At 32.7% G+C, this 256494-nt stretch overlaps 4 protein-coding genes across 7 annotated transcripts; 1 reads left to right on the top strand and 3 right to left on the bottom strand.

The window, feature by feature from the left end:
- Positions 1–25516: 25516 nt before the first annotated feature.
- On the bottom strand, positions 25517–36650 carry LOC143057766 (cytidine deaminase-like). 2 transcript variants are annotated; one of them, XM_076231157.1, is made up of 5 exons: positions 36496–36650; positions 30163–30279; positions 27569–27680; positions 26977–27034; positions 25517–26407 (listed from the first exon to the last, which is right to left on the bottom strand). In XM_076231157.1, exons 1-5 carry the CDS (start codon positions 36518–36520, stop codon positions 26270–26272), a joined length of 450 nt encoding a protein of 149 aa, XP_076087272.1. In that variant the 5' UTR covers positions 36521–36650; the 3' UTR covers positions 25517–26269. The 2 variants fall into 2 exon arrangements, with proteins under 2 accessions (XP_076087272.1, XP_076087273.1); XM_076231158.1 differs by lacking the exon at positions 36496–36650 and adding an exon at positions 31076–31144.
- Positions 36589–226040, top strand: LOC143057764 (nucleolar complex protein 2 homolog). Of its 3 annotated transcripts, none has more exons than XM_076231153.1 (19): positions 36589–36703; positions 37843–38064; positions 39297–39421; positions 40473–40612; positions 41205–41363; positions 44910–45021; positions 45719–45891; positions 46209–46319; positions 48499–48612; positions 51524–51712; positions 52835–52974; positions 55165–55276; positions 213601–213714; positions 215088–215189; positions 216726–216869; positions 222142–222255; positions 222740–222885; positions 224377–224439; positions 225781–226040. In XM_076231153.1, the coding sequence occupies exons 1-19, from the start codon at positions 36663–36665 to the stop codon at positions 226022–226024; spliced, it is 2565 nt and encodes an 854-aa protein (XP_076087268.1). In that variant the 5' UTR covers positions 36589–36662; the 3' UTR covers positions 226025–226040. The 3 variants fall into 3 exon arrangements, with proteins under 3 accessions (XP_076087268.1, XP_076087269.1, XP_076087270.1); XM_076231154.1 differs by lacking the exons at positions 213601–213714; positions 215088–215189; positions 216726–216869; ... (1 more) ...; positions 222740–222885; positions 224377–224439 and adding exons at positions 190412–190525; positions 191894–191995; positions 193295–193438; ... (1 more) ...; positions 201436–201581; positions 202066–202128; XM_076231155.1 differs by lacking the exons at positions 213601–213714; positions 215088–215189; positions 216726–216869; ... (2 more) ...; positions 224377–224439; positions 225781–226040 and adding exons at positions 190412–190525; positions 191894–191995; positions 193295–193438; ... (2 more) ...; positions 202066–202128; positions 203367–203605.
- On the bottom strand, positions 216126–218587 carry LOC143057765 (uncharacterized). The gene has a single exon (XM_076231156.1). It carries the CDS (start codon positions 218557–218559, stop codon positions 217315–217317), a length of 1245 nt encoding a protein of 414 aa, XP_076087271.1. The 5' UTR covers positions 218560–218587; the 3' UTR covers positions 216126–217314.
- A 20368-nt stretch (positions 226041–246408) lies between the features above and the next one.
- On the bottom strand, positions 246409–247032 carry LOC143056169 (uncharacterized). Its single transcript, XM_076229251.1, has one exon. The coding sequence runs from the start codon at positions 247030–247032 to the stop codon at positions 246409–246411; it is 624 nt and encodes a 207-aa protein (XP_076085366.1).
- Positions 247033–256494: the final 9462 nt, after the last annotated feature.

The following is a 256494-nucleotide window of genomic DNA, read 5'->3' as shown; positions in this document are numbered from 1 at the left end:
AGTTCTTCCCAATTCAATGTATTTAGTAGCGTGTACATTCACTTTATTGTTCAAAAAGACAAAAAAATTAAGATGAAATGCATAAAACAATTCATAATAATTCCTGTGGTATTCATCTGCTCCAATACTGGTACGTCTTGCGGTAGATAGAGTGTCAGCTTATATGGATGGTTGGAACAACGCACTGTGTCATCAAACTATGTGGCTAAAACATAATCAGCAGCAAAAGCTTCCATGTTCTTCTCTTTTGGCATATATTGTATTAAATATTCAGCAAAGCAATCAGTTTTCTTCTCTCTATGTACATGGATTGTCTCATGCATTTCAAGTCATTTCTCTCCAGATACTCATCTTAATAGTGACATATCTCTGAACATATGATACTTTTTAAGCCAAAAATAAGAATAAATATTAATCATTAATATTTATGATAGATAGGGTTTCAGGTAAATTGGCGTAAATGAGTTCCGAATATTGGCGCAATTGATACATTTGGAAAACCAAATTTGACGCAAATGATACCCCTGAAAAACAGTTATTGGTGCAATAGGACTGCTGCCTTATTCAAGACCAGGTCACTTTTTTGATAAAAAAAAAAATGTCACGCATTTAGGATTTTAACTGGATCCTACATGGTGGGAGAAATAATCAGCTGATAGCTGAAGAAACTGTCGTCGCTATTCCGAATGATAAATTGGTAATTTGTCATTGCCTTCAAAGTTTGGGTAGCCAATAGAAGAAAACTCGGGCTATCAAAATGAATAATAAGGTCTACTTTTGAATTACTATTTCACATATTATCTAGGGACAAAAAAGGTAATTTTCAAACTGAGGACAGGATATATTGGACTATGCATCTTGTTAAAATTACATCACATACTTCTATCCTTGCAATCAGATTCAAAAAGGTAGCACGCTAAATACATTTTAAAAATGTAAATTGTTTAATTAAAAAATGAGATTTTTTCGAAAGACTAAAAGAGCTTAACGTTACCGATTTTATACTCAATAGGTTTGATAAAAGGATATAATTCTTTTTCCTTAAAATATACTAAGTACTAAGAAAAGCAGGCTTGCCTATATTATGAAGAATTTATGTTTTATCCTTCGGAAAAAAATCTTATATTTTTTTAAAGAATACTGCTACTTGTTAAAGACTTTTTATCATTTGATTATCCTGGTGCATCAGTTTTACATAACTGCATTTACTTGACAATAATAGGCTTATGTTACTCCAAACAAATAGCACTAGAATTGTTTGTCTAAGATATGGATGAAAACTCTCCACTATCCCTTTTACATAAACATCATTTAAATTCAACGTACTTTAACGTAATTATATTATTCTCAGATATTCCATTAGCCTAAGGTTAAGCAATTTCGTTTTACACACATTTAGGAAACCATTTGTAGTTCCACACATTTTAAAAATTAGTTGCCATTTTTTACCTATGAAATCATTATGTCGATTCAAAATAAGTCGTTCACATTAGAAACAGACATTTACATTGAAGGTGCCGTCCAGTGGTCGTCCCTCGCTCCGGGCATGGTAGTCATGATATACAGGGTATGAAATTATGTAAAAGTTTATCCAGTTTGTCTTGCACCAACCTTGTTAAACAGTAACGTCAGCGTAAAGTACATCGACTGTATTGGGTAGACAAGGTAGTATAATTCAAACTGGAATCCTGGTTAATTCAATTAGAACTAGAATATCCCGTATTTTATAACATTAATTTGTAATAATAGCTTTATTTATTTATTATCTATTGATTTATAGTCTTGTACAAATTTGCATTTGTTTGGGGTGTAGGGGTATATCATGAAACAGTTGTTGTATGTCGGGAGTTAGGCAGGGGCGTGTTTTCTGCCTGACTAATCACCAGTCAGAAAACATATCCATGTTTGGGTCCTGAGTGCAATTAACCCACACTACCATGGTCTTTATCTTCCGTGGGATAGTTCATTTTCACGATTCCCACGGTACCACTGGCTGGAGTAACTGATCAAACTTACATTGTCCCATTTTGGTTATTTCTTTTTGTCTGTCATTTTTGGTTGATAAGCTCTCCGTTTTTTTTTTTCAATAAGCTTTGTATTTTTTCACATTTTAGAATCTTCATTCTCATGATATATGATATTTCTGTCTTCTTCAGTTTTATTTTGTAACCTTGCTCTTTCATATTTTTTTTTAATATCACTCAGAGGAAAATTATATCCTTACTCCATTGCATAATAATAATAATAATAATAATAATAATAATAATAATAATAATAATAATAATATAGGGTTATTGCATGAATATTGGGGAATATTGTCCCGAGTAGAATTTTATATTGCACGAGCTTGCGAGTGCAATATATGTTCTACGAGGGACAATATTCCCAAATATTCATGCAATAACCCTTTTATTGTATAGCAATATAATATTTAAAAGTAAAAATTGGTTTAAACTAAGATTTTGTCGTTGATGACGTCATGAATTTTGAAGATTTATCGCACTAGTGCAATATTAGAATTTATTGCACGCTAACTTTTGGTTACGTTCTGTGGGAAATATTATATTGCTATACAATAATAATAATAATAATAATAATAATAATAATAATAATAATAATAATAATAATAATAATAATAATAATTTTCCCCAAAATGTTTTTGTCAAACAGACAAATCAAAAAGATATTCTTGCATAGCGTGCTTCCCTAAAATAATTTTTCTGGTATCAATTCTTCTCTGCATTGAACGCTGTCCGAACCTAAAATAATAATAAGAAATATATTCCTGGTGGTCAATAGGTTATTACAGATATTTTTCATAATATTCTAAGAGAGTTTGGTTTGTCCCATTTTAAATAAAATAATGGTAAATGGTTTATCAACATACTAATAGGAATATGCAATTCTTCCAATTGTAGATGTATATGCGATATGGAAATCCAATTAGTTTTGCGTGTGTAGAAAAATACGACTAGACCTATATCATATATGTTACTGGCGTTTTTAGGGGTCTATCAATTCTTCAAGTAAAACTGTAGCTTTCATATTTACTCACAGGAGAAATGAAAAAAATATATATTTGAAAACTGACACTAATGTATATGAAACAAATAAAGAAATTCATTTTTTAAGATTAATTTAAAAGCTATGTGTATCCCCAAATTAATATTTTATTCACCAACACACATGCGTTATTGTTGGTATATTTGCATTCAGTTTATGTTTTACAATTTTCTCTAATTCTGATGAATGTTCATCAGATGCCTCTGCAAAAAAACAGTGTCACTGCATTATCGAAAGTCTGTAGATAGGCTATATTTTTCCATTTTGGTGCAACTGAATAGCAGATTTCTTAAGCATATGAAATAAAAGAAATTATCATAATACTAATTTTATTCATCAACTTGCTAGACACCCTATAACACGTAACTGACTATGAAGGAAAATAATTAGCTGATTAAATGTATTGACATATACATTTTAGGAAAAACATAAAAAAAAACACTTTAAACAAGTCAATTCTCATATTCTTTTTCATATGGACCTATTTTTAAATATCACATTCTAGCATAGTTAAAGCTTTTTTATATTTATCTTTTTATGTATCTGTCGTTGGTTTGGCAAACACTTCACAAGAAGTTATATAAAGCCAAAAATAATATTTCTCTAATTTTTACTCAATTTATAGTTTTCAGAATAGTTATATGGAAATCCGATTAATTATACGAGTACAGAAACAATACGAGACTTCTTTAATATACTAGTATGTTAATATAGTTTTTATGGGGTCTTAGCATTTCTTCCGATGAAACTGTTGCTATCATATTTACTTGAAGCAGAAAAGTAAATATTAAAAATTTTAAATTTGACATTAATACATATGAATAAAAAAAAAAAAATCTAAGATTTATTTTTGAGCCAAACTAAACTCAATATTAGCATTTTCAAAGATTTATAGCTATGTAGGTCGCCAAATTTTATTCATCAACGTGAATACATTATTGTCAATACTCTATTCAGTTTATGTTTTACACTTTTCTCTAATTCTGATGAATATTCATCAATTTCCTCTGGGAATAAACCTGCCATTGCATTTTCTAAATTCAATGTATATGCTATATTTTCCTACTTGGTCCCACTGAATGGCAAATTGCATTGGCATCTGTTGTTTCTTTTTATCATTATGCTGTATGCTATGTGTATCCCTAAATTAATATGTTATCCAAGAACAAACATACATTAGCGTCATATACTTTCATTGAGTATATGTTTTATACTTATATCTAATTCTGATAACTGTTCATCAGATTGCTCTGGGAATAGCCATGTCACTGCATTATCAAAATTCAGTAGATATGCTATATTTCCCTATTGAGTCCAACTAAATAGTAGAATTCCTGAATATCTGAAATAAAAACAAATTTCATTGTATTATTTGTATTCACCAAACTTGCTAGTCACCCTATTTCACTCAACTGACAATGAAGGAAAAATAATTAGCTGATAAAAAATTATTAATGTACTGACATATACATTTTAGGAAAAACATAATAACAGTTATTAAAATAAGTCAATGATCATATTCTTTTTAATTGTTAGTAACATAATGTCCATAACTGTCGTTGCTTACTCGATTCTAAAATTAAATTACAAATATTCTGTAAACATCCATTTTCTTTCTTTTCTACTGAGATAAATAATATGGCTTATATATAGAAAAAAAAATATTGTTGTTAATAAAATTCTTTTTCGTTTCTTTTTAAGTTGTCTGATTTCCAAACCTAATATTTATGTACGTTTCGGCAACAAAGTTTATCGACAGGTTGTAGGTATCCTCATGGGCACTAATTGTGCTCCTTTAAAAGCAGACTTGTTTTTTGTACTGTTACAAGTTTATGACTAAACTCAGTAAAGACCCGTCGAAATTGCATTCAATTTATAAATTCAACAACACTTACCGTTATAATGACATTTTTTCGTTAAATAATCAAGAATTGTCTCAATATACTGCTGAAATTTACCCAAAGGAACTTACTTTAAATAAATCAAATTTATACGATAATAACTGTCCTTTCCTAGATTTAGATATTTCGGTTTTAAACGGGAAACTCCAAATTAACATTTACGACAAAAGTGACGGTTTTGCGTTCCCTATTGTTAATTTTGTATTTTTAGATGGTGATGTTCCTTTAGCACCATCTTACGGGGTTTATATTTCACAGCTCGTTCGCTGCGCCCGTGTCTGTTGTGACGTTTTTGATTTTAACGAACGCAATCTATGTATTACTGGTAAATCATTAAACCACGGTTACCATAAATTACTTAAAACCTTTACTAAATTTTTCCATAAATATAAAGATTTGGTTTTGAAGTCCGCTGTACCTGTAGAAAACTTATTTCAAACGGGATATCACATCCTCATTTTTATGGAAATATTGTTAACCGTGTCCGGAAATTTACAAATGATCCTTGTAAACATATCGCTCCTCTAAATAAACTTATTCTAAAAGGTTACTATCTCAACACTGTAATAAGTTCATTGAATATTGTTTTTATTGGTTTAAATATTGATTTTGTTATCAGTAAATTAAAAGCAAACTAAACATTACTAGTATAGTTATATGCATTTACACATTCAAGTTATCTACAATCTGACGATACCTGTAACTGGCATTGCACAGGTCATGTTTTTCTCTGACTGTTTATGACGTCTTTATACTAAATCCATTGGATCTTGGATGTGAACTAATTGATAGTTTAGTCTTAGCTGCATGACTTTTTTATTAGTTGTTAGTGGCTTTGAACTAGCTGTCAGATAACTGCGAGTACTCTCAGATCTGTTCCTAGTGTCTTTTTGTTGTCCTGATGTACAAGTACCCGGCCACGTCCATTTGTGTTTTTGTCCATCTAGTGAGTTAAGCCTTTTTCAACTGATTTTTATAGTTCGTTCTTATGTTGTACTGTTATACCACTGTCCCAGGTTAGGGGAAGGGTTGGGATCCCGCTAACATGTTTAACCCCGCCACATTATTTATGTATGTGCCTGTCCCAAGTCAGGAGCCTGTAATTCAGTGGTTGTTGTTTGTTTTTGTTTTACATATATGTTTTTCGTTCATTTTTTAATTTAAAATAACGCCGTTTGTTTTCTCGTTTGAATTGTTTTACATTGTTTTATCGGGGCCTTTTATAGCTGACTATGCGGTATTGGATGTGCTCATTGTTGACGCCGTACGGTGACCTATAGTTGTTAATGTCTGTGACATTTTGGTCTCTTGTGGACAGTTGTCTCATTGGCAATCATACCACATCTTCTTTTTTATATATAGTTAAAGCGTCTTCTTTTTAGCACTCTAGGTATCTATCGATATTTGGTAAACACTTCACAAGAAAATGAATGAAGTCAAGATTAATGTTTCTCTAATTTTTACTCAATTCATGTTTTTCAGAATAATAATATGAAAATCCTATGAAGTATACGTGTACAGAAACATTACGATAAGACCTACACTATATTTTTTAATAGTGGTTTTGTGGGGATTTTGCCATTCTTCCAGTAAAACTGTAGCTATCATATTCACTTGACGGATAAATGTAAATAATATAAATTTGAAACTTGACACTAATACATATGAAACAAATAAAGAAATGTAAATTGTAAAACCAATTTTTAAGATAAAAATTTAAGCAAAACTTTACTCGGAATCAGAATTACGAAAGATTAAAAGCTATGTGTATCACAAAATTGATATTGTATTCACAAACAAACATAAATAATTGTCTTTTAATCTATTCAGTTGATGTTTTACACGTTACTCTAATTCTGATAAATGTTCATCAATTTCCTCTGGGAATAAACCTTCCATTGCATTTTCTAAATTCAATATATAGGCTATATTTTCCTACTTGGTCCCACTGAATGGTAAATTGCGTTGGCAACTGTGGTTTCTTTTTATCATTATGCTGTAAGCTATGTGTATCTCTAAATACATATGTTATTCTAGAACAAACATACATGAGGGTAATTTAATTTTATTCAGTATATGTTTTACACTTTTCTCTAATTCTGATAAATGTTCATCAGATTCCTCTATGAACAACCAGGACATAATCAAATTCAGTAGATGGGCTGTATTCTCCCTATTTGTCCAACTGAATAGTAGATTTTTTTTTCATTTGAAATTATTATCTTATAATATTATACTACTTTTACTCATTAAATCTTACTTGACCTCCTGTGACACTCAACTGACTACCAAGGAAAATAATTAGCTAATTAAATGAATTGACCTATATAAATATTAACAATGTTTGTTAGTCCAGTTAACCAACCAAATATTATTTCTTGCATAGGGTGTTAATTCAAAATAATTTATGCAGAAGTTACCAGGTTACTGATTTGAAGTTTTTATCTAAGGTTTATTAACATGTTGACAATATTGTGTCATAATACCAATTGCAAATGCATGTGGTATATTGATTCCGATTTATTATGCGTGTAAAAAACGACAAGAGCTTTATTATAAATGAAAACGGTATTTTTGTGGGGTCTTATCATTTCTTCAAATACAACATTGGCTTTCATATTTGCTTGAATGAGAAATGTAAATAATATAAATTTGAAACTTGACACCCATACAAATGAAACAAATAAAACAAATCATTTTTTTTAGCGAAAATTAACTCGGTTTTAGCATATAGAAAAGATTAAAAGCTATGTGTATCGCAAATCTTATAATTTAATTTACCAACAAACATGAACTATTGTCTGTTCTATTCATTCAATTTATGTTTATCACTTTACTCTAATTTTGATAAATATTTATCAGAAAATTCCTGATAATAACTGTGTCACTGCATTATCGAAATTTAGTAGATAAAATGTATTTCCCACATTTGGTCCAACTGAATAGTAGATTTCATTGTCATCTGAAAAAAAAAAGATTCCTTTACCCAGTTAATTGTGCTTGTTACCCTTTAAATCTCGACTGACTACCAAGGAAAATAATCAGCTGATTAAATGTATTGATATGTAAATTTAAAAAGATTAATGCTACAAAAATTAATCAATGGCCATATAATTTTTAATTGGTAGAAACATTATATCCATAACCATTTGTGCCTTCTCTCTTATTGAATTAAATTAAAAACATTCTGAAGACACCTATATTTGTTTTGTTTATTATTCATGTTATTTAGGTGCATCATATGATTGATGTATATAAAAAACTAAATAATGTTATTAAGAAAAACATTTTGAGATATTCTGTTAGCTTTGTCTGGTTGCCCATCCTAATATAGTTCAATCGTCTTCTGTTGAGATTCATAATAGTTTCTTGACCAAAAATATATCCAATTATCTTTCTTACTCTAACTTATTGATTGTAAACAAGTTTTTTTTCTAACCCACATTAAAGAAGATGTGTCTCTCACTAAACTACGTTCGCCTTTTCTTCATATTAAAAATAATATAACAGACTTAGATAGTATATTCAAATGATGCTCTACATGCGATTTAACAGTCTCCTAGTTAAACTGTAGCTATGATATTGACTAGATGGAGAATTATAATATGAAAACTTGGCATTCATTGAAAATAGAAATTCGATTAAATTTTTACAGCAACTTAACTCATAAGCATAAATAAAGGCAACAGTAGTATACCGCTGTTCAAAACTCATAAATCCACGGACAAAAAACAAAATCGGGGTAACGAACTAAAACCGAGGGAAACGCATTAAATATAAGAGGAGAACAACGACATAACACTAAAATGTAACACACATAGACAAAATCCCACGAGAATAACAAATATAACATATATATATAACATCAAAACCAAATACATGAATTTGGGATAGACAAGTACCGTGACACGTCTTATCGCAATGTGAATTTACACTCAAAAATAAGAGAAAACAAACGACACAACGTTATAATGTAATACACACAGAAACGAACTATAATTTAACAATGGCCATATTCCTGACTTGGTACAGGGCATTTTCAAATGGAAAAAAATGGTGGGTTGAACCTGGTTTTGTGGCATGCCAAACCTCGCACTTTTATGGCCATGTGAAATATAACATCAAAATGACAACACAGGACTACAATATAAATAAATTGGAGAACAAAAGAATCACACAAACAACAGCCAACAAAAGGCAACAAGTTCAAAATTTTAATACGCCAGAAGTGTATTTTGTCCACACAAGACCTACGTGTGACGCCCAGATACAAAAGTTTGAAAGCCGAAACGAGTACAAAGCTATTCAAAATTTACAAACTAAGTATATGGCCTAGCAATAACTAAGTTCGTTCTTATGGTGTACTGCTACACCACTGTCCCAAGTTAAGGGGGTTGTAATCCCGTTAACTTGTTTAACTCCGCCACACTCTATATGTTGATTCCTTTCCCAAGTTAAAAGCATGAAATTTGTTGTTGTCGTATGTTGCTGTGTTTCTTATTTGTCTTTCGTTTATATTATTGTAAATAAATTAAGCCGTTAGTTTTCTCCTTTGTTTTCTCTCAATCGATTTATGACTTTGGAACAGCGGTATACTACTATTGCCTCTATTAAATTGTTTTACATTTGTCATTTCGGGGACTTTAAAACTGACTATCCGACCGGGCTTTGCTCATTTATGGAGACCATATACGGTTACCTATTGTTGTTAATTTCTGTGTCATTTGGTGTAATGTGAAGAGTTGTCTCGTTGACAATCATACCACTTCTTTTTTTATAGATACAAAATGTTTTATACTTTCATTTAGTATATGTTTTACACTTTCCTCTAAATCTAATAAATGTTCATTTGGGAATCACTGTCTCAATTCATTTGCTTCATTTACCACACAGTCTATATTTCCCCACTTAGTTCAACTGAGTAGAAAATTTGTTTGGCATCTACAAATAATTGCCTGTATCCTGGTTTTTGTCTTCGAATCGTTTTTCGTATTTGTTTGTCAAACATTGTCATTTTCTGTTTCGATTAATGAGAATGGTTGTCCCTTTGGAATATTTCGCCTATCGTTTTACGATAACCAGTTATACCATTAGAAATATCTATTGATTTTTAATTCGATATACAGAAAAGTATGGCGGTTTGAAAGATAGTATTCTGCTTCATTTATTACTAACAAATGTTAATATTAAATTCCAATACAGACATCACTTACAGCCTTTGGAAAACACTAAGATAAAACACAACAGCATGAATTAATATGTAAAACAAATTTGACCCTTTAAATCAAAATGAAACTAACATTATAATTGATACATGATATATATATGACATATATTGTAAATATTTACAGATGTATCTAAAGACCTACAGAATATGTTATACGCAAACTTTCCCTTTTGAATTTTCCTCAGAGTTCAGTTTTTTGTCATTTTAATCATTCGTAAATTCCTTTAAGTTTTCGCATAAGTTTCTAAAGATAGACTACTTTCTGTACATATCTGATCATTGACACATTTCTTGTAGAATACGTCTTTCACATTTGATACATATTTGTATATTAGCGGTACCAACCAGTGGCCACACTCTGACCTGGTAGTCATGATATATGGGGCATAAAATTGTGTGAAACGTTTTAACTATTTACTCTGATATGTAGCCTGTTAAACAATTTTCAATTGAACAAGTGGCTCCAACCCAAACTTGAATCCTGGTAAAAAGTTATTAAGAACTAGATTGTCTAGAAAATTAGAGTATACTTAAGTTAAAAGTAATCTATAAATCTCTTTATTTTCCATTGTGTTTCAATGAACTCTTTTGATGGTGTATATCATAAAACAGTTTTCCATTTCATGAACTTATGCAGGGGCATGTTTACTGCCTGAATGATCCCAAGACAGATAGCACGTCTATGGCTGGGTCCACAGTGCAAATCACATACACTTCGATTGTATTTATCTACCATGAGAAAATGCATGCTTACACACGATTTCCGCGGGACCACTGGCTTGGACAACTGACCTATAAACTCACATGATAACTCATAATATATGATTAGTAACTATTGTATTATTTTTTAACATAATAAAAACGGGTTTGCTCATTACTATTTCTTTTTTTGCCCCATAATAAACAAGAAATATGTTATTGATAATGAATACTTTGCTTGTTTCGAGTTTTTATCTTTTAAAATATATATTCCTATATCATCGTGTTGTCTGCTTTATGGTCAGGGTTGTTGTCGCTTTTACACATTCCTAATTTCCATTCCCAATTTTATCAATTTTTCATGATTTGAGCATTTACAACACCAGTAAATGAACTTGTCATCAAAATACAACTTTATTTTAATAGATACAATCACTGAACTATAGATAACTATTTCCATACGTTTTGGCATTATTTGATAAAGTTAAAGCACTTTCTTCACATATCTAATCGTTTGATCATTTGTAATTTTATTTGTTTATTGTATATATGTATTTTACATTAGATACGGAAATGTATTTAAGCGTTGGCAACCAGTTGTCGTCCCCTGACCTGGTAGTCATGATCTACAGGGTATGAAATTATTGAAAAGTTTTGTCAGGGGAAAACAACATTCTTACGTTAATCGGCATCATTTATTTATGCATGCATGACTTTATAAAAGTAGTTCTCTGTAAGGTGAATAAATTTAGAATAACGTATCATTGGTGAGATTTTATTGACAACACATACTCAATAATTTTTCATAACTATATTGTTTGAAAGGAAACGGACCGATACAAATAGAAAGTGATGAAGGATCATGAAGTACTAAAGTAATGTCGTCCCCTGACCTGGTAGTCATGATCTACAGGGTATGAAATTATTGAACAGTTTTGTCCGGGGAAAACAACATCCTTACGTTAATCGGCATCATTTAATTATGCAGGCATGACTTTATAAGCGTAGTTCTGTGTAAGGTGAATAAATTTAGAATAACGTATCGTTGGTGAGATTTTATTGACAACACATACTCAATAATTTTTCAACTATATTGTTTGAAAAGAAACGGACCGATACAAATAGCAAGTTATGAAGGATCATGAAGTACAAAGTTATGTAAGTTATACCATTAAAGGTTGTAGTCTTGTAATTGACTGCTCCATAGGCTTACATGCAAAACAGCTGATCTTTGAAAATAAAAAAATAAAAATGATACATAGAAAAAAAATGTCATGTTCATATCATGTATCTACTAATGTGAAGTTGGGATTTAATAAAAAAAAAAAAAAAAGTGGGTAATGCCACGAAGAATAAAAAGTCACGTAACCCTGCGTGTCAAAACATTGTTTTTTCTACTTTCTGTTTGCTGTTTTTACTAGACCGTACCACTTCTAGTAAACATGATATCCTTCTACTTCCCTGGATTGATATCCTCAAAAAGATGCAAGATTTGTTTTAAATTTATAAATATGTTTCAATGCAGCATAAACCTATAATCAAACAAAAAAATGAGTCCAGAAAAAAAATCAGAAAAACATGGACTATTTTTTTCCCTCCATACCGGAAACTGAAGTTGTAAAACAAGACTGGTACGTAAAGAAGGTCAATATCATATTTCCATGGTTATACCTTCAATATATATTTCTGATTAAAAAAACAAAAATTTGGAAAACGGGATATAAATGAAACAACCTTTATCACTCATGTTCTCATAATTTTTTAACAACAGGGATTTTATGTTTACTTTTGTAAATGATGAAAACATGTTATCTGTCTGAGAAAGTCTATCGTAAAAATGACATTTATTTAGCCTAAAAAATAATTCAAATTCAAGAGGACGGCACGGAAAGTAAATTATCAAATAAGGCCTTCGAAAATAGTGGAATAAATTATTTTTGGAGTGTCAAGAACTCGTTGGAAGTACTTGATAAATTGCATGCTTATATTGGTGATTTTGAATCTGTTCAAAGTTTTGATTTTTCTACCCTGTATACCACATTGCCTCACATTCTCATTAAGAAAAAATTCACACACTTAATTAAATGGGCATTCAAAAAATCAGAATGTGAATATATATGTTCAAACTCTTTTAGGTCATTTTTAGTAGCAAATTTTATGGACATGCTTTGATACTATATATGCACTTGAATTTTTACTAGATAACATTTTTGTTCGCTTTGGGGATTCCGTATATCGTCAGATTATCGGAATTCCAATGGGGACTAACTGTGCACCACTTATTGCGGACCTGTTTTTGTATTGTTATGAGTTACAATTTATGACAAAAATAAGCAAAGACCCATCGAAACAACATCTGATAAACAAATTTAATAATACTTTTAGATACTTGGATGATATTTTGGCTCTCAATAATGACGACTTCAGTATGTATATTAATGAAAATTATCCTGTTGAACTTACTTTAAATAAAGCTAATACTAACAATGACCACTGCCCTTTTCTCGATCTTGATATCTATATCACTAATGGAAAGCTGAATACTAAAATTTATGATAAAAGGGATGATTTTTCATTTCCTATCGTTAATTATCCGTTTTTAGATGGTGACGTTCCCTTGTCACCATCTTACGGTGTTTATATATCTCAACTTGTACGATTCGCTCGTGTATGTAACAATGTTTTTAGATTTTAACGAGAGAAATTTATGTATTACTGAAAAATTATTACACCAGGGTTTTCGATATCACAAACTAGTCAAAACATTTACTAAATTTTATCATCGGTATAAAGACATCATTCGTAAATATAGCTCAACATGCAGACTTCTAATACGTTCAGGTATTTCACATCCAATTTTTTATGGAAATATTCTTTATAAAGCACAAAGGTGTCAGTATTCACCTCAGAAACTTACAAAACCTTTGAATAGACTTATTAAGAAGGGATATAATTACGATACTGTTGTCAAGTCATTAAAGATTGCATATTTTGGCGTTAATATTGAGTCACTGATAAGGTCTTTGCATCGGAACTAAACACATTTATTCTAAAAACAGTTGTTGGCATGACACGGGTTATGTTCTTCTCATATATGTTATGATGGTATGATACTAAACCCCAAACGGGAAGGATTGTGCCTGATGTTCATATGATGAAATCATAATCTTTCAATCAGTTTAATTGAAGTCTGGAGCTGGCATGTCAGTTAACTGCTAGTAGTCTGTTGTTATTTATGTATTATTGTCATTTTGTTTATTTTCTTTGGTTACATATTCTGACATCAGACTCGGACTTCTCTTGAACTGAATTTCAATGTCCGTATTGTTATGCGTTTACTTTTCTACATTGGTTAGAGGTATAGGGGGAGGGTTGAGATCTCACAAACATGTTTAACCCCGCCGCATTTTTGCGCCTGTCCCAAGTCAGGAGCCTCTGGCCTTTGTTAGTCTTGTATTATTTTAATTTTAGTTTCTTGTGTACAATTTGGAAATCAGTATGGCGTTCATTATCACTGGACTAGTATATCTTTGTTTAGGGGCCAGCTGAAGGACGCCTCCGGGTGCGGGAATTTCTCGTTAATTGAAGACCTGTTGGTGACCCTCTGCTTTTGTTTTTTATTTGGTCGGGTTGTTGTCTCTTTGACACATTCCCCATTTCCATTCTCAATTTTATCATCCTTTCCGGTACACAGTACGACTGGTAATCTATTAAGAATACCATATATTTGCCACAATACATTATGCGATATGTTACAACCCTAGTTAAAGCCGACGAGGTAAGGAATTATTCCACTGACGAACGCTATAGTTTAGCGCTAAGTAATAAGGTGTTTGACTCAGAACAAGCGGACATGACATGACATGATGTCTCAGACGACACATGGTTTCTAACGTCATGGTTTCTAAGCACAGGTCTAAAAAGTCGAAAATAAACTAACAACGCTATGGCCAAATGATGGCATAATAAGGGGGAAAAACCCAACAGAAAAAACAATACTACACAAAACACAATATAGAGAATAAAATACTGAGCTCTCGATTGTTTCCTCATTTTCCGATTTTTCTATATTAGATGAAATAAAAACATGCTATTTTTAGAGAAAAAATGGCTTTTTGTCAAAGGTGTGGACCCATATCCTAGAATGGACAATGTTTCCTCAGCCGTAAAAGTTTGCACTGATTGTGATCCGTATGCACAGATTGCGTCACCCCCTACAAAGCTACAAAGGCTTTTGCTTCGCGGCATTTGATCAATATAAAATTTCAGGTTGATAAGGCCTTCAGCATCAACAGAAAATGCAGTGATCATTCCGATATGGTTTTAGAGTTTAACTGTTTTATTCATGAAACTTTATGCTGTCGTACATGCTCCGTGGGTACGCATTGCACATGTGGCATAACTCTACCGATTGATGTTGCTGTACGTGGAATAAAGTAATCCGTAAAGCTGAGGAATATATTGATAGTGTTGAATACACTTACAGTGAATGTTTCGAACCAAGAGGATGACTTTCAAAATTCAATCTCGTCTCACAAGTGTAGTTTTATTAATTTTAAGGTATCAGGAATAATGTCCGCTCTGAATTCGCTTGTATCAGTAGAATTTTAAAAATCTAGACCATCTTCTATTGCATACAAAATCTATAAACAAACACAAACCCAGCCACCACCAGGATTACATAAAATTCAAAACAATTCAGAATTAAAACAAAATTTAAAGTATCGTGTCCTGACTGGAGAATATCTAGCACTGTTGTAACGAAGGAAAATAGGCTACTGTTAAAGTTATGTGATTCTGAATGCATGAGTCGATCATTGTCGATGTGGTCAGACACTGGAGATCACATTCAGGATTGAATAGTGCGTGGAGAATAGCCATGATACCAGAAACAAGCGAAGCAGTTGTTGCATTGCCTGATATACGCTCTGTTCAATTGTTAACATAACCAGTATGGAACCAAGTAGTGTAATTGAAGTTCCTTTGAAGTGCCATGGAGTCCCAATTGTAAAAGACATGATAGTATTGGGTGGCAAAGTGAAAGTTTATTTCCTCAGTATGACTGACAGTCTCAAACAAAAAGGTGGACACCTGTATTCACTTAAGGTAAATAAGGCGAATATGATTTTTTGCTGCGATCCTGACGGTATCAGGCTGTCAGAACACTACCAGCAAAGTTTGTTAAATGGAAATGTTGTAAATGAAGGCTAAAAATTTGAATGGAAACTATGATCAGAGAGGTAGATTTGTTTATAAAGAAAACCTAACATCCAATTCATTTTTGTTATATAAACTGGTAAGTCGTGTAAAGACATTCCTTTTGGTAACTAACATGCAAAGAAAGATTGCAATAAGGTGACTATAGATATTGATTTAGATTTGTTGTTGTGTGACTGTATCGTTAAATACAAATAAATGAAAATGTAGGATCTACATAAATAAGACAAAAATTCAGTGAAATCTCACTTAGGAATGAAATGTGATTTTTATATGCACTATTTTTTATTTAGATGCTTAATTACTAAGAAGATAAATATCTTCATATATTTTTTCTAAAAGAATTTATTTCGTCTTATTTTCATATATCAGTTTTTGTCAAAACTATATACTTTGCTAGCAAGATAAACAATCAGGAATCGTTTGTAATTTTTAAATGTCATTTCCAACAGCAAACTAGAAGCTCTAAAGAGCCTGTGTCGCTCACCTTGGTCTTGTGCATATTAAACAATGGACACGGATAAATTCATGACATAATTGTGTTTTGGTGATAGTGATGGGTTTGTAGATCTTACTTTACTGAACATTCTTGTTGCTACAATTATCTCTATCTATAATGAACTTGGCCCAGTAATTACAGTGGAAAATATTTTCTAAAAATTTACAAAAATTTATGAAAAATGTTAAAAATTAACTATAAAGGGCAATAACTCCTTAAGGGGTCAATTGACTATTTTGGTCCTGTAAACTTATTTGTAGATCTTATTTTGCTGAACGTTATTGCTGTATACAGTTTATCTCTATCTATAATAATATTCAAGGTAATAACAAAAAACGGCAAAATTTCCTTAAAATTACCAATTCAGGACAGTAACCTAAAACGGATTGTCCGATCCATGTGAAAACATCAGGGCAGATAGATCTTGACCTGATAAACAATTAAACCCTGTCAGATTTTCTCTTAATGCTTCGGTTTTTGAGTTATAAGCCAAAAACTGCATTTTACCCCTATGTTCTATTTTTAGCCATGGCGGCCATCTTGGTTGGTTTTGCCGGGTCACGCCACACATTTTTTAAACTAGATATCCCAAAGATGATTGTGGCCAAGTTTGGATTAATTTGGCCCAGTAGTTTCAGAGGAGAAGATTTTTGTAAAAGATTACTAAGATTTACGAAAAATGGTTAAAAATTGACTATAAAGGTCAATAACTCCTAAAGGGGTCAACTGACCATTTTGGTCATGTTGACTTATTTGTAAATCTTACTTTGTTGAACATTATTCCTGTTTACAGTTTATCTTTATCTATAATAATATTCAAGACAATAGCCAAAAACAGCAAAAATTCCCTAAAATTACCAGTTCAGGGGCAGCAACCCAATAACGGGTTGTCGGATTCATCTGAAAATTTGAGGGCAGATAGATCTTGACCTGATAAACAATTTTACTCCTGTCAGATTTGCTCTAAATGCTTTGGTTTTTGAGTTATAAGCCAAAAACTGCATTTTACCCCTATGTTCTATTTTTAGCCATGGCGGCCATCTTGGTTGGTTGGCCGGGTCACGCCACACATTTTTTAAACTAGATACTCCAATGATGATTGTGGCCAAGTTTGGTTTAATTTGGCCCAGTAGTTTCAGAGGAGAAAATTTTTGTAAAAGTTAACGACGACGGACGACGACGGACGACGGACGACGACGGACGACGGACGACGACGGACGACGGACAACGACGGACGACGGACGGACGACGGACGACGACGGACGACGGACAACGACGGACGACGGACGACGACGGACGACGGACGACGGACGACGACGGACGACGGACGACGACGGACGACGGACGACGACGGACGACGGACGACGGACGACGGACGCCAAGTGATGGGAAAAGCTCACTTGGCCCTTCGGGCCAGGTGAGCTAAAAAGGAGCAACTTTTTAACATTGTTATTATTTCAAACATGAATTATAAATATATAACAATGGAATATATAACGATTTGATATATTCAAACAAAATCATGAGCTATGTTATTATATATATCATGACAATCTAGATAGTGGACTTCCAATCCAAATTAATCTGTGTTTTTTTTAATTGCAGTTACAAATTAAAGTTTTGTTCACAAAGCAATTTTACGAACTTTAGTGTGTTATTATAAGTTACATCAGACGTCAGTTGAAATAAAATGCTCCTTCAACATGAGACTGTGAAACATCGGAGTCAAGATGAATCTTTCTCCTATTTTTTAGATGTGATCCCTACAGTCATGTTTGAAAGGGGACCAATATATCGTCCTCCGTCGAAAACATATTTGGAAGAGACGCTTGCGTTATGTATTATAAAAGCTTGAGGTTTTCAATATTTACTTAAGCAAGTATTATATCACTCGTCAGTTACTTGTGTTAATCGCAAATTATTGACGTCATTAGCATGTGAATGATTGTCCATCTAGCAATTAATTGGAAATCAAAATTCTTCTTCTTCTTCTTCTTCTTCTTCTTCTTCTTCTTCTTCTTCTTCTTCTTCTTCTTCTTCTTCTTCTTCTTCTTCTTCTTCTTCTTCTTCTTCTTCTTCTTCTCCTTCAGTGTGGCAGGGTAGATAACTCTAGATAAGAATTATTGACATCTATAAGGCAATGTTTTGCACTACATTATATGGGTAAGTACATTGATAACATTGTTATTGACTTATAAAAGGTACAGTGAACTCATCATTTAAAGATAATCGTGTTTTGAAAACACTGTACGATCTTCTTTAGAAGTCAGGGTTTATTTCAACATTTGGTTAAATTGTCCTCTATGACGATTTGTGTTGGTGTGTGTATTTTGTATTATCAAGCATCTCTATGTAATTTTGATTTTATGTCATTTTTTTTCAATGACGATACATATATATCATTATTCACTGATGAATATGTACTTTCAAATTGTCAAAGTCTGCAAAGACACTTCATTGACAAAATGTTTTTAAACTAGTATTGTTAATCTAAATATTGTACAGAATGTATTACATTGCTCTTGTATATTCTATGATTATGTTTTATTAACATTTTGTATGTTTCATTATAAAATGAAGAGGTGATACTTGAATATAGCGTTGTCTTGTCTTGTGCTGTCCTGTGGTCTACCCAGAAAAACTGGTTACGTTTTGTATAACGATACAACATATCAGATGCATTTTATTTGAAGGTAACTCAGTGGCTGTTAATAACCTGTTTAAAACATCTGACACTGAATTGCCTGTAAAGTGATAGCATTGGAAATGTCATGTGCATGTAACATGATTTGAGTAACAATAACAATTCCAAATTAGATGCCGTAAATTAAGTTATCATTTCAGTAAAAATGCAATAAATGGGAAATCTTTAGGAAAAATGTTCTCGTTTTTGATAACCATAAAAGTTCGTCCTCGTTGCTAAGAGAAAGAAAGAGAGAGGCACAAGATGCCACAGGTATATTCAGACTCAAAAGTATAAAAATACTGGCACTTGTCATGGCACAGAATGAAAAGAGACGGTCTTGAAGTGTTTTGGCGGTCTTATTCTTTATACCGTGGGCCTTAGAATGAAATCGATTTGATATACTAGTAAAGACAGCAACATTTTCAATTTTTAAATCGTAAAGCTAGTCGAAGTATTCAATCTTTAATGTTAAACTAACGTTTTTATACATCGTATTGTAAAAAATCGTTAGTGTAATCTGTTTCAGTAATGAAATTTCAACTACATGTTTGTAAACTTTATGTTTCTCTTAATACATAAGGAAATGATCTGCAGAAATAAAGGAAACAGTAGTATACCGCTGTTTAAAAGTCATAAATCGATTGAAACAGAAAAAAATCCGGGTTACAAACTAAAACCGAGGGAAACACATCAACTATAAGAAGAAAACAACGAAAATACAGAATCACTGTGAACAACAAAAACAAAAACAACAATGCAACACACACAGAAACGAACTACAAGATAACAACTGTCATTTTTCTTCACAGGACATGTTAAGAACAAATAGTGGGTTGAACCTAGCTATGTGGCTATCCAAATATGGCAATGTTAAATATAACACTAAAATGAGGCCATTACATGACAGGAATTACAGTACAAATAAATGCAAAAACATACCTGACAGATGAATACAAAAATAGATTACAATAGTACATTTCGATATGCTTATAGTTATCAAAGGTACCGGCTTATACTTAAATACGCCAGACGCGCGTTTCGTCTACACAAGACTCAGCAGTGACGCTCAGATCAAAATAGTTATAAAGCTAAACAAGTGCAGATTTGAGGAGAATTGAGGACCCAAAATTCCAAAAAAGTTGTGCCAAATACGGCTACGGTAATTTATGCTTAGGATAAGACAATCCTTAGTGTTTCGGAAAATTCATACTTTTGTAAACAGGAAATTTAGAAAAATTCCCATATAATCAGCTAACCCCAGAATAAAAACGAACACGTAAAACAACATACCCGGTAGGACAGCACACTAAACAGCAATTAAACGCCACAAAAGTGACGTCACAGGTAAATTTCTAAAACAAAGTTGATACTGTTCAAGATCAGGTTTGTAACTATGTCATTTGGTTAATTTTATAACAATTACACGAAAAAAAATATATCAGATTTTGTAATTTATTAGATAATTAATTTTATTATCCAGCTATGTTGGTATTTTTTATATTGCAATGCGAATTCACACTTAGCAAAACAGTCATAGGTTAAAACAGCAAAACAAAAATATGTTTTATTTCTATTTGGCGTTATAAGCTATGAACTCCATGTTTCGTGACACTACACCAACAAAAGACTAAAGATAGAACACTTTATCCAATGTAGAACTGATATCAAAAGTTCCAGAGAAACGTTCTAAATACCCCCCCCCCAAAAAAAAAAAAACCCCAATAAGAAACGAATTTGATTAAAAAAAAGAGCTATTAAAAAAACAAAATGCAATGTTTTGTTCGCAGGGAATTTTGTGTCCTTAATGCTCTTCAACTTCGTATTCTATTATGCCTATTTTAACTTTTTTTTTATTAGAGCGTCAGCGCTGAGTCTTTTGTAGACAGGGTAGGTGTACATAATTTGTAATCCTGGTATCTATGATGAGTATATTTTAAACGTTTGTTAACTTTCATTTTGATTTCTTAAATAATACAAGGGAATAAACTTATTTACATATGAGTTGTTTTCTAGATCTAGCACTGATGACGAATTCTGTTCTCTACATACATATTTCACCTGCGATCTGACTCAATTGAAAACTTTAGGTTTGAACATCTTAATTTTAGGTCTTTGTAAGCTTTTATTTTAGTTAAGCGGATTAAGGTGGAACCAATTTTTAACACGATAGTAATTTTTTAGGACCAGATCACGAATCGTTGCCTGGCCATTGGCTCAACATGGATTTGTCAACTGTTTTATGATATTGAATGAATGAATGAATGAATACTTTATTTGCAAGAAGCATATACATGCTATGGCAAACGAAAATATATACAATATATGACGAACAAAAGACAGCAGAGAACAGTAGTTACAGAGTATACAATAATATATGTGATCTAATTTTCCAAGCTGCATTTAAATAGTTACATAGTTTTACTGTCATAGATTTAGAATGAGCTTGTAATAAATTATCTAACTTGTGCCGATTTGACCAAGAACAGTAGAATAAAGGTAAAAATTCAATACCCACATATATATATATTTTGATATTGTCAAAACAATGACAAAACGTAACGTTGTATGAATGAAATCCATCTGAATTTGAACAGGAAACCAGACAGGCAAACGGTGGATTTTTACACCTAATAGCATTGTCCAATCAGTTATTTAAATGTCAAAATAAATTAGACATAAAGGTACATTATGCACGACGGATAATTTATTTCCATGTCATCATCTATTTATGTATGTAATTGTGTGTCCAAAATATAGGCTAGTACATGGACGAATTAATGCATAAACATAATCAAAACAACTTTGTGAATATAGGTTGTCACAAACTATAAAGTACTGAAGAATTTTCTAAAACTTGCTCTTTCTTATATTGCAATGTAAGGGGTAATTAAATGTGCGATTTATAGTTTTACTGTGAAAACTAAGTTATTTATTTTCTTATTTGTGCCCTCAAACGCAAATAAAGTATTTATAAACAAGAACTCAAACACATATCTATGGGAAACAGCTCGCCTGGACGAGTGCAGCAAAGTTTTATTATCAAATAATTCAACTGTCCTCAGATCACTTTGCCAGCACACTAAGACCTCTGCAGCATACATGTCTTACAAACATAATTATCTACAATGAGAAATAATGAAATAGAATCTTTCCTATCACAAAACCATAATTTCATAATGTTCTTTTTAACACCTGCAGAAAAAGCATAATGCGTTTACAATATTATAAGCTTATACAAAACATGTACACAGGGGGAGGGGTGGGGAAAAACTTCACTGCACTAAGACTGAGCTTCGAATGGTCAAGCTATGAAAATGTATTTTCAATGTTAACTTTTACCGCTAATGGCCAGTCCGTGCTATCATAAAAAGAACTTTAGGTGACTTATTGTTATGCTAAAACAATTTAAATATTATTGTAAACATAAACACATGTTCCCAAAATAACAACACACCCATGTGCTATCGATAGTTAATAAATACATTTAGTGAGACATTCCAAATAATGGTTTCTGTTCTAAAAATCAATATATTGTTTGAAGCTTTATCTACTAAAATAACATATTTGTTGTGAAGAGGTGATATCCATAACCTCAGGCTTTTTGGAAGGGTCTAAACCCAGTGAACTCATTGTACATCATATTATGTTGTTTCGTTGTTTTCCTCTTATACTAGTAGTTGATATGCTTCCCTCGTTTTTAGTTTGAAACCCGGATTTGTTTGTTTTCTCTCAATTGATGTATGACTTTTATACAGTGGTATTCTACTGTTGCCTTTATAGCAATATAAAACGAACTTTTTTATTTGAACGTTACATCAGTGTTTAGATCAAGTAGTCGATAGAATTAAACGAGTATCTAAGTTCACTTACAATACAAAGTTCGTTAATTAGAGACAACATCAAACGGTTTCCTGATGTAAAACGCATTAATCCATGCAAACCAAGTCAATGCAACCAGCAAAGAACTGAGAACCCACGCTACTCAAAGAACAGTAATTCACTCAAGATGTCACACACAAAGGTGATAAGTGCATTTGAAAACATAAAAAGAAGTATGATGCTGACAGATAATCAAAGGACGTCGTCAAGGTTTATATAAAAAAAACACTGGCCGAAAAGTAATGTCGGTTTCAGTTAAACGAGCACGGAGGAGAGGTGAGTCAACAAAAATAAAAACAAGCAAAAAATCGATTGGTAATAGCTTGTTGTTGTCAGACTGAGAAAAATAAACATTTAATTTAGATCAAATAAACAGGTACTATAAATATGTTTTTGGACGTCCAGTTATACAGTACTGGAACTTTGGACTCCTTCTAGAAATATAAGGAATACATTGGGACCTGGCAACAGGCCATCAGCAGATCATTAACATGGGTGTTGCAATGATAGATTCTGTATCTTTCAAAAGGTTCTCTCTATATACATGATATACACAGGATATAGGATCCAATTGCCAACCGGGCTTTATAATTACTGCTAATCTACGTCATATGTAATTCGGTACATCCCTTAAATTGTTTATATAATTTTGAGTAGGGACTCCATATAGCTGCAGAGTACTAAGCGCATCTAATGGCACTACGTAGTTATAAACGCCTTTTCTGCACTGTGGAAATTGCCATATTCAAATTTATTTGTTTTGTCTACCAAATTCTGCTCAGGGTTACTGTGACAAAAATGACATACTATACATTTTTGTACAGCACTAATTGCATTATCATAGTGATAAATGAGCATGAAGTCATAAACACTATATATATATATACGTAAATAGTACACGGAAGTTCAGAATGAATTAAGTTTCAAATTCTTCTACATTCAAGTCCGTGCGCCTCCACAGAGAGTTGTATATGTACAGTAGACAGTCATAGCATGAACTTATCACAGCTTAATGCCTCTTCTAAGAAACTATGTATTTATATGTGTATTATTGGTGTGGATGTAATTTTAAATATTTGCCTATATTTTATACAGAGTTTGGTAATAAAGATATAATTCTTAATGGCATATTTAATACATATCAAGGAAAAAACGACAATTTACAAAACAAAAATAAATTGTGATGTTAAGATTTTTGTTTTGATTGGATTGTGCTGTTGGATTGCTGTTTCAGTGACATTTTTCTCACTTCACCTATCGCTAAATAAATTCAAACAAAATTTGCAATATAAACTATTATACAAGTATCGTTTCAGTAAATCCTTATTTTTGGTTCATGTACAATGTCTGCTGATCAAGTCATTTAGATGCTTAAAATTTTTAAATTTCTAATAAAATTGTTTTGCTACTTTATTTTAAATTGGTCTTATTACGCCTCTGTAACTGTATGGTCTATTGAAGGAAGATTTAAAGTTCAACATATCCACATTAAATATAACAATTTAATATTTTAAATAAATTCAAACTGTGACTTTAAATAATCTGAATTGCGACTCCAGATGTTAGCATTCTGATTTAAAAAAAAAAAAAATATATATATATTTCTATGGATTAAAATATCTTTTAAAACTATAAAGCTGGAAATGTGAAATAAGTTTTAAAAAAATCTATACAGTTAGATTTTCAAGATTTCAAGGTCATTATCAAAATCATATTACTTTGTACTTTTAGAACTTTTAATAGAAAAAAAATCAAAAAGTTTAAATTCGAGTTACGTCAATGTATTTAATTCATGCTATTTACAATTCTTAAAGTCAAGTAAAAGTTGCACAAAATTGATCAGAAAAAAAAATTGCCAGTGTTCGAGATCAAGTAGGAGTTAAATGGTTTTTAAAAAGTCAGATTCAACTTTGTTACATAAAATGTTAAATGCACAATTTCCACACTTCCAGAGTCATCACTACTTTCAAATAATAGAATTATAACACGGAAATGTCTGAGTGGTGTTTTCCCCATTTACAGACATGTAATTTTAAATAATTGACCAATCACGAGTCAGAAGTCAATCGTTTACTTGATTATTATTTTTCCCAGACTCTCAATCATAACCGTCCTATTTGATCTATTTCCATAGGAACAGCTTTTTCCTATTTGGATTGTTTTACAGTAGGCATTTGTGGGAATTTAATTTTTATAAAGCTTGGTGTTCATTGTGAGCACACACTCCGTGTTGAAATCCATACTTTGACCTATGATTGTTTTAACTGTTTATAAATTGTGACTTGGATGTTCGGTGTTGTCTCATTGGCAATCATGTCACATCTGTTTAGTTATAAGTCTTTGCAAAATGATAATACTTTTATTTCAACAAAACAAAAACACTATTGCATGTTCAGAATGAATAACATTACTTTGAATTCCTCTTCATACAAGTATAAATAATTAACTAAATCTAAAGAGAATACAATTCTAATAATTATTGTACTCAATACACTAATGTAACACGCATCTTTGGTCCTTTCTTCTTTATTTCAAAACAGGTACTTTCAATTTTGACTCTGAGGTATTAAAACATTTTCTAACTGAGGCTTTACATGACTGAGGCTTTACATGACATAAACCAAATTAACTGATCATATGCATATTTCTAAGATAAGGTGTTTTTTTTTCATTTGCAGTACATTCTTCTTGATAAATTGTCTTTTTTTTACCTTTGCAATGTATTCAATAAAGAAACGAAACTCGTCTTCAACCTGCATATTTCTACTTTTTGTCTTCATTGTTTCTTTTATATCAATCTCTCTAAATTGCTATCTGATTAGTATAAACTGAGGCTTTACATAGTGTACTATGTAGAGTAAAACATATATAAGTATGAACTACTAAATATATAAAAACAATGTCACGGTCCAAATAATATGAGTATTGTCTTGTTTTTGGACAAGTGCATTACACGGTCATACATAAAGTTAACCCAAGTTTCAATTGATATATGTGAAGATGTTCCGTTCTAGTTTCATGTAAAGAATCTTGTATGTAAAACTATATACACTATGCACATGAATTAAACTGCTGCTTTGTTAGAACCCCTGACAATGTTAACCTTTAATTGAATTACTTAGTCGCTCCTCTTCTAAAGATTCTGGAACAAAACTCAGGGGAAGTAACTCTCCAGTTTTCATCATTTTATAAGATAAATCTGGTTTTGTCATATAAACATCCCAGTCGGTTCCAAACTGAAAGATAAAGTAAAACTATGATAAGGGTATTTGGTCATTTATATTTAATATACAGGGTGCATTTTAAAATATGTTCAACCTAGCGACAAATAAAAAGACATCTAGAGTGTCAACTGTGATTTGGATATTCTATAACGGTCCACCAAGTTGGAAGATGCATAAATAAACCCGCAGGTAGAAAACAGCTTTGCAACTGATTAGAGCTACTTTCTAGAACTATCTCAGTGGTCGTACTCGTCCTGAATATCTCTGAAATATTTCAAACTTGATTTTAAGCATCAATTAATCATCTTGAATTTCTCTAACTAATATATACCCTTCCGTACTAATTTAATTCATCCCATGTTTTTTGAAGATTAAATTTTTGCACAATCTTTTGTTTTTGTGTAGTGTTTTTAACTGACGTTTTTTTTCATCTTTATTATCTATACCAGCACGTGGAATGTTTTTTTCTGCAACTTAAAGTTTATGATATCTTGATATGAGCAGTATAGTTTCTTCCTTTAATCAATGTTATTATATGTACTATCTTTGAGTTTTAACTTTTAATTATATCATTATCTTACCTCTACTAAGAACTGTCTACAAGCTCCACACGGCACTATATGAGAATTTTTCAAGTCACTGAAAATAAATAAAACATGGTATACTCTGTTGAAAGTAGCATACAGTGTTTTGCCTTGAAAAAAGAAGGCGATAGATCGAAATTGAAAGAAAATATCAAAGATCTATATTATAATCAACGCCAAAATTGCACAAACTTCCTATCCCTTCCCAAAACAAAGCACTTTGAAAAAGGGCCAACTGACAGGCAGTTGAACATGAAGTGGGGTAGGTAGAACTAAATCCACCCCCTTCAATCCAGACCAGTTAACTAATCAAAGTCACAAACAAGAACATACAATGTAAAAATCAGAATAGCAAAATCACCTTTTCTCTAAATAAAGAGAAAAATACATAACAAAAATACAAGTACAAGTAAACAAAAACAGGCATAACAAACAGTTGCACCGTAAACAAAATAATTGCAGTTACTTAAAACAAGCTCAAAACACCTGCTGATACGAAACATACCAATTAATTTATTGATTGAAAACAAATGATGTTGACTGAATAGTGTGATGGACAGAATGGCTAGTCAATCATTTTATTGTTTACCTTGAAATAGCTATGGCTTTAAATTTTCTATACCCCTCCGACACAGCTTTAACAATTGCAGTTCTCTCGGCACATATAGACAGTCCGTATGAGGCATTCTCTACGTTACAACCTGTGAAAATCAAACATATGATCTGTTTGAATTCTTGCATTTATATAGTATATCAAAGTAGACAAAACATATATTAAATACAATGGAACAAGTCATTAGTCTTTTTTTATTTTTTATATTTCAAACTCTTCAAGATCACCTCTATCCTGTCTTTTGGTCAATGTTCACTTGTTCACAATTAATCAATGTTCTATGCAATGGCTTAAAATAAAAAGACAAAAAGACATATAATAGTACATAAGACACAACATAGAAAACTAAAGACTTAGCAACACGAACCCCAACAAAAACTTGGGGTAATCTCAGGTGTTCCGGAAGGGTAAGCAGATCCTGCTCCACATGTGGCACCCGTCGTGTTTCTCATGTTATTACAAATCCGTTAAATAGTCTAATTCGGTAGATCAAATTCGTGAAAAGGGAAAGGGTTTTGTAGTTACGACATAATGAACATATCCGATATCATCTGTGAAAAGGTTTTTTCCAAAACGGTCAACAAACTCGTGATGCATGGCGTCCGTAAAATTTACGAAGGGATGATTTCAACTTCATCATTTGGAATATGATTATGACAGTGCCGTTGGTGACTGTTTAGAAGTTAATATTTCCAAACATTCTACTACAATCGGAATGATTTGAAAAAATAATTACAAAACTGCTCATATTGCAAACTTAACTTTTATGTTTCGCCCACTCGGGTAGGTCATGTAGGTACTATGCCAGAATGTCAATGCTAATGCTAATGAACATTAATAATAACGATATGAATTAACGATCATGGCATGGTTCCAAGAAATTAATCTGCAATTGTTTAACCCCCATTGATCAGCAGCTTCTATATTTTAAATTTTCTTGTTATAACTACAATCGGCACTGTCAACTTTTTCTACTTTAAGCCGGTACCTTAAAGGGAGATAACTCTGTAAAAGCAGCTAAACGTTTTAATTACGTTGTGTTGTTAAGGGAATATTAAGCTTCTCAATGATCAAAATAAGTGTTTGTCAAACTGCTATATAACAAGTGTAATTTTTCTGATAAAACGGTTAGTTCAAATTTTTAAAAAATTTTATATTTATGTCAAAGGGTCAAAGTAAATACTTTGTCAAAATTTTATGAAAATTAGACGAGCCAAATTAATTTTAGTTAAAATGTTGGGTACCACCTTAAATTAATCTGCAATAACTACATTCACTTTTATGTAGTGTTTATAACGACATTGACTACCTACGAGGTTCTTGCACGGTCGGCTTTCTTCATACAGTCAGCTTAATTTAAGGCTAAAGCTATTTTTACTTTAAATTTGACCGTAGCAACTGTAAAATCGGAAAACTGCAATGCTATTTTTACATTAATTACCCGTATAAAAACTGAACAAACAGCACAAAACCAAACTATATCTATTTCTATTTGTTAATCAAAGAGCTGAATAGCTCTGAGGGGAAAGACGGCCCTTGTTTTCGTATTATTTTATTTGGGGGGGGGGGTTAGAATGAAAAAAAGAACAGGTTGACAATATTGAAATCAATTGTTGTTTAATGTAATTTCCTTTCCTTAGTTTAGGATTCAATTTTGACCAATGGAAGAGATCTGCATCTTCTAAATCTAAACATTCGATTAAAGTTGATAGTTAATTATCTAAAATTCAACTGAATTCTGTCATTTAACAACAACTACAATTTTTTTAAATCTTTTCATCTTAATTGTGTACCACTGAACTACAGGCTAAGGCGAATTTTCCATTTTGTGTGACAGTACTCAAGATTTTTATTTTTTTTTTCTCAAGAAAGTAAGGACTGAAAAATCTATTCAGTTTTAAATGTCCAATGATTTGAGTTCCCAGTTACAACTCTCATCACAGGGATACAGGTACTAATAAAAAACAATATGATTGATGTAAACTGTGAGAAGTTTAAATTTAACAAATACCAATTTAATTAGTGCACGATTCCTGAGAATGATCGATTTGAATAACCAGTGAAGAATATTCTTGCTTCTGCATAGTGTGGCATCCCTTTCATCAATCTCAGTAAGATTTGTTGGGGGGTTTTCCACACTATAAAAACAAAATGAATGATGTGAGGGGATGTCACTCTGGTCAACCCCATAGGGGATTGACGGCTTGAAGCCGTCTTTCCCCAAAAATACTTGTCAGGGAACAACAGTACAATCTACAGATATATATAGCTGTTTGTATTTAGTGTTTTTTTTTTTTAAAGTTACCATGATTGCATGTTATAACTGTACAATCAGAACAATACAATACAATTGAAATGAAAGCGGGGAATGTGTTAAAGAGACAAAAACCCGACAAAAGAGCAGAAGATAGTCAAGGGCCATCATAGAGTTTATAACGCAACGAGAAAATCAAACTAAAAGCTGAATACTAGTTCAGCTATTTTCATAATGTGATGTTTCTACATTAAATTGAGGTGTAACAACTGTATCATCAGCACATAGACCGGTTATACTCCTACTGGAAATTTACCTTTTATAACTGTACCATCAGCACACAGTAAGGCTGCTCCTACTGGGAATTTACTGTATGGCATATATGCAGCCTTCTTCGCATCTCGACTTGACTTTAACAACTTGTAAATAACGTCTGAAAATAAACTTTCTGTTATACTATTTTTTCATATATAATAAAGGAGCACACGTCAATAAAACAACAACCCAAAAGACAGAAAAGATAAAGCAGAAAAAACATTGCGGCTAATTATTTCGTGTTATTAAAAATAATATAGTCTGACAGAGAATATTTTATTTTTCACATAATTTCGATATTAATTAAAACTGAAATGTCATCTAACAGTTGTACACGGTCTTACTCTTTCATGCATTATCAACTCTAGGTCTCCAAACCTCTAATAGAAATTATCGAAGCAATATCTTGAATGGGGTCTTCTGTATAGGAAAGAGCAACTCAGTGAAAAAGTCTTTAGACTTGACGGAGTTTTAAAATATGGGACACGATGGCATGGATGAGAGAAGCCGTCATACTATTTTCTTTTGATAAATCGTTATAGGAGCAATAGAATGTGGGCCATCTAATTTGTTATTTCTATATTGATTAATGGTATGCCATGTGTTACCAGACAAACATGCATGAATAAATATACATTCTTGTCATTCAAATATGGATAATATTTGACGTAAAATATAAACACATTTCAGAAAATGTAAACAACTTTTAGAATATTAAAATTTAAGTACATATCTGCATGCAGCACTATAAAATAGGCACGATTCGAGCAGACGTCATGACAATTCCCGTTACCTTAAAAACGTAGAATAAAAGTACATACTAATAAATTTTACAACTTATAAATCGCAAGTTGTCAATAAAACATGTCCAATACAGCAATTAAAAATATAATAAAAACATTGCATATATTTACGTCATTGCAGATAACCACGTTTACATGTACTTGTGTATATTGATTTTCTGTTGACTTTTACAGTTTCTTTTCTCGAATCAAGTCAGAATTTAACTATATAATTTGATGTTTATTAATTAATTCATTCATCATTTTAGTATGTTAAGAAGGTAATTCCTTTTTAACAGCAAGGGATTAACAATATAAGTAAAAAACAATATTAATATCCTGTCTGCACAATCCCAATGATCATCCCTAATCATACAATCCTGAATGAACCGGATTATAGCGAAATAAACTACGTAATTATTGATATGTAGCAATACACATAATAATTAATAATAAATAAGCTTTACTTAGACATGTTAGAGTCGGCAAGGTTTTCAAACAGAGACAACATAGGCTCTAATGAGCTTTTAACCTACATTAATACAATACACATTTTTAGAATTCATCGATATTACATAAATACATAATTATGTTACATATATGCATACTTCTACATAAATATAATGTCAATACAAACACAAACTATTGCCGCTTTTACAACAGAAATAAGTGCTAATAAAGACCTCGTTGAACTATGGTGGCTTTATTTAAGTGCTTTCTGCAATGTCCGTGCTTAGAATCCAGATGCGGATTTAAGAGGGCAGGCCGTCCCTAGTCCCCTTAGGAGCTTCACATATTGGGCCATTCCAGTTAATGTCTGCTAAAGGGGGATGGATGGTCCTTTCTGAGGGGTGTAAAATTTATACATCTTAGGGGGTGTAATTTAGGTTTTTTTCCTCTGACACCTACAATTATACACACAAAACCTCTGAGGGTTTTGCTGCAGTAAATAGATAGGTCAATTTTTCCCATAAAAGCCCATCCACCCAATATGAACAGAAACTCTACATCTGATAGGTCTTACATTTTTGTAATATTAAGATCTGATAGGTAATTTTTCATGAAGCTTTTTTCTGATACGTTTAAAAGAAATCACCCCATCTGTCCCCACCTGTCAGAAATTAACTGGAATGGTCCATTACAAATGCAAAGACTCAAACTGACGATGTCTACATTGTAACTATTCGCACCCCTTTAAAAAAAATCCCGATTGGATCCGTACCTTGTGCCGCTTTACCCCCTTTTCACATCTACATGTCAGCTTACGTTCATACATTCATTTTTCAATCGCCTAACCTTTTTTCAATGTATCTTGGTCGTGTTATTCTCGGTTATACGGTTTCATGTATTTATGGTTAAAGGGGGTCTGAATGAGGGTCCTTCATTGCTGTATCCTTAAATATTTATGCTATTTATCTGTATTCTTTATTTTTTGTCCATTGTTTTCTATCCATTATACCATAGCACCCCATTATCTTATATAGTTTTTTTTTCTTGTTTTCTCCTCCTCCCCCCTCTTTTCTGTATTTTTTGACAATTATTTTCTATACTGTGAACCTTATATTAAGGTGGTATCCAACACTTTCACCAAAATAAATTTGGCTCGTTTAATTTTCATAAAATTTTGTCAAATTATTTACTTTGACCCTTTAACAAAAATATCAAAATTTCAAAAATTTTGACCAACAGTTTTGTCAGAAAAATTACACTGGTTATATAACAGTTTGACAAACACCAATTTTGATCATTGAGAAGCTTAATATTCCTTTTACAACAGAAACTTATTAAAACGTTTAGCTGACTTTACAGAGTTATCTCCCTCTAGCGTTAGGTACCACCTTAATCATACCCACGTATATATCTGATAATTCTCTGATATTTTTTTATGCTATAATTACATAATTAACTGTCTAGATTGATTCTATCTGCGTGTTTATTAACGAAAACAAGCACTTTGTGTTAAGATATTATTACATGTGAATAGAAACATGTTCGTGCATATATATTCGGAGTAACCTATAACAAAGTATTAGTATGCACAACATGTAAATATCTACAGCTATATATACATTTGTTTTAGTATTTATTCGTTTTCCTTAGAACTTTTAAAATCTAGAAAATGTTCTTCCAATAAATGTATAAATTTGGAATTCCTAAATTGAACTTTTTCAGCTTTGACGCAAAAATAACGTGTCTCAGAAAATTCAGTCAACCGTTCACGTACTACATGTACATTACAAAACTTGTTCCACTTTTTTTTAACCATGTTAAGAAATTGTGCCATATAAGAAGCCGTGTTAAACTGTCCTTAATTTTTTTTTTTTGGTACCAAAACAATAGTGTCAATGTTTGAAATTGCTATTTTTATTTCGATCAATTTATGTGATGTGCATGTATAGTGACTATACACCAGAAAACATTACATTAAAATATACTGAAGACAAACCAGTCGATTAATGAAAATATGACACGTTATTTAGAGACAGACTGAAAATTATTCAGCTGAGCATATTATGGAGGTCAAGAATGTTGATATATATACATGCATATATAAAAAAGAAGATGTGGTATGATTGCCAATGAGACAACTGTCCACAAGAGATTATATACTCATTTATTTACTGTTCACTAATGGAAATTATTTATAATGTTCCTCACGTTGAAACTCCACACCATGAATAGATATATTTGATGTTTACAAAGCGTATTTATTGATATATATATTGATTTCGCCTTCGATTCTGACAGACAATGTCGATTTTACACCGAAGGTCGATGTCATACGCAGTCGTTCGTCTGAAACTAATTATATGTACTACGTATTTACTTGTTAACTTCCTTCTAAGTAAGGGGGCTTATTATATACACCTGGAACTTAATATACGTTATGCAGTATATTCAAGTATCATATTTACTATCTAATACATTTGCTTTGATTTGAAAACGACTTTCCTCGATAATAAATTATGTTTTCTTGTATTTGTTTACACACTGTCAGAACCCCTACTGGAATGAAAATTAATATTAATTATCAAGTCTTTACAATATTCTTTATCGTGATATTTTTCTTCATTTATAATACTCAGAATTTATCAAAATTGTAGTTCTATGCGTTTTTATGTGTTTTAAATTAGTTGATTACAATTACTGAAAAAGTACAAACATTTTGTACATAAATCTATGATCGTGACTGATAACGTATTTTAGAGGCGAATCGCGGCAGGTGTCGTATGTGGAGCAGGATCTGTTTACCCTTCTATTTTCGTCGTTTTTCATGTTTTTTCCAATATTGTATTGTCTGTTTGTGTTCGACCTTAAAATGAGTTTGAATGCAATTTGGTAACTTTTGCCTCTCTTTTGGTACACAATACAAGTAAAATGAAGTCGAAAGAATTTGAGTGAATGACCCTGCATTTCGACTCTCTCTCCACCTAAGGCTCCTCATCATTAGTTTTAATACCCAAAACTATTCTTCAATGTGATATTTCTATTCCGTTAAATATAATAGTTTGCTACAAAAAAAAAAAAAAAAAAAAAAAAAAAAAAATGAGATAAACTACAGCCCCACCCACACCTTTTCACAAAAAAATATATATAAAAAGGAAATTTTAAAACCTTACAATGCACTTTATCATACTTCATGTAATTCAAGGAATCATGATGTCTCACATTGTAATGCATGGTTATGAATATATATTTTTCACTCTTTTACTACTTATTAAAAATTATTTGTTTTTTTTTTCAAATGACTGTATGTATACATGTACATGTATATTAATTTGTTTAACTATTTGATCATTAATTTATTTATCATCAGCATCATTATTAAAATAAAATCGTCGCCGTCGTTGTTGTCATCAACATCATCATCATAATCATCATTTTACTAATCAGCGTTTTTTTTATATAATATACTAGAACACACCCGCGAAATCGCGGGCATTAAGAGCGTAGTTTAAAGTATGTAAATTGTTGTTGGAAGAATTTTGTAAAATATTGAATGACTGGAGAATTTCAGCAAAAGTATCATAAGTCATAGGTTATTAAGGACAGGAAAATGCTTCTTTTTTTTTTATCCCTCCTCCTTTATTTCCAATATTCCCATTTTTTTGTTTTCTATCAATTTCAATATAAACATACATTTAGTATGTTATGAACATTCAAGTAAGAAGCCTGTAATTCAGTGGTTGTTGTTTGTTTATGTGTTACATATTTGTTTTTCTTTCATTTTTTTGTACATAAATAAGGCCGCTAGTTTTCTGGTTTGAATTGTTTTACATTGTCAGTTCGGACCCTTTTAAAGCTGAGTATGCGGTATGGGCTTTGCTCGTTGTTGAAGGTCGTATGGTAACCTATAGTGGTTAATATCTGTGTCATATTGGTTTCTTGTGGAGAGTTGTCTCAACATGGCAATCATACCACACCTCCTTTTTTTTGTAATCAATGAATTTTGTAAAAGATTTAATGACTGGAGAATTTCAGAAAAGGTATCAAAAGTTAAGTATCATAAGTCATAGGTTATTAAGGACCGGAAAATGCTTTTTTTTTTTTAACCCTCCTCCTTTATTTCCAATATTCCCATTTTTTTGTTTTCTATCAATTTCAATATAAACATACATTTAATATGTTATGAACATTCAAGTAAGGAGCCTGTAATTCATATTTGTTTTTCGTTCATTTTTTTGTACATGAATAAGGCCGCTAGTTTTCTGGTTTGAATTGTTTTACATTGTCAGTTCGGACCCTTTTAAAGCTGAGTATGCGGTATGGGCTTTGCTCGTTGTTGAAGGTCGTATGGTAACCTATAGTTGTTAATATCTGTGTCATATTGGTCTCTTGTGGAGAGTTGTCTCAACATGGCAATCATACCACACCTCCTTTTTTTTTGTAATCAATGAATTTTGTAAAAGATTTAATGACTGGAGAATTTCAGAAAAGGTATCAAAAGTTCATATGAATATTTTTAGCGCTTATCTGTATATTATGAACATTCATTACCATATAAATATAGTGTATTTACTTTCAATTCAAAGTTTACTAATCGATCCATAGTGGTCATTGATATAGTATACAGACCCTCTCTATTTAATAAACTCTGTGACTGCCTTGGATAGTAAACTTGAAAAAGATAGCAGATAGAATTCTGAAAATACACTTTATTCTTTGTATATGTATGTTCAAAGTATACAGAAAAACGCAAACCGGAAGTCTAACCTGACTTAAAATATCGTCCAATGACGGGACAATATCCGGATGCCTTTTTTCTCGTTTTTCTCCAAAAATAACTCAATCTGAATAATCATATGAATGGATGACAAATGGCACTATGCACTGTACCTATAGGACACAAAGGCGTGTTGATTATTTTATTGTGGAAAGAAGAGAAGCGACACCCAAAATGAGGTCTTCTCGTTTAATAGTATAGATATCCTATATGTATATATCAATACATGAAATAACCAGAAAAAAGATAAATAATTCTGTTTCATATGCAAGTTTTCCTAATTTTACGTAAAACTCTAAATAGGAAAACTTATAGTTATTTTCCTTACCTGCATCTGAACTCTTGTTCTCCATGTTATTCAAATACGTAAAACTGAATGAATAAAGACTTGTTTACTATTTCTATTTACCACCAGGGTCAGCAGGTGAAAGTTGAAAGGTTTATGCATCTTCAACCGGAAGTGTAAAAATCATAACAAATACTTCAACATCCGCTATGGCCGCCTCCATGAAGAAAAGCATGTCCAGCAAGAAAAGGTTGTTTTACTTACAATCATGTCATTTTTAACATTCTAAATGAATGAAAACTATATTCTATCAATTCCTTTTCATACAAAACAGTTACACGTTAACAAAATTAAGTAAACGCCTTCGCTCAAAAACACGTTTTTTTAACATGTATACAAAATGTACATGATTTACACTAATAACTTAAGTTATTATCTATTGCTTTCATCACTTCATGTCGATCCGGCCCAAAATCGATACGCTCAAGTCGTTCCGGTCCAATTCTATCTGGTCCACAATTATAGTCGACGAGGCCCAATTTGAAATATTAAAAATGATTACCATACATAATTTAAATTTTCAATATTTTATTTAGGATACATGTATGTATGTAACATTGTATGTATATATATATGTACTTGCACTTACTTATAATGTAGATCCAAATGTTAAAGGAACACCTGAGCTGCAAGGGTATAGTTGAATCTGTGTACACTCCTTAGGCCAAATCAAAAAGTATGTGTGATTCCAGTTACATCTGAAAAAAGTTAGGGTAGGTAGATAGGGAAGGTAGGGTTACTGGAACCACACATATATTTTTACTTGGCCTTATCAGGATTTACAGCTGGTTGGGAACAACTCTAGCTAGCCCTAAAATGAGAGGACTATCCCTTTTATGAGGGGTACTTTTAGTCCAAATAAGCATGACATCTTGGAAGGCCATTTTAAAATTTTGCTTTGACACCTTCCTGTGATGTAAAGCCTCAAAGATAGAAATACTATAGCCTTTCAAGATGTTATTATTATTTGGACTAGGCCAAGGGTACTTTTCAAGTGATAAAATTTGTATATTTGTTAAAACCTCTTTTTAGTACAAATGACTGCATATTTATATTACTATTTAAAGAAACTTTTCCCAAAGATCTATACATCTATCTGGTATTACATGGTAAAAGCATGTCCAAGATTTTTTTTAAATTCCTGGACATATACAGGGATCTCCATGGCCTGTTTAATCGTTCAAATGTCTAGCGCCATCGTCAAATGACCCGCACCATCGTTAAATTGTGTTTCGCCATCGTTCAAAACTGTTATCATTTTTTATAGCCAGACGCCATTTTTTAGCAATTATAATCAAATACATGTAATTGCAAATATATTTGATTCAGGAAAATGGAAGAGTTGAGTGTTGATGAGTTTATGTTAGGAGACTTTGACAGTGACAGTGATAAAGAAGATACTGCAGTTCACCAAAAACAGAATCAGAAGAAAAGAAAAAATGAAGGACTTAAAAAGAAAGAGAAACAAATTGCTTCAAAACAACAGAAGAAATTACAAGAAGCCTCTGTAAATCAGAAGCAAACTAAAATAACTGATCTGAAAAATACAAGGTAAACAACTGTCTTTTTGGTTTCGACTAGTTAAATAATCATGTCTTGGAATTGTTATATAAGTCTGAAGTTATAAATTCATAAATTACTGCATGCATGTGTAATTGTGAATCTGAACCACTGGTAAAAATGTGATTGCACATATTTTTCAGTGGCGTCCCAGAACTCATAGAGAGGGGGGCTCTCATCATGCTTCAGTGATTCATTGTAAAATCAACAAAATTTTCATTTCTGCCTATGTTTTTAGTAAAAATTTTAGTAAGATTACTACTGAAATTATGAATGCTAGTTTTTTAATATCATTGTTAACTCGTTAAGTCCCATTTATAAAAACTTCACAATAATTTCTGAGCTTACTATGCATGTACTTAAAAAAGTAAATGAATTTCAGAGCCATATTGTTTAAGTAACATTTTCTGGAGTAGAAATGAAAAGAGAACATAAATCATCATAATTATGTAAATCTTTTCTCATACATGTTATAGGAATAACAAAGTATGGAAATAATTCAAAATTATTTGCTACAAGAATTTTCAAGAGATCACAGTTTTAAGTGACAAAACTTTATTTCTTTTATTGCTTTTTATGTACATTTCATATATATTTATAGATTTATTTCATGAGTATATATATATTTTTATGTCCCATCTATGATAGTAGGCATTATGTTTTCTGGTCTGTGGATCCATTAGTGCGTCAATTCTTCTGTGCGTCCGTTCAGGAAGTTTTTGGTCAAGGTAGTTTTTGATGAAGTTGAAGTCCAACCAACTTGAAACTTAGTACACTTGTTGCTTATGATATGATCTTTCTAATTTTAAAGCCAAATTAGACTTTTGACCCCAATTATACAGTCCACTGATCATAGAAAATGAAAGGGGGAGTTTCAGGTTAACGTTTTTGGTCAAGGTAGTGTTTGATGAAGCTGAATTCCAATCAACTTGAAACTTAGTACACTTGTTCCCTATAGTATAATCTTTCTTATTTACTACCATATTAGATTATTACCCAATTTCACGGTCCATGGAACATTGAAAATGATAGTGCAAGTGGGGCATCTATGTACTTTGGACACATTCTTGTTATCAATATACCGATGCAGTTTTACAAGTTTAATTGTAAACAAAATTTGATTAAGTTCCTATGAATACTTATACTTTGCCTTATAAAACTTTAAATACAATGTTTAATAATGGGGTTGCTGATGTATGCATCTTTTTAATTTCCTCTATCAGCAAAACAAAGAAAACATCAAAGACACACACACAGTCTTTAGAAGCATTGAAAGATAAAGATCCAGAATTCTATGAGTTTCTGAAAGAAGAAGGCAAAGATCTGCTGGCTTTTAATGAGTCTGATGGTTAGTATAGCATTGACCCCATCATATTTCTGTTACAGAATATACAGCTGTTAAGTTCATATGCCTTGTAATCAGATAAAAAGATTATTGATTGTTTTTCAAACAAAAGTTTTTTCTCAGCTACAATCTTGTCAAAGGACGATATCTCTGAGATGAGATATGGCCAAGAAACATCCTCCAGTTTGAAAGGCCATTGATAATGTTAATTTGGTTTATCACAATTTTGACTACTACATTGTTGATGTTAACATTGACAATGTCATATGAACCCTTGATTTCTGATGAAAATTTTCTATATTGAGTGAGTGCTATGATATGAAAAATTAGAAAAAAAAAGATGAAAGAAAAAAATACAATAAAAAGCATTAAAAGTTAAAACATGTGAAATATTTATATTATTATTATTATGTTGATAAAGAAATAGAGTTCTTTAGCAATTGAAAATTTTGATTTAGTTTTTTCAATATTTAAAACCAATCTAGTTGTGTACTGTCATCTTATTGATATATATTTAAAGGGAGATAATAAATACAAATATCAATGAGTTTTCAAGTTCTATTATGTCATCTTTGTGTCTTTATTCATTTTGTTAAAATAAGAAATGCATAAAAATGTCATCAGTTATATCTTATCCATATTAGACTTGAGCCTTGTTAGGATAGTTATGTACAGAATATAAAGAATTTTTTCACCTCATATAAAAAAGAAGATGTGTTGTGATTGCCAGTGAGACAACTCTCCACAAGAGACCAAATGACACAGCACAGCCCATACCGCATAGTCAGCTATAAAAGTCCCCAAAATGATAAATGAAAAACAACTCAAATGAGAAAACTAATGGCTTAATTTATGAACAAAAAATGAATGAAAAACGATGTGTAATGGTTATTTATGTTCTGTACATTAATGTTGCCAAATTCATGAAATGCCTTTAAGCCACCAGTTACTCTAGATTGATTTTTTTTTTTATTAATATTGAATTTATGCAGTTATGTTAAACAACAAATAACTCTTGATTGAAACAATGTTTACCCTTTTTTTTGTATTATAGATGAAGAATTGAGTTCTGATGATGAAGATCTAGATGATGAAGTTCAGGATGATGACAGTGACAAAGAAGAAGATTATGATGATATACCAACAAGTAGTGACGAGGAGGGAGACTTACATCAACCTCCTCAGGAACTAGAGGTTGGTATAATATTTATTAGGGGATTTAGATTTAATAAAACCTCCAAAGAAACTGAAGGTTGTTAACATAACATTAAAGCTCAAACACAGCTCCTTAGTGCTATTTTTTTTAGAACCATAAATTACTTTTTTATACATTTCACCTTTTTCAGATAAAATATATTTTGATCATTTCAGTTTAAGTTAACAGCATGGTAGTCATTTCTATTTTTTTTTTTATCAGAATTTATTTATTTTTGGATGTTCAACCTCACTTTCTGCCCTGTTGGCTATGCATGGCTGCCATATTTTAATGATTAAGGAAGCATTGGTGCGTTGAAAGAACCACAACCTTTGCCTGGAAAAATAGAAACATAAACTCTGAACCTCAATTTGGCAGGCTAGTGATACAACAGTCAGATAAACTTTTTTAGACTGCTCTGGCCAGGAGACCCCCATTACCTTCATAAAACTTTTATGATAACACAAAATTCTGTTTCAGTGAGTTTATACTTACTTTATTTTATGAAATATCTGAGAGTATGATAAAAATACTGAATGAGGTAAGAATATTAATTGAGTCTTGTTACAATAATGTATGGTAATTTTACAGGTTGCCAGTGATGTCAGCATGAGTGATGAAGATGAGGAGGAAGAAGAAGGAGGGGACAATGATAAGGAAGAAGAAGATAAACCAAAAAAGAAAGAAAAGAAAAATAAAGGCCTGCTAGTTACCAGTAAAATGATCAAGGATTGGTCCGATACTGTACAGGTAAGGGCTTATAATACTGTGAATCAAAAATATTTGTATATTTATAAATTATTGCGATTGTTGAAAAGTAGACAGAAATACTGAACACAAACAATGATATCCTAATTTACATTTGAAGTTTTAACTTATCCTCATCAATTCATGGACTTTAAAAATGATTTTGTTATATACCTATTTTTAAACTAGTAAATTAGGAAGCCAAAAGATTCATGTCTTGTTCTATAATTTAGAATTTTATCTTTTTCTACAAGTAGCGAAATTTAGAATCCTAGAAAACATTTATAGATTATCTTTGGTCATCTCAAAGAGAGTACTGTTAATTCAGAAATTATTGGGTGTATTTATTACTGTGATTTTATCATTTTATACTTGAGCGTGATTTAAATTTTGACGATTTTGAGAAAAATCCTGTTTGAAGGATGTACATCTCTGAGGAGTCAAAAGTTTCTAGAATTAAACTTTTTTTCTTAACCGGATTTTTCATTGATTTTTACCTATTTTTATACGCCCGTCGTCTTTTAGACGGGACGTATTATGGTATACTGTTGTCCGTCCGTCCGTCCGTCCATCAGTCTGTCCGTCTGTCCGTCCCTCCGTCGTCCACACTTCGGACAATAACTCAAAAACACTTTCACCAATTTCCATGAAACTTAAGTGAATTTTTTATATCTATTGACGTAAGCTCCCTTTCGTTTTTTTTTAATTTCAGATTTTAAGTTTTGGATTTATTGGGCTTTATTCATAAATAAGGGGGGATTTTCAACACTTCGGACAATAACTCAAAAAGGCTTTCACCAATGTCCATGAAACTTTAATGAATTGTTTATATCTATTGATGTAAGCTCCCTTTCAATTTTTATAAATTTCAGATTTTAAGTTTTGGATTTATTGGGCTTTATTCATAAAAAAAACGGCGATTTTCAACACTTCGGACAATAACTCAAAAAGGCTTTCACCAATGTCCATGAAACTTTGATGAATTGTTTATATCTATTGATGTAAGCTCCCTTTCAATTTTTATCAATTTCAGATTTTAAATTTTTGGATTTATGGGGCTTTATTCATAAAAAAAAAGGCGATTTTCAACACTTCGGACAATAACTCAAAAAGGCTTTCACCAATGTCCATGAAACTTTGGTGAATTGTTTATATCTATTGATGTAAGCTCCCTTTCAATTTTTATAAATTTCAAATTTTAAGTTTTGGATTTATGGGGCTTTATTCATAAAAAAAGGGGGATTTTCAACACTTCGGACAATAACTCAAAAAGGCTTTCACCAATGTCCATGAAACTTTGATGAATTGTTTATATCTATTGATGTAAGCTCCCTTTCAATTTTTATCAATTTCAGATTTTAAATTTTTGGATTTATGGGGCTTTATTCATAAAAAAAAAGGCGATTTTCAACACTTCGGACAATAACTCAAAAAGGCTTTCACCAATGTCCATGAAACTTTGGTGAATTGTTTATATCTATTGATGTAAGCTCCCTTTCAATTTTTATAAATTTCAAATTTTAAGTTTTGGATTTATGGGGCTTTATTCATAAAAAAAGGGGGATTTTCAACACTTCGGACAATAACTCAAAAAGGCTTTCACCAATGTCCATGAAACTTTGGTGAATTGTTTATATCTATTGATGTAAGCTCCCTTTCAATTTTTATAAATTTCAGATTTTATATTTCCGTGTTATGAATTTTTATGCTTAAAAAAGGGGGATTTTCCAATTTTGGGACAATAACTAACACTTTCACAAAATTTTATGCAACTTTGATAAATTGTTTATATCTATTGACATAAGCTCCCTTTCCATTTTTATAAATTTTAGATTTTACGTTTTCTTAAGTAATGAATTTTTATACTTAAAAAAGGGGGATTTTATGAAACTTTGGTGAATATATTAATGTAACATCCCTTTTGATTTGTATATATATTTCTAGTTGATCATATAAATTCATTTAAAGCATAAAAGACAAGTTAAAAGAGCAACAGGCGTATCATGCGCTAAAGCGCAGCCCTTTATTGGGCTATTATCGTGAAAAAAATCACAGTTCCACAATTAAACTTTTTTTCATACTTTCTACAAAGATGAAGTAGACCAATCTGAATAAATTTTACTTAAAAAAACTATAGGTAGGTGTTAAGATTAGAAAGTTTTATCATATTTTGACGCTTTTTTTGTTTAAAAGTTACCATTCTGTCAATTTTATATTTTTGTCATTTTTCTCAGTTTTAAGAACAAAATGCATATTATTTCAACTTTTTTTGTTATAAGAATTAAAGAAATTTGAAAAGACCAAAATGATATGGCTTGTAAAATCATTTTTTGCATCCCTAACCACTTTTCTCAAAATTTTGGCTAAAAATACTGACTTGATTGGTCGTAAAATTTGAAAACTGGATCACTTTGCATCGGAACTAAACACATTTATTTCTAAAAAAAACAGTTGTTGGCATGACACGGGTTATGTTCTTCTCATATATTTTATGATAGTATGATACTAAACCCCTAACAGGAGGGATTGTACCTGATATTCATATGATGAAGACATAATCTTTCAATCAGTTTAATTGAGGTCTGGAGCTGGCATGTCAGTTAACTGCTAGTAGTCTGTTGTTATTTATGTATTATTGTCATTTTATTTATTTTCTTTTGTTACATCTTTTGACATCAGACTCGGACTTCTCTTGAACTGAATTTTAATGTGCGTATTGTTATTGTTTTACTTTTCTACATTGGCTAGAGGTATAGGGGGAGGGTTGAGATCTCATAAACATGTTTAACCCCGCCGCAATGTTGCGCCTGTCCCAAGTCAGGAGCCTCTGGCCTTTGTTAGTCTTGTATGATTTTAAATTTTAGTTTCTTGTGTATAATTCGGAGTTTAGTATGACGTCCATTATCACTGTACTATTATGCATATTTTAGGGGCCAGCTGAAGGACACCTACGGGTGCGGGAATTCTCGCTACATTGAAGACCCATTGGTTGCCTTCGGCTGTTGTTTGCTCTATGGTCGGGTGGTTGTCGCTTTGACATATTCACCATTTCCTTTCTCAATTTTACTCAAAAACCGTTCATTATTAAGACACAATTTTTTCACAGAGTTATGTTTGATTATAATATTTTTAAAATCATTGATATTTTCCACTTGTATCACATGTTTTGGAAATAATTTAAGAACAAGATTTAAACGAGACTGAACGAGACTGAAAAGTCAGAAGAATACATCCTTAATTCATATAAAATATCTCAAAATATGAGTTTAAATTATTCCGTTTACAACTTTGTTGGATTTTTGCAATAATAAAAACCTCACAATAATTTCTGAATTTAAAGTAATTTCTAGCTTGTACGGTGAAAGTGAGAAAAACAATTGAGTTGAGATGACCAATGATAATCTGTTAATCTCTATTTATCCTACATTATCCTATGAAGAAGTTGAACTTTACATTGACAATGACACGTGTGTCCTTAGTTTCTAGCAATAATTTTTCATATCACTCTACAGTCCTTAACTAAACAGCTTAGAATTATTATTTCCTTAGAAAACTCCATCAGCGAATGTATTGAAGGAAATGATCAGTGCCTTCAGAGCAGCTGTACATCAAGCAGGAAGTGAAGTGGAATCTTCCAAGTATAGAGTGGAGGGGAGTGCAGGTACTGTGTTTATGAAAAGAAGAGTCTTCAAAACCCATATCGTATTGTCAGCATAATTGTTCATTAAGGAAGTTCACTTGTAATGTTCAGATTTTCTGACTCCTGGTTTTATCCATTTGAATGCCTTAAAATATGTTGCCCATTGACCCCCATTTTCTGTTCATAATCCTTTTACATGTATCATTATAAGCCAGCTGTAAAATTCTTATAAAATAGTTAATTATTTCTTAATAGTTTTTGAGAACTTAAACTTGTCAATGATTAAGCTATGAAAAATCAGAAGAAAACATTTTCCGACCAAAATTTCAATGGCTTATATCTCAAAAACAAGCACATTGACCTATATTTTATTTTTGCTCTTTTGGTTCCTTTATTGACCCCTTATTACAATATACTAGTAGTGTTTTAAAAAGCTTATTATTTTCAAACTGAATAGTGAACTTCCTTAAGGAATATTATGTTTAGTTTTAAAGCAAAATGATATTTGTCAGTAATGACTGATTTGAATACAAATTTTTGAAGTAAACTTCAAATTTAAGTCCAAACGAATGTTGCAAATTTACCAGGATCTGACATTTTCAAAATATATTTTGGTTTTAAGTTACGGTATTTTGATGTAATAACTTTTCTGATAATAAAATTGCAACTGTGTAATGGCAACATTTTATCATGTGAAACATTTTGATTATCTTTTCAGTTTACAATGCAGTAATCAGAATGTGCTTAACTTTAATACCAGCAGCACTTCTGAAACATCTAGGGTTGCCTCCCCTTACAGATTTACAGAAGCCAGTACTTCCTTCAAAAAGCAATACCAAATGGAAGAAAATTCGTCTGGAAATTAAATCTTATCTAACTGCTGTATTACAAGTAAGATTTTATAATGGAGTCAAAACAGAAATGGGTTAAATGAGTCATTTTACAAATACGTATGTTCTTTGCAGTTTATATATATAAGAAAATGTTGTTTTATGCCATTATCAAAAAAGCTTTTGAAAATGGAATTTAATGATGTTCTAAAATAACAAAAAATGATCCACAAGGTTTATGAATGGTTTTAAAATACTGGTGTAAGCTGTCTTCATATCTCTTAATAGAACTTAATTGACTTAGTCAATACTGTTGTTGAAAATTGTACTGAAATTTGTTTAAAAATTGAAATGTAAATTCCAATTCTTTTATTTTAGCTTCTGTCAGAAATAACAGAGACTTCCATGGTAAATGTTATGGTCAAGCATGTCTTCAAACTAGTGGCCTACTATGTAACCTTCCCCAAACTGGCCAAAGCATTGTTAAAGGTAAGTTGACCATTTGCCTCTACATTTGTTACATCTATAATGTAATGCTAGTGATATCAAATCAGAAAGAGGTATTGTGAAATATTTGTGATATTGAAATCAGGAAATATGTGTGACAGTTTGCTTTCAACATTTTTTTCCTAATATTTGTTAGAGATTATTAACTGTAAAAGAAAAGACAAAAAAATTTAAGACTATTTAGGCCAATTAAAATTAATTGATAGATTTTCATCCCCGCCCGCCCCAATTTTTTTTATTTAAAAAATTTACTATTTCCAGATTTTGTTCATGTCCGTTACCGGTAACCATAAATAATTTCGTTACATTCAAAACTTCCTGTTTCAAATTTCGGTTTTGTATTTCTTCGAGTAATCTAACCAAAATGATTAAGTCGACATATTCTGCTTATCATTGATGACAACATCATCTACCGAGAATAGAGATTGGTTACGAGAGAGGAATGAATTATTCGGGTTACCAGTAAAACGCTGTGTCCAAGAACGCAAATCGCGGTACGTTACAACTTTCGGTGATTAGAAAGCCGTGGGTTTTATTTATTTGTACAATGGTTTTGTGTCAAGAAATTTGGACTTTGAATGATATTCAAAGCGCAAGAATCGTGGAACACATTGGTACAAAAAACAAAAAACATGACTGGATTAAAGAAATTGACACAAGCACGAACTTGTTAGATTTATGACTGTATATTGAGCTTAAAAAAAAGTCGACTCACATACGATGTTATTAAAGATTTTGAAAAATTATGTACGATTCCATATACATGATATAAGATTATTTAACACTTGCATGCTTATACCCATGCGGTATGAAGAACTCGTCACAAAAGGGTTTCAAATGAAATAAAATTTAAAAAAATAAAATCCTCCCACCCGCCCCATATTTTTCAAAAATCTGGATGAAAATCTACTTATTAATTTAAGTTGGCCTTACTTAAAAAGTGGAAACATGTAATACAAAGTGAAACTGAAGTTTAATTTTATTGTGAGAATCCATTGTACAATACTGTAAACATCACATATTACAAAGTGTACATGATGGCAATATATGTGACTGACCTTAGATTGCAATAATTAAACTGTGCATCATTGTTTTTATTTGCATCTTATTCAGGTTGTATAGATTTATCTCCCTTTAACTTTGATAACTAAGATATAGATAAGACACAACATAAGAAAAATATATCTAAATCAAATCAAACAAAATATTATAGTTTAGCATTTAATTAATTTGAGAACAAGATGAAAGCTGTTCCATAAAAAAGCACATTGGAGTCACTTTTAAGCTCACCTGGCACTTTGCGTCTGTCGTTGCGTCCGTCGTCTGTTGTCGTCGTCGTCCGTTAACTTTTACAAAAATCTTCTCCTCTGAAACTACTGGGCCACATTAAACCAAACTTGGCCACAATCATCATTGGGGTATCTAGTTTAAAAAATATGTCTGGTGACACTGGCTATGGCTAAAAATAGAACATAGCTGGGGTAAAATGCAGTTTTTTGCTTATTACTCAAAAACCAAAGCATTTAGAGCAACTCTGACATATCTAAATGAAATCAAACAAAATATTATAGTTTAGCATTTAATTAATTTGAGAACAAGATAAAGGCTGTTCACATTGGAGGCACCTTTTTAAATGATAAAATTGGACAAAATTGGAAATAAAATGTAATACTTCACTAAATACCAACTTTAGTTACTCTTATAGGAGCAAATGTTGAAATCAGAATATAAGATATCCTAGAAATAAAAAAAGGCTTGCTTGAGCTATGAAAATTGAAACAATAATCAACCAATCGGCAATATATATAATTTATGTGAATAAAAGGAAACCAATTAATGTGTACTGTGACATCAAAATGATGCACTTTGTTATGAAAATCTAATTATTGAATATTTTATCCATTAATTTAGTCAGTTATTTCTCTAGATTAAATTTCTATCATGCATCAATTTTCAGAGGACTTATTTTTAGTATTTTCCTTAACATACATGAAAGACACAAATGCATATAGTAAAACAACAAAACATAAAACAAAACCAGAAATATTTGCTTATATACAAATTAGTAACTTTTTTGGTCTAATAAGAAAGTGAATGTTTTTATAGGGGTTCTAATTATTTATTGTTTGTTAAATTCCAAGTGTTTATTTTGTGATTTCAGAAAATGACGAACCTATGGAGTTCTGCTGAAGAGACAACAAGAGTCGTTGCTTTTCTTTGTATCAACAGACAAGTCATGATATCCCAGGAAACTATGTTAGAACCTTGTATAAAAGTAGGTCACTGTATACCAATATTCACACAGTAATCTATGTTAGAACTGTGTATAACGGTATGTCAAGAAACATAAAAGTAGGTCACTGCAAACCAATATTCACACAAAAACTATGTTAGAAGTGTGTATTAACTAAAGATAGTTCAATACAAATTAAAGTAGGTCACTGTATACCATTTTTCACAAAGGAATCTATTTTAGAACCATGTTAAAAGGTAGGTCAGTAGACATTGAAGTAGGTCACTATATACCAAAACACCTTAATTGTTAATTGTTTTGGAAATCTGTGCCAGGTGGTAGTGAATCTGTGACGTTTGAACTTACATCATGAAAACAATAATCACTTTTTATACGACCGCAAAATTTGAAAAATTTTTCGTCGTATATTGCTATCACGTTGGCGTCGTCGTCGTCGTCATCGTCGTCGTCGTCGTCGTCGTCGTCCGGCGTCCGAATACTTTTAGTTTTCGCACTCTAACTTTAGTAAAAGTGAATGGAAATCTATGAAATTTTAACACAAGGTTTATGACCACAAAAGGAAGGTTGGTATTGATTTTGGGAGTTTTGGTCCCAACATTTTAGGAATTAGGGGCCAAAAAGGGCCCAAATAAGCATTTTCTTGGTTTTCGCACTATAACTTTAGTTTAAGTTAATAGAAATCTATGAAATTTTGACACAAGGTTTATGACCACAAAAGAACGGTTGGGATTGATTTTGGGAGTTTAGGTTTCAACAGTTTAGGAATTAGGGGCCAAAAAAGGGCCCAAATAAGCATTATTCTTGGTTTTCGCACAATAACTTTAGTTTAAGTAAATAGAAATCAATGAAATTTAAACACAATGTTAATGACTACAAAAGGAAGGTTGGTATTGATTTTGGGAGTTTAGGTCCCAACAGTTTAGGAATTAGGGGCCAAAAAGGGACCCAAATAAGCATTTTTCTTGGTTTTCGCACCATAACGTTAGTATAAGTAAATAGAAATCTATGAAATTTAAACACAAGGTTTATGACCATAAAAGGAAGGTTGGTATTGATTTTGGGAGTTTTGGTCCCAACAGAATAAGGGGCCCAAAGGGTCCAAAATTAAACTTTGTTTGATTTCATCAAAATTGAATAATTGGGGTTCTTTGATATGCCGAATCTAACTGTCATGACTGTGTATGTAGATTCTTAACTTTTGGTCCCGTTTTCAAATTGGTCTACATTAAGGTCCAAAGGGTCCAAAATTAAACTTAGTTTGATTTTGACAAAAAATGAATCAGTTAGGTTCTTTGATATGCTGAATCTAAAAATGTACTTAGATTCTTGATTATTGGCCCAGTTTTCAAGTTGGTCCAAATCGGGGTCCAAAATTAAACTTTGTTTGATTTCATCAAAAATTGAATAAATGGGGTTCTTTGATATACCAAATCTAACTGTGTATGTAGATTCTTCATTTTTGGTCCTGTTTTCAAATTGGTCTACACTAAAGTCCAAAGGGTCCAAAATTAAACTTAGTCTGATTTCAACAAAAATTGAAATCTTGGGGTTCTTTGATATGCTGAATCCAAAAATGTACTTAGATTTTTTATTATGGGCCCAGTTTTCAAGTTGGTCCAAATAAGGATCTAAAATTATTATATTAAGTGTTGTGCAAAAGCAAGTCTTTTCAATTGCACAGTATTGCGCAATGGCAAGAAATATCTAATTGCACAATATTGTGAAATAGCAAATTTTTTTTTAATTAGAGTTATCTTTCTTTGTCCAGAATAGTAAGCAAGAAATATCTAATTGCAAAATATTGTGCAATAGCAAGATTTTTTTTTAATTGGAGTTATCTTTCTTTGTCCAGAATCAACTTAAATCTTTGTTATATACAATATACAATGTATATTCACTTTTTACTACCAACTGATAAATTATAATAAATAACATTCAGTGATAACAAGCAGTTTTTTTTACATCTTAATATTTTATGATGTATTTAAATGAGTAGTTATTGTTGCAAACTCCATTAGAAATTTTAATTGAGATTAGTTTTGGAATAAGGGAAAGGGGGATGTGATTAAAAAAATTGGGTTCAATTTTTCTCATTTGAAATTTCATAAATAAAAAAGAAAATTTCTTCCAACATTTTTATGCCCCACCTACGATAGTAGAGGGGCATTATGTTTTCTGGTCTGTGCGTCCGTCCGTCTGTCCGTTCGTTCGTCCGTCCGTCCGTCCGTCTGTCCCGCTTCAGGTTAAAGTTTTTGGTCAAGGTAGTTTTTGATGAAGTTTAAGTCCAATCGACTTCAAACTTAGTACACATGTCCCCTATGATATGATCTTTCTAATTTTAATGCCAAATTAGAGTTTTTACCCCAATTTCACGGTCCACTGAACATGGAAAATGATAGTGCGAGTGGGGCATTCGTGTACTGAGGACACATTCTTGTTTTGAGAGGATTAATATTCAACAGCATAGTGAATTGCTCTAAGAGAAAACAAAAATTTTAAGTTCATTAGAACACATTCATTCTGTGTCAGAAACCTATGCTGTGTCAACTATTTAATCACAATCCAAATTTAGAGCTGAATCAAGCTTGAATGTTGTGTCCATACTTGCCCCAACCGTTCAGGGTTCAACCTCTGCGGTCGTATAAAGCTACGCCCTGCGGAGCATCTGGTTCATTGTGGCATCAGATGTCTTCTATTGTGATGACCAGTAATCAATCCAATTAAAACAAAATTGATATAGATTCTTCAACAACTTAATATGAAAGTGTATTGCCTAGTTTTTCATTTAAAAGATTGTTTAATTTTCTTTTGCAAAACAGGAACTTGTCAATTTCTTTACAATTAAGAAGCTGAAAATAAGACTAAAACAAAGAAAATAGAATCTTTTATAAAACAATTATTGCATTTTTTATAAAACTAATTTATTTTTCAGCAAATGTACATAGCATATGTAAAGAACTGTAAATTTACATCTCCCACAACACTTCCATTGATCAACTTTATGCAGCGCTCCCTGGTGGAGATCTTGACTATAGATACAGTATTAGGATACCAGTATGCCTTCATATACATCAGACAATTAGCTATACACTTACGTAATGCTATAACTGTCAAGAAGAAGGTTTGTTACATCAGCTTCATTAATAAAAATTACTTATAAATTGTTAAGAGACAAAATATTTGATGAAAGCACTTGTAGCCTGCCTTATCTGAAAGACAGGTGTCAACATATATTTGTTCTGCCTACAGAAGTTCCCATGGGAACTATTTTATAAACAAATTTACAATGCCATTTAATCTGTTCATGTTGGAACACATATTATTTACCCTTTATTCTGTTAGGAACTAATACCATAATATTTGTTCCAGTGGAAATAATATTACTATTTCTTCCATTTGTAACTTATATTATGAAGGAACTTATATATATTGTGGCATATAACTGGTTCACCAGTGCAAAAGGTGGTCTAATAACTGCTTGAGAATCGGTTTGTCATTCTTTCCTTCTGTTAAAAAAAATCAGGCAGAAAACGTTTGAGGCTTTAACAAAAGGGAATAATTTTATATTTAGTTCAAGGCTTCATATGTTGAATGTATGTGTGAAACATCCTGTATGCCAAAGGTTTTATAAATTTCAATCAAATACTGTTCATGTTATATGTTACAGCTACAAGGCTGTTAATTTTGAATAGAATATTTCCCTTACATAAATGTAATTAATGTAGAAGAATTCATCATTTCAAACTGATCTTTCTCATTCCTAAATATTGTTTAAGTTGGATGTTTTTTTCTCTTGGTACTCAGGCCACCATAATTAAAACTGATAGCATTGAGATGATATCATGCAATGTCTTCAAAACATACTTACAAGAACATACAATAAAGAATTTAACCCCACCCATTCTGTATGTGCCTGTCTGAAGTCAGGTACCTGTTATTCAGTGGTTGTCGTTTGTTTTTGTGTAATATTTATGTTTTCATTCATTATTTTGTACATTAATTAGGCAATTTGTTTCTCACTTGGAACTATTTCCCATTTTTGATTTCGGGCCTTTTATAGCTGACTATGCGGTATGACTTTGCTCATTGGTAAGGCTGTATTGTGATTTATAGTTACTTATTTCTGTGTCATTTGGACTCTTGTGTCCAGTTGTTTCATTGGCAATCATACTTCATCTTCTTGTTATTATTTTTATAGCATGACAATAAATGTAAATTTATATATGCTTAAATTCTATTACAGGAAAATGTGCAGGCAGTTTATAACTGGCAGTATATTCATTGTCTTGCATTGTGGGTAAGATTGATGAGCGCCGCCTATCCTAGTGAAGTTCTACAACCCTTGATCTACCCATTAACACAAACAATTATTGGAACCATTAAGTAAGTATAAAGTGTAAATACAGCAGGTTTAAAAATTATAAGGTATACCTCGAAATATGTTTAGCATGAAACTATATTTTTAGTTTAAAGTATGTAGATGATTAGTTTTTATATGATAAAATTATATTCTTAAAGATATCTGATTATTGAGACTTTGTATTATTTGTAACTGTCTTAAAGGTGACCACAATCTCACACCTCATTTGGAAAAGATTAATCTCTGAGCACCAATAAAAACTAGGAACCACAATATATCCTAGATAGCCAGGGCTTTCCACTGAAGCCGGTAGCCGGCGGAAATCCGCCGCTTACGGTGGCTTCAAGTGCCGGCTACTTCACTGACAAAAATATAAATTCAAAAAGAAAAAAATATCTTTTTCAAATGTTTACAGGCAGCCGAGAGACGTATTGTCGCAAAGTCGCGGTCACGATAAACAAGGATGAAAAGTCAGTGTTTACCTTGGGCTAAATATAGTTCACATGAATTCAGGTCACTGATTGGTTGTCTATTTAAAGTCAGAATGCATCGTTTCTTTTCAAAGATAACAAGAGAGACGTTCCGGTGGTCATTGAACGATAACAATAGAGACGTTCCGATAGTCATTAACTCGTTGGTTTTTTTTTGGCTTTTGAAACGTGAAGACAATCAGATAGAATGACAATCTTATGGTATGGAATATTATTAGTCAAATTAAAGAAAGTGTAGTAGATCATATTGTTCAGAATCTGGAAAACAGTATCTTTTGAAGTTCATTTTTCAAAGCCCACGTGGTGTTCAGAGAATCAAGGTCAAAAACGAAAGTAGAATATTGTCGACTCGACCTCAAATGAATAACATTTCCTAATGATTTATGTATCCTACTTATTGAAGTTTACAAAAAAAAAAAAGAGAAAATCAGAGGATATATCAATTTTCTGTCAATGCTTGAGAAATAATTATGATTTAAATACGCGTAACTGTCTTAAGAGAGAAAAGGGGGGTCATTTGTTTACAAATGCACGTCGTAGTTATGCAAAATAAATCGATCAAGATTTCTAACAAACCGGATGATTATTTAAATAAAACTCCTTTAAAAGTAAATGAATTTTAAGCATAAGGTAATGAAAATAAAAAACTAACATAAAAAAAAATGAAATTTCTTTAAGTTTTTTTTTTTTCTTTCTTTAATTTCATACATAAATAATGGTCATTTGAAAGATGAAATTAGGTGCCAGGAGATTGCGAGAATGCAGGATTTTGCTCTATTTATGCCAGAGCTTCTGGGGGCCTTGAGCGGCCCCCAAACCCCCTGCCGTAAGGCACCAAGCTTACAGCTTGGTGGGCGTCCGGCTTCGCCGAACGCATGTTACAGCCGCCTATAATTTTAATTGAGCCTTCTACTTCAATTTCAATGGAAAGCCCTGGATAGCTGAAAGTGGAATTAAGGTGGTACCCAACACTTTAACTAAAATTAATTTGGCTTGTTTAATGTTCTTGAAATTTTGACAAAGAACTTACTTTGACCCTTTGACAAAAATTTAAAAAATTTGAACCAACTGTTTTATCAGAAAAATTACACTGGTTATATAGCAGTTTGACAAACACTTACTTTGATAATTGAGAAGCTTAATATTCCCTTAACAACACAATGTAATTAAAACGTTCAGCTGATTTTACAGAGTTATCTCCCTGTAGTGTTAGGTATCACCTCAACACCAACAATCAATCAAGTTATTCACAATCTATACACAACTCTAGATGACTTTGAGCTTGGCATGTTGTATGTCTGACTATCATGTCTTATTATGTTTTTGTAGTTAGTTTGATGTATCATTTCCTTAAATTTCATTCATTGAGCATTGAACTAACTTAATTTCTAACTCAGTCCCACCTCAGAACTTTTGTTGGTCATACATATGATACATGGTAAGAAAGGATGATCTAAAGATGAGATATTTATATTAACATCATAAGAATCATTGATTCATATCTGTTATAATTCTTTTATCGTACATTTTATAGTTATAATTAGGCCATTTGTTTTCTCAATTGAATAAATGACTATACAGTATGTATTTTATCATTGTAAGGCAATACTGTGACCTACAATCGTTTGTATCCATGTTACATGAGCTCTGGTTGAAAGTTGTCTTATTGGCAATCATACTACACACATCTGCTTATATGTATCTTATCAAGTTTATCTTTAGACTGACACCTACAGCAAGATATTTTCCTCTACGTTTCCACTGTATAAAGATGATGAACACGTTATCAGAATCTACGAACACCTTCATACCGGTCCTGCCATTCCTGTTAGAGGTAGGAACTATTTTTAGCATGTAATTATATTGGTCCTTTGAAAAAAGCAAATATCTGAAAATGAAAAATTGATGAAATGATGTGAAAGGATTGATTAAGGTTATTTGCTTATAATTAACCAAAGAAGAGCAAATATTTACAGGTAGAAGAATTGTACAGAATTGTACAGCATCAACATTATACAATTAAATTACTGTAAGCCTTTTGCACAAGTAATGTCAATATTATTATACTCTCCTTATTTCTATAAAGTAATTTAATAAGAAATATAATAAGTTTGTTCTTATCATCTGTAGCTACATTTAAGGAATGACTGTAATATTTTTTCTGTCTATGAAGTAGCAGGTTATTTAACAGGGTGCACCACATTTTTTATGTTATTTCGAATTTTAATTCTAAATTCCATTTTAAACCGTAGAAAACCATGAAAAAACGTTTATGACGTCACGGTCACATGACTAAATTATGTCTATGGGATGATAACAAAATAACGTCAACCAACCAGAAGATGCGTTACATTCTAAATTAAATTATTAAAATATGATAATGATTTAAAGATGTTCGCTTCTCTTGTTTTTGAGGTTTTGTCAGATACTTGGAATCCTCTAGTTTTATTCATGTTAGTACCAATCAAAATTTTGAACACTAAACCTTATTTTTCTTTTCATATTTTAATTTCATATTGTTTAAAAAAAACATTTTTAGAAAATCTTACATAACCAGTGTTATTTTTTCATAGTTTTTGAATGACAAAAAGGTGCCAATGTTAGATATATAAAAAATCTAGAGAGAAACAGTTCCCACAAAATTTTAAATGGCTTATGTTTCCAAAACAAGCACACTGACCCTTCCTTTTTAAAAAAACAAGCTTGTTATTTTGAAGCAGAGAAGCAAATGTCCTTAATCTTAATATTTTTTTATTTAGATTATTATATGTGCATTGTTATTTACAGGTATTTACTTGTTATTTCAAGTTTAAAGCAGAATTATCAAGAAAAAGAAAATTCATGATTACAGTAACATGATTTTTAGTTTTCTTGAGAAATAATGAGTTATCTCCCATCACAAAGTACTGAAGATATAAGCTGAAGATAAATTTGAGTTATCTCCCTTAGCACAGTAGAGAATCTATTTGAATTGTCTGAAGTTAAATGCAAGGTACATTTGTCAGAAGTATCAAGAAAAAGAAAATTCATGATGACATGATTTTTAGTTTTCTTGAGAAAGAATGAGTTATCTCCCATTGAATTGAAAAATAATCTGAAGATAAATTTGAGTTATTTTCCATAGCAAGTAAAATAAAAGCTATGATAAACAGAAGTATCAACAATATTAAATTCATGATTATTTCTTGAGAAAAAATGATTGATCTCCCATTGTATAGTGGTGAAAAATAAACTGAAGATAAATTTGAGTTATCGCCCTTTGAATAGTATCCATTTGAGTTGTCAGATGTAAAAAGCAAGCTTTTAAAATGTGTCTTCTTCTGTGAATTAAAATCATATCTAAATAATGTTTAATGCAAAAAAATATGCAATGTAATTTTTAATGAAGGTTGATATAAAATCAATGACCTCATCTCTTTTAGGTGTGTTAAATATAAAACTTTTTATTTGGTTATGAAAGCTTGTGGTAGTTTTACTTTTAAAGACACCTATTATAATATTATAAAACAAAGACGGATGAGCCTTATTATAATGAAATATTATATTTAATGTCCCTGGAACTAGTTTGCACTGTCACCAAATTTCTTTTTGATAAGGTTGATATATCATCTTAATGATAATTTTGTGATTTTTTAAAGATTCATAATGAAAGAATGTCATTGAAGTATACAAAAAATGTCAAATATATAAACCAAAATTTGTGGTCATTCTGACTGGTATTAGGTCAATAAAACAGGAATTTATTGAACTTGTTGAACTGATCTGTAAACATAGAGGATGTTTTTCTTTGCTTTAAAGTAATAATCATACCAATAATCTCAATTTGAACTATTTTATTAGTAATAGTTGTCAATGGGTAATGGAGAACAGACAAATGCTATAATAAATCTTTCCTATAACAAATGGAACACATTAAGAAATGTGGAAATACCATGCTCAAATTTTCACAAAATCTCTCCTGGACAAATTAATTTATTCTATGACAAGAAAGTTATGAAATAGCACAATCAGGCAAGACAAGTATAAGTATTTTCTGGACAAGTAGACTTTTGTATAGTATTTCATCTCGGACAAGTAGACTTTTGTATAGTATTTCATCTTAGGCAAGTGAAGACTTTTGTATAGTATTTTATCTCAGACAAGTAGACTTTTGTATAGTATTTCATCTCAGATAAGTAGACTTTTGTAAAGTATTTTATCTCAGACAAGTAGACTTTTGTATAGTATTTCATCTCAGACAAGTAGACTTTTGTATAGTATTTCATCTCAGACAAGTGAAGACTTTTGTATAGTATTTCATCTCAGACAAGTGAAAACAGGAAGCAGGATCCGGGATCAGAACCCCCCAATGAGACCCCCTACAAAAGTAATGTATTTAGATGAACATGTGGGTGATTCATTCAAAACTCATTTTTGTTGTTGTTGCTTAATTGAATAATAATAACCTGATAATTAAAAACTGAATCCATAAATGTTATGGTGAGCTATTCTTATAAAAGATGTAAAGAAGATGACATGATTGCATTAATTCAGTATGTTTCACAGTGGCGGATCCGGGGGGTTCCGGGGTTTGGAACCCCCCTTTTTTTTGGACAATTAATGCATTTGAATTGGGACATGTAGTTTGAACCCCCCTTTGTCCTGGGTTAGGAACCCCCTCTTTTTAAAATGGCTGGATCCGCCCCTGTTTCATATAAAAAATAGCTGTGTATGGTCAGTTTATAACAGTGGATGAATTGACCTAACGTCCCTCTGTGTTATGATGGCTGAATAATGTGTAAAAAATCTTTTGATTATATTTCTGACTTCAATTATTATGGGAATACTACTTTGACAAAAGAAACATAAAAATGATAGCCATATTATGTCTATAGGTTAAATATAGTTGCCACATTTATTAATAAACCTCGAGAAGAGGTCAAGATCAGGTGACTTTTATATTTGTGTCACATATGACCACTGATTAAACTCACTTATTGTGAACAAAATCCTGTCCTCTTTGCATCAATTGCAACATTATTCTGCTAAATTTGTTGCTGTATATGGTTTTTGTTAATTTGTTTATTGCACTGTATATTTATCAGGCAGTTTTTGTTGTTTTACATTTGTCAAGCCATGGTTTTATTGTTTGAGTAGTGATGTTTGGCATTTTATGGCCTCTAATAGTTAACTATATGGTGTTGGATTTGCTTATTGTTGAAGGTCGTATGGTGACCTGACGTTTTTCAAGTCTTGATAAAACGGTTAACCTTACATAAACTTGATGTGAATCCTCTTATTTACAAGTTTTCATCAATCCAATTAACACCCTAAAAAAAAATCTTAATCCGAGTTGTATCGACAAAGTTGTTAATATTGTTTAGACGTCTCAGTTGAAGGGTTCGGTGATGTGTACTTAATTAAGTACTTTTCCTGTATTGGACTTATATTGTATGTTTATTACATAATTTGAGTTTGTTGATGGATACATTAAAAATGTGTAAGGGTTCTGCAGAACCTTAGTGTCTTGCCTACTTTTACTGTTAATGGCAGGCTCAACAAAAATGAGAGAAGAAAATGAATAAAAATATTCCTCTCAATACTATCTTATGATTGTAAAAAGCTTCTGTGAAAGTTTGGTAAACATTCAGGATAGTTTATGAATCTAATAAACGTTTTGAAAACTTTAACTGCAGACTGTATCTAATTTTAACAGGAAGTCAATTTTTAAGAAAAATACGGAAAGCAGTTACAAAATTTTTAACAAAATTTCCTTCTAGATACCAGCTATTTATCAAAAACAAGCTTCTGTTAAAGTTTGGTTCAAATCCAGGATAGTTTAAGAAAGTTAATAAAATTTTAAAAACTTTAACTACAGAGTGAATTTTATGTTTCCTGGCCGAAAAAACTAAGTCCATTTATAAGTAAAATGTGGAAAAAATGATATTTTTTAAAACTAATTTTAATTTACTTCTGGATACTTTCTAATGATCATAAACAAGCTTCTGTCCAGGTTTGGTACAAATCCAGAAAAGTTTAAGAAAGTTATTAATATTTTAAAAATTTTAACCACAGAGTGAATGTAATGTTTCCAGGCAGAAAAACTAAGTCCATTTATAAGTAAAATACGGAAAACAGGATATTTTTTTTACAAAATTTACCTCTTCATATTATCTTATGATCATTAACAAGCTTCTGTCCAAGTTTGGTAAAAATCCAATATAGTTTAAAAAGTTATTAAAATTTAAAAACTTAACCTCCGATGATGACACCGACAACAGAATGTAGGATCGATATTTTACAACAAATGCCAAAGGCTCGACATAAAAGGGAATGGTTGAGATTTTTAAAACCCTAGTTTAACCTATCACATTGTCTGTTTGCCTGTCCTAACTATTTGACTTATTTCATGGTTTTTTTTTGTTATTTGGAGAATAGAGTTTTTTGTCTTCTTTTTTGTCTATTCACATCCTTTTAGCTCACCTTTCGGGCCAAGTGAGCTTATCTCATCAATTGACGTCTGTTGTCGTCCTTCTATGTCTTTAAATTTTTACATTTTGAACTTCTTCTAGAGAACCACTGAATGAAACCAAATGATGCATGAATGTTCCTTATGAGGTGCTGACCAAGTGTCGTTACTTTTTAGCTGATCCATCATCCAAGATGGCCACCAGCCAGGGACTTAGTTTAACATAGGACCCTATGGGAAATGCATACAAATGTCCTTTAAAAGAACCACTGAATGGAATGAAACCAAACATAGCATGAATGTTCCTTATGAGGTGCTGACCATGTGTTGTTACTTTGTAGACGATCCGTCATCCAAGATGGCCACCAGCCAGGGACTTAAGTTTAACATAGGACTGTACGGGAAATGCATACAAATGTCTTTTTTTATAGAACCACTGAATGGAATGAAACCTAAAATTACAAGAATGTTCCTTATGAGGTGCTGACCAAGTGTTGTTACTTTGTAGCTGATCCATTATCCAAGATGGCTACCAGCTCTGGACTTAGTTTAACATCGGATCCTATGGGAAATATATACAAATGTCTTCTTTTGGAGAACCACTGAATGAAATGAAGCACATATAACAATATTAAATCAAATTTGGCCTCAAACATCATTATAAGTGTCTGTTACGATTTTTACGTTATTTAATATTATTTTAAAACCCCAAGTAAAGTTAGGGGAGCAACACAGGCTCTTGAGAGCCTCTAGTTTGAACTCGCCAATTAATATAGACTCTAGAGTGTAAGACATAATTAAACTTTATTTGTCTTTCTCAAGCTCAGTTTAAGTGTAGTGTAACTAAGTTTTGGTAAATTATGCTAACTGTAACAGTCAAATACTCCTAGTCCATACATATGTAAAAAATGTATTGATGTGTTCTGTTATTATTTTTTTTCAATAGATCCCAGGGGAATTTTATCACTTTTGGGGATACACTTTATATACACACATCTGTTGTTAAAGAAAGCCTTTTAAAATTTGTCTTATCATAAATTGTTGTTGGGCTACAGTCTGATTGATGTATACCCCACATCTTCATTGGTTTGTTAATATTTGACACATTATAGTATGACTTATAGCTGATTGCTGAATATAATTGCCTTCAGACGTCTGTGACAGATAATTATCTCATAAAATCTGAATTTACTGATTTTTATACAAGGTGAATATCTGGATATTTTGCACAAGGTTATTATCTAGACATTTTATATTCAAGACTTAATATGGAGACATTTTTACCTTTTTTACAGAAAATTAAATTGATCAACATGTTTAAAAGTTTATAACTGTCCTATTTTTAGGACATGGTATTTTCTGTGGTGTACAGCTAACATTTCTTCATAAAATGGTAATATGAAACCTGTTTTACTATGAGTTTGTTGGCATTAAGAAAAAAGTGTTAATTTACAGAAATAAGCATGTTTCATTACCTTAGCCGTATTTGGCACAACTTTTTGGAATTTTGGGTCCTCAATGCTCTTCAACTTTGTATTTGTTTGGCTTTTTAACTATTTTGATCTGAGCGTCACTGATGAGTCTTATGTAGACGAAACGCGCGTCTGGCGTATAAAATTATAATCCTGGTACTTTTGATAACTATTTACACCACTGGGTCGATGCCACTGCTGGTGGACGTTTCGTCCCCGAGGGTATCACCAGCCCAGTAGTCAACACTTCGGTGTTGACATGAATATCAATTATATGGTCATTTTTATAAATTTTCTGTTTACAAAACTTTGAATTATTCGAAAAACTAAGGATTTTCTTACCCCAGGAGTAGATTACCTTAGCCGTATTTGGCACAACTTTTTGGAATTTTGGGTCCTCAATGCTCTTCAACTTTGTATTTGTTTGGCTTTTTAACTATTTTGATCTGAGCGTCACTGATGAGTCTTATGTAGACGAAACGCGCGTCTGGCGTATAAAATTATAATCCTGGTACTTTTGATAACTATTTACACCACTGGGTCGATGCCACTGCTGGTGGACGTTTCGTCCCCGAGGGTATCACCAGCCCAGTAGTCAACACTTCGGTGTTGACATGAATATCAATTATATGGTCATTTTTATAAATTTTCTGTTTACAAAACTTTGAATTATTCGAAAAACTAAGGATTTTCTTACCCCAGGAGTAGATTACCTTAGCCGTATTTGGCACAAATTTTTGGAATTTTGGGTCCTCAATGCTCTTCAACTTTGTATTTGTTTGGCTTTTTAACTATTTTGATCTGAGCGTCACTGATGAGTCTTATGTAGACGAAACGCGCGTCTGGCGTATAAAATTATAATCCTGGTACTTTTGATAACTATTTACACCACTGGGTCGATGCCACTGCTGGTGGACGTTTCGTCCCCGAGGGTATCACCAGCCCAGTAGTCAACACTTCGGTGTTGACATGAATATCAATTATATGGTCATTTTTATAAATTTTCTGTTTACAAAACTTTGAATTATTCGAAAAACTAAGGATTTTCTTACCCCAGGAGTAGATTACCTTAGCCGTATTTGGCACAACTTTTTGGAATTTTGGGTCCTCAATGCTCTTCAACTTTGTATTTGTTTGGCTTTTTAACTATTTTGATCTGAGCGTCACTGATGAGTCTTATGTAGACGAAACGCGCGTCTGGCGTATAAAATTATAATCCTGGTACTTTTGATAACTATTTACACCACTGGGTCGATGCCACTGCTGGTGGACGTTTCGTCCCCGAGGGTATCACCAGCCCAGTAGTCAACACTTCGGTGTTGACATGAATATCAATTATATGGTCATTTTTATAAATTTTCTGTTTACAAAACTTTGAATTATTCGAAAAACTAAGGATTTTCTTACCCCAGGAGTAGATTACCTTAGCCGTATTTGGCACAACTTTTTGGAATTTTGGGTCCTCAATGCTCTTCAACTTTGTATTTGTTTGGCTTTTTAACTATTTTGATCTGAGCGTCACTGATGAGTCTTATGTAGACGAAACGCGCGTCTGGCGTATAAAATTATAATCCTGGTACTTTTGATAACTATTTACACCACTGGGTCGATGCCACTGCTGGTGGACGTTTCGTCCCCGAGGGTATCACCAGCCCAGTAGTCAACACTTCGGTGTTGACATGAATATCAATTATATGGTCATTTTTATAAATTTTCTGTTTACAAAACTTTGAATTATTCGAAAAACTAAGGATTTTCTTACCCCAGGAGTAGATTACCTTAGCCGTATTTGGCACAACTTTTTGGAATTTTGGGTCCTCAATGCTCTTCAACTTTGTATTTGTTTGGCTTTTTAACTATTTTGATCTGAGCGTCACTGATGAGTCTTATGTAGACGAAACGCGCGTCTGGCGTATAAAATTATAATCCTGGTACTTTTGATAACTATTTACACCACTGGGTCGATGCCACTGCTGGTGGACGTTTCGTCCCTGAGGGTATCACCAGCCCAGTAGTCAACACTTCGGTGTTGACATGAATATCAATTATATGGTCATTTTTATAAATTTTCTGTTTACAAAACTTTGAATTATTCGAAAAACTAAGGATTTTCTTACCCCAGGAGTAGATTACCTTAGCCGTATTTGGCACAACTTTTTGGAATTTTGGGTCCTCAATGCTCTTCAACTTTGTATTTGTTTGGCTTTTTAACTATTTTGATCTGAGCGTCACTGATGAGTCTTATGTAGACGAAACGCGCGTCTGGCGTATAAAATTATAATCCTGGTACTTTTGATAACTATTTACACCACTGGGTCGATGCCACTGCTGGTGGACGTTTCGTCCCCGAGGGTATCACCAGCCCAGTAGTCAACACTTCGGTGTTGACATGAATATCAATTATATGGTCATTTTTATAAATTTTCTGTTTACAAAACTTTGAATTATTCGAAAAACTAAGGATTTTCTTACCCCAGGAGTAGATTACCTTAGCCGTATTTGGCACAACTTTTTGGAATTTTGGGTCCTCAATGCTCTTCAACTTTGTATTTGTTTGGCTTTTTAACTATTTTGATCTGAGCGTCACTGATGAGTCTTATGTAGACGAAACGCGCGTCTGGCGTATAAAATTATAATCCTGGTACTTTTGATAACTATTTACACCACTGGGTCGATGCCACTGCTGGTGGACGTTTCGTCCCCGAGGGTATCACCAGCCCAGTAGTCAACACTTCGGTGTTGACATGAATATCAATTATATGGTCATTTTTATAAATTTTCTGTTTACAAAACTTTGAATTATTCGAAAAACTAAGGATTTTCTTACCCCAGGAGTAGATTACCTTAGCCGTATTTGGCACAACTTTTTGGAATTTTGGGTCCTCAATGCTCTTCAACTTTGTATTTGTTTGGCTTTTTAACTATTTTGATCTGAGCGTCACTGATGAGTCTTATGTAGACGAAACGCGCGTCTGGCGTATAAAATTATAATCCTGGTACTTTTGATAACTATTTACACCACTGGGTCGATGCCACTGCTGGTGGACGTTTCGTCCCCGAGGGTATCACCAGCCCAGTAGTCAACACTTCGGTGTTGACATGAATATCAATTATATGGTCATTTTTATAAATTTTCTGTTTACAAAACTTTGAATTATTCGAAAAACTAAGGATTTTCTTACCCCAGGAGTAGATTACCTTAGCCGTATTTGGCACAACTTTTTGGAATTTTGGGTCCTCAATGCTCTTCAACTTTGTATTTGTTTGGCTTTTTAACTATTTTGATCTGAGCGTCACTGATGAGTCTTATGTAGACGAAACGCGCGTCTGGCGTATAAAATTATAATCCTGGTACTTTTGATAACTATAATCATACCCTTAAGTGTTACAAAAGATTTTTGTGTTGAATTACGTAAAACAACATTAGATTTCATAATGAGGACAGACTAAAATGGACATTTCTTTACAATTTGGCATGATAGATGAAAAAAAATTTCAACACAAAAATATTACAATGTTAGAAACTAAACCAGTTTTATGCAAATTGGTCATATTAATTTATATGTCTCTCTCTTAACATGGATCAGTCATTTATCAACCCCTTCCAACAGATTATCATATTTTCTAAAGACCATACTTGCAAATGGTGTCTGGAACATTTCAAATAATCCCCCCTTTTTTCCCTTTAATTTACCCACACACAATCATAAGAATGGCTGAGGCATTATTACCTGGAAATAAAATATCTTGTACAAATCAGTATTAGTTAATCCTGAATTAAAATTAAACCAACACTGTAAAATGTAAAGACCATTTTCTGGTGTTAATTAATATATTAATTATATGTCAATATTAATTTTAATAATAATAACAAAAATAATAATAACAATAACAATAGCATACATACACGTAGTATGGTGACCTATGATGCTAAACTTCTACGTCATTTAGCCTCTGGTGGCGAGCTTTCGCATTGCCAATCATACCTCATCTTCTTTTTTTTTAGATAGTGCTGTTTTAAACTTTAATTTGTTTTTACAGTTTGGGAGAGAAAAACAATTACAGCTTGTACTAACAGTTATTAACCTTTCTCATATTGTGAAATATTGACATGTTTTCTAATGCTGATTGTTTTTCAACATGTTCAATATCATTTGACATTTCACAATTGTTTTTGCTTTGATAAAATAAAGATATCATATGACGAAGACACTATCATACAATCGGTTTAATTGAGGTTTGGAGCTGGCATGTCAGTAACTGCTTGTCTGCTTTGTTACTTGATGTTGATCATTGTCATTCTGCTAAGTTTCTTGTGTTACCTATTTTTACATTGGTCTCATACTTTTCTTTTAAACTGACTTTTATTGTGCATTTTGCTGAGTGTTTATTTATGACACATTGGCCAAAAGGGTAGGGGGGATGTGATCTCACTAAACATAATTGTCCAGCAAAATGTTTGCACCTGTACTAAGTCAGGAACCTCCATCTCACCTTTATAAGCTTTTGTTTTATTTTTTAATGTTGGTTCATTTATATACTATAGGGTTAAGTGTGGGGTCCATTTTACTGAACTAGTGTACATTATTGTTTAGGGGCCAGCTGAAGCGTGCCTCAGAATGCGAGGTGAACTTGCAGCATTGAAGACCCATTTGTGGCCTTGGGCTGCTCTCTTAAACTAAAATAAAAAAATATTACATGTTAAAGTATGCTTTCTTGTAATGTTGATCAATATGACCATGATTACACCACAACATTTACTCCTTTTGCACCTGGTAAAGTTTAAAGGCATGACAGGAAGAAGGTAAATAAAAAGAAAGATTTATATAAACTATTGTGTTAAGATATTTATGTAATTCTAATTGATTGCATAGATAAACTTTGAGTTACTTCCCTTTGAATATCACTTTACACAACACATGTACACAAGTGAGTTCCCAGTCAAAAAAAGTCCTATCGTTTCAACTAAAATCAATATTTTTCCAAAAATTATTATGAAGTACATGTAACTGTATGAGCGATTTTCTAGATATATATACCAAAAGATGTAGAAATGTCTGAAGTTTTATTGTTAATCTGGTTATAACATTATTCATGCTCATTTTAATTTTCTGACAAGATGAACACTAAGAAAAATATTTCTTGAAAAGTTTGCTATTATTCTAACCAAATAAAATAGTAAAAATTTGCTTTTGTGTTTAACTCATCAGATGATGAAAACAAAACTCAAGAAAATTATGACCAAATTAACAATAAAACTTCAGACATTTTTACATTTTTGGTATCTATTTTATAAAAATCGCTCATACAGTTTCTTGGTAATATTTTTTTGAGTGAGAACTCACTTTTGTCCCATGACTGTACTTCTGTTAGAGCTTTCTCTGTGCATCAGTGCTGGTATAGTGGAAGATATTAGCAAGCAAAATCGAGGGAATTGTGCAAATGATGATACAAGCATGAAAATTAGCACGAAGCATCATTTTTATATACTTTTTAAGATGAAATTGCTGGCCATGAAAAATAATCATTTTTTCAAGATGGCCACGGCCCTATTAAAAATGGCGTTTTTTTCGAGTTCAAAAATACTTATTTTTCTACAAAACTTGTTCCTTGACCTTCTTTTAGTGAAAAATATGATATGGTTTGGTGGCGACATTCCTTGCATTTGATGTATTTAATAGAAATATAAATTTGACTCTTAACGGTTTGCGCATGGGCGAAAATGTAACAAAACTCACACATAAACATTCGAACTATTTACTATTTATTTGGTGCTTTTGAATTTTTAATGATATTATGAATTGGTTTGATAAAATTATTTAAGGTTATGAAACAAATGCGTTTATCAATTTTGCGCATGCGCAAACTATTTATAGACATACAGAGTGATTTGCACCCACTGCCACGGCACACTGATGTAAATTATAGTTCATGTCTGTAGCAGAGGAGGATTTGAATTTCGTAAAAATACCTTGGTCGTCATTTCATTCCTCTAAAAAAAGTATACTCTTCTATTCAAGTAGCTGTAATTTCTATGATGCCACTGTTTGAAAACATGCCCATACAGTTGAATTGATCAATCATACGATGGATGGGTGAAAAAAGTGGTTAATTTTTTTCAAAATCCCGACCAAACATCAATTATAGTTGCAGATCAACCACTTTTGGTATTGGGTAAGTAAATCCAATATGAATGGCCAGATTTGTACGGAGAAGATAAGTTTATTGTTATGTTTGGTGGACAGTACATTAAAATAGCTTGTTTTAAAATTCATGGGGATATATTGCGTGAAAGTTGATGAACTTGTGCCCCCACTGAAGCCGATATTGAAACCCCTAGAACGTCATATTATTTGCATATATATTCAATTGAACCTAGGTCTAGACAGGCGAATCATTTTGCTTGAACCATTAATGTCTAAACGCAGAAAATACATCTCATGACTCTGTGTGGTTCAATTATTTGATAGACTGGTGCAAGGAAAGAGAGTCATCTCGACCACAGGTTAATATCTGTTGTTAAATTACGAATTAAGAACTTTTGTACTTCCGGCGGTACGCCCATTTTATGAGTCAGATATTGTGCCTCACAAACAGTCCATATCAAGCATGATACCGTATTTTTTCTTGGTCCAGATCATGAAAGTTTTGTTCGACGGTAACGGATCCATCTCCGAGATATAGCTTCCCTTCACGAGCATCAACATTGAGGTGCCAATGGTAATTTAACTGTACGTAAGAACAGCAAGTTTTTTTTTTCTTATATCACAATTGATCAAGGACAACCACAGAATAATGCAATTGTGAAGGGCAATGTTGGTGCCACCGAAGATCCCCTTGAGTCGATGGATGGATGGATGTCAGTAGATTGGTAGATGAATTTGAACGAAATAGTGGTTTTAGTCATTCTAAAACAGATGGACGACATCATGAAGACTCTAACGAAAACACAAAAGGATTTTTTTTTTAAAGAGTCAAAGGCTTTCTGAAGTTATGACCGAGTTTTGAAATCCATCTTCTGATTTAATTTTTTTCTAGAACAATCGTAAGATTTGTACAAAATTGATTGTTTTAAGGAAATTATTGACTCGGAGGCAGGTAAGATATGTATATAAACTCCAAGATATGGGGTTCGAACAATTCGAAGATCTTTTAAAGTAAATGCACAACGAAGGAAAATCTGCTTTTCATAACCAGATAAAAAAAGAACGATTTCCTATTGTAGCCGTTAAATGTAACTGGAAATGGCTATGTCAAAAAACAAAGCTAAGGAACATGAAAAGTGATTGCGATCTTTTTTTCCTAGAATTTTCATTTCCTGTCAAATTAGACAGTTTGACTTGGAAGATTTCTTTATCCATGAAAACAAAATTACTTCTCTGTTTTTGTCTAAGGATGTGACTTTAAACATTGTTATTAAATCGCAGCAAATGGGTATACTTGAAACATTGTGCAATTTGCCTTCAACTGATCCAAAGTCTGATGCATTTCCGTTTGGGGGCCATCAACGGTCAATTTCAAGCCACCACGTGCAAAACTTTTTGATGATTATGCAATCAATGTCATACTGCCTCACATAAAATCTTGCATTGATAAGTATTGACGAGTAGCAGTGTATTTGATGTTTACTAAATGTATAATTTAAAGGCTGGACTGAGAAAAGGGCCAGGAGCTGGTGCTAGACGAAAAGTTGTTGGTTCTGATAGAACGTCAAGTATTTGGATTCGTTTTTTGTATAGATGACAAAACGTAATGATTAAATTTTGTTGCCGACAGAATTGCTTCTTAAGAGACTTATAAAAATGTTCATGTTACTCAAGGTGAAATATTCTTTGCAATTTCAATACGGATACTTTCCAGCTATCTCTTTATAACCAAGAACAAGCAGATACACGTATGTTTGTCCATGATAAGCGTGCTACTGAAACGGTTGATAAAAGTAATTTTAAGTAATACTGATACAGATGTAATAGTATAAGGACTGCAGATCTCGCAGTATTAGGTATGGACAAAGTGTGGGTAGGTTTTTGAGGGAATAAAGACTTTCAATGGCTTCATGTTTATGACATATCAAATGTGCTTGGTCCTCATGCAGCTGCTATTATTTCCTTCCATACATTCTGTGAATGTGACACTGTGTCAGCATTTGGTGGGAAAGTGAATAGGTCAGCTTGGCAGACATTGAAATTATTTCCAGATGTAATGGATGTTGATGTTCTCTCGAGTTTTGTATGAATACAGAGACATGGACATCATAGAAGCATTTGCTTGCATCATGTACGGCAACATCAACATTTGCTGTAAACAAGGCACAATTTAATTTGAATCATTTGTCAGGAAGCAGCGTCCTTGTGATGCTATTCCCACTACAAGAGGTTCTCTTTCGGAGCACATCGAAAGAGAAGCATATCAAGGTGGATTCAACCGGATGAGTGCATTCGACAGGTACACATACCAAGTCATGAACACTGGGTTTGGATGAAAGAAAAACAAACACTGACAGTTGGAAACCAAAATGGACTTCTTTTGCTGCATTTCCATCCTCGTATCAGAAACTTTTGAAAAGCGGATTAAAAAAATCCAGCAATGTTGATAACTGTAAACAATTCCGTTCTGACTTACCTTATACATGTTTGTGTGTTGGCAACTCTCAGATAGCTATACGGAATCCAAATAGCCTTTTCTAACCAAACTAGGTATTTGAACTTAACAAATTAAGTGATATCTCTTATAAATTAGAAGAAAATGAAAAGAATAATAAAATTTTAAACGTTTTTGTCGCCATTTTGGAACAGGATTTACTTTTTCGTCGTGTATGGATTGTGTCATCATACTTTAGTAACAGTAACAAAACTTGCATTAGATTATACCTACAACACAGTTTTCAAGGGACTTACAAAATGTAGCCATTTTCAACATTTGGCCACCATTTTGAAACCGGAAGTAACTTTTTCGTGTTTTATGTATTGTTTCATCGTACTTTAAGAGCTGTTATTTTCGTTTTATCAAACCATACTTTGGATTATACCTAAAACTCAGCTTTTAAAGGATTTACGAAATGTAGCCATTTTCAACGAAATTGCTGCCATTTTTGAACTGGAAGTCACTTTTTCGTCAGTTATGTATTGTTTTATCGTACTTAAGGAACTGTTATTTATGTTTTATCAAAATTAAATTTGGATTAAACCTATAGCACAGCTTTCAAAGGATTTACGAAATGTAGCGAATTGGATATGACACTATTTTTAAAATAAGCGGTGGCCATCTTGAAAAAATAAAAAAAATTTATGGCCAGCACCTGATTTTTTTTAATTATCGTGCAACTCTAAACAACTTGAACAACTCTAAATTTTTAAGTATTATTTGTTGAAACATAAAAATTCTCTGGAACTAATTTTATTTCAATTGATACTGAAGTAACTGAACAGGATGTTTTTAAACTCATGCAAGTTGAAGGCCGTATAGGTGAATGGTTTAATTTTTCATAATTCTTAGTAAAGATATAATGAATTACTTAATTCTCTGAGGAAATTTTGTTAAAGAGAAATTAAAATATATAATTACAACAAAATGAATGAATTAAATGAAAAAAATTTAAGAAGGTTAACCAAAAACTGTTTACAAAATTGTTTTATCAGAAAAAAGTCGTACTTTGTTTTATGAACAGGGTTTAAAAGATACGGTTAGAATGTGGTACAATAGGCTAGAGGTATAGGGGAGGGTTGAGGTCTCAAAAAACATATTTAACCCTGCCTCATTTTTGTGCCTGTCCCAAGTCAGGAGCCTCTTGCCTAATTGGTAGTTTTGTATAATACTAATTTTAGTTTCTTTTATATAGTTAGTTTAGTATGACGTTCATTTTTCCTAAACTAGTACCAAAAAATGTATATTTCTTTGTTTAGGGGCCAGCTGAAGCGGGCCCCAGGTGCTGGATTTTCTCATGGCCTTCACCTATTATCTGATCTGTGGTTGGGTTGTTGTCTCTTTGACTCATTCCCCATTTCCCTTCTCAATTTTATGTTTCATTCAAATATTATGCACAGTAATGTTTAACCCTGTTTTTTGTATTTTTGTATTTTTTGTATTCAGAAAGGATGTATTGGGTACAATGAGTACCTATATCAGTGGGGAATCCAGGAGGCGGGGTCTTCTTTTTTTATTTTAGGATTAATGCATTTGAATGGGGACATATGGTTGGGACCCCCACTTTATTCTTGGTTGGTAATCCCCCATTATAAAAATGGCTGGATCTGCCCTGTATTTACTTATTTGCACCCAGCACATGCTTTTTATATCAGAGGATGATGTTAGTTGTAGGTGGTAATGTTACTGTAAATATAGGTATGGCAACAATTACACAGATAATAGAAATTAGTAATGGACAATGTATATTGGCAAGAAAGAAATTCAGGGTTTTGATATAACATTCCAGATATAATTAATTCAAGGCCATTACAAGGTCTGATGTACTTTAGTGATATACAGAAGATAGCCACTATCTTGTTGCATGATATGTGAATTATAAGACCCAGGTATGACAAAATGTGAATCAATTTTAAGTCAAAAAGAAAAAAACTGGCTTTCAGTCTGAATTTGGCTGCAACAATGTTAGAAAATATGGACATTGGCATACAATAGAATATAAATAAGAATAAGAATATTTATAATACCAAACAAGGGCCTTTGATAGGCAGCATGACATTTCACATAAAACATCATGATTTGTAACAGAAAAATATGATTTTCAGTAGCGGATTCAGCCATTTGAAAAAAAGGGGGGGTTCCCAACCCAAGACAAAAAGGGGGGGTTTCCAACTACATTTCATCATTCAAATGCATTGATCGTCCAAAAAAAAGGGGGGTTACAACCCTGGACGGAATTATCAACAGATGAAGTGTTTACTGAAAAAGAAAAATGTACCGAAATGTCGCCATGCGATGTCATCAAAACGTCATCTTTTTAAAATTAGCAAATACAATATGTTTCAAGTATCCATTTCTTAAAAAATGAAGAGTAAGCATGGACAAATATCCAATTGTTCAAAATATTTGAAAAAACTAAACAAAAGCTCTGTTATTTGACTTTTGACGATGCAAATTTAAGCATGGATACAATTTGGGTACTCCTCATAACAGAATCATTGATGGTTTTGAGGTTAGTTTAGACCAATTTTTCTATGATTCCATATGGATTGAAAATTAAATTGGTGTACCAAATGTAGTAAAGAAGGATACGGCTACAAAATAAACACAAAATGAAATTTTTTCTCTTGATCATAAAAAAATGTAGGTGGAAAAACTGTCAAAATAGGTGCAATATAGGTACCGTCACGTTAAACTTATTCCTTTATATGAAGTTTTACTGTATTTCCTTGATACCTATTTTTCACATATTTAGAATGGATATACAAATTATGATCATCATGTTTTACCCAGAGTTCCCTCTGACTTATATGCACTCAGCAAGTTGGCCATTTTGTACTAGTTGAGTCCATGTTGTCATAAATGTATTTTTATGTAAATATAGGTATAATTATTAAGTATGGCATCAATTAGTCAACATAACAGAGATCAGGAATGGACAGTATTAAAGAAATAAGTTATTTATAGTTTTAATATAGCAATCTAATGAATACAAGGTCATGACAAGGTCTGATGTACTCTAAATATCTACATGAAACAGACACAATGTTTACTACATGACCAAATATCTTGTTTTAATCTCACAAAGAATAGTTAGTTATTATGGGTCATTGGCAATTAGAATATAAATGGCTAAAATTGAAAATCATCTTAGTGTTTCTGATTTAATTGAAGAAAAATAAATTTTTAAAACTACTTTTTGAAAATTTATTAAAAAAATGAGAGCAGGTGACCTTCACATCTTGCATGTAGTGCTTGCTTGATTTCATTGTATAAAGTTAATCAGAAAACAACCTTCAGTTCTATTATCTAAAGGACTTTGAAATAAAACAAATTATTAACATAATGAATCTAGATGAAAATTTGCTGAATTTATTATACACAGTAATAATGGTATGTTGACCCTCTCATTGTCTTTTTGTTGTATGTGTTGAATCTCATCTTCTATTCAGATGAGGGACACAAATTATGGACACACAAAAGTTGAAAACAAAAACGATATTATATGTCCATGTGAACACAGAAGCCAAGATTATGATTTCAATACTCAAATTAAAGAGAATTCCCTTATGTAGTACGATTGGAAATAAAATCTTCTTTGATCATGTGAGTATTGAAATCATAATCTTGGCTTGTGTAAGTGTTTAGTGTGACAGAAAAATGAAAGCAGAGTATTTATTGTGAGTTCATTCACAGTACCTATCAACAATTCTATGATATTAAGATATTTAGTTATACACATAAAATAGATAACGAAAATATAGAAATATGTGAACAAGTGATAGAAATGTCTGATGATGATCCGAAGACCTAAACATCTTAAAATCTATGACTAATACTTACAAGGAAATAGTACTTTTAAAGTATACTGTTATAATGCCATGAGCCTATGATTAACCTAGTTTAAGTGTGATATTGTCTATATTAGATAATGGAGTGATGTCTGAGACATATGTTACGACCTCGTAAAACATGCACTACCAACCATGCACTCACTTTTATCCAGACAAATTACAATGTTTGATGTATTTTATGATTATCTAACCTTAAAAGACACACATTTTTGGTAGTTTTTTTGCATGAATAATAGCCTAAATTGGGGAATTTTTCCAAAGTTAGAAATTGTTAAAACAGTTAATTTATTATCATTGTTTTGTGTACTTATTGTGTTGTGTTTGTTTGTCTTTTGGATTAGGTCATGGTTTTGTCTGAATACTGTAAACCACAAAATTTTCAAGACTTTCCCAGGTTCAAAAATAACATGAAAAATAAATTGTCAAGAATAATATAGCACTTGGGTCTTCTCTCATATAATTACATCAATATTTTATGTAGATGAATGTATAAAGCTTGGACCATGTATTACACATCAACTTAAACCACCTGGAAAGAGCTGTTGGACGAGTTCTCAAACACTCGGAAAAGCTGGTAATTTTCCTCAACATAAATATCATGTAATACCATATAATGGTCACAAAAGGTCAACATACAGTATTTAACAATACACAGTGTAGAATATGTCAAGGTCTTAATTGTCTAAAAAAGTGTGAAATAAATACAACAAAAGTATCTACCGTCAGTAACACATCCTCCAAACAACAACATAAACATACGATAATTACTGGGCAGACTGACGTAAGTTTCTGACTTCCTGACATAAAGGACACAATGACTAGGCAACTATGGACTGACGTAAGTTCCTGACTTAAAGGACACAATGACTAGGCAACTACAGACTGACCTAAGTTCCTGACTTAAAGGACACAATGACTAGGCAACTACAGACTGACCTAAGTTCCTGACTTAAAGGACACAATGACTAGGCAACTACAGACTGACGTAAGTTCCTGACTTAAAGGACACAATGACTGGGCAACTACAGACTGACGTAAGCTCCTGACTTAAAGGACACAATGACTAGGCAACTACAGACTGACGTAAGTTCCTGACTTAAAGGACTCAATGACTGGGCAACTACAGACTGACGTAAGTTCCTGACTTAAAGGACACAATGACTGGGCAACTACAGACTGACGTAAGTTCCTGACTTAAAGGACACAATGACTAGGCAACTAAAGACTGACGTAAGTTCCTGACTTAAAGGACACAATGACTAGGCAACTAAAGACTGACGTAAGTTCCTGACTTAAAGGACACAATGACTAGGCAACTACAGACTGATATAAGTTCCTGACTTAAAGGACACAATGACTTATTAGGCAACTACGGACTGACTTAAATTCCTGACTTAAAGGACGAGCATATGAATATATATTGGGGTACTTTATTAACCTGGATTCAAAACTAGATTTTTAAGAACTGAACTCACTTATTTCAGGTATTCTGATATAACGGTGAATTTAGTTCATTGTCTCACTAAAGCATTGTGACGAGGAAATGAGGACTTGTATACGTTTGAACCATTGCAGGTTACTTAGTGCAGGTGAAAATGTTTTCTTTTTTCACTTTCACAGTCGTAGAAAATCATAAACTTAAGATAAATTCTTGTCCCCCTGTCTCCCCCTTCTTGCATGTAAAAGAAAAGAAAAACATAAGCCCAACTGATTGATTTATTGACATGTGGTTTACTATCACATGATTCAAGGTCATTTTTAAAAGAAAGGTTTCTGTGTCACATAGTAAGAAAGGTGTTAATTTAAACATATTGGTATTTGATTACCTTTAAAATAAGGATATAGAATTGGTTAAATAGATCACTGTGCCAGTAGTACACCAAATGTTTTCCTAGAGCATATGTCAATTAAATATATCATTTATAATGAGAACCAGGAAGTAAGATATAAAATACAAGATATATCATGGTACTGCAACTCTTTCCTTAAAATATAATACCAGAGGCAATGTCCCCGTTCATGATTGCTACAATTATTTAATTTTCTTACTTAAAGTTTATTATTCCATCCCTGTTGAGACAGTGGTGCATTATTGAATCCATTGAGTCTCAAACAAAATGAAAAGTCAACATCTGCAATCGTAATTACTGTTGATCTACTTTAAGATCAAATTAAGTCCATCTTCTATCAAAACTAAGTCCATCTTCTATCAAAACTATTTCATTTAAAGTTTGTTGATATCAGTTTTAAATAGAAAGAATTGTTTACAACTTGAATATTTGTTTACAGAGGTAAAGTAACAGTAAAGGAACATTGACACTGTAGGTCTAACTGTTTACAGAGGTAAAGTAACAGTAAAAGTAACATTGACACTGTAGGTCTAACTGTTTACAGAGGTAAAGTAACAGTAAAAGTAACATTGACACTGTAGGTCTAACTGTTTACAGAGGTAAAGTAACAGTAAAATTAACATTGACACTGTAGGTCTAACAATGATGTTTTTCAATTAATTAACTGTTAATTCTTTCTAGACATCATTCACTAAGTTCAGTGGTATTTAATACAGCTGTTTTAAGAGGAAAGTGAATATGATGTCAAGCTATACAAAAACTGTCATATGACTCTATTAAGAGATGTATAATGCCCTTAAATGATGTTTTTTGCTTCTTTTCATGTTTTGTGTCTATCATCATGAAAACTATAATAGATATAGGATATGAAACAGTGCAAAAGGCAAAATTATAAGAGAACAAGATCTACAACAATGCACTTTTACATTATTTTTTTTTGAGAATTTGCCTTTTATCTCTTAAAACCTATAACATGAAGAAAAAAGTGTAAACAACATTTTATGAAGGTTTTACATTCACAAATAAAATGGGTCACTCACTTAGTAAGGGTACAATATACATCTTACAATAATAGTGTTGTAAAGCCTTTGTAAAGCTGAAAATGACGGTGAATTATGGTGGTAAATAGATGGGACCAGTCACTCACTGAATGCCAAAAATAATTAAAGCACCAATGTTACAAGCAATATACAAATATGGTAGATTTTTATATGATAGTCAGAATTTTGCATATAATAATGAATTAATAATTCCAAAATTATGAACTGCACTTAAAATCTAAGACATCAAAAAGGTATTTAACATACATCAGAGATTGTAAGATATGTTGAATGAATACGTCATTTATGTTTCCTGATGAAAAAGTTTGATATTCCTTCCCTACTTAGAATGGTACTTAGATCGGTTGATTAGATTTTTTCGTCACATCTGTACCCTTTAATATTATAAAGACATCACATTGTGTATGCAGTTAACATTTTAGCACTTTGTTATATGTAGCACAGTTTACATGAATAATTCTGAGTTCGGTCCAATATAGGCCATATACACACTTAATTTAATTATAGAATTACAACTATGTCTTTGGGGAGTCAGTGTTATACAAATCCATTAACAGATTTGTTCAGGCTCACACTTTTTCATATTGTCAAATTTTGAAATTAGAAAAAAAAAGATTTTATGTTTTATTTGTGGTAGAAAATTATTAATTTCCCGTTTTGATTATTTTTTTAAAAAATTTGTATGGATATTGAGCACGTGTTTAACATGTACAATCAGATAATAGTTTATTTTAAGGACATCCATGGGTATTGCGATCACCCGATTTTTACGAGATGGGTCACTTCGAGGTCACTTTGCATACAGAAAATATGTTGAGGAATTGCTTCGTGGAAGGAAACAATTAAAGCAAAATAACCTTCTTCTAAATATAAACATGTTAAAGAATTTTCTCCAGAAAAAAGTACATGTACATAAGTTTTATAATGAAAACTATCCATTGAGTTATAAAAAAACATATGCATTTTTTTTTTTAATTTGAGGTTTATTATGACTTTAAGTTCTTTTGTCCCAGTTTATAATAGTATTATTTTTCTATATTAATTTGTATTATTCATTATTTTTATGCCCCACCTACGATAGTAGAGGGGCATTATGTTTTCTGGTCTGTGCCTCCGTCCGTCCGTTTGTCCGTCTGTGCGTCCGTTCGCTTCAGGTTAAAGTTTTTGGTCAAGGAAGTTTTTGATGAAGTTGAAGTCCATTATCAACTTGAAACGTAGTACACATGTTCCCCATGATATGGTCTTTCTAATTGTAATGCCAAATTACAGTTTTGACCCCAATTTCATGTTCCACTGAACATAGAAAATAATAGTGAAAAGTTCAGGTTAAAGTTTTTGGTCAAGGTAGTTTTTGATGAAGTTAAAGTTACATCAACCTGAAACTTAGTACACATGTTCCCTATGATATGATCTTTCTAATTTTAATTCCAAATACAAGTTTTGACCCCAATTTCACGGTCCACTGAACATAGAAAATGATAGTACGAGTGGGGCATTTGTGTACTATGGACACATTCTTGTTGTTTTGATTCTTAGGCATCAGCGCCTGTAAAGCCTCTGTCATATAACCTTTACTATAAATACATAGGCTGATTAAAACATAAATAGCATCAAAATTATAAATATAAAACTAATTAGCTTTCTATAAATATTTCTGTAGTACCCTACAGATGTTTGTGATATGAGTTAAGGTATTGGTATGTTATCCATGTGATTACACCTGTTATGTAAGATATACTCATCAACAACACATACCTGAAGTTCTGTTTGCACTTTTCTAGATTTACCTTTGCAAGGTATGATGCTCATGGTCAAATTTTTTCTCAGAAGACGATTCATAGATATGTGTTAGAAGCTTAAGGGATGAAACCATACTTCACCTAATGATTAGCAACAGTCATATGTACTGTACAGTGGCGGATCCAGAAATTTTCATAAGTGGGGGCCCACTGACTAACCTAAGAGTGGGCCCGCTCCAGTCACGCTTCAGTGATTCCCTATATAAGCAACCAAATTTTTTCACAAAAAGGGGGGCCCGGGCCCCCTGCCCCCCCCCTAAATTCGCCTCTGCTGTAGAATGATATTTAAGGTTTAACCTGACTGTTTACCATAGTAAATGCCTTGTATTCAACTTATAATATTGTCATAAAGTTGATTAAGGGAAAGAAAATTGTCCTTGCCAAATTGACTTCTGTGTGTCTATAGTTAACAGGGATAATAATAAATACTTTTCATCAGTAGTTGAAGATATTAAGGACCAGAAATAACCTGGTTCTCTCCAATTCCATTGAGATTGAGACTGACTCTGTTGCAAAATTACAAGGGGTGATGAAGTTGTTGAGAAACCTTGTGTCGGTGAAAGTCATGGAAATCACTTATGGAAAGATTAGAAGAGTAGTTTGAATAATTTTATATTAAGGTATGGTGGTGGTGAATTTGGTGGTGGTGGGGGGAATGGGGGAAATGAACATTAATAAAGCACTATTGAGGAAAATTGCCTTAACAGCAGGTCTTTAGAAGAAAAAGTGTTTTTCCAGTATGAGGATAAAATGAGCTCAAATGAAATAATATGGCTCTCTTAATTTGCACAATTTTAGTTTATAACAACTGCAGTTTATATCTTTTCCAAATAATGTTGCCTGTTCTGAACATTTCAAAAAAATTGCAAATCAAAAATTCTTCTACTAAGTAAATATTACCTGAGACTACTATAACACATATATAGTATAGTCACTATAGTGTTATAGTAGTCTCAGATATTACCATTGAACTATCCTTGTCAGACATAAAATCTAGACCAACATGCAGCTAAGAACGTTAAAGGATCAACAAAAATAATCCAAAAATGTTGTTTTGTGGCATTTTGTAAGTTGAAACATAGGTTATATGACATTGAAGATTTAAAGTTGTCCAGTGCCTCAATTTTTTATCTAATCATTTAGTAGACACTTTCACCATGTGATTTTTGAACGAGAAAAATGAATTCTGTTTTAGGTGGAATTAGCTGCTTAGCGTTGCAAATTGATTTAGTTTTCTTAATTGACTATCTTAAATCATGAATAATTAATAAAGTTTTATTTTATTACATTCTTTTGCAAATAAATGTATTTTTAAGGATTCGTTTGAACCATTTTTGGAGACATCTTGATCAAATTTTTCCACAAGTTCTACAGAAAAACGATGACGAAATTGGAACATATTTTTTAACATTTTTTACGACAGCGAACAATTTTCTTCAGTGAACAATTGAAGGAGAATAACTATTTCTGGTATATTTCATTTTTTCATAGATGAGCAGTAAATACTCAAATTATGCAATGAAATCGATTAAACAGTAGAAAGCAGGCCTGCGCAATAGTCGATTAAACTGAGAAATTGGATTAGCATGTTAGTACGTTAGGTTAAAAGACAGCATGCCTGTACATTAGGATACAAGATACCAACATGGTTTTATTTGTCAATCGATATCCTGATTATCTTACATCAATTTGTTCTATTTTTAGAATGTGTGTCAGGCACTTACACGATTTAAGTGTTTGATGACTTTTTTATTTGTCAATGTAGGTTTTATGTGCATATTATATGTTTGCATGTTTCTCTTTCAAATAGCTATGGAATTATGTAATTAGTTCACATTTTATTCGTCACCCATGCGTCTAACTTTTGAAAACGAAACGCACGTCTGGTGTAAATATTTACTCACAGATTATTTGCGAATCTTTTATGTCCCCCCCCCCGCATAGAACAATTGCTTTGGCTTTTGTGTACAACAGATGTTTGTCTATTGTTCCCAACTATGGGTTTTGCAATCATGTAAGTGTTCTATTGCATCTGCGGTAACGAGTGTGAAGATTAGTCCGAAATTACTCTAACGTCCAACGGATGATTTGATATACCACGGCCCCATCTTGTCTGGCAAAACAACCGTTGGGCTTTAGAGCTTGAGGGGTATCGTTATCAGATACTAGACGTTAAAACTGCAAACAAAACAGATTGGTCGTTATTTCGAAACCTTTAGTCGGAACATTTCATGCATACATTTTAATTTCACATTTGGATTACCACAAAAAAGAGTGTGCTGTAAAGAGGAAGAACGTATGCTTTGATAGGATCATAAAAACAGTTTATATTGTTCTGTTACATGCAGAAATGGTGGTACTCTCGAGAACGTGGTATCCTTATTTCAATCGGACTTGAAATGATGTGTTTTTTGTGTTGTTCGAATTCTGTCTTATTTGTATGTTGCAATATGAATTGTTTATTTGTGTCAGTATAATTCTTATTCCCCTGTTTATGATAAAGAACTAATTAGAAGCCACCAAAGTTAATTTTTACGAGTATTTTATATAGAGACGAATCTTTATCCATTTATCTGATTTTGTATAATGTTGCAAAAGGGTTCCAGTTATTTACACAAAAGACTAGTAAAACCAAAGTCTGGTATCATCTGTCTCTGATTAAAAATACAGTTTGGCTTTAAGTAGCTATCTGTCTAAATTTACCAAATATGGCATCCCTTGCCGGTGATAGAAATTTTCCAAATTAAAACGGAACTTAATAATAAACATGGTCTTGATGTATTTAGTGATCCAGAAATTACGACAAAACATAGTGCAATAATTGGATAGGCTTAGTTTATTGTCAATATAGAGAACTGTGTGGGTTATATAATCAAGTCCTGAATACTTCGATAGCCTTGCAGCTTTCATCTTATGTCAGTTGTCGTTATTGATTTTTCTAGTTATTACAGACAACTATAGCATTATTGTGTAATATTAATGTGATGGAGGAATTCTGTAAAGAGAAGTCTAGACTGTCGCTCGAGTTATGTTAGTAGGAGGTTGTTAAATCAGATATTTATATTGTAAAAGAACTTAATACGGGTTTACATTCTACTAAGAAGCTGTATTGTCACAGTTGGCTATTAACCTTAGTTTGACGCTCTTCTGACCTTAGTGTGTCACTCTTCTGACCTTAGTTTTCCCGCTCTTCTGACCTTAGTTTTAACCGCTCTTCTGACCTTAGTTTTAACCGTTCTTCTGACCTAAGTTTTAACCGCTCTTCTGGCCTTTAAATAGTTTGTTGCTCTTCTAATCTTAGTTTGTCGCTCTTTTGACCTAAGTTTGTCGCTCTTTTTACCTAATTTTCACGCTCCTCGTGCCTTAGTTTGACTCTCTTCTGACCTTAGTGTATCGCTCTTCTGACCTTAGTTTGTATCTCTTCTTAAAACTGGTTTCACATATTCACCATTTCCTTTCTCAATTTTATTTTTTACAGAGTTTGTCTTTAGTGCCGTGTGGAGACAGTAGAGTGCCTCCCCGTGCTTAAGGTTTATGCTCTTATATTATACTAGATTATGGAGTGTGTGTCCGAGCGAGAACTTCTCTATGTTCATTACTTTAGGAATATCTATCAAAAAGTAGTATTTTAATATTCAGCCCCATTCATCTATTTAGTCAGACGTCAGTCGCTACCTTGATATACCCTATCTTTTGTTAAATTTGTCGGGTAACTTATGACAATAAGCATTTGACGTCTTGAGCCGAACAGTTTTATCATTTTTACACAATTTAATCTACTGTGTGATGGTTCATATTCTGGACGCCAGTCTTTGCTCCTTTGTAATTAATTCGGAGTTTAGTATGACGTCCATTATCACTGTACTATTATGCATATTTTAGGGGCCAGCTGAAGGACACCTACGGGTGCGGGAATTCTCGCTACATTGAAGACCCATTGGTTGCCTTCGGCTGTTGTTTGCTCTATGGTCGGGTGGTTGTCGCTTTGACATATTCACCATTTCCTTTCTCAATTTTATTCCAATAGATATGGTCAGATGCAAGACCTCAATGTTGTTCTGGCTCATGCCTCAGAATTTATGGGTAAAACTTGCACAAAGCAATCAAATCCACAATGCTACTGGCCTCTTCTCTACCTTTGTTAGTTAACAGCATAATGCAGATAACTCAATTAAAAATATTATTTAATAGAGTTTCTTAATTTAATATACAATTCAATGATCATTTAATTAACAGCAAGTCAAGTGGAATGACACTTAAGGTATGCCTCCCGTCCGTCGTCAGTCCGATAAATCAGTTGTCCATACTTGTTTCCCTTATGTTAGGAGTTTGTCATATAGTTAAACCATGACAAGTTACAGATAAGTTTGTCATATAGTTAAACCATGACAAGTTACAGATAAGTTTGTCATATAGTTAAACCATGACAAGTTACAGATCAGTTTGTCATATAGTTAAACCATGACAAGTTACAGATAAGTTTGTCATGTAGTTAAACCATGACAAGTTACAGATCAGTTTGTCATATAGTTAAACCATGACAAGTTACAGATCAGTTTGTCATATAGTTAAACCATGACAAGTTACAGATCAGTTTGTCATATAGTTAAACCATGACAAGTTACAGATCAGTTTGTCACATAGTTAAACCATGACAAGTAACAGATCAGTTTTGAGTCGTGTTCCAGTTAGGCCATATTTGCTGAGTTATGTATGGCCCTCGAGCATACACGCTGATAATGAGTTATTTCACACTTTTTTTGTCATTTTGTTCTAATATAACGATGTTTTAACCGGAAGGGGACCATATGTTTGCATGCAATACTCTCAGAATGCTTGCGATTGTTGAACTCCATTAGGTGTACAGATCGACAGAATAGCTTATATGTTGTTTATAGGTTTCCTTTTCTTTGCAATGAAAACAACAAAATAAAAAGTTCCACTTACGCTGTCAGCTGTTCTTCAACAGAAAGTTTGGTAGAATGTTCGGAGACAAGTTCGAAATATACAGAAAGTTTGGTAGAATGTTCGGAGACAAGTTCGAAATATACAGAAAGTTTGGTAGAATGTTCGGAGACAAGTTCGAAATATTGTTTGTATTTGCATGTTGTTTTTTTTTTAGGCCGTTTAGATTTTAAAAAGCGACGATGAACATATCCGGTTTATTTACGAATACATCGCATCTGTCATTTTAAATAGTTGTAATAAGTTCCGAAGGCCAATTATGTCTAAATAATTGAAATTGAGACCTTGAAACTGATTTCTAAAAGTAATTGATTATAAGTCGAGTTAAGCAAAGGAAATCTTGACTGATCGCGTGTCTTTCGACATGTCGTGATGATAGGGACTTGACTTAAGGTCAGAAATGGAAATTTAGTAAAAACGTGATCATTACTGTTTTTGTGACCATTGGTATACGTGTCTTTTAATGCATCAAGCTATATATCTGACCTGTAGTAAAGTCCCAATACTCTTGACACTGTTCGTCTATTCATAGTGTAAAAACATTATACAAAAAACGAAATTTTCAAGAATAAAAAGTGAAAGGTTTAGCTGGCTATAAAACCAGGTTTAAACTACTATTTTCAACTTGAAAAATTCCTGTACCAAGTCAGAAATATGACATCTATTCGTTTGATATGGTTGAGCTTTTGATTTTGCAATTTGCTTAGGGACTTCCTGTTCAGAATTATTTTCCTCTGAGTTCGGTAATTTTGTTATTTAGCTTTTTTGTACACGTTTGTTATTGAGTGTTCTGCTGTTTCTATGTCAACAAAAACGATAAAGATACAAGACAAAAATTTAAGAACTAATATTCTGATTTATTTTTCATGACCGAACACCCGCAATTATATTAATATTGAAACATTTAATTAACTTCTCAGAACACAATGTAAATGATTTTAGTAATTTTCTTTGAAATTTGATTATAAATAGATGATAGCGGAGATGCGCGGGGTCCGTTTACTTTGAACTGAACTGTTTTAGTAGGAAAGAAGAGAAGTATCGGATTTTTATTCCTTGAAGGTTGAACTTTAACGTCTAACATGGTATTCATAGCAATGACCGGTACAGTTTTTGGACATATGGTGTTTCCCCAGGCCATACAAGACTATATGTAAACAGATTTTATGGTCCTCGCCATATGGAATTTATGTGTAATTCTTTCTTTTGATTACTTCTATAAAAAGTGTTGTTAGTAATAATAGTCCTAAAATTACTGATCTGTAAAAGTTTGAATTTCCTTTATGGAAACTATATTTTTTTTAGCAAGATGTGCTGTTATTTATTGGTTTGTTTTGTACTTCCTCGTAACGTTTCGTTTTGCAATTAATTTTCACAAAACATGCATGATTTTAAATTGTCATCCACTTATATTGCATGGGTAGAGACTTATTGTGCGTATTGCTGTTTTTTTCTACATTGGCTAGGGTTAATGGGAAGGGTTGATATCTCAAATCACGTTTAACCCCACTGTATTTTTGCTCATGTTCCAAGTCGTGAGCCACTTGCCTTTGTTAGTCTTGTATGATTTGAATTTTAATTTAACTCTTGTTTCTGTCTAATTGAATTATAAAACCGATCTCTGTTTTAAAATTATGAAATAAGTCGAGTACTTAGTTTTGAGGAAACATTACAAAAACCAAAGGATCCAACATCATGTCTGTAAAGATAACAATAATATTGTCAGAATGGTTCCCAGTTCACATATGTCACACTAATTATATAGAATGTCTGCATATTCGGGTTACCAGTACGTCGTAAATTGATTTGTCCCAGTAATAACTGTCAAACGAACTCCTACGGGAACATTCTTCAGTTAGTACACATTGGCATTATAGACAGATCTGATTTCAGAAACAATTGAAACGTCAAATGGTTAATGTGAAGTTAGATGTAGGAAGTAAAATATCTAAATTTGGTTTCTGTTACGAGTGGTCTTCATTTTTAGTGCGATCTTTAGCCAACCTACAGCTAGAGGCAGGTGCGGTCGACTCCGATATGATTGTCAGTTTTCCCGCCGAACGGTTGTTAGTTCACATCGGGCAATCCGGCTCCCTCTACCAATACTAACAAGATGCCACGATATAACTGAGGACTGAAAGTAGGGTTACACTCCATCAATCAAATAACACTGGTTGTGTTTTGTCGTTTTTTCCCCCTTTTTTAGAACGATTGATGGGAAATGATGTATATGACGTATACAAATGACCTATATAATTTCCCCCGTTATATTTGCACGTGCAATTCGAGTTCAGATAATTAATAGTGCAATCAAAATTGGTTAACTATTCAGTGCATACATTAATGACAGCTTGGCCAAATTATCAAATTATAAGATGGCTTCTATGCCATCAAATGTAGAGCAAATCTTACAAACGGGGAAAAGAATACTGACTTTGAAATTCATGTGCCTTTATTAGAATCAGGGAGTTTTAATACTTCAAAAATTCGTTTCCAGAATTATTCATGTCTTTTAAACAACAATAAGTTTAAAAAGTGAACAAAAATACAAAAGATAAATAAATTAAGGAATATTATATGCATGTACGTTCCCTTTGCTTAATGGAGGTTATATAGTTTATTTCTCTGAGTTGATGCGATATTCAAAAGCTTGCATTTCCTATCATGGTTTCCTTGATAGAAATTTGCTGATAAATATGAAGCTTTAAAACGAAGAGTTGTAAGTGGTGACGCTAAAAATCATCCTTTCGACATCATCACGATTTTTTGGTTGACCTTTATTGTAAATGTAAAAAGGAAATGTCTGTTCCAATTGTCGTCAACGCAAAAGCCGTCCTCTTTTCCTAAAATGTTGTCTACCAAATGAAACTTATCAGATTTGGAGCACGATTTGCTTATCCTTTTTGTGCACCTGAGATCACCACAATTGTGAATATCCTTGTGTAGTTTTACTGTACCTAGATGTCACCTCAGAACATCCACAGAACATCTGGTTATTGTTTTAATTTGTAGATCACACTAGGTATTACATTGAAAATGGAATTTAATATAAATTAATTATTAATGTTACCTGAAAAAAAATAAACAGGTGTGAATGTTTTGTTATGACACAAATTGCCCCTGTAACATTGATTGATTGACATCTGTTATAAATTGTGTGACGTTCATTGGATATACGTTTACCTTAAAAGTGAATGCTCGATTTTAAAAATATTTCTATGAAAGCTTGAAAAAAACTTAATAAAATCGAAAATACGAAATAGGAGCAGGAGGTACTGAACAGCCAAAACATTTGAACAGAGGGTAAATCTAACTCCTTTTACAATCGGAAATGGTATATCAAGTGCCTGGAATGGTAATCATATCTTGATGAAATATTTTGGATGTTGTGTTCATGTTCATTTTATACAAAGCTCAGAATATGCCAAATATACGTGACTTGCTTTGCAATTTGTATAGATTATCGTTGATCATCGGTTTATCGCTATTTTACCTATGACGACGTTGTCAATTTCATGTCAATTTCGTTAGAAACGCCACGTGCCTTCTTTTAAAATTTCTATCGATAATTTTCCATCTCAAGCGAGAAGCATATGAAAAATTATCACAAAAAAAGATCAAAGGAAAAATGCACAAAATAGCGATAATTAGGTGTTTCAACTTTTCTGTGGAAAGACCTATTGTTTTTCTTCTGACTATTGTTTTTCTTCCGCCTAATTTTGTTCTTGCGATAAATATTGGGCAATAGCAAGAAATTTTCAATTGCACAGTTTTGCGCAATAGCAAGAAATATTCAATTGCACAGTATTTCCCGTTTTCAAATTGGTCTACATTAAGGTCCAAAGGGTCTAAAATTAAACTTTGTTTGATTTCAACAAAAATTGATTATATGGGGTTCTTCAATATGCTGAACTAACCATGTATTTAGATTTTTGATATTTGGACCCAGTTATAAAATTGGGCCACATTGAGGTCTTACAGGTCTAAAGTTGAACATTATTTGATTTCATCAAAAATTGAATCTTGGAGTTCTATGATAATATGCTGAATCTAACCATTATTTAGATTTTGGATATTGGACCATAATAGGTAAATGTCCAATTTAAAATTTTTAAGTTTTTAAGTTAAAAGTTCTTAGACCACATTCATTCTGTGTCAGAAACCTATGTTGTGTCAACTATTTAATCACAATCCAAATTCAAAGCTGTATCAAGCTTAAATGTTGTGTCCATACTTGCCCCAACTGTTCAAGGTTCGACCTCTGTGGTCGTATAAAGCTGCGCCCTGCTGAGCATCTGGTTTAATGTGGAAAAGTTATTTACATAAAAAAGGTCAATTTTTTTTCATTTTTTCTCCCTGAATAACCAAAAGAAATTATATCTACGGTAATCACTCACAGTTAAATCATTTTAATATAATCCCGGATGAAGAAGATTATGTATCGATCACGTGGTATCGATATTTTGGCGGTTTTATTGTTATGTACAGTAAAAACACAAAAGTATCAAACTATAATTTTTTTATTTAAGTGTGATCAGAGGCGGATTTGGGGGGGGGGGGAGGGGGGGCAGGGGGCCCGGGCCCCCCTTTTTTGGAAAAAAATTGGTTGCTTATATAGGGAATCACTGAAGCGTGACTGGAGCGGGCCCCCTCTTAGGTCAGTCACTGGGCCCCCACTTATGAAAATTTCTGGATCCGCCACTGGTGATCATTCATAGACATATTCGTAGATAATACAGTTAAAAATATTTAACCACCAAAGCATAACTTTAACTATACCAAAACTTTACATACTGGTATGACCGTCCGAGGTTAAAACAATATCAATGTTAATATTATTCAGTACGTACGAACTATATTATTTGATGTCATTACAATAACACTTTAGTTGTATTGCATACATTACTGTCATTCCTGCCACAAATTTTCGTGTTATTTGTCTTCAAATTTACAGCAAGGTCATACAACAAAGGTTATATGGCTACATTGTTTCAGTGATGCGTCATTCAATACGTTCATACGAATGAAGTCAGTGGTCATATTCAGGTCACGTAAAAGGAAGTGTCATCTTGATGTCCGAATTATGAAATATTTAATATCATTTTTGCCATTTATTGTCCATTAAGAATAAGATTTTTGAGTACAGTTGACAAGGTCATTCTGTAGCATAGTTTACGGACATTTTTTTTTAACCTTTATGTACTGAAGTAAGATCTAGCGTGTTACTATATCTCCAAAGGAGTAGTACTTTACGTTGCGTTTTCTCAGAGGAACTTAACTTAAAACAAAACTGCCTGAAATTGGTCTTCAACCCTGCATTTTTGTGGTAGTTTAACAATCAACGATCTTCAACAACCTGGTTGTCGAATATAGGATATCTTCAGAGAAATTGAATTGAAGCTGTTAAAGACACATCCGTATTTCTAAAATGATAATTGTAAAAAGCAAAAGATGAAGCCCAGATGCGATAATTCACTCATATATAATCAAACAAATAATACCGACCTATTTTTCTATGTTGTTGATAAAATTTATAATGTGGCCATTGAATAAAAAATGCAAAGTATATGTATTTTGACAACATCCATACTGTTAATTATTGTACAAGTTATAAGTGAATTTTAGTTCAATTTTGTACAAATTGTAATTTGTACAGGCACTTTTGGTACAAATTACAATTTGTACAAAGTCAAAATACAAATTATAATTTGTACAAAATGATAACTTGTACACAACATATATACTTGCATATTATAATGGCAATATGAAATGCTCGTCGCAACTGTTGCAATAACTTACTGGATACTGAATACCTCAAGCAGGTGTATCATAGAACCCCAAATACCATGTGTATAGTACTATAGTTTTAGTACTTCAGTATGTCATGCTTATACAGTTTTTACATTTTTATGATAAAATGATAAAAAGTTTTCGTATTTAGATAGAATGTCTTGATAGTTACATGTATGTGACTTATGTTTGAACTGACATTGAACATTTCACTGTCCACCTTAATTAAAAATAGTTCTTGTATATAAACAAAGAAGATGTGGTATGTTTGCCCATGAGACAACTGTCCACAAGAGACCAAAATGACACAGACATTAACAACTATAGGTCACCGTACGGCCTTCAACAATGAGCAAAGACCATACCGCATAGTCAGCTATAAAAGGTCCCGATAAGACAATGTCAAACAATTTAAACGAGAAAACTAACGACCTTATTTATATTAAAAAAATGAACGAAAAACAAATATATAACGCATAAACAAACGACAACCACTGAATTACAGGCTCTGTCACTTATCTATAATTATATGACACTTATACTGCTTAATTGAAAAATAAAAGTACGAATGTATATGAACATACACATCTCTGATCATCTCTCTGTGCTCGTTAATGTACATGTAGTTGTAGTCTGTTATATATTAGCCATTATGTAAAACAAATAAGGATATAATTGTTACTGAGACAACTATACATTTTATTGCAGTATCTGTGTCATGGATTTCCACTGCAGATCAATAGTATAGATGTAGAACTATGTATCTACCAAATTTCAAATGAATTGCACGGATGTATGCAGTTATAGGCAATTATACAGTCTTCAACAATGAGAAAAATGAACACCTAATGGCGTATATAGATAAAAGAAGATGTGGAATGAGTGCCAATTAGTCAACTCTCCACCAAAGTCACAATTATAGTCGGCTATACAAATCGCCGATTTGAAAAATATGAAACAATTGTTAAAATTGAGAAAACCAACAGCCTAGTTTATATAACAAAACAATTTACGAAAACAATGAGAAACCCAAACTAAAGACAACTACTGAACTATAGACTACTGACTTGGTGTAGGCACATACAAAATGTGAGGGGGTTAAACACCAACCCTCCCCTACCTGTGACAGAAGTTTAACAGTGCAACCATAAAGGCAACAGTAGTATACCGCTGTTCAAAACTCATAAATCCATGGACAAAAAACAAAATCTGGATAACAAACTAAAACTAAAACTGAGGGAAACGCATTAAATATAAGAGGAGAACAACCGACACAACATTAAAATGTAACACACACAGAAACGGACTAATCATTAGACAAAATCCTATGAGAATAACAAATATAACATCAAAACCAAATACAGGAATTTGGGATAGATTAGTACCGTGACACGTCTTATAGTAATGTGAATTCACACTCAAAAATAAGAGAAAACAAACGATACAACGGAAACGCAACGTTAAAATGCAACACACACGTGTAACATAATGGCATCATACACACATCAAATGAAACGAGATCAACTCTGACATCAGATTGATACACGTGCACACTGGATTAAATTTCTATACGATATATTTAGAGTATACACAACTCATTTCGTAATACCCGATGATATTTTATTTGAATCGATCATGTATGTGAAAAGGTTAAAATTGTCAAGATCGTAAGGTGACGTACAATTACTAACATCTCCGTCATTTCAACTCTTGTGGATAGCTGCCTCATTGGTAACCTTATTTTTATATTTCATCTAAATCTAAAAAGGGAACCTGACTGAATAGATTATATTTATCTTAATATGATTTTATTGTCATTTAAGAACCAAAGAGAAGACGGAAATAGATTCACTGTCTTATTTTGAATGTGAACATCCGTCTATCTGTCCATATTCATGACCTCTGTCAGGCTATGTTTGAGGACATATATATGACAACCTTAATGGGATTCCGCAAATAGACAACAATATTAAATTACAGTAACTAGAGCGAGAACATTCACATTGTATATTACTTCTCCTGTAGATATCATCCTATATAAACTAGTAAATAGCCCTTCACGTGTTTCGGTTCTTCTGCATTCTTGGCCTTCGAATTTTTGTCTTTGAGCGTTCCCGATGACGATAAATCTAGAAAAAACTTCGGACACGTTTTTGATACGTTGCAAGTTGACTCCTTTATCAAGTTCACTGTTTAATAGAAAATTATGTCTTTAAATAAGAAGAGTATAAACCTGTTTTAAATAAATAAATAGGTTCCGAAAAATGTCTACTTGAGCAGAAACAGAATTATTTTAACTGTTACATGTATACTTATGTTTTAAACTGACGGTCTTCGTAAGACTATAAGGCTTACTGAAAATATCAATGAACAGAATATATGTATATTATATGATGTCAATTGAGGTTGGCAATGCACTTTAATAAATTATTTATTTATTCATTCATTCATTCATATTTTATTCCAGACTTTTCTTGTATTTGGCAAGTAATTTTTTATCTGTCAAAATATTAGTGTTCTTGTGTATTATATCTAATATACTGGTTGATGTATAATAAACTTCATAATCAAAATACAATGATATATTTTTGAATTCATTACACGAACAAGCACGTTTATTTATAGTAATTTATGTACATGCTATATAAAATAGATAAAATCATTCAGTATTTACGGCAATATTTATTGTATAATTTGTACTTTAAGAACCGTACCTTAAGTACAAATGTAATTCATTAATGATTGTGTTTTTCATTTAAGTATTATACTTGTCCTGAAAATTCTTAGAACATTTTAACATTGAGTAAACAACAATCATCCAGTCTAAGAACAGTATACACCGTCACACTGGTCAAATTCTCAATGTCTGTTTCCTCTTAATACCGTTTATCGTACGGTAACCTATAGTTGCACGTCTTAATGTTTAATTATGCCATTTGATCTCCGGTGAAGATCATACCGCGTCTTGTTATGGATAATTCCGTCTTAGATACGTGTTCTCGTGTAGTGTTGTATATACGCTTTAACATTACCGTCTTAGTTTCGTAGTCCAGTATACTATTGTACGGTCTAACATCGTGTCTGGCCGTTCCGTCTTAGTTTCCTAGTCCAGTATACTATTGTAAGGTCTAATATCGTGTCTGGCAGTTCCGTCGTAGTTTCGTGTTCCCGTGTACTGTTGTACACTTTAACATTGTTGACTGCCCGTTCCGTCTTATTTTCGTAGTCCAGTATACTATTGTACGGTCTAACATCGTGTCTGGCCGTTCCGTCTTAGTTTCGTGTTCCCGTGTACTGTTGTACACTTTAACATTGGTGACTGCCCGTTCCGTCTTAGTTTCGTAGTTCAGTGTACTATTGTACGGTCTAACATCGTGTCTGGCAGTTCCGTCTCAGTTTCGTGTTCCCGTGTACTGTTGTATGGTCTAACCTCGATTTCTGTCCGTCCCGTCTTAGTTTCGTTTTTTTCCTGTTGGCTGTTGTACGGTCTTACATCGATGACTGTCTTATAGTTCCGTGTTTCCGTGTACTGTTGCACGGTCTTACATCGGTGATTGTCCGTTCCGGTTGAACGTCATGTTTCCATATGTTGCATTGTAACAGTTTGATTTCATGCACTTTTGCATCTGACGTTCACATTTTTATGCAAATCAATGATTATAAATATCTATAAAATGTATTCTTATCAATAGTTATGTTAAACATACAAACAGTAGTATCAGATAGCATATAATTAATAACTTGAAATTGTTATTCGGGGCAGTTAAATTAAATGTGTGAGTGATACTATATGCACAAACATATAAATAAATACAATATTTCAAGAGGATAACCTCATTAGCCAACACTAATGGTCTTGAGGGTCATCATAACATTCCAAATATAGTTATTATTTACAACATTAGATAATAGTGCCTTATTTGCAGAAATAAATACATATTTATATTTGCATTTACCATAAATGCGTCAAGAAAGTATCTAGAGATAACTCATTAAAAAGAAATAATAATATTTATCATTTAACTATTGCAGCGATTTGCAATCTATTTACTTCTGATAACAAATTATTTCATAATTATGAACATAATTTTATTATTAATGTAGCGTAACTTATGATTTGGACATTACTTTGAAATGTTTCTTCCAAATAGGACGATTCAACTTAATCTAAGGATGTGAACATAAGAGTAATTGTCTGATTTAACTTTTTTCTAAATTTTAATCTATTTTAAACCAGTTAACAGTAATGACGGTTGTGTCATTACATATCAGCTTCTAAAATAGCCTTGCTGACTTATGACGGTTGTGTCATTACATATGAGCTTCTAAAATAGCCTTGCTGACTTATGACGGTTGTGTCATTACATATCAGCTTCTAAAATAGCCTTCCTGACTAGTGGCGGTTGTGTCATTACATATCAGCTTCTAAAATAGCCTTGCTGACTTATGACGGTTGTGTTATTACATATCAGCTTCTAAAATAGCCTTGATGACTAGTGACGGTTGTGTCATTACATATCAGCTTCTAAAATAGCCTTGATGACTAGTGACGGTTGTGTCATTACATATCAGCTTCTAAAATAGCCTTGCTGACTTATGACGGTTGTGTCATTACATATCAGCTTCTAAAATAGCCTTGATGACTAGTGACGGTTGTGTCATTACATATCAGCTTCTAAAATAGCCTTGCTGACTAGTGACGGTTGTGTCATTACATATCAGCTTCTAAAATAGCCTTGCTGAATTATGACGGTTGTGTCATTACATATCAGCTTCTAAAATAGCCTTGCTGACTTATGACGGTTGTGTCATTACATATCAGCTTCTAAAATAGCCTTGCTGACTAGTGACGGTTGTGTCATTACATATCAGCTTCTAAAATAGCCTTGCTGACTTATGACGGTTGTGTCATTACATATCAGCTTCTAAAATAGCCTTGCTGACTTATGACGGTTGTGTCATTACATATCAGCTTCTAAATTAGCCTTGCTGACTAATGACGGTTGTGTCATTACATATCAGCTTCTAAAATAGCCTTGCTGACCTCTTTATTAATGTGTGGGGGTCGTGTTGTTCAATCGTAAGTTTTCTATGTTGCGTTGTGTGTACTGGTGTTGGTATTTTTCTGTTTTTGCTATGGCGTTGTCGTTTTTATTTATCGACTTATGAGTTTGAATGTCCTTTTGGTATCTGAGCAAAAGATGAAAGAAAAAACATCGATAGCGTCATTATCTGAAGTCCATCTCAAAGTCACATTACTTAGTCTGTAGTACTTACATCATGTTTATATAAATGTATATCTTAAATGAGAGAGAAAAAACATTAAGTGTCCATATTTTGCACATACTTATTTTCGTGTAGTTTTTTCTCTCACTTATGCTGAAATCATGTGTAGCACATGATAGGACAGACCGTGGACTTTAAGTAGTGGGGTACTTGAGACGATATGATACAACATTAACGGAAAACACTCCTTCCCGAGGTCAAGTTTTCTGCCTTTTGGGAATCCTTGGTCTTCCATGAATGAGAACATAGCACGTGGTCTGAGCACGTGGTCTGCATTGTTTACATGATAATTTGGGTTTGTTTACTTTCTGATGAAATACAATGATAGCTTGTATTTCCTGGGTTCTTAGTCCATCCACATATCTTGTGATCAAAATAATATACATTGAATTGGTGTTAATATGTAGATTGACTATGAGGTTAGATGTACGAACGAATGTCTCCAAGTACCGGAAATTGATCTTTTTTTTTAAACCAACATAAATTAATTTAATTAATTGAAATGTGGCTCTTTTTGCCTAACTCTAGCTCTGTGCCAATAATCTCATATGGATAAAGTGTCAGTAACCCACGAAAAATATACCAAACAACAAATTCCTTGAACTTAGAAATGTTGTGAATATAGAAGTGCTGCAAAGAACCATGTATACAAATCTGACTAGCCCTTAAACCCTTTTTAATTGATTTGTAGTATTTGTATTTATGTTGTACTGTTATACCAATGTAGCAGGTTAGGGGAAGGGTTTTGCGCTAGCAAACATGTTTAACCCCATCACATTATGTGTGTGTGTGTGTGTGGTTGGTTAAACATGTATCACGTTGAGTTTTCGTTTAGTGTGTTTTTTTTACATAAACTAGTCTTTGTTGTAGGCGTACGAACGGTCACCAAAAGTTATTACTTTTGCCTTCATAACACGTCTTATTATATATATATATATTATATATATATATATATATATATATATATATATATATAGCAATAATTTTAATGTTCAAATATACTCGTACTTATGCCTTACCAAAAAAGAACATGGACAAATTGAATGTTTACAAAATATTGAATATACGGTTATCTATAAGTATCTGAGTGATCCACATATGGTGTAACATATGTTGATATTTTGTCACAAGGTATGGACGATAGTAGGTGTGCATATTTATTTTACATATATAAATGTGATTAGATTTCCTTTGATATACCTGGGTTCTTTGATGTATACTTGTACTTGTAGGTGTAATTATCATAGGTAAACAAGCGTATATCAGATGACCCAACAGTTGATAATATAAGGGTACGTAAGGCCTTGTCACCAACGTTGATACTGTACAGTGATGTGATGAAATTTCCCTGACAAAGTTTGTTGTGATCTAGGACTTTGTATGAATGTACATGTACTTATGTTTATCATGAATTGTTTACATTTCATTTATAGATATTTCGTGTAATTTTGTCTGAAATTGGCATTTATTATAAGTAAAAGGAAGTTCAAGAGTGAATTTTTACTGGTTTTTTTTATAATATTATACATACAATTGATTGATTACTGGTAACTTGAAGTCCAGTGGCAAATATTTCATGCATGTTCGGGACGATATGAAAATTATAGTTTAGAAGCAGTTTTAAAAGAGAGGTGTAATATACAAGAAAGACATTCAAACTCATAAATTGAAAATAAACTGACAACGCCATGGCTAAAAAATAAACTGACAACGCCATGGCTAAAAAAGAAAAAGATCAAAAGTCACACAGTAGTACATAAAACACATAAAACTAAAGACTAAGCAACACGAACCCCGCCAAAAACTAAAGACTAAGCAACACGAACCCCGCCAAAAACTAAAGACTGAGCAACACGAACCCCGCCAAAAACTGGGGGTGATTTTAGGTGCACAGTTCTGGAATGGTAAATATGTTCTGCTCCACATGTAGTACCCACTTTACCGTCTTGTAACTGTACAGACAGTGTTAGTTATATCAAAATAAACTTTCTTCTGGGGTCGGGTAGGGGATAATGAAATTCGTACCTGATCATTTATAAATTATGTATGTTTAATGCAACTTTTTTTTTCAAGAATACTAATCAATGTGGACTATTCCATGTTTGTATGTTTATGCCATGGTATACTATTCGGACTATTCCATGTTTGTATGTTTATGCCATGGTATACTATTTTGGCAGCGTCTACTGTAGGAACGTAAGGTAACTGTAGGTTTCTCATGTAGAGAAAGTGTAGTCACAATAATGTTAGTTGTTACGTGGCTTATTTGCCCCCGTATACCCTTTATTCTAACCTTTTAATATTTCAATCTTGTTTGGAATTTTAATTCCACTGTTTCTAAACACTCCTTATTAAGATTATTGTAGTGTGCCACAGATGGATAAGGACAAAGATTAATTTATTAATCGTTTATAATCCAAACACAGACGGCAGGTGCGTTCTTACAAAGTTACTACGTCACAATATACAAAGCAGTCGTTGGAAACCACTAAAGCAGCTTGCACTAACAGTTGGTTACATATCTTTACAACGAAAAAATGAATATGATGTATTTTATATAAATGCTAGTAAGAAAAGTTTCTTGGTACTGTAAGCGGTTAGAAGATATTTGCTATAGTGTATTTGCATAATAAGAATAAAAAGATATGTGGTAAGATTAACAATCAGAGAGACAACTCTGCACCAGAGTCGAGATTCGGCCCTCAACAATGAGCAAAACTCGTACTGTATAGGCAACTATATATATGAAGTAGAAAAAAACGTCCTCATTTATAATCAAATCAACAAGCGAAAATCAATACTGTATATCCTGTATTGTAAAGTTCCACATTACCACATCAAGATAATTAATTTCAATCCATAAAAGAAGTTGCCGTTCTTTCTACAATAGCCTGGTGTATAGACAGACTCGTGAAAGTTCACCATTCTTCTGGAAATGCGTGTCATGAATTCCCTGTCGCATGGAAACCTTCAATTGTTAACGTTTAAATAAAATATGCAAGGCTTCAGATCATTCGAACTTGTATAACTTTTTTAATGAATTTATCTTATGACGCAAGGAAAAAAATATCAATAGTGTTTTCTTTTTTTTTAAATATTTGTAAACTAACAAGAGACATCCAATTCAATATTATATTTTGACCCTAATCTGTGTTCCAATTTAAAGTTTTTTGGTTAATAAGTGCACCATGATTATACGGTATGCTTAATCTTCGATTAAGACTTACTTGACCTTATTTCAAACAGAAAAATTCAGAACATAATTAAGATCTATAACATACTTAATAGTTTGGTTATTTAATTTTTGACGCATATAAAACTACATTGCGTGAAAAGAATTATTTACTTAACACATAATTATTTAAACGGTATTTTCATTGACTAGAAATATGAAATGAATTTACTGACGATTGAATATACATGTAGTAACCGAGACGATTACATAAACCTTATAAAAAACGATAAGGTGAATAACAGCCAATGAGAATGGATAATAAATACAAATGACATACTCGTCATTGCGTTGTGACATACTCGTCATTGCGTTGTGACATACTCGTCATTGCGTTGTGACATACTCGTCATTGCGTTGTGACATATTCGTCATTGCGTTGTGACATACTAGTCATTGCGTTGTGACATACTCGTCATTGCGTTGTGACATACTAGTCATTGCGTTGTGACATACTCGTCATTGCGTTGTGACATACTCGTCATTGCGTTGTGACATACTAGTCATTGCGTTGTGACATACTAGTCATTGCGTTGTGACATACTAGTCATTGCGTTGTGATATACTAGTCATTGCGTGGTGACATACTAGTCATTGCATGGTGACATACTCGTCATTGCGTTGTGACATACTCTTCATTGCGTTGTGACATACTCGTCATTGCGTTGTGACATACTAGTCATTGCGTTGTGACATACTCGTCATTGCGTTGTGACATACTCGTCATTGCGTTGTGACATACTAGTCATTGCGTTGTGACATACAAGTCATTGCGTTCTGATATACTAGTCATTGCGTTGTGACATACTAGTCATTGCGTTGTGACATACTAGTCATTGCGTTGTGACATACTCGTCATTGCGTTGTGACATACTCGTCATTGCGTTGTGCCATACTAGTCATTGCGTTGTGACATACTAGTCATTGCGTGGTGACATACTCGTTATTGCGTGGTGACATACTCGTCATTGCGTTATGACATACAAGTCATTGCGTTGTGACATACTCGTCATTGCGTTGTGCCATACTAGTCATTGCGTTGTGACATACAAGTCATTGCGTTGTGCCATTCTAGTCATTGCGTTGTGCCATACTCGTCATTGCGTTGTGACATACTACTGTGGATTCATTTATTTTCGTGGGTATTAATTTTTGAGGAATGCTGAAAACTTGCATATTCGTGCATATTTGATTTCGTGGTTTTGCCAATCTCTGTATACAAGGCCTATTGAAAATATGTTATTCGTTGAACATTTGAATTCGTGGTTAACCTTTTCCCACTAAACCCACGAAAATTGGTATCCAATGAATATTAATGAATCCACAGTATAGTTATTGCAAGGTGACACACCATAGACATTATGTGTTGGCATACCATATAGTCATCATGTGGTAGCATACTAAAGTCATTGCGTGGTGATATAACATATGTATATATATATATAATATATCGTCATTGCATGGTGACACGTCACGGAATAGAAGTTCCTTCATAATATAAGTTTCAAAAGGAAGAAATATGCTGGGATATTATTTCCACAGGAATAAATATTACAGTAAATGTTCCTAACGGAATAAATGATATAGAATATTTGTTCAAACAAGAATAGGTATTATGACATTGTTTATAACGAAGTTTCCAGTGGAACTTCTGTTAGGTGGAACAAATATACGTTGACAGACATACCAAAGTCATTACGTGGTAATATAACATAGTCATTTTATGGTGACATGCAATATTTATTACGCGATGACATACCAAAGTCATTGCATGGTGACATACAATATATATTACTCGATGACATTCCATAGTCATTGTATGGTGATTTACCATAGTCATTCGTGATTTCATACGACAGTTATGGCGTGGTGTCATACCGGAGTCATTGTGTGGTGACATACTATAGTCATTGCTTGGTGACATTCTAGTAATTGCATGATGACATACTAGTAATTTTATTGTATCATGTCATTACGTGGTGACATACTGGTCATTGTGTTGTGACATGTCATTACGTGGCGACATACTAGTCATTGTAGTGTGACATGCCATTGCGTGGTTACATACTAGTCATTGTTGTGTGACATGTCAGTGTGTGGTGACATACTAGTCATTGTAGTGTGACATGCCATTGCGTGATGACATACTAGTCATTGTATTGTGTCGTGCTATAGTCATTGCTTGATGACATACTAGTCATTGTATTATGACATGCCATTCCGTGATGACATACAAGTCATTGTATTGTGACATGCCATTGCGTGGTGACATACTATCCTTTGCATGTTGAAATTTTACGTCGTGGCGTAAATAGTTATCAAAGGTACCAGTGTTATAATTTGATACGCCAGACGCGCGTTTCGTCTACATAAGACTCATCAGTGACGCTCAGATCAAAATAGTTGTAAATTGTGTTACAAAAACTGGTGGTATTCTGACTTATATTATCGCTTTATGTACCAACATCAGGTACAAACCATTTAACATTCAGAAGACTGTTGAAATTGTGTACAAGGACAGTTGACTTATTTATTTTTTTTATAAAATCAATACAATTTCTTTTTATAAACAAAAAATCATGGTTCTTTACTTTCATTCAAATTCTGTTCGCTTTTGTAATTTTACTATAGTATTCAACACCTTCTGCATTGAAGTTTCCCTGCAAGTGTGCAATCCAATTATCACAACATTTGTTTGTTGTTATTTTGTTGCTCAGAGAATAGTAAAGTACACACTTGTTTTTGTATATTCGATAATGGTAAAGTACAAAGCATAGATATTTGAACATGTATGCATACTTATGTTATGTTAAAACACAATTAATTATGATCAAATGTTGTGATATCATTTACAATGTTAATTAATGTCTATTGTTTTGTATCATGCCTAGGTTAACATGTTATTTGTCACACGGCCAACATACGTTTGGCTGCCGTTTTAAAGGACGTTTTTAAAATAAAATCACCTTTAATTGAATATAGAGGAATGTTAAGAAGAAAAAAGGTTTTCATGTCCTTAAAACTTTGTACCAGTGTGAGTTTTTAAAATGCTTATGTACTTTGGTATTTTCTTACATGTCCGATAGATAGCATTTACGAAGATAAATTAACTGATACTATGTTTTCGGTTCATATCTACGGAAAATTCAATTAAGTTCTTTTGAATATTTTCAATATACCTAGAACATTGTTTATGTTATGTTTTTGTTTGTTTGTTGGATATGTGTCTGTAAAACCAAGTCTCAAGTCATCCTTGCAGGGCCGTAACTAGCCTCTTATAATATTGAGGCAAAATATATTCGCCGAGTCGGAGCGTAGCGAGGTGGAAAAAAATATGCGTGGGGTCTCGGGGCCGCTGAAGGCCCCCAGAAGCTCTGAGAAAAATAACGCAAGATCGTGCATTCTGAGCGTTTCCCGGACTCTTTCTTACATTGAAACTCAATTAATGTTAAGCTATTTCTTTTGACAATATACTTGTATCAAAGCAAAAACTCATTGTAATTTAAGACTTTTAGGTTTTACGGAGACAACATTAAAAGTAGACCGATATGTAGAATAAAGCAAAAACCGAAATTCTCATAATCATTATGTCTGTCTGTTCTTGTCTTGTCTTGTATTGTGCTTAATTCAGACTTTGGTGATTTTTTTATGTCTAGATTGAAATAGAGTGACAGTGCAGTATTATATTTTAAGTACTAGTACTGCTTAAGTCGACACTAAGGACCATCTTGACCTCGTTTTATGGTATTAATGATTCTTTTATTGTTGAAGACCCTCCATCATCTATCAAGATGAAGAATAGGGAAAAAAAAACTTTGGCCATTGATCATTTGTATTTTTTCTATGCATTGACTTCGTGTCCTGTGCACGTTTACTCCATATTCTTTTTTTCTGTTTAAGAGTCTAAACACGACTTCATGCAAGTTTAATCCTTCAATGTAAAATATGGAAAGCCATAGCTGTCTTCCGTTGTTCATATTTAGTATATGCTGTGATCATTTGATTATTTTCAGCGTTTTTTCTCGATTATGAGTGCCGTTTTCATTATGTTCAGTAGTATAACAATTATGGTGAGCAATAACATCATAATGATCAGTAGAATAATCATATTGTGCAGATCTGGTATTATATTCAGCACTTTAATCAATATACTTAGCAGTTTTGGCTTTATGTTCAGTAGGTAAATTATTCTATTGAGTAGATTTGTCTTTATATTCAGTACTTTTGAAAATATCTTCTGTCAACATATTTTTATATTATGCAGATTTCTCATTATGTTGACTACAGAAACTGAAATATTCAGTGGACAAACACAGTTTATAATCAGTACTGTTATCATTATGTTGAGTGAAATAAATATTATGTTCTGTAGACTGATCATTATTTTCTGTAAAATAAATATGATGTTCAGTACAAACAACTTTATGATCAGTGGTCAAAATGTTTTATGTTTGGTTCAAAAAATATTATACTAGGTGGTTATGTATATACATGTATATCGTATGTTTTCGGTTATTTTCGGAATTCTACCACCACCACATAATGAAAAAAGCACTGAATATAATTGATTAACCACCTAGTATAATATTTTTTTTTATGAGAAATGAGAAATCTGCATAATATAAAAATATGTTGACAGAAGATATTTTCAAAAGTACTGAATATAAAGACAAATCTACTCAATAGAATAATTTACCTACTGAACATAAAGCCAAAACTGCTAAGTATATTGATTAAAGTGCTGAATATAATACCAGATCTGCACAATATAATGATTATTCTACTGATCATTATGATGTTATTGCTCAACATAATTGTTATACCACTGAACATAATGAAAAGGGCACTCATAATCGAGAAAAAAACGCTGAAAATAATTAAATGATCACAGCATATACTAAATATGAACAACGGAATACAGCTATGGCGTTCCATAGTAAAAGGTCATATGGCAATACATTGACTTTTTTTAAAGATGATTTGATACCGGGAAATTGGTGGTCTTACTTTAATTTAAACCATGTCAGCTATCTAATTTCATCTTCAAAAAAGAGCCAGTTTTGTAATCTTTGATATCAAGTTCAATTCTCCATGCAGAAACGACAATTTTTTTTTATGTCCAGTAGCATCGTATATTCTTAAAATAGTTTCTCGTACAATGTCTGGACATCGGTGGACATGCAACATGGCAAAACCACAGTTTACGAATGAAAATCAACACTCTGCAGACTATAGTTATAAAGTAGGACAATAAATGAACAAAAGACAAACCCGGGACACAGAAGTACAAACAATAGACCATCCACTCTGAAAACTAAAAGTGAAATAGAAACATGGATCTCGAAAAACATGCACGGGAGACATCAGAGAGACTTGCAAGACACTTTCCGTGAAAACAATTCAGGTTGATATGAAGACAATCCTGTTTCAGTTTTTGTTTTGTTTTTTGTATTGGAAATTTCCAACATGAGGCATTTGCCTCATTTGCCTCAATGTAGTTACGGCCCTGTCCTTGGTTTTATATAACCCTGCAATTATGTGACTGCATTGTACAGACTTATCATTGCCCGTATGCATGTAGTGTGTACATAAAATATCGTTCTGTTTTTCTTATTTCAATGAGTTTTCGGAAATGCATTGTTAAATTAAAGTGTTAAATGCTAACACTTTTCTTCAAACATTTACACATTCTCATACGTGTATATGTTATTTTTTTATATTGCAGTGTTAATATTTATTTTAATATGTCAGTTAATGTGTTAAAACTATCACATAAGGCACGTGTATTTTCCTAGAAACACTTAATTTAGAGTTCTGTTTGTCTTATGTGACAATATTAACACGTGTAAATGTTTGAAAGAAGAGAAGGCGTGACCTTTTTTTTCCAAACATATTTTGTTTTCCCATGTTTAAAGATGGTTATTGGGTGTGCCCTGCTATAATTTATTCCTAAACTACGACTGAATGTTTAGGTCACTATAATTTCGAACTATCCCAAACATCTAGAACAACCAGTATCTTCTAGAAAACAAATCTTTGTTTATTTTCACAATTTCAAATATGCAAGTAAATAGCGACTGAGAAAAACAAGTTTTTCTGTTACGTATTTACTCTGGATCATGCTCGCCTGTATACATGTGATATAAATTCAAAATAAAAATATTTACGTCGTATTAAATAAAGGATATATATAAGGAGTTATATTACAGACAAATAATTGTGTAGTTAGTATGTAAAATAATTTACTATAAAGTAGTAATTTGATCGCTAATATATCAATATGTTTACTGAAGCAATTATGGTTTGTCTAATAATTTGACTTCTAAAGAGTTTAAGGTTTCTTTAAAGGATTAAACAAAAACTCATATATAAATATATATGATCATTTGTTATTGTTTCAAATTCTGTTTACAGTCGGGGCTTGTAGACATAGTTTTTTTCTTGTATAAGCTGTACTGAATTCTCTTGGGGTTACTTCATATAGATTCACATTTCTTCAGAAGGCTGATTGTCGGGCTACATTATCGTCCTTTATAGTCATGAAATCGTGCATAATAGGAGCTACTTTTAGAGATAGACCTAATGCATAATAGGAGATACTTTTAGAGATAGACCTAATGCATAATAGGAGCTACTTTAGAGATAGACCTAATGCATAATAGGAGCTACTTTTAGAGATAGACCTAATGCATAATAGGAGCTACTTTTAGAGAGAGACCTAATGCATAATAGGAGCTACTTTTAGAGATAGACCTCTACTGTATACCAATTTTTTTAATTTTTATTCAAGGCTTTCGTGGGAAGAAAATCATATCATGAAAAGATAATGTTGTTTGTCTATAGAGCAGCTTAATCATAAACTTGGTCCTCGTTATTGTTTAATTACATTTTCGTTCTTTCTCTTTCTTTCGAGAACAGCTTCGTATATCCGCAGGGCGTGCTTGCGTCTCATGTATACAAACTCCGGCCGGGCCCAAAACTGTAAATTTATGTTTGCAGTTTCTCCGGTGAACACTAAAACATTTAGGATTAGAGAAAAGGCTTCCGTCTCGGAGTAAAAAAACATACATGTATGTTATCAGGTTCAGGTAGGGTGGCATGTCTTTCTGAGGACCATGCGATATACTAGTATATATATATATATATATATATATATATATATATATATATATATATATATATATATATATATATATATATATATCTATAGCAAATGAAAAATCCGAAAACATGGTTTAATATTTTACTTGTCTGTGAAATAGTTATACCTATATAGCTATATACTGTTACAATGTATATTAAAGTAATAGGTATTTTTTTCAGAGACAAGTATACTGTGTTCATATTCGTATATCCCATTAACACGTGCCCGTATGGTATAGGCATGCAGTAATGATAATATGACCTGCGTTTACTGTTCTCTCTTTCAGACGTTATAACCTTCAATGATCAGATTCCGAATGATGCATCTCCCTTCGGAATATAATCTGTTCTTTCATTCAGACGTTTTATCTTTCAGCGTTAAATTCCGAACAGAATCATTCACCTTCGGAATATTAATGATTGCTGCAGATACAAAATCGTTCAAGGTTCTTTTATCAGTCAGGAATCAATGCTCTAAAACGTACCCAAAACCCCTTTGTATTCTTTCCAAAAATAATTATTTACTATAGATGTAATTGTTTTAACATCTGGCCCTGAAAGACGTATTGTAACGCAGATTGGGCAACGTCTCCTATGTCTGTCGAGTGTAGATTCGTGACTACCGTTCTTGTACCAATAAATATTACAGTCACGCAGTACGACAGACTGTTTTTACAAGTGAATTTATTAATTTGTCAATACTATACATTATTATCTGGATAAAGAGATGCTTCATAGTTATAAATAGTCCGTCTTTATTGATACTTCGTGATTTGTTCTGTTACTTTTAAATGTCGCTTGGTAAACGTGCACGTCAACCGTATAGGTGCTAGGAGGTCTCAAACTTGCAGTGAGGTGACTGTTTATTTGATTCGTCTTGAAGGTCTCACTGGGACTTTTAGACGAAGGACCGTAAGAAAAGCGCTGTTAAAACAGAAAATAACATGACTTACACTAACAGTTTGTTTTGTTCTCTATCTGACATTGTATCAGTATTGACTAGAAGGATAAACAGTAAAATGGGGGGAAACAAGGGGATTATCCCAAGGGAAGATAGAAAAAACCGTCCCAAATCGACGAAAAAAACCATGATAAAAAGAAAAAAGGCACTAAATATGAGCACCACGAAACCAAACAAAACAGGATGAACTCTGCTGCTCTAGAAGGATCACCTAGAAACATCCCACTTATCGTGCACATGCGAAGTCATCAATTAGCAAATAATCTAGATGTCTTGAAGAGGATTTTGTCTTTGACAATCTTCTTGAACCATGATGCAGATGTCTAAACATTAAGGAGAAGGCATGCACAGCAAATAATCTAGATGTCTTGAAGAGGATTTTGTCTTTGACAATCTTCTTGAACCATGATGCAGATGTGTAAACATTAAGGAGAAGGCATGCACATGCCGTCGTGTCCTTTATCGTCTCCTTGACATGATGTAGATATTTGAACGTTAAGGATGAGGCTTGCAGATTATGTTGTGTCCTTGACTACTTTCTTGAGCCATGATGTAGATGTCTAAACGTTTAGGAAAAGATTTGTATAGGATTTTGTGCCCTTGACAGTGTCCTTTAACCCTGATGTAGATGTCTACACGTTTAGGAAAAGATTTTTATAGGATTTTGTCCCCTTGAAAGTTTCCCTAAACCCTGATGTAGACGTCTAATCTTTAAGGAAAAGATTTGCATAGGATTTTGTCCCCTTGACAGTGTCCTTGAACCCTGGTGTAGATGTCTTTACGTCATGGCATGTAGAGGATGTTGTGTCCTTAAGGGATGACATCAAAAGTTCAATGTAGGATAAAAAACGTAATTCACATAGTTTTTCACTGACCCCCCCTTAACTTAATTTGGGAAAAATTGATTTACCAATAGGGATATATGTAAAAATCGATTTAAGATATACAAAACTTGCAGAATTTTAACCCCCCACCCCCAAACTATTTGATTTAAGTTTTTTTTATCCTACATCGATCTTTTGATGTCGTCCCTAATTGCCCCTATTAAACAGGAACGTTTTGGAGAAGGCAAGCAACTTGATTTGTCTCCTTGAACCAGGTAAATAAACTAAGACACATCACAGATGACATCGTAATTAAGTCGTGTGTCCAGAATCTTCTCATTCAGAGATCAAAGACATAATTATAGCTGTTAAAGGTTTTTGTCATTGGTTTGATGGTCTGGAGTATATTTCTTAGACTGGCGCTAATTAATTGTATTAATCAAGTCCGTTACAAATATAGCCTTGCTTTAGAAATAAGTTAATCTGCTGAGGTATTTCTCTTCATTAGGATGAACGAGTGATCTGCTAAAAACAAGACCGAAAGTAATCTTATGTTATTGATAGCTGTCTTTAGATTCTTCGATGTCTCCCGAGTGAAAAATAAATTAATTCATTTTGGCGTTTGAACTAATCCGTTGCGGTATGTGAAAAGACTAATAAAAGATCGAATATTGATTACTGGTCGACCTTAGTTGTAGAAGCCAACAACCTTCATCGTCCTTGTCCTGCAGCAAGGTCGTGTACATCTTCTATAGACGAAGCTAATCGAATTTGCAAATGACTGCTGCCTACTTTGGCGGGAAATGTCATCTCCCCGTCAAAACAAATTGTATACTATCAATAAAAGGTTTATTATAAGGAATATACCTATAAGTTATTGAAGCCTGTTATTATAGGCGAATCTTAATTAGAAAATCAAATGAAGTATGATTGAGGGGTGAATGTATTGACGGCAGGAGATATTGATAGATATTAGCTGGAATACTGATATGGATTTAACTTGTAACGAAAGCCAACTCCTCTATGTTGCTGGTAGTAATAAAGAATACTACTAGTATAAACCCAATAACATGAGTGTTAAGCGTTGCCTTTTTAATACAAGAAATCTCATAGGTTTGTTGAATTTTTCATCATTGAATTATCAGAAAGGTGAATGTGTTCATAACTAATTATTGAAGGTTATATAGTTGAAAATAAATGGCAAAGAGTTTTATAGTATAGTTAAAGCAAACACAGTTATCCACTTTTAAGTTAGCCTGCTCCATAGAGAACTATAAGTGTGAACTTGCTGTTAGTACAACCTTTTTGATTCAGAGTGGTGGATAGAAAACAACTACTATAGTGACCATTGCGAACACTTGCTGTTCGTATAGAACCCTATTGAGTCATCATGGTCCACTGAGAAGTACCAGTGTAAATCACTTGCTTTTCGTAGAACCTTATTGAGTCAACATGGTCCATAGAGAACATTTATGTGCGAACTATGCGAGCACTTGATTTTCATAGCATCCTTTTGAGTCAACGTGGTCCATAGAGAACATTTATGTGCGAACTATGCGAGCACTTGATGTTCATAGCATCCTTTTGAGACCACGTGGTCAATAGAGAACTATCACGTGGTAGGTACGGTTGAGTTCAATTGTAATTGATTAGGAGTGACAGTTTTCCTGTCAAAGTTCGGTGTCCAACAGGCACTTCAGATTCAGGCTCTGGTAAAAAAAAAACTGTCCGTCACAAAATAGCTAGCAATGTTGAAAGTAGCGTTTTATAACATCAAATAATAAATCAATCAATCGGCAATTCCTATTCATCTTTACTTTTTCGTCTCTTGATCTAATAACGCAATATAGCTTTTGAAATCTCTATATATATATTAACAAAACTGTATAAAAATGGGTAATCCTATCGGAAACATGACCATGACAGCATAGGCAGTTTTAATGCTATTTAAAAATGGGGGAATTTTCTAATTTGTTGAAACCGAAAATTGTACAGGAAATATAGGTTTGAATTTATCAACAAAGATTCGTCATTTCCCAGCTCTGGTAGAATTAAAGTATTACCTACTTTTATTTACATATATATGTTTTGATTGAACTTTTGTAAGATGTTGAATATGATCCTTCACCATTTTACAGCTGTTACCTTTTCTTATTATCACAATGCATACAATTTATTGAATAAGAAATATTTCTGTCAAGTCTTGTCACGTTCTATCTACTATTTACATTACGTTTGTAAACAAATGAAGTCAAATTTTTGAAAATGTATTTTTAGCCTTGAAATTTTTAAAAAGCACCATATTTGGCAAATTAGGTGACCGAATAATAGAACAATAATAATACAATTACAGTCAAGGAAACAAAAATCAGGAAGTTAGAACACAATCCCTATGAACCCAGGGGAAGAGTTAGTGCAGTAATTTTCCTTGTCGATTTACAATGATGCTATTCTCTAAAATTGGGCTTAACGGTCGAAACTGTTTAAATATTAACTACTTCTTAATGCCCTACTGAAATATGAATGTTTCTTCCTGAATTTGGTCATTGTGTCAGTACACAGTAATTGTTTGGAAAATACAACTAATTTTATAATGTATAGTTCAAAATAGATAAGGTTTGAAAGTTTAATATCGTTTTGATAATGAATTATTTTAAATGGTCAAATGTAATTATGAATCATGAATGGTTCTTCCTGTATTTGGTCGCTGTGTCACAACACGGACAGTTCACAGTAATTGTTTGGAAACTACGACTATTTTTATAATGTATAGTTTAATATAGATTGGGTTTGATGGTTTAATATTGTTTTAATAATGAATTATTACAAATACAATAATGGGACATGAATGGTTCTTCCTGGTTTGGGTAATTATTCTATAACACGACCGGTTCACAATAATGGGGTGAGAAAACTGACCATTGAACGCTGCTCTTTTGTGTTTAGCATCTGCAATTGATATTTAAAAGTGATGTCTAATTCATATATAGCACCATCACACAATGAAGTCATACACCTTGTTTTGATTTTGCACGACAGCTGAATGTTAATCGGTCATTTTCATGATAAGAATGGTCAACACGGAACATACGTGGCCATACTCACGTGCAAAGGTGGCGATTAAGACTGTTCTCACATGCCTGACAGCATAAACATTGATATACTTATTTCAAAACTAAACAACTGGAATATTTGAAGTAATAAGCTGTTCTCATTCACGTCTGTCCGTCCATCTATCTAACATCTGCCCTTCAGTTCTCACAATATCCGTTTGTTTGTTTGTTTGAATGTTCGTTCGTTTGTTTGATCGGTTCTTTGTTCTTGCCATTATCCATTCGTGGGCCGTTCATTTGCAATCGCTATGTCGCGTCGCCAGTAAAACTTTGATGTTGGCAACTCTTCAACTAACACTACTGTCATTCCCGATTCTGTTTCAGTGTATGTATTACAATATCATAGTAAGTACATTTGGCTGATCCGGTTTTATGACAGTGCTATCAGAAACTAAGGCCCTCATAGTATAGAAACAAACAGTATATATAGAATTTTGATTAAAACTATTTTCTATTTTACAAATTGAAAATTGATTGATTTAAGTTTTCAAGATCAAGGTCAAAATGTGTATTAACCTCGAAGGTGAGCCGTAAAATATATATATACAAAGTTATCAGGAAGCTTAAAGTCCTTGTAATGACCTTGAAGTTTGTTTTGTCCTTAACTTGAATCATTGCCTAATATACACTATAACAAGTATCATATCTCCGTATGTTAATATGTCACTGATAGTTTACAATATTTGTCCCATGTTGAGTCCTCATAAAGAAGTTTGTAGTAAATCACAGTGTAGTATAATATAATCGAGACATACTCTTGTTTTATCTATTCAAAAGTTTTTCATAAGTTAAAAAAAAACAATTACACGCTACAAATAAGTTTACATTGAAAAATTAGTTTCTATTTTTTTAATTTAAAAAAAAAATAACAAGGTATAAACAAGTTAACATTGAAAAGCTAAGCTTCTATTGTCTGGATATACATTACAATGAGATGAAGACGATATTCAACTGCATGGCAAACAGAAAGCATGTCTAAGAAAAACCAAAATCACCATAATAAAAAAACAACAACAAAAAAATACGAAGACAAATCTGTCTGTCTGGAATTTCCTAAATTCGGGATCAAGCTTCACATTTGCATGTTATAACTTGTGACGAGTGAAATCTATCACTCATAATGGAGCAATAGCTCACAGTTTAACTTGGTTTTGTTAGGGGTCGTAAATAAACATTATAACAATTGTTTTGTCTACATAAAAAGATTACGTCATATTTTACTAAACTTTTTTAGCATTAACAGGTTGTTGCAGATATTTTAATCGCATATAAATTAAAGGGATTCCGAATATGAATTTTACCTTAGTTTAGATATTAGTTGATAAATTTACTATATTTTGTTCTTGCATTATAGGAAGTATGTACGACCTAAGCATAAACTAGTTATATCATATAGGCATAACTGGTCTTTGAAAGAATATAGATGTAGCAATATATCTAGCATTTAATCCAAATTAACTCGCAGCTACTCGCAGCAAACTGTAGGTTTAAGTTAAAAAATAAATTCAAATAGAACTATAGAAGTGCATTTGAATCGGTTTACCGTTATCAAGGATGGAGCAGGAACTACAATGTATAGCATTGGTAGTCTGGTTCGTAGGCTGATGGTTAATCTTTTTCTGTGTTTATAGTGTTATGCGAACGGGTATTTTTATATTAGTTCTATATTCTTATTTTCGCGTTTTATTTTTCTTCTACGTATATTGTTGTTGCGTTAACTATTTATGCAATTGGAAGTGCAAATCCAAAGAGGTGAAAAATATTACAAAAAGAATAACCAATATTAGCTTTACTTCCTAAGAACCTGTTTTGGTTGTGCAAAAACGCTTGAATGGCAATGTTGAGGAGTTTATAAACAATATTGAAAGTATTCATAGAAAACGGACGGGCTTATACATGGTTTGAATCTAGGACAAGTTCAGTCTTACAACAAAATAGTTCAACATAATAATTTCTGCTCTGGACCAGTTATAGGACAAAGCCGATTTTTACGTGAAAAATGTAAATGTTACTACATAAGTGGTTAAGATCTACTTAAAATATTAGTTTACATCGTCCCTTTGAATTATCATTAAACGTCAACTCATTAATCTTTAATCTCTAAAAATATGTAAAATATTTTCAGGAGAAAGATTATAATGAAAATAGTATAGAAAAGGAAGATATACACATTATTTTATTATTTAATTAGTGAATGGAATTTTATCCAACCAGTAACACAGCCCTATTTAACTCTTATTGTAACTGTTTTAAACAGGGGCGGATCCATTTTTTTTAAAGGAGCGGAATTGAAGAAAAGCTTATTGATACCACCGATTGGAGTCCGGCAAAAACAAAATAATTTTGTGGACGATTTTGTGGTAGAAAATTATACTTAGAGCGCAAGCCCTTTACGCTCCTCGCTGAATCTTCCACTGTGGATTTGACTGGCTTTATGAAGTGAAACTAAAGTAAGATTGATGAAAATCCAATCACTGATTGAGTGTAAGATTGTGAATGATTGATTGTATTTTTTGTAAGTCTAGTGCACGCGGCTAATAGTTTAGGTTGGTTTTGAGGACGATTGTGTGTGTAAGTTTAGTGGCAAGTAGTTCAGATTGGTATCCAGGACGAGTACGCTTAATCAATAAATCCAAAATGTAGATTCCGAAATGTAGTGAAAAACTTAAACTGAAAATGGTAAACCTTGGTATGTTGAATAGGGACAGGAATGACAACCGACGGGCACCTTAGATAGGTGTTACAAGGTTTCTTTAGCTTGCAGAGATCGTGGTACATTTCCTTCACAAGGCTTTGGATTTTGATGTCCCCATTCCGTCCGGACTTGGCTACTTAGTAGTAGTATTGATTATTGCCAGAAGAAGCGATGGAATGACCATATTTTACATGTATTTCTATACCGGTACACCCTATAGACTATAGTCAACCCTTTTCTTGTCCACCATATATCACACTTTTTATCATTTGTTCATTGCTTAATTTATTATTAGACCATACATGTCATATTAATGTAGTTGTTATTTTCTACAACATACTATTAAATACTGTAACTTTACCCTCAATATGTCGACTTTTCCGGTGGTATAAAAATCTGGAGAAACCATCGACCTTGGACAAGGAAATAATGACCTTGGACAAGTAAATAATTACACATTTTAAAAGTGCAGTTATATGTCTGACATTTAGATTTTTTTTAATAAATATGTCAACATTTCATAGACTTTAACAAAACTTTGGACAGGAGCTTTACAGAAGCACTCTTGGCTAATTTGATTTTAACATTTTTGACAGTCAACATTACACTTAACACTTACAGCAGCAGTCGGAAGAACCCATTACTGTTTCTTTGAAGCGAAAATTTTGTTTATCAGTATATATCTGATAATGCATGCATGGTCAGTGTCAAGCTTGGTACTGGCCATTCAAATGAGCAGAACAGTCGCTTCCATGCACCGGACTTTCTGTCGCGTGGGAAAAGCGCATGGTCAACATATTTCTAGTTGTTTATGTAGCGTGGGAAAAGCGCATGATGAACATTCATGTACAGAATGGCTCTCTTTTTATATTTATATATTTTTACATTTAATGTAATGTTGTATTATATATTATTGAGAGATGAGACTTAAATAAATCTAGAATACACCCGCGAAATCGCGGACTATACAGCTTGTGAACTTTTGTAGGATGATTTTTTGTAAAAGATGTTATGTATGGAGAATTTCATAAAAGGTATCAACAGCCCTCTCCCTTTTTCCAAAGTTCGATTTTTTTTTCTTTCCGTTAAATTAAATTATTTTTGTGTTTCTGGCCTCAGACCACAATTATTCTTCTCCTTTGCTACAATGCTTCTTTCAAATCAAATTAAACATTTGCACCGTTTCCAACATGAAATAAATGTCACTGCTTATATATAGACCACTATTAGTCTAATAAAATATGCTTCTAGGATAATCCATTAGTGCCTTTTCTTTTGAGAGCCTTATTAACATACCAATGGTAGGATATGAATCGTAATAAATGACTAAGACCGACTTAGGCTAATTTGAAGGTTGGTCGGAGGGGTCCTGATCCCGAAATCCAGGGCTTAAAATCATGAAATCCCGAGATGCAGAATTTAAAGAAATTCATATCCCGAAATCGACAAATATATTCCGGGATTCCGTAAGGATCAATCCCCAAATCCCGACGCCCCGAAAAAGGTCCTGCCTCCCTCTAATCTCTACATTGCTTTCATTTTTGCCAAATCACTATTTTCCCTTTCAACCATAAATTTTTATGCCCCATTTATGGGCATTATTGTTTTCTAGTCTGTGCATCCGTGCGTTCGCTCGTTCGTCCGTCTGTCCGTCTGTCCCGCTTCAGGTTAAAGTTTTTGGTCGAGGTAGTTTTAGATGAAGTTGAGCATGTTTTACTTATTAATATATATGCAAGTGGTATGAACCTTTAAATAGTAAACATTTCAAAGAAAACAGTACACAGAATCAGGGACTTTCTTTACTAACATAGAAAGTCCCTGACAGAATACAGAGAGTCTCTATATATTAAAGTAGTATAATTGTAGTTTACATCTAGATAAACGCCGAAAATAATTCTCCTCTCTAAGAAGGTATAATAATTGTGGTTCTTGCGATCTAAACACCATGATGTGTAACGCGAAAAAAAATTGTCCTCTCTAAGGAGGTATAATAGTTGTGGTTCTTGCGATCTAAACACCATGCTATTGAGAACGATTGGTTTATTGTGGAAGGAAGAGAAGCGACACACAAAATGAGGTCTTCTCGTTTAATAATATAGATATTGAATTGAATTACATTGTATTTCTAGTTGTTTATGTCGCATGGGAAAAGCGCATGATGAACACGTTTCTAGTTGTAAAATAGTAACAGTAATCCAATGAAATATATACGATAGGTTTACGGGTGTATTAAAAGAGGAAGTACATGAAAACTTTATGGTGTACATTTAAACTATATTTTCAAGTATTTGCTGGACATTTAATTAATGTTATGAGGTCTTCTAGCTACATGTATTTGTTGCGAAACCATTAAAACTATTTGTTTTGTAAAAATGGATTAAAATTTTTGTCAAATTATCAATTGGCACAAGACACGGAATTTATTTTGATCCGTTGAGTCCTTTTTAAAATGAACTTGTGTCAATAGTATTGGCAAACACTCATAAATCAGAGACGTCATCAATACAATCATAATTAAGATTTATGAAATGTTTGTTTGTTTAATTAAATGTGCAGAGACACACGTAAGCTTCAGATTTTGCGACTGGAACAATTCCAAAAAAGTGTTGTGACCATTGGAAAAAGACCAAAACCACAATTATCCTTGTACAATATATGTAGGACGTTTGGTTTTTGTTTACAACCACCCGGAAATGACTTTAGTGTATTTAGATTTTTGTGGAAAATGTAAACAAATAAAAATGATAATAATAAAAACATAATATTTATGCCTCCTTTATAGTGCATGGGGTTTCGAGTTATTCACATACAGAAGTGTTACATTCTCCATACAAATTGCTTCAAACGTTGACCGACGACAAATAGAATTGTAACAAGTATCGGACATAACCGTACACAGGAAAAATTACGTGGAAAAATTGCAAAATATGTTTTTCATATGATCAAACGGATATGTTTTTCATATGTTCAAAAGCATATGTTATCATGTCGGACCTAAACATATGGAAATGTTTCCATGTTTTCAAACATTTGAAAAAACTTATATTGCAAGTGTTCCTATATATACGGAACACTCCATTAAAATATTTTCAAGACGATGAAACAATAGAAATTATACTTCAATTAAACAATTGAAATTTTTTTGATTGTCGATTATTCAAAACAACATGGTTAAAATTAAAATCGAATAATGATTAAAAATAGATATATAGTAACAAACACCCTCGTTTCGAGTTTAAATCACACGAAGAGGTAAATATACAGTACAATCGTGTCAGTAGACCAAGTAGTATCATGTTCCATATACTTCAATACGTGCAACTGAATACTTATTAAGTATGGTGTACACAAAAAGTATTGAATGAAATACCTCCATACCTGGTAGTCAGGTTACACAATGACAATGGAGAAAACGATACCCACGTGACACACTTGAGATCGGTGTAATGACGACTGTGCTGTTGGTCTATACCCGGGAGATAATATACACAAGACTATAACTCGGTTGACAATCATGATTGGTACTCGCTGACACGACTTTGGACTTTGCCACTTCACAGCTGTGCATGTTGCACCTTCATGTAATGATGCCATCTCGAGGCTGTATAAACTGTACATTGTGACATATCTTTTTAGACCTGCCACTTCAGAGCTGTGCATGTTGCACTTTCATGTAATGATGCCATCTCGAGGCTGTATAAACTGTACATTGTGACATATCTTTTTAGATCTGCCACTTCAGAGCTGTGCATGTTGCACCTTCATGTTATGATGCCATCTCAAGCCTTAAACTGTATATACTGTGCATTGCGAAATGTCTTCTTAGATTTCACGTTGTCTATAGTTTGTGGATTTCCTTTTAGAATACATATACGAGTATACTAGTATGTACATATAAGAGTTAAGTACGGGTTCTGTGTAGATTGTATGATGTAAAATTATTAGTATACTATATTCCTGACATTGAACGGTATGTTACTCAAGTCAATCAAACAATAGATCAGAGGTAAACTATTGGAACGAGATACAACTAAATTTATTCAAACGATCGGCCCGAATCAACAATTTGGACGAATCTATATAAACTATTTGCAATTACTAGATTTTTCTACAGGTTCTACCATAATTCTGCTATAAAACTCTGGTGAATAAATGTCACCTTTTCAAAAAGAATGATATTAACAGATTTTTATGTTTCTTAGAGAAAAACAAACAACGAAAGAAGTTGTATTCTTAGTTGAGGGAAATGACTTCATTCCATTAATTATATCAATACTTTACTAGATCATCTTAACGTTATTCTTAATCAATAATGCAAATAATTACAGTGCGTCTTTTAACTAAATAAAAACATTATCCGTTTTATGAAAGTCGAAAAAAATCATTATGCTTTCTTTCAAAAGTTATAAACTATTGAAAACGGTTACTTGAATACGACGATTTAAACTGATTTGCACGATTCAAATGTTTGACTTTTTCTAGAGATTGATAATAAATCAAATTTTCACTTTCGATTTAACTATTGAAACATAATTAAACTGATGGATGTTGTGTTTCTATTCGAACAACTGATAATTTAAATGCTTTATTCTCCATCGATCGATCATCGATTATTAGCGTAAACATGTATTTTCTAGTCGTAGAATTCGAAGCAAAATCGATCGTCTGCGTGGGAAAATTTAAGTTTTGATCTCGTGCAGAGAACAGTTTAGGTCTGCTATCAAAATACTAAACAATATCATATCAGCTTTCAAAATAACTATGTTTTTACTGGAAATGTACATTGAATGCTTAGAATGAGAAAATCGAGAATATTTGGATCAATTAACTTCGTTGGAATAGCAACTCAAATACTGATTATTTACCGTATATGTATTGTAGATAGATAGGAATAAAAGGAGATTTGGCGTATTCGTCGTTTAGGTAGCAATCTAACGACATAATAAACTAGAGACATCTTTATGACAATATATGGCCTTCAACAATGAACATGACTGCGATATTTTCAAGCTCCATTACCTATACATTCCGAGGTTATACAACCTCTTTCTTCTGACAAATTAGAAAAGAACTGAGTTTTAGACATCTGCCAACAACAACCCTGACACAAACATTAATAAATAAAGTCGTCAGCACATGACATTATTGGTGCATGTACATGTAACATCCAATTGTTTTTTCTTCTTCTTTGAGCTGATATTCACAAGGTTGAATAATAATAAATGGTTGAAATCTGTCAGAAATGGCGAGTTTATAGATTAAAAAAAAAACGGTGCATGAACATGAAGCAGAGATGGACTTTATTTCTCTAGATCTCTCTAAACTCCTCCCCTATTTGATACGGACCAGTTGAATTACAAATTGTAATACAAGATCGTACACCGATTATACACTCTTCATAGATGCCAGACTTAAAATTATGTATACCATAAATGCCAGACTTAACATTTTGTATGCCATAGATGTCATGCAGGCTTAAACTTGCATGACATAGATGCCAGGCTTAAAATTTTGTATGCCATAGATGCCAGGCTTAAACTTGTACATGCCATAGATGCCATGCTTAAAATTGTGTATGCCATAAGTGCCAGGTTTAAACTTGTGTATGCTATAGATGCCAGGCTTAAAATTTTGTATGCCATAGATGCCAGGCTTAAAATTGTGTATGCCATAGATGCCAGGCTTAAACATGTACATGCCATAGATGCCAGGCTTAAAATTTTGTATGCCATAGATGCCAGGCTTAAACTTGTGCATGCCATAGATGCCAGGCTTAAAATTTTGTATGCCATAAGTACCAGGCTTAAACTTGTGTATGCTATAGATGCCAGGCTTAAAATTGTGTATGCTATAGATGCCAGGCTTAACATTTTGTATGCCATAGATGCCAGGCTTAAACTTGTACATGCCATAGATGCCAGGCTTAAACTTTTGTATGCCATAAGTGCCAGGCTTAAACTTGTGTATGCTATAGATGCCAGGCTTAAAATTGTGTATGCCATAGATGCCAGGCTTAAACTTGTGTATGCTATAGATGCCAGGTTTAAAATTGCGTATGCTATAGATGCCAGGTTTAAAATTGTGTATGATTGATCCGTGAAAGGTATGCATAAAAACCCTAAGTCTATGTATATAACGATCACCAGCTTTAATATTTTTCAATGTTGCCCGACTATGTTATTTGTTCTTAAAAGTACAACGAGAATTCGGTCAATTTGACAGTGCTAATGTTTTTATTTATGTTTTGCGTGTATCAAAATACATTCACATATCATGTGTCAATATTTTTTTCCTAGAAAAACGCCATCTGTCGGCCCAGGAAGTAAATACAGCTGTGACAAGATAAACAACAATGTTCTTCCTGGAATTGAAAAAAAAGCGTAAATTCGTTTTTATAACAAACATCCATTAGCGACAATCACTAACAATTCTGACCTTGATTTATTTTAGGAAATGTATGTTATTTTTTTTTGCGCAAAAAATGAAGCGATATAACCCTGGGTGAGATACAAAATGACGGAAGATTTTTATACGACCGCAAATTTTGAAAAAATTTTCGTCGTATATTGCTATCACGTTGGCGTCGGCGTCGTCGTCGTCGTCGTCGTCGTCGTCGTCCGGCGTCCGAATACTTTTAGTTTTCGCACTCTAACTTTAGTAAAAGTGAATGGAAATCTATGAAATTTTAACACAAGGTTTATGACCACAAAAGGAAGGTTGGTATTGATTTTGGGAGTTTTGGTCCCAACATTTTAGGAATTAGGGGCCAAAAAGGGCCCAAATAAGCATTTTCTTGGTTTTCGCACTATAACTTTAGTTTAAGTGAATAGAAATCTATGAAATTTTGACACAAGGTTTATGACCACAAAAGAACGGTTGGGATTGATTTTGGGAGTTTTGGTCTCAACAGTTTAGGAATTAGGGGCCAAAAAAGGGCCCAAATAAGCATTATTCTTGGTTTTCGCACAATAACATTAGTTTAAGTAAATAGAAATCAATGAAATTTAAACACAATGTTAATGACTACAAAAGGAAGGTTGGTATTGATTTTGGGAGTTTAGGTCCCAACAGTTTAGGAATTAGGGGCCAAAAAGGGACCCAAATAAGCATTTTTCTTGGTTTTCGCACCATAACGTTAGTATAAGTAAATAGAAATCTATGAAATTTAAACACAAGGTTTATGACCATAAAAGAAAGGTTGGGTTTGATTTTGGGAGTTTTGGTCCCAACATAATAAGGGGCCCAAAGGGTCCAAAATTAAACTTTTGTTTGATTTCATCAAAATTGAATAATTGGGGTTCTTTGATATGCTGAATCTAACTGTCATGACTGTGTATGTAGATTCTTAACTTTTGGTCCCGTTTTCAAATTGGTCTACATTAAGGTCCAAAGGGTCCAAAATTAAACTTAGTTTGATTTTGACAAAAAATGAATCAGTTAGGTTCTTTGATATGCTGAATCTAAAAATGTACTTAGATTCTTGATTATTGGCCCAGTTTTCAAGTTGGTCCAAATCGGGGTCCAAAATTAAACTTTGTTTGATTTCATCAAAAATTGAATAAATGGGGTTCTTTGATATACCAAATCTAACTGTGTATGTAGATTCTTCATTTTTGGTCCTGTTTTCAAATTGGTCTACACTAAAGTCCAAAGGGTCCAAAATTAAACTTAGTCTGATTTTAACAAAAATTGAAATCTTGAAGTTCTTTGATATGCTGAATCCAAAAATGTACTTAGATTTTTGATTATGGGCCCAGTTTTCAAGTTGGTCCAAATCAGGATCTAAAATTATTATATTAAGTATTGTGCAATAGCAAGTCTTTTCAATTGCACAGTATTGCGCAATGGCAAGAAATATCTAATTGCACAATATTGTGAAATATCAAATTTTTTTTTAATTAGAGTTATCTTTCTTTGTCCAGAATAGTAAGCAAGAAATATCTAATTGCAAAATATTGTGCAATAGCAAGATTTTTTTTTAATTGGAGTTATCTTTCTTTGTCCAGAATCAACTTAAATCTTTGTTATATACAATATACAATGTATATTCACTTTTTACTACCAACTGATAAATTAAAATAATCTTTACCATTCAGTGATAACAAGCAGTTTTTTTACATCTTAATATTTTATGATGTATTTAAATGAGTAGTTATTGTTGCAAACTCCATTAGAAATTTTAATTGAGATTAGTTTTGGAATAAGGGAAAGGGGGATGTGATTAAAAAAATTGGGTTCAATTTTTCTCATTTGAAATTTCATAAATAAAAAAGAAAATTTCTTCAAACATTTTTTTGAGAGGATTAATATTCAACAGCATAGTGAATTGCTCTAAGAGAAACAAAAATTTTAAGTTCATTAGAACACATTCATTCTGTGTCAGAAACCTATGCTGTGTCAACTATTTAATCACAATCCAAATTTAGAGCTGAATCCAGCTTGAATGTTGTGTCCATACTTGCCCTAACCGTTCAGGGTTCAACCTCTGCGGTCGTATAAAGCTACGCCCTGCGGAGCATCTGGTTCAATAATATTTTCATTCATTTTAGTACATAATGATTATCTCTTTCTCTCTAGATATGTTCACACAGTCACCAATTAACAAAAAAAAGACTTATTTTAAATATGAAACGTCAGAACTGTACACGTATAAATGCACTTTTAAGTTTCTGTCGAAATTATGTATATTTTCAAAATGCAACGAAATCATGAATATTGTTTTTAAAGGGTTCAAAACAGAAATTATATTAAAAACATAATTTAAAACATTGAATAAGATATATATCCAAATAGAAATAATGAATTATAAAGTAACATCGAGTCGTATATACTATTTGTATATTTATTCGATTGTTAAACTTGTGTCAAACATGCGATATTATTATTGCGATTTTAGTTATGCTAAATCCAAATAAAGTTATCATAGATTTTTTGCAAGTTTTAATTTTTGCAAAACCTGTCCCATCGCAATTTTGGGAATGATAAAAGCATTGTTTATTATTTCTGAATTTACAACAGACATTGCAATATTTTTGGTGGGAGTTTTTTTTTCTGGTTTTCAAGCCCAAGCAACAACGATATTGATGCATCAAGTACCATAGTACTACTTTAATGAAGCTTTGATACACTGAAGCAACCCCCACTGTATTCCTTAGAAATAACCGACTAGTCTCAATATTATGAACGACAGATACAACTAATTGTCTCTTTACACTTATTATGTTATTATAGATGAAGCAACAATTTGGTTAATACATATTGCAGCTTGTTACATCATGTCTGAATGCTTTAAATTTATGGAGGTGTCTTATGCCAGCTTTCTGTAACTTTCAAGGTTGTCTTTTAATCTGTAAATCAGCACCTTACTTTTAATCTATGTGTCATTCACCTAGAAGAATTGGCGAGGACCTTTTGTTTTTCTATCGTTTATCTTAAATAAGTCTTTATATACTAAACCAGTCGTGAGATCTTTTACATCGAGCATCTTCACACATTATGATTAAGCTTTTTATAATGTTGTGTTTTCATAATGTGGACGCTAGATACAATGCCTCGTGTAGAGTAAGTTGAGTGCTCTATGCAAGATAAAGAACCGTGTAGCAAATTTGAGAGGTCCGTATAGAAAGCCTGTTATAAGGCTGAATTTATGTCTCTGTCCAATCAATTTAACCTTTTTTTTCCTCTGACACTCTTCATCCTGGTAGACAACTATTGCAATACTTACCTATTCTACTATTTGATAATTTGTTCTCGTCCAGAACATGTTTGAACTATTTGTCACTGGACGTAAGACACTTAGCAATTAATTAATAAGTACCCCTGCCGTAGTGTTGTTATACTCTTGCACAATTACTCATCAACTACATAGATCTAATGTGCATACTTAAATTAACCTTTCCAAATGTTCTGTCTTATAAACGAGATAACATTTCTGATGACTGCATTGACTCCCCTTTTTAAAGAAATTTCTTGATCCATGTCTGGTAATGAATAACATAGAACAGATGTATTGTAGCTTTATTGTTGTTGTATTTTCTTTAATTATAAAAACGTTCAGCATCTTTTCTGTTTCTACCAGACAAATACTAAAGGAAGATATTACATCGATTATATGTATTGACGTCAGAGGCAATTGATCTGTGTGATGCAACATGTTTATATTTAGAATTCATAGTCTATTATTGTACTACAATCGGATGTAAGGATTCTGGAATAAGTTCGCAATATAGTATCGTACGTAGGACGTCGCTGCTTCTGTCCGGTCATGTGTGAATTATGTGACCTTTCGGATTATTCTGTGAAGAATAAATGATAGTTGAAATCGTGAGGTATATTAGATAAAAACATCCGATCAAGATAATTTGATAGTAAATTTATCCATATTCCATCGGCTTTCATTTGTAAATCGTGACCGTTTATAGCATTAACTAACCATACATTGATATGAATAGAAATTGTAATTGGTGTTTAGAAAATGGATATTAACGTAATAATAAAGATACTATATAGACATTAAGAGGTCCCTGTAATACCCTAAACGATGGACAAGGGTCGAAAGCATATGGTGCTGTTAACTACGTGTTAGTCTCCTATTAAATAAGATACTATATAGACATTAAGAGGTCCCTATAATACCATTAACGAGGGACAAGGGTCGAAAGCATATGGTGCTGTTAACTACGTGTTAGTCTCCTATTAAATAAGATACTATATAGACATTAAGAGGTCCCTATAATACCCTAAACGATGTACAAGGGTCGAAAGCATATGGTGCTGTTGACTACGTGTTAGTCTCCTATTAAATAAGATACTATATAGACATTAAGAGGTCCCTATAATACCATAAACGAGGGACAAGGGTCGAAAGCATATGGTGTTGTTAACTACGTGTTAGTCTCCTATTAAATAAGATACTATATAGACATTAAGAGGTCCCTGTAATACCCTAAACGATGTACAAGGGTCGAAAGCATATGGTGCTGTTAACTACGTGTTAGTCTCCTATTAAATAAGATACTATATAGACATTAAGAGGTCCCTATAATACCCTAAACGATGTACAAGGGTCGAAAGCATATGGTGCTGTTAACTACGTGTTAGTCTCCTATTAAATAAGATACTATATAGACATTAAGAGGTCCCTATAATACCATTAACGAGGGACAAGGGTCGAAAGCATATGGTGCTGTTAACTACGTGTTAGTCTCCTATTAAATAAGATACTATATAGACATTAAGAGGTCCCTATAATACCCTAAACGATGTACAAGGGTCGAAAGCATATGGTGCTGTTAACTACGTGTTAGTCTCCTATTAAATAAGATACTATATAGACATTAAGAGGTCCCTATAATACCATTAACGATGTACAAGGGTCGAAAGCATATGGTGCTGTTAACTACGTGTTAGTCTCCTATTAAATAAGATACTATATAGACATTAAGAGGTCCCTATAATACCATTAACGAGGGACAAGGGTCGAAAGCATATGGTGCTGTTAACTACGTGTTAGTCTCCTATTAAATAAGATACTATATAGACATTAAGAGGTCCCTATAATACCATTAACGATGTACAAGGGTCGAAAGCATATGGTGCTGTAAACTACGTGTTAGTCTCCTATTAAATAAGATACTATATAGACATTAAGGGACGACATCAAAAGATCGATGTAGGATAAAAAACTTAAATCAAATAGTTTGGGGGTGGGGGGGGGTTAAAATTCTGCAAGTTTTGTATATCAAAAATCGATTTTTACATATATCCCTATTGGTAAATCAATTTTTCCCAAATTAAGTTAAGAGGGGGGGTGTGGGGGGGGGGGGGTCAGTGAAAAAACTATGTGAATTAAGTTTTTTATCCTACATTGAACTTTTGATGTCGTCCCTAAGAGGTCCCTATAATACCCTAAACGATGTACAAGGGTCGAAAGCATATGGTGCTGTTAACTTCGTGTTAGTCTCCTATTAAATAAGATACTATATAGACATTAAGAGGTCCCTATAATACCATTAACGAGGGACAAGGGTCGAAAGCATATGGTGCTGTTAACTACGTGTTAGTCTCCTATTAAATAAGATACTATATAGACATTAAGAGGTCCCTATAATACCATTAACGAGGGACAAGGGTCGAAAGCATATGGTGCTGTTAACTACGTGTTAGTCTCCTATTAAATAAGATACTATATAGACATCAAGAGGTCCCTATAATACCCTAAACGATGTACAAGGGTCGAAAGCATATGGTGCTGTTAACTACGTGTTAGTCTCCTATTAAATAAGATACTATATAGACATTAAGAGGTCCCTATAATACCATTAACGAGGGACAAGGGTCGAAAGCATATGGTGCTGTTAACTACGTGTTAGTCTCCTATTAAATAAGATACTATATAGACATTAAGAGGTCCCTATAATACCATTAACGAGGGACAAGGGTCGAAAGCATATGGTGCTGTTAACTACGTGTTAGTCTCCTATTAAATAAGATACTATATAGACATTAAGAGGTCCCTATAATACCCTAAACGATGTACAAGGGTCGAAAGCATATGGTGCTGTTAACTACGTGTTAATCTCCTATTAAATAAGATACTATATAGACATTAAGAGGTCCCTATAATACCATAAACGAGGGACAAGGGTCAAAAGCATATGGTGTTGTTAACTACGTGTTAGTCTCCTATTAAATAAGATACTATATAGACATTAAGAGGTCCCTGTAATACCCTAAACGATGTACAAGGGTCGAAAGCATATGGTGCTGTTAACTACGTGTTAGTCTCCTATTAAATAAGATACTATATAGACATTAAGAGGTCCCTATAATACCATAAACGAGGGACAAGGGTCGAAAGCATATGGTGTTGTTAACTACGTGAATAAGATACTACATGTATATAGACATTAAGAGGTCCCTGTAATACCCTAAACGATGTACAAGGGTCGAAAGCATATGGTGCTGTTAACTACGTGTTAGTCTCCTATTAAATAAGATACTATATAGACATAAAGAGGTCCCTATAATACCATAAACGAGGGACAAGGGTCGAAAGCATATGGTGTTGTTAACTACGTGTTAGTCTCCTATTAAATAAGATACTATATAGACATTAAGAGGTCCCTGTAATACCCTAAACGATGTACAAGGATCGAAAGCATATGATGCTGTTAACTACGTGTTAGTCTCCTATTAAATAAGATACTATATAGACATTAAGAGGTCCCTGTAATACCCTAAACGATGTACAAGGATCGAAAGCATATGATGCTGTTAACTACGTGTTAGTCTCCTATTAAATAAGATACTATATAGACATTAAGAGGTCCCTGTAATACCCTAAACGATGTACAAGGGTCAGAAAGCATATGGTGCTGTTAACTACGTGTTAGTCTCCTATTAAATAAGATACTATATAGACATTAAGAGGTCCCTATAATACCATTAACGAGGGACAAGGGTCGAAAGCATATGGTGTTGTTAACTACGTGTTAGTCTCCTATTAAATAAGATACTATATAGACATTAAGAGGTCCCTATATATAATACCCTAAACGATGTACAAGGGTCGAAAGCATATGGTGCTGTTAACTACGTGTTAGTCTCCTATCGTCTTACTACCCGGTCCTTCGGTATATTAATTAATAAATGTTAATTCGAATGTTCAAACTTTAATTTACACAACTGCATGTATTTATTTTTAGTTTGGGCAAACTTGACCATAGGCAGTCATGGCTGTTTTCTTTTCCATTCTGGTTTTGATAATCCCATATACCATCGACTTAAAGCATACCAAAATGGGCGAGAGTATGTATATAATTATTTTCATTGAAACATGTGTATGTTGTCAGTTCGTTGCATACCAGACGGGGAAAAGTATACACATGTATACATATGTACACACAATAATTCACTTGTATGTTGGCAGCCCGATCATTTTAGATGAACTAGAGTATACATTATAGAGACAGCAATGTACATGTACCTACATGTTGTCCGCACGGAGCGTTCTAGCTGGGCGAGAATATATACATTACATATTTAACATTATACGTGTATGTTGGCAACCCGAGCGTTCTAGATGAGTGAGAGTATATATTATACATACAACAAAGTCATTGTATGTTTTCGCCATTAGCGTTCTTGATAACCGAGCGTATATACATTTTGCTTACACCTATGTACCTGTATATGTTGTGAGCAAGAGCGTTCCAGATAAGCGAAAATGTACATGTTTATACACCTATGAACTTTGGTATTTGTAAGCACCGATGGTACCAGCTAAGGTTATTTTACATATCGTCAAGGTCTAAACATCAATATACTTTTATGTATAATGATACAGTTGTATGTATCATTATTTCAGTTTTAGATGTATTCAATATAAATGGACGTTTATGAAAAAAATCTATAGTTTTAGGCCATCCCCGAAATAAATATACATACATACATACATACAATAGATAACTGCTCTTAGAGATGTATGGCATTATAGCTAGTGAAGGTAATAGGGGTTATTATGTACTGTGTAACAATGGTATTTATGAGATGGCCTTGGGTGATAATCTTCAGAATTCATCTGTTCAGCAAAGGCAAGCCAGACAATATAAATATGTATGTGTGAGAGTGTGTAAAGAGGGACGAAAGATACCAGAGGGGAAGTCAAACTCGCAGATGGAGCTAGTGTGTTCAGCAGAACCATATAAATAAAGGTAACAGTAGTATACCGCTGTTCAAAATTCATAAATCGATAGAGAAAAAACAAATCCGGGTCACAAACTTAAACTGAGGGAAACGTATCAAACATAAGAGAACTACGACACAACACTGAAATGTAAACAGAAGCGAACTATAATGTAACAATGGCCATTTTCCTGACTTGGTACAGGACATTTTATGAAAAAATGGTGGGTCGAACCTGGTTTTGTGGCATGTTAAACCTCCCGCTTTAATGACAGTGTTAATTATAACATTAAAATGACAACATTACACGACAGGGTTACAATAAATAAACAGATAAATGGGAGAAAATATAGGACAGAGAAACAAACGAATAATGGCCATCCAAAGGTAACAGGTGCAAAAATATGTTTTATACGCCAGACACGCGCTACGTCCACACAAAACTATGCTCAGATGTAAAAAGTTTAAAACTAGAAGTGATTTTGAAAATATCGTGACACTAAACACTCACGTGTACCTAAATTCGACGTGTGTTGTTTTCCTTTATCTTTATCCTCTCGCTTAAAAGTTGTTTGAAATAAGAATAAATAATTGTACAATTTTTGGAAATACAAAAGACAAACGATATGAAAAAGGACTTTGACTAATTACAGCTTGAAGCATCCAAATTTGAACATTTTGATAATGTATGACCTAAAACATTATCAAACAGAGCCGTATTGGGTAATACGCATTTTAAGTAATAAGGGTATCTGTTTTATACACAATGAATTCTTGGGTAGTATCTGCAAATACCTGGTTAATAGCTTGCTCAGTCTTTTATTTTCTATGTTGTGTTTTGTAAAACGTTTTTTTTTCTTTTGGTCTTTTTTTTTTGCTGGAGCAGTTTATTTTCGCCTCGCTTTAGAAAGTAAACCAAGGTACACTAGAGAATAGAACAAAATTGTCAATGTGCATTAATGATGTTTTGTATTTTTAAGACAACAATTGCTAATGTGTATTTGATACATTTTCTCATTAAGGTTGCGTCTCTATATGCAACACCAAGGGTTTCAAATTATATATTGAATTAATTATCCTCAAAGCTTCTCATGGGAAAAGGCGTTTGTGCTTCTTTTTGGGACTGACATGTGAAATATGTAAGACGTTGATGGGACCCATTACAATATATGGCTGTTTAAATGTAATATGACCTCCCTGTGACGAAAATGATATATTCTTGTAGGTGTAGCAGGGTATGTAAACATCTACTGGATGATGTTTGTAAACAATGTTAAATTTATGGATGCAATCAATCTCAACTGTTTACCTGCACATTTAGAGGACAAACGGATATCGGTAATCAATACATACCGCTGCAGTATTGACATGATAACCGGATGTCGGTACTGTTTGTCAGTTTTGAGAATTTTTATTTTTGTTTATATGTTTATAGTATACTCATACTTTTGTGTTCAATTCTTTTTATATAATATCGTGTTCAACAATAGTGCCATTGTCTGCCTATGTACAGTTTCTTTGAGAGAAGTTGTGTTCTAATGTTCTCTGTTGTATTCCTAAAATCGTTATAATTGCTATGTTTTGTTCCTTCGTATTCAGTCTCTCTATCTGAATTTGTGATATTACAGTCATTCTTGTAACAGCTGAGCCGTAATTTGAAGATATGTATTTTATAAACCATTAAGCCGCAGTTTGGTAGACATGTGTTTAATTTGCCACTGAGATGTACTTTGGTCGGCATGTGTTTAATTTGCCACTGAGCCGCACTTTAATAGACGTGTTTAATTTGCTGCTGAGGCGCACTTTGGTAGGCATGTATTTTTATTTCCAGTTAGTCCGTACTTCTGTGGTATATGTGATTTTGCCACTGAGCCTACTCTGTCCTCTTTACACCATCTCCCCTCCCCTCCCCTCCTTGTCTGTTAACGGAATCTCTATAGATATACAACAAAAGGAGAGACCGTTGTGGCCCGATATTCGTTGATTCTTCGTACAATCATAGAGACAAAAAGCATTTAGACTATATACGGACTAAAATATGATCACATATCTGTTATGCAGTGACACATTAAACATTTATCATAATGTCATCGGTAGGTTTAATGAGATTTACAAATATTTTATTGATAACTTTAAATGTCTGGTAAACAGAAACCAATTTTCATGCATTGAATTGACTATCTCGCATAATAAATTATTTAACGTGTCTGTTCTAGTATTCCCACAACATGTGGAACTTGAATGAAACTCTATATGGCTGATACGTTTGGTAACTGGAGCTTGTATTAAAGAAGAAGAAAAAAAAACCCACAAAACACAAGAAAACCAAATAAAAAAGAAGATGTGGTATGATTGCCAATGGGACAACTCACCACAAGAGAACAATGACACAGAAATTAACAACTATATGTCAGTGTGGCCTTCAACAATGAGCAGAGCCCATCCTGCATAGTCAGCTATTAAAGGCCCCGAAGTAAAAAAATGGAAGGGAGAGTTATCTTATGGTTATAAAAGATGTTGCCTTTGTAATGCATGATTGATGTTCGAAAGTTCTTTATTTCTAAAGAAAGAAAAAATATCAATTTCTATAAATAATTGTTCTTAAAAGAAAGGAACTTGAAATAATAAAAAAAAAAAAAAAAAATATTTTATTTTTTTCTGTGTTGCATGTTACATACATTGCATATTGACTCTCAATCGACTTTTCAGACGGAACGGAACATGAGAAAAACAGATGCAATTCATAAAACAAACAATCTATTTTGATGAACTAATGCTAAATCTGCATGCCTCAAACATACTGATGAACTAATACTTAATATGCATGCTTCAAACAAATCTGCATGCTTCAAATATACGTATGAACTAATGCTAAATCTGCATGCTTAAAACATATATATGAACTAATGCTTAATCTACATGCTTCAAACATACTTATGAACTAATGCTAAATCGGAATGCTTCAAACATACCAATGAACTAATGCTAAATCTGCTTCAAACATACTTATGAACTAATGCTAAATCTGCTCAACATACTAATGAACTAATAATAAATCTACATGCTTCAAACATACTAATGAACTAATGCTAAATCTGCTTCAAACATACTAATGAACTAATGCTGAATCTGCTCAACATACTAATGAACTAATAATAAATCTACATGCGTCAAACATACTTATGAACTAATGCTAAATCTGCTTCAAACATACTTATGAACTAATGCTGAATCTGCTCAACATACTAATGAACTAATAATAAATCTACATGCTTCAAACATACTAATGAACTAATGCTAAATCTGCTTCAAACATACTAATGAACTAATGCTGAATCTGCTCAACATACTAATGAACTAATAATAAATCTACATGCTTCAAACATACTAATGAACTAATACTAAATCTGCTTCAAACATACTAATGAACTAATGCTGAATCTGCTCAACATACTAATGAACTAATAATAAATCTACATGCTTCAAACATACTAATGAACTAATACTAAATCTGCTTCAAACATACTAATGAACTAATGCTGAATCTGCTCAACATACTAATGAACTAATAATAAATCTACATGCTTCAAACATACTTATGAACTAATGCTAAATCTGCTTCAAACATACTTATGAACTAATGCTGAATCTGCTCAACATACTAATGAACTAATAATAAATCTACATGCTTCAAACATACTAATGAACTAATACTAAATCTGCTTCAAACATACTAATGAACTAATGCTAAATCTGCTTCAAACATACTTATGAACTAATACTAAATCTGCTCAACATACTAATGAACTAATAATAAATCTACATGCTTCAAACATACTAATGAACTAATGCTAAATCTGCTTCAAACATACTTGTGAACTAATGATAAATCTGCATGCTTCAAACATACTTGTGAACTAATGATAAATCTGCATGCTTCAAACATACTAATGAACTTATGCTAAATCTTCATGCTTCAAACATACTTGTGAACTAATGCTAAATCCGCATGCTTCAAACATACTAATGAACTTATGCTACATCTTCATGCTTCAAACATACTTGTGAACTAATGCTAAATCCGCATGCTTCAAACATACTAATGAACTTATGCTAAATCTGCATGCTTCAAACATACTAATGAACTTATGCTAAATCTGCATGCTTCAAACATACTTGTGAACTAATGCTAAATCCGCATGCTTCAAACATACTAATGAACTTATGCTAAATCTGCATGCTTCAAACATACTTGTGAACTAATGCTAAATCTGCATGCTTCAAACATACTAATGAACTTATGCTAAATCTGCATGCTTCAAACATACTTGTGAACTAATGCTAAATCCGCATGCTTCAAACATACTAATGAACTTATGCTAAATCTGCATGCTTCAAACATACTTGTGAACTAATGCTAAATCCGCATGCTTCAAACATACTAATGAACTTATGCTAAATCTGCATGCTTCAAACATACTTGTGAACTAATGCTAAATCCGCATGCTTCAAACATACTAATGAACTTATGCTAAATCTTCATGCTTTAAACATACTAATGAACTTATGCTAAATCCGCTTCAAACAGACAATTATTTGTTTACAGATAATCCAAGATATTTTTAAAGTTAAATTTATCGTGAATTCAAAATAAACAGTCATAACTTCTTAACAGATTATGGTAGCATATTTTATAACAAAATTTAATTTTAAGTAATAAATAAACATTGTTATTTACCAAAACTTATAAGTATATGTGGGTGTATTTATATTTATATTTAACCTTTTCACTTTCTATGGATAGAAGGTATGCTCGGATGAACTATTTCAATTTAAAAATAGGTTATTGTGATGTAATGATATAATCCGGAGAACATGACGTGTTTGTTCCTGTGTTACAGTCTAAATTTATTACTTTTCAATTGACATCATCACGTCACGATATGTGAACACGATATACGCATTTAGCCGGTTTATATAGATATAAGACTATGCTTTCGGACGTTCTTGTTTTTCCGTTAAGTAATACAAACCAATTGTCTCATTGGCACTCACACCACATCTTCCTATATCTTTTACGCAAAAAAACGTTAAAATTAATGTATTTGTGGTTCTTACGCGGTTTCAATAACTTTCTAGATCTATCTATTAAAAATATCTGAAAAAAGGCTTTGAAATAGGTACCAACTGTGCATTTTTATAAAGTTTAGGGACTTATTGTTTTTCCCCGTTTTTTATTCTTCTTTTTTGGAATTCGAATTGCACTCAGTTTCTTCTTTGTAATTGGAATTGGATTTTTGTTATTTGTTTGGAAGACTTCGTAACAGCATCATTTTATAACTTGGTCGTGTTACGTTCATGTATTAAATACTGCATAGTTCGAATGATGATCGTCTTTTTTAAAATTACATAAACTAAATAAATAACAAAAATGAGATATGCGTGCTTATGAGTCAGTTCTCCTTCCAAATCACAATGCACAAAAAATTTACAATTATAGCCAAAAGTAATTCCTTCAACACGGAGCCTTGTTTTTCGCCGAATAGCTGCCTATATAGGACCCCAACATGACGTGTAAACCATTACAAAAAGGAAAACTACGGTTTAATTTATATGAAAAAAATAGAAACGAGAAACACTTATATGAACTATACCAACAAACGATAACAACTGAACAACTGGCTGATTGATGTTTTATTTGTAGGATACGCAAACCACCCGACCTACTTTTGTATGACCCCTGTTTGTATATTCATTTGTGTCTCGCCTTTTTTCATTCGCATGATTCGTTTGATCTTGTTTATATAGACAACATTCATCTTTATACAATGTATTTAATGTTCACACCAACTTTATAATGGAAAATAAATGAATTATTTGAATAAAATATTTTAAACATTCTATATATTGACATAGGTTAAATGGTTCTTTTATATCGTCATAGATTAAACGAAGTAACAATTTCCCATCGAAGTCTTTCTGTCCTAACTGTTCGGCAATGTGTAATACAGACTATAAATAAGTGGAACGAACAGTAGAAATGTCACTAATGTCTAATATTGTTTTCGTATTAAACATAGAGCAAGCTCCAAGAGGCTCGGGGAGGGGGGTCACCTAAGTGATCTGTAATGCACAGAATGGACGGATTAAATGCACTAGAAAAAGTACAACATACTCCTGGTCTGTTTTTTGTACTCATACTCCAAAATCAACCAATCAAAATGCTGGATTTCATGCTTCAAGCATGATTGTTGTGCTCAGAGCACTGAGGCAAAGTTTTATGACTTCAACCCCTGCTCGATCACCAGAGTCTCAACGTAATGTTTATGAAGACTTCTCTGTTGTAACTTTCCCCTTATTTATTGTTTTAACGTGCACATGCTGTCCCTGTGCGGTTTCTCACATGTTATTACGTGACACACGTTTACGTTTATACAATATCACTTAATAGTTTCTTCATTAACGTATTTAATTTGACAAACGTTTTATTTTGTTCTATGTGGACAATTAATTGCTCTTCCACTTACGTCAATAGAATATGCTCTAGCTTTGAAATGACAAAAAGCTATGAATTATTAATAATCAATATGAAAATGCTGTTTTCTTTATAGAAATGTGTGTTAATAGTTTTACGCAATATGAGGTTTTATTTTTCTCGGTTGATAGACGACGAGAAATGTTAAAATTTTGAATGGAAAATTGATTCTCTTGTGTTATGAAGTGCGTCATTTGAATTATTTATAACGTAAAGCTTGAGAGAAAATATCACGTCTCGTCGTCATACGGGTTATATAAAGTTAGAATTCAGTTCACTATATGGAATTTGAAATCATTGGAAGCCATAATGTTTGTCAACAAAAAAAAATAAAAAATAAAAATAATAAAATAGTTTACACCATGCTAACTCTCGTTTAAAGATGTTAAATCATATTATGTCCATCTATGTTTGAATGACACGAAAGAATAATTTCGTAAATAATATATGAAACGAAGGAACAACAGTTGGTCACGATTCTTAAATAATAAACGAAACATAAGTAACAAAGAGGTCACGACCTAATGCAATCGATCTGCATCGATGAGAATCTGTATTGGTCATATGATAATCATTATGTCCACTCGTGTCCTTGAGTAATCAGTGTCTGTTTACAAACATCATTGTGTAATTGTCCTTATACATAACTTGTTGTTAATTAGACACATCTAACATGACTCATATCCAATTACTTCATGTATCGATCCGATCAAACTGTTATTGTCTGCTGTGATGGAATCTCGGTTCCTTAACCGGCTTAACGAGGTTACAAATGTTTATTGAAAATGGCGCGAAAAATGCCGTTGGTTACATTTTCAAAACTGTTTTTGAAATCATTATGAAAAATAATGGTTTTGAACTAATTTTCAATTTTTTTTAGTAATAGAGAATAAATAACCTTTTTTTTTTAAATAGTTACATCTTATTGAATTTAAGATGATTAAACTCCCTAATGATGTTATGAATCTTAACAGAAAATGACGCATACAAAAAGGTTGGTGGTTAGTTTTAAAACTGTTGTTGTCAATTTCATATGTGACAAGTTTTTGTTTAGAACTCATAGTCGTAACTTCATGCATTTTGAAAGAGAATTGCATGTTAATTCTCAACTTAAGGTACTCAAAGTATATTAAAAATAACCAGAAGTTTGATATTATTTTGAATTGGTTTCAATATCATTGACTTGGTCACACATCTCGTTCGATTAATGCTAAGATGAAAAGTAGACAGCTGGGTCTGATTTTTTCGAACGACTTCTCCGATAATGATTATGTATTTTGTTTTGAGAAGTCAAAGAATTAAAGAAAGAAAAATAGAAAGTTAGTGAAATTTATAATTCTAAGATTTTTCATATATTTGTCACTGGACGTTAGTCACAAAATAATCAATGAAAAATTCAACCAATTCCGTTTGAAAACCGAACTGTGTTACAACCTTAAGTCCGACTAGGATAGACACAGAAAGCTTCGCTTTATGTTGCCTATGTGTCCGGGTGGTCTAAGGTGCTGGGACACTGTGCAGGTGTTTTTTTCACGATGTCGCAGAAAATACAAGGGTTCGAATCCCGCTGATTGAAGAACAAAAATTTGTATTAGCAAATTTGAAGATGAAACATTGTTGGACTAAATTTAACACGAACTATATATATATATAAGATTGTAAGACATCATGGCATAGTCTTGTTATTTCTGTAAACACGACCTATACGTACTATACATATACCTGACCTCATAGTTAACCTGTATTTTATCGTGGGGGAGTTTGTGTATTGATACAGATAAGATGTTCTTAATTAATGTACTCGTCACCATGTCAGAACAAAACAGAAACATATTGATCCTATTAATAATCATAATAACAATGAAATCCATGAGGAGCGGATCAATGGCAAGAAATTACGGTATTTGCTTCACTGTTAGTACAAAAATAAAAATACTCTATAACTTGCATGCGGCCAAAGCGATTTCCTGGATATACCTGCATCAGGAATGCTTAAAGCCAAATATTTGAAAGCCAAAGATATATAAGAACCGAAACAAAAAAAATTGTTGAAGAGATATATAAGAGACATTAATTGCAAAAAGGGCATACAAATATTGCAAAATTCATGCAAGATCAGTTTAAGAGAGTTGAAACCTCATTCATAAGTAATAATTCGTTGCTAAAACGAAATTGGCAGTAAATGCTGTGGCAATAATATTATTGCTCAAGTGGCATTTATTACTGTATCAGTAGTATTGTATAAGTGGCAGTGATTCCTGCTGTCGTTTTTCTATAGTAGCATTGATTGCTGTAGCAGTATAATTGCCAAAGTGGCAGTAATTACTGCTGCAGTATAATTGCCAAAGTGGCAGTAATTACTGCTGCAGTATAATTGCCAAAGTGGCAGTAATTACTGCTGCAGTATAATTGCCAAAGTGACAGTAATTACTGCTGCAGTATAATTGCCAAAGTGGCAGTAATTACTGCTGCAGTATAATTGCTAGAGTGACAATGACTATAGCAGTATTATTAGGGAGACCAATAACTGTTTTTATCATATCTCTCATTATATTTGTTTTGTCTATGTATTTGCCATAACTAAAATTGGTTTTTGTCTGTTTTGCAAATAAAGAATTATTTTATTAATAAAGTACCACAGTTGAAATAGTTGTTCAAGTGAAATCGGCGGCTACTCAGCACCACTGATGCTTTCATTTATAGATAATAATAATCTTTATTTTTTCATATAAGTAACATTATACTTGTGACATAAACAAAAGTAACAACAACAATTAAATAACTGAGTTAAACACACATATATCTATATATGTACAAGTAAAACTAACTAAGAGTCAGTCCCCTGTCCTCAGCTCTAAAGACTGTTTTATAAAGGAACCTGTTTTTTTTTCACTTGGTTTATATTAGAAGGATTTAGTAGGACTACTAGTTTTTGAGTATCAGATAGATTTGGAAACATAGGATTATCTATTGCCATGTCATTAAAAAGTTTTATACGTATAGAAGAAACGTAATGTTCTTATCATTGAAGCTCGTCATGATTCAGATGTATAAAACTTTCAGTCCTCAGATAATTATAAATGGAAATTTCTCGCTTTATTGTTATTGAAAAAAAAATCTATTGGGATTAAAAATAATTGAAAATGCTTTGAATTGCTTCAAGATTTCATTAACAGATTTTAAAAGATGCAAAAGATGTTCATACTTCGGTCGTTGTCCTGTGTGTAAATCTCCTCAGAACAATTGTAGCTTGTCCTTGAAATTAACTTCCTTTATTTTGTTACGGCAACATTGTGTGTATACAGGGGTGGAAGCCGTATTTTTGAGTGGGCTTAATTCCTTGAAAAGTAATAAAATTGCCCAGCCGGGTGAGGAGAAATGTTTTTGGCAATCTTATGCTGTTAAATCATATTTTTTTCAATTCAAAAGTTCCAACCATCCTCCTCCATAAAAACACCCACACCCTAATCCTGAATACACCACTGGTAAATTAGACTAATTAAAAAAACAATTAGGCAGCATTCTGTGTAAGTTAAATCCATTTGCTGTCAAATTATCAAAGTTTCAACACCCTCCCCCTCCGCCCCGAAAAAACCAACAACCAACACCAAGCACCCAAACCTGAATCCACCACTGGTAAAATTAAAACTACTTAAATAAAAATATTCAGGCAGTATTGAGTGTAAGTTAAATCTATTTGAATTCGTCATCGTAACGATCTATACCAGTATTACATCTTTACAGAATCGATGAATAATAATGTAATAACACGGTGGAAGAATTCACGTATGAAATTTATTTTACTATACAAACGCACCCGGAGATCTTTCCTCAGATCATGACGACCTGTAATACGTTATGATTCAGATAAATACGTTCTGATGAGTAACGTTCTGTCCATTGATTACTATAAGCTGTCCTGGGGTAGGCTTGGTCACAGTATGTCAATCGTTCTACTTACAAGGTTAATCTGTATGTACCTGTATGGATTAAGCTCTCTTTTATTCCAATTTATAAAAGACACTGTTAGGATAGTTAAACCGGTCGTTACGCATTTTTCCCTGCCATGTAAAATATTTATCGGTCTGGACCGGCAAAAGCTGAAAGTGTCGTTACGATTAGCACTATGGTGAATGAAAATCACATTACTGACTGGGTTAAATAACACTTTATATAAAAGGTAAATTGTCAAAATTTACTGTAAAAATACGGTTTCAAATTCAGACAAGATACAAATCCCCCCCCCCCTTTTCCACGTTCAAACATCAATACAAATGTATAGGTCATTAAATTGTCTAGAGGGGTTTTATTAATGATACCACGCAGTCGTAATGTTAACCGATTAATTTCCCAGACAATGTAGGATGTGTGGTAATAATTTGATAATATTTTAACACCGCCCCACGTCCTGGCGTTAAATATGTACTAACTTGAAATATAGATTGTATATTATAAAGACGATAAATTACAGATACGGTGGTGTAACAGACATTGTATATAGGTTATGACTAGGGTATTGTCTATTGGTCAATTTGAAAATCTTGAAAAGGTACTACTCTTATGAGATGGGACTACTCATATCATCTTGCATTTTATTTTAAAATGACTACTGATCAGTTGTGTTAGCTTGCAATAAGTCTGAAAGGGACCACTGATGTTGGCTTGCATTGAGTCTGAAAGGGACTACCGATGCTAGCTTGCATTAAGTCTGAAATTAAAGGACCACTGATGTTGGCTTGCATTAAGTCTGAAATGGACTACCGATGCTAGCTTACATTTAGTCGGAAATGGACCACTGATGTTGGCTTGCATTAAGTCTGAAAGGGACTACCGATGCTAGCTTGCATTAAGTCTGAAAGGGACCACTGATGTTGGCTTGCTTTAAGTCTGAAAGGGACTACCGATGCTAGCTTGCATTTAGTCGAAAAGCGACCACTGATGTTGGCTTGCATTAAGTCTGAAAGGGACTACCGATGCTAGCTTGCATTAAGTCTGAAAGCGACCACTGATGTTGGCTTGCATTACGTCTGAAAGGGACTACCGATGCTAGCTTGCATTCAGTCTGAAAACGACCACTGATGTTGGCTTGCATTAAGTCTGAAAGGGACTACCGATGCTAGCTTGCATTCAGTCTGAAAGCGACCACTGATGTTGGCTTGCATTAACTCTGAAAGGGATTTCTGATGTTAGATTGCATTAACTCTAAACGGGACTTCTAGTTTGGGTTGCATTAAGTCTTGAAAAGAACTTCAGATATAAGCTTGCAAAAAGTCTTTAAAGGGACAACTCTTCTTTTTGATGGACTTATCTGGTGTGACGTGCTTTCATTTAATCAATTACTTCTGTTTGTTTATCGTCCAGTAGCAACTATCTCATTATATTATATTAAATAAATCTATACAAATTGCCAATATTATTATAACACAAACTCCCACACTTTTGTAAGTGCTCCAACATTATTAATTCTGCTAATCGATGTGGGATGTTTTTATTGGGATTAATAGGCAATTTACATTTTAGTATATGTATTGATAGTATAATATAAATTAAAAAAGATAATTGTCTCACGAACGATTTTGTAAACGTATAATACGATTCCCATGTTTCCACTGTTCCTATAGGTTAGTAATTAGAATGAAAAATACCAGAATATTTCATGTACGGAATTCTGTTGGAACGAGCAACCAAAACAAAACCAAGTTATTTGCCAAGTATAACACGGCGAGGATTTGGGCATATATACACATGCAGGGGCGGATCCAGCCATTTTCAAAAAGAGGGGTCCTACAATTATATCCCCCTTCAAATGCAACCGCCGAACCCCGCCCCTGGATAAGCTACTGACATTTATAATTTAAGTTTAAGAGAGCTTTTCTATATATGACTGACGTTACACAAATACCATTCAAACAATCTCTTAATCTTTTTAATCATTTTGGGGGACTAAAAGACCTATACTATCATTGATTTTTACCATACATGTACGTGTATATTCTGTATATATAATACCTCCATATACGTATTAAATAAAGTCTTGATTCAAACCAGAATAGCCTACTTACACGTGTAGTAATGTAATAGACATATTAAATCAAAGTTTCATATGCATCTGCCTCCCACGCGGTGCTTTAGCATTCCTCTTGGTTATCGACGAGAATGTTGGGTTTATTTTTAGCATGCGTACTTACATTTGAGAGCGTATTAAATATCTATCATTGGAAAGAGATGCTTAAACTTAAACACTCTATAGCAATTAAATCTTATTTTAGTTGATCTTCGACATTTGCGATTAAGTTTGAATGATTCAACTTTATATATACATGTATACATATTCGAAGCATGAGAATTTCTTTGTTCATGAAGCTTATGTTGATTGGTGCATTGAGATTACGTTTTGGCGCTAAAATGAAAATAAAGACGTGCCTGTTTGTGTGCAAAGAGAGAAATGGAAGGGATGAAATAGCTGAAAAGTGAAGATGAAATGTTAAAAAGACGTCAAATCATAGCATATAGGTCCAAAACCTCATGATTAGCTCTTTTTCTTCGCTTTGGATCTCTGAAGTACAACAAATGTACGTGTAGGGATTTTGTGTCAAGTATCTTTAAATATTGTGTGTCAATACGTGTAGTGACTTTGTGTTCAGAATTTATAATACACACTGTCCGTTCATTTCCCCGAAAGAAAGAGCAATAACAATTCAAGGGAATTTTTACTAAGATTTCCGACATTCTAGTTATTGTTTTATCAGCATTTACTTCAAATTAATATTGTAAAATATCGGTCACAGCATGACAGTTCTTATACATAATTAGTATGTAATAAAACAATGCAACCTTTACCGAACTGATAGGAAACATGTGTTATAATATAGTTCCTGTCATATATGCCGTATACATATTTAAACTCACAACAAAACTATTGTAAATTTACAGTCAATGTAATTGAACATTATACTATCATAATGAGCTTTTGTTTTATAAAAAAAACAACACTCGACGACATATTTGCTATATATTTAGAATGATTGTTAATGAATAAAATAAGATGTACAAACGTTAACGATCTAGGGGGCATTGTATTTTCCGGCCTTTGCGTCCGTCCGTCTGTCCATCCGTCCTGTTTCAGGTTAAAGTTTTTGGTCCAATGTAGTTAATGATGAAGTTGGAAGTCCAATCAAGTTGACACTTAGTCCACATGTTCCTTTTGATATGATCTTTTTATTTTAATGCCAAATCAGAGTTTTTTTTCCCCTATTTCTCGATACACTAAACATAGAAAATGACAGTGCGAGGTGGGGGGGGGGGGGGGGGGGGGGGGGTGGCATCCGTGCATGTAGAAAGGACACTTTCTTGTTTTTCTAACTTGATATGTGTGGGTTTAGTATATGATACAGATATTATTAGCCTAATGACAACACCATTAAAGCTTATACTTGCAAAGATGCTGAACATAGGGAAATACCCTTACATCTATCTTTCCCTTTCCAACAAAATTCAAAAGTGTTTGTCTTTATGTGGAAATAACAAATATTGGACCACTAATGACCGATCTCCATCAAAGTTGGCGCATTTAGATAAAATAAAACATATACGCTAGATTCGGGGGAGAATGTAAATTAGGCTTTGTATACACTGGCACTTGCCTCAGACAAAAAAAACCCTATATACCTTAATATAACACGTTTTATATTAAGGTATATATAGGGGGTAATTCTGAGACAAATGTCTGTGTTTGTATATATGTGATAGTACTTTTGCAATACACAATTGCATTATAAATATTAAATGTAAAACAATTTTGTGGACATATGTATATGTCATTAATGCACTTAGGACTCACCACAAATTAATGAATAGTTTTGCTCGTAATTAATTATAGTTAGTATATAATTGAATAAGGTACACATGGGGTATACTTTTATATTATATAAAGAAATTCTTTAAATGTCTCGTTGTTTTTCAAAAACCTAAGATCTGATAAAGGATCCTAAAGGTATTTGTGTTTTTTTTAAAGATCATAAACTGTTACTCCGACTTATTATAAGATGATACCAGTATATACATATATTTGTCTACGTGATAAGGTGACCTTTGTTTTGGTCTATGTTTAGCCTATTAATCTTTTCAAAACTCGTTTTAAAATGGGACTTCCCCGCCATTCTCATTTCTTCCTTGTATGAGAAGATTTCCGTCATTCAGTGAATGAGGATTTAAAGAATTTTTGGGAAACTTTATTCGGGTCAATTGCATTGGCGGGAAGTAATTGAAAATTAAAAATAGGTTGTGTTTATGTTTTTGTTGCATTTCCTGTTCGAAATTTAGAGATATTTAATAGAATAGAATATAGATATTTCCGTTGAATTGTTTACAAACAAATTTCAGTTCTCTAAATTCCAGGAATTCTGTATTTATATTGTAAATATAATTAGTATCAGTTAAACTGGATCGACGTTCGCCGGATATTGCTGTCTTTCAAAATACCTTCTACATCGACGACACAGAATTCTTCCTGCAAACGAACGCCTTATATCACTTTAATCTGATACATGAGGCTGGAATTAACATGGGACTAGGGCGCAATTTCTATTTTCCCTCTATAGAAAACCAGCAGACTATAAACCACTCCTAACTTACTTCAATTGCGGACTGAAAGTAAGCAGAACATGGACTCGCTCTTTTTGGATACGACTTTACATACATATTCTAGGAGACCCTTTCGATCACTATTGATAATTACTTGATAATTACTGCGACTTTAGAGAAAAACATCGCGTTAAATATTTAACACCTTTTGAATGTGCTAAATCTTTAAATGTTAGACACAAATCAGTGTGTAGAAACCTAGACGAGTACTACACTCAGGGGCGGATGCAGGAATTTTCGAAAGGGGGGGTGCTAACCCAGGGCAAAGGGGGGGGGGGTGCAGGGGGTGCAAAACATATGTCCCGATACAAATGCATTGATCGGCAAAAATAAAGGGGGATGCGCACCCCCGGAACCCCCCTCCCCCCCCCCCCTGGATCCGCCACTGACACAGTTCTACTTAGTTTATGTTATACTGTTTAACCCCTTGTTCAATGTTAACTTTATTTCGGTAAAAAGTGAATGAGTTAATCAAATAGTTGACCCATTACCGTTCTCTGGTTTAATTGTCATTAGGTTCGAGTAAATAAGTCAGTTGGCACACAATTCGGGGTCTTTGTGTATTTAAATACAAACTTTAAACATACTTTCGTCTAAGACAAACAAAATCTGTAACGGTTTCCGAGATACGGTTGTACTGACGTCAAACGAAATAAACCGCGTGACAGTAAAGGTCGCTTCTGACTTTACAAAAAATCCAGATGTTGATTACAGATTTCAAATGAAAATGTAAAAAAAAAATGACTGAAAACAAAATGACATTCAACTTTAAAAATGTTTTGTTCTGGGTAACGTAGGCTTTGTTTATTTTTAATAAATATTGATAGTTTTGATATTGATTGATGTTGATCAATACTACGTGTTAATTTGGCACTGATCCAAGTGGGTTAGGAGTGAGGTCAAGAATGTCGATAGCTAAATCAACAATCCTTTATATATTTTTTTTAATAAGACAATGGGTTAAAAATTTAAACTGTTCAAGTATAAAAATATGGACCTGGATTTTTGCCAGAATTAATAAAAAATATCGGTTACTAGATAATTTGTTACCAAAATAGCAAAGCAAACAGTTAAAGTGCAATTGTATAGTTAGTATATATGTTTACAAAAATATCAGCAGCAGTGACATCAATAAGATATAATGATAAAACAGTAGGAAAACAAGCGACATTTTAATAAAACAACACTATCAGCAGCAGTATCACCAATACGATTTAATGGTAAAAAAGTAGAAAACACCCGACTTACTGATGAAGTAACAGCAAACCGATAGATGGTTAGATTAATGATTACATAAAACGTCCAATGGCAAATATTACATGAATATCAGGTCGAGACCATGCTAATAAGTGATATGCCTGAATTCAGTCGTTGTATATATCTATACTAACGCTTGCAACTGCAGTACTGAAATCTTATACCGACAAACAATATACTGACTGTCCAGACCATATTAGTATTTGGACCATACACGTATGGTCATGACCATATATGCGTATACCCGTATTTTCCGAAAATACGCGTATAGTTGGACCAAAAAACGTCATAAGTTGTTCACCGAATTCCCTTATCTTCTTATGGTGTATATGTTATCGTCCTTTCGCAAGAATCAATTAAGAGTGTTTTATCTCGTCGATTTTGTCGAAGTGAAACAACGGACGTTTTGGGCATGAGCCTTTTCCTTTATAATTTCTAAGAAATATGTTGCTTAGTTTATTAATTCAGAAACACAAATTTTCTAATCTCAACTTATTTCCTATTCATACAATTTTTCTGTTATTTTCAGATCGTCTAAATAGTGGCAAGAGTACAATAAATAACTAAAAACAATTTAAAATATTTCAGAAATTTTAATTTAATGAAAACATTTAAAAGAAAAAAGGTCAATTACCAAAGTTCCTTTCAGTTGTGCAATTTACTTCTACTTGTTTAACAGTTCATTTAGATATATTTCTTGAAGTTATTTTCATAGGTCGACATATTGTATTTAGTACATATGTACGGACACATTGATGATGACCATGTAAAAATAAGTTTTACTTGCATGTAAAATTCATCTTTTTTTCAATGATTATGTAATAAAGACTACAATATGATTAAGTACAGTAACAAATCATGTTTGGAAACTCTTAATTTATTGGACACCCTTTTTCGTCCATTGTGTTAATTTTAACATACGCGTATGGTCAAACCATACGAGTTTCATATGTACTCGTGTATGCATGGTCATGATTGCTCTATAACTATAAACATATAGAAATTAAATTATTATATGAGTGTCGATATAAGCAGCTTCGTTTTGCACACACAATTTTTTGTTATAAGCGCAGCTGTTTTATCAGAGTTCCTGCCAACATATTTGACACAAAAAAATCGGTTAAATTTTATAACAAGAGGAAGGTATATAGCTCTTGTAATTGGTATTGTTGACAAACAAATAGTTGCGCATGATAATATATCTTGTAAGTTAATGTTTCCTGATCTTCTCGACCACATCCTTATTGACAAGAGCCGTTTTACGTCAGTTATATCAAGTAATCCTTGTACACGAGTAGACCGGATGAACAAAAACAAATCGGATTATTATTGAATTAGGTCAGCGGGTTGTTTTGGCGGTAAAATATAGTAGATGTAATACACTTTTGAGCAGTAAATGTAAAGTTGGTTGTTTGTTTGATATGTTGTACATATTCCTTTACTTATTTTGTTGATCTATGGTTTGCTTGATTTCTATTGTCTGTTGGGTTGCTGTTTGTTTTACATATTGTATAGCTATCGGTCTACTATGATGACCTTTGGCTATCTTGCTTCTTTTTTCTTTGGGTTGCTGTTTGTTTAAAATATTGTATAGCTATCTGTCTACTTTAATGACCTCTGACTGGCTTGCTTTCTCTTGTTTTCGTCAATCTGGACCAGACTATCTAAAAGCATGAATCTGAATCAGACTCTCTCAAAGCATGAGCTGGAACAAACTATCTCAAAGCATGAATCTGGACCAGACTATCTCAAAGCATGAATTTGGATCAGACTACCTCAAAGCATGAATCTGGATCAGACTATCTGAAAGCATGAATCTGGATCGGACTATATCAAAGCATTATTCTGGATCAGACTATTTGAAAGCATGAATCTGAGTCAGACTATATCAAAGCATGAATCTGGATCAGACTATATGAAAGCAGGAATCGGGATCAGACTATCTTTAAGCATGAATCTGGTTCAGACTATCTCAAAGCATGAATTTGGATCAGACTATCTCAAAGCATGAATCTTGATCAGACTATCTCTAAGCATGAATATGTATCAGACTATCTGAAAGAATGAATATGTATCAGACTACCTTTAAGCATGAATCTGGATCAGACTCTTATCTGAAAGCCGATCACCTTACATGCCCTATAATGATGGCCAGTGTTGATTACACGTCTACTTCTAAGTCCAGACGACGTATACACATAGTAATTATAGTGGAATTATGTTCAGTATAAAATCAATACGTCTATAGCAAGAGAAATATACATCTGTCCCCGAAGATGTCCCCCTGGGGTAGCCAGTAGTCCGTCTGGTCAGTTCACGAGGATGTCATTTTTTTTGTTTGTTTCAACAGCTGGTTCTTATCTGTATAACAATATGATGATAAATTCGATGTAATTTATAATAGTAAATAACGTAGTAATTCGTCATTTTATTTAATGATGGATGTCTGATAATTTTGACGGTTGTCATGGAAACTATTTATTGTTCTATCGGTAGAATTTCCCGCCAACACTACATCATAAATATGACCATTTATGGAATAATCGAACAATTTATAATGCATTGTTCTGCGACGTGACTATTGGATTTTTCTATAGCACTAAGTAAAAGACAGACAGTGGTAATACTGTCTACAGTTCAGATTTGCATGACGCGTTCCTGGAGTGTCGAAGTATAGAGTAGTTGTATATAAGCATGCTAATTCTTTCAATGTTTTGATTAGAAAAAAAAAATGCTAGAAAAAAGTAAACCCTATTGGATTAAGCGAAAATAACAAAACTATAGATCTTTTTACTCAGTGCGGTAGAAGAACACTCAGGAGCGGGCACTATACCTAACGCCAAAATTAAAGTAAACCCTATTGGATCAAGCGAACAGAACAAAACTATAGCATTTCTTACTTAGTGTTAGAAGAACACCCCGTAGCGGGCGCTATACCTAACGCCAAAATTAAAGTAAACCCTATTGGATCAAGCGAAAAGAACAAAAACTATAGTTTGTTTTTGCTTAGTGCTAGAAGAAAACCCCATAGCGGGCACTATACCTAACGCCAAAATTAAAGTAAACCCTATTGGATCAAGCGAAAAGAACAAAACTATAGTTTGTTTTTTTTACTTAGTGCTATAGAAGAACACTCAGGAGCGAGCACTATACCTAACGCCAAAATTAAAGTAAACCCTATTGGATCAAGCGAAAAGAATAAAACTTTAACTGTTTTTCTATGTTACAACCAGAGGAGTGGGATGAAACTTTGTCACTTTATGATTTCTTAATACGAGGTTTTGTCAAGGTTGACACTAAGAGATAACATAAAATTACATTGACAAGAATTATACATGTGTTACATGAGCGAGGTCAACCGAGTGTCACTGTCCGCACAGTCTTAAAACTATAATTTATGCTGTCACATGAACTTTTTATTTTTCTTTTCTTATGTCGATTTTTTTGTACGGTTCAAATGTATACTTCACGACTATAATACAATTAACATTCGTATAAACAAATTCATTCAGAAGTGTGCACTAGACATGCTAACACTCAGAAGCTGGTACTATAGTCAGTGGCGGATCCAGAGGGGGTACCGGGGGTTGAAATCCCCTTTGTTTTAGACGATCAATGCATTTGAATGGGGACATATAGTTGGAAGCCCTTTAAAAATGGCTGGATCATCCCCCGACGTTATCCAGAAATAAAAAGCTGTAACACCAACTCGCACCATGAGATTCCTACATACTAAAAACTAACTTCAGTAATAATCAATTTTGTCAGTAGTGAGAATTGAACAGAAGAGTACACAATAAAGCAGCAGTAACGGTTAATAGGGTAGCGCCCATGTGTAGAAAGCATCCGTTTTACATAGAACAACATTTAAATCTTTTAGTTCTATATGGTATTCCAACGGCTGCTTATTTTTGGTCCCTTTGGACCATTTACATCTTAGAAACCGTAAGACATCTCATAACCACGAGATTTATTATGAATCTAAACGGTTCAGAAACCGTAAGACATCTCATAACCACGAGATTTATTAGGAATCTAAACGGTTCAGAGTTATTTTTTCCCCTACAGTTTTTTATCTTTTAAAACTTCGCAACCTCAAGATTAACGAAGAACACCGACGTTCTTATAAAGAAGAACCCGAAGACCGTACCCCCCCCCCCCCCCCCTTTTTAAGATCAATGAAATTGAATGGAGACATATGGTTGGAAACCCCTTTTTCCGGCGTTGGGAAGTCCCTCTTTTGAAAATGGCTGGATTCGCCCCTGGTATTGGTATACGACGATCCAAAGTTCAATTATTCATCCGAGGCGGTCTTGTACGGTCTTAAACTTATTAAATCACTGTCTGTTGTCTTGAAATTTTATAAATATTCAAATCTGTTTGTTTGTCAAAAACTTATGCAAGATCATTATAAGTATCCATTCAGTCTCTTGAGAGTCTTGGCGATCCACGACGTTTTACAGGGTCCTTTTATGAACTAAAGTTGCAACACCGTCAACCAAAGCTGGACTTAGATGATACATTCTGTTCTATTCGGAACCTTTTGTAATTTATTACATTTAAATGTCACTTTGGTATCTTCTGTCTTACTTTGGCATTCCCTAAATAAGATCACGAGCGTTCCTTGTATTACACATATACATACACGGAAATTAGATCCCTTGTTTTTTAGTGTCTTTTTATATGTGCACTTTTATGTTTACCTTTAGCGTTTATAAGGCGCAATGATTATCTTTCTGTACAATCAAGATTGACAGGAAGTGTGATATACATTATGATTTTTGTGGTCTATTTCTATGAATCATGAACAAGTTGTTTTGATTTTCCAGTGGCGGATCCAAGGGGGGGGGGGGGGTTCCGGGGGTTGGAACCCCCTTTTTTAGGCCGATCAATGCATTTGAATGGGGACATATAGTTGGACCCCCCTTTTGTTCTGGGTTTGGAACCCCCCTTTTTAAAATGGCTGGATCCGCCACTGTTTTCCATCTCAAATTTGTCCATTGTATGAGTCAATTTTTTTTTCCTCTCTTTTTTTTCATTGTTTAAAATTGTAAGTTGTACAACTCATGGAAGTTGTATTGGGAAAGTATTACAATCCCAGGTACAAAAACAATTTGGGTCGTATATGACCAGATTTATTGCTTTCGTTTTAACATATTTGAATGTGTATGTAATATATGTAAGTAAACGTTACAATTTGAAGATGTAATTAACATATAAATGGTCAAAAGACAAGTAGTTTGTGTCAGTTAGTAACATTTCTCGAACAAGTACCCTTCGGCACTTTATAACTAGGTCGTTGGTTATTCAAAGTATGTAATTGACTGTCATTGCATAAGGTGCATTATACCGATTCATTATTTAAGTATATGTATTGAATAAGTATTGTTAGGGACGACATCAAAAGTTCAATGAAGGATAAAAAACTTAATTCACATAGTTTTTTTCACTGACCCCCCCCCCCTTTCTTAACTTAATTTGGGAAAAAATTCATTGACCAATAGGGATACATGTAAAATAGATTTTAGATTAACAAAACTTGCAGCAATGTTGACCCCCCCCCCCCCCCCTCAAACTATTTGATTTAAGTTTTTTTATCCTACATCGATCTTTTGATGTCGACCCTTATGTATATACTGTTGATGGTTTTTTTCACAGATCTGTACAGTAATGCAATACCATATGTTTTGATTTAGTATTTTGTATATACTTGTGAATTTTTTTTTACAGATCTGTATATCAAGGTTTTCGTGTTTCTTATGTTTCATAATGTTCTTTTTTATTGTCTTGTCCAATTGCAGAATTGTTTTTATGGTACGTTATAAACTCCATCAGCAGCAATCAGTTGTTATTAGATTACTAGTATTGTTTATAAAGTGTTCTGTTTATCATTAAATACCGGACCTCAAATTATTTCAAAAGAAAAACCACCTGTTACAAATCAAAACTACCCAAAGTCGAAAACCACGTGCATAATCAAAGATTCTCAAAGTCGAAAACCACGTGCATAATCAAAGATTCTCAAAGTCGAAAACCACGTGCATAATCAAAGATTCTCAAAGTCGAATACAATAATCAAAGATTCTCAAAGTCGAATACCATAATCAAAGATTCTCAAAGTCGAATACCATAATCAAAGATTCCCAAAGTCGAATACAATAATCAAGATTCTCAAAGTCGAGTAATTCCATACAAAGTTAAATCATTTGTATTGTAGACTGCTGTTTCAATAACTCATGTCGATAATGATTTATACCATCAAATCATTTTAAAGAGTTTTCTTTTTGTGTAAAATGAAAATCTGCATCACCAACAATTCATTTCTTTGTCAAATCATCTCATAGATAAATGTGTCTACACCATAGTAATAACAAACTTCAGAATTATTAAAAATATAATTTAATTTTTTAATCAATAACATGGTTTTAATTGGTGTTTAATGCACCAACAAAACACTTGTACAAAAATGTCATACAATCAACTCCATTCAATGAATAAATTACAATCATCCATCTTATCTATCACACTTAAATAAATACATTCAAAAACTTTTAACAATATTTAATCACATTGATTTTTAAATACCAATAGCCCCAAATAGTTTTTATTGTTGTCACAAGAATTTGATCGATACACGTTGCCAATGGCAATTCCCTCGCATTCCCAATATGGCGAACACAACCTTCGCGCCTTGATGACGTAGGTAAACATACGCCTATCAATGAACGGAAAATTTTCTGATATCTTTGAACGGAAATTTTTCTTATGTTTTTTCCAATTTTTACAAAATTACCAAGCATTTCCCATAAAAAATTGTTGAAGATTGAAATGTAAAGTTATTTCTTACATTATACTATAAAATGGGCTTGAAAAATTGCTTAATTTAAAAGAAATTCGTCAAACATGACTTTTACTATCGATCGATCGGATTACAATCCTTATCGCTCATGAATATTCAACGACATGAATAATTAGAGCAAATTCGTGGAAAAGATTTAAACCTTACGATTTTGAAATAGAAATTAGCAGGCTTAGAACACGATGTGAAATAACATATTTAAAACAACAAAAAATATTGCATTGAATGGCATAAATTAACGTAAAAATTACGATAATGCGATCAAATAATTTAACATGTTGGAATAAAAATAAATATTACACACTTACGCAGAAGTTTGAGCACAATTCATTTAATTTTTGGTTAAAATAGTTTGTTCTTCACAAAAAAGCTGCCTACTATTAGCACACAATATAAATCGGCAATTGTTCAGAAACTCATTTCGTTGTGTTAGTATAAACATTGAACACAATAATTTACGGTTTGTCCTTGTTCTTATGTAATAGTTCATGTTTGATGGTTTAAAACATGTTAAAGATAGTTCTTAATGTTTCTTTTTCATTTTTCAATCATATCGTATTGAAAACACCAACTGATCCGACTTGTTCGTATCACAGCTGTTACACTGTACATGTAACCAGCTCGGCCCACACACTGTTGACATGGCCGTCTCCGAATCCATTGGAGGTAGAGAAGTAAGATGGGTCTTCTCTAAAAGGACTGTTGGGAAAGTCCAAATTGATTATCAAATCCTAAATTGCTAAATGTTCATCAAGATTCTTCACTATTTTCTTGTTCAATCTCATGTCTCTTTATACTAAAGTCAGTAAAACTAATATTCTCACTCATCTCCGAGTCACTTAAACTACTGCTGTCATGAGCATAGGAATCAGTATCATCATCAGCATAGGCGTCCTCGTCTGGAGACTCCTGGATGGGGTCCAAATTAGACATGGCTGAAACAGTCCTTTTTCTTTTTCTCTGTTCTAAAGGTTTAGATTTTCGCTTAGATTTACCACTTTTGCTGCTTTTTCCAGTTTTGTCCTTAAAAAAATTGATGAAAGTACTAAATAGTCCTTGTTTCTTCTCGTTTTCAACTTGACTTCTTAAGTCCTTCAGATCAAAACTTTTCCTTTTTGGGCTGCTTAGTCCAATGTTGGGCAATGAATCAGTACTGCCAAGCTTTCCCATCATGTTTTCACACAATACGGGTAAAGATTTTGTTCCATCGGTCTTCACAATGTATGTGAATGTTTTTCCACTTTTATCCTTCAATGTAACTTGGTAAGTTTTCTTCACTTTGTAATTGTCATGTTTTTGCTTTTTCACTGGTATTTGTCTTTTGTGGCCACTGACAAACGGCATATATCCTTTGGTAGCATTAGGAAACATAGCCATGATTAAAATTTGTTATATTACTGTATTAAATCAGGATAAAACAACTCAAATGTTGTAAAATTGTTGCGAGGAAATTTTCTCGTGTGAACTACTCCGAACGTCAACAAACACTGAATATAAACACTCGTTACTTTGTTATTTGAATACCGTCTATCCAAACTGGGCCAATGGAACGAAGTTGGCAAATTGTCAATTTCATGTCTGGTTTTTCAAAGTAGACTCGTCCATTAGGGATTACAGGTTTTGTAACATGTCATGTTTTATAAAATATCTGATAACAGAAATTGTTTTAAAGACCATTTGAAATGATTTCCATATTATTTCATAGTTGTCTACTATATTCATAATTTTTTTTATCGGGGATTTGAGGAAAACTCTTATGTTTACATAAAAAGATCGTATTAAAAATCCGCCAACACTCCCCAAATAGTTTAGATGTTGGGTGAATATCGATCTTGGCACAGAGCCAGCTTTTATGTTCGCGCCCTGTTCAGGTCATGTGATCATGATTGACTTCATGTTATGTTATGTTTACATGTAAGGGATTCATGTTTCGTGAAAGTATAGAATAAATAAAATATCCTTATGAAAAATTTAGATGTTTAATGGTACATATTTATATGCAGAATAGTATGGTTACAAAATATTTTAATGAAAATATCTTAAAGTTGTGTAATTTGCGATGATTATAACTTGGCATAACCTATATGTAAATGAATTCACCCTTGAGCGACACCAGTATGAATGGAATGCCATCGTGATAACGATGTGGGACAGCCAATCAAATGCTCTCAATTTCGTAATCTTTACTACGTTTCCACGTTCAATATTTTTGTTTGGCAACAATTGATTCATTTTAAATTTTGTAAACAAAGAAATTTATTGGTTTTTGGCGGGTTTATTCTTGTTTCACATTATCAAGAAAAATATTCTTTATAAATGTATTCATTAATAACAATAAATTCCTTTTAAAACATACAGATCTCGAGACGGATACATTTTCAATACACGTGTAATGGAAATGAAAATTTACGAAAAAGCATGAGGTCACAGAAGTACAATTCTTGTTTTTTTTTAAACGTTTACGATCCTTCTCAATTCAATGATAAATACTGAGTACAATTTTAGAGAGAATAACACATATTGGATGCAAAGTCACAAAATGATGGTCAAGCATACATTATAAATAAAACCAGGCTTTACATCAAGAACTTGAATTTTATATTTAATTGTATATTATTTTTAAATCATCCTGTACTTTTATTTTTTTTAAGGCCTAGCCAGTTTGGATTAATGAAATATTTAAAATTACTCTCTTTATTTTATGAATTGTGTAAAAATGTCAATATTATTTTACGTATTGTGCTATTTTTATTTTACTTGATCCTAGTCTACGTCATTCAGATCACTTTATTGTCACAACAAATATTGGACAATGGAAGAAAAAATATTAAAAGTATTTCGAGACTTTTAACGTTGGCCGATGTCAAGAAATAAAACGACACAGTTCTTCAACTTCAAAATCACATCATATCAAATCATTTAATGGTTGCGAATCCAAAGTTTACTACAATAATTTGTCTCAACAGCTTGGAAATGACATTTCCCGGTCAGGACAAAAAAAAAGGGGGGGTGACTTATTTGGCGTTGGATTCTCTTGTTTATTATTTTGATAATTCAGGATGTCCTTTGCTTTTCACTAATTGAATAACATGCAAAATAATTATAATACTTCATCACATCAAAAGATGATACAGGTGTACTACTGAAAACTTCGCCTTCTTTGATCTAAATATAGATTTGAGTGTATCATGTGGGCAATCTTTCTGTGATACACCAAAGTACATGACTGTGTCCTTTTTAATTTACTGTCCTAAATTATGATGATTTGAAAGTCAGAAACTGTTATCAATGTCTCTTTTCACAGTACGAAGCCGAATGTCTCCCTGAATGAGAAGAATATTTTTATTTTCCTTTAATGAGCCCCAATAATGAACATGCATGTAGTACAACATCAGACATTCAAGCTTTATAAATCTATGTTATGTCTGAATTTAAAGTTATTTACGAGGGCCAGCATTACTGCGATTCTAAAAGTCATTTTAAAATGACGTAGTTTTTTTTTTTTTCGTATAATATGACAAACGAACACACGCACAATGAGAACAAATTAACACCATCTTTACTTTTGTAACTTGATTCACATTAACACACAAAAGTCACGAGTATTTATATATATCTTATTTTGTAAACAAAAGCACGTGAGAAAAAGAAACATGATGCAACATTACACAAAATGTCTTAGTACACAGTCTTATGATATGTTTATCAGCTCTATTTATAGACTTGGCACCTGGGTAAACAATTTATTATAGGTCTCACACTGCGTAATTAATTTATCGATATGTGCCATTAAAACAATAAGATTCCAATCAGATACATTGGTACTTGTTACATCACAGGATTCATGCAAAGACCGAAGAGAAACTCTTTCAGGGCATTGGAAGCATATTCTCAGGAAAAGATAACACTGTCTGAAGATGGTTCAAAAAGTATATAAAGTTTGATAGTCAGACTAATTATAATCCTCAAGTTCAGGTTTTCTTCAAATTGATAGTTTAACTACGATGTCGACAGACGAGGGAAAATTGTAAATTAAACATAGAACACACAAACTTGCACTTAAATGGCCGATAGGGGGATTGGTGATTATTCATGTTATCACGTTTTCAACTTTACCCAAATATAAGTATCAACTGATAAGAGATAAATAGGTTAATATGTCTGAAAAGAATAAAGATTTAGTCACCGAGTTCTGCATTTGGAAAGAAAACTTCTGTTTATAGTGTTCTTATCAGAATCTTTTTTATTTCTGGCGTACGATGTTCAAAATATGGAATATTCGAAATCGTTTATGATTCTTAAAAGGGGATTATTATGAAAGTGCAATTTTAAAATCTTTGCGCCAAATTCTTCAGAATTTTTTTTATTGGTTATAAATTATCACGTTGCCACGGCCATTATTATTAGATGAATGGTGTCTCTTGCAAGTACAAGTGACCCGACAATTTTAATTGATAATCTGTTTTATGCAAAAATACCATCAGAAATCATTTGGGCTATTCAATATAGCATACAGTTGTCCTGGAATAGAATAAAAATAAGAATAAGAATATTTTATTATTCCAATCAAGGGCCCTTGATGGGCAGCATAACATGTACACATAGAACAATACATCATGATTTGTAACAGAAAACATTTTTATATAATAAAATGAAACATTAAAAAAAAAGTTCAGACAGGTGTTATTATCTTCATTCTATAAAAATCAAATACATTTAGTTCCAGGCAGGATCAGAACCATAAAATCATTACAATTATCATTGTTATTACATACATTAATTAACATTTCGTCTAACATCTAGACATGTAATAATATAGCTCCCTAAATATTTAAGTACAGACAAATTTTCATTAGTAAATAACCAAACAAATTTTGCCTCATTTGAAAGATGTATAAAATTAGGACAAATACAGTTTATCTCCTTGAAAAATATCTCCCTATCATTTTTGTATGCTGCAGTTGTCCTGGAATATACAACGAAACAACACAATATCAAATATATAAAGTTGTATTGTGTCTTAAAATATGTAAAATGAAACACATATACAACACAAAGTTTGTTAATTGACCGAAGTTTTCCGATGCGGATACATTTTATATTACATAAACCAAAACTATAGTTTGAGTAACACTGTTACAGCTACACCGAAGGAACTATAGTATACAAACGTTCATGCACATCATCTTGTGACATAACAAATTTTTAATTTATTCAAGTTCCGGAATAAATTTGATGGCTAATTTAAACGACAGCAAATTTTTAAATTTATAAACTTTCCGATGCTATCTGTTTTTTAATTCGTTGTACGTATATCACATGTACGCCGGTATAGGAATACTAAACAATTCGAAAAGGAGTTATTTTTATACATGTTCATATTACAAAAAATATGGAATTTTACGGTGTTCAAAAATAGATGAAGTGCATGTGGCGGTGCTAAATATATTATTGACAACTAATGTTCAACACTAAATTACATTTAAATGCATTATGCTACATAAGTTCGTAGTTTACCATCTTTATTTTAATCTAGAATTTTTCTACAATGCAATGTAGTATCTCTTAACAATCTGACCAAAAAGTAATTTAAATATTTTGCTTGTATACGGTTTTTATATCTGATTTTCAAGCCCTTTTTGAACAATATTTGATCCGGGTTTTTAGAACAATAAGAGACAGCGTTTTAACATGATTTAGGATATGGAAACTTCATAATTCAGACTACACTGCAACTGTGTGTGTGTGTGAGGGGGGGGGGGGGGATTCTCTCTTTTGTTCTGCCTATGAATTACCTGTAAGGTAAATAGTCGGGCCAATCATTATTGGCTTCATCTATGATTCCAAAAGATCCTGAATTTATTGTTTCTGTGAAGTTTGGTTAAAGTAAGGTCATCATATGATTATGCACGATTCTTCATTTAAATTGTTCGGCGATTTTTAATTTATAGGAAATTAGAGAGAAAAGATTAGACACGTGTAACCTGTCTCCAAAAGTAGGATTGTGTTTTCGATAAGTTTTTTAAAGAAAAAAATGTATATTAGATACAACAGAAAAAAGGGGGATACCCCAACCCTGGTGTCTTATTCCCAGTCCAGGCATATCAGTATGTTCATAGATCTCCGTTGTAGTATTAACTTGAAAATAATGCATCCATGCAAGTTTGATATAGTATTTTTCCGAATGCGTTTTGCCTCCATAAGGTAAATAGGGTAAATCATCAATTTCACTTTGATTTCAGGCTTATTCCTCACAGTTTACATGTATACGCTATTGTTCTGGAATCACTCCTATAGACATTTTTCTCTATGATATCTTTAAATATAAATCACGATCTCCGATTCTCAAAACGTCCATTGCATACGCGCGTGTATTATCCGACACCGCGTTAGCCTGGGGTCCTGGCTAATCTTGTCAGTATACGACGCGCAGCTAGATATCGGGCCGGGATATCAGGCTAACACCGCATGTGTTATCGACACCTTCCGCGTCACATGACACTTTTATTGAAGAGTTGAGCATCCTCAGACGGATGGCCGGACGAATAGAGATTTATAACTATTCGTCCGGCTAGTCTAATAGACACTCCGAATATATAAACACCAGGCCGTAAACATAAGGTTCTGAATTCCCACATAGGATGGTAGATCAAGGATTTTCAATGCCACTCCTCATTGAATCGGGGAAACATTCACTGCAGACGTTTTTAAATATGATCCTAACCCTGGATGAAGTGGGGTATCAAACATATGTCCCCCATTGTTTGTCCAAAAGGATGGTTTCCAACCACTGGACCCACTCCACCCGGATGCCACTATAACTTGCATGCATATGGACCGGATATGATGGATCGCAATTAATACATAATGCTAGACCGTGCATGGCGCTGCTCATATTCATTCAAATAGAAAACACTTATATAAGTAATATAGAAAGGAAGGTCATGATTATAGTTATTTTACCATGTACACTTTGTTGTATTGATAGTTATTATAACAAAGCGAACTCCCAGTGCTATATTAGTATTTGGTTGTTTTTATAATTTGAGCTCAACATTGCATATATAGACGTGTAGGAGTGAATGAGAATGAAAATAATCACCGTTTCCTTCTAACCCTTGTTAACTAAATGTAATGATAGAAAATCGGCTTAAAAATAAAATAATTGGCTACTTGTATAGGGATGACTGTGCGTGGCGTACTGACCCTTCCCATTTCATAATTACTGAGAGATTATCCCTGGTAAGCTGAGAACAAACTTCATTCAGTAAAATGTTTGTGAACATGTACACCGCTCTTATCAAACAAAAATGAAGCGAATTAGCTGTTTTCTCCTACAATTATGGATCAAGTTAAGTTTAAAAGGGGTCTTATAAGTACATGAGTTACAGATTATAGTGCATTTAGTTGGTACAAACCCTGGAAGTGAGTTTTTGGAAACACTTGTCTCATTTATGTAATGCTTTTATAATTGCATTTGTTTTTATCCTCCATCTTCACCCAAGGCGTATTTTATTAGGCTTCATGATGCATTTAGTTTATGTTCTTTTGGGTTTTGAATTACTGTTTTTTTTCTTTCGCTGTATATTGATATATAAATGTAAGCCTTCTGCTTAAACAAATTTTCATTTGATTTTTACACGGTATCTTCCTATTGATTCGCCAAGCCTTTCATGACAGACTATGCAGTATAGGATTTGTTCATTGCTGAAGGCCGTATTGTGAACTATAGTTGTTAGTTTTGTGTCATTTTATCTCTTGTAAAGAGTTTCTTATTGGCAATCATACCACATTTTTTGTATGTTATAAACATGCTATAAAACAGTCATGTTTCTGACCAGAGGAACACGGCCATTGTTCAAAGAACCGCATGTAGATAAAAAGAGAAGCCATATGTACCAGGTCATATGAATGATGTTCAAGTACTGTAAATAAAAAAATTAATTTGTAGACAAATATGATAACTTTCATAATGATATAGATCAACGGTTTGCACGATGGTACCTGTATAGTCAATATAGGAACTAACAAGTCGTGCAACTGAACAGTGCAGAGTCTCTTTTCACAAATTATCTTGCGAATAAAATTGGTCCTAAGTTATTCCGATATGTTCATTTTTTTTCTCTTGAGATTTGTTGCGAAAAGAGCTCCAGATACTTTTACAAAACTGTATTCTACATATACCATGCATAAACTGTACTAGCCTTTGATATATCTGACATAAGTATACAGGTGTATTCATCCAGAACCAGTTATAGCCATACCAATGTACCATCGGACAATGGCCTCTATTCTAATCAGTGTTTAAGTGCACATCCATACATTTCCTGACAGGAAGTGTTAGGTATTGAAACAGATCTTTGTTAATGCCTTGCGGCAGATTCTAAACACTATATCATTTATGTATTGCTTTATGGTACTGTGTATAACAAGTTGTTAGGACACTCGCATAAAACAGGACAGATAAATGATGGCCAAAACTGTAAATCAAAATTTAAATTTGAAGACAAATATGATAACTTACATAATGATGAAGATTTATGGACGATGGTCCCCGTAGACAATATTCAATTCAATTCAATTCAATTCAATATTTTATTGGAAAGAGCACAATAGAGGCGTGATCCAAATACAGACTATTATAATATTAAAACAACATCACCAATATAGAACACGACAAAATATAAGAACTCTCGCTCTTTACCGAAACTCGACAAAATGAAATAACACTCGCATTTTACCGGAAAACGAGAAACTGTTAAGACAGACGTCATTTTCTGGAACACAAAAAAATGTTTGACACTAGAAACAGTGTGAAAACACTCGAACTGTTTACTGAAACATGACTCAATGGTCAATAAAAACTCGCCTTTTACAGCAAGGCACATGACTAAAGTATTGACACTTGCCCTTTGACGACATACTAAAAACTGTTAAGACTATGGATTTTGTTTTATATTATGATACCAATTGATATAACTCGACTGCATAGAAAAGAAAGATAAGAATTGAAACGCTGTTTGCCAAAGCTTTCGTAAAAACGTCTATGTAAATGACATTGGTTTTGAAACAACACACATATAACTGCATATCTAGAATTTTATGTTACCTTATGGTTGTTTATCGTACCTGCTTAAAAGGCGATTTGAACTCCTCTTACCTAGTCATATTGAAAGGTTGATCCTGACGTTATTGACTGTAAATGCAATACATTTTCAAACATGCATTAGACAATTTAAATTACATTGATTTGTTACGAATTCAAAGTTTAAATGCATGGGGTATTTTTTATATTGTATGTGATGAACAAATAATTAAAACGATGAAAGTGAAACTTGGTATGAATAAGCCTGTTTTTATTTCAACGTATGTAACCGTAATCATGCTTTAAATTCGTGATTTTTTTAGTATTGCAGAATTTCTGATGCAATCAAATCTATGAATTGGTTCACCATTATTCAGAGTTTATACTTACAACTACAGTATTCATTTTCTGTTAAGAAGAAATTTATATTCATAATTTACAAGGAAAATGTATCTGTAATTATATTTTGGAATCGTTTTGTTTGTATATTTGTGGATTATTGATCAACTGCGGTAAGTTTATTCATCCCCCAAGAAAGCTAGCATTTATATATACGACTTTATCGTTGTTTCAAGACGACATATGGCTTATAATACAAATATATTAATGAATACTGGTTTTAATTCTTTACGTATTGAGATGGTATCATAAAATACTGGGAAAAAAGAGGTTAATTTGGTCGTTGAGTAGCGACATCTTCTTATATTCGTATTAACAAGTAATATCTATGGCAGAGTCTCCCTGCTGAATTGTTTCGTTTATAGACACCGTGATTTCATAATATGTATAAATAACCCACACGACGATAGTCCCTCATGGAGTAAGGTAATTGATGACAGCTTTGACCATGTTATTGTAATGGATGACCTCTTTACCATGTTATTGTAATGGATGACCTCTTGACCATGTTATTGTATTTTAATTAGTTTCCATCCGGTTTAGATCAGGAAATGTCTACAATAACGTTAGATGCTATAGGAAAGCATCATTAATCGGACGGTAACACGATACTATGGGAACAGATGTAATTATATATGTAATCTTAAGTATTGAAAGTATATTAAATATTACAGAATTTTGTCAAGTCATTAGTGTGTGTTTCTTTTTCCTCACTAAGGGGGAATATGTTTTATATGCATCCGTCCGTCGTACCGTTCGGTCGTTTGTATCGCTGCGGGTAGTTTTTGATGAAGTTTGAAGTCCTGTCAACTTGAAACTTAGTACACATGTTCCTTATGATATGATCTTTAGCGTTTTTGGCCCCAATTTCACTGAACACCGAAAACTATGGACACATTCTTGTTCTTACTATGAATTGTGAAAGACACTAGCCAGTTCTCTTTACCTGGAATATTAAGATAGAGCCTTAATTTTGTATTCCAGTCAAAATTTCCTTTGAAAAAAATGAAAGCAGGAGCCTTTGGTGTTTGTCAATTGAACTAATTTCAACAATAAACAAACTATGTATATTTAAGTAAGCTATAGAAGGCTACACCTTGACAAAATGTTCAACAGTTAAAAAGGGAAACCTAGCTATCGGCCTATGCTAGAAACAACAAACGAAGAACAAATAAAGTAGACAGTAACAACGACAAGCATTGCTATCATATGATCCTGGTTCACAAATGTTTAAAAGCGCTTAATCCTCCCCTAATCTTGGACACTGGTGTAACAGCACACTATAAGAACACACTGTTAATTAAACAAGCTAGTTAGTTAACATATATTATCAATGGTATTTGCATAAGGTAATTTTATAGGACAAGACGAATGAAAAAAGTGCTTCATCAAAATTAGTGTTCTCTAATATACGAAGGACGTTCGGGATGTCTTCTTACATAGGGTTTATAACCTGACCGTTCATTCCCCTCCTTGTGAACATAACTGTTTGTTGTCGGTATATCATTTTACATCTGTAAACTTCTTTACAAGTCAAGTTATTGAGGTGAAACACTTAATTGTTGGTATCATGCTTGATTTGAATAAAATAGAGACGCTAAACCAAACATTATGAGAAACAATACAATAAAGTGAATAGTTTATGTATGACTAGTTGCCACTGTTATATATACACCATGCATACAGTTATGTTTTAACTGACCGAATAGTAAGTTCACCGGAGAAAAGAGAATGTTATGCGTCAAATTTCGGACCTGGACGGCCTATATGACAAACCAATTTGATTGAACTTCAATATTTGCAAGCTTGCATCCAAGGGTACGCTAAAAATTCATTGCAATGATAATGCCGACTGCAACGACTGCTATATATAGAGAGAAAATGCTACATATGAGTATGTTAGGGTGAACTTATTTCCTATTCTATAATAAAACATGTTTTCGGACATGACTATTTAGTATGTAAAAAGTATAATAGTTTTTTTGTGGTCACCTTTTAACGTTTTGCAGATTCCGATAGCATACCAAAATCGAGAACTTTCTATACATACTAAGTATTTATCCCCTGAACCCTGTAAGGCTGAATCTGTAGTTCACGTCCACTCGCTGACCTCTCTAATGGAGTGGAAAATTCATAAAGTCATCAAGTGAGCATGATTTATTGTGTCTAGAGGTCGTTGATACCTGGTGGGAATGAACGGATATTCTCCTTTGTATGACCCGGTTTCCATGTAAATGTCTATAATGACCTCTGACCTGAAAATAAAAAGGTGAAGAGCCACATGTTCTTGAATGAAACAATTATTTTATGAATGGAGACTTCTACATTACAACTTAAATTGATACTATCAGTTTTTGTATTCACCAATTTCTTTTATATCTTTTATTGAAAGTTGTGGAGAGCCCGTTCACTGCCCTCTATACAAGACAGACCACTTTAAGGTCAGTAGGTTACACTTGTACTTGTTAACAAGGTCAGCGCCATGCTGTGTATAGGACTTTGGTGATAGCAAAAAAAAACATGTGTTTGAAGTTTGAAATATTACAGTTTTATATAAAACCTATATATACATGAATATTTAGTGGCTTCAATAATGGAATGAATTTGACTCCAGTGTATTCACCAATATTTTTTATACCTTTTATTTGAGAGTTGTGGCCCGGAGAACCCGTTCACTGCCCTCTATACCGGACAGACCACTTTAAGGTCAGTAGGGTAAACTTGTACTTGTTAACAAGGTCAATTCCATTCAGTGTATAGGACTTTTAGTGATAGCAAAAAATTACTTGTGTTTGAAGTTTGACATATTGTAATTTTATATAAAACATATATACATGTACATGAATAAGGGGCTTCAAAATTGGAATGAATTTGACTCTAAAATCTACCCATGAAGGTTTCCTGAAAAATGCTATAACACATCATTAACCTTTAACCTTAACACTGCAACACGTTTAAATTCTAAACACGTTTAGGTTTTTATGTGTTTAGATAAATATCCGTTTAGATCCTAAACGCTTTCCTAAACACGTTTAGATCTAAACATGTTGTAGATCCGTTTCAAATCTAAACGCTGTTTTTACATTGTTGTTTCCTGATATATTCATCTTTGACTTTGTTGGTATAATCATCTTTAACCTGTTTGTTATCTGGTATATTTATCTTTAACGTTGTTAATTGGTATATTGACGTTAACCGTGTTACCTTGTATATTCATCTTTAACCTTGTTACCTTATATATATTTATCTTTAACCATCTTACCTTGTATATTCATCTTTGACCTTTTTACCTTGTATATTCATCTTTGACCTTGTTGGTATAATCATCTTCAATCTTGTTTCCTGATATATTCATCTTTGACCTTGTTGGTATAATCATCTTTAAACTTGTTACCTGATCTACTCATCTTTAACCTTGTTTCCTGATATATTCATCGTTAACCTTGTTACCCTGGTCTATTCATCTTTGACCTTTTTTGTTTATTCATCTTTAACCTTATTACCTGGTATATTCATCTTTGACCTTGTTACCTGTTATATTCATCTTTGCCCTTGTTCGTTTATTCATCTTTAAAAATTTTACCGGGTATATTCGATTTTATAATTTTTTTACCGGGTATATTCATCTCTAATCATATGCATGTCACCCGGACGGGTATTTAATGTTTAACCTTATTTATTGTTACCTGGTATATTCATCTTTAACTCTCCTACCGGTTATATTCATCTTTAGCGTTGTTACCTATTCATTATTTTTTTTTAATCTGAAGGTATCGTACAATACCATTGGGTGAACTCATCACCACTACATCTGTAAGTTGACCTTTTTCTGCCGCCCACCTCCACTAAGATATTTTTAAATTGGTTTGGAATATTTTTGAACATATTAAAGTATATTTGTATTTTCAGGATGATAATTTTCTTAAATTATTCAAAAAGGAAATACGGGTAGAAAAACTAGATGTCAAGTTTCTGTACCATCATGCATGTGAAACTAAATTGCAACAAGTCATTGCATATTTTTTTACGTTGTTTACATATTTACTAGAAACAACAAAAGAGTTCTAGAAATTACTTCAGGGTAACCGAGTTTTGCATAATTTACAATAAAAACGTTCTAAAACCATTTTAACTGGTATTGGAAAAAGCATGCCCTTTATTAGACCAGTATTTATTGAAGGTATATTTACTGGCGATATTGTAGATATTTCTGAATTGAAATCTATATTTTTATAATATTAGAAAACTGTTTTATGTACAAGATATTAATTTGTTTACAATAATTTTCTTTAAATGTTTATAAATTAACGTTCACTGTAAATATTTACAATCTGTATCTCTTATCATATTTATAAAACCCGTTTCAACAAAATATGAATTAAAGTTTTGCAAAAATATGTTAATAACTTCAATTTTTATCATGATTTATATGACAACGTTATATGTCAGTGAACAGAACTTATGTACATATTTTATTACCTTTAAACATTTTCTGAAAAAAAGTACGTTTGTTGCGCCCCCTTATAGTTTAGTGTTTGTTAGTAAAAGATAACCTTGTTTTGTGAATGAAAACCATACGTTTCCCACGAAGTTAACACCCATCCTTAAATTTGTAGATCTCCACGCCTCGTTTCACAGAAATTTTGAACTTTACCCCTATTTTGTAAGATGTATGTCAATAACATTGCACTTGATCACGATTACAGGTAAAACATCTAAGAAGTTTTATGTGTACTTACAATTAAATATCCCGGATGAAACAAAAATATATCTTGTCTCGTCGTGTTTTCGTTTCACGAACGGAAATGAAGTTTGAAACAGAACTGCAGGAAAATGTACAGCCGATGGACCACGAAATAAGATGGCAAAATGTGTTTGGTAAAAGATGCAAAACATGTATATTAAATAATTGAGATCGACCATATGGTAGAAACTACTTCGTCCCCTGCTATTACGCGGGGAAACAGGAATAAAAAGGGGGGATTTCACACTAAATATTTTAAAGCATCCATCCTGTCCCTTAAGCACTCTCATATTTCATTTTGTCCCTCAAGCACTCTCATATTTCATTTCTTGTCATGTTTAATGAAATTCATATCAAAAGATTATATTAGCAATTTCTCGGATGAGTTCAAAAACCATTTTAACTTGTGACAATCTTGTTATGCAATTTGAAAATCTGAATATTCTAAATGCAGTCTATATTACTTATGTACCGGATTTAAAAAAAAAGTTTAATCAAAGGTTTATATCAGCTTTATATTTATTTGAACGAAGGAAGTGGTCAAGTTTATTGTCTTTAATACTCGTGATTAATTTCGTGACTTGACCTGGTTTAATGGTGATTGTCAGTAGGTCACTTTTAATTGTTAGGTCAGGATTCGGACACTCTTAGGTTTTTCCAAATGTGTTTCATTTAGGGCTTAAACTTGAAAATATTTGTTTAAAGCGATTAATTCTACAATGTATTTAACTAAATGTCGTGTTTTTCAATTGAAAAAATGGTGTCACCTATTTCTTTTGAATTTAACAAATACTTAGAGATAGAACGATACCGTAAAAATTTCATTTAAAATTCTAAATATATAAAAGAAAAGGAGTGTTATTTAACATCAAACATAAATACAAAAACACGAATTCCACATAAATATCCTATAAATGATAAATATACAAGGCCATTTATAATATCGTAATAATTTCACAAATAAAGGAAGAGGGGCTCGGTGGACCGTCGGTGTAATCTTAGTGGTTATCTACTGTACCATAGATGTAATTTCATCTATGACTGTACCAATAGCCTTTCAACAGTGCTCAATTCAGCGATGTGACTTCGAAATCAGAACGTTTCAGGTCCGTTCGACTATAATCTTAATTAACTAGGATCAGAAAGCCATATAGCAATATGCAATCGTGCTAAAAATGGCATTTAACACCAAAAAGCAAACACCAATAGATGGCCTCTAGTGAACAGAGTATAGGAAACAAGTATGTCACGAAATTATAAATTAGGCAGTTATTCGTCCATTTGAGACCTCGGAAATAATACTGATAGCATAAATACACCGACGAATAATCATACTTTTTTACGATTATCCCAATCATGTGGCCAATCCGTACTTGTTAGCTGCATGGTTGCATATTGCATTGGCTCGATTCTGATTGGTTCATTTTACGTTTAATTTTCTGCTTCCGGAAACTGTTATAAAATTTAAAATTGCACTTAAATGAAATTGTTATATTATTTCAATTTTTTATACTTCCGTAAACGATTACACTTATAGAAATTATACAAGTGTATCGCATATTACGCTTCCGTAAACTGTTCAGTATTTAATCATTATTTGTGCATTGAATATCCTTATTATTTTAAACAAGCTCGTGTCTCTATCATTTAACTTGTATCGTTTTTAAAATTAAAATTGAGTGAAAACTCAACGTCTTGGTGATTTGCTTTTTTGTCAGCTAAACTTTTCTTCTTGTCCAAATAAAGACATGGTAATTTGCTTTTATACACATTTCATAATGGTGAGAGTACTGAGTTTAATATTTGTTTTAGTTGATTCCTTGTTGCTAGGTGTTACTTCGAGGTATGATCATTTGCAATTTTCTTCTACGTGAATTGTGAAACGATGTAGATCTCTAGTTCGGTCTCGTTAAACAATTATAATAACATTTAAAACTATAAAAAGTCACTTTGGATCCGCCTTGGAATGACATTTAGTCCCCGATTTGGAATATTCTAAATATGAGTTAAAGTAAAAAAGGATTTCGAAACAATCTTGGAGTGAAAATTGAAAACAAGTGAATGGTTTTTTTTTTTTTTGTATTCTTTTCTTTGAATTATATATTTTTGTCTCTATGAAATAAAACGGTCTTCTAGCTCTTGAATAAATGGAGAAAGAACGTAGATAATACCAAAGATTTTTAAAAGTTTACCAATTTCACTGGTAGAAATGACATTATATCGAGAAAGAAAACTTAATCTAAGGATTTTAGCGTTGTTTTTTTTATCATCTCGAATATTCTAGGTGTAATAATTTACCAATTGAACGATTATTGACAAGATCGATTCTGTACGCATGTGGAGTTTTCCAGTTATATGTAGTTTATACCAGTTATGTAATACATTATTATGTGGTTAATACATGTATCCATGTATCGTGGCTTGAAAGCATTCATCGATCTAATTAAACATGTGTCAGTTTAAAATGCATTACATGTCTATTCAGTACCTATGAACTATAGATGTGGGATCGACTTTTTTTTTTTTAATTTGATTCCAATGATACTGGTATATTCTAGTACTGCTATATGTTTGGATACGTTGCATTCATGGTAAAAACTGATGTAATTTTCTAATCCTAGACCTAGTTGTAAATCTCTAATTCGAACTCAAAGGAGATTAGACGTAATGTTCTTATTTTTTTCCGCTCCACTGCATAATTCATCAATTCCATACATGCATTATTTGTCTAAGACGAAGAAACCTTCGTTCAATCAGTGGTTGTAAATCTGTTGCATATATAGTGCGGTATTTGATCAAAGTGGAATTATTGTGCAGTTCAATCGATAGTCTGTGACATTTAAAAGATATAGAGAATTCTCAAGAAACTGCAGTCTGTTTAGGGATTGGTTTTAAATTCTTCAAGATGGCGGATTCCGTAATTCTCAATACCAAACAAAAAAAAAAAGGAAAAAGAAAATGGAAAATTTTGAATTTTCATCGAAGTTTGATAAAGAGATTCGATACGTTATGGTTATACTAGACCATAGTATAGTTTTCACACTAGGAACTCATCCATATTAATATAACCATTTGAACTTTTTTTTATATTTTGGCCCATCCTTGAAAATTATTAGGGCCCCGCCGATGGCGGGTCGCCCTATAGTGATCAGTCTGTCCGTCCGTCCGTCCGTCTGTCCGTCCGTCCGTAACACTTTCGTGTCCGCTCCATATCTAGAGAACCGTTATGATTTCATACTTAATACTTAACATGATTATTAACCAACACCAGAGGGTGTGTCATGTTGTATGTACAACTTCCTAGGTCAAAGGTCAAGGTCAAAAACTTTGGTATCAGTTGACAACCCCGTGTCCTGTGGTGAAGATCGTGTCCGCTCCATATCTAGATAACCATTATGATTTCAAAGTTTATACTTGACATCCATTTTAACAACCACCAGAGGGTGTGTCATGATGTATGTACAACTTCCTAGGTCAAAGGTCAAGGTCAAAAACTTTGGTTTCGAGTTGACAATCCTGTGTCCTGTGGTGAAGATCGTGTCCGCTCCATATCTAGATAATCGTTATGATTTCAAAGTATATACTTGTCATACATTTTAACCACCACCAGAGGGCGTGTCATGATGTATGTACAACTTCCTAGGTCAAAGGTCAACGTCAAAAAAACTTTGGTTTCAGTTGACAACCCTGTGTCCTGTGGTGAAGATTGTGTCCGCTCTATATCTTGAAAACCGTTATGATTTCAAATATTATACTTGACATCTATTTTAACCAACACCAGAGGGTGTGTCATGATATATGTACCACTTCCTAGGTCAAAGGTCTGTCTGTCTGTTGGTCTGTCCATCGCTAACAAATTTGATCCACATTATATTTTGAGAGGACAGCTGTTATTATTTCATACTTTATACCTGACAAACATTTTCAACTTAACATATATATTAACCAACACAAGAGAATGTGTCATAATGTATGCATCCTAGGTCTAAGATCAGTCTGTCGGTCTGTCCATCTGTTCGTTGTTCTTAACAAATTGTGTCCGCTCTACCTCTCGAGAACCATTAATATTTCATACTTTATACTTGGTGGGTCATAATATATTGAAGGCATAATTCTAAAAATATGTGACAAATATCAATTGGGCAGCACCTTTAAACATATTGTTCAAACATCAATCCATATATCCAGAAGTCACCTTAGAGTAGTAAACAATGAGTTCACATCATGCAGTCATATCACTATTATACTATGAAAGTAAGATGAGAATATTTATCAGTTTTAACTTAAAATCTTAGATCAAAATCACACATGAGACTATGTAATAACTTCAAATAATGCTTCATATCAGATTATCCATACAACTTATTTACCCCACGTTATTGACAGCGGGGCCCACAGAGATGGCTCCCATCTCAATGATATCTAGTTTACCCAGCCCGAGTCGTCTGCAAATATTTCCATCTTCACGGAACTATATCGCTTTTGTATTCCTGTTGTTCTATGAGAGACACATTGTGTATAAGGGGACCCATGTTATCTATCATGTAAAATACTGACTACATTTACGATACGATTATCATTATTTGTAATTCCCACTCGTTCCATTTTTCAGTGAAAGTTAAAATCTCCTACTTCACTGGTTTATTGTAATGCTTTTAACAATTTTGAACTAAATAAGATCATGTTGTATTTGGACTTCATGGAGTAAGGATTAAGGTCTCCCGTCAGATTCGATCTCAGTTTTGGTCTATATAAACTTTTCATCCGTTAACTGACGAGTTATACCACTAGTTATTTTTCTTTCGTGTGTATTAAGGCAACTACAAGTCTTTCAACAAAGAGAACAAGTTCAGTATATCTTTGAACCCAATACCCTGAAGGTTAAAGGCGAAAGTGATAGTTACTCTCTCTGACTTTAAGGTAACAACTTTTAAAAGTACAAGTTCGCTCCTATTGAGAAGATTTCACTATGAAAAGACATCATGAAATTAATGATTTTACTGAATCGAAATCCAAACCATGCAATTATCAAGTAAAAACCACCACTCTTGACTTATATCACGACGTAGTAGCATCTTAGCCTTATATGTGTTATATTACTTAATTGACCTAGAAGTCTTTTTTTCAACATTTAACCAGAGTTTGAATTTAGCGTGCGAAAATCTCATTTCTTATCTGCTTCTCACGAGCTGTTGGATAAACGTAAAGAGTAAGCCCAGTAAATTACTTTGTTCTAATTAAAATGCATTAATTATTTTTAGAAATCAGGTCATTTTTTATCTGTCTGAGTATTTAGGTCAGACACCCCAAATTTTCAATGTTTGGGCGGTAACTTGAACTAAATCGGTAAATGAAGCAGAGAGATATACATCGAAATGTGTACCACCATGCAGAATGCCTCGATTCGCTTAATTTGGCGTGTAAAATACTTGTTCTTGTGCAGCGATGTACTTTTTAAAGGTACTTTTATATACAGCAATCACCTCTCGATGAAAAATCCGCTGCTTTTCTATTGGGAATGGATTATTTAAGGACTAGTCTGAACTATATCCAGACTCGAATATACAATTTGATGTTGAGGGATGGGAACGCTCTTAAAAATTATAAAGTTAAGAGTCTATGATTGCGCCTATAAATTATTGCTTTTCTTGTTTGGGGTGGGTGCGCCCCGTCTGAATATTCGCCAGCTATCTTTCGGTAAAACATACTTCAAAGGCAACGTTTGATTTTACATCAAATTCAAATTCAAATTCAAATTCAAATATTTTATTGGACAAAGCACATATGATACAATGCGTATTCCAAGATACAAACACATTAAACATGACAATTTATGCAAATACAACATAAAGAAAGCATTTCAAGTACTAATTATATATATAATATCACAGTATTACACAGTATTATACTTATGGTAGACCAACTGACATTAGATTTTTATTGCGAAGTTTAAAAGCTTGACTTACATAATTACATATTTGTCTGGTGTCAACCAGATTTACTGGGTTAAGTAAATAAATCGTTGGTTTAATATCATCATCATTATTAAGGTTTTTGAAAATATCAAACTTGTCTCGAAGGTCTTTATATAGAGGACAATATAAAAGAAAATGAACTTCATCTTCCACTTTATCTTTACAAAGTTTGCAGTATCTTTCACTTGCTAAAATTTTTGGATGCTATACCTCCCAGTTTCAATTGCAAGTGAATGTGCACTTATTCTAATTTTTGTAAGCAGTGATCTATCATATTTCTTAATATCAAATCTTAAGTAAGCTTTTAAGTCAAAAGATGAGCACATTTTACTATAAAATCTTAGTTTACCTGTGTTACATCAATCAAATTCAAAACTTAATCAATATAAGTAAAAGTGTTGACCGGTTTTAGATTTATATATGTCATAAGTACATTTAACACAGGTGTAACGAAGTCTAATAACATGTAGTTCGAGAAGTGACAATCAGCCATGATTTTATTCCTATATTCGGCTCTTCTACAAGTTCACCAGGTGTTCATGTTTAGACCAACGCGTCGCAATACGTCACAATCTGTTGTAAAATGATAGAGTTGCATCTGTTTGAAGTATATTAAGGTTTCATAGATACACGTGCATGTTCGGGTCCCACCTACATGTACATGCAGTCAATACTGGTGATAACTTTCCATGACGTCACTAATATATAAGCGTCCATAGATATTGAATTAAATCTTCCAAATTAGTACACATTCATCTGAAATCTTTTATATATATGTCGGTATATAATACTACTTTCTGTTAAAGTTTGTATTTGTTTTTTCCTGCGTCAGAGACACTTTATCTCAATTGACATCGACAAAAATTAATGGTTTATAGAAAAGCACTGAACTTATGCACACGTAGTATAGTTGAATGGCAATATATAGATAAAAAACAAGAAGGTAGCCTATTTATCACAGAGAGAAAATGAACATTTCAGAAAAATTCTATAGCATGGTCATTCGTAAAATCGTTGTAAAACTGATACATGTAGTTTTAAATTATTGCACAAATTATTGCACATATTTTCGAATTCAGTGTAGGGTTTTCAGATAAAAATGTCGTCCCCTTTTTATAGACGAGTGTCTTCGAGGCGTAATCATCGAGATTCATGTAAGACAAATGCATAAACCTCTTACAGGTATATCTCCAAACATTGGCTTGCAAGCCTCCTTTTGCAAAGCCGGACAACTATCTTTTTTACGGTATTTTGCTATTATAATATAATGATGAAGATTTAACATCGTTTTAAGGAGATAAATAAAGGCTGAGGAGTTATGAGAAACATGGTCTTACATCAATTATGTCAAAATCCTTGGTCAGCTCATTAGTAAAGTTGTATTTTATTTATTTTACTTTGTTATAGATTGAATGCTTTGGCAATGGAATACGTTTATATAATGTCGTTCATTTTTGAACTGTTCGTGATTATATTCATATATGTTCATCTTGCACACATTTTTTTTGTCTCGTCTGAATATGAACTATAATAGTCAAGTGTAGCTTAACACGCTCATTTGCATTCTGTAGTGTTGTCAGTAAACTATCGTTTTCTGTTCATGGCATGTGCACGCGTTCGTACGATTCCACCTTTAGTTTGACTCGGTGTGTTTTTCCATCGTTTATGACCAATTTGTCTATGGATTTTTCCATTATGTAGGACCAATTTGTCTATGGATTTTTCCATCGTTTATGACAAATTTGTCTATGGATTTTTCCATCATGTAGGACCAATTTGTCTATGGATTTCGAGCGTAAAGCAACAACAAACAATCAATCTATGGATTTTTGATTGCTGTGAAATGTCAACTTATACACCACCCTTTTTTTAGATTTTGTAAGAAACAATGTGAAAACTTTGTCATTTATTAACAATGTATTCTTAAAACTCAGATTTCTAAAGAAAATCCAGTAACAGCATTTTTGTGCACTTAACAATTTATAAAGTCACGATTAGAATTCTGCGTTCGTGGAAGAATGTATATGCACGCCTGTTAAATTTAGATAGTCTTATCTCTGAATAATTATAAATAAAAGCTGTAGAAATAATCTGTGGAATGCAGCCATTGCTAACAGACTGGGTTACGTCGACTGGATAATAATAACTTCACCTTCTAGCGGGTTTTGGTCATTGTAGGATTTCTTTATTAAGAACATAAAATTAAAAATAATCACTAACCATTCCATATTTGGATATTAAATCAATTAAATTTCCGATTGAACACTTTGACTGATACAAAACTATAGCTTTTTATACGCCCGTCAAAATTTTGACGGGACGTATTATAGCATACAAATGTCCATTGTTCGTTTGTCTGGCTGTCTGTCCGTCGTTAACATGTCGCACTGTAACTTGAGAACGACTTATCCAAATTTCATGAAACTTGATAGAGTTGTTTATTATGATGGTCAAATGATCTGTATACTTTTTGGTGAAAATAAGATTAAAACTTTTTGAGTTATGGCACTTTGTAACTTAAACAGGGTGTGTTTTTTTCACGGGTCGCACCGTATCTCAAAAACGATTTTTGATTATTGCTTAAAACTTTACACACTTCTTAGTTATATTAATCTTAAGATCTGTATACTTTTTGGTGATGATTCAAAATTTCATTTTTGAGTTATTGAGTATTTTGTAAAAAAAGAGCGAGTTTTTTTTTTACATGTCGCGCCGTATCTCAAAAACGATTTATGATTATTGCTTAAAACTTTACACACTTCTTTGTTATATTAATCTAAAGATCTGTATACTTTTTGGTGATGATTCAAAATTTATTTTTGAGTTATTGAGTATTTTGTAAAAAAGTGGGGGGGGTTTGTCGAGCCTGCAACTTTCGTTGCAGAAAGCTCGACATAGGGATAGTGATCCGGCGGCAACGGCGTTAGCTAACTTCTTAAAAGCTTTATATTTTAGAAGGTGGAAAACCTGGATGCTTCATACTTTGTATAAAAATGCCTCATGTTACGAAGTCCTTGACCTCATTTTCATGTTTCAGTGACTACTTGAAAAAAGTTAAGATTTTTTGTTATGTTAAATTCTCTCTTATTATAAGTAATAAGATAACTTTATTTTAAATGTGCGTACCTTGCAAGGTCCTCATGCCCGTCAGACAGTTTTCACTTGACCTTGACCTCATTTCATGGATCAGTGAACAAGGTTCAGTTTTGGTAGTCGAGTCCATATCACAAATACTATAAGCAATAGGTCTAGTATATTCGGTGTATGGAACCACTGTAAGGTACACATGTCCAACTGGCAGGTGTCATTTGACCTTGACCTCATTTTCATGGTTCAGTGGTTATAGTAAAGTTTTTGTGTTTTAGTCTGTTTTGATTATACTGTAAACAATAGGTATACTATATTTGCTGTATGGAATTATTGTAAAGTGTACTCGCTAGCTGGCATGTGTCATCTGACCTTGACATCAATTTCATGGTTCAGTGGTCAAAGTTTAGTTTTTGGGTTTTGGTCTTTTGTTCTAATACTTTATTCAATAGGGCAACTATATTTGGTGTACGGATATATCCAATGATCTATATGTCAGTCCTGCAGTTTTTATTTGACCTTGACCTCATTTTCACGTTTCATTGCTCAGTGTTAAGTTTTTGTGTTTTGGTCTGTTATTCTTAAACTATAAGCAATAGGTCAACTACATTTGTTGTATGGAAGAATTGTCATGTTAGCTGTACATGCCTGACTGGCATGGTTCAACTGACCTTGACCTAATTTTTATGGTTCATTGGTCAATGGTTAGTTTTCTTGGTTAATGTTAAGTTTATGTGACAGTTGTAATAAAGCTTTATATTTAGGACCATCAACATAATATCAGTGATTAATAAAGACGGCGAGACATTTCAGTGTGTGCACTCTTGTTTACATGTCGCGCCGTATCTCAAAAACAATTTATGATTATTGCTTAAAACTTTACACACCTCTTTGTTATATTAATCTAAAGATCTGTATACTTTTTGGTTTTGATTCAAAAATTTATTTTAGTGTTATTTAGTTTTTTGTAAAAAAAAAAAAAAAGAGTTCACATGTCCCGCCGTATCTCAAAAACAATATATGGTTATTGCTTAAAACTTTCTCAGAAACTATTTATGATTATTGTATAAAACTTCCACACAAGACGACGGGCGTATCATGCGCTCATGGCGCAGCTGTTTATTCCATCTGCAACACGTTTAGATATACTACTCAGTTGTGTCAATAGAGAAACTGGTATTGAATCAAAGATCAATGATAGGATTATGGTTTGATAAACCATAGGTTTAGATTGGTCACAAAAACAAGTTATCCTTTTCCAATAATTCAATAGAAAACTTATATGTGCACAATCTGCATCATTTTAAAATCGACCGACCAGTCTAGACGTCCAATCTGCTGTAATTGGCGGGAAATATTACACATACGTCTCCAACCCTTATACGGAAACCAATCAATGTTTATAGGTGAACGTTCTGCGGACTGGCGCGTTTTTATTGCCTCAGCTTCCTGATAATTTCATTGTAAGATTTTATTGAAAATAAATAATTAAACACAATTAAAGAATAGAAGCAACTTTAGTTATTGCGACAGGAAATAAAGGCTATATATACTATGTTTTATGTCTTTGAACCTTATTTTAAAAGGCCATGGTCAAAACAGTATAATTTGTTTTGCTTTTTATTTTTATTTTTGTTTTTTGTTTTTGTTTTTGTTATTTTTTTTCATTGGTAACTGTTACTATACATATTAGTTGATAATATAAAATAATGAAAGTAGTTCTGCACTTTGAAGTGGAATAAATGCCAATTTTAACAATGCGCTGCAATTTATTTGCTATGGCATACGATCTTAATTGGTATAGTATTCGAAAAAAAAAGTATTCATGTAATTAATAAAATAACAAACAAACAATATTAGCGTTGGCGTGCACTATAAGATCAATCTCTATTATTCCGCCCGGAATGTTTCACGTTATAATGAATACACAGACAGTTCATGCTTTGTCGGTATGTTTTGTCGAGGAGTTCTGATGCACTTTGCAATAATACATTCCTTGTATAGTAGCAGTTCTATAGATGACCATTTCAGAGTGCTCCGTTAAACACACCCTCATTTTATGTGGTAGTAAAGGAGAACTTGTATGGGCCCTGATCATTGTTGAAGGCCGATTGGTCAACTATAGGTGTCATTGGCAATCATACAATTTTTCGTCATTTTTTTTACATAAAGTAGGCCGTTACGTTTTCTCGTTTGAATTGTTTTACATTGTCTTATCGGGGCCTATTATAGCTGACTATGCGGTTTGGGCTTTGCTCATTGTTGAAGGCCGTACGGTGACCTATAGTTGTTAATGTCTGTCATTTTGGTCTTTTATGGATAGTTGTCTCATTGGCAATCATATCACATCTTCTTTTTTATATACAAATCTTCTTTTTTATATTGCATGCTTCGTTAATAAATTATATGCTGGTGCAGTGTAAAACAGTTTTCACTCAATCAGTTACTAGAATAAATGAATCGGTCTGGGCCTTTTGTAGCCGACAATATATACAGCATGAGTTATTCTCATGGTTGATGGGCGTACGGTGGCTTATAATTGTTTATATCCAATTCATTTGAACTTTGGTGGATATTTGTCTCAATGACATTCGTACTATATCTACGTACTTTTATTATAAGTGGGTTGGGTGACCTAACGGCACGGCAAAGCTGGGTTACCGGGGTACCTACATCTCAGATGCATCCACTATTACTACCCTACCAATGCGTTGTAACGGTGATTGGTTATATCGCGTTTTCTTGAGGCTTAACTAGGGCGTATCATTGTTTGTCGAGACAGAGTAATATAAACAAAGTTTAATACTATTGTAAGTAGGTTTATGAGTTTATTAGTTTTCATTCAATATGGTTCAATATGGTGATATGTAGTTGTACATTTTTATCGATATTAGTATAGAATTAAATGCGGACAACAATCAATGAGACAGCACCAAAAGGCACATATATAGAGATCATTTTACGTGCATTTTATTAAAGAAAAGTCTCAAAATTTAGATCACCCCCATTCTAAGGTGACCCATAGTTGTTAATCTCTATATAATTTGGTCTCTGGTGGAGAGCTGTCACATTGACAATTATAAAACATTTTCTTATTTTTGTATTTATAGATTTCTCAACGAGATTGATTTTCTCGCTTGAGCCGGAACGGCGAAAGTGAGAAAAGCAATCGAGTTGAGATGGCCAATGATAATCTGTTTATCGCTATTTTACCTAATTTGACAACGTTGTTAATTCATTGACAACGGGCGTGTGCTGCATTTGTTTCTAGCGATAATTTTTCATATCTCTTGACTCCGTTGAGAAAGGAAACTATCAGTCAGCAAGATCAAAGGAAAATTTCGTAAAATAATCTATAAATATATGGGAATCCCATCCATATATTAATTGTGCAACTTTTTTTATCCCATTATTTGCCGATTGCCTGCCCGCAAGTTCGTATTTTCAACCAAGTGTTCGGGGTTGTCAAGTACGAGCAGTCAGTTATAAGAAAGAAGAAAAGTGCATCCTTCCAAATATTATTAAAATAAGTCACCCTTCCAAATATAATTGAAAAAAAAGTTAACTGTCTAAGTAAGAAGCGTAGAAATAACATTATTAGTTAAGTATGTATATTGGTCATTTGAATAATGACAACAAAAAATAATGATCAAATCCTTAAAAATTCATCCTCGAACATACTATTCCGGTCACGGAAATATTAATCCCCTCGAAAAAAATACCTAAATACACACAAAAAAAAAACGAACAATCGGAGGAGGGACACAAAACTTGAGAAATAAATATTACAAAAACCAACAAGTCGACTAACAATCAAACACTTCCTCCCAACTTCAAACAACAACAACAAAAACAGAAATATTTGTATATAATATAGCATTAACATAAAATCTTAAGGATATTTTACATTATTTGTAAAATGCGTGGTACATGTTAGACAAGATGTTGTATTGTATGTGGTAAGAAGTAATAATAAAAGTCTGATCAAAGGCCAACGTTCTATGGCTGACATAAAGTAGCGACATCTGGTGATCATGATGAAGGCGGGATTTTTACGTCAGATCATGTGACGTTATGCCATGCAGATGTTGGCGTTTTGTCCCGAATATGTATTTCTTCATGAATGAAAATATTTGGTAAAGGTCCCAAGTCTGTGACTTATTGTTCCATTCAGATACTGAGTATACGATAGTCGATATGCCTCATATATCATGTCTACAGTGATCAAGTTATAGCTTCATAAAAAGCTTGCCTCTGTTCCCACCATTTTATAAATACACGATTTAAAAATAATGCTGAAGTGTCATCTTCAATGGGCTATAGATGGCTTTTCCCATGATAAGTTGTTAAGCAGTCTTACATCAGTTATGTGAATGTTTAACCATATGTACGTTTCAATTTTAATCTGCCAACATTTGTACATTTAAATGAAAAATTATTTTGTGATCAGTAAATGTCTTTTTAATTGGTTATGCGAATACAGTTAGTTGTTTTATTGTCGAGCCTGCAACCTTTGTTGCAGAAAGCTCGACATAGGGATAGTGATCCGGCGGCGGCGGCGGCGGCGGCGGTGTTAGCTAACTTCTTAAAAGCTTTATATTTTAGAAGGTGGAAGACCTGGATGCTTCATACTTTGTATATAGATGCCTCATGTTACGAAGTTTCCGTCAGTCACATGTCCAATGTCCTTGACCTCATTTTCATGGTTCAGTGACCACTTGAAAAAAAAGTTCAGATTTTTTGTAATGTTGAATTCTCTCTTATTATAAGTAATAGGATAACTATATTTGATATGTGCGTACTTTGCAAGGTCCTCATGTCTGTCAGACAGTTTTCACTTGACCTCGACCTCATTTCATGGATCAGTGAACAAGGTTAAGTTTTGGTGGTCAAGTCCGTATCTCAGATACTATAAGCAATAGGGCTTGTATATTCGGTGTATGGAAGGACTGTAAGGTGTACATGTCCATCTGGCAGGTGTCATCTGACCTTGTCCTCATTTTCATGGTTCAGTGGTTATAGTTAAATTTTGGTGTTTTGGTCTGTTTTTTTCATACTATATGCAATAGGTCTACTGTATTTGCTGTATGGAATGATTGTAAGGTGTACATGTCTAGCGGGCAGATGTCATGTGACCTTGACCTCATTTTCATGGTTCAGTGGTTATAGTTAAATTTTTGTGTTTTGGTCTGTTTTTTTCATACTATATGCAATAGGTCTACTATATTTGTTGTATGGAATGATTGTAAGGTGTACATGTCTAGCGGGCAGATGTCATGTGACCTTGACCTCATTTTCATGGTTCAGTGGTCAAAGTTAAGTTTTTGAGTTTTGGTCTATTTATCTAATACTATATGCCATAGGTCAACTATATTTGGTGTATGGAAATATTTTATGATCTTTATGTCAGTAGCGCAGGTTTCTTTTGACCATGACCTCATTTTTACGGTTCATTGCACAGTGTTAATTTTTTGTGTTTTGGTCTATTTTTCTTAAACTATAAGTAATAGGTCAACTATATATATTGTATAGAAGCATTGTTAGCTGTACATGTCTGCCTGGCATGGTTCATCTGACCTTGACCTCATTTTCATGGTTCATTGGTCTTTGTTTAGTTATCTTGGTTAATATTAAGTTTATGAGACAGTTGTAATAAAGCTTTATACTTAGGGCTATCAACATAATATCAATGATTAGTAAAGAAGGCGAGACATTTCAGCGTGTGCACTCTTGTGTAATTATAATCCTTCTTTTTACGTAAAATGAAGGTCGGTGGTTATTTACGGTCACTCCGGCCGGCCGCCTCCACTAATAAAACCTGACCGACACAAAGCAGCACAATGTTGTTGAAAGTGGCGTTAAACACCAATCAATCAATATGTACGTATAAGAATGATTTTTTAAGCGTTTTTTTTACGCATGATAACTTACTTCCGGGATCAGTAAATATTAAACCAAAACCCAGCAACATATATTAACAACAACACATCACAACTGTACTTAATTGAAACCATATAATTCCATCCAACTTTAAACTACAAAGGTCTTAAATGGTATTCATAGAAAAAATGCTTTGACATGCAAATTGTTGAAGGCCGTACGGTGACCTATAGTTGTTAATTTCTGTTGTCTCATTGGCAATCATACCACATCTTCTTTTTTATTTTTATACAGACCGTAAATTTAAATCGAAAAAGAAGAGAGAAGTAAAAAAAGTCTGAAGATTAACATTTATATATAACTAATGAAAAAGAAAATCTACCATGCAGCGAGATACAAGAAAAAGAAATAAATGAATTTTTTTTTTTTTTTTTTATTGGAGTCTCATTGACATGTACTCGATCTTTTTATTTATTATAATAAAATTCATTTTGTTTTGTACCTTCCTATAACACTATTCCTAGTGTTTTTGGTCAGCAATTCTGTTAACCTTGGTAGCTTTAACTGTTTCTTCACATAGCCTTTTTGTTGAAGTTTTTAAAGTATAAAATGACGGACTTTAATTTCAGTTATTTTATTAGAAAAAAATAGATACGTATGAACTTTTAATACATTTTTTCCTGAGTAGGTAATTTACTTAATTGCTGGCCGACATGTTAAAAGTACTTTGAAAAAGTCATTAAATATTGATGGTATAAAATATTGATATTGTTAGCGATATAAAATGTAATATGTAGATTGCGTAGGTGTTCCAAGGTGTCACCACATTCATTGTAAAGCACAAGCTGTCGTGTTTGTTTACACAAATTTTTTGAATAAGTTATATAGATTGCGTCCGATACGTGTATTAATCAAAAGATTATTCTGTTTTTGAAATAAAATACAGCCTATGTAATTTCTTTCTAGTTTTCTCTGAACCCTATGGTAGATACAAACTATATACTCGTTTGTCTCTTCTTTAAAACGTCGATCTTTGAAAAATTTAAGCTCTGAGAACTTATTGTCATTGGACCAAGTTAATTTGTTGATCGTTTTGGAGTTTCAGCACAAAGTTTAAATACAGTTTGACTGTTCCTGAATGTTTTCTGCTCTTTGGTCGTGTTTATGTCTCTTTGAAACATTCCTCATTTCATTCTCAATTGTATATTGTATCAAAAAGTAAATAAAAGACATTCAAAACGAAAACATAATTTTATTGACGTATATAAATATATATATGTGCATTGACGTCAAAAGTATGTATGTTGAATTATCAGAAACTTTATGTTATTAATAGCATAATTTTTTCACAAACGCATTTTGTATTTTTTTTCTTCAACAACATTTTTGTAAACGGTAAAATTTTAAATTTTGGATGTCGAGGAAAAACGTAAGATTTTTTTTTTGTTTTCTATAAAGACTCGTTTATTTTTCTTTCGAATTTCACATTTATTAGATTTTAGTCATACCACGCACGATAAATTCCCACTAGATAGCAAGTGACCATTTAAAGTACAAAGGAACGTTTTAACCTCTGATTTAACCTTAAACGGCCAAATGCTATCTAAATTTGGTCTAGTCATATATATGACTAATATAAACCATTAAATATATAGTTTCTTTTACATATATGTACATTGCTAGAGAACATAACCACACGGTAGAAAGAACATCACCGTGTCGACCGAAGACGTTGTCGTACATGACAAAAAATGTTACAAAACAGACAGTTGACATTTATTTCATCTTAAAATAGACACAAAAAGCTATAATTAGTATGCCGTTTCCACAAATATGAAAAACAATTTAAATATATGTACTTTTGATTTATAATTCACATTTAGATATTTAACATTAAGTTTTTGTTATGTTTATGTTTATTTTCCCCAAATCTTCACCATCTGAGTCTATTCATCTATTTATAGGAATCGACAGCTCTATCAATTATAAGAGAGAAGGGGCATCGACCATCGGGCATCTCAAAGATCATCGTGCAACTATTAATCAAAACAAAACTTTTTTTAATAGTTGCCCGACGATCTTTGAGATGCCTCTATACCTCATTTTTAATAGAATGTTCGACTCCTGAAATCTTTTCCATATCTTGGTAATTTGTTTGGTTGGTAAAATTCTGGGATACAAACTGTCCACTGACAAATGACACTTTCTATCGGAAATTTTGATAGGACTAGTAGAAAGGCTATATTTTAAAATGTTAAAAGAGGGTATGTTTTGGAAAATTTCTATTATATAGTATCAGAAATATATAGACTTAGGTATTAATGTGTTGTTGTTTTTATGCCCCACCTACGATAGTAGAGGGGCATTATGTTTTCTGGTCTGTGCGTCCGTTCGTTCGTCCGTCCGTTCGTTCGTCCGTCTGTCCCGCTTCAGGTTAAAGTTTTTGGTCGAGGTAGTTTTCGATGAAGTTAAAGTCCAATCGACTTCAAACTTGGTACACATGTTCCCTATGATATGATCTTTCTAATTTTAATGCCAAATTAGAGATTTTACCCCAATTTCACGGTTCACTGAACATAGAAAATGATAGTGCGAGGGGGGGGGGGGCATTCGTGTACTGAGGACACATTCTTGTTTCAATATAAGTTATCCATGATTAATATATATGTTTATGGAGAATTACATGCTTGTTTCTTAATAAAAAAAAACGGGCCCCAAAATAAGCTTTTGCTTGAATATAGTGCTGTACAGATTTGAATCATTAGAAAATAGATTTTACAATGGTTCACTGTAGTGCAAAGATTTTTATTTAATCTCGACATATTTTAAAGTTTACAATCTCAATATGTCTAGTTTCTAAAGTAACAAATAAACCGAATTGATTTATAATCCATCGCAACCATTGCAAAGTATATTATCATTTAAAGTATACATCTTTAAACGTGTCTTTCCATGAAAGGCATTAAAAGGACATGAAAATATGGAACATACTTTCGTGTTTCATGACGTAGGTCACGTAACCCGGACATGATCTAGAAATTATTTTCCAAGTAAGACTGATACAAGTGCATACAAATATCAATACAACTGCATTAATTTTAATTAGTCTTCAGAAGATTACATAGGCGGATGTTTGAACCCTATAGTAAACCATTGGAATCAACAACGCTTGTTCGTGGTAACGTAAAAGGTGGTCCCCAATAATGTGAGATTCGATTATTATCTCAAATGTCCGTATTTTTAAGCTTAAAAAGGAGGGACGAAAGATACCAGAGGGACAGTCAAACTCATAAATCGAAATAAACTGACAAAACCATGGCTAAAAATGAAAAAGACAAACAGACAAACAATAGTACAGATGACACAACATAGAATACTAAAGAATAAACAACACGAACCCCACCAAAAACTGGGTCTGATTAGGTTGATCACATTTTCTTACACAGATATATACACTCGGACGAGACTTTATTTGAGGTTTTATTAGCTCTCTGCAAATATATAGTTGGTTGTGTCTTATTTTTTTTTTTTTTTTTAGATTGATAAAAGTGTCGAACTCGACTCGGTCAAAGGACCACAACGTGGCAACAACAGTATAGAGATATTGGGGGTAACGACACTTTAATATCAGTGTCGAGATAATTGATTCTGAATTTTAAAAGGGGGGACATTTACAGTACCAACTTAAGAGTACAATCAATTATTCTTTGAAGCTGGTTCATCTGACATTTAGAATAATCATTTCCTCAACCCAAAGTGCAATCAGGTCACCTCAGAACGGATTTAGTGTAAGCTGCAAAATACGATCCTTAATATACACCTTATGCCACATTAATTCAGTTTTCATCCAGAAATTTCAACGAACCAACATTATTATACACATGCAAAATGTACAATGTAATTGCTCCTAAGAACATTCGAATTCACTATCAGCCAAAACTAAAATCAACACGTTTGTTATACATGTATTTCGTGTATATCCGTCAATGATCGATATAATTAACACTACAATCCCATTGTGGTCAGATTTCATACTGGACCTTATTCACGCTATTTTTGTTAGTAGAATTTGTCATTGAATTGGAGTGACCGTTTTGTGTGTTTCCGGATCTAAGTAAAATAACCCGGATGTTGTTTCAGAAGAAGTAAATAATAAACATTACTCGAATGAACTACTCTGTACTTATAAAACATTCACGGTGACTGGTAGTACTGTACATTAATATGAGTTTGAATTTGTGCGGATGTATTATTTACAAAACGTTATGGTTTATGAAATATAAAATCTTTAAAAACAAAATGTCTTACCTGTATGTGCCTGTATTCAGGTAAAGCAAAATGGTTTGACTAACATTTCTATGGTCAATTGACCAAAAATATAAAAGCGACGATTTTGTGTTTTCTGATATTTCTGAGAGATAATGGATAGTGTCCAATGATAATAAGTTGTTGATGGGTAAATTGTAATACTTGGCTTAGAAATAAAAACGTTCACAATCAATTGTAATCAAATGTTCATTATTCGAAGTGGAAATCGGTTTGCTATTAATTTTCTGAAATGAAAAAAGAAATGTGTATTCAGATTATTTTGTAAACCAGGAAAACAAATGTAAACAATGTTGAATCTTTTATGGTCCAATACAAAAAGATATTTCTTCTAACATCTCCGAAATGAACAATGTTAAACAATTCAAACGAGAGAACTAACGGTCTAATCTAAACAACAACAAAAAAACTATAAAAAAAAACATTTACTATTTTTTTTTTAGTATGAACTCGTGGTTTATTTACGGGTCTTGCAATTTTTCTGATTTTTCTCAATATTTTTATAAATATTTGAAATCAGTTGATTTTTGCATTTAGAACAACTTTCGTGTCTTTACTAAATCTCGGATATTTCTCTCCATTTGACTGTTTCAGTTGCCCACATTTCGCGTGATTATCCTTTTCGTTTTTCGTTTTTTTATTCATAATAAGATTATTTCGAATCATGTTTTGAGAAGTTATTTCTTTATATATTCACACCTGTATTATCAGAACTGAATTCCAGGTCGATATACTTGAAGAATAATTCGACGATGAATCACTCATCTCTTATGACTTCATCCACAGAGAATAGTTCATTCATAGTTGGTTATTATCAATCACTCTGTGTATGTAAATATGCACGGCTTTATTTACTGTTTGGATGATTTTACAAAAAAAGTAGGCTGTTAGTCATAACTAAAAAACAATACAGTTTTATGTGATATATAGGAGATTTTATGTACCAAAATACCTACCCCAAAACTAAGTATATAATTGATTTTAAGTTTGTTACAAATTCTGTCAACCACAACTTATAAAATACGCCTATAAAATAAGATAAAGATTTGATAGAAATGACCATATCTTTTTTTTCCCCAATTACCTAGTGAAAACTAAAAGATAATAGTTCGGAACGCTAGACGCGTGTTTCGTCTCTCTAAGATTCTGGCGCCGCGCTCGGATGAAATGTAGTAAACCGGTCGAAAGCCCAGATGAAACGCAGTAGTGACAGGTCGATGCGAGTTTAAGAATCCACGGAATATTAATTTCAATATTAAATATGACGTTCCGATGCAAGGTTAACTTGATAACCCAGAATAAAAACTCTCCCGGGTGTCTCTCCTGGGGATTAGATAAGTTTTCTTTAAATTGACATGCGATAAACCACGTATTTTTAATTTTAGTTTGTTAAACAATGATCTTTTTTCATTCAATGTATTTTGTGTCTGAACACAGGATTGTCGTATTGTGAATGGAAACTTTTAGTAGCGATATTGTTAACTTATTCATTTGTTGGGAATTAATGCACACTTCCTGTCAACGTTTTCATCTTTTGTCATGTGTTGAGTGATGATATACATAGTTCTCTGCTTGATCTCTCATCTGTAATTTCCTTTGTTTAAACTTGACCTTGGAACTTCCAGGGGTAAAGATTAAAGTGAAGGAAAATTATTCTTGAAGTCATTCAAGTTCGATGTCTGGCACACTGACCTATATTCTGATTGATAAAACACCTACTTCTCAGTCGGTAAAATTTGTAGAACGAACCAATCAGCGAGTTGTACTAGGTCATTTTGATTGTTTGCTTAAGGGGCAATATTTTGGCGCACCTGTATTTACGATGTCATTTTTCAAACATATCTAAATAAAGGTTACTTGTGAGTACGTCAGACATTGTGTAATTTCACCTTCATAAAAAATCTTGAATTAATTTACTATACACCTTGATATTAATGGTTTTAGGTAACTTGACTTGACTTTAAGCAATAATGTATTGTAGATACATGTACATATATATATTTTTGTATTTGTGTTTGCTTGACCCATATGGGTGTATTTTTGCAAATAAATTATAATATAAATGACATATAGAAGAAGATGCTTTATTTCCATCAACATGATCAAATGGGCTCACAAGGAGCATAATGCATAATATACTATCAATATAATATTATTTTGATTTAATTATGAACTGATATCTGATGTTGAACGGCCATATTCCTGAATATGCATGATATATTTGCTGCTGGACGTCACACAAGCAATATTTTTTCACTCAAAGGCCCCAACCAGGTTCCATAATTGGTGGACGCCGGAGATTTCTAAGAATAGCTTAACAGGAGATTTTTTTTATCTGACAGAATAATTAACCAGTAAAAAAATATAATTATTCTGTCATTATTAGCCACGAATAATCAATTAATTGTATAAGATATGACGTATGTACTTTAAGAAGTTTGATCATAATAATACCATGACACATTCAGTATCATCTTCATCACAAACACATGATGATTATTTGTGATAATGGCTACCTATCCCGTGGACAAAATCATAGTTAACCTCGTCTCGCAGCAGATGTTTACGTAACCTTGATGGTGATGTCGGTTTTTTTTTTTTTTTTTTTTGTTTTGTTTTTTTTTGTACCTGTGTATGCACGTGGTGCTGTCTTATTTTTGTTTGCTTGTGTACCTGTGTATGCACGTATTTACCCTGTATCTGAAACACATTTAGATCCGTTGGGCATAGACAAGAAATTCCCCAAAACACCAAGTGATTCAGAAAGAGTTTCATTGGTCTTGAGAACATGTGTTTTTTTCTAATTCCCATACCCTTGAGTCAACCAGGAAACATGCATAATACTAGCTTATGTTCACTGATTGATCAGACGTTGTTTAAAGTATTATCTATAGTTGCATTGCAAGCATCAATATTCGTACAGCGTTTATAATGTTTAAAATGCACACACTACACTGGGTACATTTGATTTGTCTGAGGTGCTTTTTGTCTGGATTTTTACCTTCATCAGGACATTTCAATCTTGAAAAGCCTTTAATATTTGCCATCGATCATCCTTATAAGTCAGTCATCGTCGTGAAACCGTTCGTTTGACTTTCAGACACCCCGCCACCCCCACCCCCCCCCCCCCCCCCACCCCACCCCCACCCCCAAATTGTGGTTGGAAAAGCATATAAAAAAGAAAACACATACATGCATGATGCATATGTATCTTCCAAATTCCACCTATCCACCTATCCACCTATCCACCTATCCACCTATTCATTAGCATTGGCGACTTGAAAGAAAGATAACTCAAAATTTTAAATATCTCTTAAGATTTTATTGATTATAAAATTTGACAAGTAACTGTTGTTATCAAAACTTTGGCAAAGGTAAAATTCCATTGTTGATTGGTTATTTTTTTTTTTAAATCTGTTTCCTTTAAAATAGTTCTCTTTTTTTTTAAATCTTGTAATAATTTAACTACATCTGCTTCTAAATGAATTGACACTTTCGTTCACACTAGGGTCACAAAAAAGTCATTTCCATTCACCAATTCATCAATAAAAATAAATATATCAATACATTACAAAGGAGTTACTATAACTTGTAGATAAAATATGAGAATGGAAAGAAGACGTTCACCTTTTTTCTGGAGGTTTTCCAAACATTTGGTGCAAGGTTGTAAAGATGCTACAGCTATAAAAATTGAAAAGAAAATAACCTTGGGAAAGGTGTCTTTTGTTTGACTTTCCTTGTATTGATAGATTTTCTTCACTTTCAATGATTGCATCATACTGCGCAGTTTTCTGCATGCTTGTGCATATATGTGATACCGTAGACTGATTAAATCATTCAGTTGCCTGATTGTGTAAAACTCACATCAAACTTTGATTAATATCACCAGAGGAGACATCATTAACATTATGTTAACGGGTTTATTCATGAATGACTTTGTCACTATTGAAGTGAAACATGACATACATCAAGGTTGTATTTTGTACCTTTCTATTAAGGAGGGTTCCTGATGCCTAAGGTTGCCTCTTTTATACTTGATTGTGCAGGAGGATTCCTGGTGTTCAAGGTTGTCCTTTTGTACCTAGTTATAACACAGGAGGGTACAACATATCTTTTTACCATATTAATTTACCTTCAGATGTTTAATAGTTATTTTTGTGAATAAAATGTCCCATATTATTGTAAATCTTAAACATTATGTACCCATGTAGACTTTAAATTAACATAAGTAGTGAGAAGTTCAATAACCTAAACAGCCATCTTTGATTTGATGAGAAAGTCCATGGAGAGTGGTTTGCTACAAAGAACACTATTCTGGACAACTAAGAGATCAAATATGAAGTGGTGTATTTGTGGCATTTTTACTGTGTTGTTGCATTTCTGTCTTATTGGAATAAGAAATTTTTTTCAGGTCCTTTCTGATCATATAGCTCTTGCAACTATTTCAGTTCTTAAAGGCATCTGTAGCTTTCAAATATTATGCACTGAATGTTCCTGATTTATTTGTTTCGGACGCATGAATTTATAGCATGTTTTCATTTTTTCATTGAAGATATCTGGCAACTTCTTATATTTGTTCAATTTTAAAAACAATATCATGCAAACAGCTCAGGCTAGATGAAGAGAGAATGATAGACTTAGCAGAAATTATGTGCTTTTGTGCTGTTATTTTTAGATGACAATGCATTTCCCTTTGATATTTGGCAAATAATGTTGCAAATTTGATTTTTTTAAACTACTTTTATTAACACTCTTAATATAATTAATTATATATAATTTGCATACATGACAAATGTATTTGTTTAAATATAATATAGATATATATATTTATATTATCACATATTTGTTACGAATACGACTGGTTTTGCATATGCAATAACCTCAAAATTGCCGGGGCAAAAAAGACCATATTGATATTGTGCCCTGATTCTAAATGACGTGACGTCACTGTGTCCTTAACGACACGTTTGTGATCAAATGTTTAAGATTTTACCTTTTATCTTTCATTAAATTGTTATAATTGACCTTTGTTTCTCTTTTCTGCAGAAATTAAATATGTGATAAAAAGATTATAACATGTCTTTTCCATATTGGCCCTGGTATCATCCCTCGACCCATATCGGCCCTCGGCTAATGGGTCGAGGGATGATACCAGGGCCAATATGGAAAAGGGCATGTTATAATCTATACTTATAACATATAGATTTACAACTGATCATAACTTAATAAGGTTTGCATTAAAAAAAACATCAATGATTGACAATTTTCACATTGTGCTAATTGATATAAGTGGTTGTCTGTGAATTGTGTCTTCATCATTTCATTGAGGAATGTCCTTTTCACACATAATCAAAGTTTCTAAAGTTCTTGAATAAAAAATGTCTTTACTTTCGGATACCCTCAAGGATCTGTCTTTTGTGTACTTTGGTACCTTCTGGAGTCTAATTTCTATACACTGACTGTACCTAGTAGATAGCTAATTTCTAAACATTTGGAACCTAATAGGACTACATAAAATAAAAGCTCTGACAAAAAATATTATAAGTAAAATTGGTTGCCTACTTGATTCTCATTTCCATTATTTGATAAAAAGAATTCAAACTAATTTGAAACTAAATTATAGTACAAAAAATACAAATGGAAAATTTATAAGTAATACAAAATAGTATAGTACAAATGATACAAAATTATTTAGTAGAAATAATACAAAATGAAATAGTATAAATGGAAACAATCTGGGTTTGAAACAAATTGCTGCTTTGTAAAAAAGAAAGACGAGATCACACCATTTTTTGCTTGCATCTTTTGCTCTTTTAGGACTTGCTCAATTGTTATCCAGGAAGAAAAATAACTCAATATTTTGCTCTCATTTTTCATGCTTATCAAATCATTTGTTAAAGAAGGGAGATCAGTCATTTGTCATCACTTTAATTCATAAGGGAGATAACTCATTGTTCTTTGACTTTGTGATATTAACATGTATAATGGAGATAACTTGTGTTTTGACTAAGTGATACTTTACCATATAATTAACATTTATAAGGGAGATAACTCGTTGTGTTTTGACTAAGTGATACTAGACCATATTATTAACATTTAGAAGGGAGATAACTCATTGATTTTTGACTTAGTGATACTTTGCCATATAATTAACATTTATAAGGGAGATAACTCGTTAAGTTTTGACTTAGTGATACTTTACCATATAATTAACATTTATAAGGGAGATAACTCGTGTTTTGACTCAGTGATACATTCATAAGGGAGATAACTCATAGTGACACTTTACCATATAATTAACATTGACATGTGACCTTTTAAAAAAAATAAACAATGTATTGAAAATATTTATTTGCAGGTTTTTGAGCTGACAGACTTCAACAAGAAGCATAAAAGTATCAGTTTCAAACCATTGAATTTTGCCTGTATTTTGAAGTTATCTAAAGCACAGCTGGTGGAGAAATCCTTTAAGGTAATACATTGTTGTTTAAAAAATATTATTTTTTATTAATGAATTGAATTATGATTTTATTAGAATTATCGGGCTTCATGAAAGTATTTTTTGACATTAGAGATCATACTATCCTAGAACCTGATGCATTCTGAGTTGTATCTTGCCTCAGATCTAGAATTATTTACTCATACATTTTGTAGTATTGTTAATTGAGGATTATGAACAAAATACAAAAATATTAAGAAATACTTTTGATTATATTAATGAGAAAAAGATGTTAATATTTTTATTTTGTTCATAATCCTCAACACATGAAAAACTACATATTTAGGAGAATTCTAAAATTTCATTGCAAACTAAATGTTAAACAAACCAAAGTTAAACACACAATCTAAGCTAATTAAATGTTATAATAAAGCACTATGTGTCTGTTCCTTTTTACTCCCTGTTAGATAAAGCTTAGTAAATATTCTAATAAATTGCAAATAGGTTCTGATACATGTGGATTTATGTAAGAGGTACATGTATATTTTAACAACCATTATTATTTATATCTCTGAGTCTTCGCTAAGTATAGCTAATATAAAAAAAGAAGATGTGGTATGATTGCCAATGAGACAACTGTCCATAAGAGACCAAAATGACACAGACATTAACAACTATAGGTCACTGTACGGCCTTCAACAATGAGCAAAGCCCATACCCCATAGTCAGCTATAAAAGGCCCTGATAAGACATTGTAAAACAATTCAAACGAGAAAACTGACGGCCTTATTTATATAAAAAAATGAACGATCGAAAAACAAATATGTAACACATAAACAAACGTGTCACAACCACTGAATTACAGGCTCCTGACTTGGGACAGGCACATACATAAATAATGTGGCGGGGTTAAACATGTTAGCGGGATCCCAACCCTCCCCTAACCTGGGACAGTGGTATAACAGTACAACATAAGAACAAACTATAAAAATCAGTTGAAAAAGGCTTAACTCATCAGATGGACAAACATAAGTATTGATAATTTGATATATCGATAATTTTATCAAGGTGTTGTTTACAAAGCCAAAGAAGCAAGTCATATACGAAATTACAATAAAACACAGCACACTATGTACAAGCTTAAATAACATCAATACTTTATACAGATAACACAACTGATGAAATGCTAATAAACAGCAATATCTACATATAAAAACAGACCTTAGAAAATCATAAATTATCAGTCAGAACAACTCTCAATATGTATCACTGTTTATGTATATATTCTTAATAATTTGCGGAATATTTCTGTAAGGAATACATGTTAGTTTTTTTACACTTTTAAGATTTGCTTTGTGTATTGTCTGTACAAAGGGAGGTAACTGTAACATTATTTTTCAGGATGGCATCATTGACCAGTTATATGAACTATTTATGGACCATTTTAACATCCATGCTCATAAGATTGGTTTTCCTGAACTGGTTTTACCATCAATACTTCAGGTAGTTTAATAAGGGCTATTTTTCTATATTTCAAATTTGTTGAATGATGCTTCAAACTTTATAATTCAACAAGTTTTCATTTATGGTCAAATATTCATTGTTGATAATTAATATCCTGAATTATCTCTTTTAGTTGCTTGTGAATTTTGTCGAAAAAGCAAGACATAGCGATCCTACATTCCTTTGGCAGCAGCAGCAGAGTCCACAAATATTCACTCTGTGGTTAAAGTTTTTGAAATGTTAACAACTTTCTTAAACTGACCTGGATTTCTACCAAAATTGAGCAGAACCTTGTCTATGATCATAAGACAGTATCCAGAAGTAAATTTTGTAAAAAAAAATAATCATTTTTTCCGTATTTTCCTTATAAATGGGCTTAGTTTTTCTTCAAGGAAACATTACATTCACTCTGTGGTTAAAATTTTTAAAATTTTAATTCAATTTTTGAGTGGAAGCTTGCTTGTGATCAAAAACTAGTATCCAGAAGGAAATTTCTTTGAAATTTTGTACCTGTTTGATAGTATTTTACTTATAAATGGACTTAATTTTTCATCCAGTTAATATTACATACAGTCTGCAGTTAAAGTTTTTAAAACATTTATTAGATTTATAAACTAGCCTGGATTTTACCAAACTTGGACAGAAGCTACTCACAATCTAGATATAGCATCAAGTGGATTATTTTATTAATTTTTTTCCTCATTTTTGTTGAGTCTGCGATTAACAGCAAAAGTAGGCGATAGACAGTGGGTTCGGCGGAAACCTTACGATTTTTTTTTGATATAATCATCTGATCAGTACTTATATAAAAAAAGATGACAGGAACTCTCTTTTGAAAAGGACCATCTAGTCCTAATGAATATGGAAAACAATACACAACAACTATTATTGATTTTTTTTTGCAAGAGGTGTATATTTTTTATTATATAACAAATAGATATCATAGAAATATTCTATGTGTAAAATGGATCGACCCATGTCCAAATAATGTGCCTTAATGCAACTATACTGTATGGCCTTCAACAATGAGCAAAACCCATACTGTATAGTCGGCTTTAAAAGGCTCCACCTCAACCCAATATGAAACAACAATACAAACCAGAAAACCAAATAACTTGTTTTTGACATTTGTTATTAATTTAACATATAATTTAAAATTGTAAACACACTGCATTTGTTAATAATGCAAAGAATAATAATTTTACTACTACTGCATTATATACATTATCAAAATCTGCAAAAGTTTAATTACTTTTTTCTTTGAAATTGTAAAAAAAATATTAGTTGTATGAATTTCAGATGAAGGAATTCCTGAAGAAATGTAAAATAGCAAACTACTGTAAACAAATAAAACAGATAGTGGATAAAGTTCAGGAGACATCAAAGTTTATTACAGACAGGAGGAAATCTGTGTCCTTCAGTATCTCAGATGACAAAGCTATTGTAAGTTTTTATAATTCTGCTCCTTTGGGGCGCTCATTGCAAAATAAAATTATTTGTATTTGTATTTGTTTAACTTAAAAATACTGAAGCTCACCAATTTATAGCTAATTTGTGTCTCTTGGTAGCATGCTCATGTCAGGTGATAATGAAAACTTGGTCTTTGCTGCCTATCAGCTATTCAACCTGAATTTAGTAGTGATGGCTAAGGAAAATGTGTCTGGCTAGAGTGACATGTCTTCCTGTGTACTGTCACCTTGTGAACTATCACATTAAAAAAATGATAAATATGCTTACAATATATATACCGTTTTTTAATTCTTAGAGATTGATTTGGCAAATTCTGTTTGATCTGTCTGTCCTTTAATTTCTCAGTATATAAGTTCTTCAAAATCCATTTCGTTTGCTATCAGGTCTTTTATCAAATTTGTCTTGGACCTTGTGACCACTAGATTCCAGAAAATTCCAACTCATAAAGTTTGGCCTTTGTAGTGTCTGGACTTCCTGCTACATTAACACATCCTATATAGACAGTTCCTGATGTAGACAGAGCAAGTGAGAATGGAAATAAGATTCCCATGTCACAGAGATTGTAGTAGGTAATACTTTGTCCTTGGTCAGTCAATAAATGCAATAAATCATTGTTTGTTTCTGTAACAACAATATTATCTGATGGTGTTGTGAGTATTCCTTGAGGTATAAATAGTTTCTCCCTGGTATTGACATCAGGGTGACCAGTGTATATCCCTAGTATGTCTCCTCCTGGTGATAACACTACCACTCTACTTCTGCCATCATTATCTAACACGTCCATCACACAGATGTTACCATTACTTGTAGTTGTTACACATCTAGGGTAGGTAAATAATCGTTTGTTATGTTTGTCATGTTCATATTCCTTGAGTTGTTTTCCTTCCTGATCCATTACCACCACTACACGTCTTCCTGTGACAGGGAATAGTTCACCACCAGTCCAGGCTCCTATGATGACTCTGTGATCACTGGTCACATGGATACAGGTTGGACCCAATGGTTTTACATCATACCTGGAATCTGTCATCTGTCCTGTCATGGTGTTGATTAGTTTGAGTTTAGTCCCATATGTTGTAACAAGAATGTTATTTGAATGAGTTTTTGCCATTCCATAAATCTTAATGTTTAGACTTGTTATTACTTCAGTTCTATTCTCCCTTAGTTCGACATGTTGTAACTTTGATCTGGTATTATCCCCCATCCACATAGAACCATCAGTACATACTGCTATATAGTCAATATCAGTAAGATCTGTTGTATATACTTTGGATATTTCAAACTTAATCTTACCCTGCTGTTTTGGCTTGGTTTCTACTTTGCCTTCATTGTAGTCTTCTTCTTCAATCAACTCATGTCCATTATGAATTTTAGCTACACACTTTGGACAGATAAATGTTTTACAGGTTTGACAGAAAAGGCAGCATGCCTGTCCCGTATGGTGTTCACACTTGATTTCACTGAAAATAACACGTTTTCCTATCTCCTTTATATCAGTTATCTGATGATCTTTTGCAATTTTTAAGTGGACTCTATCTTTGCAACCACTGCACATTAAAATGTTACAGTCCAGACATTTGAATTCAATCTTATTTTTACCTTGGCATATTTCACATCCCACGGGAATTTGTCCTTTTTGTAAAGAACTGGCAAAGGCCATTTTTAAAGATGTCTGAATTGATTTTTAAACTTCCTTGTGCCCAACGTCTATAGATAGCAATGTTAAAACTGCTTTTACTATCTTATCTTTACAATGTTTACAATTTAAATGTATTCAGTTAAAATTATCTTGTGTTATATTGACTATATGAATAAATGTAAATATTGACTAATAGGAATTTAGATAGTGATCATGAGCATCTCATTGAGATGACAAACCAAATGACATCTATATATTTATTTATTTAGATCTCATAGGCTGTATCATAATTTAAAGGTAGAAACCATTTTGAATCCATGCTAAGTGCTAAGTTGAAAAACATACAAACTATTCATTGTCCTAACCTAAATTTTGATAGAAATTTTGTATTTGACTATTTCAATGAAGAACTGCAATTTTCTGTTCAAAGAAGGACAACTCAATTGGATTAGAACAGGGTAAAATCAGGGATGGGTTTTGAAATAAAAAGACTAGTATGATTTACACTCAAAGTAGTCAATAAATTTGAGAATCGTATCTATAATCAACACACCAGATACCAAAATAAAGAGGCAACAGACCAAATATTATTCCGGTGGTTCAGGCATTTTATTGGCAATATTTATTCTTATTTCTACCTGGTTTCAACTTTCCAATATTTCTTGCTAAGAAAGTTCAACGAATTAGAAACTAGAATATGCTTCTTTTAACAGTTCATTCATATGTTGTTCACACCACTGTACTTTTCAAAAAGCGGATTAAGTGTTCCTGATGAAGGTTAATCCAGAAAAGCACTTGTGAGGCATTACATTTATACACTTTGTTACATCACTGGGTTAATACCTCTTCAGGTGGACTACTGTATAGTGGGTTATTCTTGCGGGTTGTAAATTTTTATAATTTATTTTTGCGTGTAGAACAAAATCGTCAAATTATAAATATACATGCAAAGGTATTGATAAAAGTTTTAATTAATAACTGCCAAAATATTTCATATACGTTATTCAACAAAATTTTACACCCGCGAAAATTACCCGCTATATGGTATCAGTTCCAATGGGTACAATGAGATCAGAAATCAGCACTTTTGAACTGACATGAATAACAAAGAACCTTTCTAAATTTGCCCGTTTATAAATTTTGTATTCATTATTAAAGAAACTCAATCAGGTTTGAGTTGGCCTTAGAAGGTCAAGGATTTGGCTATTATTGTAGGTAATTTTTTTATTAAATAGCTCTTAAAATGTTTCTGTTTTATGCATCTTTGGCTTTCATTGAGGCTTCCACATGAAGGTTAATCCAGAAAAATGCTTTGGACGCATTAAATGTTTACGTGTTGTTTTTATACGACCGCAAAAATTGAAAATTTTTTGGTTGTATATTGGTATCACGTTGGTGTCATGGTCGTCATTGTCCTTGTCCGAAGACATTTGGTTTTCGCACTCGAACTTTAGTAAAAGTAAATAGAAATCTATGAAATTTAAACACAAGGTTTATGATCATAAAAGGAAGGTTGGGATTGATTTTGGGTGTTATGGTCCCAACAGTTTAGGAATAAGGGGCCGAAAAGAGCCCAAATAAGCATTTTTCTTGGTTTTCGCACAATAACTTAGAATAATTAAACAGAAATCTATGAAATTTTAATATAAGGTCTATGACCACAAAAAGAAGGTTGGGATTGATTTTGGGAGTTAAAATCCCAACAGTTTAGGGCCAAAAACAGGTCCCAAAATAAGCATTTTTCTTGGTTTTTGCAAAATAACTTTAGTAAAAGTTAATAGAAATCTATGAAAATTTAAATACAAGGTTTATGACCACAAAAGGAAGGTTTGGATTGATTTGGGAGTTTTGGTCCCAACGCATTAGGGGCCAAAAGGGTCCAAAATTAAACTTTGTTTCATTTCATCAAAAATTTAACTATTGGGGTTCTTTGATAAACCGAATCTAACCGTGTATTTAGATTCTTAATTTTTGGTCCCGTTTTCAAATTGGTCTACATTAAGGTCCAAAATTAAACTTGGTTTGATTTTAACAAAAATTGAATTCTTGGGGTTCTTTGATATGCTGAATCTAAACATGTACTTAGATTTTTGATTATGGGCTGAGTTTTCAAGTTGGTCAAATCAGGGTCCAAAATTAAACTTTGTTTGATTTCACCAAAAATTCAATATGTGGGGTTCTTCAATATGCTGAATCTAACCATGTATTTAGATTTTTAATATTTAGGACCGGTTATCAAATTGGTCCATATTGAGGTCTAAAGGGTCCAAAATTGAACTTTATTTGATTTCATCAAAAATTGAATTCTTGGGGTTCTTTGATTTGATGAATCTAACCATGTATTTAGATTTTGGATATTGGAATACCACAAAGCCATGGTAAGAATTGTCTTTGGGAGTTATGGCTCAAACCGTTGGAATAAGATGCAAAAAAGGGGGGAAAAGGGTTTCCAGGTTAATGGACAATTACTTAAGTACAAAACATAATTTAAAAGCAGTGTAAGGTCGGTAATTGAAACTCATTTTAATAGCTCACATAAACTGCTCTTAAATTATGTATATTGGAAATTTGCCAAAAACTTAGTTATTAATAAATTCCATTGAAAATTTGCCAAAACCTTTAGTTAAATGAACTTCATTGGAAATTTGCCAATATAAAAAGCTGCATTGGAGTTATCTTTCTTTGTCCAGAATAGTAGTCAAATCAACTTAAATCATGACTGTATGACATTTTATATTTTATGATGTATTTAAATGAGTAGTTATTGTTGGAAACTCCATTAGAAATTTGAATTGAGATCATTTTTGGAATAAGGGAAAGGGGAAGGTGAAAAAAATTAGTGGGGTTCAATTTTTCTTATTTCAGATTTCAGAAATGAAAAAGAAAATTTCTTCAAATATCAAAGCATTAATATTCAACAGCATAGTGAATTGCAGCAAAAAAAAACATTTTAAGTTCATTAGACCACATTCATTCTGTGTCAGAAACCCTATGCTATGCCAACTATTTAATCACAATCCAAAATCAGAGCTGTATCCAGTTTGAATGTTGTGTTCATACTAGCCCCAACCGTTCAGGGTTTGACCTCTGCGGTTGTATAAAGCTGCACCCTGTGGAGCATCTGGTTTATATATATTTTATATATTGCTTACAAATATGTTTAAGGATGTACTTAGGTGAGGTTTTCAAATTTGTGTCAAATGTTCAGACTCCTTGGTGTTTTTCCATACAATTCAATGTAAAGTATTTTGCCCCATAACACCCATTTATTTTTAGCTCACCTGGCCCGAAGGGCCAAGTGAGCTATTCCCATCACTTTGCGTCCGTCGTCCGTCGTCGTTAACTTTTACAAAAATCTTCTCCTCTGAAACTACTGGGCCAAATCAAACCAAACTTGGCCACAATCATCATTGGGGTATCTAGTTTAAAAAATGTGTGGCGTGACCCGGTCAACCAACCAAGATGGCCGCCACCGCTAAAAATAGAACATAGGGGTAAAATGCAGTTTTTGGCTTATAACTCAAAAACCAAAGCATTTAGAGCAAATCTGACAGGGGTAAAAATGTTTATCAGGTCAAGATCTATCTGCCCTGAAATTTTCAGATGAATCGGTCAATCGGTTGTTGGGTTGCTGCCCCTGAATTGGTAATTTTGAGGAAATTTTGCTGTTTTTGGTTATTATCTTGAATATTATTATAGATAGAGATAAACTGTAAACAGCAATAATGTTCAGCAAAGTAAGATCTACAAATAAGTCAACATGACCAAAATGGTCAGTTGACCCGTTTAGGAGTTATTGCCCTTTATAGTCAATTTTTAACCATTTTTCGTTAATTAAAGTAATCTTTTACAAAAATCTTCTCCTCTGAAACTACTGGGCCAAATTAATCCAAACTTGGCCACAATCATCTTTGGGGTATCTAGTTTAAAAAATGTGTGGCGTGACCTGGTCAACCAACCAAGATGGCCGCCACCGCTAAAAATAGAACATAGGGGTAAAATGCAGTTTTTGGCTTATAACTCAAAAACCAAAGCATTTTGAGGAAATCTGACATGGGATAAAAATGTTTATCAGGTCAAGATCTATCTGCCCTGAAATTTTCAGATGAATCGGTCAATCGGTTGTTGGGTTGCTGCCCCTGAATTGGTAATTTTGAGGAAATTTTGCTGTTTTTGGTTATTATCTTGAATATTATTATAGATAGAGATAAACTGTAAACAGCAATAATGTTCAGCAAAGTAAGATCTACAAATAAGTCAACATGACCAAAATGGTCAGTTGACCCCTTTAGGAGTTATTGCCCTTTATAGTCAATCTTTAACCATTTTTCATAAATCTAAGTAATCTTTTACATAATCTCCACTGAAACTACTAGGCCACAATCATCTTTGGGGTATCTAGTTTGAAAAATGTGTCCGATGACCTGGCCATTCAACCAAGATGGCCGCCACGGCTAAAAATAGAACATAGGGGTAAAATGCAGTTTTTGGCTTATAACTATGAAACCAAAGCATCTAGAGCAAATCTGACAAGAAGTTAATTTGTTAATCAAGTCAATATCTATCTGCCCTGAATTTTTCAGATGAATTGGACAACTGGTTGTTGGGTTGCTGCCCTCCAATTGGTAATTTTAAAAGAAATTTTGCCGTTTTTGGTTATCTTGAATACTATTATAGATAGCGATAAACTGTAAACAGCAATAATGTTCAGCAAAGTAAGATCTACAAATAAGTCAACATGACCTAAATGGTCAATTGACCCCTTAAGGAGTTATTGCCCTTTATAGTCAATTTTTAACAATTTTCATTAATTTGGTAAATTTATGTAAATTTTTACCAAATATAGTTCTCTGTTACTAATGGGCAAAGTTCATTATAGATATAATTGTAAGAAGCAAAATCGTTCAGTAAGAACTTCAAACACATCACCATCACCAAAATACAATTTTGTCATGAATCCATTTGTGTCCTTTGTTTAATATGCACATAGACCAAGGTGAGCGACACAGGCTCTTTAGAGCCTCTAGTTTTCATATAAGACTTAATAGCTCATGAAAGGTCATTTACCAAAATTTTATAAGATTCTTGATTTTCTTTCTTTAGTTTTGAGACCCAAATAATACCAATGCAAATATAAGGTAAAAGTCTGAGTCAGCCTTTTCCCGCCATAATTTAAATCTCAAATATCTCGAAAAGGAGGTCCATGACCAATCAATATCTTTAGCTTATCTTTATCCTTAATTGATGCTCTACCAGCTTATAGTATCAATTTTAATTTCTTAATTTCTTAATTTTTACCTGACCTCACCTAAGTACATCCTTAACACAACGAAATATAGGTGTCTATCTAAAGTTAAAAGCATTTTATTTAGGGAATAATATATCCTTGTTGCGTTTGATTCATTTGTATTTCTGAAGATCTTGTTGTTGTTGATGTATATAAATAAACCTGCATTTTGTGAAGATCTTTTTGTTGATGTATTTATACTAAGAGAAGATCCTACTAATGTTGTGCTTGGAGATGATCTTGTTGATCATGTATTTATACTTGGTGGAGCTATAGTCATTGTTCATTTATGCATTATCGGTGAAGATCTTGTTGTTGTTGATATATTTATACTTGCTGTAAATGATGTTGTTGTTGGTGTATTTATACTTTGTGAATATCTTGTTGTAGTAGATGTATACAAACTAAATGAAATAAATTAAACAATTATAATTCTACTCTTTTACAGACAGCATGGGAACAACAGTGTAAGAATATTGGTACTCCATTGGGTAAATACTTCACCACATGGAGGAAGCTAAGAGACAGAGAATTGCAGTACCAGATTGCTGCTAAAGAACAGGTCAGCTAATGCTAAGAGAATTTGTTAAGAATGCAGATGCAGGTTAATCAAAAGAGGACTCTGGTTTTGTTCACGTTGTAATGTCCATTCATATTACAATAATCAGGGTCTTTTTTAATTCGTAAATTTGGACTGCAGTCCTTGTTGTGAACAAAACTGTTTTTTTTATGCTTTTAACAGTTTTATATATTAAATATTTTAATGATGAAAGTTGTACTGATATGCATTAATTACAGAATACTCTAAACATTTCTAAAACTAAAGTTCCTGATATATTGTTATCTCAAATATCAACTAGTTTTTTAAACAAATTGCTGAAATCAACTATACAATTATAATCTTCTATCAAATTTGTATATCTGATTACTAAAAGATACGAAATAAAACGGACATTGTTCTCTTTAGCAGGTTACCCCTGCCTCGTTTTATTAATGCAGCAATTGTAGTGATTCCAAATAAACAATACCTTTATTTAATTTTAGGGACTCTCTAAGGCTGAGGCAAATATACCAATTATTGAAAGACCCAAAGGACCCAAAGTAGTTCAGAAGGCCACAGCTGCAGAAAAGGAAGAATTCTCTGCCTTGTTTGAATCAGACAGTGATGAGTCAGATGATGATACAACCAGGTTAATACAGATTTTTTTAAAAACTGTCCGTAATCATAGTTTCTATTTAAAGTGGGTCTAATTCGGGTCTAAGCCTGACGCGGGATTGCCAATTTTTTGTCAAATTATTGTGCCGTGAAAACAGGAAATGAAGTCTAGCGGGACACAGGAAATTACAAAAAGATGAGAATTGCTTACGTACATAGTGTAAGCGTGATACAAGAATCTGACAAAACAGTAAGCGGGATCTTGGATCAGAACTCTACAATGAGACCTCCTTTATAAGGGTCTGCCTTGCCTCCGTATACATTGTTATATATCATACATGATTTTTGATTTAATTGTATGCCTAATATTTATATTTGTTAAATGCCTTTAGTGATATTTTTTTAACAAAACTTGACCAAACAATAATTTGGAGACAATTGACTCATGTTGTATTATATTGCCATACATGAAGACGCCAAAGATGAAGGGGAATATATATTTTTTTGTATCATTAAAGGTTCCTACCAAAAGGTGAAAGACCAGCAAAGGCAAAGGCAGACAATTCTGATGAGAATTACAGGTAAGACTTATTTACTATAAGCAAGTTCACAATCATCGCACACATGTTACATAAGAAAGCAGAAGATATGGTAAGGCTGCTAGTGTAATCAATTCTTACCAAAACGCAGAGTAAACAGATCAACAGTCAATGTAGAATACTAGTGTATCAAATGTTAAGCACATCATTCCATCATGTTTGGAGACATTTAGAAATATAATTTATGGATGGAAAGCAAATACATTTTGCAATTTACAAATGCATTTCATTCAATTGCACTTCTCTCAAAAGCTATATAGAACTTATATTGTGTTGTCTTGATTTGCATCAATTTTGAATAATAACATAAAGCTTATTTATTTATTGATAACGTTTGTTATCATATCTCTACTATAGTGATTTTGAAGAATAAACAACATTTGAGATAAACTAATTGCCTCGAAATACTTGTTATTATTATTGTCATACTCACCTAATTATTTGCATTAACAAAATCAAAGCCAACGATATATGTTTGTACTAGGACCAATGTGCAAGACATATGTTCAATACTTAAACATTACCGTAGGCAATTGTAACAAGTGCGGACAGTTAACACCATTTAATAAATGATAACAACTTATATTTATGTAAATTTGAATAACAAATCGATATATAAGCAATGCGTTATATAAAAATAAATCTAATACAAATGTTTTAAGCCAAATATTGAGCAAAGTCGAAGAAATATTACAACTAAGAAACCCGATAGATTTAGTATGTTGTTGCATTAACATCTTTGATCTTTAATTTATGCATTATGCCTGAGTGACGTTTGATTTTACAATTTCGTAATGTTAATTTTTCCTGATCAACTGTGTTTATGGTAGACAACAATCATTGGTATCAGTTTGCATCTGCATAACTTTATTTTAAAAAGAACAATAATCTGTACTCCTCAGTATTTATCAAATCATTTTGGAATTTTACCTTGTGCCTTTTTAAGTGTTCCATTTGAACATTATAAGGATAATAAGAAAGTTTAGGAAATGTATTAGAAAACTAATACTTGTTCTAGTTATCATTTTATAAATCATAATTAATCTGTACCACTCAGTAATGAATAAATAGTTTTAGAATTTTGCCATTGTACTCTGTTACATGTAAGTGTTTAATGTAAGCATTATAAGGACGATATGGAAGTTTGGAAAATGTAAAAAATGAAAACAAATTGTTATAGATATTATTTTATTATGATTTATCCAATTTGTTTGATTTAGTGATTTTGATAGTGATGACCTTGACCAACTTGCAAAGTCTGCTAGTGAAGATGAGGAGGATGAAAGTGACAACGATGAAAATCAGGATGTAGATGAAGATCAAAATGATGATGACGATGATGTTGATAATGAAGATGAAGATGATGAGGAGGATGAAGACATGTCAGATGATGTCGATGATAAAGAGGACATTGTTAAAGAGTTCACTATGTCAGATTCTGATTAAAACTTTAACAGAATAGTGTGTTGTGTATAATGTTTTGAATTAAACAAATATAAAGGAAACCCTCATGGTTACACCATAATTAGTGTAATATTAGAATGAGCTGCTTCTTTGGATCAATGACATCTAATTCAACTTATGAAGATTATTAGACCCCTCTGCCTTAGTAATGATCTATAGACGACAAAACTTTTTATTATTAGAATGTGATTAGGTCAGTTTCAGGGAAATATAAGTGGCAAGTCAATCATATTTGGTATATATTAGCATTGGTATATTTAATTTCCATGGAGATTTTTTTTGCTCCTCCTCTTTAGTCATGGTCTATCTTATTATTGGATCATATAGTGCACATATAAAAGTGGTTGATTATATCAGTTTAAGATAAAACACTAATGCAAACTCAATGATATTTGGTATGCAGTTGTATAATACTTTTTGCATAGTTTCAAAGTTTGGGTTTGTATAAAAATAAGGAGTTGTGGTATGAGTAATATTACAACTATCCACCAAAGTTTAAACAAAGTAAACGTAAGCAATACTAGGCAACTCTACAGCATTCATCTATAAAAATTATACCGTATAATCGGTTATAAAAGGCCCTGTACATGACTAATTTGAAACATTTCAATCGAGAAAATGCCCTAATTTATAAAAATAATTTACTGAAAACAAATATGACCGATATGAACTAAAAACAACTACTGAACTACAGGCTCCTAACTTTGAACAAGCTTATTGAAATATGGTGGAGCTAAACACGTTTGAAGGCACTAAGACTCACTCCTCCTTACCTTATACAGTAGTGTAACAATACAGCATGAGCATACACTATCAAAACCTCAGTTGGAAGGCCTTAACTTTTCAGTTCAATATAAGCCATAAAAACATCTAACAAAAACAAAGACCAGTCGTACCAAGGCTCATTACAAGAATCAATTAACAGATGTGAGACTACTAGGAGTTACTGACAACTAGTTTGAAACCCATAACAAAAGTCTAAGACTAGAAAATCAATCAGTACACACCCAATGGATGTCAGAGAAAAGCATTTCTTTTTGCCAAAACACAGGTATCGACTGATTGTAGTACAGTTTGTGCTGTACAGAAGATGTAAATATGTATGTAAAACAATATTTAGTATGAGTTTAATTTACTGATAACACAATTGATATTTATACCAATAAAGACAACATTCAAAGAAATAATTTCACAGTTGAATTGAATATCTTTCACAGTAGGTCCTTTTAAAGGGTTGATAAGTTTACCTGGATTGTATCTATATTTCCGGGCTCTGAAGCAACACAATCATAAAAAAAGACTGTGCTATTCCGTTTGATATAGGTTGTCTACAGGTATAGCCAATTTTGTAGCTAATTTTGCAAACCAAATCTTTGTATCTATGGAAGAATTTGGTAAAGGTTTTAAGTAATTTGTGAATGCAAATCTCCTGACTTGATAACTTACCAGTTACACAACGTTTACTCATTAACAACCGAATTTTCACTTAAGAAACATGCCAAAGGAAAATCACCGTCCGAGTAAAAAGATACTAGTAATTAAAATAAGTGAATGATTATCGTGTTTTTTTGGTAAAGATTTTCTAGTGTAAGAGTTGGTTGAAAGGGAAACACTTATAATAAGTCAATGTCATTTAGCATTTAAAGACCATGAGATTTATCATTCAATGGAGGATATTAATTCCTGCTCTGTCAGTCATGTTACATTGTCTGAATGTTTTCCATATTTCCCCAATTAGAGATATCACCTGGTTTGTACTTAAATAACCAACACGACGGGAGCCTGAGCTGAAGTAGGATTTGCTTTCTCTTTCAGGCCACCTGAAATCACTACCAGTTTTGGTGCGATATGTGATTGACTTATGAGTTTGAATGCTTCTTTGGTATCATTGCCTTTCTATTTCATGTTAAAATATTGCCATTTTGACTTCAACATTTGCAATATTTAACAAAATTACAAAAAAGAGAGACAGATCTGATCTTAGTGGTCAACAGTTTCTCTGTCCTAGCCAGTCTTTAAATGGTCAAACCATATCTGATCCATATATAATAAAGATCAACCAAAATAATTCTTAAATAGAAAAAAAATATACAAATAAAGCTGTGGAACCAGATAATGTAAGCAACAGAATTTAGAATGCTCAATAAACAATTTAACACTCGAAATTTCGAAACACAAACAATAGATGTATTGTATTGTTGTAGGGTTTTTGTATTAACTGATACCAAGTACCCTCTTTCCACACAAAACAAAATATCAGTGATACACAATAAGAGGGTAAACATATTTTGATCTGGTGTTTGTTTATTTTGGATATAACAGGATGACTACCTGAAAAAGTGAATATCTTAAGCAGCAGAAAATTGAGAATACAAATTTGAGCATAACAAATGAAGATCTCGATGCATATGTTATTGAGAAAGCAACCAAGGAATATAAGTAACAACATCTAGTTCGACAATAAATATGTTTCTATATCATATGCTTAGTTCCAGATCATTCTAAGTTCAAATATGATTACCGTACATTTTATTATATATCTCAGATTACAGGAATGCAACTATTGATGTTCTGTTAATAAGGAAAACTTTAATTAGCTATAGAACATAATCTTAACAAGATCCTGAATATGGACGGTCTAATGAACAAAAGTCTGTGTTGAAGTTGCGTTTTTTTCGTTTTCGTAAACATTCATCATGCATCGGTTAAAGAAATTGCGAGAACAAGATAAGAGGTGATGATAAAATTGAAGAACACCTCGATACTGAGGGTTACCTTTTTCGTTGTTGAAGAATACATATTATAAAGAGAAATAATTGGTTTGCTATAATGAATTCATAAAAATAAAATTGTCGAAAATTTTGTGATGATGAATCATGTCCGTCCGCCTGTGATACCTATCAAAATTTAAAAAGGAAGCAATATTTTCGTGTTTCTCAGATCAATGAATGAAACAATAAACACGGTATGTTGATTTGTTGGATTCTGACAGAGTACAATAATTAAAATCTAAATCAGTATGACAGTAAAACCAAAATTACTCGATTATTTTCTTTTTGTACTTTTACCATTACGCTGTTTTATGCAGTCATTTGTATTTAAATGTATGTTGATTTTTTGTCAACACACGATATAGTTAGATAGTCATGGTAGTGCACAGCAGTGACATTCTATACTATGTTTACCTGAATAGAAGGTCTCTGTACACAGACATTTAATATATGTCACCTAATTTTGAATCATGGACAAAATAGCTACAAAAGCGTGAAATTATAGAATTGAATATAGAAAGACATAGTTATACCTGTAGTAAGAAGGTAACTAATTGATCGGATAATATTCGATCATTTAAAGATATGTTCAAGGTTTTATAATTGGTCAAGGTCGTTTTAAAACATAAAAATTATAAAAATTTGGTACGATTGGAAATGAGACAAATCTCCACAGAAACCCAAATTACATAGAAATTAACAATTATAGCATTAGTCAGCATAATAAGGGTCATTTAGACATTTCTGACCAGTTTTTGTTCTCTTTTACTGCCTGTGTTGTTTATTTTTCTAATGTGAGGAAAACTTTGAATTTTTCGAAAAACTAAGGATTTTCTTACCCCGGGAGTAAATTACCTTAGCCATATTTGGCACAACTTTTAGGAATTTTGGATCCTCAATGCTCTTAAACTTTGAATTTATTTGGCTTTTTAACCATTTTGATCTGAGCGTTACTGATGAGTCTTATGTAGACGAAACGCGCGTCTGGCGTATAAAATTATAATCCTGGTACTTTTGATAACTATTTCTCAATTTGAAGAGTTGATTTATGCTGCAAATTTAAATCGAACTTATCTTTATCATTACACCTGACTGTTATATATACATCTCTTGAAAGAAAAACAATCATATACTTGATTCATAAAAGGTGCAAGTTAATGTTGTAGAAACACCATGATTATAATTTGCATCGAAACTGAATGTTCCCAATTAGTATTTTTACTTAAATCCCCCCTTTTCCAACACTTTCCTTCAACCTGTCGAACTCGCAGATATGAAATATATTAGATTATTACTACAAAAGAAATTGATTGTGATGAGCTATTAATCTATCAGAAGTGTGTTGTTCGTTTATAAACATATTGATCACTTGTACCCCTTTAAAAGATATTGTGTCTTAATCTGATACAGGTAATTAATATGTGACTATGATATGTTCAAGCGTCTGTCTGTCAAAATATGTGGTTTTGTCAAAAGATGTTTAATCGATTTCCAAAAGATCAGTTTAAATATTTATGTCGTATCTCATTTTTCGTCAACTCTGTATGCCCATCCTTTGTTGTTCAAACAACCTGAAGTAGTCTTGTGATTAGGTCGTCCTAATGATACCACGGTAGGTATAGTGTCTGGTTGTGATAATTTGTTCATACTAATAGTTCTATCAGTAAAATACTTTCTTTTATGAAAATATTATCTAATTCTTATCCAGATATAATTTAATTTTCGATTTAACGCGTCTTCTGATTGGCTGACGTTATTTTGTTATGTGCCCATAGACATAATTTAGTCATGTGACCGTGACGTCATCAACGTTTTTTCGTGTTTTTCTACGGTTTAAAATGGAATTTAGAATTAAATTATAAGAAATGACTGTAATATTTTTTCTGTCTATTCGAAATAACATAAAAAATGTGGTGCACACTGTTAAATAACCCGCTACGCGCGTTATTCAGTGTGCACCAAATTTTTTATGTTATTTCTTCATAGACAGAAACAATATTACAGTCATTCATTAAACAAATAAAAAGATGAGGCAATATAAGAAAAAAGACACTTCATAACCAAATTAGCAAATGATTTAAGACTTTTGCAAAAATAGGTGACCGTACGGCTTCATCCATGAGCGAAACCCATGCTGCGTATCGATATTTTTCGTCGTTTTTTTTTAACTAGCATCACATACAATTAATTTGTCAATTTGTTAATGTTCCAAATGTTTCAAATCCGCACATAGTCATCCGAGAGAACCAAGACCTTGTAGATAAATATTTCGTACCACTTTCACAAATAAGACACGATGGTCTTGAAGTTAAGTTTCTGATTACTGACGTTGTTTATCATCTTAAAAACGTGTTATAGTATTTATTAATTTGTCTTCGTGAATATTACTTTTTTGTTATGTCTGTTTATGATGATATCCATTTTACACGACTCTAAACTCATTCATGCCGTCATTGTGTTATTGGACTATGATAATTTATGTATTCTTGTCTTTCATTTTTGCTAATGTGGTTTTTCTATATGCATTGTTACATATTTGTTTGTTTTTATTGTGGTTAAGATAATAAAAAAAATTTGATCTGTACCCCGATTTTTTACATTTTTACCTCTAATATATATGGTGTTTTTTTACATCGTTGACAATATAAGGGAATTAAATGCGGCTGTCATACTAGTGATAGGTTGATATAGCTAGCTAGCTATACCACCAAGTTTAATCAACAATTTTCTACATGAGAAAATGCTTGTACCAAGTCAGAAATATTAGTTGTAATCCATTCGTTTGATAAGTTTGAACTCATGATTTTGCCATTTGATTATGGACTTTCCATTTTGACATTTTCCTCGGAGTTCAGTTTTTTTATGATTTTCTATTAAATAGATGTCTTTCTGTACATGAGTGCTCCGTGTATAAACGCCACATCCTGAACTTGAATTTGACTTAAAATTCAACTGTGCACATCGTCTATGTCTGTCGAGCACCAAAAGAGTAGGTTCAGTAAGACCCCTTTTTGGCCCCAAAATATAGCAGTTTTACAAAATTGTTAAAATATATACTTTTAGTTTTTTATTGGACAGTAGAATGCTTCTGCTAAATAAATATGGGCTGTGTTTGACTATACAATGCACATATATCGGGTACTAGCATCATTTAGTCATGCTAAATTACAGAAATCTTCACAATTTTTGCATTTTAGTTATATTTTAGAGGGTTTCTGTCTTGAATGAAAGTGGCCGCATTCGTGTTCATTCTAAATATTGAAATGTAAGTTGTATTTGATGATAATACATAACATATAATGACGCATTCGTGTTCATTCTAAATATTGAAATGTAAGTTGTATTTGATGATAATACATAACATATAAAAGTTGAGGATGAACACGGATGCGGCCACTTTCATTTTTGACAAAAACCATCTGAAAAGTGACAATTTTTGGCATATTTGATAGTTTTTTTAATTCTAAGCTAGAATCGGGGCGTTTTTAATGAGTAAATCAGTTAAGATGTAAGATGAACTTGAAATTTGAGGCCAAAATCGGCCCTTACCGGACCTACTCCTTTAAATCATCGTGCCTTAAAAATTGAAATTAAAAAGGCATTTGTGTATGCTTCTCTGTGAAGGGTGTTTACATATTACCGAGATTGCTTTTTTTACCTGTTTGTGAAGGAGAAATACATGAATGCATACGGTTGTATTTTTACAAATGTCTGTGAAAGGTGATTATATGGTTCCAAGATTGCATTTTTATACATGTCTGTGAAGGAGGATATCATGTTTCCAAGATTGCATTTTTATACATGTCTGTGAAGGAGGATGACATGTTTCCAAGTTTGTCTTTTTTTATGTATGTTTGTGAAGGAGGATAACAAGTTTCCAAGGTTGCCCTTTTATACATGTCTGTGAAGGAGGATAACATGTTTCCAAGGTTGCCCTTTTATACATGTCTGTGAAGGAGGATAACAAGTTTCAAAGGTTGCCTTTTTCACATGTCTGTGAAGGAGGATATCATGTTTTCAAGGTTGTCTTTTTATACATCTCTGTGAAGTAGGATAACATGTTTCCAAGTTTGTCTTTTTTATACATGTTTGTGAAGGAGGATAACAAGTTTCCAAGGTTGCCCTTTTATACATGTCTGTGAAGGAGGATAACAAGTTTCCAAGGTTGCCCTTTTATACATGTCTGTGAAGGAGGATAACAAGTTTCAAAGGTTGCCTTTTTCACATGTCTGTGAAGGAGGATATCATGTTTTCAAGGTTGTCTTTTTATACATCTCTGTGAAGTAGGATAACATGTTTCCAAGTTTGTCTTTTTTATACATGTTTGTGAAGGAGGATAACAAGTTTCCAAGGTTGCCCTTTTATACATGTCTGTGAAGGAGGATAACAAGTTTCCAAGGTTGCCCTTTTATACATGTCTGTGAAGGAGGATAACAAGTTTCAAAGGTTGCCTTTTTCACATGTCTGTGAAGGAGGATATCATGTTTTCAAGGTTGTCTTTTTATACATCTCTGTGAAGTAGGATAACATGTTTCCAAGTTTGTCTTTTTTATACATGTTTGTGAAGGAGGATAACAAGTTTCCAAGGTTGCCCTTTTATACATGTCTGTGAAGGAGGATAACAAGTTTCCAAGGTTGCCCTTTTATACATGTCTGTGAAGGAGGATAACAAGTTTCAAAGGTTGCCTTTTTCACATGTCTGTGAAGGAGGATATCATGTTTTCAAGGTTGCCCTTTTATTCATGTCTGTGAAGGAGGATAACATGTTTCCAATATTGTCTTTTATACATGTCTGTGAAGGAGGATAACAAGTTTCAAAGGTTGCCTTTTTCACATGTCTGTGAAGGAGGATATCATGTTTTCAAGGTTGCCCTTTTATTCATGTCTGTGAAGGAGGATAACATGTTTCCAATATTGTCTTTTATACATGTCTGTGAAGGAGGATAACAAGTTTCAAAGGTTGCCTTTTTCACATGTCTGTGAAGGAGGATATCATGTTTTCAAGGTTGTCTTTTTATACATGTCTGTGAAGGAGGATAACAAGTTTCCAAGGTTGTCTTTTTAAACATGTCTGTGAAGGAGGATAACAAGTTTCCAAGTTTGCGTCTTTTCGTTCTTTATTTCAAACTTAATCTGAAGGAAACACTTACTAAACTATAAGAGGGACAAAACGAAACAACAGAAATACTGAAGTGTAAAAAAAATCTAACGACAATACAACACACAAAGAAATAACTATGAGATAATATCTTCCATTTTCTTGACTTGGTATAGGATCTTAAGATCTTTAAAAAGCTTGTTTTGTGATAACATGTCACATATATCATTGTACATCTTAAACTTTACATTACAACGTAAGCTTGAATTAACATTATTTGTAAACACTTCAATAACCTAGACTGCAATTTTTTTTTATGAAAACGTCCCGTGGAGAGTTGTTTGTAACAAATATCATTATTCCAGACAACTTGGACAACAAAATAACGGTTGATGGTTTTTGTACTGTGTTGTTGCATTTCTGTCTAAATGGATTTGGCTAATTGTCTAGGTTCATATAGCTCTTCAACTATTTCGATTCTTAAGCATCATTGGCTTTCAAATATTCGGCACTGAGTGTTCCTGACTTATTTGTGTCGGGTGCATGCATTTGTAGCGTGTGTTTTTATTTTTTAATTGATGTTATCAGGCAGCTTTTTTTATTTGTTTAATTTGAAACAAAATCATACAAACAGCTCAGGTTAGATTAGAGATAAAGAAAGCAGAAACTATGAGATTTTGTGATGTTATTTTTAAATGACAATGCCTTTTAATTTTTTTGTCAATAAATGTTGCAAATTTGATTTTTTAAAACTACTTTTATAACACTCGTAATTAATTATATATAATATGCATACAAGACAAATGTATTTGTTTACATATAATATAGATATATAAATACTAAAAGTATATTATAACATATAGATTAACAACTGATCATAACTTAATTAGGTTTCCATAAAACAAAGCATCAATGATTGACAATTTTCACATTGTGCTAATTGATCAAAGGGGTTGTCTATAAATAGTGTCTTCATCATTTCATTGAGGAATGTCCTTTTCACACATAATCAAAGTTTCTAAAGTTCTTGAATAAAAAATGTCTTTACTTTCGGATACCCTCAAGGATCTGTCTTTTGTGTACTTTGGTACCTTCTTGAGTCTAATTTCTATACACTGACTGTACCTAGTAGATAGCTAATTTCTAAACATTTGGAACCTAATAGGACTACATAAAATAAAAGCTCTGACAAAAAATATTATAAGTAAAATTGGTTGCCTACTTGATTCTCATTTCCCTTATTTGATAAAAAGAATTCAAACTAATTTGAAACTAAATTATAGTACAAAAAATACAAATGGAAAATTTATAAGTAATACAAAATAGTATAGTACAAATGATACAAAATTATTTAGTAAATAATACAAAATGAAATAGTATAAATGGAAACAATCTGGGTTTGAAACAAATTGCTGCTTTGTAAAAAAGAAAGAAGAGATCACACCATTTTTTGCTTGCATCTTCTGCTCTTTTAGGACTTGCTCAATTGTTATCCAGGAAGAAAAATAACTCAATATTTTGCTCTCATTTTTCATGCTAATCAAATTTATTTGTTAAAGAAGGGAGATCAGTCATTTGTCATCACTTTAATTCATAAGGGAGAATACTACTTGTTCTTTGACTTTGTGATACCAACATTTATAATGGAGATAAATCATGTTTTGACGTAGTAATACTTTAACATATAATTAACATATACAAGGGAGATAACTCATTGTTCTTTATTTTTGTGATATTAACATGTATAATGGACATAACTTGTGTTTTGACTAAGTGATACGTTACCATATAATTAACATTTATAAGGGAGATAACTCGTTGTGTTTTGAATAAGTGATACTTTACCATGTTATTAACATTTATAAGGGAGATAACTCATTGATTTTTGACTTAGTGATACTTTGCTATATAATTAACATTTATAAGGGAGATAACTCGTTGAGTTTTGACTTAGTGATACTTTGCCATATAATTAACATTTATAAGGGAGATAACTCGTGTTTTGACTCAGTGATACATTCATAAGGGAGATAACTCATAGTGATACTTTACCATATAATTAACATTGACATGTGACCTTTTAAAAATAATAAACAAAGTATTAAAAATATTTATTTGCAGGTTTTTGAGCTGACCGACTTCAACAAGAAGCATAAAAGTATTAGTTTCAAACCATTGAATTTTGCCTGTATTTTGAAGTTATCTAAAGCACAGCTGGTGGAGAAATCCTTTAAGGTAACCAATTTTTGTTTTAAAATATTATTTTTTATTAATGAATTGAATTATAATTTATTTGAATTATCGGGCTTTATGAAAGTATTTTTTGACATTAGAGATCATCCTATCTTAGAACCGGATGCATTCTGAGTTGTAGCTTGTCTCAGATCTAGAATTATTTACTCATACATAGTATTGTTAATTGAGGATTATGAACAAAATACAAAAATATTTAGAAATACTTTTGACTATATTAATGAGATGAAGAGGTTTCTGCAATTAAATTTATCTTCATATGATAACTACCAGATTATAACAACACATGAAAAACTACATATTTAGGAGAATTCTACAATTTCATTGCAAACTAAATGTTAACAAACCAAAGTTAAACACACAATCTAAGCTAATTAAATGTTATAATAAAGCACTATGTGTCTGTTCCTTTTTACTCCCTGTTAGATAAAGCTTAGTAAACTTTCTAATAAATTGCAAATAGGTTCTGATACATGTGGATTTATGGAAGAGGTACATGTATATTTTAACATCCATTATTATTTATATCTCTGAGTCTGCGCTAAGGATAGCTAATATAAAAAAAGAAGATGTGGTATGATTGCCAATGAGACAACTGCCCACAAGAGACCAAAATGACACAGACATTACAACTATAGGTCACCATACGGCCTTCAACAATGAGCAAAGCCCATACCACATAGTCAGCTAAAAAAGGCCCCAATAAGACTGACGGCCTTATTTATATTAAAAAAAATGAACAATCGGAAAAACAAATATGTAACACATAAACAAACGACAACCACTGAAATACAGGCTCCTGACTTGGGACAGGCACATACATAAATAATGTTGCAGGGTTTAACATGTAAGCGGGATCCCAACCCTCCCCCTAACCTAGGACAGTGGTATAACAGTACAACATAAGAACAAACTATAAAAATCAGTTGAAAAAGGCTTAACTCATCAGATGGACAAAAATAAGTATAGATATATCGATAATTTTAACAAGGTGTTGTTTACAAAGCGAAAGAAGCGAGTCATATAAGAAATTATAATAAAACACAGCACACTATGTACAAATTTAAATAACATCAATACTATATACAACTCATGAAATGCTTATAAGCTAACCAAATGCAGTGAATATTATAAACAGTCTTAATACAGCAATATCTACATATAAAAACAGACCTTAGAAAATCATAAATTATCAGTCAGAACAACTCTCAATATTTATCACTGTTTATATATGTATTCTTATTAATTTGCGGAATATTTCTGTCAGGGATACATGTTAGTTTTTTTTTACACTTTTAAGATTTGCTGTGTGTATTGTCTGTAGAAAGGGAGGTAACTCTAGCATTATTTTTCAGGATGGCATCATTGACCAGTTATATGAACTATTTATGGACCATTTTAACATCCATGCTCATAAGATTGGTTTTCCTGAACTGGTTTTACCATCAATACTTCAGGTAGTTTAATTAGGGCTATTTTTCTATATTTCAAATTTGTTGAATGATCCTTCCAACGTTATAACTCAACAAGTTTCCATTTATGGTCAAACAGTCATTGTTGATAATTAATATCCTGAATTATCTCTTTTAGTTGCTTGTGAATTTTGTAGAAAAAGCAAGACATAGCGATCCTACATTCCTTCGGTAGCAGCAGCAGAGTCCACAAATATTCACTCTGTGGTTAAAGTTTTAGAAATGATAACAACTTTCTTAAACTGTCCTGGATTTCTACCAAAATTGAGCAGAACCTTGTCTATGATCATAAGACAGTATTCAGAAGTAAATTTTGTAAAAAAAAAAAATCATTTTTTTCCATATTTTACTTATAAAGGGACTTAGTTTTTCTGCAAGTAAACATAATATTCACTCTGTGGTGAAAGTTTTTAAAATTTCAATGACTTTCTTAAACTATTCTGGATTTGTACCAAACTTTGACAGAAGCTTGTTTAATATGATCATAAGATAGTATCCAGAAGTAAATTTTAAAAAAAATAATCCATTTTTTCCGTATTTTCCTTATAAATGGGCTTAGTTTTTCTGCAAGGAAACATTACATTCACTCTGTGGTTAAAGTTTTTAAAATTTTAATAACTTTCTTAAACTAGCCTGGTTTAAACTACCCTGGATTTGTACCAAACTTGAGTGGAAGCTTGCTTGTGATCAAAAACTAGTATCCAGAAGGAAATTTCTTGGAAATTTTATACCTGTTTAATAGTATTTAACTTATGAATGGACTTAATTTTTCATCCAGTTAATATTACATACAGTGCAGTTAAAGTTTTTAAAACATTTATTAGATTTATAAACTAGCCTGGATTTTACCAAACCTGGACAGAAGCTACTCACAATCTAGATATAGCATCAAGTGGATTATTTTATTAATTTTTTTCCTCATTTTTGTTGAGTTTACGATTAACAGCAAAAGTAGGCGATAGACAGTGGGTTCCGCGGAAATCTTACGATTTTTTTTGATATAATCATCTGATCAGTACTTATAAAAAAAAAAAAGATGACAGGAGCTCTCTTTTGAAAAGGACCATCTAGTCCTAATGAATATGGAAAACAATACACAACAACTATTATTGAATATTTTTGCAAGAGGTGTATATTTTTCATTATGTAACAAATAGATATCATAGAAATATTCTATGTGTAAAATGGATCGACCCATGTCCAAATAATGTGCCTTAATGCAACTATAGTTTACTGTATGGCCTTTAACAATGAGCAAAACCCATACTGTATAGTCGGCTTTAAAAGGCTCCACCTCAACCCAATATGAAACAATACAAACCAGAAAATCAAATAACTTGTTTTTGACATTTGTTATTAATTTAACATATAATTTAAAATTGTAAACACACTGCATTTGTTAATAATGCAAAGAATAATAATTTTACTACTACTGCATTATATACATTATCAAAATCTGCAAAAGATAAATTACTTTATTCTTTGAAATTATAAAAAAAATATTAATTGTATGAATTTCAGATGAAGGAATTCCTGAAGAAATGTAAAATAGCAAACTACTGTAAACAAATAAAACAGATAGTGGATAAAGTTCAGGAGACATCAAAGTTTATTACAGACAGGAGAAAATCTGTGTCCTTCAGTATCTCAGATGATAAAGCTATTGTAAGTTGTTATATTTCTGCTCCTTTGGGGCGCTCATTGCAAAATAAAATTATTTGTATTTGTATTTGTTTAACTTAAAAATACTGAAGCTCACCAATTTATAGCTAATTTGTATCTCTTAGTAGCATGCTCATGTCAGGTGATAATGAAAACTTGGTCTTTGCTGCCTATCAGGTAATCAACCTGAATTTAGGAGTGATGGCTCAGTAAAATGTGTCTGGCTAGAGTGACATGTCTTCCTGTGTACTGTCACCTTGAGAACTCACACTTTAAAATAATGATAAATATGCTTACAATATATATACCTTTTTTTTAATTTTTAGAGATTGACTTGGCAAATTCTGTTTGGTCTGTCTGTCCTTTAATTTCTCAGTATATAAGTTCTTCAAATCCATTTCTTTTGTTATCAGGTCTTTTATCAATTTTGTCTTGGACATTGCGACAACTAGATTCCAGAATATTCCAATTCATAAAGTTTAGCCTTTGTAGTGTCTGGACTTCCATTCTTACTTACACATCCTATATAGATAGTTTCAGTTTTAGACAAGACAAGGGAGTATGGATATAAGATTCCCATGTCATGTAGATTATAGTAGGTAATACTTTGTCCTTGGTCAGTCAGTATATGTAATAAATGATTGTTCAAATCTGTAACAACAATATTATCGGACGGTGTTGTTAGTATTCCAAAAGGTTTAAATGGGTTGTCCCCTGTACTGACATCAGGGTGACCATTGTAAGTCCCTAGAATGTCTCCTCCTGGTGATAACACTACCACTCTACATCTGTAATCCTTATCTAACAGATCCACCGCACAGATGTTGCCATTACTGGTAGTAGTTACACATCTGGGGAAGGTGAACAATGGTTTATTCTGTTTATCATGTTCATATTCCTTGAGTTGTTTTCCTTCCTGATCCATTACCACAACTACACGTCTTCCTGAAGCAGGGAATGGATTACCTCCAGAATAGGCTCCTATAATGACTCTATGATCACTGGTTACATGGATACTGACTGGTAACAATGGTTTTACATCATACCTGGAATCTGTCATCTGTCCTGTCTTGGGGTTGATTAGTTTGAGTTTAGTCCCATGCTCTTGTATAAAAAGAATGTTATTTGAATGAGTTTTTGCAATTCCCCAAATCTCAGTGTTTAGACTTGTTATTACTTCAGTTCTATTCTCCCTAAGTTTGACATGTTGTAACTTTGATCTGATATTATCCCCCATCCACATAGAACCATCAGCACATACTTCTATAACTTGAATATCAGTAAGATCTGTTGTATATTCTTTGGATATTTCAAACTTTATCTTACCCTTCTGTTTTGGCTTCATTTCTACTTTGCCTTCATTATAGTCTTCTTCTTCAATTAACTGATGTCCATTATGAACTTTAGCTACACACTTTACACAGATAAATGTTTTACAGGTTTGACAGAAAAGGCAGCATGCTTGTCCTGTATGGTGTTCACACTTGATTTCACTGAAAGTAACACGTTTTCCTATTTCTTTTATATCAGTTATCTGATGATCTTTTGCAATTTTTAAGTGGACTCTATCTTTGCAACCACTGCACATTAAAATGTTACAGTCCAGACATTTGAATTCAATCTTATTTTTACCTTGGCATATTTCACATCCTACTGGAATTTGTCCTTTTTGTAAAGAACTTGCAAAGGCCATTTTTAAAGATGTCTGAAGTGATTTTTAAACTTCCTTGTGCCCAACGTCTATAAATAGCAATGTTAAAATTGCTTTTACTATCTTATCTTTACAATGTTTACAATTTAAATGTATTTAGTTAAAATTATCTTATGTTATATTAACTATATGAATAAATGTAGATATTGATTAATAGCAATTTAGATAGTGATCATGAGCATCTCATTGACATGACAAACCAAATGACATCTATATATTTATTTATTTAAATCTCATAGGCCATATCTTAATTTAAAGGTAGAAACCATTTTGAATCCATGCTAAGTGCTAAGTTGAAAAACATACAAACGATTCATTTTCCTATCCTAAATTTTGATAGAAATTTTGTATTTGACTATTTCAATGAAGAACTGCAATTTTCTGTTCAAAGAAGGACAACTCAATTAGATTAGAACAGGGTTAAATCAGGGATGGGTTTTGAAATAAAAACACTAGTATGATTTACACTCAAAATAGTCCATAAATTTGAGAATCGTATCTATAATCAACAGACCAGATACCAAAATAAAGAGGCAACAGACCAAATATCATTCAGGTGGTTCAGGCATTTTATTGGCAATATTTATTCTTATTTCTACCTGGTTTCAACTTTCCAATATTTCTTGCTAAGAAAGTTCAACGAATTAGAAACTAGAATATGCTTCTTTTAACAGTTCATTCATATGTTGTTCACACCACTGTACTTTTCAAAAAGAGGATTAAGTGTTCCTGATGAAGGTTAATCCAGAAAAGCACTTGTGAGGCATTACATTTATACACTTTGTTACATCACTGGGTTAATACCTCTTCAGGTGGACTCCTGTATAGCGGGTTATTTTTGCGGGTTGTAAATTTTTAAATTATATTTGCGGGTAGAACAAAATCGTCAAATTATCAATGTACATGCAAAGGTATTGATAAAAGTTTTAATTCCGCAAAATTAATAACTGCCAAAATATTTCGTATACCTTATTCAACGAAATTTTACACCCGCGAAAATAACCCGCTATATTGGATCAGTTCCAGAGGGTACCATGAGATCAGAAATCAGCACTTTTAAACTGCCATGAATAACAAAGAACCTTTCTTAATTTGCCTGTTTATAAATTTTGTATTCATTATTAAAGAAACTCAATCAGGTTTGAACTCCATCAGGCTGAGTTGGCCTTAGAAGGTCAAGGATTTGGCTATTATTTTAGGTAATTTTTTTTATTAAATAGCTCTTAAAATGTTTCTGTTTTATGCATCTTTGGCTTTCAAATATTCAGCTTTGAGGCTTCCACATGAAGGTTAATCCAGAAAAATGCTTCGGACGCATTAAATGTTTACATGTTGTTTTTATACGAACGCAAAAATTGAAAATGTTTTGGTTGTATATTGGTATCACGTTGGCGTCATGGTCGTCGTTGTCTTCGTCCGAAGACATTTGGTTTTTGCACTCTAACTTTAGTAAAAGTAGATAGAAATCTATGAAATTTAAACACAAGGTTTATGATGATAAAAGGAAGGTTGGGATTGATTTTGGGTGTTATGGTCCCAACAGTTTAGGAATAAGGGGCCGAAAAGAGCCCAAATAAGCATTTTTCTTGGTTTTCGCACAATAACTTTAGAATAAATAAACAGAAATCTATGAAATTTTAACATAAGGTCTATGACCACAAAAAGAAGGTCAGGATCGATTTTGGGAGTTTAAATCCCAATAGTTTAGGGCCAAAAACAGGTCCCAAAATAAGCATTTTTTCTTGGTTTTTGCAAAATAACTTTAGTATAAGTTAATAGAAATCTATGAAAATTTAAATACAAGGTTTATGACCACAAAAGGAAGGTTTGGATTGATTTGGGAGTTTTGGTCCCAACGCATTAGGGGCCAAAAGGGTCCAAAATTAAACTTTGTTTCATTTCATTAAAAATTGAACTATTGGGGTTCTATGATATACCGAATCTAACCGTGTATTTAGACTCTTAATTTTTGGTCCCGTTTTCAAATTGGTCTACATTAAGGTCCAAAATTAAACTTAGTTTGATTTTAACAAAAATTGAATTCTTGGGGTTCTTTGATATGCTGAATCTACTTAGTTTGTACTTAGTTTTTTTTATTATGGGCTGAGTTTTCAAGTTGTTCAAATCGGGGTCCAAAATTAAACTTTAAAAATTCAATATATGGGGTTCTTCAATATGCTGAATCTAACCATTTTTTTTTAGATTTTTAATATTTAGGACCGGTTATCAAATTGGTCCACATTGAGGTCTAAAGGGTCCAAAATTGAACTTTATTTGATTTCATCAAAAATTGAATTCTTGGGGTTCTTTGATATGATGAATCTAACCATGTATTTAGATTTTAGATATTGGAATACCACAAAACCATGGTAAGAATTGTCTTTGAGAGTTATGGCTCAAACCGTTGGAATAAGGTGCAAAAAAGGGGGTTTCCAGGTTAATGGACAATTACTTAAGTACAAAACATAATTTAAAAGCAGTGTAAGGTCGGTAATTGAAACTCATTTTAATAGCTCACCTAAACTGCTCTTAAATTATGTATATTGGAAATTTGCCAAAAACTTTAGTTTAATGAACTTCTTTGGAAATTTGCTAATATAAAATATTGCATTGGAGTTATCTTTCTTTTTCCAGAATAGTAGTCAAATCAACTTAAATCATGACTGTATGACATTTTATATTTTATGATGTATTTAAATGAGTAGTTATTCTTGAAAACTCCATTAGAAATTTGAATTGAGATCATTTTTGGAATAAGGGAAAGGGAAAGGTGAAAAAAAATTTAGTGGGGTTCAATTTTTCTTATTTCAGATTTCAGAAATGAAAAAGAAAATTTCTTCAAATATCAAAGGATTAATATTCAACAGCATAGTGAATTGCTCAAAAGCAAAAAAAAAACATTTTAAGTTCATTAGACCACATTCATTCTGTGTCCGAAACCTATGCTGTGTCAACTATTTAATCACAATCCAAATTCAGAGCTGTATCCAGTTTGAATGCAGTGTCCATACTAGCCCCAACCCGGCCAACCGTTCAGGGTTTGACCTCTGCGGTCATATAAAACTGCACCCTGTGGAGCATCTGGCTTATATATATTTTATATATTGCTTACAAATATGTTTAAAACAACGAAATATAGGTGTCTATCCAAAGTTAAAAGCATTTTATTTAGGGAATAATATATCCTTGTTGCGTTTGATTCATTTGTATTTCTGAAGATCTTGTTGTTGTTGATGTATATAAATTTGCATGTTGTGATGATCTTTTTGTTGATGTATTTATACTAAGAGAAGATCTTACTAATGTTGTGCTTGGAGATGATCTTGTTGATGATGTATTTATACTTAGTACTATAGTCATTGTTTATTTATGCATTATCGGTGAAGATCTTGTTGTTGTTGATATATTTATACTTGGTGTAAATGGTGTTGTTGTTGATATATTTATACTTGGTGTAAATGATGTTGTTGCTGGTGTATTTATACTTTGTGAACATCTTGTTGTAGTAGATGTATATAAACTTAATGAAATAAATTAAACAATTATAATTCTACTCTTTTACAGACAGCATGGGAACAACAGTGTAAGAATATTGGTACTCCATTGGGTAAATACTTCACCACATGGAGGAAGCTACGAGACAGAGAATTGCAGTACCAGATTGCTGCTAAAGAACAGGTCAGCTAATGATAAGAATTTGTTAAGAATGCAGATGCAGGTTAATCAAAAGAGGACTCTGGTTTTGTTCACTTTGTAATGTTCCTTCATATTACAATTAACAGGGTCTTTTTAAATTTGTAAATTTGGACTACAGTCCTTGTATTAAACAGAACATTTTGTTTTTACGCTTTTAACAGTTTAATATATATTTAAATAAATATCAGAACTTTTTATGATGAAAGTGGTAATGACATGCATTAATTATAGAACACTCCAGAAGTTTCTAATACTACAATTCCTGATATATCATTATCTCAAATATCAACTTGTATTAAACGAATTGCTGAAATCATAATCTACCATCAAATTGGTATATCTGATAAAGATATAAAATAAAACTGTCTTTGTTCTCTTCTGCATATTTTCCCTGCATCATACATCTATCATAATCAATACAGCAATTGTAATGATTCCAAATAAACAATACGCTTTTATATTTTAGGGACTCTCTAAGGCTGAGGCAAATATACCGATTATTGAAAGACCAAAAGGACCCAAAGTACTTCAGACGGCCACAGCTGCAGAAAAGGAAGAGTTCTCTGCCTTGTTTGAATCAGACAGTGATGAGTCAGATGATGATACAACCAGGTTAATACAGATTTTTATATGACCCCAAAAAATTTTTGGGATCGTATAATGGTATGAGGTCGTCGTCTGCGTTGGCGTCGTCCGATAAGACACATGGGTTTCGGGATAATAATATTAGTTAAAGTGAATAGATCTTCATGAATTTTTTTCAGAAGGTTCAATACCACAAGAGGAAGGTTGGGATTGATTTTGGGGATAATGGTCACAACCGATTAGGAATTAGGGGCCCAAAACAAGCATTTTACTAGTTTCAGGATAATTAATTGTGTAGAAGAATTTCAATTGCTCTGAAATCATACCGCAATGTTTAAAACCACAAGTAAAAGGTTTGGATTCATTTTAGGGGTTATGGGGCCAATGTTTAGGAATTAAGGCCGAAAAGGGGTAAAAACAAGCATTTTTCTAGTTTCAAGACAATAACTTATGTGTAATTCTATGGATCTCTCTAAAATTGTACCACAATGTACCATATAACAAAGGGGAGGCAGGGATTAAGTTTTGGATTAATTGCCCAAGATATGTAGGAATTAGGGGCCAAAAAAAGGGCCAAAAAGAAGCATGTTTCTAGTTTTCAAACAATCATGACAATAACCTGTGTTTAAGTGTATGGATCTCTCTGAAATTGTACTACAAGGTTCAATACTGCAATGGAAAGCATGGGATTGAGTTTAAGGGTTATTACTCCTAGGGGGTTTCAAAAAGGGGGGGGGGGTGTTTACCATTTTTTGAAGGGCTTCAAATTTCGAATTCTGAAAAGTTTCAAGAAGAAATCTTCAATTGCACAGTATTGTGCAATAGATTTGTTAGATCTTTGACCACATTAATTTTGTGACAAAAATTTGATCACAATCCAAATTCAGACAGAATCAAGCTTGAATATTGTGACCAAATTTGCCCCAACTGTTCAGGGTTCAACCACTGGGGTCGTATAAAGCTGCACCCTGCGGAGCACCTGGTTTTAAAGAGTGTTTATAATCATAGTTTCCATTTATTGGCCAATTTATTGGCCTTATGATTTTTTGGTCTGTGCGTCCCTCCTTCATTCATCCGTTTGTAAGTCTATTCGTCTGTCCAGCTTCAGGTTAAATATTTTGGCAATATAGTTGTTGATGAAGTTGAAGTCCAATCAACTTTTAACTTAGACCGGACGGCATGTTTCGTATGATATAATCTTTCTAATTTTTTTTGCCGAATTATAGTTTTGGCCCAAATGTCAGGTTCACTGAACATAGAATATAAAAGAGCGAGTGAGACAACCGTGTACTATTTACACATTCTTGTTATTTATTAGTGTCTACCTTCTAATGCATTGCAATTTATGTTCTGTGGGTTTGGATAAATGTTTTTCCCTTTCTTACAAATAAAAGTGATAAAATGCTCAATAAAGCAAAAACGAATAATATAGAATGATAAGTGAAAAAATCATATTTTAATTTGATCCAAAGATATATATACATGTATATAAAACAATTTTTTTTTTTATCCTTGAAGGTTCCTACCAAAAGGTGAAAGACCAGCAAAGGCAAAGGAAGACAATTTCGATGAGAATTACAGGTGAGAATAATTTATTATAAGTTAGTTTACAATTATGGCACACATTTAATATTAAAAAGCAGAAGATATTGTTAGGCACCTTGCATAATCAAATTTCACCGATACTCAGAGTAAACCTTTACAGATAAACAGTCAATGTAGAATACTGGTGTATCATTTGTTAAGCACAAAATTCTATCATGTTTGGAGGTATTTAGAAATACATTTTACAATTCACAAATGTACTTTATTGAATAGCACTTCTCCTAAACTCTTAATGTTCGCAGTCAAAGGCTATAAAGAATTTATATTGTGTCTTCTTAATTTGAACCAATTTTGACTTAATATAAAGCTTATTTGTTATTAATAACATTTATTGCAATGTTATCATATCTCTAGTGTTGTGATTTTGAAGAATGAACAACATTGGCGATAAGATAATTTGTTTCAAAATGCAAGTTATTACATGTATGGGCATACTCACTAATTATTTGGATTAATAAATAAAAAACCAATAAAATATGTTTGTACTCAGACCAAGGGACAAGGCGTGTGTGTATTAATTCAACATTCTGGTAGGTAATTGTAACACTTGAGGACAGTTAACAAATTTAAATAAACGGTTAAAATTTATATTTTGATAACTAAGAATAACAAATCAATATATATATAATGCCTTATTTACAAATAAATTTAATACAAATGTTTTAAGCCAAATATTGAGCAAAGTCAAAGAAAAATTACATCTAAGAAACCAGATAGATTTAGTATGTTGTTGTATAAACATCTTTGATCTTTAATTATGAGTCCAATACTAACAGTTATGTCCGACTGTTTCTTGATTTTATAATTTTGTAATGTTAATTTTCCTGATCAACTGTGTTTATGGTAGACAATAATCATTCGTATCAGTTTGCATCTACATCACTTTATTTTAAAAAGAACAATAATCTCAACCCCTCAGAAATTATTAAATCATTTTGGAATTTTACCTTGTGCCTTTTTAAGTGTTCCATTTGAACATTATAAGGATAATATGGAAGTTAAGGAAATGTATTAGAAAACTAATACTTGTTCTAGTTATCATTTTATAAATTATAATTAATGTACCACTCAGTAATGATTAAATGGTTTTGGAATTTTGCCATTGTGCTCTGTTACTGATGAGTCTTTTGTAGACGAAACACGCGTCTGGCGTGTATACTAAATTTAGTCCTGGTATCTATGATGAGTTTATTTACTTGTAAGTCATCTATTTGAGCATTTTGAGGATGATATGGAAGTTTTGAAATTGTATTAAAAAAATTAACACTTGTTTTAGTTTTCATTGTGTTTCTTATTTATGCAATTTTCTACATTTAGTGATTTTGATAGTGATGACCTTGATCAACTTGCAAAGTCTGCTAGTGAAGATGAGGAGGATGAAAGTGAAAATGACGATGATCAGGATGATGATAGAGATGATGACGATGATGACGATGATGACGATGATAGTGATGATGAAGATGAAGTTGAGGATGACAACAGTGAAGACGAAGAGATGTCAGATGATGTTGATGATAAAGAGGACATTGTTAAAGAATTCACTATGTCAGATTCTGATTAAAACTTCAACATAATAATGTGTCATGAGTAATGTAATTGGTTCAAGATAAATAAAGAGGAAACTCTCACGGTTTACACCATAATTAGTGTAATCAGAGAATTAGCTGCTTCTTTTGGTCAATGACATCTAATTTTCATGCCGATTATTCGGCAGAGGGCCTTCGTAATTATCTATTGACTTTGAAACTTTTCTTAATAAGTTGCGATAAGGTCAATTTCATGAATAAGATAATGGTATGTCAATCATATTTAGGATGTATTAGCATTGGCATATTTTATTTCCATGGAGATTTTTTGGCTCCTCCCCCTCAGTCATATCAAATTTGATTACATAGTTTACATGTAAAAGTTATTGATTATATCAGTTTAAGATCAACCACTATTGTTAAATATTGATATTTGGAATGCAGTTTTATAAACATTGGCAAGTCTCATTTCCATAGAGATTATAGGAACTCACCCCATCATATGGACGTCAAGTTGGTTACCTATTCCCTATTCCCTATTCGTTACCTATTCCCTATTCCCTATTCGTTACCTATTCGTTACCTATTCCCTATTCCCTATTCGTTACCTATTCCCTATTCGTTACCTATTCGTTACCTATTCCCTATTCCCTATTCGTTACCTATTCGTTACCTATTCCCTATTCCCTATTCGTTACCTATTCGTTACCTATTCCCTATTCCCTATTCGTTACCTATTCGTTACCTATTCCCTATTCCCTGTTCGTTACCTATTCGTTACTTATTCCCTATTCCTTATTCGTTACTTATTCGATTTTTAATATCCTTCCCCCTTTTTAATTAAGTCTCCCAAACAAAGTTTGGAGACATATTGTTTTTGCTAAGTTCTTATTATTTTAATTATTCTTCTTCTTCCTCTTCTTCCTCTTCTTCTTCCGCCACTTTAAAAATGAACTTGTCCGCAGCATTTCTCCAAAACTACTTGTCAGATTTACTTAGGGTTTCATAAAATGTTAGACTAATATGTCTAGGTGAGCCATCAATCGTTCATTTGTGCATTAAATATTGGGTCTATTAAGGGGTATTTTTTTTTTTGGGGGGGGGGGCAGAAAGAAGGGAGGGGTTTAGTATAGAATCCTATGGGATTTTATTTTCTAAAATTTTCAAATGAATATAACTTGAACACTGTAAGTGATAGATACATGCAGTCTTCAGAAATCATTAAAGGACAATAAAACAAATCACATGAAATATAGGGGAGTCCCTGGGGGGTCATCCCTACCCCCTTCAATTCGAGAATATGCTTTTAACTTGTAAACGGTCCAGATCACCACCCCTAAACCATATATATTATTGTATGGGACAATAAAACTAATCAAATGAAATTAAATAAAAGTTCATGGGGGTCACCCCACCCCGTTCAATTTGAGAATGTACTATTATCTTGTAAACGGTCCAGATCCCCACCCCTAAACCATATATATTCTTGAATAGGACGATAAAACAAATCAAATGAAATTAAATGGAAGTCCCCGAGGGTCATCCCCACCCCGTTCAATTTTAGAATGTGCTATTATCTTGTAAACGGTCCAGATCCCCACCCCTAAACCATATATATTCTTTTAGGGGACAATAAAACTAATCAAATGAAATCAAATGGAAGTTCCTGGGGGTCACCCCCACACCGTTCAATTTGAGAATGTACTATTATCTTGTAAATGGTCCAGATCCCCACCCCTAAACCATATATTTGATTGTAGGGGACAATAAAACAAATGAAATGAAATAAAAGGAAAGTCCCTAGGGAGGTCACCCCACCCCCTCTTGTTTGAAAATTTATAAACGGTCAACATCCCCACCCCTAAACTATATATTCTTGTAAGGGGCAATAAAACAAATAAAATGAAATGCAGGTAAAGTCCCTTGGGGTCACCACCACCCCCTCCTGTTTGAATACTTGTAAATGGTGGAGATCCCCACCAGTAAGCCATATATATTCTTGTATGGGACAAAAAATCAAATCAAATGAACATGGGACCATATGAATTGCGAGTTATGGGAGCTTTGTTTGGGAGACTTCGTAACAGCATCCTGTTACAATTACTTCTTGTTGTTTATACTCTTATATCTGGTAATAGTTCTAAATTTGTTGAGGTAAAATGATCTTGTTATGACCTATTTATATGTGTTTGTGCTCAACCGATCCTTTTACTTTATGTTCGATACTCATTTGTTCCTTATTTGATTTTTATACGTTCTACCTTTTAACTGCTTTATGTCCGTCTGTTTGAAGATGGATCTTGGTTCGAAGGGATGAAATCACCGTGTTAGCGCTTGCATAAAAAAAAAGATGTGGTATGATTGCCAATGAGACAACAACTCACAATAGACCAAAATGACACAGAAACTATCAACTATAGGTCAATGTACGGCCTTCAACAATGAGCATAGCCCAAACCGTGTAGTCACCTATCAAAGGCCCAGATATGACAATTTCAAACAATTCAAACAACAAAACTAACGGCCGTATGTCATATACAAAAACATAAAAGGAAAAATATGTAACACAAAAACAAACGATAACTACTTAATTTCAGGCTCTTGTCTAGGGACAGGCACATACTAACATCATGTGGTGGGGTTAAACATGTAAGCAGGGTGTACATCGTTTCGGAGCATGCTATTACCTTGTTTAATTCGTTCCATCACTCGCTTATAATTCGCTTATAATACGTGTATCATACGTTGCACCTTTTAAAACATGATTTTCAATTGTTTTGTTGTCTCTGGTGGTAGATTTGGGTTCTTAGAGGTGATATAACTCTACAAGCGCATATGTACCCGTTCCAGCGCTCGGATAATACCCTGTTAAATATTCGTTACTTTTTCGCTTTTAATACGTTTGTTGTACGTTGCACCTTTTAGAAAAGGATTTTCAATTGTGTTCATATCTCTGGTGGTAATAATGTGTTCTTAGAGATGAAATATCCCTATTAGCGCGTATGTACCCGTTCCAGCGCTCGGATAATACCCTGTTACTAATTCGTTCCTTATTCGCTTTTAATGCGCGGGGTAAGTATACGTTGCACTTTGAAATAAATCGTTTTTTGAATTGTGTTCATGTCTCTGGTGGTAACAATGTGTTTAGAGATAAAAATGACCCTATTAGCGTGTAGTACCCGTTCCAGCGCTCGGTTAATACCCTGTTACCTATTCGTTACCTATTCGTTACCTATTCCCTTATAACACGTTTGTTGTACGTTGCACCTTTTAGAAAAGGATTTTCAATTGTGTCCATGTTTCTGGTGGTAACAATGTGTTCTTAGAGATGAAATGACCCTATTAGCGCGCATGCACCCGTTCCAGCGCTCGGTTAATACCCTGTTACCTATTCGTTACTTATTCGCTTTATATACGTTTGTTGTACGTTGCACTTTTTAGAAAAAGATTTTTACTTGTGTTCATGTCTCTGGTGGTAACAATGTGTAATTAGAGATGAAATGACCCTATTAGCGTGCATGTACCCGTTCCAGCGCTCGGTTAATACCCTGTTACCTATTCGTTACCTATTCGCTTTATATACGTTTGTTGTACGTTGCACTTTTTAGAAAAAGATTTTTACTTGTGTTCATGTCTCTAGTGTTAACAATGTTTAATTAGAGATGAAATGACCCTATAAGCGTGCATGAACCCGTTCCAGCGCTCGGTTAATACCCTGTTACCTATTCGTTACCTATTCGTTACCGATTCGTTACTTATTCACTTATTATACGTTTGTTGTACGTTGCACCTTCTAGAAAAGGATTTTCAATTGTGTTCATGTCTCTGGTGGTAACAATGTGTTTAGAGATAAAAAATGACCCTATTAGCGTGTAGTACCCGTTCCAGCGCTCAGTTAATACCCTGTTACCTATTCGTTACCTATTCGTTACCTATTCACTTATAACACGTTTGTTGTACGTTGCACCTTTTAGAAAAGGATTTTCAATTGTGTTCATGTCACTGGTGGCAACAATGTGTTCTTAGAGATGAAATGACCCTATTAGCGCGTATGTACCCGTTCCAGCGCTCAGTTAATACCCTGTTACTTATTCGTTCCTTATTCGCTTTTAATACGCGTGGTATACGTTGCACCTTGGAATAAATCGATTATCTATTGCTTTCATGTCTCTGGCGGTAATTGTGTGTTCTCTGAAGTGAAAAAACCCTATTAGCGCATATGTACCCGTTTCAGCGCAACACTGATACCCTGTTACTTATTCGTTTCTTATTCGCTTATAAAATGTGTTGTATCGGTTAGTGCATCGGACTACTAACACACTGGTTCCTGGTTCGATTCCCTTTTCGGGATGAAAATTTCAGGAACTCAATTTAAGGCTCTCCCTTGACACCATTTGTGACTATGGTCTTCAGGAAACGATGATAGTCCGTCGGAAGGGGACTATAAATGGCTGACTCGTGTTAAGAGAGAGCCATATCTCTTGCACGTTGAAGACACCCTTGTTGATTTCGAAAAAGAGTAGGCTGATGCCGCTACAAGGCAGCACTCGCACCCGAAAAGTGGAAAGGGGTAAATATAAGTTGCAAAACTTGTTTCCCAATCCACTATAAATAAATATGTTTAAATTAAAAAATAAAACGTGTGTTATGCGTTGCACTTTAAAAAAATGAAATACGTTTGTGTCTTTGGTGGTAACTGTCGGTTTTTAGAGGTGAAATAACCCTAATAGAACATATGTACCCGTTTCAGCGCTCGACTGATACCCTGTTACTTATTCGTTCCTTATTCGCTTTAAATACGCGTGGTATACGCTGCACCTTGAAATAAATCGATTATCGATTACTTTCACGTCTCTGGTGGTAATTATGTGTTCTCTGATCTGAGTTGAAAAAACCCTATTAGCGCATATGTACCCATTTCACCGCTCAGTGATACCCTGTAACTTATTCGTTCCTTATTCGCTTTTAAAACGTGTGTAATGCGTTGCACTTTAAAAAGAAATATTTTTGTGTCTCTGGTGGTAACTGTCGGTTCTTAGAGCTGGAATAACCTTAATCGAACATATGTACCCGTTTCTGCGCTCGACTGATACCCTGTTACTTATTCGTTCCTTATTCGCTTTAAATACGAGTGCTATGCGTTGCACCTTGAAATAAGAAGTAACGAATAGGTAACAAGGTATTAGCCGAGCGCTGGAACAGGTACATACACGCTAAAAGGGTTATTTCATCTCTAAGAACACATTGTTACCACCAGAGACATGAACACAAGTAAAAATCTTTTTCTAAAAAGTGCAACGAACAAGAAACGTATATAAAGCGAATAAGTAACGAATAGGTAACGAATAGGTAACAGGGTATTAACCGAGCGCTGGAACGGGTTCATGCACGCTTATAGGGTCATTTCATCTCTAATTACACATTGTTAACACTAGAGACATGAACACAAGTAAAAATCTTTTTCTAAAAAGTGCAACGTACAACAAACGTATATAAAGCGAATAAGTAACGAATAGGTAACGAATAGGTAACAGGGTATTAACCGAGCGCTGGAACGGGTACTACACGCTAATAGGGTCATTTTTATCTCTAAACACATTGTTACCACCAGAGACATGAACACAATTCAAAAAACGATTTATTTCAAAGTGCAACGTATACTTACCCCGCGCATTAAAAGCGAATAAGGAACGAATTAGTAACAGGGTATTATCCGAGCGCTGGAACGGGTACATACGCGCTAATAGGGATATTTCATCTCTAAGAACACATTATTACCACCAGAGATATGAACACAATTGAAAATCCTTTTCTAAAAGGTGCAACGTACAACAAACGTATTAAAAGCGAATAAGTAACGAATATTTAACAGGGTATTATCCGAGCGCTGGAACGGGTACATATGCGCTTGTAGAGTTATATCACCTCTAAGAATCCAAATCTACCACCAGAGACAACAAAACAATTGAAAATCATGTTTTAAAAGGTGCAACGTATGATACACGTATTATAAGCGAATTATAAGCGAGTGATGGAACGAATTAAACAAGGTAATAGCATGCTCCGAAACGATGTACACCCTGCTAACATGTTTAACCCCACCACATTATGTTAGTATGTGCCTGTCCCTAGCCAAGAGCCTGAAATTAAGTAGTTATCGTTTGTTTTTATGTTACATATTTGTTTTCCGTTTATGTTTTTGTATATGAAATACGGCCGTTAGTTTTGTTGTTTGAATTGTTTGAAATTGTCATATCTGGGCCTTTTATAGGTGACTACACGGTTTGGGCTATGCTCATTGTTGAAGGCCGTACATTGACCTATAGTTGATTGTTTCTGTGTCATTTTGGTCTATTGTGGGTTGTTGTCTCATTGGCAATCATACCACATCTTTTTTTTATGCAAGCGCTAACAAGGTGATTTCATCCCTTCGAAACAAGATTCATCTTCAAACATACGGACATAAAGCAGTTAAAAGGTAGAACGTATAAAAATCAAATAAGGAACAAATGAGTATCGAACATAAAGTAAAAGGATCGGTTGAGCACAAACACATATAAATAGGTCATAAAAAGATCATTTTACCTCAACAAATTTAGAACTATTACCAGATATAAGAGTATAAACAACCAGAAGTAATTGTAACAGGATGCTGTTACGAAGTCTCCCAAACAAAGCTCCCATAACTCGCAATTCATATGGTCCCATGTTCATTTGATTTGATTTTTTGTCCCATACAAGAATATATATGGCTTACTGGTGGGGATTTTCACCATTTACAAGTATTCAAACAGGAAGGGGTGGTGGTGACCCCCCAGGGATTTTACCTGCATTTAATTTTATTTGTATTATTGTCCCCTACAAGAATATATATGGTTTAGGGGTGGGGATGTTGACCGTTTACAAGTTTTCAAACAAGAGGGGGTGGGATGACCCCTCAGGACTTCCCTATGTTCTCATTTTATTTGTTTTATTGTCCCCTACAAGAACATATATGGTTTAGGGGTGTTGATCTGGACCATTTACAAGATAATAGTACATTCTCAAATTGAACGGGGTGGGGGTGACCCCAAGGAACTTTCATTTAATTTCATTTGATTAGTTTTATTGTCCCTTACAAGAATATATATAGTTTAGGGGTGGGGATGTTGACCGTTTACAAGTTTTCAAACAAGAGGGGGTGGGCTAACCCCCTAGGGACTTTCCTTTTATTTCATTTCATTTCATTTGTTTTATTGTCCCCTACAATAAAATATAGGGTTTAGGGGTGGGGATTTTGGCCATTAAAAGATAATAGTACATTCTCAAATTGAACGGGGTGGGGGTGACCCCCAGGAACTTTCATTTAATTTCATTTGATTAGTTTTATTGTCCCCTACAAGAATATATATGGTTTAGGGGTGGGGATCTGGACCGTTTACAAGATAATAGCACATTCTAAAATTGAACGGGGTGGGGATGACCCGCGGGGACTTCCATTTAATTTCATTTGATTTGTTTTATCGTCCTATTCAAGAATATATATGGTTTAGGGGTGGGGATCTGGACCGTTTACAAGATAATAGTACATTCTCAAATTGAACGGGGTGGGGGTGACCCCCAGGAACTTTTATTTAATTTCATTTGATTAGTTTTATTGTCCCATACAATAATATATATGGTTTAGGGGTGGGGATCTGGACCGTTTACAAGTTAAAAGTATATTCTCGAATTGAAGGGGGTAGGGATGACCCCACAGGGACTCCCCTATATTTCATGTGATTTGTTTTATTGTCCTTTAATCATTTCTGAAGACTGCTTGTATCTATCACTTACAGCTTTCAAGTTATATTCATTTGAAAATTTTAGAAACAAATCCCATAGGGTTCTATAGTAAACCCCTCCCTTCTTTCTGCCCCCCCCCCCACAAAAAAAATACCTCTTAATAGACCCAATGCACAAATGAACGATTGATGGCTCACCTAGACATATTAGTCTAACATTTTATGAAACCCTAAGTAAATCTGACAAGTAGTTTTGGAGAAATGCTGCGGACAAGTTCATTTTTAAAGTGGCGGAAGAAGAAGAGGAAGAAGAGGAAGAAGAAGAATAATAAAAATAATAAGAACTGAGCAAACACAATAAGTCTCTAAACGTTGTTTGGGAGACTTAATTAAAAAGGGGGAAGGATATTAAAAATCGAATAAGTAACGAATAAGGAATAGGGAATAAGTAACGAATAGGTAACGAATAGGGAATAGGGAATAGGTAACGAATAGGGAATAGGGAATAGGTAACGAATAGGTACCGAATAGGGAATAGGGAATAGGTAACGAATAGGTAACGAATAGGGAATAGGGAATAGGTAACGAATAGGTAACGAATAGGGAATAGGGAATAGGTAACGAATAGGGAATAGGGAATAGGTAACGAATAGGGAATAGGGAATAGGTAACCAACTTGACGTCCATCCCCATCATCATGGTTCATTGACTTAAAATCGTTTGCATAGTTTAAAATGTTAAGTTTGTGTTTTGTATAAAAAAAGGAGTTGTGGTACACACTATATTACAACTATCCTCCAAAGTTTAAATGAAGTAGATTTGAGCAATAATATGCAAACTTACAGCTGAGAAAACTTGTACCTTATAGTCAATTATAAAAGGACTCGAACATGAAAAATATGAAACAATTCCAATAAGAAAACGGCCTAATTTATAGCATAACAATTTACGGAAAACAAATATGACAGGCATGAATCAACGACAATCACTTAACTACGTGATCATATATTAAAAAAGCACATTAGAATATGTTGGGCTTAAGCACTTTAAAGAATAAGCCTTCTTACCTTATACATTGATTTAACAGCACAACACGAGAACACACTTGCAAATTCAGTTAAAAAGGGATGAACTCCTCGAATCCAAACATAACTGAAAAATATCTTACACATACAAAGACCGGGGATGGCAAAGGTATTAATACATCCCTACAAAAAATAAAAAAATATATACAGATCTGATAGCACTCAGCGTTACTGACAGCTAGTTAGAAGACCAGAACCCATTTCCAGTATCTTAATCTTTAATATCAATCAATACATATTCAACTTTGGTATTTTAATATATTGATAACATAATCGATATTAATACAAATAAAAACAACATTCAAAGATATAATTACACTGTCGAAATGGAAACCTTTCAGAATAAGTTCATTTAAAGGATTGATAAGTTTACTCGGATTGTATATATATTTCCGAGCTCTGAAGCAGCATTACCGTAAAAATAAGAATGTGCTATTCCTTTTGATATAGGTCCTTCAGGTAAAGCTAAACTTGTAAACCAAATCTTTGTATCTATGGAAAAGTCTAGTAAAGGTTGAAGTAATTTGTCCTAGCAAAGACCCTGACTTGACAATTTAGTAGTTATACATAGGTCATACTCATTGAAATTACCCTTGACATTTGAGATCACCATTAGTTTTTGGTGGTTTTGTGTTTTCCCAGTCTTTGGTTTTATATGTTGTAAGTTTGGCAGTTTATTTTCAACTTTGAGTTTGATTGTTCCGTTTGGTATCATTCGCCTCTCTTTTACATTGCCGTTTAAATTTCAACAGTTGCATTAATCAATAAAATTACAAAAGTTAGGCAAATCTGTGTGATCAATAGTCCATTTACGATAGCCAGTCTTTCAATGGTGTAACCATATCTGGTCCAAATATGATACAGTTCCAAAAAAATGCCAATTATAAAATTTGAATAACAAAATGCAAATATAGTTGTGGAACCCGATATTGTTAGCAACAGAATTCAACATGCTCATCAAAAGTTGCCACTTTCGTAAACAATTGTGATAAGTTCTAGAAGGAATCAAAACACAGAAAGTAATTTTTTGTTGTTGTAGAGTATCTGTCTTTACTGATACCAAATAACCCTCGTCTAACAAAACATAATAAACCGAACCCTGATAATAAAAACTTCAGTTTAAACCGAACAATTTTCAAAGACCCGAAACATTTTCCTATCAATTAACGTTAATCTAACCTGACAAAACCGAACACTGTCAACATCGAATTCCGGACGCTTTTTGAAGGCTCGATAGTAAATTTGTCTTTAACAATTACCTGTCAAAATCGATCAATAGCAATCAAAACAAAAAAGCATTTTTAATTATTTGCATGATTTTAAACAAACACAGGAAGACAGAGTATCCCCGAGGGTATTTGAGGTTAATTAACTGTTGAGTTGTTATTAGAAACTAATTAGCATGTTTGTGTCGATGTCTAAAGTATTTTTTTTGTAAAGAAACGTTAAACTGGTCAGCTAGCCCCATGACCGATAATGACAAGGAAGGAACTTTCAGATCAATTAAATGCACGTTACTCAAATAATTACGACCACAAAATCGTAACTGCCATTTTGTAGCTAACTTTTAAATTAAATAATAGTTTTAATAGTTATCAAAAGTACCAGGATTATAATTTTATACGCCAGACGCGCGTTTCGTCTACATAAGACTCATCAGTGACGCTCAGATCAAAATAGTTAAAAAGCCAAACAAATACAAAGTTGAAGAGCATTGAGGACCCAAAATTCCCAAAAGTTGTGCCAAATACGGCTAAGGTAATCTACTCCTGGGGTAAGAAAATCCTTAGTTTTTCGAAAAATTCAAAAGTTTTGTAAACAGAAAACTTATAAAAATGACCATATAATTGATATTCATGTCAACACCGAAGTGCTGACTACTGGGCTGGTGATACCCTCGGGGACGAAACGTCCACCAGCAGTGGCATCGACCCAGTGGTGTAAACAGTTATCAAAAGTACCAGGATTATAATTTTATACGCCAGACGCGCGTTTCGTCTACATAAGACTCACCAGTGACGCTCAGATCAAAATAGTTAAAAAGCCAAACAAATACAAAGTTGAAGAGCATTGAGGACCCCAAATTCCCAAAAGTTGTGCCAAATACGGCTTTTCACTGGATTAAGAAGTCGTGCAACACAACAAGGTCAATGGCTTTGGATTGTCGGATTCCCGTTAGAGGCCCTATATATTTGATTCGGATGCTCGCAAAGACTTCCGTTAGCTATTCATCAACGATAAAGTCCGAGAATAAACTGGACCCCTGCTGTTGTTTCACTCTTATCGTGTTGCGAAGTATCAATCTGGCAGTTTAGTCCGAGAACTCGTGTTTACAATGACGATCTCGATTCAACTACGAAATCGTGATTGACGGAGTGGCGTTTGATTTATCAACAAAAATGAAGCAATACGTCTCTCTTCATCTACTTATATTTTTATACGACCGCAAAATTTGAAAAAATTTTCGTCGTATATTGCTATCACGTTGGCGTCGGCGTCGTCGTCGTCGTCGTCGTCGTCCGGCGTCCGAATACTTTTAGTTTTCGCACTCTAACTTTAGTAAAAGTGAATGGAAATCTATGAAATTTTAACACAAGGTTTATGACCACAAAAGGAAGGTTGGTATTGATTTTGGGAGTTTTGGTCCCAATATTTTAGGAATTAGGGGCCAAAAAGGGCCCAAATAAACATTTTCTTGGTTTTCGCACTATAACTTTAGTTTAAGTTAATAGAAATCTATGAAATTTTGACACAAGGTTTATGACCACAAAAGAACGGTTGGGATTGATTTTGGGAGTTTAGGTTTCGACAGTTTAGGAATAAGGGGCCAAAAAAGGGCCCAAATAAGCATTATTCTTGGTTTTCGCACAATAACTTTAGTTTAAGTAAATAGAAATCAATGAAATTTAAACACAATGTTAATGACTACAAAAGGAAGTTATCTTTCTTTGTCCAGAATAGTAAGCAAGAAATATCTAATTGCAAAATATTGTGCAATAGCAAGATTTTTTTTTTAATTGGAGTTATCTTTCTTTGTCCAGAATCAACTTAAATCTTTGTTATATACAATATACAATGTATATTCACTTTTTACTACCAACTGATAAATTATAATAAATAACATTCAGTGATAACAAGCAGTTTTTTTTACATCTTAATATTTTATGATGTATTTAAATGAGTAGTTATTGTTGCAAACTCCATTAGAAATTTTAATTGAGATTAGTTTTGGAATAAGGGAAAGGGGGATGTGATTAAAAAAATTGGGTTCAATTTTTCTCATTTGAAATTTCATAAATAAAAAAGAAAATTTCTTCAAACATTTTTATGCCCCACCTACGATAGTTTTATACGACCGCAAAATTTGAAAAAATTTTCGTCGTATATTGCTATCACGTTGGCGTCGGCGTCGTCGTCGTCGTCGTCGTCGTCCGGCGTCCGAATACTTTTAGTTTTCGCACTCTAACTTTAGTAAAAGTGAATGGAAATCTATGAAATTTTAACACAAGGTTTATGACCACAAAAGGAAGGTTGGTATTGATTTTGGGAGTTTTGGTCCCAATATTTTAGGAATTAGGGGCCAAAAAGGGCCCAAATAAACATTTTCTTGGTTTTCGCACTATAACTTTAGTTTAAGTTAATAGAAATCTATGAAATTTTGACACAAGGTTTATGACCACAAAAGAACGGTTGGGATTGATTTTGGGAGTTTAGGTTTCAACAGTTTAGGAATAAGGGGCCAAAAAAGGGCCCAAATAAGCATTATTCTTGGTTTTCGCACAATAACTTTAGTTTAAGTAAATAGAAATCAATGAAATTTAAACACAATGTTAATGACTACAAAAGGAAGTTATCTTTCTTTGTCCAGAATAGTAAGCAAGAAATATCTAATTGCAAAATATTGTGCAATAGCAAGATTTTTTTTTTAATTGGAGTTATCTTTCTTTGTCCAGAATCAACTTAAATCTTTGTTATATACAATATACAATGTATATTCACTTTTTACTACCAACTGATAAATTATAATAAATAACATTCAGTGATAACAAGCAGTTTTTTTTACATCTTAATATTTTATGATGTATTTAAATGAGTAGTTATTGTTGCAAACTCCATTAGAAATTTTAATTGAGATTAGATTTGGAATAAGGGAAAGGGGGATGTGATTAAAAAAATTGGGTTCAATTTTTCTCATTTGAAATTTCATAAATAAAAAAGAAAATTTCTTCAAACATTTTTATGCCCCACCTACGATAGTAGAGGGGCATTATGTTTTCTGGTCTGTGCGTCCGTCCGTCCGTCTGTCCGTTCGTTCGTCCGTCCGTCCGTCTGTCCCGCTTCAGGTTAAAGTTTTTGGTCAAGGTAGGTTTTGATGAAGTTTAAGTCCAATCGACTTCAAACTTAGTACACATGTCCCCTATGATATGATCTTTCTAATTTTAATGCCAAATTAGAGTTTTTATCCCAATTTCACGGTCCACTGAACATGGAAAATGATAGTGCGAGTGGGGCATTCGTGTACTGAGGACACATTCTTGTTTTGAGAGGATTAATATTCAACAGCATAGTGAATTGCTCTAAGAGAAAACAAAAAAATTAAGTTCATTAGAACACATTCATTCTGTGTCAGAAACCTATGCTGTGTCAACTATTTAATCACAATCCAAATTTAGAGCTGAATCCAGCTTGAATGTTGTGTCCATACTTGCCCCAACCGTTCAGGGTTCAACCTCTGCGGTCGTATAAAGCTACGCCCTGCGGAGCATCTGGTTTACATTTACATCTAAATCAACACAAAAATAAATTGTCGTCTGTTGTGTCACCTATAATCCCTTGTCAGTAAGTGCCAACATTATTTTGGTGTCGACTTCCGTTTACCTCTATAATCCGAACACCTGTGAAAACCGAACGAAACGGAAAGTCCCGTGGGTGTTCGGTTTGGACAGGTTTCACTGTATAGCATTAGTTAGCATACTGATAGTAAGGGTCATTTATATTTCATTACGCTCTTTTATGCAGTCATGTGTATTTAAATATATGTTGATTTTGTTTCAGCACACGATATATTTAGAAAGTCATGATAGTGCACAGGATAGACTTTTTATACTACGTTTACTAGCATAGAAACTCTCTGTACACAGACCTTTAATATATGTCACCTAATATTGAATTATGACAAAAGAGCTACAAAAGCGTGAAATTATAGAATTGAATATAGAAAGACATATTTATACCTGTAGTAAGAAGGTAATTCATTGAAATGAAAATATTCGATCAGTTAAAGATATGTTCAAGGTTTTATAATTGGTCAAGGTCGCTATGTCGTTTTAAATCATAAAAATTATAAAAATTTGGTACGATTGGAAATGAGACAAATCTCCACAGAAACCCAAATGACATAGAAATTAACAACTATAGCATTAGTCAGCACAGTAAGGGTCATATAGACATTTCTGACCAGTTTTTTTCTCTTTTACTGCCTTTGTTGTTTATTTTTCTAATGTGAGGATGTATTTCCCAATTTGAAGGGTAGATTTATACCGCAAATTTAAATCGAACCAATCTTTATCATTACATCTGAATGTTACATCTCTTGAAAGAAAAACAATCATAAACTTGATTCATAAAAGGTGCAAGTGAATGTTGTAGAAACACCATGATTATAATTTGCATCGAAACTGAATGTTCCCAATTAGTATTTTTACTTAAATCCCCCCTTTTCCAACACTTTCCTTTAACCTGTCGAAATCGCAGATATGAAATATATTAGATTATTACTTCAAAAGAAATTGATTGTGATGAGCTTTTAATCTATCAGAAGTGTGTTGTTCGTTTATAAACATATTGATCACTTGTACCCCTTTAAAAGATATTGTGTCTTAATCTGATACAGGTAATTAATATGTGACTATGATATGTTCAAGCGTCTGTCTGTCAAAATATGTGGTTTTGTCAAAAGATGTTTAATCGATTTCCAAAAGATCAGTTTAAATATTTATGTCGTATCTCATTTTTCGTCAACTCTGTATGCCCATCCTTTGTTGTTCAAACAACCTGAAGTAGTCTTGTGATTAGGTCGTCCTAGTGATACCACGGTAGGTATAGTACCTGGTTGTGATATTTTGTTCATACTAATAGTTCTATCAGTAAAATACTTTCTTTTATGAAAATATTATCTAATTCTTATCCAGATACAAATAAAAAGATGGGGCAATATAAGAAAAAAGACACTTCATAACCAAATTAGCAAATGATTTAAGACTTTGCAAAAATAGGTGACCGTACGGCTTCATCCATGAGCGAATCCCATTCTGCGTATCGATATTTTTCGTCGTTTTTTTTTTTAACTAGCATCACATACAATTAATTTGTCAATTTGTTAATGTTCCAAATGTTTCAAATCCGCACATAGTCATCCGGGAGAATCAAGACCTTGTAGATAAATATTTCGTATCAACTTCACAAATAAGACACGATGGTCTTGAAGTAAAGTTTCTGAGTACTGACGTTGTTTATCATCTTAAAAACGTGTTATTGTCATTTTGTTTATTTTCTTTGGTTACATCTTCTGACATCAGACTCGGACTTCTCTTGAACTGAATTTTAATGTGCGTATTGTTATGCGTTTACTTTTCTACATTGGTTAGAGGTATAGGGGGAGGGTTGAGATCTCACAAACATGTTTAACCCCGCCGCATTTTTGCGCCTGTCCCAAGTCAGGAGCCTCTGGCCTTTGTTAGTCTTGTTTTATTTTAATTTTAGTTTCTTGTGTACAATTTGGAAATTAGTATGGCGTTCATTATCACTGAACTAGTATATATATTTGTTTAGGGGCCAGCTGAAGGACGCCTCCGGGTGCGGGAATTTCTCGCTACATTGAAGACCTGTTGGTGACCTTCTGCTGTTGTTTTTTATTTGGTCGGGTTGTTGTCTCTTTGACACATTCCCCATTTCCATTCTCAATTTTATAGTATTTATTAATTTATCTTCGTGAATATTACTTTTTTGTTCTGTCTGTTTATGATGATATCCATTTTACACGACTCTAAACTCATTCATCCCGTCATTGTGTTATTGGACTATGATAATTTATGTATTCTTGTCTTTCATTTTTCTATATGCATTGTTACATATTTGTTTGTTTTTATAGTGGTTAAGATAATAAAAAAAAGAATTGACTGCTGTACCCCGATTTTTTACATTTTTACCTCTAATATATATGGTAATTTTTTTTACATCGTTGACAATATAAGGGAATTAAATGCGGCTGTCATACTAGTGATAGGTTAATATAGCTAGCTAGCTATACCACCAAGTTTAATCAACAATTTTCTACATGAGAAAATGCTTGTACCAAGTCAGAAATATTACAGTTGTAATCCATTCGTTTGATAAGTTTGAACTCATGATTTTGCCATTTGATTATGGACTTTCCATTTTGACATTTTCCTCGGAATTCAGTTTTTTTTTATGATTTTCTATTAAATAAATGTCTTTCTGTACATTAATGCTCCGTGTATAAACGCCACATCCTGAACTTGAATTTCACTTAAAATTCAACTGTGGACACCGTCTATGTCTGTCGAGCACCAAAAAGAGTAGGTTCAGTGAGACCCCTTTTTGGCCCCAAAATATAGCAGTTTTACAAAATTGTTAAAATATATACTTTTAGTTTTTTATTGGACAGTAGAATGCTTCTGCTAAATAAATATGGGCTGTGTTTGACTATACAATGCACATATATCGGGTACTAGCATCATTTAGTCATGCTAAATTACAGAAATCTTCACAATTTTAGCATATTTGTTATATTTTAGAGAGTTTCTGTCTTGAATGAAAGTGGCCGCATTCGTGTTCATTCTAAATATTTAAATGTAAGTTGTATTTGATGATAATACATAACATATAAAAGTTGAGGATGAACACGGATGCGGCCACTTTCATTTTTGACAAAAACCATCTGAAAAGTGACAATTTTTGGCATATTTGATAGTTTTTTTTTAATTCTAAGCTAGAATCGGGGCGTTTTTAATGAGTAAATCAGTTAAAATCTTTTACATATACTTATTGAATCAACTAAAATAGACACTTAAGTGTTTAAAAAGTGTCTAAAATCTTTTGTAAGATGAACTTGAAATTACAATTGAAAATCGGCCCTTACCGGACCTACTCCTTTAAATCATCGTGCCTTAAAAATTGAAATTAAAAAGGCATTTGTGTATGCTTCTCTGTGAAGGGTGTTTACATATTACCGAGATTGCTTTTTTTACCTGTCTGTGAAGGAGGAATACATGAATGCATACGGTTGTATTTTTACAAATGTCTGTGAAAGGTGATTATATGGTTCCAAGATTGCATTTTTATACATGTCTGTAAAGGAGGATAACATGTTTCCAAAGTTGTCTTTTATACATGTCTGTGAAGGAGGATAACAAGTTTCAAAGGTTGCCTTTTTCACATGTCTGTGAAGGAGGATATCATGTTTTCAAGGTTGTCTTTTTATACATGTCTGTGAAGGAGGATAACAAGTTTCAAAGGTTGCCTTTTTCACATGTCTGTGAAGGAGGATATCATGTTTCCAAGGTTGTCTTTTATACATGTCTGTGAAGGAGGATAACAAGTTTCAAAGGTTGCCTTTTTCACATCTCTGTAAAGGAGGATAACAAGTTTCCAAGGTTGCCCTTTTATATATGTTTGTGAAGGAGGATAACAAGTTTCAAAGGTTGCCCTTTTATACATATCTGTGAAGGAGGATAACATGTTTTCAAGGTTATCTTTTATACATGTCTGTGAAGGAGGATAACATGTTTCCAAGGTTATCTTTTATACATGTCTGTGAAGGAGGATAACATGTTTCCAAGGTTATCTTTTATACATGTCTGTGAAGGAGGATAACAAGTTTCCAAGGTTGTCTTTTATACATCTCTGTGAAGGAGGATAACAAGTTTCCAAAGTTGCCCTTTTATACATGTCTGTGAAGGAGGATAACAAGTTTCCAAAGTTGCCCTTTTATACATCACTGAGAAGGAGAATAACAATTTTCCAAGGTTGCCCTTTTATACATGTCTGTGACGGAGGATAACAAGTTTCCAAGGTTGCCCTTTTATACATGTCTGTGAAGGAGGATAACAAGTTTCCAAGGTTGTCTTTTATACATGTCTGTGAAGGAGGATAACATGTTTCCAAGGTTGTCTTTTATACATGTCTGTGAAGGAGGATAACATGTTTCCAAGGTTGCCTTTTTCACATGTCTGTGAAGGAGGATATCATGTTTTCAAGGTTGTCTTTTTATACATGTCTGTGAAGGAGGATAACAAGTTTCCAAGGTTGTCTTTTTAAACATGTCTGTGAAAGAGGATAACAAGTTTCCAAGTTTGCCCTTTTTCACATGTCTATGAAGGAGGATATCATGTTTCCAGGGTTCTCTTTTTATACATGTCTGTGAAGGAGGATAACATGTTTCCATGTTTGCGTCTTTTCGTCCTTTATTTCAAACTTAATCTGAGGGAAACACTTACTAAACTATAAGAGGGACAAAACGAAACAACAGAAATACTGAAGTGTAAAAAAAAAAATATAACGACAATACAACACACAAAAAAATAACTATGAGATAATATCTTCCATTTTCTTGACTTGGTATAGGATCTTAAGATCTTTAAAAAGCTTGTTTTGTGATAACATGTCACATATATCACTGTACATCTTAAACTTTACATTACAACGTAAACTTGAATTAACATTATTTGTAAACACTTCAATAACCTAGACTGCAATTTTTTTTATGAAAACGTCCCGTGGAGAGTTGTTTGTAACAAATCTCATTATTCCAGACAACTTGGACAACAAAATAACGGTTGATGGTTTTTGTACTGTGTTGTTGCATTTCTGTCTAAATGGATTTGGCTAATTGTCTAGGTTCATATAGCTCTTCAACTATTTCGATTCTTAAGCATCATTGGCTTTCAAATATTCGACACTGAGTGTTCTTGACTTATTCGTGTCGGGTGCATGCATTTTTAGCGTGTGTTTTTATTTTTCATTGATGTTATCAGGCAGCTTCTTTTATTCGTTTAATTTGAAAACAAAATCATACAAACAGCTCAGGTTATATTAGAGATAAAGATAGCAGAAACTATGAGATTTTGTGATGTTCTTTTTAAATGACAATGCCTTTTCGTTTTTTTGTCAATAAATGTTGCAAATTAGATTTTTTCAAACTACTTTTATTAACACTCGTAATTAGTTATAAATAATGTGCCTACAAGGGAAATGTATTTGTTTACATATAATATAGATATATAAATACTAAAAGTATATTATAACATATAGATTAACAACTGACTATAACTTATTTGGTTTCCTTAAAACAAAGCATCAATGATTGACAATTTTCACATTGTGCTAATTGATATAAGGTGTTGTCTATATATAGTGCATTCATCATTTCATTGAGGAATGTCCTTTTTACAAATAATCAAAGTTTCTTGAATAAAAAATGTCTTTACTTTCTTGTACCCTCAATGATCCGCATCTTCTATGTACTTTGGTACATATTGTACTTTAGCAAATATAATTTATTATAAGAATAATTCTTTAATACGAATGCATATATATACTTTAACTAACTTTGCAGAAGAACAGTAACTGTCCTTTCTACTTTGAAAAGGACAAACAAAATATTAGTAATTGAAGGAATTTTAGAAGAAGGAATTTCTGTATAAATGTAAATTAACAAACTTCTGTGAATAAATAAAACAAATAGTGGATAAATTTCAAAGTTTATAACAGACAGAAGGAAGTCTGTGTCCTTTAGTATCTCAGATGATAAAACTAATGTTAGTTCTTATGCTTTAAACTTAATAAACTGAGTAAAATGAATTAAGCAACAGATAATTTTAATTTGATCTTAAAAAAAAGATAATTATACATCTTAATCTAACTTACATAAATTGATGTAAAAGAAAATAAGCTAGAAGGTGTTATTTTTATTTGACAAAATCTCGAAAATGGAGCATACAAATTACACGTTTATATGTTGCTTAACTTGTTTTGTTCATTATAAATGCTCCAATTGAAAAAAAATATTGCCTTAGTGGTCAGTTGGTAGCAGGCTTATCTCATTCCCTAAATATTTACTATTATTCATTTGTCTGTCTTTTTTTAATTCTACTCTCCTGAAAGATTCAAAATCTAAACAGATTTTTGTGGCATTTTAAAAGATGTTTTCCCCAATACCTCACACACTGTATATTTTATTACCATACTTCTCTCTTGTTTACTAGGGAAAAAGGCATAATAAAACATGCTTAGAAATTTGACTCTTAGTTTTGATACAAGATAAAACATGTTCATTGATAGAAACATGAATATGTGGTTGATGGAGAAGTTTTCTGATTTAGTTAACGTTGATAAATATGCTTACACTTTAAATTCACTTTGTTCTTTATTTCTTAGTTGTTCACTTGACAATGTATTGTTCAGATTGTCTTTCAATTATGCAGTATTTCAGTCTTTTGAATTTTTTTCTTTATCAAATTTGTTCATTCTTGTTTTTGAACCTTATGATCACTATAATCCAGAATATTCAAATTTGTATAGTTTGGCCTTTGTACTGTCTTTACTTCCTTGCAAATTTACACACCCTATAAAGATAGTTCCTGATGCAGACAGAGCAAGGGAATAGGGATATAGTATTCCCATGTCATTAAGATTGTAGTTGGTAATACTTTGTCCTTGTTCAGTTAGTATATGCAAGAACTGATTGCTCATATCTGTAACAACAATATTATCTAAAGGTGTTGTTACTATGTCTTTTGGTTTAAATGGCTTCCTCCATGTGTTGACATCAGGGTGACCAGTATACGTTCCTAGTATATCTCCTACTGATGACAACACTACCACTCTACCTCTGTAATCATTATCTAACAAGTCAACCACACATACATTACCATTACCTGTACTGGTTATATGTTCAGGGTAGGTGAATAATCGTTTATTATGATTGTCATGTTCATATTCCTTTAGTTGTTTTCCTTCCTGGTCCAATACCACCACTACCCGTCTTCCTGTGACAGGTAATGTCTTACCACCTGTCCAGGCTGCTATGACGACTCTGTGATCTCTGGTCACATGGATACCGGTTGGTGTCAATGATTTTACAGCATACCTAGAATCTGTCATCTGTCCTGTCATGGTGTTGATTAGTTTCAGTTGACTCCCACCGGTTGCAACAAGAATGTTGTTCAAATGAGTTTTTGCCATTCCATAAATCTCAGTGTTGACATTTGTTATAACTTCAGTTTTATTCTCCGTTAGTTTGACATGTTGTAACTTTGATCTGGTACCATCCCCCACCCACACAGAACCATCAAAACATACTGCTGTATGGTGAATATAAGTAAGATCTGTTGTATATTTGTTTGAAATCTGAAATTTAATTTTACTCTGCAGTTTTGGCTTGGTTTCTACCTTGCCTTCATTGTAGTCTTCTTCTTCAACCAACTCGTGTCCATTATGAACTTTAGCTACACACTTTAGACAGATAAATGTTTTGCAGGTTTGACAGAAAAGGCAGCATGCTTGTCCTTTATGAGTTTCACATTTAATTTCACTGAAAGTAACATGTTTACCATGTTTACCTATATCCTTTATATCAGTTATCTGGTGATCTTTAGCAATCCGTAAGTGGACTCTATCCTTGCAACCGCTACACATTAAAAGGTTACAGTCCAGACATTTGAATTCAATCTTATTTTTACCCTGGCATATTTCACATCCTACTGGAACTTGTCCTTTTTGTAATGAACTTGCTAAGGCCATTTTTATAATTCAAATGTCTACCTTTTTTACTTCCTTATTTCTACGTTCTATAAATAACAAAAACTGAACCATTCTTACTATTCTATTGTACAAAGTTTACATTGAAATGCAGTTAGTTAATCATTTTACAGAATGATGACATAGAATATATTTAACATGTAATTTATGTGTATCAAATTTAAATAATATCAGTAAGTATCAATACAAGGAAATACTTTGGGTACTATTAGCAACTGATTGATATAAAATACCATAACATGTCTAAATATTTATTGATTTAAATCTTATGTATTATAATTTATAATTAGAACCCATTCTAAGTCTATCATAAATGCCTGTTATTAACAAACGTACACACTTTTAATTTTCCTAGAAAGTATCTTACTTATGGTTATAAAAAAATATTTTAATAGAAAAAAAGTTAGACGATTTCAGCATGTTCAGTTGGTAACTACAATTTTATGTTACAGGAAGGACAACTCAATTTAAATATCAGTTGGAAAATCAATGGTTTGGGTTTCGAATAAAAAATACCAGAAATATTTTTACTTCAAGTAGTTCATTAACTGTTGAAAATTTAATATGATATCAAGAGACCATATTAAGTTATTGTACAGTGTGAAAGAGAGGACAAACCCTTATATTACTTAGTTGATAAAAACCTAATATTAACATTAGCTTTAATATTCAGAATTGAATATCTGTTTAAATTAGTATTTTAAATTTGACCAAAGACAAAATGTGATATACAAATATGAAACTCTATACTCATAAGGTAATGATGATGAATAGCATTTATTTCAAATTTCTTTTTAGCTCAACCGGCTAATCGTTGATAAACTTTTCTTTAGTTTAAACCTATTTGTTTATAGTGGATTGGGAAACAAGTGTTGTCGTTTGTTTATGTGTTACATATTTGTTTTTCGTTCATTTTTTTTATATAAATAAGGCCGTTAGTTTTCTCGTTTGAATTGTTTTACATTGTCATATTAGGCCATTTATAGCTCACTATGCGGTATGGGCTTTGCTCATTGTTGAAGGCCGTACGGTGACCTATAGTTGTTACTGTCTGTGTCATTTTGGTCTTTTGTGGATAGTTGTCTCATTGGCAATCATACCACATCTTCTTTTTTATATTTGCAATTTATATTAATCCCTTTCCACTTTGCGGGTGCGAGTGCTGCTTTGTAGAGGCATTAGCCTACTCTTTTTCGAAATCTACAAGGGTGTCTTTAACGTGCAAGAGATATAGCTCTCTCTTAACACGGGTCAGCCATTTATCGTCCCCTTCCGACGGACTATCATCGTTTCCTCAAGACCATACTCGCAAATGGTGTCAAGGGACTTTTCTTTAAAGATCTTTCCTTGTGAAACTAGTAAATTGATTGAAAACGAAGTGTTTCTTCTGTCTCTATTATGATGTCAATTATATTATAAAGTTTGTGATTTTCTTCCGGGTAACGTTGGTCACTCATCATGTAATGACTGCCCTTTTTTAGAAAAGAATAAGGGGTCAAGCTATAGTTTTGGGTAATATGACTAAACCTATAGAAATAATTAAAAAAAAATTTACATTATAAGAATGATCAGCATAACGTTTACTATACACCCTGGAAATTTTCGATAAATTCCTTCTCCGGGTTTTGAGTTATTGCCCCATAAAAGATTTTTTTTCAACTCTTTGGGCATTTACTTGCTATTGTTTCAATAATTAGAAGCCCTAGGTTAAACGAGTAATTGCAAACATAATTAGGATGGCAATATGTATCTCTATCTGAAAAGGACATGAATTGATATTGAGGCCGTTATTTAACCCACCCCCAAATATCTATACCACAGACCTTCTCAAGATGGTGGCAATTTAGGTCTATCTCGTATATTCTTCAGCCTAGTAACCAGCAAAATGGTGGCGAAAAAATCATTGAAATTTCTGCAACAACACATTCCCCATAGCAACTGCAATTTGTTTTCTATTCTACAAGATTCAACTATAACATGTTGCACCAAACAGATAGTTTATGTATATTGTACAGACAACAGTGATTGTTTAAGAGAATAATGTAAGGATGCCACATGTGGAACAGGATCTGCTTACCCTTCCGGAGCACCTGATATCACCCCTAGTTTTTGGTGGGGTTCGTGTTGCTTATATTCTATGTTGTGTCATGTGTACTGTTGTTTGTCTGTTTGACAATGTCTTTTTCATGGCGTTGTCAGTTTGTTTTCGATTTTATGAGTTTGACTGTCCCTCTGGTATCTTTCGTCCCTCTTTTGTAAATAAATGTACTTCTAGAGTCCCTCTAATAAAACGTATCATTGCTTTTATAGTTAAACTCTCGTAATTACGTTTGTTTCATGAATGAATACATGAAAATTCTATATATGTTCTTTCAAGTATACCCAGTTATGATGAAATTAACAGATGTTGTCTCAAGCTGAATGGAGTACTTTAAAGGGTTTTCATACTTGAGGTGTATGCTCTTGTATTTAAAAATTTATTGCGGATAACTCCCATATGGGAACTTACTCTTTGTCGATATATTTGTTTATCACCATGTGTATGCCGAGCCCTATCTTACCAAATCTTTGTGAAAATTTAGTAAAAACTGTACACATTTTTTTCTTTTTTTTTGGTTTAGTCTAACTTTAAGTCAAAATTCTGAAGATCAAGTTGCGGATCAAAAAGGTGAAGGGACATATGGTATGGACATTGCCAACACAATAATTCTCATGGTTATCACAATTTATATAAATGTTTAGAATAGATTCTTGTAAATCTTTTTAAAGGATATCCTTTTTTGCGGAATAACACACACCCCTTTACTAAAATAACGGTTCCGTTCCAAAAACAAGAGAAGAAACTCCCATTTTGAACATCCAATTTTGAATTAAGATGAGTAGAATGTTGTTGATGTATTTATATTTCGTGAAGATCTTGTTGTTGTTGACATACTTTCACGTTGTCAAAATTTTGTTGTTGATGAATTCGTACTCGGTTAGATCTTCTTGGTGTTGATGTATTTGTAACTGGTAGAGATCTTTTCGTTTTTTGATGTTTTGACCAAAATAATGCTGATGTATTAATACTTTTAATTATTTTGTTGTTTTTGATGTATTTATATTTGGTGAAGTTTGTTATTACGACATTTTGTGCAGTTTTTTTTAATTTTTTATTGATGAATATTGGGATTTATTTAGTGAAGATTTCGTAAGCAACAGTTTCGTTTATTTTTGCTGCATAGTTCGCAAGTTCGAATATTATATCCCATGTGACATTGAATTGACATCAAATTTACTTTTGTAGCTCGGAATATATCTCAAGCAACTCATTCAATATGTACAATCACATTGATAATACATGGGTATTTGTAAATTTCTTATTCTTAGTATTCTGATTTGTAGATCATAAAAACAGGGAAATGAGGGACTTACTGTATGGATTTTTTTTTCTCCATACATGTTTTATTAAAAACATGTCTTCCAATTAAAATGGTTAGGTTTGTATCCCCTGCCATATCGGTCTTTGTTTTGTGCCTCGAATGTACCTGCTATTGTATGTTCAATCCATCATACGTGTTTCGTTGTGTGTCACAATTCTTATATGACTATTTTAGTGATGATGCGGCTAAAACCTATGATTAGTATAACGATGAAAATGAAAATATGAAAATTTACCAATTCCAGAACTACTGGTGGACAAAAGTTTGACTGTATTTCGGTACTTATATAATTTATAAAAAAAAAACTTTTATTAAATTGTCTGTTAATGAATTTTGTAATTGTTGGAAACCAAGTTTTCAACTGGCTCAAGCAAAGTTTGAACTTGGTTGGATTTGGCTATTTTTTTATGTCCTATATTTCTGTTATATAGCTCTGCATATGTTTTAGCTCATACATTCTTCACTTTCAAATATTCGATATTTGAGCGTTCCTGATGTCAGAAGGTAAATCATTTTAAGCGCTCGCTTGCGACTCATGAAATTTATAACGTACTGTTTTACTTTTTTTTTTTATTAGATACTCATATCTAAATAAACCTACAAACTAACAATGTAAAAAGAGTTAGATATCACAAAAAAATCATAATCGAAGTGACAAAAAGTATCGACTGACAGACAAGAAATCAGCTATACTTTCCGAATTATAAAAATTAATTCTTTTTTACTTTGGAAAGGATTTGTCTTTACACTTTTTGGTTTGATCTGAGCTTCACCAAAGATTTTTTTGTAGACAAAACACGCACCTTGAGTAAGCTGATATAAACCTTGATATAAATATTCAAGACCATGGAACCAATCTTTGATGATGTTTTTTGTCAGATGTACATACCGGTATATTAAGGGGTTACGAAAAATAAATAACTCGATGTACATGTTGCTACGACGTTTACATATATACAAGATATCTACTAGCTATTCTTGTCTTTTTGATCATATATTTCTTATATGCATATTTACGGACACTTCCTTCCTCCAGAGTAAACGGACTACAGCTAAATTTCATCAACATTTCACAGCTTAACTTGTTTCAAATCTATATTTCAGTTTTTATGTTACAGCATTCCTAGAACAATTTCTTATGTTTTTATTCTGTTTGGTAGATCGTATTATAAACTGCAGTGAGATGAAGAACGTAACTTTATGGACGTTTGTTTATTCGTGCATGGTTTTTTTAAATGTTTGGTTGGTTTCCCTGTCATTTCGGTCTTTGTTTTTATTTGTTTCGTATGCATCATTAATAATTTATGGTTGGACGAGCGTGGCGATGGTGAATATCACCAACATTTCAAAACTCCGTTTTACTGAAGGTTCGTTTGTTATACGAACGAAATTTGTTTGATCATAAGGTCATATTTGTGTTACAGATGAATCTATGTCTCTTTTTCTTCTCGCTTATGACGTACCATATAATGATATTTATCTTTGAAATTGTTGATTCCACTACCAACATGATAGGCAACCCGAACAGAGTCAAAATTACAGTCCCTTTTGATGCACAAAATATATTGAGTGTATTCTATTTAACAGTAATTACATTGTATTTTCAAATGTTTAGAGAAATAAAAACTTTATATGTGACCATAATGTATACATTTATGCAATCGTTATCTTGACACTTATTACAAGTGTAATTTTTAATGATTAACATTGTATAAGTATCTATAATAGATGAAATTTGAATACGAGAAATTGAACATGGATAATTCTTTATTAATTATAAGAATATTTCAATTATTTATTGAAACGACTTTGGACTATTCCTTAACAGGGACTTTCTATACTAACACGGTTTGGTAATTAAATAAAATCAATAGAGACGAGTTCCGTTAATATAGAAAGTTCCTGTCATAATGGACGATGTTATTGACAAATATAAAGCAGTACTAAATATGAGATTGTTTTTCGTCGTTGTTCTCCTTCTGTATCTGACACTTCTCATCGCTCTTCTGATCCTTTGTCAGACTTTCTATCCTAATCTCTTCTATGATATCATTTTCATCTTTACCGAAGACAAACACATTGACGTTAGTTGGCATTATCATTTCAGGTGGGTCATAACCCCTCAGATAACGACATTTCTTAACGTCTTCCCATAATTCATCATTAATTTTCTCGCGTGATTTATTTATCAAGTCCTCATTTTTCTTTTGAGATGAACTTGATGTTTTGCTTACGTTTCCGTGATAATGGTGTAAATGTTTATCCGAAGTTTGAGATTCATCAAAAGGAACATATTCGTCTGTATAGTTTCTTTCTACGGAAAACTCTTGAAATTGACCCATCCTTTCAGAAGGTCTCTTTACTTCCGGTGTGTTGTCGTCGATGTTAAGGTCAAAGTATGACATTTTTCTATCTGAGGAATTTGAAATTTCATGTTCAGACTTTTCTAAATACAAATAATTATTTAGACTTGCATCGTCGTCGTTGGTAGCTTTACATTTTGGAGCTTTGAACTCTAATTCACTTGAACTTTCATGCTCATCGTCTTTCTGACTACATGTACCCTTATTTGTAATGTTATCCGCGGAATAACATGTGTTTTTACCTCTTCCCCTAGCGCTTTTGGGTCTTGGTATTGGGACGTTTTGGCTCGTTGTCTTTCTAAGGATTTGTATTCGGTACTTTGAAGGCTTATCTAAATTTTGACCTTTATTCAACAAACCAGAATTTCTATTCTTAGATCTACATTCTTCTTTACTATCGACATTTTCACTGGCCAAAGTTTGTATAGGAGTTTTGATCTTTTCGAATGAAACGTTATTACTCTCTGAAGAATGTGAGCGTGTAACAGTATCGTGTTGTTTTTCCAACAATTTTTGATCATCGGTTTTAGGTCGCGAATTCATATTTTCATGGATGCATTCCTTATGGGACTCCTGCTCGTTTAATCCATTGTTGTCTTTAAGTGATTTGATATCATCAGGATATAGCGTGTTTTCTCTAATCAAACCCCAAAGATGTTCTGCTCGTTTAGATTTGACCTTGTTTTGCTTCTTTTCGTCAGGTATAATTCTCTTGTCAGTGGTCTTGTTAGAAAGACAGCTATCATTTCCGCCTGCCCACGATGGTTTCGGATTAGAGCGAGGTAAACGTGTGTACGTAATTTCGTCTTTATTGTTACCATCCCGTAAATGATGATGCACGTTATCTTTCGTAACTTCATAAACACTGTGACGACTTGGAATTTTGCTTGTTTGGGGGCTTTTCTTTTGTCTGTTTCCATGGGTTCCGCTCATCGAAAGATTTCTAAAACTCTCAGTGTCATCATCCGTAGTGTGGGATAAACTTTCATACTCAAGATCTTGGTCTATGTTCAAAATATCTGTTTTATTTGTCGCCATATTGTTCGTGCTATCAGATGGAAATTTTCTGTTTCTACCCCCTGAGATAGAATACATTGATTCACGTCTTTTCTTTAACAAGTTATTCACAAAATGCTGCTCCGCTCTGTGTTTGTTGAACTTATCGATCATATCTGAGAAGGTTGTCTCTGCCACAGAATGTCGTCCATTTCCACGTCTCCGAAAATATCCTGGACCGGGACCTGTAAAACAAATCGATTTATTTCCATAATATACACATGTTGGTAATGATATAATGATACAAAAAAATCGAGCATGAGTGAGTGTAAATGATCTGCATATGATTATTACCAATTGTATAAATAAAAAGGTGATTTACACTAAAACCAGTCTCCTGCAAAAGATCACAAGACAAAATATGAAGCTACCTTCATCATTTCATCAAAGGCAAAACCAATGATACATTTATAGCAGTACTCTTTCTCTGTATATGCATTGTGTCTAGCTTTGTTGTAGGGTTCATTCAATGCGTTTGTCTTTTTTGTGTCTCGATTTTATCTATTTGAAATTTGTATGAAAATTATTGCTGCTACCTCTTATTCGCTGTCTGGAAGCTCAAGCCCCGAATCAAAAAGCCAAACAAGTAAAATGTATATAATTTTCATCCATATTTTTGATTTCTTTCCTCGCAATTGTTTATTCGTTGATGTTGATGTTCATTTTTCTCGTATGGAGTCTACATTCAGTTAATGCTGTTTTAATATTCTCGCGTTTACAATTACGTCTTAAACATTTATTGAAAAAAATGGAATAACCGAACTTCAAAAGTATACTTAAAGATGGAAAGTGCAAAAATGGTCGAATATATCTACCAATGGAATGGCTCGGAATTCTAGACTTGGTATATGTTTGAATTTAACCTTACCGTTCACAAAATTATTTTGCAACAGAGCTTCATATTTTAAAATTGGTCTAAACATTATCTTATTTTTGCCAAACTTAAAGGGATCTATTATTGAGCATTTTCCATCTGCAAAAATTAAAACCAATAGTTTCTAGTCTATTAGGTATTATCAGTGACAATTATCGGAATTGTCGTCATCTTCCCCTTTTAGCTTGATAATTCCTAATAATGGTTATGCTACATATTTGTAATGACTCTTCAATTATTATGTCTAGTATTTTCGGGATGGTTTTTAATTTCTCAACTTTTTTTTGTTTCGAATGTTTCTTTTGCTGTAGTCAATGTTTTAATATTTTCATAATCATTTTAAAACACTTTTATTGGTGTTCTTCATTTCAAAGTCCCGGTGAGGCCTCAAACACTGAGCATTACAACTCTCGCTTCACCGCAAGTTTAAGTCTCTAGCACCGGTTTGAACGGCATTCTTGATTTCGCAAAATACACTTAGTAGACTTTTAAAGATGCAACAACACCAAATCGGGCCCGGTCAAAAGGAATATGATGGAAAGTAGTACATGTTTTTAAAACAAAATTGTTCGTAAGCATACAGGTGTAAGTTCTAACAATTTGGAATATATTTTGGTAATTTATGTATCAAATAAAAGGTCAAGGACTTGTGATTGTATGTCACATATATTGATATTAAAATTTTAATTAAAATTTAACAATATCTATATATTTTATACTCACGGCAATTTTTGGTAGCCTTGATATTATTGAGATCTTGATGTAACTGTCGCTGCTGTCTAGATTGTGCTGAACTAAACATAGCTTTTTGTCGGTCAATATCTCCTATTTGTTTGGTTAGGAAATGTTCAGATACACATGGATTAGCTACCCAGTATGACCCATCTGACCGCTGTATTCTCTTCGGACGAGGCTCAAACTTCTTCCCGAGAGGTCTATCCATTATTGACCATATACTGAACCGACAACTCTTACTCTCAGTCTCGATCAACAGTGCACATAACTGAATTCTTTCGCTACTCCAGGAAAGACCGGTAGTTACTACGGGAAAGTCGTTCATATAGGAGGGTCTGGATGGGGTTTAGAGAATAAGGAATGATAG

The sequence above is a fragment of the Mytilus galloprovincialis genome, chromosome 13 (genome assembly GCF_965363235.1).
Source record: "Mytilus galloprovincialis chromosome 13, xbMytGall1.hap1.1, whole genome shotgun sequence".
NCBI lineage: Eukaryota > Metazoa > Mollusca > Bivalvia > Mytilida > Mytilidae > Mytilus > Mytilus galloprovincialis.
The sequence above is the reverse complement of the archived record's forward strand: the minus strand, read 5'-3'. Positions and strand labels throughout refer to the sequence as shown.

What these genes read in the sequence shown, in the direction of transcription:
- LOC143057766 (XM_076231157.1), bottom strand. Translation starts at nt 36,520, where the DNA reads ATGGAGAACAAGAGTTCAGATGCAG. An exon ending in GAACAAGAGTTCAGATGCAG is followed by an intron (nt 30,280 to 36,495) that starts GTAAGGAAAATA and finishes GTTTATTTTCAG; the next exon opens with ACGTTATTTACAAGTTGTTA. An exon ending in GTAGACAGTTCTTAGTAGAG is followed by an intron (nt 26,408 to 26,976) that starts GTAAGATAATGA and finishes TTTATCTTTCAG; the next exon opens with TTTGGAACCGACTGGGATGT.
- LOC143057764 (XM_076231153.1), top strand. Translation starts at nt 36,663, where the DNA reads ATGGCCGCCTCCATGAAGAAAAGCATGTCCAGCAAGAAAAG. An exon ending in GGCTTTTAATGAGTCTGATG is followed by an intron (nt 39,422 to 40,472) that starts GTTAGTATAGCA and finishes TTTGTATTATAG; the next exon opens with ATGAAGAATTGAGTTCTGAT. An exon ending in TAGAGTGGAGGGGAGTGCAG is followed by an intron (nt 45,022 to 45,718) that starts GTACTGTGTTTA and finishes TTATCTTTTCAG; the next exon opens with TTTACAATGCAGTAATCAGA.
- LOC143056169 (XM_076229251.1), bottom strand. Translation starts at nt 247,032, where the DNA reads ATGACAGGACAGATGACAGATTCTAGGTATGCTGTAAAATCATTGACA.
- LOC143057765 (XM_076231156.1), bottom strand. Translation starts at nt 218,559, where the DNA reads ATGGCCTTTGCAAGTTCTTTACAAAAAGGACAAATTCCAGTAGGATGT.